The 288,358-nt window shown below is 45.3% G+C and overlaps 5 protein-coding genes across 8 annotated transcripts; 3 read left to right on the plus strand and 2 right to left on the minus strand.

Annotated features, from left to right (window-relative positions):
- Positions 1–112,522: 112,522 nt before the first annotated feature.
- On the minus strand, positions 112,523–173,791 carry LOC144672165 (uncharacterized). 3 transcript variants are annotated; one of them, XM_078533989.1, is made up of 2 exons: positions 173,757–173,791; positions 112,523–114,331 (listed from the first exon to the last, which is right to left on the minus strand). In XM_078533989.1, exon 2 carries the CDS (start codon positions 113,994–113,996, stop codon positions 112,671–112,673), a length of 1,326 nt encoding a protein of 441 aa, XP_078390115.1. In that variant the 5' UTR covers positions 113,997–114,331; positions 173,757–173,791; the 3' UTR covers positions 112,523–112,670. The 3 variants fall into 3 exon arrangements, with proteins under 3 accessions (XP_078390115.1, XP_078390114.1, XP_078390116.1); XM_078533988.1 differs by lacking the exon at positions 173,757–173,791 and adding an exon at positions 115,872–115,899; XM_078533990.1 differs by lacking the exon at positions 173,757–173,791 and adding an exon at positions 115,264–115,287.
- Positions 116,110–166,633, plus strand: LOC144672200 (uncharacterized). The gene is made up of 10 exons (XM_078534018.1): positions 116,110–116,249; positions 121,289–121,362; positions 122,676–123,477; positions 127,793–127,963; positions 128,631–128,702; positions 136,764–137,507; positions 146,500–146,525; positions 147,684–148,425; positions 163,891–163,982; positions 164,359–166,633. The coding sequence occupies exons 3-10, from the start codon at positions 122,770–122,772 to the stop codon at positions 165,101–165,103; spliced, it is 3,300 nt and encodes a 1,099-aa protein (XP_078390144.1). The 5' UTR covers positions 116,110–116,249; positions 121,289–121,362; positions 122,676–122,769; the 3' UTR covers positions 165,104–166,633.
- LOC144672201 (uncharacterized) lies at positions 172,810–198,231 on the plus strand. Its single transcript, XM_078534019.1, has 3 exons — positions 172,810–172,955; positions 177,637–178,429; positions 197,152–198,231. Exons 2-3 carry the CDS (start codon positions 177,730–177,732, stop codon positions 198,150–198,152), a joined length of 1,701 nt encoding a protein of 566 aa, XP_078390145.1. The 5' UTR covers positions 172,810–172,955; positions 177,637–177,729; the 3' UTR covers positions 198,153–198,231.
- A 7,581-nt stretch (positions 198,232–205,812) lies between these two features.
- Positions 205,813–216,911, minus strand: LOC144672202 (uncharacterized). The gene is made up of 3 exons (XM_078534020.1): positions 215,497–216,911; positions 209,678–209,792; positions 205,813–208,968 (listed from the first exon to the last, which is right to left on the minus strand). The coding sequence occupies exons 1-3, from the start codon at positions 216,247–216,249 to the stop codon at positions 207,356–207,358; spliced, it is 2,481 nt and encodes an 826-aa protein (XP_078390146.1). The 5' UTR covers positions 216,250–216,911; the 3' UTR covers positions 205,813–207,355.
- A 9,032-nt stretch (positions 216,912–225,943) lies between these two features.
- Positions 225,944–235,377, plus strand: LOC144672166 (uncharacterized). 2 transcript variants are annotated; one of them, XM_078533991.1, is made up of 3 exons: positions 225,944–226,269; positions 226,424–226,517; positions 233,513–235,377. In XM_078533991.1, the coding sequence occupies exon 3, from the start codon at positions 233,562–233,564 to the stop codon at positions 234,336–234,338; it is 777 nt and encodes a 258-aa protein (XP_078390117.1). In that variant the 5' UTR covers positions 225,944–226,269; positions 226,424–226,517; positions 233,513–233,561; the 3' UTR covers positions 234,339–235,377. The 2 variants fall into 2 exon arrangements, with proteins under 2 accessions (XP_078390117.1, XP_078390118.1); XM_078533992.1 differs by lacking the exon at positions 226,424–226,517.
- The last annotated feature ends 52,981 nt before the right edge of the window (positions 235,378–288,358 follow it).

Here is a 288,358-nt window from a genome sequence, read left to right on the forward strand (position 1 = left end):
AGGCCACATTTAGTCAAAATGTGCACATTCCTGGACTCAATTTTATAAAAGCAATATTGATGCACTGCAGGCGGTGGAAGACAGATTTACAAGGCTAATACCAGAGCTGAAAGGTTATAGCTAACAGGAATAACTGATTCGGCTAGGTCCCTTTTCTCTAAAGACAAGAATGAGGAGCGGTTTGACGGAGGTTCATAATACTGGGTCACCGCCACCTTCTCAATAACAATTGGGGGTGGTTAAATTCAATTAAACTTTACCTGCAATATACAATTATTATCCTGTCACCCCCTCTAAGCGACAATCCAGTAGAGTTCTTGAAAGATATGCTGCCACTTGACCACTGTGATGCACAGGCAGTGACCACAGTAAGTCAAACGCATGTGACATTCGCCACGACACTGCACCCAAAATGGTGTCATATTTTCCATAGCAGAGCTCGTCATAATTTCCACCGCATCTGAAAGGGGAGCAACTGACTGGGGGTGACCTCAGGTCAGTCTGCGGCCACTCCGCCTGCACAAACAAACTGGTGAGTGTGAAAACAGGGAGAACTCATCGCATCAAGATGTCTAAGGGATCTTTGTCTCTGATATTCATTTTCCAAATGCTGCGGCTTTATGGTGAGTAAGAGGAGGGTGAGAATTTTAAAGTGAAATCAGCCAGAATCAGTGTTTACTAAGCTGAAAATATGACCCAGTGGCCAGGTGCAGCGAGTTGACCTGATCCTGTGATTTTATTTAGTCGTTCCTCCGAGAAAGCGAAGGAATCAAATTACAGAATTAATGCAAACACCAATAATTAAAGGCAATGATGTGACTATTTTAAAATTACAGGCGAAGTCTTTCATAGTGGCTGCTTACAATCTCCGAATAAGCGATAGTGATGTAACAAAAATCTATCTAGTTACAGAATCCGAGCCCTCTCTGTCTTCGGGCCCCTTCATAATGACAGCTGAAATCGGAGAGATGGTGGAATTAACCTCTCACTACATTTACGAAGTGGAATCGGTGTCTCGCTATTTCTGGTACAAACAACGTGTGGGTGAAGCCCCGATACTAATAGACACCCAGTCTTGTCACTGGGGCATTTGTAAGTTTATTTCCAAAGAAGGCAATAACAAACATCACTTGATTCTGGAAATTCGCAATGTCGAGAAAAATGACTGGGGTTCCTATTACAGTGCTCATAGGAGTAGCAATGCGCCGCTCCAGAATGGACCAACACTGCTGGTTGGAGGTAAGAGAGCAAATTAAATTAATTCAGATCATGCACAGCATTATCATGTGCGGCAAATGAATCGTTAACTGTGTCCCAATCTCTGTCCAGACAGTTCCACCAACAAGACGGCTGTGCTGTTGTTTGCCCAGCCGGGTGAGCTGCATTTGAGGGAAACCGTCCCCTTAGTGTGTTTGGTCAGTGGAGTTTCTTCCAACCAGATTGTTATTTTCTGGAATATTTCCGACCTGGTCACCGAGGGGCCGAGCGATCCCGGTACAATGGAGGCGGACGGGACCTACAGTGTCAGAAGTCATGTCATAGTGTCGAGGGAAAGCTGGAGAAGCGGCGGTGTCTGTGCTAGTATTGTTCAACTGGGGACTCCAGGCAAATATTGGACAAAGAGTTTGCCGTTCTCCAAAGCAGCAGAGTCAGGGGAAGGTGAGTATGCGATCTGTTCAATGGAGGCTTTTATGCGACTTTAGTGTCGATTGGAGGAATTAATTTATTGTTGGAACCTGCAGCTGTAAAGTAAGCTATAAATATAGATATTCTAAATATGATAAAAGTAAGTTAGGGTTACCTTAGGCCCAGGTGTAGAGTTGTCCTTTTAAACATTTTCTGGACTTGCCTTATATTTCTCCGTCACATCGTCGAATCCTTGAACGATAGATGCGGAAAGAGCGATTTCGGCCCATCGTGCCTGTGCTATCTCTTTGTAAGCTTTATCCCATTGGATCCACTCTTTCCTCACAACACTTCCACATTTTCCTCTTCAAGTTAGCATCTGATTTCTCTTCCGAAAGTTAACGGTGAATCTACATCCGCCCTCCTGTTTAGGCAGTGGATGTTGGAATGAAATTGAGATCAGTTCCAAACTGGATGCACTTTACAAGCAGAAAACAGCCAAGGATGCTTTGGGGAGGATAGAGGAGATTTACCAGAATGGGACCAGGGATGAGGGACTTCAGTAAATGTGGAGAGAATGTAGCATCTGGTAATGTTCTCCATAGAGCAGAAAGGGCTGAGGGGGAGACTTAATCGAGGTGTTCAAAATCATGAGCGTTTTCGACAGGGTGAACATGAAGAAACGGTTTCCACTGGCAGGAGGGTCGGTAACCAGAGGGACACAGATTGAAGATAATCAGCAAAGGAACCAACCGGGTAGATGAGGGGAAATCTCTTTTAACTCAGTGAATGGTGCCTGGAGAGCGCCCCCCGAACGGGCGTTGGAAGCAGATTCAAAATGAACTTTTAAAAGGGGAACTGGATAAATACCTGGTGGAAAGACACTTTCATGCGTATGGGGGATAGGGCAGGGAGAATATGACTTATTAGTTACGGCTCTCAAAGAGCCTGCACTGGCACGATGATCCAATTGGACTGCTTCTGGGCTTAATTTTGGGGCACGTTTCCGATCAGAGTGTTCCAGAAAAGGTTGATTTGATGGCGTAGCAGTTTCTAAGTGTTTTGCCTCTGTAGGATGGTGCATGCAGGCCCTTTCTGTTATCATAACTGTCCTGGTGATACTGGTTCTACTCTTCGTCCTTATTTCCATTTGGATTCGTAAAAGCGGCAGATCAGGTGAGCATTAATATTTATCAGTGATATTTTAATAATTGATTGTCTCAAATGATTCTCATCTCCTAGTTTTTAATTGATAATTTACTTTCTGCTTCAGGAGAGCCAGGCAAGAGGTCCCACAATGAAACGTGAGTAACTGAACCATTTGAAAAGTTCATCCCGAACCCACGCTCTATATTTAACACTGGACCTAGCCCAGTTCAATCCCAACACTGATTCCAATGATATATGCTGCCATTTTCCGTGAGCATTTAAGATTGATTCAAAGCAACTCGACATTCTCTTCTCGCCTATTTCTGGCACCTCCGTCAGTATTCATAAAACATAACACGTGTTTGATAATTCTGTTCGCATCCAGGTTCAGCTTGAGAGAGAGCAGGCAAAGAGAGTAGCAGAACGAGCGACAAACGGGTAAGTTGCATCGAAATTTTGGCACAGATTAAATGTCAAGTCCTTGGAATTGGAAAGAAACATAAGAGCATTTCCCGCCATCAATAATGTTCTCAACAAGAATATGCTGTCTCTGGTTTCCATATAAAATGCCAATTCCTGGTTATTAAAGGTTGCAGTAGTTTACCAGAAGGACTATAGACGCCAGGCAATGTGGGTGGAGAGTGCTTGTCCATCCATTGGCGATTTTCACTCCACTGAAGTTTTGAGGGAACTTTCTAGTGTTGGGGGACATCCTATGGACTGGGGGCCTGGTCACAAATGGGCTTACTGGAGCCATTGGTGTATTGCTGTATCATTGGCGAATGACGTATCTGTAATAATTATGAAAGAGCCAGACTGGGATAACATTTCAATTCCTATCTCAACCATTAATAACACAGATGACTACCGTCAAACTGATGGAAAGCGGACACGTCGGCATGCAGTACAGGTGAGTTGTTCTGAAATGATTGTAATAACATACAAAAACTTTTTTGGGATAAGGTGCAAGGCTTCCCATGCTAGATATTTCACGCGTTTATCACAGGGCAGGTCATAGTCTAGATCATCTGAATTTGTATATAATGCCACTCGTCCCTCGAACTGGAATCAGAAAATATTCCCCAGTCCCTCTCCCCATCTGGAAACAGAAAGGAAAGGGCCATTTTCCAGGTGGAATGTCTCCGTCAGATTTAACGGCGTATTTCCAGCAGTTCATATTTTAGATTTGTGCTATTTTCTTATATCTCTACAGCGAGTCTAATCTCCTTCCCTCGTTTAACAACTTTACCCCTCTTCCGACCCAACCAATTTAGTAAACACATTAGCCAATGGAATTAGAATTAAGGTCAGACCAAACGTCGGCAAGTTTTTATAGATAAATCTAAATCTGCTTCTGTTTTAAGTGGACTGCGAAGGAGTCAGATTGGGGAGGAAGTGCGTGTGCATGTGTGTTTATATGTGTGTGTGTGTGTGTGTGTGTGTGTCTTTGTGTGTGTGTGTATGTTTATGTGCAAGTGTGTGTGTATGGGCGTGTTTGTGTGTCCAGAGACTTGGGCAGAAGGTCTAGACTGAACCTCCGGAGCGAGTGCTGCACTGTCCGAGGTGCCGAATTGAAATGAATCGTTAAACCGAGACCCTGTTAGACCTCTCTGGTCGGCATGAAAGATGGTACCGCCATTATTGCAAGACGAGCAGTGATGGGGCGATGGGGGATGGGAGGTGCGGTGGGTGGCTTCCCGTTTCATAGTTTATCTCTCAACCCGCACCTTAAAAATAAATTATCTAGATCATTAATTCATTGCTGTGTATGGGATCTTACTGTGCGTAAATTCACTGCCGCGTTGAATCAAGAACAGAGACTACACTTCAAAGAAGTGGATCTAGATGTGCTGGAGCTTCTTCAGTTCGTGAAAGGGGCTATATAAACACAAGCCTTTGATTGTGTTTGTGCCATTCTTCTAAATGTGATCAATTTAGTGGACTCTACTCAATTGTGTAGATGGCACATGGCGAAACCCAGTAATCGGGTTGGCCAATTAACAACAAAGGAATTCAATCAAATTGATAGACTCATCACCCCAGTTTTCTGATTAAACTTTGGTTATTTCCAGTTTCTTTGCGAATTCTGCAGCTCTGTTAGAAAACATCAATTCAGACGATTCTTGTACATACAAATGGAGCAAAACTTTCCTCAAATTGGGAAAGAGGGCAATAGGAACCGATTCAGTAGCAACTTTCAAGAAGTAATTACAAAATTGTGGAAGGTGAAAATAATGACAGCGATATAGTGGCAGAGAAGGTTACAATGGGACTAATTGCATAGCTCTTTCATAGGGCTGGCACTGACACAATGGGTGGAATTACTTCGTTCTGTGCTGTATCAGCCAATGATTCTATGAAACACGGTTGCGGGAGTGGGCAATCTTACCAATCTTTAAACTACTTTTCGCTGTTGATGTTTAAAATGTCTCCCAGACTCAAGGCGGATCTCTCTACGCCTCACTGGACTTGGCTGCATTGGAGAAAAGGTCAAAAAAGAAGGGGGATCGCAGATGAGAATCCGGTCTGTTTCTCTCTGATGAATTATGGAGGTGACAGGATTTGCCAAAGAACCCACCGCCTAGTGGACATAAACCTGGAGCCAAAGAGACAATTATCTTTCCCCGTTCACTGCCCAAAGCTTCAAAGGCTGGCTCAATTTGCTAAATGTAGAAGTTGTTTTGAATATTGTAAAGGATACCCCATCGTTATCGTGCAATTCAAGTGTGAAGGAAACATTGAACAAAGACTCGGGACTTTCCTTAGTTTATCTGGACTTTTTGTGCGGATTCAGCAATTCCATTTGCTGACAGGGTGTTCATTTCTTGGCAAATGTCTGTATGTAAATAAAATAAATTATTTTTCGATTATAACGATGCATCAAATGTTTGTATTGTTTAATGATTAAATTATAATTAAATGTCACCTGGGTAAAACTGCAATTTCTGCTGAGTTGACAATATCAGTCCTGGATTGGGATGCTGTTAGTGGTGGGGGTCTTTGAGGTGTGACGTGTTCTATCATTTACTGAATCAGAACAAAGCAGGAGAGGGACACGGGCAGTGATTCAGGAAACTTGTGATGGTTCCATTTCACTTTTACACAGTATATGTTCATTTGTGTTCACATTTGAACCTACATGTCAGAGATTTACCTTGAGTCAGAGATTTACCTTGAGTGTAGTATGTTTTGGAATAAGAGGTACTGTGGAAGATGGAGTGAAAATCTGGATCTCTCCCCCTCAGAACGTGGCTGACGTTGATATCCTATACCTTTTGTGGTGTAGGTGTAATGAATGAAAGGGAAACAAGGTGAATGGGTGGAGTTTTGTACGTGAAGGTGGATGTTGTTTTTATAAATTTTTGGGAACATCGTGGTATTCTATAAAGAAGGTTGTGTGTGTGTGTGTCTTCATGGGAAATTAAACGGGGGAAGTTAGTAAAAGCAGCTTGTCTGTGAGAACTGAGATGAAAGATAACCGAGCTGGATCCAATCATTTGTAACGAGAGGTTATGGTGAAGATGTGAGTATAAGTAAATGTGATGGGCTTTTTAAATTTGCATTTAAGTGATAGGTAAGAACTTGTCCTTTAAGCTGCTAAATTTCAAAGGAAGTTTGAGAACTTTTACCACTTATAAATATTTCATAAGTAAACAAAGGGAGGTTACTTATTGATATTTGGCCGAAAGTTGAGGTAATAAGAAGACATGAAGGATTTTTATATTTTGGAAAAATTGAGTTCAAAGAGGTGCTTAGGTCAATGGAGGCCAGGATGAAAGGGGGCGGGGGGAAGATATTCAAAGGAAATGCTTAGTTGAGTTGAGGTGGCTCTGTGGGGCAGATGTCCTGAGATCATCTTTGTGCTGAGAACAATTGAGAATTTGAAGCTGCCATACGATTTCAAACCGGAAAAGTCTTTGCTTTCAGGAGGAAGTCTGTATCTGAACTCGCTTCGGATTTCCAGATCAGACTGGAAGAGAGTGGAAGGGAGCATCGTATATTTTACTAAAGCAGAAGCAATTTTTTCCTTGGGTAAGATTGCTGGCTTTTTACAGTTAAAACTCCATAAAAGAGCTATTGCCAAATAGTTTACTTGTGAGCTCTGAAAATGCTTCTTCGTTGGAGGAATACCTTGTAAGAGTGCTTCAGCCGTATATTTTTTATTTTGTGTGCTAAGTTTTTTTTTCTTGATCCAAGAATCATCAAGGTTTTCCCTCGTTTTCAAAATTGAAAAAAATAATCCGATCAGTAAGAAAAATACCCCTCTGAGATTTCACTTGCTCAGTGAATAACATTGGTTGAAGTCGTAAATGTAGAGCAGTTGATGTAGTTTATAGGGATTTCAGCAAAGCCTTTCACAAGTATCCACATGAGAGAATTATAAAGAAGGCAAATACCCATGGGGTAGAGGCTAATTTGATTAGGTGGATTAAAAATTGGCTTAGTTATGGGAGACAGAGGGTGATGAGAGAAGGATGTTTTTGTGACTGGAAGCCAGGGTCCAGTCGCATACCACAGGGCTCTGTGCTGGGTTCCCTATTGTTCGTCATATTTATCAACGACATAGGTGATAATGTGGGGGGTAGGATTAGTTTGCGGATGACATAAAGATTGGCCGGGTGGTTAACAGTGTGGTTGACTGTCTTGGGATACAGGAAGATATGTACGGGATGGTCAAATGGGCAAATAAGTGACAGAAGGGATTTATCCCTATGGAAGGAGTAATTTGACATGGAATTATTCAATGAACGGCATTACACTAAGAAGTTCTGAGGAATAAAGGGACCTTGGCATGTGTGTCCATAAATCTCTGAAGGCGGAGGGGCATGTTAGTGGGGTGGTTAAAATGCACATGGGACACTTGCCTTTATCAATCGAGGCATAGATTACAAAAGACGGGAGATCATGTTGGAGTTGTATAGAACCTTGGTGAGGGCACAGCTGGAGTACTGTGTGCAGTTCTGGCCGCCACATTATAGGAAGGATGTGATTGCACTGAAGGGGGTGCAGAGGAGATTCACCAGGATGTTGTCCGGGATGAAATATTTAAGTTATGATGAGAGGTTGGTTAGACTTGGGTTGTTTTCGTTGGAACTCAGAAGACTGAGGGGCGGCCTGATCGAGGTGAACAAAATTATGAGGAGCATGGACAGGGTGGATAGGGAGCAGCTGTTCCCCTTAGTTGACGGGTCAGTCAAGACGGGACATAGATTCAAGGTGAGGGGCAGGCATTTTATGGGGAATGTGGGGTAAAATGTTTTTAACAAAAGGGTGGTGACGGACTGGAATGCGTTGCCTGTGAGGGTAGAAGAGGGTGGTTGCCTCACATCCTTTAAGAAGTACCCGGATGAGCACTTGGCAAGTCATAACATTCAAGGCTATGGGCCTTTTGCTGGTAAATGGGATTAGGTAGGTAGGTCAAGTGTTTCTCACGTGTCAGTGCAGACTCGTTGGGCCGAAGGGCCTCTTCTGCACTGTGTGATTCTGTGATTCTATGTAACATGTATCTTAAAAAGCAGTGTGTTCAAACCTTAATTTTTAATACTTATAATCTTGAAGATCTAACGCAAAATATCAGATCACCTCGATCCGCTGAATCCCACTGTCACATTTAGTTATTTATTTCAGTGCAAAGAAGGAATTGTGTTAATGATGCAAACTTATCCAAGCAAAGAGCTTTCAGTCACTGCTGATGTTTTCTGCTTTACAAAATTCAAAATTATTTCCAGAACAGAAACAAGCCATTCAGCCCCTCTGCTATTGTTTGTGCTTCAGACGACCATCCTCCAACACCCTCACCCCATCAACATGTCCTCCTATGTCTTTATTCATGACGTAGTTGTCCAGCTTCCCACTTAAGTGCATCTCAGATATTCACCTCGACTGCACGCTGTGGTTGTGAGTTCTGTATTCTCCCCTTTCTCCTGGGAAAGTAATTATTCCTGAATTCCGCAATGGAATTATTAGCGAATATCTAATGTTCATGGCCTTTGCTGCAGCTCTGCCTGCAAATGGAAACATTCTCTCTCCGCCTCCAAGTATCAAATCGTTTCATAATTTGAACTATCTTCATCAGGTCACCCCTCAGTCTTCTTTTTTGGGGAGAAAAGAGGCCCAGACTGTTCAATCTTCCCTGGCATCATAACCTCTTAGCTCTGGTATCATTCTTGTTGAATTGGTCCCACGTTTAACCTGCAAACATATGGCCTATAAATATATCCTGTACCCTGCTATTGCAGATTCACTGAGCACATCTGCACTGAGAGGCCAAACAGCCTGAAGTCCCAAACACAGTGTTTGCATTTCAAAACGTGTTTAATGGATTGCTGACTTGGACACTGATGCGCTCTTTCCTGCTCAAGCGCTACACAAAGATGCAGAATGAACCTAAAAACACTGCTACAAGACAGTAGAAACATATCGATACTGAGCAAAAAGATAAAACTCCAGAGAGTCAATTTGGCCTTGAAAAGGACCTGTTCTTTCAGAATTGAGGACTCAGCAGTAGGTGACTATACGGCGTACTATTTTGCTCATTGTTATTAATAAATAATAATTCAGCCGGGAACATAATTTGCCATGGCTGTCTCTTGGAAAGGGTGACACCTCTAGGCTCTCCTCCAATAAGATCACAAGAGAGGAAATTTTACACTACACGTCATATCCCGGAAGCAGAACTTGAGCTCTCAATATCGTTTGCAATCAGACTGTGGGATCCGGATTAAACGCCAGCCGGGCAAAAACAATCTGTAAGAGGAAACACAAACGGTTATCGTGAGTTTACCATCATCAGGAGTCCATTCAGCCCTTCGAGCATGTTCTGCCTTACAATAACGTATTTTCTGACCTGTGTCTTAACCCCATCTCCACTCCTTCGTTCCCTAACAGTTAATCCCATTTACCCAACAAAAGTTTATCAATCTCAATTTTGACATATTTAATTGAACACCGATCTATATTTTTCATCTATTATCAGAATGTTATATGACATGTAAACAGTGTTATCTTGCAATATGCACCATGCAAAATCTCCTAGACACATATGGCATTAACAACGAACTTTAAACCTTAGGTTAAAATTCAGTGAAATGTATCTGCACATGTTAGGAAACAATTCCATCCATAATTACCGCATTTTCTTGTGTCGTTGCTCTGGAATGTGTCAGTTCCGCATCACTGTTCATGTTGCCTGTTAGAAGGTGAAATGTAAACTTAGTTGAAATGTCCTCAATTCACATTCAAACAGCTGAAATTGCCAAAACCCAGTGATTAATGGATGCATTGAGAGCGCCGCGGATTTACAGCTTCTCCCTACAATCTCTCCCTGACTGCCCGTTCCTGAAACCCCTTCTCCCGGGCACAAGAACCATGCCCTGAAGGAGAATCCCGCCTCGGACGAAATCCCTGAAAATGGGAACTGCAAGTGGTACGGAGCAAGAATTGAAGAATCTCATTGTATTTCAGAAAAATACTGCAACCCAAGCCGTTTGGCTCTTGCATGAGGTTCAAGGAGATCCAGCGCCACCTACGCATGGCGGCTCGGGACGGGCGACAATGTCAGTCTTGTCACTGTCGCCAACATCACCAAGCGCAATTTTTTTAAAAATCGACATTTATTAGGCAATCGAAGCAAATTTACAAATTTGAAGGTAGATGGATGGCTAGATAAAGGGAGACAGTCACATAGACAGCGTGTGAGAGAAAGATAGAGAGAGAGAGACGGATGGATAGAATAGGTAGACAGAGATATATATTTAGATAGATAGATAGATAGATAGATAGATAGATAGATAGATAGATAGATAGATAGATAGATAGATAGATAGATAGATAGATAGATAGATAGATAGATAGATAGATAGATAGATAGATAGATAGATAGATAGATAGATAGATAGATAGATAGATAGATAGATAGATAGATAGATAGATAGATAGATAGATAGATAGATAGATAGATAGATAGATAGATAGATAGATAGATAGATAGATAGATAGATAGATAGATAGATAGATAGATAGATAGATAGATTGATAGATTGATAGATTGATTGATTGATTGATTGATTGATTGATTGATTTCTGGAGCAGAAACACCGGCACCGAGTCAAAGGGCAGAGTGCACTGTCTCACTGCTGGAAGCTCTGCCCTATGGGATACAGATAATGTCATCGAGGAATCGAGAGAGAAAGTGGTTAGCAGAAAATTGGGATTTTATCCCAACTAGACAGGTGGACTAAGAATTCAGAAAGATAAACACTGAAATTCAGAGATACAGGAGAGCGGGGTAAGGGGTCAGAAAATGATACGTGAACACATTGAAGGTGGAAGTTCAGATGTACAAAGAGATATGACAAAATAATAGGCTGCACGTTGAATGCACGAGCAAGCTGTTAACAGTTAACTCCCTGAGATGAGACACTTTCACTTGGAAGATTTTCACTGGAGTTTAATTGAGCCGCGCAAGGACAGAGATCGCCTCTGCTCCATGTTTCCGCCCAGAGAATTATGTAACTCCTGATGGGGTATGTCCCGTCCGGCTCGATTGTCCTGGAATCGCTCTGCCCCAGGTCACCCCCTCCGGAAACTTTTCAGTGGGCGGCAAAGGAATCGGAGTCCACACACTTCCCCAAACGCAAGGAAAGGTCCCCTCCCATCGAGAGAATTTCAGCTGGAGGCGGAGTTCAGAGGTCAATTTTCGGACAACGTGAAGGGATCGGGCTTTGAGATTCGATGGCTATTGGCCGTAGATTCCTGGTTACTGATAATGGAATTGTAAAAAAAATTGTCATTTGAACCAGTGATAAACAATTTTGAACCATTTCCAAACGTAAAGACATCCCACTGGGCTTTTTGGCTGCACAGTAATACATGCCTGAGATACAATAACTGAGAGGTACATAATCAATACTATGGGTTCTGCTATGGCAGGGAGGGAGAAAATGTTCGCTCAGGCAAATCGGCTACAACAGTAAAATATAAATAGACCACCCACTGATTAATACATGTTAATGGAGTCAAAAGCTGAGGGTTAAATTTGAAACAATAACACGAGCAAGAGGGAAGAAGAGGCGCATCAGAGACAATTAAGGACTTTTTTTAAAAATACTGTCTCTGATGTTACGTAGGAAACGCGGCAGCCTTAATGGCGCACAACAAGACCCACAAGTAATAAAGTGTCTATGACCCAGGTCGTGCTTTTAATCATGCTGTTTGGGGGATAAATATTGGCTCCAGGGGCACAGGGGGGAAACTCCGCTGCCCCTTCCCTAACCCATCCGTTCCACTGCTAATAGTGGCCCTGGGATCGTTTGCAATCGAAATAGGCAGTCAAAGGATCTCGTTTGAAGATCTTTTCAGATAGATTGGAGAATGTTGACATACGATCAGTTTTGAGCAGGTGGACATAACTCAGTCCAACGACATGAAGCTAATATGATAGCACGTAGGCATGGGGATAATATTCTACTCGGTTGACTATCTCAGTGGTCTTAAACCATCCTGAGTGACGAGTGAAGAAGGCTCAAACCTGGAAACAGATGCAGCAACGCACAGAGCATTAAGAAGCACATGGTCTTAGATCCCGGGCCGGTTCCTTTGAGATTTGCTCGGCCTCTTCGCTCGGGTGTCTCTGTTCTCGGCCCCGGGCTCGGAAGACATGATGAAAATGCAGATGCTGCTTTAATTAGGTGTAACGTTTAAAAATAGCTCACTGGAAAAATCAGCGCGCTGTAAACTTTAGCACAGGGTTTCCTGTTTACAGCTTAGGAGACCACACACGGCTCTGCCTGCAAAGGGCAACACGCTGCAGATCGTGGTAAACATGCGTCACAGGCGGTGCGCAGTCCAAGTTGGTTCAAACTAGAGACAAAAGGCAATGGTTAGAATTCAACAACACGACTGCTTGTGACGTTCGCGCGGGCAGAGTGGAAATATCTCTCATTCCGAGTGTTATGCTTAATTCACCGAGGACACATTATGTTTTTCTGGTTTCAACAAAAAAGAAAACTAGAATATGACGCTAAAAATTTAATACCTGTTTCACCCAGAAGCTGCCTTCCCGCCTGCCTCTTTGTGTCAGAATTTCCCCTGTGGATCAGCGGAGCATGGGCCATCTGCTCTGTGCCGGTGTATCTGCTCCACAGGAACTTCCTCCCATTCCTTGTCATTCCGCAGCATCAACATATCCTCTATCCCTTACACCTCGTCTGTTTATCCTGATTCCCCCTTCAATGCATCGCTGCGATTCAACTCGACCACTCCTTGTGGGAGAGAATTCCACATTCTTCGCATCAGATGAGTAAAGATGTTTATCCTGAATTCCTGATTGGATTTATTGGTGACTATCTTATATTGATGCCCTCTAGTTCTGATCTCTCTGCCACAAGTAGTGATACCTTCTTTAGTTCTACCATATCGAATATGTTCATAGCTTAAATCGCCTATCAGGTCAACCCTTCGGCATCTACTTTTCTAGGGGAAAGAGCCCCAACCTGTTCAATCTTTCCGGGTAGTTATAACCTCGAAACCGGGGCCAAAAAGTTCTTAACCCGACGCAAACCATTTAACCTGCTGCCCAATAACCCGCAGTTTGTGATACCCTGAATCATCCAGGTATCCAACATGGGTGGACTTATAGAGTCATAGAATCATAAGGGTCGACAGCACAGAGAAAAGTCCTTCGGCCCATAGAGTCTGCGCCAGTCAAACAAGTGCCAAACTATTCTAATCACATTTTCCCGCAATAGGCCGTTAGCCTTGTATGCCATGGCATCGCAAGTGAACATCCAAATACTTCTTAAATAATATGTTGGTTTCCGCCTCTACCACCCTTTCAGGGAGTGAGTTCCAGATTCATGTCCCCCTCTGGGTGAAAATGTTCTCCCACACATACCCCCTAAACACCCTGCCCCTCAACTTAAATCTATGCCCCCTGGTTATTGACCTCTCCACCAAGGGGAAAAGTTCCGTCCTGTCTACTCTATCTATGCCCCTCATAATTTTATACAGGTCAACCATGTCCCCCCTCAATCTCCTCTGCTCCAAGGAAAATTACCTCAGCCTATCCAATCTCCCCTCATCATTAAAACTCTCCCGCCTGGTAAATCATCTCTACACTCTCTCCAGTGCAATCACATCCTTCGTATAATGCTGATTCCAGGACTGCATGCAAAACTCTAGCTGTGGCCTTAGCCAAAGTTTTATACAGATCCAGCATACCCTCCCTGCCCTTATATTTTATGCCTCGGCTAATAAAGGCAAGAATCTCATATGACTTCTTAACGACCTTATCTACCTGTCCCACTATATTAAGGGCCAGGTGGTATTGCACACCAAGGTCCTCTGATCCTCGGTACTTCCCAGGGTTCTACCATTTATCGTGTATTCCCGTGCCATTTTTGCCCTGCCCCAGTGCATTAGGTCACACTTATCCGGATTAAATTTAATTTGCCACTCATCAGCCGTTCTGTCCAGTTTGTCTATATCCTCCTGTAATCAAAGGCGATCCTCCTCACTAGTTATAATCCCACCAATTTTCGTGTCATTCGCGAATTTACTGATCAACCCTCCTATCTGGGGAACATGTTTCCATTAATAGGAGAGACTAGGACCCGAGGGCATAGCCTCAGAGTAAAGGCAAGACCTTTTAGAACCGAGATGAGGAGAAACTTCTTTAGCCAGAGAGTGGCGAATCTATGGAATTCATTGCCACAGAAGGCTGTGGAGGCCAGGTCATTGAGTGTATTTAATGCCGAGATAGATAGGTTCTTGATTGGTAAGGGGATCAAAGGTTACGAGGAGAAGGCGGGAGAATGGGGTTGAGACACTTTTCAGCTATGATTGAATGGCGGAGCAGGCTCGATGGGCCGATTGGCCTAATTTCTGCTCTTATGTCTTATGGTCCAATGGTCTTACATTCAAGTCTAAATCGTTTGCACATACGACAAGACCGATCCCTGTGGAACCCCACTGGACACAGGCATCCAGTCACAAAAATATCCTTCGACTATCACCCTCTTCTTCCTGCCACTCAGCCAATTCTGGATCCTGTTTGTCAAATTACCTTGAATTCCATGGGGTTTTAACTTCGTGATCAGTCTCCCATGCGGCACGTTATCAAAAGCCTTTCATAAGTCCAAATAGACTACGTCAAATGCATTGCCCTCATCTACAAGCCTGCTGATTTCTTCGAAAAATTCAATCAAACTTTTCAGACATGGCATCCCCTTAACAAAACCATGCTGACTGTCCTTGATTAATCCCTGCCTCGCCAAGCGTAGATTAATTCTCTCCCTCGGGGTCGTTTCCATTTGTTTCCCCACCACTGATCTTAGAATGTGGTATATCGGTAAATAAGATTCACTCGCCGAATAACCCACGACTAAAATTTAAGGCAATACTTTAGCAACACATTTATAAGGCCTTCTGTCTGCTTTATTTTGAAGAATAACTTACACAAGTGAACTGTGTCAGAGTGTGGCAATGAGCTACATCCCACGATACCATCATTTAAGTATTTGAACCCGTTATTATAAATTTCAAACCTTTTGAATTTTGTCTCTGAAGGACTCATTAACTAGTTCCTTTCAAAAATGCTCAACTTTGGATGCGAGTTGTATCATTCAGTTGATCAACCGCCTTCTCTGGTGCCAGCAGAGTGGGTGTCTGATGGTGTTTCTCCCTCACTGGCAACTGCCCTTTTTTACACTTGAGGAGCTGAGGTTTAGATGCAGCGTGAACAGAGCTTCCTTGCTGTGACTCCCCTGGTAGATTTGCATGTTATAATGAGCATATCCACATATCCAATCAATTCCACACCAGGTTCCTGTCCTTTATTTGACTAAGAAGTCTTCTTGGGACTTTGTACTGTTTCTGTCTCAGTCCTTGGGTTTGGGAGCTTTCGGTTCTTTTGGGAAATCTGCTCTCTGCAGCCCCTTCTCATAGATTGCTTATCTGGATTCTTGGCTGCAACTTCAGTTTGGGAAATACTTTCTGAAGCTCTGCTCTCTAACCTCTCTCTGGCAGCTTCTTTCAAGTGAACTCAAACTTCTTCTTTCTCTCTCTCTCTCTGATTCCCCCTGCGTGTGTGTGTGTGTGTGTGTGTGTGTGTATGTGTGTGTGGGTCTGCATGTGTCCGAGAGCCTCCCTATTTGGACGCCTATTGCTAGGCAGCTGCACCGTTTGTTCTACTCTTTTGATTGTTTTACCTTATCTTGAAGAGTCAAAAAACACATTGGAAATGCAACTATAAAAACAGAGCCTTAGACCTGCTACCTCCATTCAAAAATGTAATTAGATAGCAGGATTCACATTTTGGTCGACAAATAGAAAAATTATATAAATTAAACTTAAACTGAAAGATGTACTTTATACTTTAAAAAACCACAAATATGCATGTAACGTACTTAAACTATCTCAATTTCCAAACTTCAGCCATGACCAGATAGAATGCTAGGTCCAACCAGAGGGACTGAATGGCTCCAATGTGCCTCTAGGATTAATAGGTCAAGATATTATGAGGACTGATGCCTGGAGGTCGATGACACACAGAATGATCAGCACCAGGAATGGTTCGCTGCGTAGGTAGAATAGGGAACCGCTTGCAAAGATCCCTGGTATTTTTAAGGAAAAAGTTATTTTCCTGCAGGTTAAAGATGACAAAACCTTCCCGGACGGATGAACTGTGATTAGCAGGTTGACCTTTCCCATTTGCATCTTTTAATAAGTGTCTGGAAATGTCTATGCAGAATGAGTCTCGACAACAAAATAATGTTAGTGTTGATTTGGGAAAGTTCCTGTCTGCTACGAACAGGATTTAAGATATTTTCTGCAGACCAGAGTTTGATCATCAACAAAAATATCCAGTAATCAACGCACCAACGGTTTCGAGAGCAGCTTTTTAATATTGATGAAATGAAAGATGTCATAGAAATAGATTACATCATCTCAGTGAAACATCATATTTACTCAAACGTTGGACCGATAATCTAATGTGAGGTGCCAATGTTTGCGAATTATTAACATCACCAGCAAGCCACTTTCAATCACAGCCGATGGGATGTGCTGTATTCAGGATAGAGACTGACATTTAATGGGCGATGTGTTACAAGGGACTAATTCATAGGGTCATGAGGAGACAGCTGGGGTGAGGTACTAAAGTGCACATTCAACAAGCTGGCACAGGCGTGACGGGCTGAATGGCCTCCTCCTGTGTTTTAAGTGCCTTCGAACCAGTGATTTTGGTTGATAAATTGCACTAACTTGTATTACATAGAAACATAGAAAAAAGGAGCAGGAGTAGGCCATTCGGCCCTTCGAGACGGCTCAGCCATTCATTATGATCTTGGCTGAATATCCAACTCAATAGCCTGCTCCCGCTTTCTCCCCATATCCTTTGCTCCCTTTCGCCCCAAGAGCTATATCTAAACTCCTTCTTGAAAACATACAATTTTTTGGCCTCAGCTACTTTGCGTGGGAGCAAATTCCACAGGCTCACCATTCTCTGGCTGAAGAAATTTCTCTTCATCTCAACTCAAAATGGTATACTCCGTATCCTCAACCTGTGACCCCTGGTTCTGGACTACCTCGCCATCTGGAACACCCTTCTTGCATCTACCCTGGCTAGCCCTGTTAGAATTTTATAGGTTTCTATGAGATCCCCCCTCATTCTTCTGAACTCCAGGAAATATAATCCTATCTCTCCTCATATGTGAGTCCCGCCATCCCAGGAATCATTCTGGTTAGCCTTCGCTGCATTCCATCTATAGCAAGAAAATCCTTCCTCAGATAAGGAGACCAAAACTGCGCACAATATCCAAAGTGTGGTTTCACCAAGGCCCTGTATAATTGCAACAAGACATCCCTCCCCCTGCACTCGAATCGTCTCGCTATGACGGCCAACATACCAGTTGCTTTCTTTACCGCCTGCTGCACCTGCATGCTTACATTCAACGACTGGTGTGCGAGGACACCCAGGTCTCGCTGCACATCCCCCGCTCTCAATTTATAGCCTTTCAGGTAATAATATGCCTTCCTGTTTTTTCTACCAAAGTGGATAATCTCACATTTATCCACAGTACTTTACATCTGGCATGGATTTGCCCGTTCGCTCAGCTTGTCCAAATCACGCTGAAGCATCTCTCCCCCCCAACCCCCACCCCCCCACCCCCCACCCCCCCCCCCCACCCCCACCCTTCTTTGTGTCATCTGTAAATCTGGAGATATTACATTTAGCTCCATTATCAAAATCATTAGTATACGTTGTGAACAGCTGTGGTCCCAGCACCGATTCCTGTGGTACCCCACTATTCACTGCCTGCCATTCGGAAAAAGACGCGTTCATACATATTCTTTGTTTCCTGTCTGCCAACCAGTTTTTTATGCATCCCAATACACGACCTCCAATCCCATGTGCTTTAATTTTACACGCTAATCTCTCATGTGGGACTTTGTTGAAAGCCGTCTGGAAGTCCAAATAAACCACATCCACTGGCTCCCCCTCATCAACTCTACAAGTTTCATTCTCGAAAAATTCCAGGAGATTTGTCAAGCATGATTTCCCTTTCGTAAACCCCTGCTGACTCTGTCCGATTCTGCCATTGTTTTTTAGGTGCTCAGCTATTAAATCTTTTATAATGGACTCTAGAATTTTGCCCACTACCGACGTTAAGCTGACTGGTCTATAATTCCCTGTTTTCGCTCTACCTCCCTTTTCATAGAGTGGGGTAATAACAAAAGGGTGGATGGGTTGTCAAAAATCTTCTTTCAAGAGTACATATAACAATGTTCCCTCCCAGGACACAACCAGTGAAGGCTCGGGGTCCACTAGCGCTGCAGCCTAAACTCCCATCCAGTACTTGTTGGTCCTTAACCCTGCTTCTATCCTGCTAACATTCGCTCTATAAATGTATTTACACATTGGCCTCAGAGAAACCCTGGGCGCATCTGGTCTGAATGATCCAAAAAACTGGTATCACAGAGCTAACATTGGTTTTCAAATCTGTTTTAATATGTAGGTAACTCGAGCACAGATACATTGTAAATTCTGTTTGCATAATACCTTGTTGATATACTGAATAAAGACGCAGAGTGCATTAATAAACACCAATGCCAAATAACAGAAAGCTGGAGAGGCTGGAGTGGAACTGGAAGGCGATATTTCCTGGTTAGAATAGGGGGCATTAAGAAATTATTCTGTTGCCGCTTTGGGCGACATCATAGAATTGCGCCGAGAATAGGCCTGAATTTGCACCGGTTGGACTTTTGGAACTTCCCGTCCAACAGTGGAAAATGTCTACAACACGTCGTGTTCGGGAGGAAGGCTGTGAGCTCTCTCTCCCCCTTTGATCTCCAGTCAAAGTGTGGGATCCTCATTGAAGGCCAAGTGGCCATCAAGCGTCTGTGGAGAAAAAAGAAAAAAACAATCGATTAATATAACGAACACAATCATCATCGGGATAGGAGGAGGCCATTCAGCCCCTCCAGTCTATTCATTTAGATCATGGCGGGTCTGTATCTTAACTTCCATCCACCCACCTTGGTTCCATAATCCTTAACCCCATAGCCAAACAAAAATCTATCAATCTTAGTTTTGGCATTTCCAATTGATCCCGCAGCCTCAACAGCTTTTGAGGAGAGAGAGCTCCAGATTTCCAGTCGCCTTTGTGTGACAAAGTGCACCCTGACATCACCCCTGAATGACCTCCCGATAATTTAAAAGTCCTGCACCTTTTTTCCTGGACACCAGCCCGCCAACACCCACTACTCATCCAGCACCCAAACCCCAGATCCGCGCCTCCAGAGCAAAGAGTTTATCTCTACAGACGCGATCGTATCCTTTTATCATCTTAAACCCCTCGACTAAATCACCCCTTAATCTTCCCCACTAGAGGGTTTGAAGCCTAGTTTCTGCCATTTTGTACTACCCATGGCGGAAAGTTATCTAGATTAATCGCAATAACTATGAAATTTACACCTTGGATTAAAATTTCGTGAAATCTATCCAGGCTTGTGACAACAATTCCATTCTTTTACCTCTTTATTGTCTCGTTGTTCTCTGCAATCTTTCATTTCCTCGTCACTGTTAATTTTTCCTGCTAGAAAGTAAAATTTGAACTGAGCATGAGTGGCTACATTTCACTCTGAACAGGCTGAAAGTGTCAATAACCCATTGATTAATGGATGGATTGACAGCGCCGCGAAGTTACAGCGTCTTCCAACAATCGCTACCTGTCTGCGGGTTCCGGCAGCTCCTTCTCCCGGCCACAAGGATCATCCCCAGAAGGAGAAGCGCCGCCGCCGACAAACGCCCGAAAAGCAGGAAACTGTAGGTGGTAAAGAGCGGGGAAACTGCAAAAAAAAAATCTTTCATTTAAAAGAAAGTTTGTGGAATTAATTGAACAAGTGGGGAAAATAATCAAAAATTAGATGCCTGATTTCAACTGGAGACGTGAATAGATTTTTATATCTTTCATTATCCGGAAATAGAGCAGAGGCCTTACAGAACAATATTGAAACAGAAACAGACCTAGAAAGAGGTAGAAAGAGAGAGAAGAGATAGAGACAGAGATGGAGAGACGGGTAGCAAGGGACAGCAGCGATCTTATAAAGCACTATTTAAACAGGGTACATATCTATATATGGAAAGAGAGAGAGAGAGATAGCGAGAATGAGAAGAGAACTTTAAAAATGCTATTTGAATCGGATAAAGAGATAGATAGACGCCCGTTTATAAAGGCTGAAATAGAGAGAGAGTAAGCGAGAGAGTGAGAGAGAGAGAGAGAACAGCGATCTTATACAACACTATTTATATAGGACAAACTTAGGAGAGATAACGAAAGAGAGATAGAGGAAGAATGACAGCAAAAGATAGATAGAGCACTGCTTTAGTAGCAAATAAATTTTAAGCAAGGGAGAGATGGAGAGAGGGTGGTCGACAGAGCGGATCACTTAGGTATAACTGTTTAACTAAGATAGAATTACAGAGGAAAATAGTTGAAGGGGGAGCGATGTGAGGGGGTAAGGGGAAATAGGGGAGAGAGCGGAAGAGACGGAGAGAGGAGAGATGTGGAGAGAGGGAGAAATGGCGGAGTGAGAGGGAGAAAGGAGGTGATGGGGGAGCGAGGGAGAATTGGGGAGAGAGGGGGAGAGGGAGAGATGGGGAGAGAGGGAGCGACGGAGAGAGGGAAAAATGGGAAGAAACAGGAAGGGATGGGGGATAGGGGAGAAATGGAGAGTTCGACAGGGGGGGAATTGGGGTGAGGGAGAGATGGGGAGAGAGGGAAAGAGGGAAGGGGAGAGATGGAGAGAGTGGGGGAGAGAGGAAGAAATGGGCGATAGGGAGAGTGGGAGAGGGAGATTTGGAGAGGGGGGAGAAACAGAGCAAAAGGATGGACGGAGAGATGGGTGGAAAAATGGATGGAGAGATGGATAGAGAGATGAAGAGAGTGTGACAGATAGAGCATAAAACATAGACAGCTTTTTAAGTGAATGGGAAGGGATAGAGAGAGAGCGATCGAGACAGAGAGAGAAAGAGAGAAAGAGGATGAGAGATGGAGAGAGATCAAGAGATGGGAAGATAGATGAATGTCCCAGATTTCTTATAACTACTATAGAAATAGAAAAGATAAACAGAGGTATAGTGAGATAGATAGAGAGATTAATACATTTTTCAATAGATAAAGACAGAATGCGAGGGAGAAAGTGATGAGGCAAATAGTGGTGGGACCCGGAGAGACAGACAGGGGGAGCAGTAGTGTGAAGGATTCAGAGAGAGAGAGAGTCAGACATAAAAATCTATAAAGCAGTTATCTTAAACTGTACTAGGACAGGAATGGATTGTTTGATGGAGAGCAAGAAAGATGAATAGATATATAAACAGATAGACACACGGATAGAGAAGATATTTTACATCCCACTGTTTAACTAAGACAGACAGAAATATCGTGAATGATAAGTAGATAGAGATATGAATCGATAATTGAACACAGGAATGGTGGGACAAAGTGGTACACTGGAAATGTAATCACACCTTTCAGTTTTGACAAATGATCCAGTGGCATGGAACCATGTCAATATGCTTAGACAGACATAAGAACACAAGAAATAGGAGCAGAAGACAATTCTGCCCCTCAAAGAGATCCGCCATTCAATAAAACCACGGTTAATCTTGCAGATTAAATGTACGTTCCTGCCCTGTCCACATCCCTTATTCCCTTAGTGCACAAAAATCTATCTCAGTGACAGAGCGTCCATAGCCCTCTGAGGTAGAGAGAACAGATGGAGTTAGAATTTCAGAAAGCTAAACTCTGAAAGGCGGAGTGATCTATGATAGGTCAATGATAAAATCATGATACATGGACACACACGGAATGATGGACAATTCTAATTTACAAAATTGACAAAATCTGCCATCAGCATTAAATAGATTGTTAAACGGTCACTGTTAATAGCTACCTCTCTGAGATGAGACACTTGCACTGAGAAGATTTTCACTGGAGTTGATTTGAACGGCGCAAGTACAGAGAGCGCCGCTGCTCCAAGTTTCCGCCGAGAGGCTGGTGTAACTCCTGATGGTGTAGGTCCCGTCAGTCTCAATTCTCCCGGAATCGGTCTGTCCATCCGCATCCCGCCCGGAAACATTCCAGCGGACGGGAAGAGAATCAGGGGACAAGCCTCTGATCAAACACAACAACGGGACCCTTTCCATGGAGGGAATCTCATCCTCCAGCGGGGTGAGGAGGAATATGGTGGGGGAGCCCTCTAAATTTGGCAAATGAAAGAGAAACATCGTTATGAGCTGTAACCAGAGACTTTTAATTGCTGTAGAAATACCCAATTCGACGGAATAATGATAAAATTTACCTGTAATCACTAACTGGGAGCCATTTCCAAATATTCTGACCATGTTCTTGAAATTGCGGACTGCACAGTAATACGTTCCAGAATCAGCTCTCCGGGTATCCGCAATGAGCAATGAACAATTATCTGCTTTGCAACTAGTCTCGCTGGAAAACCTCCCCTCTGCGGGGATGTACTGGCCCGCTCTGTAAACCAGTTTCATGTCATTTCGCTCCGACTGTCTGTACCAGAAGACGAAGCCAGCCACTGAGCCCTCCGCGAGGCAGCTCAGTTTAGCACGACTCCCCGCAGGGAGTGTCTGAACCGGCGGAGACTGAGACAAGACGGTTTGAGACATAATAACTGAGCAGGACAGAAATAAACAAGTTACTTCAGATTGCGGTGCAATCCGCCACCCCGCACCCGCACACCCTCTCTCCCGAAGCCAGCCTCCGATGTATACACCCCGATAGGGAGGAGGCACGGTCATTAAAAAAATATATAGTTCATATCGAAAAATCGCGCGCAATCGGTTGTTTGCGCCATTCTATTCTTGTCTTTCCAAGGGCACAGTCGGAGTCCATTCACCAGTAAATCTGGGATAAACACTGGGATGCACAAGAGGGAACAGTGTGAAGTTAATAACTTAAAAGAGCTGCTTCAAATCTAAACTTTCGAACTGTTATATTTCTTCACTCATCCGCCCTTCGTTTCCTGTTCTTCTCCGCTAACTTTGGACATTTTATTTTGTTCCAGAGATTATAACTCACTCTAATGATCCACTTGAAACTCTGTCCTCATCTCAATCGCCAATAATGTCGATGGAGCCAACTCACATCTTCTATTCCAGGAGAGGTTACATTTCGGATTAATTCCATTCATTGTTCCTGACGGATGCAGTTCCCACGTTGTTGGTTATATTCGCTCTATTTTTTAAATCGAACCTGATAATTGAATTGCATCTCATAGACCCACGCAGCGAATTCGGAGGCCATTCGGCCTTTCAGAATGCTGGCACTTTGAGAGATCTATCCAGCTGTCCCTCATTCTGTCCCTCCCCCCAACCGCCCGCCAACAGCCCCCCTCCCCCCACCACCCCCGACCCCACCCCGCTCCGTCCCGCATATCCCTGCAAATGTTTCCCTTTCGAGTATTCATCCAATTTCCCTTTTGAAAGTTCCTTTTGAATGTGCTTCTATCGCCTTTTCAGGCAGAGCTTTCCAGATCACAACAATTCTTGGTTAAAGAAAAACTATTCTTGTTTCCACTCCCCCACCCTCTCTGTTCCTTTTGCCAGTTCTCTTCAATCTGTGTCCCTCTGGTTGCAGGGTCTCCTGCGAGTATAAACAATTTCTCTTTATTTACACCATCCCAACCCTTCTCCACTCTATGTGAACATGTTAAGGTATCTCACCCTGGAAGAGATGGGATAGTGCACACACAGCGAGGAAGCTCATTGCCCGTGACTTCAGACGGTCAGTCTCTGAGCCCCCGATCCGAATCTCATAGAGAATTCGTTCTCCTTTCGGTCTGAAGGAGGTGTGAACTATGCAGCCTGAATGGCATTCTGTGTTTATGCATAGATACACGATAGGGGTTGAAAAATGGTGCCGAGGTAGTCAGCTCTCTGCGGTTTTCCTGCTTATTACATGTCCAAGTGCTGTCACGCACTCATCATCTGCTTTTCAAAATACACCAGCTATGTTCTCACATTAGTTAGGCCACAGCTGGAGTACAGGACACAACTCTTCATATTCTAGAAATGATACAGAGGCACTGGAAAAGGTACGGTTAATGTTTCACAAGGATGATATAGGAACTGAGAGCTTATATCTATCTGGAAAGAATGAACCGGCTGGAGCTCTTTAATCTAAAAAAGAAGTTTGAGGGGTGACCTGGTCGGGGCCTTTAAAAATGTGAGGTGGTTTATTTTGGCAGGCTGAAGGAGGATGACTCTACTTCTGCAGGATTTCAACAATATTGGCCATCAATAATTCCAATCGGGAATCCCGGAGAATTCAAAAATAAAGGTCTCCATTTTAAGACAAAGATGACGAGATTTTTTTTTCACCCAATGGGTAGTTGGTGTGTGGAATTTAGTGCCGGCTGGGTCTTTGAATGTATTCAAGGCCCCGTGTTAGACAGATATTTGTTCGGCAAGGAAGCCAAGGCCTAAGGGCGGCAGACAGGAAAGTGGAGTCAAGACCACTACCAGTTCCGCCATGACCTTATTCAATAGTGTAGCAGGCTCGAAAGGCCCAATGGCCTAGCCTTGTGTTCCTATGCTCCTCTATAATGTGGGGCCATTAATATTAGTTGAATCCAGTCTGGGATTCAGGAGAAACTTTTTTACTCGGGCGTTGGGGAGAATGTTGAACCCGCTCCCACAGGGAATGGATGAGGCCCTTGCAGATTTGCATTTAAGTGGGAAGTTGGGTAAACACATGCGGAAGAAGGGAATGCAAAGGATATGCTTTTGGACTGAGATGAAGAAGGGGTGGGAGGAGTCTCGTGCAGAACAAAAACACGAGCACGAGCGTTCGGGTCGAATGGCCTGTTTCTGTGCTGAAAATTCTGTGTAACTCTGTAAACTGTAACATCAAAGGAGCTTAACAGCTATTTCAAAGTTCAATGGAAAATTAACTGTACAGTTAATTTTCCATTGAACTGCTGTGAACGCGCTTAGACCACAATGCAAAGTGCAACATGTATGATTGATTGAAACTCTCTTCACGGGGTCAATCAATAAATCATTGGTAATTAGAATACTGCAATGAACGCAGAACACTGAATTCAGGTCAATCACCAATGGCGTTTTATATTATAGAATAAGTCAGTCGAAACCCTACTCAATGAGACTTGACAGAAAGGAGGACGATGCACGGAAGGAGTGGAACTGAATTCGAAAGATCCAGTTCATTTAGATTCTCGATAAGTGCGGTGACTGACCGTCTTTGCTACATTAGAATCCCACACCAGATCTCTGCGTAATTTGTGATATAGAGAATGAGATACTCGTAATTAAAATTCAAACCAATCCACATACATTTTACCCAATATATTCCAGTCTCTGTCTTGTCCAGATTTTGTCATGAATCTTGAACAAACTGTTTACAGAATTGATTATATTGAGTACAATGCCATAACATTCTGAATTCCTGGCGTTCACCTTCCAAATCTGTGACCTCTAGAAACTTCAGGTACAATGGCAGGAAATGCATAGGAACACCACCAAGCGCATGTTGCCCTCCAAGCCACACACCATCTTGGCTTGAAAAGAACCGCAATTCCTTCACTGTCACTGGGCCAAAAGCCTGTAACTCCCTGACTAACAGCACTGCTTGTGTACCTACACCACATGGACTGCTCCAGTTCAAGATGGCGGGTCACAACCACCACCACAAGAGTCAACCAGGGATGGTTAATTTATGCTTGCCTTGCCAACGGCACTGACATGCCCAGAATGCAGTAATCTTTAACTGCAATATTCAGCACCCATCCATACCATCAGTATTCTGTGACCCAGGCCCCACCACCTCCCCCACCCCCCACCCCCGGGCGACAACTTGAGTGGCATTCTACCACTTGACCACTGTGACGCACAGACGGTGACCACAGTACGTCTAATGCATGTGGCACTCACCAGGACGCGTCACCCAAAATAGTTTAATACTTTCAATTGCATAGCTAGTCATGTTTCCACCGCATCTGAATGTGGAGCTACTGACTGGGACTGTGCTCAGGTCAGTCTGCGGCCACTCGGCCTGAGGTAACAAACTGGTGAGAGAGAAAACAGAGTGAAGTCACCGCGTCAAGATGTCCAAGGGATCTCTATCTATGACACTTGTTTTCCAAGTGCTGTGGGTTTGTGGTGAGTCAGAGGCGGGTGAGAATTGTAAATTGGAATCTGCCAGAATCATTGTTAACTAATTAAAAATGTTAACCAGTGACCAGGTGAAGGGGTTGACCTGATCCGATGAGTTTATTTAATTTTCCCTCTTATAAGGAGAAGAAAATCAAATGAAAGACTTAATCTAAGAATAATTAATGATAATGATGTGACTGTTCTTAAATTACACGCGACGTCATTCAAGGCGGCTGCTTCCTATCCCTCAGTAACCAGTCATAATGTAACTATAATCTCTCTACTTACAGAATCCCGGTACGAGGGAGGCGGATGGAACCGACAGTATCAGAAGTCACGCCATGGTGTCGATTGCAACCCAGAGAACTGGCGGCCCCTCTACTTGTATCGTTCATCTGGGGTCTCCAAACAAATATTGGACTAAGGACTCAAAGCAGTAGAGACAGGGACAGATGAGTTGGTGATCTGTTCAGTGAAGGTTTTTAGTTCAGAGGATCAGTTACAGGAATTCACTAGATTCTAAGAATCTGCCTCCCAATTAAGCACTTCCACGGGACTACAGATAACAATGGACACATATAAAGATATTTGTGAGTTTGTGGTCGTGTGTGTGTGTGTGTGTGAGAGAGAGAGAGAGAGTGAGCGTGTGGGTGTCTGTGTGAGTGTGTGTGTGTGTGGATGTTAATGCGTGTGTGTGTTTTAATGTGTGTGTTAACGTGTGTGCGTGTGTATGACTGTTCACACATATGTGTGTGTGTGTATATCGGTGTATGTGTGTGCGCGTGTGTTTATAAATGTGCATGTGCATTTGCCTGTCTATATACAATATATATGTTTTATATATACTTATGTACATATGCTTTTATATGTGTCTACTCTTTATGTAAAACGTGCATTTAATAACTTGAAAAGAATTAGAGATGTCCTCTGTCCGAGAGGGACTCTTTGTCTTGTAAACACATTCTCGGCTCGCCTTAAGCTCCTGCCTGACATCTTAATATCATAGAGTGATACAGCACAGAAGAAGGATATTCAATTAATCCCACCTTTTCCCAATAATCCTGTAACAGGTTCCCTTTCATCATAATCCATGTAATAATCCGGTTTCCCTCAGGGAAGTTATTATTTAATCTGTTTCCTCCACTCTTTCAGGCAGTGGATGAGGAAAAGGTTTGAGATTAATTCCACACAGAATGGTTTTTTTTTGAGCAGAAAGCAGTGAAGATGTGAGATTGTTGGGAAAAGCGATGGGTCTGCAGGGATGTGGCTCTCGCTCAATTTTCCCTCCGTCACCTTCCTCATTTCCCGGAATCTCCCTTATCAAACTCCATTTTACTGGTAAAATCCAGTTTAAGTCATATTAGTTGGTGATATCAGCAGTCGGATTTAACATTAACTTCGTGTGGTGAAGCGACAGAGAAATTGGATTAATATGGAATTGACCGAGTTGAACTCTCTTCAGGAAGATAGCGCGTGGATATTAATCTCTGAAGGGACAAGTTGAGGGGGTGCAAAAAAGACATTGGGAGATCGCGGCTTCATTAACGGAGGAATCAAATAGGAGAGAAAATTGCACTTCATAAATCCCTAGTCAGACACTAGCTGGAGTATTGTGTCCAATTCTGGATGCCATATTAAGGAAAGATGACAGGGCCTTGGAGAGGGTGCAGAGGACATTCACCAGAATGGGACCCGGGATGAGGGATTTCAGTTAATGTGGAGGGACTGGAGAATCTGGGATAGTTCTCCTTAGAGCAGAGAAGGTTACCGGAAAATTTAGCACTGAAGTTCGAAATCATGAATTGTTTAGATAGAGTAAATACGGAGAAGCTGCTTCCAAAGACAGAGGGCCAAAGGGGGAAACATGTTCAGTTTTCTTTACACAAACAACGGCCACAGACACCATGAACCAAATTGCCTCCTTGTCGATTGGTTCATTCTATGAATCTACAATTCAGTTTTCAGGTAGACATCGGTAAGATGTTTTCATACTGATACAGTGTAATTTTGGAACAATCCAGACAGTGTTGTCCGCTAATTCATCTCAATTCGAAAACATTGCTTCATTTATTTAATTCTGTGCGTCCACTCGCCGCTATCTGTCGCACTGGCTGTTTGAGGCACCGACTTTTAACTGAGCCACGTTTCCCATGAGACAGTCCCACGAAATAATGATTTGATCAAGCAACAGTTTCTAATTGTTTTGTCTCTGTAGGAAAAGCGCATTCCGACCCTTAATGTTGTTAGAATGGTGACGGCAATCCTACTTCTACACTTGATCTTCATTTTCATTTGGACACATAAAAGCGGCAGATCAGGCGAGGACCAATGTTTATCAGGGACATTTTCATAATTGGTTTCATAATATTGTTGAGAAGGTTCCAAGGATGAGGAACTTCAGTTAAAAAGAAAATAGGCTGGAGAAACTGGTGCTGTTTTCCTGGGAGAAGAGAAGGTTGAGAGGAGATTTAATGGAGATATTCAAAATCATGAAGGGTATGGAACAGAGGATAGGGAACAACTGTTGCTATTGGTGGAAGGGTCTGGAATGAGGAAATTGGATAATTGTTAGAAGATAGAAAGACAAATCATTTCTAGGGCCACGGGGAAAAGGCGGGGTTGAGTAGAGGTTGAACTATATGTGTTCCTCTTTCAGAGACCCAACCCGGCCACAAGATGCTGAATTGACTGCTTCTGTGCTGGAACCACCAGTTGAGTGTAACATAGGCAATATTGTGTCAGGCATGGCCACTGCGGGGGTGGGGGAGGCGGAGGTGTTTGCTTCGTGTACATTGTCCATCCATCGTTATGTTGGGGAAGTAATGCAATATTGGAGAAACATCGGCGAATTGGGGAATATTAGCGTATTTGTCATTCAGTGTCTGTGATTGATTATAGCTTATCTAGACTGGTATAAAGTTTCAATTCATACTTAAACCATGAATGCACATGTGACAGCCGTCAGACAGAGGCGAAGCGACTCATCAGGGTGCAAAAGAGCTGAGATTATAGAGCTGTTGGAATAATATACAGAAAGTTCATTTTTGGGATAAGGTGCAAGGCGCCCCATGCTGGATATTTCACGCGCTGAACAGCTGGTCAAAATCTCGAGCAATTGAATTTATGTCAACTCCCACTGAGGACTCTAACTGGTATAACAACATGTCCCTCGGCCCTTTCCCACTCTGATAATTCAAATAATAGGTTAATGTTCCAGGTTGAATATCTCCGTCAGTCCCCACTGCGGATTCCCAGCAGTTTCTAGTTCAGATTTCCAGCTTTACTTTAAATCCTGTTTAACTCTGCAATCATTTACAGAATTAGAGCACAGCAAGAGAGGAACGCGGGCAATGATGCAGGAAACTTGTGATGTTTCCATTTTGCTTTGACACAGTGTGCTTTGGTTTGTGTTGAAATTGAACCCAACATGTCAGACCCATAGGGTGAGTGCAATGTGTTTTGGCTGAAGAGATGACTTTGGAGCAAAACTGCCCATCACGGAAGGATTCTCTAGCCTCATATCTGGGCCTGATGTGGACAAGTTGATGTTACTTTATTGCCATGATAAGCCAATTATCACTGCATCATTGAAATATTAGGATCGTGCAATGTAATCTAGCTGGAACTTACACATTTTCCATCTAGATATTCGCATTTTCCTAATTCCACGTTTGCAAATCTTTGCAACAAGATTTCCGCGTATTCCTGAAAAAAGGGACTTCTTTGCCGAAGCTTTTCACCTTGCACTCATCAGGACAATTCGCATGAGAATACCAATGTCAGGGAGAAAACAATTACACCACCTAAGACGAAAGTGTTGATTTATTGGCAAGTGGGGTCTGAATTGTGTAGGCGTTGCCTTGGAGAATGTAACAGCCGTCAGACAGAGGCGAAGCGACACATCAGGGTGCAAAAGAGCTGAGTTGATAGAGCTGTTGGAATGATATACAGAAAGTTCATTTTTGGGAATTCCCAATGAAATTAAATGTTGTATGGAAATCATAGAATCGTAGACTGATCGAACACAGAAGGAGGCCATTTGAAATCTCTATCCAATTAGTATGACACTCATCCATCCCCCATAGCGGTGAATTGTCTCCCCTTCAAGTATTTATCCAATTCCCCTTTTTGAAAGTTCCTACTGAATTTGTTTCCACCGCCCTTTCAGGCAGCGCCTGCCAGGTCACAACAACTCGCTGTGTTAAAAAAAAACATTCCCCACATCTCCCCCTCTGGCTAATTTCCAGATTCTCTTCAATCTGTGTCCCTCTGGTTACCGACCCTCCTCCCCAGTGGAAACAGTTTCTCCTTATTTACTCGATCCAAACCACCCCTTGCTGATTTTGAAGGCCTCGATTAAATCTCTCCCTTAACATTCTCTGCTCTAAGGAGAAAAATCCCAGCTTCTCCAGTCTCTCTACATGAACCGAAACCTATCATCCCTGGTCCCATTCTGGTTACGTGTCCCTCCGCACCCTCTTGAAGGCCCTGGACATCCTTCCTAAAGTGCGGGGCCCATTAGGACTCGATAATCCAGCTGAAGCAGAGTCAGCCATTTATAAATGTTGGACATTACATCCGGGTTTCTGCACTCTCTGCCTCCATTATAAAAGCCGATATATATATATTTTTTATATACAAAAATCTATACCTTTTTCAAACAGTTTTCCCGACCTTTTTTGTCACTGTCAAAGATTAGTGTTTATAAACCCTCAGGTCCCTCTATTCCTGAAACCCCTTTAAAATATCTCTATGAACTGGACAAAATTTATTTCGGGTACAGATAACAAAAACGAAAAGCTGTAAATTGAGGTCGGATCCGTCAGCACCTACAGGGCTGGAAGAGTCGTTAATGGCCACTTCAGAGGTAGATGAGACCCCTGAACCTGAGCTATACCTGCCTGTCCCAGGAGTAAACAATGACCCACCCACTGTGCATCTCCAGCAGTTTCTGTTTACATTTTAAATTCTAAAAATTGCAGGATTTTTTTTTCTTCATTTATACTTGAACCTAAAACCCGGTTTGCTTCTCGAAAAAAAGGAGCCAGTGTGAATTTTAAAAGGGTTGTTTTATGGAGCTGGGATCTGATTTTCGCCGAGTCTGGACAGTTTCCCATACGTCAAACCAGTGCAGTTTCACAACAAATTTACCGAAGATTAAAGGGTTCAATTGTCTGGTTGCATGGAATAAACGACTATTCCTTGTGCACAGGAGATTAAGAGGTGATTCAACTGGGGTGTTTAAATTAAGTTAGTGAATTCACTCAAAGACTTAGCCCCACAGGGCCCTGGGTTAGGGTTAAAATGGGAGCCAGGCGTGGTGTGAGTAAGCACTTCCTCACACAAAGGGGTGTGGAAACCTGGAACTCTCCCCCCAAAAAGCTGCCTTGGCTGGAGGTCAACTGGAAATGTTAAACCTGAGAATGATAGATCTTTCCCGTGTATGGGGAATAACGATTACGGAACCATAGCGGTCAGAAGGAGTTAAGATACAGAACAGGAACGATGTCATTGAATGGCGAACTGGTTCGACTGGATGAATACCCTCTTCCTGTTCCTTTGGGTCTTTTACTTTCGGGGCGAGTTGAACTTAGAGGAGAACCGCACTACTCTTTGTACAGGCGCTCCAACGGACAATGGGAACACAAATGACAGACTGAGTTCCTGTATAGTCACACTTCTAATTGGAGGCCTGTTAGATCCGGACTGACAGGGAGAGCGCAAAAAATGCTTCAGCAAATTCCCAGCAGCCCCAAGGTGGATTATTTTGCTAACTGGAATCCCACAGCCCTCTCCACTACCACCAATCACCATCAGTTTAGAATGGCAGATGGACCTCTCCCTCCTGTCGGAGCGGGGCGGGTGTGTGAGTGAAGCTGACATCGACGGGCCTTGCAAAGGCGGGGAAAGATTTACCTGTGGAACCTAAACTGTTCCCACTGGCCGGAGGGTCGGTAACCAGAGGGACACGGTTTGAAGAGAATTGGGGAAGATGAGGAGATTTTTTTTTTAACACATCGAGTTGTTGTGACCTGCAAGGCGCTGCCTGAACACGCGGAGGAAGCAGATTCAATAGGAATTTTCAAAAGGGGGAATCGGATGAATACTTGAAGGGGACAGTTTGCAGGGATGTGGGGGAAGATCTGGAGGCAGTGAGATGAATTGTATATCTCTTTCAAAGCGGCAGCACAAGCGCAATGGAACGAATCGCTCCCCTCCAACATGCTCCCACCCGATCCCCGCCCCCACCCTACCCCCGCCCCGAACAGTGAGGGAGGCGTTATGCTTCATATTGCTGTTCATAATTATTTTCGATCCATTTTCAAATATTGCGGCGATTAAATTTGCGTTAGGAATAATGTTGAGTATTGAAGACCTCACCGAACGAGGAGAGGACATTCTAAATCCTCGGCCATTCACTTAGTGACATCAGGTAACCATACTACAAATAGTTTGATGAAGATTTTCACTGCTTGATCTTCCTCAATGAGATGGGAAAATGTTCCCACTACAGAGGTGGCGTGTGGGGGAGATTATTTCTGTCTCTCTGCCAAAAGCCAGAACTAGACATGGGCGGCCAAAAGAATAAAGGCAGAAATGATGAATAACTGAGTCATTCGGCCCACTGTGCCCATGCTAGCTCCTTGAAAGATCCATCCAATTAGTCCCGCTCGCCTCTCACTCTTTTCCCCATAGCCCTGCAAATGTCCCCCTTCGATATTCATCCAATTCCCCTTTTGGAAGCTCCTAATGAAATTGCTTCCACCGTCTGTTCAGGCAGCATTTCCATAAAAACAAAATTTCCTTCCTCTCAGCCTCTGGTTGTGAATGGGAGAGGGAATGGAGATACATTACTTTTCAACACTGTTTTATTTCCCGAGGCTGTTCTCCAATTCCAGTTCTAGCCAATTTAAAACAAATGGATCATAACTAAATCCAACATCACATTCCACTCAATCGAGATATCCCATTCCACCAGGGATAATATAGATTTGTTAAAACAAGTGTCAATTGAAGCAATGTGAATGCCAGAGTATGGGTTTTGGTGTTCACCCAGGGGGCACATATGACAACAAATAAGTGAGGCGATGGTGTAGCAGTATTGTCACTGGTAGTCCAGAGACACATTGATTCGAATCCAAACACGGAAGATGCTGGAATTTAAATAGAAGAAAAATCTGAATAAATGGCGAATGATGACGATGAAACCTTTAACGATTGTCATTCGAAACCCATCTGGTTAACCTTTCGCCCAGCCAGCAAATCCCACATTCCCTAAATGGAAACAAAAATCTATGGACCCTTGTCCTCTCCCACAGACACACAAACACTTTGGCTTGTCCAGTAAAGAGCCCACCTCAGTCTTACAATAGGGGAGGGAGAAGGGTTCTCACGGCTTCGTTGCTCTTTGGCCCCCTGCTCACTCCGGGTGTAATTCTGTTGATGTGAGTCAGTCTGTTTTTTATTCATTCATGGGATGTGGGCGTCGCTAGACCAGCATTTATTGCCCATCCCTAATTGCCTCTTGGGAAGGTAGTAGTAAGCTGCCTTCTTGAACTGCTACAGTCCATGAGGTGTAGGTACTCCCACAGTGCTGTTAGGGGGCAGTTCTAGTATTTTGACCCAGCGATAGTGAAGGAACGGAGATATATTTCCAAGTCAGGATGGTGAGTGGCTTGCAGGGGAACTCCCAGGTGATGGTATTCCCATGCGTCTGCTGCCCTTTATTATCTTGAAGGACAGTAAACGCTGGGATGCACACGAGGCCTCAGCTGCTTTGTTTATTAATGGATTGAATAATTAATATAATCGGATATTTCAGTGCGATCATTACCTGTTGTCTAAACTTAGACTGAATCGCCCCATAAATATAAGTGTTCATGCAGTAACTTAAAACCACCAGCAAGTATCCAACTTTTAGAAGGATATTAGAAGATCAGTCGTATTTATTGCGATCAGACCCTGTAACTACATCATATATAAGTTCGATTATATGTGTTAGCCACAGAAGAATAAAGCTGCTGGATATGGTGAAGAGTAAAATCACAGTCATCCTTCTGCTCTCCATTTCTGGGTCACTGTGAGAATCTCCCTCGCTCTGGCCTGTCAGTCCCTTATGGACTCGACTGGCGGCTAAAATATATCTGACAGTCAGAGCGTTGCAAAGCAGAATTAAAACAATTGGAAACACTGGGGTTCAAATCTTATCAAACCAGTCAAACCCCAACCATCCGGGCTCAGTGAAATAACTCGCCTTTACCATACAAAAGAACGGCACATTGACGATTGTCTTTTCAGCTTCATATGTGAAGTATACAGGAACGTTTTTTAAACAGGGCAGAATGCCAGTTGTTGCGAGAACCGCAACCACATTTTTCACGCGGCAATATTTCAGTTTCACATTGCTGCAACAGATAGCTACATATCTATCAAAGGAAAAAGTGACGGTGAATCAAACAGCACATTCTGTTGCTGCACCAGTCAGGACAGCGCGAACACGACACAGAGGGGTGATGTCCAGGAAGCTCACGGGGAAATACTAAAAATTGACTCGAAACAGGATGACTTCGGTGATAATGACCATTAGATCCGCCGTTGCCATGGCCACTAGGTAGCGAGTGGTGCAGTTGGAGAGGCCACACGTTCTGATGGACAGGGTCACAATCGCCACTAAATTAACTATCAGAAAGGTAAGCGGAAGATACTGCAAATTACTGATGAAATATTCTCCATCACCCAGGCAGTAAACTTGGGGACCTGGTCAGATGGTAGAGAATCTGAAAAACATCTTCAGACTGCATCTGGCTGGCTGGCTTCAATGTTTAACAGCATATGGAGAGGAGACAAGCAGCAGGCTGCACCCAGGGGCGATATTGCATGTAAAATATTATAATGAGGCTGGCAACTTCTATTCTAACCAAGTTTGCTGTTTCTCATTGGCCAGTTGTGATTTACACACCTCAGAATTTCCGGAGTTGAAAAGAGCTGAGGACAGCTTTGAAGAGATAGCAAATGTCTTTACATCACTTCTTATGGGACAGCAGGAGTAGAAGTGTTTCCAGCCCCACTCGATTCTACCAAACACATTCATGCATCCACATAGGAATTGTGTCAGTCAAAGTCCGTACTTCTGGGGATAGGGCTAAGCCCTGAGTATTTGCTCTGATTACCAGGGACTGGACACATCTCCTTGGGTCCAAGATTGTGCCTACTTGGTAATACAGCCTGTTACGAAGTCCTCCTTACCATATTGGAGCACGGAACCAGGCAGTGCTGACCGTGGAGTGGTACTTCATCTAGCATCGTTTCATCTGGCATTAGAGAGTGAGCTTTAACATATATCGAAGCACTGCTTGACCATTCATATGAATGCTGATGGAACAATATAGAGGCAGATTTATTCTGTGTCTCAAGCGTGCTCTAACTGTCTTGAGGTTTTACATGGGACAGTGCACAGGAAGCTTAACTCTATATCCGACCCGTTCTATACTTACCAGCTCGGTGTTTGATGGGGACAGTGCCGAAGGAGATTTAATCTGTATCTAACCCTGTGATGTACCTGTCCTGGGAGAGTTTGTTGGGGACAATGTAGAGGGCGCTTTACTCTCCATCTAACCCCTTGCTGACCTTGTCCTGGGAGTGTTTGCCGAGTGTAGAGTGAGCTTTCCTCTTTATCCACGCGTGTACAATAAACACGCCTTGGCTGTGTTTTTTGGGACTCTATAGAGCCAGATTATTGCTGTATCCAAGAACTGCTTGATCTTCCATGAAACTGATCTTCGAGTGCCCAGTGTAATTTACTCTGCATCTAACCTTTTCTGTACCTGAACCGGGTGTTTGATGGGAGAACATAGAGACAACATTACCCTGTGCTGTACCTGCCGTGATACGTTCTGGAGATAGTGTAAAGGCAGCATTATTATTCTATGTGTACCCTGCTGTACATGCCATGAATGAAATGCGGCAGGGTGGAAGCAATTGTAATCGGGATATAACCCAAGCTATACATGCCTATGATTTGATGTTGTGACATTTAAATGTGACATTTACACTGTATCCAAGCCATGCTTTTCTTGCCCTTGCAATGGTAATCGACTGCAGAGGGAACATTAGCCTCTACCAAACCGGTTATCTACCATTCCCTGCAGTATTTGAAAGGACAGCTGTACCTCTATGTTTAAGCTGTATATAACCCCTGCTGTAATTTACGTGGAGTACTTTATGGAACAGTGCAGAGGGATATTTACACTGTGTCTAAACCCTGTTGTACCTCCCATAGGAGTGTTTTGTGGAACAGTGTATAGAGGGAGATTTACTCTGTATCTAGACCTTGCTGTACCTTCCATAGGAGTGTTTTGCGGAACAGTGTATCGAGGGAGATTTACTCTGTGTCTAACCTGTGCTTCACCTGTTCATGCAGAATTTGATGGAACAGCGTAAACGGAGTTTAAATCAGGATTGAACCTTTGCTCGGAGCATGGTTGATGTGACACTTTATAGGGAAGATTAACTTGTATTTCTGCTAAGTTGTATGGTCTTGGACTGTAAAAGGATAATTAATATGTATCTAACCTGCATTGTATATTTTGAGATTTAGTGTTCTATAGGAGAGCGTACAGCGGATTCGCTGTGTTTAAAACGTTCTGTATGTAATTGGGATGTTTTTAGGTGATCGTGTACAAGGAACATAACTGTTTAGTTGGCACACGCGGTAACTGCTGAGGCAGTGCTTGATGGGACACTGTATAAGGAGAATAACTCTCTATGTATCCAGATCTTTGCAATTCTTAGAAGTGTTTGATTGGTTATAATTCAGGGTGTGCTTCTTTGCATCTAAGACGCACTCCATCCTCCGGGCTATTCGGTGTCTTTAGTATTTTTTTTAAATAATTCCGTTCCTGCCATGATGACAATTGATGATACAGCGTGGATTGAATTCAATCTGTATCCATTCCGTGTTGTTCCTGTTCTTTGAGAGTTTTGGGGGTCAGGGTGATAACAGTTCACATTTGCAAGGTGTATTTAAAGCAGAAAAAGACCCTCAGATTTATAGATTTATGACTAACAATAACGTAAAGAGTTATGGGAATAGTGTGGGTAAACGGCATTGAGGTGTTCGATCAGACATGATCAGATTGAATGGCAGAGGAGGCTCAATGGGCTTAAAACAGGAAAGAGATTTAGTGGGGCGGAGGTGTTTGGGAAACTAACTGTAGAGCTTAGAGACAAAGCAACTAAAGGTAGGGTAGACAATGTTGGAACAATTAAGATAAGGGATGCGCAAGAAGAGAGAATTAGAATAACGCAAGTATCTCAAAGTCTTTACTGGCTGGTGAAGGTACAGAGAAGGGGAAGCACAAGGATCTTCAGGGATATACATGCGTTTACATGCTAAGCTAAGAGTTTTAGATGAACATACATTGAGAGAAGGACAATTTTTTTAGGGGTTCAAAGGACTTTAAGTAATGGTGGGAGCCTTTGGGATGAATGCCCGTTGAGGGATGGGAAACAATATTTCTGGGTTGAACAGAATTTACTTGAGGCCAGCTTAGGTTTAGATGAGCAAACATGTAAATCGGGAGATGAAATTTGCTGATAATTGGCAGGTGCAGAGAGGTTAACTATGGAATTGAGAAATGGAGCTTTGGCTCTTGCTGTGCCTTCTTTTGTTCTGAATCTTTTGATAATTTCTAACCAATTTATTTTCTCTCTCACTTTCAGGGGAATGAGTCAGACGACAGTGTGGAGGGGTGTGTAAGAAGCTCTGTTGACAGCGAGAGAGTTTTTGAACACAAGAGAGAGGCGGGAGAAATCTCTCAGGACAAGAGCTCCCTCTGCAGGTTCTGGCTGGGAGGGCAGAGAGTGACGGCAGCAATGCTGGGAACAGATTCGACGCGGCTGGGCCAGGTTACCGTCGTGAAGTGGCCAAACCTCTGCTGAGGAGAAAAATACTTCACTTGGGAAACACCGATATGGAAGGTGTCATCAAAGCTACAGAAGAAGATAAGACCGAGCAACTAGGAGGCTAGAACAGAGCCCTTAAAAAAAGCAGAGTTTCAGGGTGCATGGTCAAGGTAACTGTTGACTTCGATGTCTGATATTGGTGGAAGGTCTATATACTGAAACGGAGATGGAAAACTCGGGGAATGAAAGGAAGATTCAGAAATGGATCATGTGGAGGCAAGCCAGGACGAAAGAAGGGAATGGGAGTGATACGGTCATGGAAGTGGTGGAAAAACCAAAGTTGAAGCAGGAAATCTGAGCAATGCACAGCCGCTAATGAGGAAAATATTTCCAATGAGGGTTGTAGCGACCCCAAAACAAACGAATATGTTCCAAATGGGGACCCCCCCCAAAAGGAAGTGTGGGAGATGGTCGAGGGAAATTGGTTGGGCAAAGACCGACTGCTGTAGGTCAGGAAAGGTCCAGACTTATAGCAGTTCAAGGGCAACTCGCGTTTCTTGCCTTTGGAGAAGAGATGGCGGCCTGCCATGGGTAGCAATTACAATGGGCATCCAGGGGGCAACTTCAAAGTCTTTGTCAAGAGGCTTTGTGGGGCAATGGGAGAAGAAGAAACAATTGTTGAGGATTCAGATGCAGAAAAGGGAGGGAAATCTGAGAGGAAGCAATTCCCTCTCAAGTAAGAATTGAACGAATGAATAATACAAAGTGCAAGGCATTTAACGTAAAATGAGACAAATAATTCATAAATTAAACGATGGGGAACAGGATTTTGGGGGAGTACAGTCACAAGTGATTCAAGCTAGCAATGAGGGCGATCAAAACCATGAAGATGCGATCAAAGCACTGGGGTTATTTATAGAGGAAGAAGAATAAATTCGGAAAGATTATAATCGTTTATGGAACTTTCACTATACTACGTTCAACATTGTGCCTTCATTTCTGGTCGTCATATTACGAAATAGAGATCGAAATTTTCCAAGGGTGCAAATATTATTTACAAGAACAATATCACATCTGAGAGATGATAACTGTCAGGAAGACTATCAGGCTGTGACTTTAATCTCTAAAAAACAGACAGCTGTGGAGTAATCAAATGGAGAAATTTAAAACATCAAAGAGATTGAGAGGGGAAACATGAGGATAATGCTTCCCTTTGGGAGAAAGATGTCATGTGGAGTTAATTAATGTAGGAGAATCTCTATTCAATACAACGTTTTTACCGAGAAAGTCGGAAGACTGGATCTTTTTAACATATGGGGTTTTCAGTCATTTCATAATATTGAAAATCAATATTTATTCATGCAGTGCACTATTTATTACATTCTTAACGGGTTAGCAACGTTATTTCTACTGTCCTCTCGCTATTCACTCTATTGTGAATGCATGAAACCTATGGTCCTCATTTGTCGGAGTGTCTCCTGGCAGGGACACACCTCCCTGGACTACAAGCGGATGACGTGCAGGTTACATGCGTCGACACACTTAATCAGATATAAGAACTTGTTCGGGAAAACGTAATCGGTTTCAGAGCTGAAATAATTAAGAACAAGCTCCCAGTTTACACCCTGTGCTAGCAAGGTAATATAATGAAACACACGTGCCCATAAATTCTCTGCCTTTTCTGCGCTGGGCCACGACTAGCGGCCTGACAAAGAAGCACCAAAGCAACTTCAGTCTTTAGAATAACTAGACATATGCGAACAATACATAGCATTAAAGAGGAATTAAATATAGTAACATTGCTCTTCTGCTGCTTACCAGCGGCTTAACAGCACTTTCTGAGTTTCTACTCTCCATAATGCTTAGGCACCAGCATCAGGCGCCCCCCTCCAGCTGGAGGCCCACATTCCAAGCAGTTCATCACAGGCTTCGACTTACAATGATACATGATACACTGGGATTCGATCTTCCACGCGTGTTGCTCTGCATAGCTCTATACTGACAGATACCCCCAGTCACACGTGCCCTATTAATTCAGGTCCAATCGCGCGGTTAATCCCCACACTGAGGGTGGCTCCCAGTATGGCTTGTTTTCCTGCCTGGGCAAGCAAGATGGGCCCCGTGGCCTCTTTCTGTGCCGTTAGCTTTATTAATTACCTGACTCTAAGTGCAGTTCCACAGTGACAGATACTCCCGTGGATACGTGGCCAGTGGGGTAATTTGCTTCACTCTATTTAGTGGGCCTTACGCAGTATGAAATCACACTGACTGGTACTCCCACGCAGAGTTTCCCTCAGGGCCATGTCTGCAAAACAGAATGTAAATCTCAAAAGAAGCAAGTCACTGGACAATTCGGATTTCCTGGGAGGTACAAGCAAAGGTTCATTTTCAAATGATGCAATGGAACAAAGTCTAGGAGATAATTCAGGATTTTTGAATTAACGAAATGATATCACTGGACCGATATGTGCATAACTGTCACAACTACATGTGCATGGAACATTATCAGTCACAGAGTAAAATCAGAAACACTGCGCAATGTTAATGGTTACACTAACTTACCATGAACACCAATGACGGCAAGAATAGCGTTATATACTTTCCTGAAATTATAAAATATGTTCATGGTCGTTTGTGTGAAGTGATCTGTCCAGTCGCGCTGCAGTCAATGTCCCTGAATTAACCACTAGAGCAACACATTCCCAAAGGCTATAATTTACACCCTTCGGTATCTCTACGGGAACGCTGACTTTACATCATTGTTCAAATAGTTTATGTTTTTTTTTATTTCTACAAACTTATTTCGTCATCAATTTATATCCATATTTTGACAGAATATATCTTGTACAGTGTCTGCTTTGGAAAAATTCCAAAACGTGTAAATTCCGATATTACTAATGAACTAAAGAAAATAGATAACATGGACCAAAGACATGGTGCATTTACTCCAACTGCATCAGGCCAACCTCTACATTTCATTCTGTCTCAGTGATGTCCTATACTCTGTTGTGGTTATTCAATAATTAAATTTCTAACATAAGTTTGCCCTGTCAAGTATCATTGTCAGGTACTCTGGGATATGGCTGCCCTCTTTCACCGCTGACATTCAGTAAATCAATTCCAAATGTTGGATTGTGTTTGTGGATACAAGGTTAAACTGAATTAGCTGTCAAACTAATACAACTCCTCAAGATAATGATATCCCACAAAATTATACTGTTCTTCATACTCAAACAGCTTCTCTGACTGATGCAGCCCTTTGATCTAATACACCAGCTGAAAATATTACCCCACCTCGAACAACTGGAGGTCATTATTTATTGGGGCGAGTTCCTCTTTAGTTTAAATTATGCAGATTGGCTTCCTGTAACCTTAATCGATCATTTAATTCACCTACCCTACAACGCGCAGCAGTGACACCTTACGTACAATCTCGGAGAATGACCGTGAAACACCCCGTTCTTTAGACCTGACTCTGGGAAGGGGAATAGTGAAGGATGCTAGCACGGTGAGCTCCTGAAGAGAGGCATAGACATATGCTCGGGACTTGAGTGCATTTTAAGTAGGGAGCTGATGGAGGTCCAGATTTCCCCAGAGGGTTTGGGTGTGGCTCTTTGCAGGATTTGAGGCGCTGGTGTAGCGGATGGAGCGGGGAATAAGCAGAAATGTTGCACTACGTGGCCTGAGAGACGAGTGAAGAATGCACACTATCTGCCTGATATCTGTGGGAGGTCGCTATGATAGTCAGCGGTTCATGCACAAAGTGGTTGTCAGGGACCGGCAAGCGTTTTCGAATCAATTCACTGGAATTCAGGAAAGCAACGCAACTTGTCAAGAAGGCAGAAGGAGTTTGTCTTTGTTGTGTTAATGCTTCTGGCGCTATCATTCGGTATGGATGGTGTTTGAGGAAGAAGGAAGTGGGCCTCTTGGTAGGAAGAGCGCTGTTGAAATTAAGCGTCGAGGTAGTGAGCTCTGGATCAGGGTTGTTGGATCCGGCACAAACGCAGCCAATATTTAGAAGGCCGCAGTCAGTAGTCAGTGAATGGACTCGGGGTAAGGGCTGGACGCTGAGTTCAAGGATGAGCAGGACACGTTGGAGCTTCACCCGTGATGGGAGTGGAAAGGCTGTCCGAAGCAAGTCGGGGGTGTCTGGACTAAAATGGACAGTTGTGCTTTAGCTAGCGATCATTTCCAGTAAATATTGACTCAGCCTCATTGTTAAAATGCAATTTGAGGATTTGGGGGGAAACTGGGATCAATGGACAAGGTAGAATGTGTGGTTGGTATATTAGCTGAAGGTCGTCACTCGCTTTATTATGTTCTCTGACATGGTGGAATCTGGACATTAAGAATCATCATGGGGACCAAGGACACTATCCAACCCGATAAGATTCATGTGTCTCTCCTGAGGAAGTGGATGGAGCACATGTGCACACACCATAAACAGGCACTGTAATTGTTCGGGAATGGCTGGGGGTAACCTAACATTGCCGACAGTTGATATTTCCATAGCCAAGGATCCTATTAAAAAAACTTCAGCCCTGGGGTACTTTCTCCTTTATATGCTAGTTTTATATTTTGTTCCCAAACTTCTGTCCGGCTTTACTTTGCAACTTGTGCAATATTAGGATGATTCTAGTCTCTAGATCATAAAAAGAATCTAGAGAAACGGGGAAGGAGAAAAGAAAAGTTTGCTGGAATGATTCCAAAAATGAGGATTTATAACAGTCAGGGAAGTTTGATCAGGAAGTCTTCTTTTCTCATGGAAAAGAGAAGACTGAGGAGTGACCTGAGGTCTTTAAGATTGTGAAAGATTATTTTTCGGGCAGGCGCAGAAAAAGTGTTTGCACTTGTTGGGGGAGTCCAGGGCTCGAAGGCATCAATATCGGCTAATCACTAATAAATGTAATCAGGAATTCAGGAGAAATCTCTTTATCCAGAGAGCAGGGCGGATGTGCAACTCACTCCCATAGGGAGAGGTTGAGGTCACTTGCAGAGATGGATTTATGGGTGAATCTGTGTAAACACATGAGGGAGAAATTGCTAATAGAATATGTTGATGGATTGAGAAGAGTGAGTGGGGGAAGATTCGTGTGGAGCAGCAACACCAGCACCGAGCAAAGGGGCCGAATGCCCTGTTTCTGTGCTGGAAGCTCAATGGAGTACAGGTGATGACTGAGAGGAATCGGGAGAGAAATTGGTAAACAGAAAATTGGGCTTTTATTTAATCATTGACATGGCAAGATAGTTTATCTCCCTCCATCCGCTTTTACGCCAAAGAGACAGATAGACTTAAAAATTCAGAAAGCTAAACATTGAAATGATGAGATACATGAGAACGGGGTAAGGGGTCAGAAATTAGACACAGGCACATGAGCGGAGAATAGAGACGACATGTGCTGGTAACTTCTCCCGAAAATACACTTTTTGGAAGGTTATATTCTGTCACGATATAAACCAGTTGCAGATGCGTCAGGTTTATACCAGGGCACCGCCCCCGCCCGCTCCCCACCATCGCCGTGTCACAGTGCACATTGCAGGCACTTCCAAGCGAGAGAATCTGAGCCGTCGGAGTCTGAGACTAAACTGCCTGAGACACAATAACTGAGAGATTCAAAAACAACACTCTGGTTTCTGTTATGGCTGGGAGAGAGAAAGTTCGCCCTGTGAAGAAGCGTCTACAACAATGCGGCAGCCGTAATTGCGCAGAGCAAGGCCCACAAATAACAATGTGCTCGTGACACAGATCATCCCTTTAATGATGTTGTCCGGGTGATAAACATGGGTCCTAGGGACACAGGGGGGGAAATACGCACCACCGCCCACCACCCCTCAAACCAACTCCTCCCCCCTCCCCCCAGCCTACCCCCACCACCGCCTCCGGCCCACACACACATACACATACACTCACTGGAAAAAGCAGCACGGTGTAAGTTTCAGCTGAGGGTTTCCTGTTTACAGGTTTGGAGACAACACGCGGCTCTGCCTGCAAAAGGCAACATGCTACAGATCGTGGTAAACACGCGTCACAGGCGGTGCGCAGTCCAGACTGGGTCAAACTGAGGTCAAAAGGCGGTGGTGCTGAATCCAAAAGCATTACTGCTCATGACATTCTCGTGCAGGCCAGGAAAAAAGCCCCTAATACCGAGTGTTCTGTTTAATTAATCGAGAACAGATTAATTTATTCTGGTTTCAACAGGAACACACCAGAGTGAAGAAACCTGGAATCATATGCTAATATCTTAGTAACTGTTATACCCAGAATTTCCCTCCCCACCTGTCTAGTTCTGTCCGAATTACTTCTGTGGATCAGCGGAGTATGGACCATCTGCTCTGTGCCGGTGTGTCTGCTCCACAAGATCCTCCTCCCTTGGAGCACAGGAACAGGAGAAGGCCATTCAGCCCGCCGTGCCTGCTCCGCCATTCAATACGATCATGGCAGATTGAACACTTCAGTGCCTTTTACCCATACTATCCCCATAACCATTTAGTTAATTGTTAATCAGTAAACTACCAATCTGCACCTTAAACATTTTCAATGACTGAGTTCCAGGGTCCTCCGGGGTAGAGAATCCTAAAGATTCACAACCCTCTGAGTGAAGAAATTTCTTATCAACTTGGTCCTAAGAGGTTCCCCTTTATGTTGAAATGGTGCGCCTCACCCCCGGTTCTTGACTCCAAAACCAGGGGAAACATCGCACCTGAGTCTACCCTGTCTATTCCTTTCAGCATTTTGTAGGTTTCAATGTGAATATCTCTCATTCTGCAGAACTCCAGAGAAGACAGGCCCAGTTTTCCCCATTCCTTTTCATAGCACAGCCCCGACATCCTCGGAACAAATCTGATGAACCTTCATTGCACTTACTCTATGACAATAACATCCTTTCTGAGGACCAAAACTCTTAGCAGCACTCCAGGTGCGGTCTAACCAAGGTTCTATACAATTGAAGCAAGACTTCACTACTCCTGTACGCGAACCGACTTGAGATGAAGTCAAACATCCCCTTCGCTCTGCTAATAGCTTGCTGGCATGTTAGCCTTCAGTAACTTATGGGCAACCACAAAATGGTGCCTTTGTACATCTACACTTCCTAATCTCTTGCCATTTAGGAAACACTTTGTTCATTCTCCCAAAGCGAATAATCTCACATTTTCACATAATTTATTCCATCTGCCATGTTGTTGCCCACTCACTAAGTCTGTCAATCCTCCTGTAGCCGCTTTGCACCTTCCTCACACCACTCATTCCCGGCTAACATTGTATCATCTGTGAACTTGGAAATATTGCATTTGGTCCCCACATCCAAACCTTTGATATAGATTGTGAATAGCTGGGGCCCAAGTATTGATCCTTGCGGTATCCAAGTAGTCACAGCCTGCCAATGCATGAAGGATCAGTTTATTCCTACTCCCTGTTTTCTGCCTGTTACCCAATCCTTAACCCTTGTCAGTTTATTGCCTCCTCTCCAGTCTGCTTTTATTTTGCTGATCAACCTCCTGTGGGGAATTTATCAAAAGCTTTCTGAAGATCCAAGTATACTACGTCCATCAACTCTCCTTTAACAATTATGTTAGTCAAATCCTCAAAAATCTCCAACAAGTTCGTCAATCATGGTTTCCCATTCGCAAATCCACGCTGTCTATGCACAACCAGACCATGATTATACAAGTATTAACTTATCACATCCTTTATAATAGATTCTAGCGTTTTCCTTACTACTAATATAAGATTAACAGGTCTGTAGGCCTGTTTTTTCTGTCTCCGTCCCTTCTTAAATAGGGGATGACATTTGCTACCTTCCAAATTTCGGGCAACTTTCCAGAATCTATTGAATTTAGGAAAATGATCACCAATGCATCCACTATCACTATAGCAACCTCTTTCATCAGTCTGGGATGCAGAATATAAGGTGCCAGGAACGCATCAGCTTTCAGCCCCATTAATTTCTCCAACAAAACCTTCCTCCTGATACTACTTTCCACCCACCCGCCTTTTCACACCACCCCATCAAAATATCCTTCTATTCCTTTCTCTATCGTGCACTTATCCAGCTTCCCCCTTCAATCAATCCCTGCGGTTCATCTCGACAACTCCCTGTGGGAATGAGTCCCACATTATCCCCACTCTTTGGGTAAAATGTTTCTCCTGAATTCCCCATTGGATATATTAGTGAATATCTTATACTGATGGCCTCCTAGTTCTGGTCCCGCTCACACAAGTGGAAACGTTTATTTACGTCAAAACTATGGAAACTTTTCTATGCTTTAAAGGCCTCTTTCTGATCACCCCCTCAGTGTCCACTTCTCTAGAGGAAAGAGCCCCAGCCTGTTCAATATTTCCTGAAAGGTATAACCTCCAAACCGGGGCCAACAATTTCGTGACCCGACGTAAACCATTCAACCTGGGGTCCATTACAGCGCATTTTGTGACGTCCTGAATCGTACAGGTGTCCAAAATGGTTTGAATATCAATTAATCAGTTTCACCTGCAGAATGATCCACCAATAAATTTTCGGGCAATATTTTGTACAACTCATTTATAAAATCATATATCTAATTTATTTAGAATACATAATTATGACAGTGAACAGTAACAGTGATAATCGGCTCAAATCCAACACTGCATCATTAAAGTATCCCGACTCTCTGTAGAGTTGAAACAATTGCTGACAGTCCTGCAAGCAGGAACCAGACCTCCCTGTCGCTTGCCATTTCAACACTCCACCCTACTCTCATGCCCACATGTCCGTCCTTGGCCTGTTGCAATGTTCCAGTGAAGCTCAAAGCAAAATCGAGGAGCAGCACCTCATCTTCCGTCTAGGTACTTTACAGCCTTCGGCACTTAATATTGAGTTCAACAACTTTAGACCATGAACTCTCTCCTCCATCCCCACACCCTTTTCGATCCCCCTTTTTCCAATAATTTATTTTTTTTATATATGATTTTTGATATATTTATTTTTTCTTTTCCCACCTATTTCCATTATTTTTAAATGTATTTCCATCCATTGTTTTATCTCTACCTTTTAGACTATTTCGATCCCTTTCCCGCCACCCCAACCCCACTAAGGCTAGCTGTCACTTGCTCGTCCTGCTTTCTACCCCTAATGTCATCATTAACATATTCCTCAGCTAATATCACCACTGCCAAGACCCCTTTGTCCTTTTGTCTATGACAACTTTGGCAATCTCTTCTTTGCCCCCACCTATCACTAGCCCTCTATCCAGCTCTACCTGTCCCACCCCCCTTCAACCAGCTTATATTCCACCTCTTTTATATATTTCCTAGTTCTGATGAAGAGTCTTACGGACTCGAAACGTTAACTGTGCTCCTCTCCACAGATGCTGTCAGACCTGCTGAGTTTTTCCAGGTATTTTTGTTTTTGTTTTTGTCAAGATAGGAACTGAACGGCCTTCTCCTTCTGCAATGTGTCTGTCGGATTAGCCGTTCAGGATATTAGAAGGACTGATGTCTGAACGTCGCTGTCACACAGAGTGATCAGCTCTAAGAATGGTTCTCTGGCTGGGGACAATGGGGAGGCGGTTGCAAACCCTCTGATTTTTTTAATTTAAAAACAGTTGTTTTCCTGCTGGTTGAGGAGGACAGAACCTTGCCGGGCGGATGCCTAATGTGAGGAGAGAGTTGCGTTCACACTTGTGAGTTATTAAGATCGCCAGCAAGTGGCTGTCAGTCACAGCGGATGAGTTGTGCTGCAAGCGGGATAGATGCTGGCATTTACTGGCAGGTGTACTACAACAGGAATAATTTTAAGGTTCATGACGAGACAGCTGGGGTGTAGGACAAAAGTGCACATTCAAAGAGATGGCACTGCGGTGAAGGGTCAACTGCCCTGTGCTTAAAGTGTCTACGAAGTACTGACTTAAGTCGGTAAAATCCATTCAATTGTATTATCAAAAGGGCGGATGGATTGTAAATAATCTTCTTTCAAGAGTAAATGTAACATTGTTCACTCCCAGGACACAACTAGTGAAGGCTCGGGGTCCATTAACATTGAAGCTTTCATATCAATGCAACCCCACTCCACATCCAGTACCTGTCAGTCCTTAACACTACTTCTATCGTCCTTACATTCCCTCTATAAATTGGCCTCAGAGATACCCTGAGCGCATCTGGTCTGAATGATCAAAAAAATACTCGAATCACAGAGCAGTCATCGGTTTTCAAATCTGTTTTAATATGTTGGTAACTCGAGCACAGATACATCGCTTAAATCCATTTGAATAATATGTTGCTCACATACTGTATAAAGTTGCAGAATTCATTAATAAGCACGAATACCAAATCATAGAATAGCGGACATTAACAGATTATTCCGTTCCCGCTTTGGGCGACATCATAAAATTGCGCCGAAAGTGCGCCTGAATTTGCACCGGATGGACTTTCCGACTCTCCCGCCCAACAGCGGAAACTTTCTACAGCACGTCATGTTCGGGAAGTAAACCGTGAGCTCTCTCCCTCTTTCCTCTCCAATCAGAGTCTGGGATCCTACTTAAAGGCCAAGCGGGCATAAAGTGTCTGTGGAAAAAATAAGAACAGAATCTATTAATATAATGAACACCATCAACACAGTGATAGGAGGAGGCCATTCAGCCCCCCCCCCCCGTCTATTCAATAGATCATGGCGGATCTGTGTCATAACTTCCAGCTACCCTGCTTTTTTCCATAATCCTTAATCCCCTTAACCAACAAAAACCTGTCAATCTCAATTGTGACATTTCCAATTGACCCCGCAGCCTCTACAGCTTTTGAGGGGAGAGAGCACGAGGTTTCCACTCGCCTTTGTGTGACTAAGTGCTCCCTGACATCACCCCTGAACGACCTAGCTCTAATTTTAAGGTTCCGTTACTTGGAACCCACCCATTACCACAAGCCCCTTCCTCCCGCACCGCCAGCCCCCTCCCCGCCCACCGGAACAAAGAGCTTCTCTCTATAGACACGATCGTACACTTTATCATCTTAAACCCCTCAATTGGATCACCCCTCAACCTGCCCCACAAGAGAGATTGAAGACAAGTTTCTGCCATCCTGCAGTGCCCACGACGCAATGTTTTCCTGACTCTTACAACAATAATGATGAAATTTAAACCTTGAATTAAAATTCAGTGGAATGTATCCGCGCACAGTGGTAGCAACAATTCCATTCTTTTACCTCTTCATTTTGTCGTTGTGCTCTGGAATCTGTCAGTTCCTCATCATTGTTGGCTGTTAGAAAGTAAAAAATGAACTGAGCGTAAATGGCTACATTTCACAATGAACCGGCTGAATGTGTCAATAACCTATTGATAAATGAATGGATTGAGGGCGCGGCGGAGGTACAGCGTCTCCCAACAATCGCTACCTGTCTCCCGGTTCCTGCATCGCCTTCGCCCGGCCACAAGGATCACCCCCAGAAGGAGAAGCGCCGCCGCCAACAAACTCCCGGATAGCAGGAAAATGCAGGGGGCAGTTAGCGGAGAACCTGCAAATAAAAAAAAAATCATTTAAAATAAATTTTGTGGAATTAATTAAACAAGTGAAAAAAATGACAAACCTGAATGTATGATTTCACACGAAAGCGGAAATAGATTTTTGCATATTTAATCATCCTGAAATAGAACCCAGATCTTAGAGTTCAATGCTGAAATAGGACAGAAGGAGAATGAGAAAGAAAGCGGGAGAAGAGATAGAGGGAGAGATTGAGAGATTGATATCTCGTGAGAGCAGAGATCTTCTAAAAGCGTATTAAAATAGGACACTAACAGGGAGAGAGTGATAGAGCACTATTTATAAGAGATAAATAAAGAGGGAGAAAGCAAGAGAGAGAGACTGCAATGACCTTATGGAGCAAGGTTTAAATAGGAGAAACATCGGGACATAACGAGACAGAGATAGAGGGAGAATGACAGAGAGAGACAGATAGAGCACTATTTTAATAGCACAGAAATTTTAAGCCACAGATGGAAAGAGAGCGATCGAGGGAGCAGATCACTTCTACAAAACTGTTCAACTAGGATAGAATTACAGAGAGATATAGTTGGGGAGGGGTTGAGAGGTGAGAGGTGGAAGGAGGGGAAAGGGTGAGTGAGCAGGCGGAGACGGAGAGAGGAGAGATGGGGAGAAAGAGAGAAATGAGGGAGAGAGATGGAGAAACGAAGAGATGGGGAGAGAGGGAGGGATGCCAGAGATAAAGGCAGTTGGGGAGAGAGGAGGAGAGGGTGAGATGGGGAGAGAGTGAGAGAGAGGAAGAGGTGGTAGTTGGGGAGAGAGGGAGAGTTCAAGAGAGGGAGAGTTGGGGAGAGACGGTGTAGGGAGAACTGGGTAGGGAGGGAGGGATGTGCAGAATGGAGGAGAGAGGGAGAGATCGGAGTTAGGGAGAGAGGTAGGGTGGGAGAGTGTGAGAGAAGGGATGTGTGAGGGATGGGGAGAGGGGGGAAGAGATAGAGGAGAAAAAGATAGGAGGAGAGTAGTAGGAGAGATGGTGGAGAGACGGTGAGATGAGCGGAGAGATGGATGGAGAGATAGATGGAGAGATATATAGATAGATAGAGAGAGATGAAGGGAGTGTGATAGATAGAGCAGAAAACTTACACAGAACGGTTTAACTGGATGGAAAAGGATAGAGAGAGAGAGGGAGAGAGGAAGACGGAGAGCAAGATGGAGACAGAGAGAAACAGAGAGAGAGAGGCAGAGGGGATCGAAATGTAGGAAGAGAGATGAATTTCCCAGATGTCTCATAACGCACGATTTAACTAGGATAGAAATAGACAATATAAACAGAGGGAGAGGGAGATAAATAGAGAGATCAACAAATGAATCAATCGATAAAGACAGAGGGCGACACAGGGGGAAAGTGATAGAAAAACAGCGGGAGGGTCTGGGAGAGACAGGGAGAGAAGGTGGGTTGTAGAGAGACGGGTTCAGAGCGAGAGAGAGTCAGACAGGCAGGCAGACAAGCAGGAAAACAGGAATCTTACACAGCACGAGGACAAAAAAGGATTGATTGATAGAGAGCGAGAGTGATGGAGAGACAGATAAACAGACAGACACACATAGAGCAGATACTTTGTACCTCACTGTTTAACTAAGAGAGACAGGAATATTGGGATGTTAAGTATATAGATGAATAGATAATTGTGCACAGGCATGGCGAATAAGAGTGGTACACTGGGAATGCAATCCAATCTTTCAATTTTAGACATTGACAAGTCATCCTCTGGCATGCAGCCATGTCAGTTTGCCGAGCCAGACACAAGAACGGAAGAAATAGGAGCAGGAGATGATTCGGCCCCTCAAGGAGATCCGCCATTAAATAAGACCATGGTTAATGTTGTACATCAAATTCACACTCCCGAACTGTCCACATCCCTTATTCCCTTAGTGCCTGAACATCCATAGCCCTCTGGGCTAAAGAGAACAGGTGGAGCTAAAAGTTCAGAAAGCTAAACTCTGAAAGATGGAGAGATCTGTGATAGGCCAATGATAAAATTATGATACATGGACACACACGGAAAGATGGGCAATTCTAATTTACAAAATTGCCAAAGCCTCCCATCAGCATTAAATAGATTTGTAAACGGTCACTGTTAGCAGCTACCTCTCTGAGATGAGACACTTGCACTGAGAAGAGTTTCACTGGAGTTGATTTGAACGGCGCAAGTACAGAGAGCGCCGCTGCTCCAAGTTTCCGCCGAGAGGCTGGTGTAACTCCTGATGGTGTAGGTCCCGTCCGACTCAATTGTCCCGGAATCGGTCTGTCCCTCGGTAACCCGCCCGGAAACATTCCAGCGGACGGGAAAGGAATCGGGGGACAAGCCTCTGATCAAACACAACAACGGGACCCTTTCCATAGAAGGAATCTCATCCTGCGGCGGAGTGAGGAGGAATATGGTGGGGGAGCCCTCTAAAGTTGGCAAATGAAACAGAAACTCCATTAACAGCTGAAACCAGAGACTTTAAATTGCTGTAGAAATGTCCAGTGCAATAGAATTATAATTAAATTTACCTGTAATCACTAACTGGGAGCCATTTCCGAATATTAAGGTTGTGTGCTGCTTATTGAGGATTGCACAGTAATACATTCCAGAATCATTTCTCCGGGTATCCACAGTGAGCAGTGAAGAATAACCCGCTTTGTCAGAAAACTCGCTGGAAAACCTCCCCACGGCTGAAAAGTACTTGCCCGCTGTATAAACCAGCTTCATGTCGTTTCGCTCCCGCTGATTGTACCAGAAGACGGAGTCAACTACTGAGTGGCAGCTCAGTTTAGCGCGACCCCCCGCAGGGAGTGTCTGAACAGGCGGAGACTGGGTCAAGACGGGCTGAGACACAATAACTGAGCAAGAGAGAAATAAACAAGAGTCACTTCAGGTTATGTTGCAGCCCGTCACCCCGCAACCACAACCCCTCTCCCCCGAAGCCAGCCTCCGGCGAATACAGCCCGATCTGGAGTAGGCAGAATCATTTATAAAAAATATTCCATATCGGAAAATGGCACACCCGCCCCGCGCACAATTCAAATCGGGCTGATCAAGCGATTGTTTGCATTGTTTTATCCCGGTCTTTCCAAAGACACAGTCCGAGTCCATTCAACAGCAAATCTGGGTTAATCACTCGGGTACGCACATGGGAACTGTACGCCGTTAATTACTAAAGAGTTTCTTCAAATCTATAATTTACAATCTTATTTTTTTTTCTCATTTACCCTTCGCTTCTTCTTATCTTCCGCTGGCTCTGTGAATTTCAATTTGTTCAAGAGATTGTAACATTTTGTAATGATTTAACTTAAACGTTCTCCTCTCCTCAAACTGTTTCCCTCTGGTTCCCGACCTTCCTCCCAGTGGAAAGATTTTCTCCTTATTAACTCCACCCCAACGCTCTCCACTCTATCTGAACATTTTAGGATATCTTACCCTGGAAGAGATGGGACAATGCACACACACCGAGGAAGCTCATTTTCCTAAACTTCTGGCGATCAGACTCTGAGCCCCGACTCGAATCTCACTGAGAACTCGCTCTCAATTTCTCCGTGTGAAGGTGTTGCGAAATATGCAGACTGAATACTATTCAGTGCTTCTTCATAGATACACAGATACACGACAGGGGTTGTAAAATGCTGTCGAGGGAGACAGTTCTCTGCGGTTTTCCTGTTTATTACAGGCCAAAGTGCTGTCACGCACTGAGCATCTGTTTTACAAAATAAGCCAGCTATATACTCACATTAGTTAAACCACACTTGGAGGACAGAACACAGTTCTGCATAATCTAGAAATATGATCTATATTCAGATACAGAGACACTGGAAAAGGTGCAGTTAATGTTTCAGAAGGATGAGACCAGAACTGAGAGCGTATAGGCATCAGGAAATAAAAGGCCGGCTAGGGCTCTTCTTCCCAAAAAGTGTTTTGGAGGCTCTTGTGGAGAGATGAAGGGGTGACCTGATCGAGGTCTTTAAAATCATGGAATGGTTAATTTAGGCAGACGTATGGAAGGTGACTCCACCTCTGCAGGATTTCAAAAATCTTGGTCATCAATAAATCCAATCGGGAATCCCGGCGAATTCGCGAATTCCCTTGGGGTTTAGAGCAATGGAAGGTGATCTTATTGTAACATATAAGGAGGAGATAGACAATTTTTAAATTAGTAATGGGTTGAAAGCTTATGGGGAGAGGGCAGGAAATTGGAGTTGAGGCCGAAATGAGATCAGCCATGATCATAATGAATGGCGGGGCAGGCAGGCTCGAGGGGCTGAATTGCCCACTCCTGCTCCTAGTTCTTATGGTCTTACTTTCTTATAAGTTCCTGAGCGGCCTTGATAGAGAGGATGCTCGGTGGATGTTTTCTATGGGCATGGATCAAAAATCAGGGTCTCCATTTTAAGACAGAGATGAGGAGAATTATTTTCACTCAATGGGTCGTTGGTGTGCGGGATTCCCTTCCCCAGTAATTAGTCGCGGCTGGGCCTTTGAATTTATTCAAGGCCCCGTGTTAGACAGATATTTATTAGGCAAGGGAATCAAGGCCTAAGGGCGACAGACAGTAAAGTGCAATTGAGACCAGAACCAGGTCGGCCATGATCCTATTGAATGGCGGAGCAGGCTCGAAAGGCCCAATGGCCTAATCCTGCTCCTGTGTTCCTATCGCCCTCCGTAACGAGCGATCATTAAAATGAGATAAACCCAGTCTGGAATCCACGATAAATATCTTTACCCGGACAGTAGGGAGAATGTGGCACCCGCTCCCACAGGGAGTCGTTGAATCTATTGCAGAGATGCATTTAAGTGGGAAGCTGGATAAACAAATGCGGGAGAAATGAATAAAATTAAATGTTGTTGGGCTGAGATGAAGATGGGGCGGGAGGAGTCTCGTGCGAAGCATAAACATGAACACGAGCAGTTGGGTCGAATGGCCTGTTTCTGTGCTGTAAATTCTATGTAACTGTAAACTGTAACATCACCGCAACTTAACAGCAACTTCAAAGTCATAACTGAGCAGATAATTTTCCACTGAACTGCTGCAACGCGCTTAGAGTGCAATGCAAAGTGAAACATGTATTATTATTTGAAACTCTGTTCACAGGACCTATCAATCAAATCGTTGGTAAGTAGAATTCAATAATGAACTCAGAACGCTGAATTCATGATAATCCCCAATGGTGCTTTACATCACAGAATGAGCCATTCGAAAACCCACTCAAGATGACTTAACAGAAAGGGGAACGGTGCACGGACATTCTAAGGAACATGTTAAATTGAAAGAGATTCGTTCATTTTGATTCTCGATAAGTGCAGTGAGTGGCCGTGTTTGTCCCATTAGAATTCCACTCAAGATCTCTGCGTAATTTGTGCATGTTGAATAAGAGGTGTCAGCTGTGGCTCAGTTCATAGCACCCTCGCCTTTGAATCAGAGGGTTGTGGGTTCATGTCCCACTCCCAGAAAACCAAGAACTGTGATTGTACTCGAAAGAGTTGTGACTGTTGATAACTCGAAAGAGTTTGAATAAGATGCTAGTCATTAACATTCAAATCAATCAACATACATTTTATCCAATGTATTCCAGTCTCTGTGTTAACCAGGTTGTAGCACCTATCTTGTACAATCTGTTCACAGAATAGATTATATTGAGCACTATATGCTAACAATTTGAATTCCTGTCTTTTACATTCCAAGCCTACGACCTCTACAATCTTGGAGTGCAAGCATGGGAACAGCACCTACTGCAAGTTCCCCTCCAAGCCACTCACCACACTGACTAGGAAATATATCGCAGTTCCATCACTGTCACTGTTTCAAAATTTTGGAATCCACTCCCTAACAGCACTGTGGGTGTACCTACACCACAGGGACTGCAGCGGTTCAGGAAGGCAGCTCACCACCACCTTCTCAAGGGGGAATTAGGGATCGTTGATGCATGCTGGCCTTTCCAGCAAGTCTGACATTCATGCATCCAATTAGTATTCATTGAAACCACCCCCCAGCACCCCTCCCCCACCCACCCCGACCCCAACAAACACTCTGGGCCACAACCCCGTAAAGTTTTTTTATAGACATGCTGCCACTTGGCCGCTGTGACGCACAGACGGTGACCACGGTCTGTCAAACGTATGTGGCATTCACCAGGAAACCGCGCCCAAAATGGTGTCACAATCTCCAAAGCACAGCTCGTCATAGTTTCCACCGGATCTGAAAGGGGAGCAACTGACTCGGACTGAGCTCAGGTCAGTCTGCGGCCACTCCGCCTGCAATAACAAACTGGTGAGAGCGAAAACAGGGAGAACTCACCGCGTGAAGATGTCCAAGGAATCTTTATCTCTGATGCTTATTTTCCAAATGCTGCGGGTTTATGGTGAGTAAAAGGCAGGTGAGAATTTTAAACTTGAATCAGCCAGAATCAGTGTTTACTAAGCTAAAAATGTAACCAGTTGAAGGGGTTTGACCTGATCATGTGAGTTTATTTACTGGTTCCTCTTTTAAAGTGAAAAAAAAATCAAATTGGAGAATTAACCTAAACAAGAAAGCTTAAAGACAATGATGTGACTTTTCTTAAATTAAGGACGAAATGCTTCAAAACGGCTACATCCTTATTCTCAATAACCAGTGATAATGTAACAATAATCCCTCTAGTTGCAGAATCCGATCCCTCTCTGTCTCAGAGCCACTTCATAATGACAGCTGAAGTCGGAAAGTTGGTGTAATTAACTTCGCAGTGCATTTACGAAGTGGAATCGGTGTCTCGCTATTTCTGGTACAAACAGCGTGTGGGTGAAGCCCCGATACTAATCGACACCCAGTCCTGTCAGGGGCCCGATTGTAAGTTTATTTTCAAAAAAGGCAACAGCGGAAATGTGTTGATTCTGGAAATTCGCAATGTCCAGGTGAATGACTCGGGTTCCTACTACTGTGCTGATAGGTTTGGCAATGTACCGCTACAGAATGGACCCACGCTACTGGTTGGAGGTAAGAGAGTAAGCGAAATGAATTCAGATCATGCACAGCATTAACATTTGGAGCAAATTAATCGTTAACTGTGTCCCAATCTCTGCCCAGACAGTTCCACCAACAAGACGGCTGTGCTGGTGTTTGTCCCGCCGGGCGAGCTGCATTTGAATGACACCGTCCCCTTAGTGTGTTTGGTCAGTGGAGTTTCTTCGAATCAGATTGCAATTTTCTGGAATATTTCCGGCCTGGTCACCGAGGGACAGAGCAATCCCGGTACATTGGAGGCGGACGGGACCTATAGCATCAAAACTCACGTCATAGTTTCCAGGGAAACCTGGAGAAGCGGCGGTCTCTGTTCTTGTACTGTTCAACTGGGGTCTCCAGGCAAATATTGGATAAAGAGCGCGTCGTTCTCCAAAGCAGCAGAGACATGGACAGGTGAGAAGGTGATTTCAGCAATGAAGGCTTTTATTCGACTTTGAAATCAGTTTCCCCATACCACTTTTACATTTTCCTCTTCAAGTCATAACGGAGTTTCCTTCTGAAAATTATTGTTGAACCTACTTCCAAACATTTTTTTCAGAGGGTATAAAGGATTTTGAATAGAATGGGACCAGCGATGATGGACTTCAGTTAATGTGGAGAAACTGTAGAACCTCGTGTTGTTCTCCTTAGATCAGAATAGGTTGAGGGGATATTTAATCGAGGCGCCTAAAATTATGAGGGGTTTCGATAGATTAAATAAGGAGAAACTGCGTCCACTGGCAGGGGGGCCGCTAACCAGTGGGAGACGGTGAAGACAATCGGTAAAAGGACCAGAGAGGGCGATTAGGAGAATTCGTTTAAGCGCAGCGAGTTTTTGTGATCTGGAAGGCGATGCCTGAAACGGCGGTGGAAGCAGATTCAATAGGAACTTTCAAAAGTGGGGAATCGGATAAGTACTTAGAGGGGAAACATTTTCAGGTCTTTGGGCAGAAGAGCAGAGAGAATAGGACTAATTAGACAACTCTTTCAAAGGGACTGCACTGGCACAATCGTCCGAATGGACTGTTTCTGGGCTTCCATTTGGGTCACTTTTCCCATCAGATAATCCCAGAAAAGGATGATTTGACCGAGCAGCAGTTTCTTAGTGTTTTGTCTCTGTAGGATGGTGCAATCTGATCCTTCCTGTTATCATAACTGCCCTGGTGATACTGGCTCTACTCTGGGTCCTTATTTCCATTTGGATTCATAAAAGCGGCAGATCAGGTGAGGATTAATATATATCGGGGACATTTGAATAATTGTTTCCCTTATCTGATTCCCTTCTTGTCGTTTAAAATTACTAATTATATTTTATTCTTTCAGAAGAACGAGACAAGAGACCCCACAATGAAAAGTGAGTAACTGAACCATTTCAAAAGCTCAACCCGAACATCATCCCTTTCTTTAACATTGCGTCTAGACCAGTTCCACCCCAACTCCGATTCCAATGACATGTGCTGACATTTTCCATGATCTTTTAGGATTGATTCTAAGGCAGCGCTACAAATTTCTTCTCGGCTATTTATGGTACCTAAGACATAACACGTGTTTGACCTTTTTGTTTGCATCCAATTTTAGGTTGAGAGAGAGAAGGCAAAGAGAGGGGCAGAATGAGCGACAAAAGGGTAAGTGGCATTGAAATGTTGGCAAGGATTAAAAGTCAAGTGGCTGGAATTGGAAAAATGCTTAAGACCATTCCCTGCCATCAAAATGTTCTCCAATCGCTCTGCTGCCTCTGGGCCCCATAAAAATGCCAATTACTGGTTCCGAATAGTGGCAGTACTAGACCAGATGGACAAGAGATGATTGGCACTGGGGTTAAATATTGCTTGTCCACCCAATGGTGAATGTCGCTCCACTGAATTATTGAGGGACTTTTCACATATTGGGGGAACTTCAGCGGATTGGGTGTCCGTTGGCATCTGGGGCCCATTGAGGTATTGGGGCAATTGCAAAATTGGTGGATCATTTACGCACGGTGTGTCTGTAATTAATTATGGATTAGCCAGACTGGGGTAACATTTCAATTCTTATTTTAACCATTAAAAACACAGGCGACCACCATCAAACAGAGGCTAAACGGGCATGTCAGGATGCAATAACGGTAAGGTTTTCAAACTGTTGTAATAATATACAAACACTTGTTTTTTTGGGATAAGCTTCAAGGAATCCCATGATGGATATTTCACGCGGTTAATGGAAACCAGGTCACAGAGCATCTAAATTTCTGCCAATCACGCACGTCCCTCGACGTGGAATCAGAACATATCCCCCAGACCCGCACCCCATCTCTTAATACAAAGGATAGAGTAATGTTCCACCAGACTTCACTGCGGATTTCCAGCAGCTAAACGTTTAACTTTCTGCTCTTTGCATTTCCCTCTACAGTGAGTCCAATCCCCCTCCCTGATTTCGCAAATTTCTGCTCCCCGACCCAACCAACTTAGTAGCTGCATTAGCCAATGAAATTTCAATGAAGATAATGCCTAAGTCAGGGGAGATTTATAGATAAATAAAAATGAATTTCCATTGTAAGTGGACAAAGATGGAATCAGTTCGGGCAGAAAGAGTGTGTGTGTGTATGTGTGTGCGTGTGCGCGTGTCTGTTTCTGCGTGTATCTGTGTGTGTCTGTGCATGTACGTGTGCGTGTTTGTGTGTGCGTGTCTGTGTATGTGTGGGTGTTTGTGTGTGTGCTTTGTTTGCCTGTGTGTCTGTGTCTGTGAATGTGTTTGTATGTGAATGTTTGTGTCTGCGTGTCTGTGTGCTTGTGGGTGTTTGTGTGTGCTTTGTGTCTGTGTGTGTGTGCGTGATTGTGTGTTTGTGTGTGTGTTATGTGTGTCTGCGTGTGTGTCTGCGTGTGTCTGTGCATGCGTGCGTATGCGTGTGCGTGTGTGTGTGTCTCTGTATGTGTGTCTGTATGTGTGTTTGTGTGTGTGTTTTGCGCGTGTGTGTCTGTGTGTGTGTTTGTGTGCGTGTTTTTGTGTGTCTGTGTGTGTGTGTTTTGTGTGTGTCTGTGTGTGTGTATCCAGAGACGTGAGCAGAAAATCTATCCTGAACCACCAGAGCATGTGCTGCACTGTAAGAGATGCCGTTTTCAAATTAAACGTTAAAGCGAGGCACTGTCTGCCCTCTCAGATCAATATAAAAGATGACACTGCCGCTATTGCAAGACGAGCAATGCTTGGATTGCTGGGGAGCGGCTCTTTCTGGTGGCCCATTTCATGTTATATCTCTCAACCAACATCATAAAAAAAACCTGGGTCATTATTACATTGCTGTTTATGGGATCTTACTGTGCGCAGACTGGCTGCCCCGTTGCATTGAGGACAGAGACCACACTTCAAATATGTGACTGTAAAATGTTCTGAGTCTTCTTTAATTCGTGACAGGCGCAATATAAACGCAAGTCTTTTAATTGTGATTGTGGGTGTGAGTGAATCCTCTAAATGTGATTCGTGCTGTTGGCTCTATTCAATCGTGTGGATGGCGCATCGCGAAACATGGGAACCGGATTGGCTGATTAGCAGCAATACAATCCAATTAAATTGATAGCCTAGTCATCCCAATTTTCTGATTAAACTTTGGTGATTTCCGGTTGCTTTCCGAAACCTGCTTCGCTGTTACAAAGCATTAATTCAGACAAATGAAGCAAAGATATCCTCAAACTGATAGAGAGGGCATTGGAAGCAGATTCAATCATAACTTTCAAGAAAGAATTACAAAAAAACAGTCAAATGGTTAATACTGGCAGAGATATGGGGACAGAGAATGCTACATTGGCACTAATTGCATTGCTCTTTCAAAGAGCTGGCACAGACGAAATGGGCCGAATGTCCTCCTTCTGCGCTGTTTCATTCTATGACTCTATGAAACGCGGTTGCGGAATGTGGGTAATATGACCTGTCTTTTTACTGCTTTCGGGTGTTAATGTTTAATATGTCTCCCAGACCCAAGGCGGACCTCTCTACGCCTCCCTGGACTTGGCTGCATTGGATAAAAGATCAAAAAAGAAGGCGGGTCGCAGATGAGAATCGGGGCGGTTTCCGTCTGATGAATTATGGAGGAGACAGGATTTGCCAAAGAACCAACAGCCTTGTGGAAATAAACATGGAGCAAAGGAGGCTCCTTTCAAACAAATAAATGTTCCTCGTTCACTGCCCAGAGCTACAAAGACTGGCTCATTTTGCTGAATGTAGAAGTTGTTTTGACTATTGTTAAGGATATTCCACCGTTATCGTGGAATTCGAGTGTGAAAGAAACATTGAGCAAAGAGTAGGGACATTCCCCGGTTTCTCTAGGAATTTTATGCTGATCATCAGTTACTAACAGGATGTTGATTGCTTGACAAATGTTTGTATCTAAATAAAATAAATGGATCTTCGATAATAACGATGCACCGGATGATTGTAATGATTATTAATTACTTGATAATTAAATGTCAGCTGAATCAAACTGCAATTTCTCTTCAGCTGACAATATCAGTCCTGGATTGAGATGCTGTTCGTGCTGGGTTTCGTTGTCTGAGATGTGATGTGTTCTATCATTTACAGATTGAGAATACAGCAGGAGAGGGACACGGTCAGTGATGCAGGAAACGTGTGATGGTTCCATATCATTTTTACACATTGTCTTTTGTTTTGTGTTCAACTTTAAACCTACATGCTAGAGCTTTACTGTGAGTGTATTGTGTTTAGGAGAAAGAAGTTACGTGGAAGGTGGAGTCTAAACCTGGATGTCCCTCCCCCAGAAAGATGCTGAAGATGGTGTCCATTTAATTTTGTTGTGCAAGTGCATTAAGGGATATGCAAACAAGGTGAATGACTGGAGTTCAGTGCGTGAAGATGGATGTTGTTCTTTTTAATCTATTTTGGTGGTAGTCTGCAAAGAAAGTTGTGTGTGTGTGTGTGTGTGTGTGTGTGTGTGTTCATGGGCAATTGAACTGGGGAAAGTTAGTAAAGGCAGCTTGTCTTTGGGAAATGAGAGATAAATTGTAAAGTGCTGGATGCGTACATTTGTAAGGAGAGGCTATGTTAAGTTGGAATTACAAGTGAATTCGATGGTTTTTTTTAATTTTCATTAGGTGATAGATAAGGTCTTGTCTTTTCAGCCTCTAAACTTCAAAGGAAGTTTAAGGGACTTTTACAACTCACAAAGATTTCTTCGGTAGCAGGCGAAGGTCATTTTATTTTAATTGACCAGAAAGTAGAGGCAATAGGAAGACATGAAATATTTTTTTTTATATTTTAGAAAAGTTGATTTCAACGATGTGCTCAGGACAATAGAACCTAGGGTGAAAGGTAAAAATAGGTAGTTAAGGGACATGTTTGTTTGAGTTTAGGAGGCTGTGTGGGGGATTGGTCCTGAGACCAGCTCTGTGCTGAGAAAAATGGTGAATTTGAAGCAGCCATCCAGTTTGAAGAAAGGGAAGTCTTTGTTTTCAGGGAGGAGAGTGTTTCTGGACCTCCTTCGGATTTCCACAGCAGACCGGAAGAGAGTGAGAAGCCGTGTGGTATACTTTCCTCAAGTATCGGCAGTGTTTGCCTTGGGTATTATTACTCGATTTTCATGATTACAAAACTATATGGGATCTGTTGCCAATTAGCTCACTTGTGTGTTCTGACATAGAGGTTTTTCTTGGAGGGCTGGTTTATAAGAATATTTCAATTAGGAAAATTTCAGCTTGTGAGCTTATGCTCTTCTTCTTGTTCATAAATCTTTTAATTTTAAAATCGTAAAAGTGTTACTGGGGTTCTTTACTTCTGGGATCATTATTTTCCCCTCGTTATCGAAATACAAAAAAAATATGATTAGGAAGACAAGTTTCGCTTTGGCTTGTTCATTGAACGACATGTATCAGTGCATCGTAAATAGTGGCCTCAAAACCTACTTTTCAATATTTATAAAATTGAGGGAGTAAAGGAAAGATATCAGATCACCTCGGTGAAACATACTTTGAATTCGAGTTTCACATTTAACTCTTTCTTTTATTTCGAAGAACAAATTGTGCTATTGATGCAATCTGTTCACAGAAAACCACTTTCAGTCACGGCTCATGTTTTCTGCTTTAAAAATTCAAAGTTGTTTCCAGAGTAGAAACAGACCATTAGGCCGCTCTGCTCCGTGTTGACTTTCCTGTTACACACGAGCCTACTCACGCCCCCTCTTCAGCTCATTCCATCAACTTATCAGTCAATTCTTTTATTAATGATGTGTTTAACCATCTTCCCCGTTAAATGTATCTTAGCTATTCACCTCGACCACTCGCTGTGGTTCCGAGTTCTGAATTCTCCACTTTCTCTTGGGAAAGTAATTTTTCCGGGATTCTCCATTGTAATTATTAGTGTACATCTTATATTCATGGCCTTTACTGCAGCTCTGCCTGCAAATGGAAACATTCTCTCTACGGAAACACCTAATGAATCTTTTCATAATTGTAATTATCCTCATCAGTTCACCCCTCAGTCTTCCCTTTTCTGCAGAAAAGAGGCCCAGCCTGTTCAACCTTCCCTGATATCATAAACTCTCAGTTCTAGTATCAATCTTGTCGAATTGTTTCCAACTTTTAAGATGCACACATCTGTTCTATAAAGATGCCCTATAACCTAACATTGCAGATTCACCGTGCACATCTGCACTAAGGGATCAAACATCCTGAACTACCAAATGCAATGCTTTGCTTTCAAAACGTGTTTCAATGAATCGCTAACTTGGACACTCATTCGCTCTTTCCTGCTCAAGCATACACAAAGGTGCACAATGAACTTACAATCAATGCAACAAGAAAATAGAAACATAGTGAGACTGAACAGAAAGCTTAAATTTCCGAGTGTCAAATTGCAATGGAGCCTGTTTTTCAGACTTGATAACTATCCAGTAGCTGATGAATCGGCATCCTGAATTGTTCATTATTATTGATATGTATGAATTCAGCCGAGAACAGAATTTGACACGGCTGTCCTTTAGAAAGGGTCACGCCTCCAGGCTTTCCTCCAATGAGAACGCAGCAGAGGAAACTCCCAATAACACGTCATATCCCGGAAGTAGGATATGAACTCGTAATATTGTTGCAATCAGACTGTGGGGCCCGCATTAAAGGCCGGTAGAGCAAAAACAGCCTATACAGAAAACAGTTATCGTGAGCCATACCATCATCAGGAAGCTATTCAGACCTTCGAGCATGTTCCGCCTTTCAATTAGGTCCTTTCTGATCTGTGTTTTAACCCCATCTCCTCGCATTCGTTCCCTAACACTTGATGCCATTCACCCAAGGAAAATCTACCAATCTCAATTTTGACGTAATCAATTCAAACCCCTATCTATATTTTCAAGTATTGCTGCACTGTTATAGGACACATAAACATTGTTATCTTGCAGTTTGCATTTTGGAAATATCCTAGGCATATATGGCAGCAATTATGAATGTTAAACCTTGGATTAAAATTCAGTGAAATGTATCTCCACATGTTAGGAAACAATTCCACCCACAGTTACCGTCTATTCTTGTCTCCGTGCTCTGGAATCCGTCAGTTCCGCATCACTATTCATGTTACCTGTTTGAAAGTGAAATTTAAGCTGAGTTGGAAATGCCACGTTTCACATTCAAACACTTGAAATTGTCAACAACCCTGTGATACATGGATGCATTGAGAGTGTCGCGGGGTTACAGCGTCTTTGTATAATCGCTAACTGCCTGCCGGTTCCTGCAACTCCATCTCCCGGCCTGTCATGAAAATATTAATGTATATAATGTTACTGCAATTTATTTTTTTTAATTAGATGTTCAGCCTGTGGGTGTGTCCGTGCGTGTTTTAATTGGATTAAAACCAGCTAGACTGGGTGCTTTGATCTATAGTAGCGTTGAGAGGTAAACAGTAAGTTGGAGTATATTTGCATTTTGGTGTATAGTTCATTTAATAAATTCAATATGCTTATATTGCGAATAGAATTGGTGCTTTGAAAGGGGGTTTATTGTTAGATGAGGTGGAGATCCACGGGCCTGATGAAACAATGAAATTTTTCCAGCCAGGTGACGTGCTGGGTATAACCTAAAGGGAGTGTTGTGTGTGCAGGGCAGAGGCAGAAAACATCAAAGCATCTGTAAACCTACAACTGACTGCTAAGGGACCAAAGTGAAAGGAACCTCATTTTGCATTTGTAAGATGATAATGATTTGTCTGGTGGCTGCTAAAAGTCGATGGGGTGTTTTTGCCTTAGTGGAGATTAGTTTGGGAATTGGTTAAAAAGTTATGCTTGTAGTAATTTGTAGGCATGTGTATATGTTTAACCTGCGTAAATTAATAAATGTTTCACGTATTTTCCATAAAAACCTCTCGAGAACTGGTGGTCTTATTCTTGAATTTAAAGCTGCATGTCAAACATACCACTTGCAAATATGCTATAACAGCTGTTTAAGGTTTCCCTCTGGGATTTTAAATAACAGCCTTTACCAACTGCTGTGTCATAACACGGGCACAAGAACCATCCCCAGAATGAGAAGCGCCGACGTGGGCAAACTCTTGGAAAGTGGGAAACTGCAGGCGCTAGGTAGCAGAGAATATGCAGAGCAAAAATTGAAAAATATCATTGTATTTGAGAGGAAATCCCGCAACACAAGATTTATGACTGTTAAACACGGTTCAAGGAGATCCAGCACCACCGACAGAGGGCAGCTCAGGATGGGCAATGAATGTCAATCTTGTCACTGCCACAAATATCACCATGCAATGTTGCAAATAACAGATTTTGAAAAAGGATTAAAGAGCCAAAGCTGATCTTCAAAGTTGAAAGTAGATGGATGGCTAGATAGAGCGAGAGACAGATACATACATAGGGTGAGAGACAATGATAGACAGAAGGTAATAGAGAGAGAGAGAGAGAGAGAGAGAGATAGATAGATAGATAGATAGATAGATAGATAGATAGATAGATAGATAGATAGATAGATAGATAGATAGATAGATAGATAGATAGATAGATAGATAGATAGATAGATAGATAGATAGATAGATAGATAGATAGATAGATCGATCGATCGATCGATCGATCGATCGACGGATAGATCGTTCGATCGATGGATAGATAGATTGGTAAATTGATGGATAGATTGGTAGATGGATGGAAAGATAGGTAGACGGATAGATATATAGATAGATAGATAGGTAGACAGACAGACTGACGGAAAGAAAGAAAAAGACAGGGAGCGAGTGACAGGTACATTGATAAATTTATTAGAACAAAAGAAGATGAGCGATCTATACAACAATGACCAGCACAGTGTAGGCCACAGACTGAGGCAATGAGGGCCTTCATGCTTCTGCTGGCTCTTGGTAAATTAATTCAAAGCTTTTCTCATTACTCACCTCTCTCTCCACATTTTTACATCAAATCCAAACTAATCCCAAGGTCCTCACATGAGGAATAGTCATTTCCTTCTGTCTCTACCTAAGTTCTATCCATCTTTCCACACCACCTTCACACTGGAAGCTTTATTAGTTCCCACCGTCCATCGAGTGGGACACAAGAGGATGTTGCGGAAACCAATGCACGTTCTATCTGTTGCATTCTCTTTAACTGTCCTTTCGAACACGTGTTGAAAATTAAATCTCTTTTAAATGTGTTAAGCATGACTACACTTTCACAATCGGTGTTGTCTACCCTTAACGAACCCATATATTCAGAAATGCTCACCAATGTCATTTAAAATTATTGATGCTAAGCGTTCGTCCGCCACGCATGAATTAATAACTAGTTCCTAGTTATCCAGGGGATTCTTTTTTTTTTCCTGGAGGTAACATTATATGGATCACGTTTTGGTGGAAGGATAAGGATTGGGATTTGGGTTAGGCTTAGGGATAGGGTTAGGGCTATACACTCACTGGGAAATAAGCGTTTAAATCGGATAGAGGGGCAGCGTGTTCTGAGGTAAAGACACCAACATCATTGAAGCTAGTGACAGAAGTTAATAAGGTCATACAAACACAGGGCCAGCAGATGCATTCATTTCTACATCAATATAAATGAAAGCAATGGCTACATTAAACATGAATCAAAGCTTAGCTAGGCCACACTTAGAGTCTTGGGAATAATTCTGGTTTCCATATGATAAAATGACTATAGAGGCACAGGGGAAGTTGCATATAAGAGGCTCACTACATTGATAGCAAAACTGAGAGGTTATTACAATCAAGAAAGTTTAAACAGGCTGCCTTCTTTTCTCAAGAAAAGGGAAGGTGACTTAATGAAGGTCTTAAAGGCTATCAAAGGGATACCCGGGCAGGCATAGAGAAAGTATTAGCACTTGTTGGGGGAGACCAGAACTAGAAGCCATCAATACCAGATAGTCATTAATAAATGCAAGTAAGAATTTAAGAGAGACCCCGTTAATCAGAGAGCGTGTAGGATGTGGAACTCACCCCTACAGAGAGTGGTTGAGATGAATTGCAGAGATGGGTTTCTGGGTGTTCCAAATTGTTCATCACAGGTATAAATTACGATTATTTTGCAAATTGCATCATCAATAACCATGAAGTTATGGCCAATAGCGATCGAAATGTACAAATGAACAAAGACATATTGCTAGCAAACAAGCCGCACATTAAATACACGAGATAACTATTGATACCTACATCTCTGAGATGAGACACTTTCACTGGAAGAATTTCACTGGAGTTGATTTGAATGGCGAAAGTACAGAGAGAGCCTATGCTTCAAGTTTTCCCTGGAGATTTATGTATCTCCTGATGGGGTAGGTCTCGTCCGGCTCGATTGTCCTGGCATCGCTCTGCCCCTGGTGTTCCCGGCCAGAAACATTCCATCAGACGGCAAAGGACTCGGGGCCCACAGTCTTCACCAGACACACCAAAGGGACACTTAACATCGAGAGAATTTCAGCTGGAGGCGGAGATAAAAGGTCGATTATTGGAGAACGTGGTGGGTTCGGGCGTTACGTTTCGATCACCTTGACCATAACTTCCTGGTTATTGATGATACAAAGGGTAAAATAATCATAATTCTTACCTGTGATGAGCAATTTGGAATCATTTCCAAACGTAAAGGGCATCTCACTGAGCTTCTTAGCTGCACAGTAATACATGCCCGAATCACTGGTCAGGACACTCGTAATGATCAGAGAATAGATAGTCGATTTGTCCTTAACATCTCCCAAAAATCTCCCAGTTGGAGAGTTGTATTCAGTCACCGTATAAACCAGTTGCAGATGCGTCCGCTGTTTACGTTTATAAGAGGGGACCGCACCCCCCCAGCGCAACCCCACCCCATCCCCCTCCATCCCCAACCCAACCTCCCCCCCACCCCCCACCACCCCCCAACACAACGCTCCCCCGTCAGCCTCCACGCCTCACCACCGCCAACCAATCCGTGTCACAATCGACTTTGTATGTACTTCCAGGCGGGGATACTCAACCTCCGGAGTCTGGGGCAAAATTGCTGGAGATACAGTTACTGAGACATCCAAAAGCAACTCCATGTGTACATTTATGACAGGTGGAGAGTGAAAATGCTTCCGATGAAGAATAGGCTGCAAGGGGAAAATATATAATCGACCATCCACTCGTTAATAAATGCTCATAGTGTCAATCGTTGAGGATTAAATTTGAAACTATGGCAGGAGAAAGAGGGAAGGAGGCATTTCACAATGAAGGTCTTTTTTAAAGTCCCACCTCTCTTGTAAACGCGGCAGCTGTAATTACACAGCAAGGCCCACAAGTGACAATGTGATTATCACCCAGAAGAATTATTACACCAGAATAAGCCGGTGTTAATCTGGGAATGTTTCTACCGGTTAGGAACAGGATACAGAAGGGGTTCTGCAGATCAGAGTTGCATCACTAACAAAGCTAACCAGTAATCGGTACACCAACAGTTTCCAGACCAGCTTTTAACATTTATGAAATTAAAGTTGTCATGGAAATATATCACATCATCTCAGCGAAACATTATCTTAAATTTACTCAGGCGTTTGATTGACCTTCTAATGTGAGGAGCGAATCGTGTTGCGAATTATTAACATCGCCAGCAAGCCGCTTTCAGTCACAGCCGATGGGATGTGCTGTAAGCGGGGTAAATACTAACATTTACTAGTAGGTGTGCTACAAGAGGACTAATTCTTAGGGTCATGAGGGGACGACTGGGCTGTGGGACTAAAGTGCACTTTCAAAGATCTGGCACCGGCGTGACGGACCGAATTGCCTCCTCCTGTGCTTCAAGAGTCTGCGAACCAGTGATTGTAGCCGGTAAAATACATTCAACTGTATTATCAAAAGGGTGGATGGATTGTCAATAATCTTCTTTCCAGAGTAAATGTAACATTGTTCCCAACCAGGACACAACCAGTGAAAGTTCGGAGTCCACTAACACTGCAGCTATCATAACAATGCAGCCTAAATCCCCTGTCGGTCCTCAACACAACTTTAACCCAGTTTACATTCGCTCTGTAAATAACTTTGTAAGTTAGCGTCAGAGACACAGAGCCAGAGCACCTGGCCTGAGTGACCGAAACACTGGGATCACAGAGATATCATTGCTTCTCAAATCTGTTTTAACATATTGGAAACTCGAATACAGATGGTTTTAAAGCCAATTTGAATAAAATCTTGCTCACATAATGCATAAAGATGTAGAATTCAAAAATAAACACTGGTACCAAATAACAGAAACCTGGAGAGGTTGGAGTAGAACTGCAGGCGATATTTCATCATTAGAAAAGCGAACATGAAGAGATCATTCAATTCACTCTTTGGGCGACATCACAAAATTGCGCCAAGAATGCAGCTGAATTTGCGCCGGTTGGGCTTTCAGACTTTCCCGCCCAACAGAGGAAACTTTCTACAACACGTCTTCTTCGGGAAGCAGACTGTGATCCCTCTCCCCCTTTCCTCTCCAATCAGAGTGTGGGATCCTCCTTAAAGGGCAAGCGGGCATAAAGTGCCTGTGGAGAAAAATAATAACAGAATCTATTAATATAACGAACACCATCTTCACAGGGATAGGAGGAGGCTATTCAGGCCTTCCCGTCCATTCAATTAGATCATGTCGGATCTGTATCATAACTTCCATCTACCCATCTTGGTTCCATAATCCTTATTCCCCTTACCCAACAAAAATCTATCAGTCTCAGTTTTGACGTTTCCAATTCAACCCGCAGCCTCAAGAGCTTGTGGGGGAGAGAGTTCCAGATTTCCACTCGCCATTGTGTGGCTACGTGTTTGCTGACATCACCCCTGAACGCCCTGGCTCTAATCTTAAACTTCTGCTCCCTTACTCTGGACTCCAGACCACCCCTGCCCCCCACCAACCCTGCCCACCTCCCCCCCAACACCCACACCCCTCGCCACCAGAGCAAATACTTTCTCTCTATAGACACAGTCGTATCCGAATAGTCCCCCCTCCACCGAGCTGTGTTATCCGATGTGGGACGTTAAGCTTCCTAATGCTGCTCATAATTGTTTTCGACCCATTTTCGAATATTGTGGCGATGATATTTGGGTCAGGAGCAATAGCGAGTATTGAAGAACTCACCGAACCAGGAGAGGACATTCTAGACCGCCTGGTAATTCACTTAGTCACATCGGGTAACCATATTAGAAATAGTTTGATGAAGGTTTTCACTGCTAGATATTCCTCGGTGATGGGGTGTGGGAGGCGGGAGGGGGACGGAAGGTTGCGTGGGGCGCGGGCTCGGAGGGGATGGGTGCGGGAGGAATTATCTCTGTCTTTCTGCCAATAGCCAGAGACTAGACAGCGGCGACAAAACGAATAAAACCAGAAATGACGAATAAATGAGTCATTCGGCCCACAGTGCCTATGCTAGCTCCTTGAAAGATCGATCTAATTAGTGCCACTCGCCCGTCACTCTTTCCCCATAGCCCTGTAAATGTTACCTTTCGATATTTATCCAATTCCCCTTTTGAAAGCTCCTATTGAATTTCCTTCCACCGCCCTTTCAGGCAGAATTTCCATAAACGCAAAATTCCCTTCCTCTCCACCTCTGGTTGTGAATGTCGGAGGCAATGGGGTTAAATTAATTTTCAACACAGTTTTATTTCCCGAGGCTGTTCCCAAATTCCAATTCTAACCAAATTAAAACTGATGGGGCATAACTAAATCCAGCATTACTTTCCACTATTCAATTATTCTGTGCCTGCGTGGTACTGTACCTGCCCTAAGATGTTCTGGACATAGTGTAAATGAAGCATTATAATTCTACGTGTACGCTGCTGTACATGTGCTGAAAATAATGGGGCAGGACTGAAGCAATTTTAATCGCTCTATATCCAAGCTATACCTGACCATGATTTGATGCTGTGACATTTAAATGTGATGTTTACACTCTATCGAAACAATGATTTCCTTGACCTTGAAATACTCATCGACTGCAGAAGATTCTGTACCATTCCTGGCAGTATTTCAAGTACAGCTATACCTCTGTATCGAAGTTGTGTCTAACCACTACTGTAATTTCCATGGCTTGCTTTCTGGAACAGTGTAGAGGCAGGTTTTCCTCTCTATCTAACCACTGTTGTACTTTCTTTAGGAGTGTTTTGTGGAACAGTGTATAGAGGGAGATTTACTCTGTATCTAAACTGTGCTTCACCTGTTCATGCAGAATTTGATGGAATGGTGTAAATGGAGCTTTCATCAGAATGGAACCCTTGCTCTGAGCATGGTTGTTATGAAATTGTATAGGGCAGTTTAATCTGTATTAATGCTAAGTTTTATGGTCTTGGAGTGTCGAAGGATGATTAATATGCATCTAACCTGCATTGTACATTTTAATATTTAATGTTTGATAAGAGAGCATAGAGCGGACTCTCTGTGTTTGAACAGTGCTGTATCTAATTGCGACGCTTTGAGATAATCATGCACAAGAACTAAACTCTGCAGTTAACGCATGCGATAAGTGCTGTGGGAGTGCTTCATGGGACACTGCATACAGAGCATAACGCACTATATGTCGTTACATTTCTTGGCAGTGTTTTATTGGTTATAATTCAGTGTGTACTCCTTTGATCTAAACTGTAATCTATCCCCGCGGCATTCGACTGGGAAGAACAAAGGGAGCTTTAGTCTTTAAATAAATAATTCCGTTCCTGCCATGACGTCAATTGATGGTCAGCGTAGATTCAGTTCAGTCTGTATACATTCAGTGTTGTGCCTGTTCTTTGAGAATTTGTTGGTACAGGGTAACAACAGTTCACATTTGTAAAGTGTATTTAAAGCAGCAAAACACCCTCAGAATGATAGATTTATGACTAACAACAACGTAAAGAGTTATGGCGATAGTGTGGGTAAACGGCATTGAAGTGTTCGATCAGCCTTGAATGGAGGAGCAGGCTCGAAGGGCTGAATGGCCTCCTCCTGCCCCTATATTCCTGGGCGCTGAGCAAAAGCAATATTTTTCACAGATTTTTGGTGAACGCATTAACATTGAACTACACAAGGAGATATGAGGTCAGATGACAGGAAACTTGATAAAAGCCAGAGTTTAAAGGAACATTTTAAAACAGGAAAGATATTTCGAACGGTGGAGATGTTTGGGAAACTACTTCTAGAGCTTAGAGTCAAAGCAGCTAAAGGCACGGGAGGCAACGTTGGAACAATTAAGGTAAGGGATGCGCAAGGGGAGAGAATTAGAAGAATGCAAGTATCTCAAAGTCTTTAATGGCCGGTGCAGGTACAGAGAAGGGGAAGCACAAGGATATTTAGGGATGTACGTGCGTTTTCATGCTAACGTGAAAGGTTACGATGAACACACATTGAGGGAAGGACAAGAAATATTTAGGGAATGAAATGAGTTTGAATGATAGTGGAAGCCTTTGAGAGGGATACCGATTGCGGGTTGGGCAACAATATTTCGTGATTCAACAGAGTTTAGTTGAGGTCAGATTAGGTTATCTGAGCTCACATGTGGTTTGGGAGATGAAATTTGCTGATAATTGGCAGGTGCATAGAGGTTATCTATGGAATTGAGAAATGGAGCTTTGGCTCTTGCTGTGCCTACTTTTGTTCTGAATCTTTTGATATTTTCTAACCAATTTATTTTCTCTCTCACTTTCAGAGGAATGATTGATTTGACAGTGTAGAAAGGTCTTTAAGAAGGTCGATTGACAGCGAGAGAGATCTTGAACAGAAGACATAGGGAATAAAAATCTCTCTGGACAAGGGCTCCCTCTGCAGGCTCTGACTGGGAGAGCAGGGAATGAGGCCAGCAATGCTGGAAATAAAATGAACACGGCTGGGCCAGGTTACCGCAGTGAAGTGGCAAACGTCTGCTGAGGTGGAAAATACTTCGCTTGGGAAACGCCGATGTGGAAAGTGTCATATCAGCTACAGGAAAAGATGAGACCGAGAAACTTGGAGTAGAGAACAGAGCCCTTACAAGAAGCGGGGTTTCAGGTTGCATGGTCAGGATAGCTGGTGACCTCTATGCCTGATATTGGTGGAAAGTCTATCCGCTGAAATGGAGATGGAAAAGTCGATGAAGGAAAGGAAGATTCAGAAACGGATAATGTGAAGGCTAGCCAGGGCGAAAGGTGGGAATGGGAGTTATACGGTCATGAACGTTCTGGAAAAGAAAAGTTGAAGCAGGAAACATGAGCAATGCACAGCCGCTAATGAGGAAAATATATCCAATGAGAGCTGTAGCTAACCCAAAACAAACTAATGCATTCCAAATGGAGCCCTCGAAATGGGAAGCGTGGGAGATGTCCGAGGAAAGATGGTTGGGCAAAGGCCGAATGCTGTAGTTCATGAAAGATCCAGCCTTATGGCAGTTTAAGGGCAGCTCGCGTTTCTTGCCATTGGAGCAGAGAGGGCGGACTGGCATGGGTAGAAATATTAATGGGCATCCAGACAGAAATTTCACACTCTAAGGCGAGGAGCTTTGTGGGGCAATGGGGGAATAATAAATAATTGTTGAGGATTCAGATGCAGAAAAGGGAGGGCAATCTGAGAGGGAGCAACTGCCTCTCAGGTTAGAATTGAATGAACAAATGATAAAAAGTACAAGATAATTATGGTAAAATGAGGCAAATAATTCATAAAGTAAACAGGGAAAAAGGTTTGGGGGGAAGAGAGTCATAAGTGATTCAAGCCAGAAAAGAGGGCGATCAAAACCATGAAGGTGCAATCAAAACACTGGGGATCATTTATAGTGGAAGAAAAATAAATTCGGAAAGATTATGTTAAATCGTTTATTGGACCTTGACTATACTACGTTCAGCGTTCTCTCCAGATTTCTGGTCTTCATTTTACGAAATAGAGATCGAAACTTTCCAGACGTACAAGTGTTATTTACAAGAAAAACGTCATATCTGAGAGATGATAACTATCAGGAAGGGTAACTGTCTGTGACTCTACTGTATAGAAAACAGGCAGCTGAGGAATAATCAAATGGAGAACTTTAAAATATCAAAGAGATTGAGAGGTGGAAACGTGAGGATGATACTTCCCTTTGGGAGAAAGATGTAATGTGGAGCTAATCACTGTAGGACAGTCTCCATTGAATACAAGAGTGAACTCCAGGGAAACGACTTTACCGAGAATGTCGGGAGGCTAAATCTCTCTAGCATATGTTGTTTTCAGTTATTTCATAATATTGAAAGCGATATATATTGATTCAGTGCACTATTTATTACATTATTAACGGTTTACTAACGTTATTTTTACTGCCCTTTCGCTATTTCCTGTATTCTGAAAACATGAAATCTATGTTCCTCATTTCTAGGAGTGTCTCCTCGCAGGGACACACCTCTCTGAAATTTACAATCGGATGACGTGCAGGTTGCATATGTCGAGACTCCTAATCAGACAAACGAACTGGTTCAGGAAAACTTAATCAGTAACCGACCTGAAATAATTAAGAACCAGTTCCCAGGTTAGACACTGTGTTAACAAGGTAATATACTTAAGAGCTCGTGACCCTAAATCCTTTCACTTTTCTGCACTGGGCCAGGGCTAGCGGTCTGATGAATAAGCACCAAAGCAACTTCAGTCTTTAGAATTACTATGCTTATACGGACAATATATCATTTTGAAGAGTGATTACATAGAGTAACTGCTCTTCTGCTGCTTACACGTTAGACAATAGTTAAAAGTATATTTGAATAGGGGACATAACATCATCAATGTATTGCAATTTATAAACTTTTTGCCAGACATCAAACAGCAGCGAAAAGTATCCCTTTTCCCATTGATTACAAAATGCAAAAGTACATCCAGTTCAGTCGCCTGAAACAATGATTTAACGTTTAACTGACCTGCTTCACATCAGTTGAGACCCACACTCAGTTCAATGCTAGAACGACAGTTATTCCCACTGCCACATCATCACAGGGGTCAGTTTCATCCAGTGCAGTTACCGACCCACCCTCAGTGCAATTTCACAATGATAAATACTTCCACTAATACATGCTCACTCGGATCAGTTTTTCTGCTCAGTTTCCTGACACGCCCTAACTATAAATCTACAGTCACAAACACGCCCAGTAATAGATGGTCACTGGAGTCAGATGTTGGTCTCTGGTTAGGGAACCAAACTGAGCTCAGCTCTACAACGAAGCACTGTGGATGCTGGAAATCTGAAACAAAATAGAAAAGCAGGGAATATTCAACAGGTCTTGCAATAATCGTGGAGAGAGAAGCAGAATTCAGTTTTTGAATCGAATATTTGACTCGAAACTTTAACTCTGTTTCTCTTACTACTAATGCTGTTGAGTAGTTCCAGCACTCTCTGAGTTTCTACTCTCCACAATGCATCAGGTATTCCACTCCAGGTGAAGACCCACATTCCAAACAGTTCATCACAGGCTTCGACTTCCAATGATACATGATACACTGGGATTAGATGTTCCACGCAGTTTGCTTTGCGTAGCTCATCGCTGATTGATGCCCCCAGTGATACGTGTCCCGTGCATTCAGGTCCGTCCGCCAGGCTAATCCCCAGCCTGAGGTGCCTTCCAGGGTGGTTCGTTTTTCTGCTTGGACAGGCAAGATGGGCCATGTGGCCTCTTTCTGTGCCGTAAACTTTCCATGATTATATGATGCTAAGTGCAGTTCTACAGCGACAGGTACTCCCTTGATACGTGGTCACTTGCTTCACTCCATTTAGCGGTCCTTCCGCAGTCTGATATCGCACTGACTGAGACTCCCGCGCAGAGTTTACCCAGGGCCATGTCTGCACTGAGGTCTGATTCAACAGAATGCAATTCTCAAAAGAAGCAAGTAACTGGACAATTCGGAGATCCGGGGAGCTACAAACAAGGCTCAATTTCAAGTGATGCAATGGAATTAAGGCGCAGAAATAATCCAGGATTTCTGAATTAATGAAATAATATCACTGGACGGGTATGTGCATAACTGTCACAACTAAAAGACCATGTACCTTTATCAGGCACAAAGTAAAGCCAGAAGTATTGCACATCGTCAATGGTTACAGTAACTTACCAGGAACACCAATGACGGCAGGAACCATGTTATATAATTTCCTGAAATTGTAAAATATGTTCATGATCTTTTGTTTGAAGTGATCTGTTCCTTCGACCTGCAGGCAATGTCCTTGAATTAACTACTCGAGCAACACATTCCCAAAAGCATTAATTTATCCCCTCCGGTATCTCCACGAGGACACTGGCTTTACATCATTGTTCACATAGTTTGTGTTTTTTATTGTTTCTACAAACTTATTACGTCATCAACTTATGTCCTTGTTTTGACAGAATATATGTTGTACAGTGTCTGCTTTGGAAAGATTCCAAACCGTGTAAATTCCGATCTTACTAATGAACTAAAGAAAATAGATACCATGGACACAAAGACATGGGGCATTCATTCCAACAGCATCAAGCCAACTTCTACATTTCATTCTGTATCAGTGATGCCCTTCACTCTGTTGCCGTTATTTAACAATTTAATTTCTAACACAGGTTGGCACTGTCAAGTCTGATTGTCAGGTGCTCTGGGATTTGGCTGCCCTCTTTCACTGCAGTAATTCAATTCCAATTGTTGGATTGTGAAAGTCGTGATTGTGGACTACAGGGTTAAAATGAATCAGCTATCAAACTGATACAACTCCTCAAGATAATGAAATCCCACAAAATTATACTGTCCTTCATACACAAACAGCTGCTCGAACTGATGCAGTCCTTCAATCTAATACACCAGATGAAAATATTACCCCACCTCAAACAACTGGAGATCATTATTTATTGGGGCGAGTTCTTCCTTCGTTTAAATTATGTTGATTGGCTTACTGTAACCTTAATCGCTCAGTTAATGCACCTACCCTACAACACCCAGCGAACAGGGGTGTCTTACACAAACACTTAGAGAATGACCCTGAAACACCCCATCCTTCAGACGTGACTCTGTGAAGGGAAATGGTGAAGAATGCCTGCACGGCCGGCTCCTGAAGAGAGGCAAGGACATTGGCCCGGAACTTGCGAGCATTTTAAGTAGGGAGCTGATGGAGGTCAAGAGTTCCCCAGATGGTTTGAGTGTGGTTCCTTGCAGGATTTGGGGCGCTTCTGCAGCGGATGCAGCGGGGAATAAGCAGAAATGTTGCACCACTTGGCCTGAGGGAGGAATGGAGAGTCCACACTATCGTTTTGGTATGTTTGGGAGGTCGCTGTGATAGTCAGTTGTTAATGCACAAAGTGATTGTCAGGGACCGGAAAGAGTTTTCGAATCGATTCACAGGGATACTGGAAAGCAATGGAACTTGTCAAGAATGCGGAAGGAGTTTGTGTCTGTTCTGTTAATGATATGGGCGATATCATTCGGGATAGATGGTGTTTGAGAAAGAAGAAAGTGGGCATCTTTATCGGAAGAGCGCTGTTGAAGTTAAGTAAAGAGTTGGTGAACTCTGGATCAGGGTTGTGGCATCTGGGGACAAGAGCAGCCAACATTTTGGAGGCCGCAGTCTGTAGTCAGTAGAATGGATTCGGAGGAAGGGCAGGACGCTGGTTTCAGGGATGAGCAGGACACGCCGGAGCTTCACCCGTACTGGGAGTGGAAAGGCTGGCCGAAACAAGTCGGGGTGTCCGTATTAAAATAAATAGTTTCGCTTTAGCTGGCGTTCATTTCGAGTAAATATTGACTCAGCCTCATTGATGAAGAAGCAATTTGAGAATATGAGGAAAACCTGGGGTCAATGGACAAGGTGGAATTTGTGGTTGGTATATTTGCTGAAGCCCGTCACTCGCTTTATTATATTCTCTGACATGGTGGAATCTGGACATTAAGAATCATCAGTGGGGCCAAGGACATGATTCACCCGAGAAGGTTCATGGGCCTCCCCTGAGGAAGTGGATGGAGCACATGTGAACACACCATACACAGGCACTGTAATTGTAGGGCAATGGCGGGGGATACCTAACATTGCCCACAGTTGATAGTTCCATTGCTAAGGATCCTATTAAAAACTGAACGAAAAAACACTGAACAACCCGTGTGGCAGCTCCCTCTGATTGGGTGTCGGACTGGATTGCCGGCAGAATGAAAGCCATGTGGCGAATGGAAGTAGAAATTCCCTTGAGATGGGCATTAACAAGCATAAAAACTGGTCGCATTGCAAATATACCTCCATCTGCTCTGGGGTACTTTCTTCTCTACATGCTCGTTTTACATTTTGTTCCCAAACTTCTGTTGGGTTTTACTTCGCTTATTGTACAATGTTAGGATGCTTCAGTCGATAGAAAGAAAATAGATAGATAGATAGATAGATAGATAGATAGATAGATAGATAGATAGATAGATAGATAGATAGATAGATAGATAGATAGATAGATAGATAGACAGACAGACAGACAGACAGACAGACAGACAGACAGACAGACAGACAGACAGACAGACAGACAGACAGACAGACAGACAGACAGACAGACAGATAGATAGATAGATAGATAGATAGATAGATAGATAGATAGATAGATAGATAGATAGATAGATAGATAGATAGATAGATAGATAGATAGATAGATAGATAGATAGATAGATAGATAGATAGATAGATAGATAGATAGATAGATAGACGGATAGACGGATGGACGGACGGACGGACGGACGGATGGACATAAAGAAGACCGGATGCGAGTGAGGGAAAAGATAGATAAATTTATAAAACACAAACGCATGAAGACCTTGTGGACTCCAGGCAGGTTCTATCTACTGCATTCTCTTTAACTGTCCACTCGGACACTTATTGAAAGGGCAATCTCTGTTAAATGTGTTAAGCATAACTACACGTTCACAAGTCGGTGATGGGTGTACTTAACGAACCCATCTATTTAAAAATGCTCACCATTTTCATGTATAGTAATTGATGCGAAGTGTTTGTCGGCCTCGCATGGAAGACTAACCAGCTTATAGTCATCCAGCGGATTCCATTCTTTTGTCTTGGATGAAACGTTATATCGAGACCGTTTAGCTAGGAAGGAGAAGGATTGGGGTATGCGTTAGACATAGTGATAGGGTTTGGGCAACACACTGAGTGGAAAATAAGCGTTTAAATCGTATAGAAGAGCAGAGGGTTCTGAGGCACAGACACAAAAATCATTGAAAGTACTGACAGTGATAAAAACCAGGCCCAGCAATTTAAACAAGAAAGGCGGCATTAAACCTATATCAAAACTTAACTAGACCGCAGATGGGGTCCTAGGAATTTTCCTGGCCTGCATATCATAAAAAGAATTTGCAGGCCCAGGGGAAGGTGTGAAAAAGAAAAGGTTTATTGGAATTATACCAAAACTGAGAGGTTATTACAGTCAGGAAGGTTTGAACAAACTGGTTTCTTTTTTTCGAAAAAAGAGAAGAGTGTGGGTGACCTGATGAAGATCTTTAAGACTATCAAAGAGGTTTTCAGGCAGGAGCACTTTTTGTGGGAGACCAGAGCTAGAAGCCATCAATATCAGATAGTCACAAATAAATCCAATCGAGATTTCAGGAGGAAACTCTTTGATCAGAGAGCGGGGAGAATGTGGAACTCGTTCCCACAGGGAGTGGTTGAGGTGAAGTACAGAGACGGATCGATGGGTGACGCTGTATAAACACATGAAGGAGAAAGGAATAGAAGGATATGTTGATGGGGTGAGAGGAAGAGGGATGGGAGGAGGTTCTGTTGGAGCAGAAAGACCAGCGCTGAGCCAAAGGGCAGAATGCACTGTATCGGTTTTGGAAGCTCTATGGGATACAGATAATGCCATTGAGGAATCGAGAGAGAAAGTGGGAAACAGAAAATTGGGATTTTATTTAATCATTGACACGTCAAAATGATTTATCTCTCTCCATGCGCTTTCATCCCAACTAGACAGGTTGGCTTAAGAATTCAGAAAGATAAACACTGAAATGATGAGACACATGAGAGCGGGATAAGGGGTCAGAAGATGATACGTGAACACATTGAAGGGGGGAGTTCAAATGTACAAAGAGATATTACTAACAAATAGGCCGCACGTTAAATGCAGGAGGGTAACTGAGATGAGGCGCTTTCACTTGGAAGATTTTCACTGGAGTTGATTGGAACGGCGCAAGGACAGAGAGCGCCGCTGCTCCAAGTTTCCCCCAGAGAATTATGTAACTCCTGATGGGGTAGGTCCGGCTCGATTGTGCTGGAATCGCTCCGTCCCTGGGGATCCCGCCCGGAAACATTCCAGCGGACGGCAAAGGAATCGGGACCCACACACTTCACCAAACACACCAAAAGGTCCCTTCCCATTGAGAGAATTCCAGCTGGAGGCGGAGTTCATAGGTCGATTATTGGGGAACGTGGTGGGATCGGGCGCTGAGATTTGATCACTATTGGCCATAACCTCCGGGTTATTGATGATACAATGTGTAAAATAATCGTAATTTGTACCTGTGACAAACAATTTTGAACCATTTCCAAACGTAAAGGGCATCTCACTGAGCTTCTTAGCTGCTCAGTAATACATGCCCGAATCACTGGCCCGGGCATCCGCAATATTTAGAGAATAGAGGGTTGATTCTCGTAAACGTCTCCTGAATACCTCCGGTTTGGAGAGTTGAATTCTGTCACGGTGTAGATGCGTCCGTTGGTTCGGTTTATACCAGTCGACGGCGCCCTCCCCGCCACCGCTAAGTAAGCCGTGTCACAATGAACCTTGCTTTATTTAAGAACAATAGACCATAAGACATAGGAGCAGAAATTAGGCCATTCGGCCCATCGAGTCTGCTCCGCCATTCAATCATGGCTGAAAAGTTTCTCAACCCCATTCTCCCGCCTTCTCCCCGTAACCTTTGATCCCCTTACCAATCAAGAACCTATCTATCTCGGTCTTAAATGCACCCAATGACCTGCCCTCCACAGCCTTCTGTGGCAATGAATTCCATAGATTCACCACTCTCTGGCTAAAGAAGTTTCTCCTCATCTCTGTTCTAAAAGGTCTTCCCTTTACTCAGGTCCTAGTCTCTCCTGCTAATGGAAACATCTTCCCCACGTCCACTCTATCCAGGCCTTTCAGTATTCTGTAAGTTTCAATCAGATCCCTCCTTATCCTTCTAAACTCCATCGAGTATAGACCCAGAGTCCTCAAACGTTCCTCAAATGTTAAGCCTTTCATTCCTGGGATCGTTCTCATGAACCTCCTCTGGACCCTCTCCAGGGCCAGTCCATCTTTCCTGAGATACGGGGCCCAAAATTGCTTACAATATTCTAACTGTGGTCTGACCAGAGCCTTATAAAGCCTCAGCAGCACATCCCTGCTTTTATATTCTAGTCCTCGCGATATAAATGCCAACTTTGCATTTGCCTTCCTAACTACCGACTCAACCTGCAAGTTAACCTTAAGAGAATCCTGGACTAGGACTCCCAAGTCCCTTTGCACTCCAGATTTCTGAATTCTCTCCCCATTTAGAAAATAGTCTATGTCTCTATTCTTCGTACCAAAGTGCATGACCTCACACTTCCCCACGTTGTATTCCATCTGCCACTTCTTTGCCCATTCTCCTAACCTGTCCAAATCCTTCTGCAGTCTCCCCGCCTCCTCAATACTACCTGTCCCTCCAACTATCTTTGTATCATCTGCAACCTTAGCCAGAATGCCCTCAGTTCCTTCATCTAGATCATTAATGTAGAAAGTGAAAAGTTGTGGTCCCAACACTGACCCTTGCGAAACTCCACTAGTCACCAGCTGCCATCCTGAGAAGACCCCCTTATCCCCACTCTCTGACCCCTGCCAGACAGCCAATCTTCTATCCATGCTAGTACCTTGCCTCTAACACCATGGGCTCTTATCTTGCTGAGCAGCCTCCTGTGCGGCACCTTGTCAAAGGCCTTCTGGAAGTCCAAGTAGATAACATCCATTGGCTTTCCTTTGTCTAACCTAATCATTACCTCCTCAAAGAATTCTAACAGATTTGTCAGGCATGACCTCCCCTTGATGAAACCATGCTGACTTTGCCCTATTTTACCATGCATTTCCAAGTATTCTGAAATCTTACCAACGACCGAGGTCAGGCTAATCGGCCTGTAATTTCCAGTTTTTTGCCTCACTCCCTTCTTAAACAGGGTGGTTACATCAGCGATTTTCCAGTCCTCTGGGACCCTCCCTGACTCCAGTGATTCCTGAAAGATCACCACTAACGCCTCCACTATCTCTTCAGCTATCTCCTTCAGAACTCTGGGGTGTAATCCATCTGCTCCAGGTGATTTATCCACCTTCAGGCCTTTCAATTTTCCTTGCATCTTCTCCTTGGTAATGGCCACCATACTCACCTCTGCCCCCCGACTCTCATGAACTTTGGGAATGTTACCCGTGTCTTCCACCGTGATGACTGTCACAAAGTATCTATTCAGTTCCTCCGCCATTTCTTTGATTCACACTACTACTTCTCCAGCGTCATTTTCCAGCGGCCCAATGTCCACTTTTGCCTCTCTCTTACCCTTTATATATCTAAAAAAAACTCTTGCAATCTTCTTTTATATTACTGGCTAGTTTACCCTCATATTTAATCTTCTTCCTCCTTATTTCTTTTTTAGTTGTCCTCTGTTGGTCTTTGTAGGCTTCCCAATCCCTTGGTTTCCCACTGCTCTTCGCCGCATTGTATGCTTTCTCTTTAGCTTTTATGCTGTCCCTGACTTCCCTTGTCAGCAATGGTTGCCTTGTCCTCCCTTTAGTATGCTTCTTCTTCCTGGGGATGAATTTTTGCTGTGTCTCCCAAATTACTCCCAGAAACTCCTGCCATTGCTGTTCCACTGTCTTTCCTGCTAGGCTCATCTCCCAGTCAATTCTGGCCAGCTCCTCCCTCATGCCTCTGTAGTTACCTTTATTCAACTGTAATACCGTTACGTCTGATTCCAGCTTTTTCCTCTCAAATTGCAGGATAAATTCTATCGTATTATGGTCACTTCCTGCTAAGGGTTCCTTCACCTTAAGCTCCCTTATCAAATCTGCCTCATTACACATCACTAAATCTAGAACTGTCTGTTCCCTAGTGGGCTCCACTACAAGCTGCTCCAAAAAGCCATCTCGTAGACATTCCACAAATTCCTTTTCTTGGGATCCACTACCAACCTGATTTTCCCAGTCTACCTGCATATTGAAATCCCCCATGATCACTGTAACCTTGCCTTGCTCACATGCTTTTTCTATCTCCTGGTGTATATTGTGCCCCGCATCCTGACTACTGTTCAGAGGCCTGTACATAACTCCCATTATGTTTTTTTTTTACCTTTGTGGTTCCTCAACTCTACCCACACAGATTATACATCATCTGACCCTACGTCATTTCTTGCTATCGATTTCATTTCATTTCTTACTAACAAAGCAACCCCACCCCCTCTGCCAACCTGCCTATCTTTTCGATAGAATGTATTTCCTTGGATATTTAGCTCCCGGTCCTGATCCCCTTGCAGCCATGTCTCCGTGATGCTCACCACATCATACCTGCCAATTTTAATCAGCACCACAAGCTCATCTACCTTATTTCATGTACTCTTGCAGGAATCTCCAATCACCATGACTCGATCAACCACCACATCACACTTTCTCTCTTGTCCTTGGAGGGGAAGAGAGCACACAACACCCGAGAGCTACAGAGGACCGGGGTGGGTGGGGGGTGGGGGGGGGAGGGGCGGGGGTTGCCATGATGGGACCCCAAATCTCCATGCCATTCGACCTGTGGAGGAGTGGGCAGTGCACATTGCCAGAATTCCGTTCAAGGAACATGTGGATGACAGTGAGCCCCCTCCCCCAGGTTCACACGACCATGGTGTTGATGCAGTTGTGCAGGTGGTGAGATGGTTGCCAGTGGAGTGGGGGATGGGGAGGAGGGGGTTGGGTTTTGGAATGGCGGCTCATGCAGGAATGGTAATGTGTAACTATGATAGTGTTTTACCTGGGAGGCAGTGAGTGGTGGCACCAGAGTGCTAGGATAGCTTTGGAAGAAGGTCACTCAGAAAGGGATTGTTCTCCATGACCGCACCTCATGACTGCCTTGTGTTTTTCGCACAGGTCCCTGAGCTGTGGTCCCACTCCCCGGAGAACAGTCAGGCCTCGGACACAAGGAGGAAGATGTAGCTTCACTGGTGGCGAGAAAGGCCCTCCAATCATATCCTTCCCAAATATACAGAGACCATACACTTCACACAATGCCCTCAAGGTGACCCTTGAGGCAAAGACACCATTGTCCACCTCTTTCTGGCATGTGCCTTTGCAAAGAAGGTCTGGAGAGAGGTGCAATACTTTTTGTCGCTGTTCATACCCTGCAGACCCGTGACTCAGGACTCTGTGCTCCACGGGCTGGTCCTAAGGATGCCCACCAAGATAAATGTCAGTAGCTTCTGGAGGATCATCAACTCGATGAAAGATGCTCTTTGATCTGCCAAAACCTTGATGCTTGTTTGAAACTTGTTCCAGAGCAGAGCATTGTCCACACACACGTGTTGCAACGAGGTATGATATTGGGGTGCAGGAGTTGGGAGGGGCTCCCTAGGGGCCAGGGGACCCCCAAGGGACACCCCGCTTCTCTTGCCCATGACGAGCTCATGCAATAAATGATGCTGGGCTACCCACGTGGCACGGGCCTCCCCTCTGCCATGGGTAAAATAGTGAGGCTGTGCTGAGGCATTTACATGGGCTTTAATGGTCACTTGAGGGATTCAATAGGCCCAAGGATGGGTGATCCATCACACACTACTACCGCCCTCCATAAAATGGGGGACAGGCCATGGGTCAGCTTGTAGGCAGTGGGAGGGCCACCACTGAATTTTACAATCCCCCACCCCCACCGCACCTTCAAACCCGCTGGTAGGGCAGCGTAAAAATTCACACGAAGTTCTGGGAATTCCTAACTCCATTCGCGGCTCCAGGAGCACACGAGGTTGCGGCCTTCGGGCTGCGCACAAGATCTTTGAATGTGACAGGACAAATTGAGAAGGCTGTTTGAAAAAAAAATGATATGCCTCTTTTGGCTTTACAAACAGAGGCAAAAAGGAGCAAAAGGACAGGAAGAAATGGTAATTGTTTATTCAGGATTAGTTCGAACCCAGCTGAAGGAGCATGTTAAACTCTAATCACCAAACTTTGGGAGGAATTTGAATGTTTTTGAGAAGATGCAGAGGAGATTTACAAGAATGGTTCCAGGGATCTGGGAGTTTGGTTACATGAAGAGATTGGAAATTCTGGGATTGTGCTCTTTCGAACAATGAAGGGTGAGGGGAGATATAATCTAGAAAGTCAAATTCATGATGGGTTTTGACAGTTTAATGAAGGTGAAACTGCTTCAAGTGACTGAAAGTTCAGGCAGACGAAGACACAGATTTAAGGTGATTGACGAAGAGCCAGAGGTGAAGTTTGCGGGATTATCTGAAAGAGTGAGTTGTTGGAATTCACTGTCTGAAAACATGGTGGAAGCAGATTCAATAATATTTTTCTAAAGGCAATTTACCAAACAATTGAGAAGGGAAAATGTGGGAGTTTGGGAATGAGGCAGGGGAGTGGGCCTACTTAGATAGAATTAAGATAGCTCTTAAAAAGAGACAGCACTGACACAATGGGCCGAAAAGCCTCCTTCTGGGCTTCATCAGTCTCTGATTTAATGAGCAAGAGATGGAATGTCAAGATCGAGAGAGAGAGAGAAAGGGAGATAGAGAGAGAGCTTGTGTGGAAAAGAGAAAGGAACATAGAAACAAAGACTTTTTGGTTGTAGGGGTCACATTTCTGTATCTGCCTGTGTCCATTCCTGTTGAGGCTGCACACTGCCTCCTCATTTCCCTGGCGCCCAGCACCACCCAAACTCAACAGGGGGTCGAGCTGTGTGTCAGACAGGCGGGTGTTTCAGCCAGCCTGCAGCTCTTAAAGGCAGTCAGTCCCTCTTAGAGGGAAACTGCCCTGAATCACAGGACGCCGCTGCTGCTGACTGAGAATGCCGCAATGGGAGGCAAGATGACTGGGATACTAGGGCAGAGAGAGGGCTCCACAGTTCACACGGGAGTCATTAGTCATGGCGTTTCACAGAAGATGAAAGGCTATGTTTTCGTGGCTGGAGCCCTCAAGGAACGAAGGGACTGGGAGCAGGTGTCCAGCGATGCCAATGCAGCTAGTTTGGCCCCAGGGACCTGGCAGCAGTGCCAGGAGAAGTTAAACGAGCCCACACTGGTGGGCAATGTCAGTGAATTCATCTCCACATAGCACCTCCTACCCACAACAGCACCAACCTCTCACATGGCTACATGTACCACACCAACCCCAACCCCCCCCACCAGCCCCCCCACCACCCCCCCACCCCCCACCCCCTCCCCTTCACTCATGTCCCTAACACTCAGGACTAATGGCTAACATTCATACACTCCACCTCACTCTCACACACCTTCCACTGATACCAGCCTCACACCCACCAATAACCGTCTCTACATAACTCCAGCTATTCACCTATGGCAGGCATGTCACCCAAACGCAGTTCAGCGCCATCGCTGACATCCTGCCCTCGCACTCTTGCAGGATGAGGTGGCCCCATAATCACAGGGAGTGGCAGAGAACCGGCGGGGGCCAGGCAATACTTCATCCCCTGATACTGAGGGGTGGAGATGGTTCTCTGTATCATGGAAGCAGCCGTGACAGAGCCTGTAGCAACCGATGTCACCAAGAGTATTCGGGATGATGCCATGTTCCTGCCTTATGTCCGTTCTGAGCTCCCAGCTCGCCCTCACCCTGCAGTCTGGAATGATGTACAAGCTACAGATGGTGGAAAGATGGAGATATCTACCTTCCTCTTCAGATTTTATATTTGCCAATAATACAAAAAAGCTGTCAGGATCTCAGCTGAGAGAGGGAGAGAGAGATGAGAACTTTGCTGGTGCCTGTGGAAGTGGTCACTAACTCCATGACAGCACTAGCGGACCACAGCTGCGATACAGTGTCTGCTGGGCATCGTCTCAGCTTCCACTGTAGCACAGGCTGAAACCATCCAACATCTCAGCGCCGCAGTGGAAGCTCAGACTAAGGTCATGAGATCCATGCTTGCTGCCATTCAGGATCAGACTGCTGTCATCATGGCTGTGGATCTCAGTGCTCAAAGGGACATGCAGATTGTCTCAGCAGTCCAGCAATCTGTGCTCCAGCTGAGTTTCCGCCCTGTAGGAGTGTTAATGTCTCCATGCAGCATGAGCCTGCTGTTCTCTCTCAGAATTATCGCATTTGTTCTACCTTCACTGCCACTCCACCAGTGTCCTTGCTGTTACCCATCAGCCAGCTGAGATGATTAATTAATCCTGTCACATTACACAATACCAAGTCTAATATAACCTGCTCTCTGGCTGGTTCCAGAATGTGATGTTCACAAAACTATCTCGAAAGTATTCCTCATCCAGGCGGCTACTGACAATCTGATTTTTTCAGTTAATATGTAGATTAAAATCACCCATGGTTATTGTTGTCCCTTTAAAACAAGCACCCAATAGCCCTTCTTGTATACTTTGTCCTACATTGTGATTACTTTTAGGGGGTCTGTAGACCACTCCCATTAGTGATTTCTTTCCCCTTCTATTCCTCATCTCCACCCAAGCCGATTCTACCTCCAGATCTCCTGAATCAAGGTCATTTCTAAGTATTGCACCAATGCCATCCTTGATTAACAGTGCTACCCCTCCACCCTTACCTAGTTTCCTATTCTTATTGAATGTCATACACTCCTCAATATTCAGGGCCCAATCCTTGTCATCCTGCAGTCACACCTCTGTAATGGCCATCAGATCATATTTATTTACTTCAATGTGCGCTATCAACTCATTTACTTTGTTATGAATGCTATGCACATTCAGATACAGAGCCTTTAGTTTTGTCTTTTTGTTCTCTTTGTAACATCTAGTCTTGACTGTTGATGTATTTTTAGGTTTTATCTCTCTGTCCCTTCCTGCATTTCTATGACCATCATTTCCCATATTACTATTATGGTCTCCTGCTTTAAATCTACCCCTTGATTTTGCACATCTGCCCAAGTTTGACCTCTCACCCCGCCCCGCTTGCTTATTTTAGAGCTCTCTCTGCTTCCCTAGTTACACGTGATTCACAGGAACACACATCCCAGCACGGTTCAGATATAGGCCGTCCCAACAGTACAGCCCCCACATGCCCCAGTAATGGTGCCAGTGCCCCATGAACTGGAACCCGCTTCTTCCACACCAGCCTTTCAGCCATGCATTCATCTCTCTAATCTCATTTGCCCTTTGCCAATTTGCACGTGGCTCAGGTAATAATCCAGAGATTATTAACTTTGAGTTTCTGCTTCTTAATTTGGCACCGAGCTTTTCATACTGACTATGCAGAACTTCCTTCCTTGTCCTGCTTATTTTGTTGGTACCTACGTGCACCATGACCACTGGATCCTCCCTCTCCCACTGCAAGTTCCTCTCCAGCCCTGAGCAGATGTCCCAAATCCTGGCGGGAAGCAAGCAACACATCCTTCTGGACTCTGGCTCTTTGCTGCAGAGAACAGTGTCAATCACCCTCACTATTGCTGTCCCCTAATACCACTACATTCCTGTTTGAGGCCCTGGTTGAACGGCTTCCTGTACCATGGTACCATGGCCAGCCAGCTCATTCACCTTGCAGACCTCACTTTCGTCCACACAGGTTGTGAGCACCTCAAACCAGTTTGACAGTTGCAAATTCTGAGGCTCCTCCACTACTGTCGACTTGGTCCCTTTACCTGCCTCATTCATGGTCACATCCTCCTGTCCCTCACCACTGACCAAAACAGACGATCTTATTCTAAGAGGCATGACCGGCTCCTGGAACAAAGTGTCCAGGTATTTCTCCCTCATGACTTCTTCAGAACTGAACTCAATGCTTGAACTCAAACCGTTAACTCTGTTTCTCCCTCCATGGATGCTGCCAGACTTGCTGACTTTTTCCAGCACTTTCTGTTTTATTTTCAAATCTCCAGTATCTGCAGTGTTTTCATTTGGTTATAGACAGAGGGACATTTGCTTCCTGGGTGCCGTGAACACTTTGATAGTTAATAATCATTTGAAAGACTATGTTTTAATACTGGGTGTGATCTCAGATCTTTTATCTCCAATAATATCACACGACTTACTGACAACTAAACAGAAATGACTAGGCCAATAGTTTTGTCCCAGGTGGATTAATTTAAATAGTCTGGGACAACAGAAGCGGGAATTGAGAACACATGACTGATCTGATTGTAAGAATGGAGTGGAGGATCCCAGGGAGGAGGTCCACTGAGAGAGGGAGAGACTGTGAAGCTGGAGTACCCCAGGGTGGAGGATCACTGAGTGTGGTAACTACCTGTATTGACCCTCCCTCCTGTCAATCGCAGGTCATGTAATGTACTGCAGGGAATCTGACCAGTGAGCTCTTAGCGTGGGCAATCCGGGAGGTGGGACATTTCCGATGAGATATCTGGTCGAGCGTGCAAGGACTGAAAATGTCTCTGCAATAAAGTTTACCCGTTTCTTGATGAAACTGAAGAAGAGTCATACGGACTCGAAACATTAACTCTGCTTCTCTCTCCACAGATGCTGTCAGACCTGCTGAGTTTTTTACAGCATTTTCTGTTTTCATTGTTGAGGAAACCTGTCTGCTCCGTACAGTCATCACATTTGGCGACCAGGGTAAAATCAACTTCGACTCTGTACCTCGCCCTGTTACTCTGAGTAAGTCGAATTTTAAGAAAACTACTCACCAGTCACGCCACCGTTTGGAAGAATCTATCCATACGATGAGAATATTGAAGACTCAAGCCAGTTTGTTAAGCACCTCGGATTTTAACTTGTAACAAATGAAATTACCGTCGAAGAGAGGCAGAAAATGATCCACCTCAGTGTATGCGGCAATAAAACATATAAATTTGGTAATCTGACTGCCCCTAGCGCGCCCAATTCCAAGTCATATAGCGAATTCGTGGACCTAATGAAGACACACTTCCAGCCGAAGCCATCCCTGATAATGCAGCACTTTAAATTCAGTTCAAGAGTTCAGGCCCCAGGAGGGTCCATTACAGCCTATGTAGTGAACCACAATCAGTTAACAGGATACTGCAACAACGGAGGCCTTTTGAATGATATGCTGTGGAACTGGAACCAATTGGTATGTGTAGTCAAGTGCAACGCTATTCAGCGCTGATAACTTGCCGAGGTCGATATCAATTTTAAGCCCGCCCTAGATATCTCCCTCGGCTTGGAAAGTGCCGCGAGAGTTTGTAGCCTTTGCAGCACATGGGTAATGGCGCCATGTACTTCATGTTGGGAGGGAACCTGCCGCCGAGCATGGCACAAAAGCCAGACCTGCAGAATGAAAGCACAATTCAATGGCCACTGTGAGAAATATTGAGAAGCCTGACAGAAACGCTTCATCATCGGTTTCAAGATAAAATTGTAATAGATGTGGAGGTGACCACGGAGCAGATACCTGTAAATTCAAAGAGGCAGAATGTCATTATTGTCACAAGAAGGGTCACGTGGTTAGGCAATGCTGGACAAAGTTGAAAACAGCAAGCAAACATGATGGAAGTAACAGGTGCAGCAAAAGCTGAAGTTGCTGCTCCTGATGTTTACTCCTTATATAATGTGACTGCTGTGAAAACTGAGCCTATTACGGTGACAGTACAAGTGAATGAGAAGCCACTGACAATGGAGGTGGGTACTGGTGCCTCAACTACGGTAATAGGAGAGCACACTTTCAGGTACCACAATGAAGGGATACAGTCAATAAACTTGGAGCAGACAATCACTAAATTAAGAACTTACATGGGAGAATCTATTCAAATAAAAGGCATCACCAATGCCCCAGTCTCTTACAAGCAACTGACTTATTACAGCCTGACTTCCTGTAATAATAGTGAAAGGGGATGGACCCAATCTTTTAGGCCCAGATTGGCTACAGAATAACAAACTCAACTGCTCTGAGATATTTCAAGAGTTGTCTCCCCATCACAAGGTAGGCATCCACTCTTGACAGAACTTCACAGCGTGCATCCAGGCATATCGAAGATGAAAATGCTTGTGCAAATCTATGTATGGTGGCAAGGCATTGACAGAGACATTGAAAGCATGGTCAATCGGTGTCTCCACTGTCAGCAACATCAGAATCTGCCTGTTTCAGCTCCCCTGCATCCGACGGACGGGCCTGGTCAACCCTGGGTTCAACTACATATCGATTATGTGGGACTATTCTTAGGTACCATCTTCTTGTTAATTGTAGATGCACATTCAAAATGGATGGGTGTGTTAAAAGTCAAATTGCCAATGCTGAACACAATTATTGAAGAGCTATGTCACTGTTTCAGCATACATGTCCTACCTGAAATTGTCGTTTCTGATAAGGGTGAAGCTTCTAACAGCATCGAGTTCAGAAATTCATGGATCTGAATTGAGTCCACCATTTAAAGACAGCTCCCTGGCATCATTCATCGAATGATGTAGCCAAGAGGGCTGTACAAACTTTTAAGCCTGGTATGAAAAGGTTATGGGAATGCACTCTGGAATTTCGACTTTCCTGGATTCTCTTAAGTTATCGTTCAACAGCACATTCGACTACGGGATCCACACATCAGGGTTATTAATAAAACACCGTCTGCACACACATTTACACTTGGTGTTTCCAAATTTAGAGGGTAAAGTAACGCAGACCCGGAGTAATCAGAAATTTAACCATGACATACACAGTAAGGCTCACACATTCAGTGTAGGTGACATGGTATACATGCAAAATTTCGGCAGTGGGCCCTATTGGGCTCCAGGAGCCGTGGTTTCAGAGTCTGGTCCATTATCTTTCTAAGTGCAACTGGGAGTTAGAATCATCCATAAGCACATAGATCACATTCATGCCAGTGAGACATCCCAACAAGTAACTGATCAACCTGTGATGAACGTTGAACCATTGACCTCTGAGCTGTGTGATTGACCTAGAACAGACATTCCAGATGTTTCAGAAGAGTTGCCAAATCCTGAACTGCCCAGTTCCAATGATGTGTCTCATACTGCAGCTCCAGATCCTGTCGACCCTGTTTAGAAACCACGAATGGTAGAGCTATGCCACTCTAACCGTATACAAAAAGCACCTCAGACACTTGATTTATAATCACCTGAAATTGTATATATGTTTGTTGGATGTTCAAATGTGTTTTGTAAAGAGTAATTATAAACAATTAAAGGGGGAGGCACGGCGGTAACTGTATGTATTGTCCCTCCCTCCTGTCAATCGTGCGTCATGTGATGTATTGCAGGGGCTCCCACAGATAAGCTCTTAGCGCGGGCAATCCAGGATGCAGGGCTTTTCCGATGAGAGATCTGGTTGAGCGTGCAAGCAATGAAAATGTTTCTGTAATAAAGTTTAACTCTTTCTTGATGAAAATAGTCTGTTCCATAGTCATTACACTGAGGGAGGGAGGGGCTGCGGAAAGCGGGGAATCCCAATGTGGAGGGCCACTGGGAGAAGGAGGTACTGTGCAAAGCGGAGAATCCCAGGGAGGAGGGTCGCTGGTAGAGGGGGGGCAGTGGAGAGGAGAGAATCGCAGGGAGGAGGATCAATGGGAGAGGGGGAGCTGTGGAAATGAGGGAATCGCAGGGACGAGGGTCATTGGGAGAGGGAGGGACTGTGGAGAGTGGGGAATTCCAGAGAGGAGGGTCACTGGGAGAGGGGGGGACTGTGGAGATCAGAGGATTCCAGGTAGGATGATCACTAAGAGAGGGAGGGACTGTGGAGAGGGGGGAACCCCAGGGAGGATGGTCACTGAGAGAGGAAGGGACAATGGAGAGCGGAGGACCAGAGGGGAGAGCGTCACTGAGAGAGGGAGCGGCTGCAGAGAGTGCAGAACCCCAGGAAGGAGGGTCACTGAGAGAGGGAGGGGCTGTGGAGAGCGGAGAACCCCAGGGAGGAGGGTCACTGAGAGAGAGGAACTCAATACCTCAGCTGAGGCCCAATCAATAATTTATAAAACAAAAATAAAAATACCTGGAAAAACTCAGCAGGTCTGGCAGCATCTGCGGAGAGGAACACAGATAACATTTCGAGTCCGTATGACTCTTCAACAGAACTAAGTAAAATTAGAAGAGAGGTGAAATATAAGCTGGTTTAAGGGGGGATGGGACAAGTAGAGCTGGATAGAGGGCCAGTGATAAAGTGGAGATAGCCAAAAGATGTCATAGACAAAAGGAAAAAGAGGTGTTGAAGGTGGTGATATTATCTAAGGAATGTGCTAATTAAGGGTAGAAAGCAGGTCGAGCAAGGTACAGATAGCCCTAGTGGGGGTGGGGTGGGGGGAAGGGATCGAAATAGGCTAAAAGGTAGAGATAAAACAATGGATGGAAATACATTTAAAAATAATGGAAATAGGTGGGAAAAGAAAAATCTATATAAATTATTGGAAAAAGAGGTGGGGGGGGTCGGAAAGGGGGTGGGGATGGAGGAGAGAGTTCATGATCTAAAATTGTTGAACTCAATATTCAGTCTGGAAGGCTGTAAAGTGGCTAGTCGGAATATGAGGTGCTGTTCCTCCAGTTTGCATTGAACTTCACTAGAACAATGCAGCAGGACAAGGACGGACATGTGGGCATGAGAGCAAGGTGGAGTGTTGAAATGGCAAGCGACAGGGAGGTCTGGGTAATGCTTGCAGACAGACCAAAGGTGTTCTGCAAAGCGGTCACCCAGTCTGCGTTTGGTCTCTCCAATGTAGAGGAAACCGCATTGGGAGCAATGAATACAGTAGACTAAATTGAGGGAAGTGCAAGTGAAATGCTGCTTCACTTGAAAGGAGTGTTTGGGCCCTTGGACGGTGAGGAGAAGGGAAGTAAAGGGGCAGGTGTTGCACCTTCTGTGGTTGCATGGGAAGGTGCCGTGGGAGGGGGTTGAAGTGTAGGGGGTGATGGAGGAGTGGACCAGGGTGTCCCGAGGGGGAGTGAAATAAAGATGTGTTTGTTGGTGGCATCATGCTGGAGTTGGCAGAAATGGCAGAGGATGATCCTTTGAATGCGAAGGCTGGTGGGGTGATAAGTGAGGACAATGGAGACCCTATCATGTTTCTGGGAGGGAGAGGAAGGTGTGAGGGCGGATGTGTGGGAGATGCCCGCATGGGCCCCAGCTATGCCTGTCTCTTTATGGGGTATGTGGAACATTCCTTGTTCTAGTTCTACTCCAGCCCCCTCCCACAACTCTTTCTCCGGTACATCAATGATTGCTTCAGTGCTGCTTCATGCTCTCGTCTGGACCTGGAAAGATTTATTAATTTTGCTTCCAATTTCCACCCCTCCATAATTTTCACATGGTCCATCTCTGACACTTCCCTTCCCTTCCTTGACCTCTCTGCCTCAATTTCTAGCGATAGACTGTCCACCAATATCTATTACAAGCCTACCGACTCCCACAGCTACCTTGACTACAACTCCTCACACCCCGCTTCCTGTAAGGACTGCATCCCATTCTCTCAGTTCCTTCACCTCTGTCACATCTGTTCTGATGATGCCACTTTCAAAAACAGTTCCTCTGACATGTCTTCCTTCTTCCTTAATCGAGGTTTTCCACCCACAGTGGTTGACAGGGCCCTCAACCGTGTCCGGCCCATCTCCCGTGCATCCACCCTCACACCTTCCTCTCCCTCCCAGAAACATGAAAGGGTCCCACTTGTCCTCACTTATCACCCCACCAACCTCCGCATTCAAAGGATCATCCTCCGCCATTTCTGCCAACTCCAGCATGATGCCACCACCAAACGCATCTTCCCTTTACCCCCCCTGGCGGCATTCCGTAGGGATCGTTCCCTCCGGGACTCCCTGGTCCACTCCTTCATCACCCCCTAAACCTCAACCCCCTCCCACGGCACCTTCCCATGCAACCGCAGAAGGTGCAACACCTGCCCCTTTACTTCCCCTCTCCTCACCGTCCAAGGGCCCAAACATTCCTTTCAATTGAAGCAGCATTTCACTTGCACTTCCCTCAATTTAGTCTACTGTATTCGTTTCTCCCAATGCGGTTTCCTCTACATTGGAGAGACCAAACGCAGACTGGGTGATCGCTTTGAAGAACACCTTCGATCTGTCTGCAAGCATTACCCAGACCTCCCTGTCGCTTACCATTTCAACACTCCACCCTGCTCTCATGCCCACATGTCCGTCCTTGGCTTGCTGCATTGTTCCAGTGAAGTTCAACGCAAACTGGAGGAACAGCACCTCATCTTCCGACTAGGCACTTTACAGTCTTCCGGACTGAATATTGAGTTCAACAATTTTAGATCATGAACTCTCTCCTCTATCCCCACCCCCTTTCCAATGCCCCTCTTTTTTTCCATTTGTATAGATTTTTCTTTTCCCATCTATTTCCATTATTTTTAAATGTATTTCCATCCATTGTTTTATCTCTACCTTTTAGCCTTTTTTGATTCCTTCACCCCACCACCACTCAGGCTATCTGTACCTTGCTCATCCTGCTTTCTACCCTTAATTAGCACATTCCTCAGATAATATCACCACCTTCAACACCTCTTTGTCCTTTTGTCTATGACATCTTTTGCTTATCTCCACCTATCACTGGCCCTCTATCCAGCTCTACTTGTCCCACCACCGCCGCCCCCCATCCACCTTAAACCAGTTTTTTTTTCACCTCTCTTCTATTTTTACTTAGTTCTGTTGAAGAGTCATACGGACTCGAAACGTTAACTGTGTCCCTCTCCGCAGATGCTGCCAGACCTGCTGAGTTTTTCCAGGTATTTTTATTTTTGTTTTGGATTTCCAGCATCCGCAGTTTTTTGCTTTTATCTTAGTCAATAATTTATAAAGTTTTAGCATAACATCCACACTGTCGCAACTATGCCACCATTTATAAATCTGGATATCCTGTGTGCACTTGAACCATCTTATCGATTTGTATTTCCATTGTTGAAGAAGTGTGTACATAAGTTCACTGTTTTTCATTGCCTTATTTAGTTTATATTGTCTCTCTTCTTTCCTCCTCCGAAATCTATCCTTCACTCTGCTCTGCATTCGATTTCATTTACCATGTGTTTTTCCATTTCACCAACCTGTCTATATCTCCTTGAAGCTTAGGGCTACCCTCCTGTTTATATTTCCCAGTTCCTGCTATCTGCAAACGTAAAAATTATGTCATTTAGACATGAGTCTACATCACGTGTAAGTGTCAAAGTAAGCATTCGTCCCAAGGCTGGCCCTTGGGGGCATCACTGTATACCGCTCTGTCTAAATAACCATCGTTCACTACTTCTCCCTACTTCCTAGCCGGAATTTTCCGTGCTTGTTGGCATCAGGCGTGTTCAGTGGCATGAGCAGACAATATGGCAAGAAGGCCAAAAAATCAGTTTCACAACATTGAATCATCTCCCCATGCTGGATCATCCGAGCACACTGGCATTATTGCACTCCGACATGTTTCACAACTGTACATAAGTGATGTGCACCTGGTTCTGAGTTCTGTTCTTTGTAACAATAAAAATGAACATCTGCAATTAAATGTTCCATGGACAGAGCAGAGGCAATTTTACTCTGTATCTAACCCCATACTGTATTTGGCTTGGGAGTGTTCACACACATTTCCAGAAGGCAGGAATGGCTGAAATATGTGTGTGTTTCTGTGTGAGTGTGTTGAACACTCAATGAACAGTGCAGTCGACGTTTCACTCTGAAACACCAGAATTTAGGCTAAGGGGTGATTTGATCAAACGCTTCAAGAAAATAATGGAAAGGGAGAGGATTGATAAAGAGCAACTTTTTTCTGCTGGTTGGGGAATCTAGGAATTGGAGTCATTGGATTTGAGGCTATGTTTACAATTTTAGAATTTTTTTAAGATTGAAATTAAGAAACACTTTACCACACCAGGTGTGATATTAGTTTGGAGCAATCATCTGCAAATAGTAATTGATGCTAAGGCACTTGTTAATGTTTAAATTTGAGGTTAATAGATTTTTGTTAACCAAAGGTATACAGTGAGTTAGATCACAGACCAGCCATGATCACATAGAAAGTCAGAACAGGGTTAAGGGATTAAATTGTATCCTCCTCTTCCCATGTGCTATGACCAATATCCTTCCTTCACTCTCTGTCTCTCCATTTCCCTTTTGATTTGTGTCTCTGAGAATCTGTGGAAAAAAGTCCACAAACGTCTCAGCCAATTTAGGTTTGTTCAGGGTGGCCATTTTATGTGAGCACAGCACTGAGACTTTTATGACTGACTTGACTCCTCACTAAGATAATGTTAGTTCTTGAAATGTGACAGAGACACATTTATACCCTGGAATTTCAAAAGATCAGGGGCGACTTGAGCATGATTTTCAGGAGAATAACGGAAACCTATAGAGTAGATAGAGAGAAACCATTCTTGCTGGCTTTAGAGTCTATGACTTGAATAATAGGCCAAATATTTAACAATAGTCTGAAACCCTTTCAAGAGTGACAATAAAAAACACTTCTTCACACAAGGGTGGTAGAAGTTTGGAACTGTCTTCTGTAAATGACCCCTCCCTATCTCCTCCAGTACCACCATCCTCCGATATCAGTTTTCCTTCAATTCTGGCTTCCTGAGCATCTCCAATTTTAATCATTTCAGCATTGGTGGCCATGCCTTCAACTGCCTGGGCTCAAACTCTGTAATCCCTTCCCTAAACTTCTCCATCTTAATACTTCTCTTTCCTCCATTAAGACACTTCCTGAAACCAAACCCCTTTGACCAAACTTTTGGGCATGTGCCCCAAAACCCACTTGTGCCTCGGGGTTAACTTTTTCATGGTAAAGGTCCTGTGAAGCATCTTGAGAAAATTATGATCAAGGTGCTACCTAAATGCAAGTTATTGCTGTGTATGCCTCAGTACCAGCTTCTGCCCATGTCCAGTACGCTGCAGGTAAAAGAGAATGATTCACTCCCATCTGCTCCTGCACATCTCGTGTGTGTCTCATTGTCAGCTCTGAAACATGTGCAGCACAATCGCATCCTGTTTCTGTGTCTCGCTGGCTCTGTATCTGTATCCCTCTCTCTCTCTTCTGAAATCAGCTGTCTAACAGAAATCTTTGATCTCTCTCGTATCTATTTTATTCCAATTCTGTGCCTTATATTCATGAGTTGTTACTTTCTGTAAGACCTGCAATGCTCTCTCCTGGGACAGGGAATCCACCAAGAAGAACATCAGGTGAAAGCTTTCTCTCCTGAAATCCATGTTTCCTGTTTGCTTCTCGCAGCTGTGTGGCTAATTCCGTCTGGAGAGAGCAGAGGGAAAAGGCTGAGTGGATTTGTGATGAACAGGGTTTTCCTTTATTCACAAACTGTACCTGAAGCAAGCGTGTGTAGATGTAAATAATAGTGATCAGAAAAGGGTCATCGATAGAATCATAGAATAGTCCAGCACTGGAGGAGGCTATTCGGCCCATCCAGATGTGCTGGCTCTTTTGAAGAGGAATCAAAAGTTAGTCGCACAGCCACTCTCTTTCCCCCATAATCCTGCATGTTATTCCCATTCAATGATTTATCCGATTCTCCTTTTGAAGGATCCTATTGAATCATTAGCCACCTCCCTAGCAGACAATGCATTATATATTTGTGTTCTGAGAGATTTGGGTGTCCTTGTACAGACATCATTCAGAAAGTTAACATACAGGAACAGCTAACCAGGAGGAAGGTAAATGAAGCGTTGGCCTTTATTGCAAGGGGATTGGAGTACAAGAGTAAGGAAGTCTTGCTGCAAGTGTTTTGCTGAGACCACACCTGGAATACAAGAGGTGAACATTCTCATTAAACACTGAAGCATTCCACAGAGCAAAGCTCACAAATTCAACCCAAGTTTCCTTTTGGCTGTCTCTGTGATCTGCTCAGAGTCTCTGATATGTGAGGCCAGCTGAGAATGTGATGCTGGGACCTGAGCCCACAATCTGATGATTCTGATGTAAGATTGCTTCTCACTGAGCCACAGCTGGCTCCAAGGTTCCCTTCAGCATTTCACTGTCGTGTGCGGGGCCAGATATCTTTCTCTGTGCACCGCATCTCTAAGAAGTTTTAAAGAATATTTTACCAGGCGTGTTATTTATCACAGAACAGGGCCTGCACGGAGTTCTCTAGCATGAGGGAGCACCGTTTAAAAACAAAGGGTCTCCCATTGAAGATGGGGATGAGGAGGAATGTCCCCTCTGAGGGTTGTTGGTGGGTTTGGAGATCTCTCCCCCAGTGAGCAGTGGAGGCTGCCTCACTGAATATATTAAAGGCTGAGTGAGACAGATTGTTGATTGGCAAGGGAGTCGAGTGTTATGGTGGCAGACAGGGAAGTGGAGTTAATCCCACAATGAGATCAGCCATGATCTTATCAACTGCAGGAGCAGGCTTGAGGGACCGATTGGCCTGCCACTTCTCCTCTTTCTCATGCTCTGCCTGCTACCTTCCAGGCCACTGCCCTCAGCTTTGCAGGAACACTGATTGACACTCTCCATCCCAATCTCTTCCTCTTTCTCTCTGACACTCTCAGCCCTTTGCTACCCACCCCTCCCCCTGTTGTTCTCTCTCCATCTTCATCTTGTCTCTCTCTGTTACCCAGTCCAGCTGGACGAAGGCGAGTTGAGGCAGTCACACAGGAGGGAGCTCTAACCTGTACCTGACTCCCATTTTGTAATTGCCCTGGGAGTATTTGATGAAAGAGTAAAGAGGTAGATTCACTCTGTTTCTTGGTCTATTTTGTCCTGGGATGGTTTCGATGATGATTTATACTGGATCCCTGCGATTTAGAAGGTTAAGATGTGAGTTCATTCAAGTTGTCAAAGTAATAATTACTGAGATTATTGGCAATTGTAGTCTCTCCACTTCTCTCTCCACGCCTGTCACTCATTCATTATCTCCACTTCCACCATCCTCGTAGGCCACGTGTCCAAGGCCATTCCCAGTCTCTGTGTAAAACAAAAAGTTCTTCCTCAAATCCCCTCAGCATTTCTCACCCAAAACCTTCAATCGGTGTCGCCCTGTTGTCGTAGAACCAGCAGCGAATGAGAACAGCTTTTCTTCCTCTACTTTATCTGAACCCTCAGCAACTCTCATTACAGTGCGGGTGAAATGGAAAGATTCACTCCCCTCTGTTACTGTACATCTGGTGTGTGCCTCAGTGTCAGCTCTGAAACACGTACAACACAATCTCATCCTGTTTCTATGAGTCTCTGTCTCTCTCTCTCTGAAATTAGCTTCACCAGTGTCTAAATGACATTGACGATAATTCAAAAGTGCTCCATTGCTAGTAAAGTCCTTTGGACACCGTAAAGCCCTGAAGTGTCCATTATAAATGTCTGCCCTTAAGTTGCTGTGAGGACATTCAGATTCAGCCTGTGACTGCTGTGAAATGTGGGCCTGGCCTGTCCCTTGGTCGACCATTTCACTTTCTAACACATACACAAAACTTTCATGAGTCTTGTGTCTGTTTTCCTCAAATTCCTTTTTCAGATATTCGCCTGTTGTTACTTTTTGGGGGACCTGCAACAAGCTGGCCCGGGACAGAGTTCTCAAACAAGAAAATCAGCTGGAACATTTCTTTCCTGAAACCTGTGTTTGCTGTTTGTTTCCGCTCTGTCCCCCTCTCTCTTTCTGGGCGTCTCTGCCCTTCGGTCTCTCCCTGTCATAAGAATGTAAGAATCTAAGAAATAAGAGCAGGAGGAGCCTATCCGACCACCTCGAGCCCCATCCGTCACCCCCTATTGAGCCTTCGGTGTGCTGCCTCTGGATAGTTCACATCTGGATTCATTCAATACGCACGGCAAAGTCTATTATATGATGAGATGCAGCCAACACTGTTTCACTCAGTATACATACTACCTTAATGATGCAATGTTACAATATCTAGTCAGACAACTGTCAACCCACAGGGGCAAAATTTCACTGGGTCAACATTCTCACCAAACACCAAACCGCCCCACAAAGCAAGGTTCACAAATCCAACACGATTTTCCTTGTTTGATTCTGCCTGGTCTGTTCTGATTCTCTGATATATTCCTGGTGCTTACCCTCCACATGGGCAGTCGTCCTAATCCCATGTACCTGTCCTTCTCCCAAACACGGCATCCGACTACAATAAGGCAAGTGATACAGGAGCGCCTGAGTGACTGAGACAGGTGAGTCTCGATCCTGACCCAGGTGTGTACGTGACAAGGCTTAATGACAGGGACAATAGAAACTGTGCTTCACTCTGTATCTAAACTGTGCTGTACTTTCATTCAGTGTTTGATGGGATGGTGCCGATGTGGAGAAGTTCATATGAAAGTGTGTTTGAAACGTGATGGGGGCTCCTGCCTCTCCTACTCTTTCAGACAGTGAGTTCCAGATGCCCCGCAGCCTCTGGGTGAAAATATTACGCCTCAGTTCCACTCAAATCCTTCACATTCAATCGATGCTCCCTGGTTATTGACCTCTCTGCTCAGAGAGAAAGGATCCTCCCTATGCACACTCTGTTCTTTGGTAGCCAGGTTTCAGGAGGACTGGAGTTGGGAGAGAATTCCGACCTGTCCATCACAACCTGTCCTAATCTTGTACACCTCGAGCAAACCTTCCCTCAGGGGGATCAAACCCAGTTTCTCCAAACTCACCATAGAGCTAAAATCCCTCATTTCTGCCGATTAATCGACTCTCAAAGATTCTAAAAATCTTGATATTTCCCCTCTCAGTCTGTTTATTCCACCCAATATTTCTTACTTCTCCTCCTTACCCACAATGTCTGCATCGCTCCCCCGTCCTTTGTGAACACAGACACAGGGACGTTGGATTTGAGATGATGTTTAGAATTTTACACTTTTACGAGCGAAATTATGAAACATTTCTAAACACAAAGGGTGGTAGAAGTTTGGAACTGGCTTCCCCAAATGCCGCCTCCCAATCAGTCCCAAGTTGTTAAGGGAACAATGGACAAAGTTGTCCAAGTGTTAAGGGGAACTGATGAGGTATTAGTTTGGAAGGGTCTTCCCTAGGCAGCAATTGATGCTGAGCCACTTGCCGGATTTTAAATCTGAGGTTGACCTTATCTTCACGTGCCTGTCAGCACATCAACAGTAAAATGTACAGATATTTCACCGCTAGATTCACACAATACAGACAGCAATGTATGTTATATTTTGGAAATGCTGCAAATGTTGTTAAAGGTCATTGCACTTTCTGTAGCGACCGTTTTTAAATGTCTGGAATTTTTTTATTGATTGTATTGAAGGACCTCAGAGTGCAACATGATATAAGTAGAAAATCTGAATATCATTGTACTTTCTGAAATGTTTTGTAACCTTCTTTTAAATATTTTATGAATAAAGAATATTTTTGCAAAAAAAATGTGTCTGAGATTCAATGTATTTATTCATGATTTAAGATTATATGATAGAATGCTTGCTGAAATGACACAAAGCTACAAACAGTGGGCGTCCAAAGAGATTTGAGGGTCCATACATTTGAGCGCAGGGCAGCTTTATTTGAATGATACCAGGAAGGGGTAAATTACAAAGTGATATTACACAAAGCCGGGATTGTATTCCCAGGATTTTAGAAGAATCAGAGGTGATTTCATCCTGCACTTCAACACGCTTGGGTCAGAGAAGTTTGGAACTGTCTTCTGCAAATGACAATTGATGCTCAGACAACTGTTAATTTTTAAGTGTAAGATTGACCTCAATTTATTCTGTCACCCTCTGTCCCATGATCACTGTGTGTGTGTGTCTGTCTGTTTCTCTCCCCTTCTCTCTGAACCTCTGTAAATCTCCACAAACATCAATCAGACATTTTATGTTTGTTCATAGTGGCCATTTTCTCCCCAAAGCCCTGTATATTCACAGCAGGTCTTCCTTACTTTTGACCTCCCGTCCCATTGCAATAAATGGAAACACATCATTTCTCTTACTAATTGTTGGCTGCACCAGCACGTCTACTTTCTGTGATTTGTGTACAAGAACACTCAAATCATCCGGGCAACAACGTTTAATAGCTTCTCACCAATAAAAAAAAATTCTGTTTCTCTATTCTTACTCCCAAAGTGAAGCATATTTCTCCAAATGATATTGCATCTGACGTGTCTTTACCCACTCGGTTAACCTGTCCACATCCTGCTCGCAACTTACTTTCCTGCCTAACCATGTATTTTCAGCAAACCTGGAGACTTGTTCCCTTAATCTCTGTTGTTTATAGAGATGGTAAATAGTTGTGGCTTTAACAGTGAAAGGGAGGGGATGCTGGTTCATTGAGAGTGTGTGATAGAGTAAGGGAGAGTGTATGTTTTGAGCTATAATATCACCCATGACCTTATTGAAGGGCGGACAGGCTCGAAAGGCCGAATGTCCTCATCATGGTCCCATTTCTGTCATTCATCCCTCCCCCTGTAGGCGACAATCCAGTGACTCCGTTGTTGCGGGAGTAATGGCGGCTCTTTTACCCACAATCCCTCGCGGCTGGAAAAGTCCACTATCAGTGACACGGGCCGCGCTGCACTCCGGGAGGGACAGCACAGCGCCCATGCGCAGCTCCGCTTCTCACCCGCACTGACTGCTTTTTATTCATTATTATTAATGATAATAAACAACTCCCTGCCGGCTCAGAATCGCAGGTTCTGGCTCATCCTGAAGAGTCGCTTCTTCTTTTTCGATTTATTAAAATAAAAAGGGAGTCCGCGGTGACGTCACAAAAACATGCCCCGCCCCCCGGCAGTTGGACAAAGAGCAGCGACCGGGCCGTGGGGTGGGCAAGAGGTGACAATGGGAGGAGCAACGGGTGGAGCAGGAGGTCCTGAGGAGAGTGAGAGCGGCCTCTAGAGGACAGGAGGGGAAACAGCAGCAGAAACTGTCTCTCTTCCCAAAGGCCCCAGTTTAGTTGTTTGAGGCTCTGGGAACCTCTTCAAATATAAACTTCAGCTTCTAAATCCACCACCAACAAGAACCATTCCCTCTGCAGAGCAGCTTCACTCTCCATTCCCACCCTGTATTCCACCTTGTTCACAGCAACTGTGCTCCCAGATACTTTACACCCTGAGATATTTACAGCAAAACTAGTCCTGGGTCACATTTAATAATTGTTTTGGGGTCAGACATCAATCACATCATCAATTACACTCCCAACCTGGGCTATGGGGATATATTTGTATTATCTAATTCCAGAATAAAACCCACAGACAGTTTCAACTTTGCTTGTGTTATTCTTTGAATAAACTACCTGGTAGACTAGAGTGAAATTGACATTAACTGTCTCTTCTTCCTGTCTGTCTGTGTCACTGTGGGTCTGTGTGTTTGTGAATGTGTGTGTTAAGACATGTATGTGAGTTGGTGTGAGTATGTATGTCTGTGTGTGTGTCTATGCCTCTGAGTGAGTGTGTTTATGAATGTGGGTGAGTGTGTGTGTGTGTGTGTAAGATTGATATTATAAAGCAGCAACACATGCCATCTTTGGAACAGAATCATTTTACCCACCCTGTTTCCTGTTGATGTTAACAGCTCCCAGAAATAACTGAGATATCATTCAGCGTCTGTGTGTTTATTGTGCTTTGGGGAAAGGTCACCAGTTTCACCAGAGTCAACACAGATTTATGAAAGGAAAAATTTCCTTGGCAATTCTGTTGGAGATTTTTTGATGTGTGTGGCTGGTAGGGTAAATAAGGGGCAAGAGTGGACGTAGTGCATTTGGATTCCAACTCAGCTGGTCTCCCTCTGTATCACCATAACCTACAGGAGTGCAGACCAAGAGCTGCAAAATGGGAATAGATTGCAGAGCTCTTCACTTCTGGACCATCACGGACACAATGTGAATAAAGGCTGTAAAGATGTGAAAATAAACTCTCTCCCATAAAATGTTTGTGTTTGCTATTTAATTTCTTCCCTCTAGGACAAAGAATGTGAGAAATTGAGAAAATTGTCTTGGAGACATAAGTAATAAAAAAAACCTTTAACAAGATCCAAACATTGACAATGTATTGCAGAGGAGTTACAGAGTACAGCAAAGTTTATCTACTCCCATTCTGAATCGGATTAGAGTGTGATAACTGAACCAAATGTGCATATTGCAGTCTGAAATAATCCCCAACTACCAGCTCCAGCCAATATCTCCAATGGGGAATGAGGAGAGAGCTCATGTACAAGGTCAGGTGGTAAAAGAGCGAATGCACCACCCGAGCGAACTGAGCACCCTGCTGCAAACTTCAATCCCTTACAGTATTGGTCAATGTTCACACTTCATCAGTCTGTTTCCAGATGCAGCCATGCAGGAACTGAACTCCTCGGAGACTGGCAAAGAGCAGCGCCTGTAGTGGTGGTGAGCTGCCAGCAGAGGGTAGGCTTGTATCACTTTAATCACAAGACAGTGAAACGGGTTTGAGAAGAGGCTTTGGCCCTTTTTTAAATTAATTCATTGAACAAAAGATTTTTTTTAAAAGACAAATCTCTGACAAAAGACTCAATCTCACACACTTTTACCAATCTATGTGCATCAGTGTGTTTGTGTTAGCTCTCTCAGAGCGGTTGTGTGTTATACAGAGTTTCCATCACATGCTTCATATTGACCTGTTCCATCAAACACTCTCAGGTCCAGTTGAGAATGGTGTTGGATATAGAGTAAATTTCCCTCCACATTTTCCCATCAAACATCCCCAGGGCAGATAGTCCTGTGTTATAGATTCACCAGGTTGACACCTCATTTTTAGGTATGCCTGGTGCCGCTCCTGGTATACCCTCCTGCACTCTTCATTGAACCAGGGTTGATCCCCTGGCTTGATGGTAATGGTAGAGTGGGGGATATGCCGGGCCACGAGGTTACAGATTGTGTTCGAGTACAATTCTGCTGCTGCTGATGGCCCACAGCGCCTCATGGATGCCCAGTCTTCAGTTGCTAGATCTGTTCGAAATCTATCCCATTTAGCACGGTGGTAGATCCACACAACACAATGTAGGGTATCCTCAATGTGAAGGTGGAACTTCACCTCCACAAGGGCTGTGCGGAGGTCACTCCTGCCAATACTGTCATGGACAGACGCATGTGCGACAGGCAGGTTGGTGAGGATGAGGTCAAGTATGTTTTCCCCTCTTGTTGGTTCCCTCACCACCTGCAGCAGACCCAATCTAGCAGCTATGTCCTTTAGGACTCGGCCAGCTCGGTCAGTAGTGGTGCTACAGGGACATTGATTTCCCCCACCCAGAGTACATTCTGCGCCCTTGCCACCCTCAGTGCTTCCTCCAAGTGGTGTTCAACATGGAGGAGCACTGATTCATCAGCTGAGGGAGGACGGTACGTGGTAATCAGGAGGTTTCCTTGCCCATGTTTGACCTGATGCCATGAGACCTCATGGGGTCTGGAGTCAATGTTGAGGACTCCCAGGGCAACTCCCTCTTGACTGTATGCCACTGTGCCGCCACCTCTGCTGGGTCTGTCCTCCCAGGGATGGTGATGCCTGGGACGTTGTCTGTAAGGTATGATTCCGTGAGGATAACTACGCCAGGCTGTTGCTTGACTAGTCTGTGAGACAGCTCTCCCAATATTTCGGCACTAGCCCCCAGATGTTAGTGAGGAGGACTTTGCAGGGTCGACAGGGCTGAGATTGCTGCTGTCGTTTCCAGTGCCTAGGTTGATACCAAGTGGCCCGTCCAGTTTCATTCCTTTTTTGTGACTGTGTAGAAGCTTTGCTACAACTGAGTGGATTGCTAGGCCATTTCAGAGGGCACTTAAGAGCCAACCACATTGTTGGTGGCTTGCCACAAACAGAAATCCCCGTACTCCAAAATATAAAGGGAGACCAATCAGATCAAGCAGTATCCAGGAAATGGAAGATACAGAGGAACCACCAAAGTGGCTTTTCTTGGGTAAAGTCATAAAATCCAAGAGGACCTTTTGGAGTGAGGATATCACAATCAATAGCCACAATTTTAAGTTGGACAGAGGGAGATGGAACTGGAAGGCTGAGGAAGCAAAGGCTAGACAATAGAGGAGTTTCACAGTGCTCAGGGGTATATGCTTCAATGTAAGGAGTATAGTGAATAAAGCAGATCAGTTGAGGACACGGATAGAAATCTAGCCGGATGATATCATAGCTATTACTGAAACATGGCTTAATGAGGGACATTCCTGGTCACAGGGTTTTCAGACAAGATAGAGAAGGGGATAAAAAGGGTGGAGGGATGGTAATTTTGGTCAAAGAAATGATTTCAGCTGTGAGGAGAGATGGTAATGTTAGAAGGATCATCAAATGAGGCCATACGGGTTGAGCCTAGGAACAGGAAAGGACCAGTCACACTGGGAGTGTACAATAGACCCCCAGTCAGAGTGAGACAGGCTCCTCAGATACTGAAGCAGTCCATGTCCAAATGCAGCAAGACCTGGACAATATCCAGGTAACATGGAAGTAACGTTCATGCCGCTCAAGTGCCAGGCAATGACCATCTCCAATAAGAGAGAATCAATCGCCCCTTGACATTCAATGGCATTACCATCGCTGAATCCCCCACTATCAACACCTTAGGGGTTACCATTAACCAGAAACTGAACTGGACGAGGTATATAAATACTGTGGCTACAAGAGCAGGTCAGAGGCTGGGAATCCTGCAGCGAGTAACTCACCTCCTAACTCCCAAAGCCTGTCCACCATCGACAAGGCACAAGTCAGGAGTGTGATGGGATACTCCCCACTTGCCTGGATGAGTGCAGCTCCCACAACACTCAAGAAGCTCGACACCATCCAGGACAAAGCAGCCCCGGTTGATTGGCACCCCATCCACAAACATTCACTCCCTCCACCACCGACGCACAGTAGCAGCAGTGTGTGTACCATCTACAAGATGCACTGCAGCAACTCACCAAGGCTCCTTCGACAGCACCTTCCAAACCCACGACCGCTACCATCTAGAAGGACAAGGGCAGCAGACACATGGGGAACACCACCACCTGCAAGTTCCCCTCCGAGCCACTCACCATCCTGACTTGGAAATATATCGGCCGTTCCTTCACTGTCGCTGGGTCCAAATCCTGGAACTCCCTCCCTAACAGCATGGTGGGTGTACCTACACAACAGGGTCTGCAGCAGCTCAAGAAGACAGCTCACCCAGCACCTTCTCAAGGGGGCAATTAGGGATGGGCAGTAAATGTTGGGCCCAGCCAGCGACACCCACATCCCATGGACACATTTTTTAAAAAGCGACAGAGATAGACAAGGTGCTGGGAAAAGAGGACCCGCTGCTGAACTCACCCGACCCTGACAACCATCAGCACTAAGCACAGGGTCGACTAGATCTCTCACCAGGGGAGGCTGTGTGTATCTGACCAGGTTTTGAGCCAGCCCATTCATTTGCACTCCTATCTTGACCATGGCACCTTCAGGCAGAACATGTCAGCATTGGCATCCACCAATGGACGGCCTTTACCAGACTGGATTGGCCACCCAGACGACTGAAAAGGCAACCCAACCAACTTTCTAAATGGTTCACAGGTCCCTCCACACGTAGACTGTCACCCTCGCCTCCTTCCGAAGGAAACAAGACCACGATACTGTAAGATTTTTGAATTCGGGGCCACAGATCCCTAAATAGGCAGTCGACTAGCCATTAGTAATTTTAAGATGGTTTATTAAGTTAAGAACAAAAGGAATAGGAACAGAAGTAGGCCATTCGGCCCCTCAAGCCTGCCCCGCCATTCAATAAGATCATGGCTGATCTGCCCAGTCCTCAACTCCTCTTTCGTGTCAGCTCCTCATAGCCCTCAACTCCCCGATATTTCAAAAATCTATCTACCTCCTCTTTAAATACTTTCAGCGATCTAAGCCTCCACAAATCTCTGGGGTAGAGAATTCCAGACATTCGCTACCCTCAGAGAGAAGAAATTGCTTCGCATCTCAGTTTTAAATGAGTGTCCCCTTATTCTGTAACTATGTCCCCTAGTTCGAGATTCCCCCACTAGTGGGAACATCTTCTCATATCTACCCTGTCAAGACCCCCTCAGAATCTTGCACGTTTCAGTGAGATCACCCCTCATTCTTCGAAACTCTAATGAATAAAGGCCTGAACTGTTTAGCCGTTCTTGATAAGTCAACCCATTCATCCCAGGAATCAGCCCAGTGAATCTCTTTAGAACTGCCTCCAATGCCAGTATATCCTTTTTCTTAAATATGGGGACCAAAACTGTACACAGTACTTGAGAAAGCAAGTTGATGAAGAAACAACAGTTTAGATATGATTTTAATTAGGCCTGGAACAGCTCGAGAAAGCAGCAATCCGCTCTCCAGTCGAAGTGTTAGAAAACTCTTCCCTCGATCTCTCAACCTTCCTCCTCTTCCCCTGGTCCATCCTCCATCTGGAGAAGGCATTTCCCCAACGAGAACTGCTACCCCACCAGCACCTAGCAGCACCTCAGCCCCCTACCACCAATATGAGTCCAATCTGTATACCCTTTTTTGGGGGCCAGTAGCTTATCCAGTGTCAATCATCTACCTAACTCTTCTGACCAATGGTTACAGGACAGGTAGTCAAAACATCAGGGTGCTTACCACTTTGAGGTGAGAGGTCAGCATCTTGCTGAGGGCCATATCCTGGCCTTTCCTGGTCATGTGGGAGATAAGGGGGTGCACAGGGCCCCATCTAACCACTCGGGACATCTGAAATGGGCAGCCTGAGCTAAGCGACCGTGCTGCGTCTGAAGGTTGTTCAGAGGTCAAAGTGTTTGTAAAGAGAGGCAATCAACACTGCAGAGAAAATCCTATAAAACGCAGAAGATACCTGCTTATTAAAGACCCCAATCTCTTACAATCCGGCAGACTGGCCGAACCACCTGGTCTTACCCTATGACTAAGGGGTGGTAACAGTAGCTTGGGGTGGGGTAAGTGAGGGGGAGGTAGGATGTGTAAATATTTGAGTATTCGAGTACAATAAAAGACCTGGGGAATGTAGTAAGAAGGGTTAAGAGCTCTTATGCTAATAGCTAATAAACATGGTCAGTGAGGTCAGATCCGCGTGTGACTGGGCCTCAGCGAGACATGGTTCTTGTCCAGGAAGTTCCCGAATGTCCGGCTTCCCGGCGTCTCTCTTCCACACACCCTGGGACCAGCTATGATGATATTTCGGCCCTCACCCGTTCTCAACGCATCGCCGCTCCACTCGGGAGCCATCACCGCCACCCGCTCACCGCTCAGCGCCAAAACCCTAGCAGCCTGGTCCCCGAATCCTCACGAGTGAAGCAGTGAGGGGGTTGGGAGCGGGTGGGGCAGTGAGGGGGTTGGGAGCGGGTGGGGCAGTGAGGGGGTTGGGAGCGGGTGAGGCAGTGAGGGGGTTGGGAGCGGGTGAGGCAGTGAGGGGGTTGGGAGCGGGTGGGGCAGTGAGGGGGTTGGGAGCGGGTGAGGCAGTGAGGGGGTTGGGAGCGGGTGAGGCAGTGAGGGGGTTGGGAGCGGGTGGGGCAGTGAGGGGGTTGGGAGCGGGTGGGGCAGTGAGGGGGTTGGGAGCGGGAGGCAGTGAGGGGGTTGGGAGCGGGTGAGGGAGTGAGGGGGTTGGGAGCGGGAGGCAGTGAGGGGGTTGGGAGCCGAGTAGCGAGGGGGTTGGGAGCCGGGCAGTGAGGGGATTGGGAGTAGGGGAGTGAGGGGGTTGGGAGTAGGGGAGTGAGGGGATTGGGAGTAGGGGAGTGAGGGGGTTGGGAGTAGGGGAGTGAGGGCGTTGGGTGTAGGGGAGTGAGGGGGTTGGGAGTGGGGGAGTGAGGGGGTTGGGAATAGGGGAGTGAGGGGGTTGAGAGTAGGGGAGTGAGGGGGTTGGGAGTGGGGGAGTGAGGGGGTTGGGAGTAAGGGAGTGAGGGGGTTGGGAGTAGGGGAGTGAGGGGGTTGGGTGTAGGGGAGGGGGTTGGGAGCCGGGCAGTGAGGGGGTTGGGAGTAGGGGAGTGAGGGGGTTGGGAGTAGGGGCTGATCGACACGGTGTAGTTAATGCAGCATCCCTGGCAGTAACAGACACTGCAGCTACATGCACGGCAAGGGGACCCTTTGCAGTTCCAGTTTGAGCAAACGCAGCCACCTTCATCCATTCTGTAGCTTTCACACTGACCAGAGCTGCTTTTTCCACCATCACCATATTGAGACTCTCTGATTCCTATTTTCTATTCTCAGTGTAAGTGGTCCCTGGGTGTGGCGTTTCGGTGTAAGTGGTCCCTGGGTGTGGCGTTTCGGTGTAAGTGGTCCCTGGGTGTGGCGTTTCGGTGTAAGTGGTCCCTGGGTGTGGCGTCTTGGTGTAAGTGGTCCCTGGGTGTGGCGTTTCGGTGTAAGTGGTCCCTGGGTGTGGCGTCTCGGTGTAAGTGGTCCCTGGGTGTGGCGTCTCGGTGTAAGTGGTCACTGGGTGTGGCGTCTCGGTGTAAGTGGTCACTGGGTGTGGCGTCTCGGTGTAAGTGGTCACTGGGTGTGGCGTCTCGGTGTAAGTGGTCACTGGGTGTGGCGTCTCGGTGTAAGTGGTCACTGGGTGTGGCGTCTCGGTGTAAGTGGTCACTGGGTGTGGCGTCTCGGTGTAAGTGGTCACTGGGTGTGGCGTCTCGGTGTAAGTGGTCACTGGGTGTGGCGTCTCGGTGTAAGTGGTCCCCGGGTGTGGCGTCTCGGTGTAAGTGGTCCCCGGGTGTGGCGTCTCGGTGTAAGTGGTCCCCGGGTGTGGCGTCTCGGTGTAAGTGGTCCCCGGGTGTGGCGTCTCGGTGTAAGTGGTCCCCGGGTGTGGCGTCTCGGTGTAAGTGGTCCCCGGGTGTGGCGTCTCGGTGTAAGTGGTCCCCGGGTGTGGCGTCTCGGTGTAAGTGGTCCCTGGGTGTGGCGTCTCGGTGTAAGTGGTCCCTGGGTGTGGCGTGTCGGTGTAAGTGGTCTCCGAGTGTGGCGTCTCGGTGTAAGTGGTCCCCGGGTGTGGCATCTCGGTGTAATTGGTCCCTGCATCTGGTCTCAGGGAGGAAGATCCTGGTTTTATCTCCACCTCCCCAACTACCTTCCTACCAGCCAGAAGCTTTTGATCTTTTTTCTGGCTTCTCTTTCTTTCCAGCCCTCATGTTTCACTGTGTTGTGGAAAAGGACGTCTGCCCTGTCGAGGGCCCCTCTGTTGCACATTTTTATTCAGGTATTTTCCATTTAAAGGGGGTGTTTTACCTGCAAAGGCTTGGAGAGGTGGAAGGTGTGTAAAGCTGGTCCAGAAGAGTTACCAAGGGAACTGAGAAATCATCTAAAGCTAGAAAGAACAAAACAGAGCATTAATATATCCCTCACCTTCGAAAATGAAAGTCAACAGTGTTTAGAACAAACCCGATTTATTTGACGTGTATCCAGGATATTAAATTCCAACACATTTATCGGAAACAAACAGGTGACTGTTCAAATGGTCCAGCCCTGGGTGCGACCTGGCATCAGCATTGATAACAGAATCCAATCCTTGCAGGCGCTAGTGAACTTGCTGGTGTCTCAGCAGGTTAGATAACTTTGCGAATCCTTTCCCACACACAGAGCAGGTGAATGGTCGCTCCCCAGTGTGAACACTCTGGTGCGCGGTTAGGCTGGACAAGCGGGTGAAGTGCCTTCCACACTTGGAGCAGGCGAACGGTCTCTCCCCGGTGTGGACGCGCTGGTGAGCGAGGAGGTCGGACGAGCTGGCGAAAGCCTTCGTGCACAGCAGGCAGGCGAAGGGCCTCTCCCCCGCGTGTGCTCGCTGGTGTCTCAGCAAGCTGGACTTCTGAGCGAATTCCTTCCCGCACTCCGCGCAGGGGAACGGCCACTCCCTGGCATGGGCGCGTTGGTGCATCAGCAGGTCGGAGGAGCGAGTGAAGCCCTTCCCGCACACGGGGCAGGGGAAAGGCCCCTCCCTGGTGCGAAGCTGCTCGCGCTCAGCGAGGCGGGTCGGCCGCCCGAACCTCTTTCCGCAACGAGACGGTTTCCCGCCCGTCTGGGGCTGCCGGTGTCTATTCAGTGCCGCTGTGCTCTGAAAGGCGTTTCCGCAGCCAAAGCACTTGAAAGGCCTGGCGTGAATGCGCTGGTGCGTCTGCAGGCTGGACAGCCGCGTGAAGCCCTTCCCGCACTCCGAGCAGACGAACGGCCTCTCCCCGGTGTGGCTGCGCATGTGGCCTTCGAGCTGAGAGGGGTAAATGAAGCCTTTCCCACACACGGAGCAGGCAAACGGCTTCTCCGCCGAATGGGCCCGCCGGTGTCTCAGCAGGTAGGTGGAGTTAATGAAGTCCTTCCCGCACTCCGGGCAGGTGAATGGCCTCTCCTTGACGTGCTCGCGCTGGTGCGCCCGGAGGTCGGCGGAGAGAACGAATCCCTCCCCGCACACGGAGCAGGTGAGCGGACCGGCGCCGCTGTGAACCCGCTGGTGTCTCAGGAGCTCGGAGGACTGCCTGAACCTCTCGCCGCACTGGGAGCAGCAGAACGGTCTGTCGGTGTGAATGAGCCAGTGTGTGCTCAGCTTCTCGGAGCTTTTAAACCTGTCCCCACACTCCAGGCAGTTGAAAGGTTTCTCCACTGTGTGAATTCGCTGGTGCGTCAGCAGGTGGGCTGACTGGGTAAAGCCCTTCCCACACTCGGAGCAGGCGAACGGCTTCTCCCCCGAGTGAGTCCTCTGGTGCTTATGCAGGCCGGACGACTGAGTGAATCCCTTCCCACACTCGGAGCAGCTGAACGGCCTTTCCCCTGTGTGGTTGCGCCGATGGATTTCCAGAACAGACGGGGATCTGAATCCCTTCCCACAGTCCCCACATTTCCACGGCTTCTCCATGGTTCCGGCGCACTCCTGCCTCACTGGGTTGGATGATCTGTTGAAGCTTCGTCCACACAAATGACGCGCGCAGGGTTTCTCCCCGCTGTGAACGGTGTGATGTTTCCTCAGGCTGTGGAACTGGTTAAAGCTCTTTCTACAGGCAGTGCACTGCAACCCTCTCACTCGGGCATGTGTCGGTGCTTTTCCAGTCACCCTGATGTTCAAAACCTATTCCCACTGACCGAACAGGCAAACATTCAAAGGCCGATGATATTCAGGTCCTGATGAATCGAGAGACTCTGTCAGATCTTGACAGGATGTTTGGTTTGAGTTTCCCGTCTATAAATCCTCTCCTTCTAATATCCTGTAAAAAGAGTTTAGAAAAGCCATCACTGTAAGTACAGGATAGAAATACAGAACAAAAATATTCTGGTTTCTATGTTTTATTTTCCTCCCTTGTTTCCCCAAAGCAGTAAACTCCCACCCCAACACACACACACTCTATCTCTCTCACACTCACTCTCTCTCACGCGCACTCGCTCGCTCTCTCACTTAGGTGTCTGGATATGCATCTCAAGCACACTTGCAGGGCTGTGGGCTAAATGCCAGCATGTGGGGTGAGGCAGGGTGGCTCATCTTTCGGCTGGCACTGACATGATGGACCAAGTGGCTTCTTTGTGTGTGACTCTCTACGATTTCCCCGACCAGTCTCCATTTGTCCTTCACTTAAAGGCGCTCCCTCACCAGTCTCCATTTCAAGATATCTCCTCAGCAGTTCTCCAGTCACAGATGCTCCCTCACCAGTCTCTATTTAAAGATGTTCCTTCACCAGTCTCCATTTCTCCTCCAATCACAGATGCTACCTCTCCAGTCCCCATTTCTCCTCCAATCACAGATGGTCCCTCACCACACCAGCCTCCATTTGCAGACGCGCCCTCTCCAGTCCCCATTTCTCCTCCAATCACAGATGCTCCCTCACCAGTTCCCATGTCTCCTCCATTTACAGATGGTCCCTCACCAGTCCCCATTTTTCCTCCATTTACAGGTGCTCCCTCACCAGTCTCTACTTAAAGATGCTCCCTCATAGTCCCCATGTCTTCTCCATTCACAGAGACTCCCTCACCAGTTCCCATGTCTCCTCTATTCACAGATGCTCCCTCACCAGTCCTCATTTCTTCACCATTTACAGATGTTCCGTCACCAGTCTCTATTTAAAGAGGCTCCCTCACTAGTCCCCATTCTCCTCCATTTACAGGCAACCCCACACCAGCCTCCATTTGCAGACGCGCCCTCACCAGCCTCCATTTGCAGACGCGCCCTCACCAGCCTCCATTTGCAGACGCGCCCTCACCAGTCCCCATTCACCTCCATTTACAGACGCTCCCTCACCAGTCCCCATTCACCTCCATTTACAGATGCTCCCTCACCAGTCCCCATTCACCTCTATTTACAGACGCTCCCTCACCAGTCTCCATTCACCTCCATTTACAGACGCTCCCTCACCAGTCCCCATTCACCTCTATTTACAGATGCTCCCTCACCAGTCTCCATTCACCTCCATTTACAGACGCTCCCTCACCAGTCTCCATTCACCTCCATTTACAGACGCTCCCTCACCAGTCCCCATTCACCTCTATTTACAGACGCTCCCTCACCAGTCTCCATTCACCTCCATTTACAGACGCTCCCTCACCAGTCTCCATTCACCTCTATTTACAGACGCTCCCTCACCAGTCTCCATTCACCTCCATTTACAGACGCTCCCTCACCAGTCTCCATTCACCTCCATTTACAGACGCTCCCTCACCAGTCTCCATTCACCTCCATTTACAGACGCTCCCTCACCAGTCCCCATTTCGCCTCCATTTGGACGGCCCCCGAGTCCGCTCTTACCTGCTGCGATTCGGCGCCCGGTGCCCAATGCACCTCTCCGGCGCATGCTCAGTCCGGATGGTTGGTGTCAAGCGCGCATGCTCAGACTACCCGGCCCAGTGAGCCCCTTCCGCGCATGCTCGGCCCCCTGCCGAGCGAGCCTCTCGTGCGCATGCCCAGACTTCCGCCCATTACACGCCGCCCAATGAGCCTCTACCGCGCATGCCCCGCGGGCCTCCCGCGCATGCTCACTTCACTGGTCCTCAATGTCCTCATTCAGAAGGAAGTGCAGAGGCTGCTAAATGCTGGAAATCTGGAAGATCAGGAAATACTCAGCAGATCAAGCAGCAGCTGTGGACCAGGAAACACAGTTAACTATTCAACCACAACAAACAGCTGGTAGGAAAAACTAAACTATTAAGTGTGTTCAAAGTAAGAAAGTCTAAATGAAGGTTATTGTGTGAATGCACAGAGTGTGGTTAATAATATTGGTGAGTTACAGCTGCAGATTCACATGTGTAAATATGATGTTGTGGCTATAACAGGGAGCTGGCTCTGAGTATTAAATCTTCCTCAGTACAAGGTGTTCAGCAAAGACAGGAAAGGAAGAGAAAAGTGAGGCTGGCAGTCCTGTTTAAGGAGAGAAGATATCCCAGAGGAAGTCAAGGAAATAATCTATTTAGCTAGAGTAAGGAACAAAAAAAGGGGATATCACATTGCTCAATGTGGTCTATCGACCATGAACTGGTGGGAAAGCTGCAGAGGAAATTAGAGGTGGATGAGTTATAGAGTAATTATAATGGGGGATTTTAATTATCTGAATATAGACTGGGATAGTCGTAGTGTAACAGGCAGAGAAAGGCAAGAGTTTCTGGAGTGTATTCAGAATTTTCTATCACAGAATTGTTATTGCGTAGAGGAGGCCATTTGGCCTGTGTGTCTGCACCAGATCTCTGAATGAGCAGCTCACCTCATGCCAGTCCCTGCTGCCTTCACTATAACCCTGCACATTCTTCCTTTTCAGATTAACAGTCTAGTTCACTTCTGAATGCTTCAAGTGAACCTGTTTCCACTCTCAGGCAACGTCTTCCACACCCTAACCGCTCGCTCTGTTAAAAATAAAGCTTCTCCTCAAATCACTTTTTTGCTTCTTTTACTAATTATTTCAAATATGTGCACTCTTACTCTCAATTCTTTAGTAAGTGAGAACAGTTTTTCCCCATCTACTCTGTCCAGTCCCCTCATCATTTTGAATACATCTATAAAATCTCCTCTCAATCTTCCCTTCTCTAAGGAAAACAATCCTAACTTTTCCAATCTATCTTCATAACTGAAGTTCCTCATCCTGGAACCATTCTTGTGAATCTTTTCTGCACCCTCTCTAATGCTTTCACATCCTTCCTAAAGTGTGGTGCCCAGAACTGGATGCAGTATTCTAGCTGAGGCCGAACTAGTGACTTATGTAAATTCCACATAACCTCCATGCCTTATAAATGAAGCCCAGGATACTGTATGCTTTATTACCTGCTCTCTACATGTCCCTGCCACCTTCAATGAGTTATGCACATATACATCCAGGAAGCTCTGCTCCTGCACCCCTTTTAGAGATGTATCCTTTATTTTATATTGTCTCTGCATGTTCTTCCTACCAGAAGTTCCACAACCCAAAGCTCAAGCTACTGCAACTGACAACATTTCCTGCACAAATGGTTACCCAGGGCAAAAGAAGCATCCTGGAGTCCCCTCATAGCACAGGATGGGCACACTCTAGTTTGGAGCAGCCCTGCCAATTCTCTACATATTAACTGATAACCTTGTTACTGTGATTAAGCCTTATTATTGGTAATAATCCTTACCCATATTAATTAAGCTTTACTAAAACAAATAAAACTTATTATTAATAAACCTTAGCAATATTGATAAACTCAACGAATACTAACTACACCTTACTACTGGTAATAAACCTTACTTAAGAATAAAAGATAAGACTCACCAGCTGCTCACTTGTTACTTATAATAGTTCAAATTTTTAACGTTTTTTAAACTCCCAGTTGTTTAGACTCAGTCCTTAAACAGCACTACTCAACATCCAATCACCTTATGATATTCCCGTCATAAATCATGTCATGATTTTTTTTTCAAACCTGGTGTTCTCCAGCAGCTTTCTCAGGTATCCTCTCTCTCTCTCCGGCATGGCCCTTTAGGTCCGCTGTATCGTCTCCTCTCCCAGGTAACTCTAGGCATCAAGTGTCGTTCTGTATTTACCACCTCTCCCTCTCCGGCGTGTTCCTTACAAGTCCGCCATCTCCTCTCTCTCCCAGTGTTACGAGTTTAAAAAAAGGTGGTATTTGTATATTTTAGACTGTCTCAGTTTAGCTGTACGCTCCATAATACACAAACCCAAATTGCCTTTGAAACTGTTTGAATTCGACTTAGATATAACCATCAGGCAAGGACTCGGACACCACATCAGTAAATAGTATTGAAATATATTAATTATAAGCAAGTTTTAGAAACTTATCAACTAACCGGGGCAGAATGTTGGTAAAGTATACTTATCAATGAAACTCTATCAACTCCACATACAAACATACGAATTAGGAGCAGGAGTAGGCCACTCGGCCCCTCGAGCCTGCTCCACCATTCAATAAGATCGTGGCTGATCTGAATGTAACCTCAAGCCCACATTCCTGCCTTCCCTCGATAACCTTTCACCCCCTTGCTTATCCAGCTCTGCCTTAAAAATATTCAAAGACTCTGCTTCCAGCACCTTTTGGAGGAAGAGAGTTCCAAAGACTTGCTACCCTCTGAGAGAAAAAATTTCTCATCTGTCTTAAATGGGCAACCCTTTATTTTTAAATAGTGATCACTAGTTGTAGAATCCCCCATAAGAGGAAACATCCTCTCCACATCCACCCTGTCAAGACTCCTCAGGATCTTAAAGGTTTAAACTAAGTCACCTCTTACTCTTCTAAATTCCAGCGGATAGAAGCCTAACCTGTCCAGCCTTTCCTCATAAGACAACCCACCCATTCCTGGTATTAGTCTAGTAAACCTTCTCTGAACAGCTTCTAACACATTTACATTTTTCCTTAAATAAGGAGACCAATATTGTACACAGTACCCCAGATGTGGTCTCACCAATGCCCTGTACAACTGAAGCATAACCTCCCTACTTTTGTAATCAATTCCCCTCACAATAAATGATAACATCCTATTAGCTTTCCTAATTACTTGCTGTGCTTGTATACTAACCTTTTGTGATTCGTGCACTAGGACACCCAGATCCTTCTGAATCTCAGAGCTCCTCAATCTCTCACCATTTAGATAATAAGCTTCTTCCTTCCAAAATGAAAGATTTTACATTTGCCCACTCCATTTGCCAGATCTTTGCCCACTCACTTAACCTATCTATGTCACTTTGTAGCCTCCTTACGTCCTCTTAACAATTTATTTTCCTACCCATCTTTGTCTCGTTAGCAAATTTAGCCACCATTCCTTCGGTCCCTTCATCCAAGTCATTTATATAAATTGTACAAAGTTGAGGCCCCAGCACTGATCCCTGTGGCACACCACTCACCACATCCTGCCAACCAGAAAAAGACCCATTTATGCCAAATCTGCTTCCTGTTAGCTAGCCAATCTTCTATCCATGCTGATATGTTACCCCCTACACCATGAGTATTTATTTTCCACAATAACCTTTGATGTGGCACTTTATCAAATGCCTTCTGGAAGTCTAAGTACAGTACATCCACCAGTTCCCCTTTATCCACAGCACATGTGACTCCTTGACAGAACTCCAATAAATTGGTTAAACATGATTTCCCTTTCACAAAACCATGCTGACTCAGCCTCATTGCCTTGAATTTTTCTAAGTGCCCTGCTATAACACCATTAATAATAGCTTCTAACATTTTCCCTATGACAGATGTTAGGCTAACTGGCCTATAGTTTCCTGCTTTCTGTCTTCCATCCCACTTTTTGAATAAAGGAGTTGTATATGCTATTTTCCAATCGAATGGAACCTTCCCTGAATCTAGGGAATTTTGGTAAATTAAAACCAGTGCGTCAACTATCTCACTAGCCACTTCTTTCAAGACCTTAGGGTGAAGTCCATCTGGATCTGGGGATTTGTCCGCCCGCAGCCCCAACAGTTTGCTCAATCCCAATTCACTGGCAATTGTAATTTTCCCCGAGTTCCTCCTTCCCTCCCATTTCCTGATTTACAGCTATTTCTGGGATGTTACTTGTGTCCTCTATAGTGAAGACTGAAGCAAAATACCTGTTTAATTCATCTGCCATCTCCCTATTTTCCATTATCAGTTCCCCAGACGCACTCTCTATGGGACCAACGCTCACTTTGTTAACTCTGTTCTTACTTAAACAAACTCTTACCATCCGTCTATATATGACGAGCTAGCTTTCTCTCATACTCTAATTTTCCCTCCTTACTAACCTTTTGTTATTGTTTGCTGTTCTTTCAAATGAGTAATCAATCCAAGAGAAGTGGACAGCAACTTGAACTCCTCATGGCCGACTGAGGAAGTCACTGCCTCCAAGAAGTACTAAACCTTCCCAGGATTTCTACAGGCAGGGAATCCACCACTGAACTGGTCCCAGTACTAACTACTCATCTGCCCTGAAGCTCATTAGAAACGACCTTTACTGACAAGATACTCAACTATCTCCAAAGATCTAGACCGGTTCTCCCATACTTGATTACACTCAAATGGTTCCCGCAATCCCTTTTTTTATACTCAAAAGATGTTGTAACTCTTTCGAGTTATCAACAGTCACAGAATGTAACTCTTTCGAGTACATTCACAGTTCTTGGTTTTCCGGGAGTGGGACATGAACTCACCTTAGCCAAGTTGTTGGAAATGGCTGATTGGTCTCTAACTTATCAATAATGTGATAAGACTTAACTCCATTGGTTCTGGCTAATTACGCACATTGTCTTAAACTTAAGACAATGCCTTCCTTTAAGCTATATCTCTTATCCTGATGTCTTTACAGGAGTCCCATTCATTAAGACAGACTCAGCAACCAAGGACAGTGTGTGTTCCTGATAGGGAGGGAGTCCACGGCTTACCCCATTTCGTTCACAGCTCTGACAGCACTTTAACTTTCTCATAAGAAAAACTAATGGAGAAATACAAAAATAACAAAGTGACTTCTAATTAACTACTGATTATTAAATACTTATCCTTCAATTAAATGAGGTACACTATTTGGTCAATCATCTGTTGCTAGTCAGTGAATGCTTTGTAATACTGTTTTGGGTTAATTTGTTGTAAAATGTTAACAATATCAAAATGGCTTCTTATCTCAGTGCTCGCACAAAATGGCATTTAACCTTGTTAGCTTGTTACAATGAATATAACTTAAATTAGCCTGAAAATGGCTGGGTTACACTAAACTCTTATTTATACCAGGTAAAATTCTACATCAATGTGTTTCCACTCCATTGAGAAAGGAGGCACTGCTGGACCTGGTTCCTGGGAATGAGGTGGGTCCAGTGTTCGTGGGAGAACATTTAGAAGACAATGATCATTGTATCATGAGGATTAGGTTGGCTATGAAAAAGGACAAAGAACAATCCAGAGTACGAATAATTAACTGGGGGAAAACCAACTTCAGTGGGGGTACATAAGAAATAGGAACAGCAGTAGACCATTCGGCCCCTCAAGCCTGCTCTGCCATTCAATAAGATCATGGCTGATCTTCTTGTGTTTCGATTTCCACTTACCATCTAAGCCCGATAACAATAGATTCTTGTTAGGCATGGGAATCAATCTACCTCTGCCTTAAAAATATTCAGTGACCCCGCCTCCACCACCTTCTGTGGCAGAGAGTTCTAAAGTCGCACAACCCTCTGAGAGAAAAAATTTCTCCTCATCTCTGTCCTAAAAGGGCGACCCCTAAATTTAAAACAGTGCCCCCCCCCCCCTAGTTCTGGACTCATCCACAAGAGGAAACATCCGTTCGACGTCCACCTTGTCAAGGCCGTTCAGGGTCTTGTAAACTTCAATCAAATTACCCCCTCACTCTTCTAAACTCCAGTGGAAACAAGCCCAGTCTGTCCAACCTTTCCTCACAAGACAACCCACTCATTCCAGGCATCAAACTAGTAAACCTCCTTTGGATCAACTGGATTCAAAGATTGGCAGGAAAAACTTAACTCTACAATGAGCTGTCTTTAAAGAACGCTCTTTAAAGGGAACGTGTGGCCTGAAGCTCAGCTGGGGGGGAAATATGACACCAAGGTTGTGACCAGTCTTGCCCAGTCTCGCACAATTGCCAAGGAGAGGGATGAGGTCGGTGGCTAGGGAATAGAGTTTGTAATGGGGATGGAAGATGCTGGTTTCAGTCATACCAACATTTAATTGGTGCAAATTTTTGTTCATCCAGTGCTGGATGCCAGACAAGTTGTTAAGTGACTTGTAGAGAAACTTGGAGGTGATGGTGTTCACATATACATGCTACCCTTGTCCTTCTGGGTGGTGAGGATCGAGGGTTCATCAGGTCCTGTTCTGGTTGAGTTTTCCTTATATAAAATCTCTCCTTCACCCACTGCTGCCCCCTCTCCTCTCACTCCTCCATAGAGGCCAGAATCTTGTGTAGGTACAGACCAGGTGGCAGGAATGGTCCCTAAAGAACATTAGTGAACCTGTTGGGTTTTTATGACAATCCACCAGCTTTCATGATCACTTGTTCGTAGTGTCAGCCCCTCAAATAATCAGATTCATTCAGTTCAATTTCCTTGATGTTTCGCTCGATTCTCTCACGCTCTGTTTTTTCTGTTTTGAATCAATTTCGCAGGGCATTGGGATTTGCATTCAGGAAACTCAGACATTACAACACGCTGTGAAGGAGTCGGCTAATTTATTGGAACCTGATTATCGTTGGTGTGAACATGGAAGGAATAAGCACTGTTCACAGTGGGGAGAAACCGTCCACGCGTTCTGTGCGTGGACGAGGCTTCAGCCAATCGTCTGCGCTGTTGAGACAGAAGCACGGTCACTCCAGTGAGAAACCGTGGAAATGTAGGCACTGCGGAAAGTTATTCGGTTGTCCATCTGTGCTGGAAATTCATCAACGCATTCACACTGGCGAGCGGCCGTACACCTGCCCGGCTTGTGGGAAGGAATTCACTCAGTCCTCCAGCTTGCTGATACACCAGCGCATTCACACTGGGGAGAGACCATTCAAGTGCACCGTGTGTGGAAAGGGATTCACTGTGTCATCCGGCCTGATGAAACACCAGCGGGTTCACACTGGGGAGAGGCCGTTCACCTGCTCCGAATGTGGGAAGGGGTTCACTCAGTTAGGCAACCTGAAGACACATCAGCGAATTCACACGGGAGAGAAGCCATTTACATGCTCCACGTGTGGGAAGGCATTCACTGTACACTCCCACCTGCAGGAACACCGACGAGTTCACACTGGGGAGAGGCCGTTCGTCTGCTATGAATGTGGGAAGGGATTCGTTAATTCATCCCACCTGCTGAGCCACCAGCGAGGTCACACTGGGGAGAGACCATTCACTTGCTCCAAGTGTGGGAAGGGATTCACTCGGTCATGCTACCTGCTCAGTCACCAGCGAGTTCACAACGAACCACAGTGATTGAATTTTGCTGTTAATCACAACCAGGACCGCTCATTGGTGTCAGTTTCTGCTGATGTTAATAAGCTCCAGCCCCCTGTCCAGTTATAGATGTTAATACTCTGGATAAAAGTCAAATCTATCTTGAACACAAGTTGTGTTGTGTTTGGTTTGTCACCTCCCAAATCCCAGCCAATCTTTCCCAGAAATCCATCTTTGATTCCTTCCAATCAGATGTCCACCCCTGCCACAATACCAAAGCTTGTCTTCTCAAAGTCACAATAACAGCCTATATCACTGACCGTGGTAAACTCCTGCCTCGTCCTTCTCCACCTGTCTGCAGCCTTTGACACAGTTGACCACACCATCCTCCTCCAACACCTCTCACCTGGCTCCATTCTTACCTATCTAATCGCAGCCTGAGAACCACATGTAATGGCTTCTCTTCCCTCTCTCATGTCCTTACCTCTGACTGTCGTCTCCCAAGATCGATCCTCGACACCCACCTCTTTCTCATCTACGCATTGCCAGTAAGCCCCATCTTATGAAAACACAACATTCGTTTCCACATGTACACTAAGGCTCTCCCTCACCACCACCTCTCCTGACTCCTCCACTGTTGGACTGCTTACCCGACACCCAATAACAGAAGAATATCAATTTCTTCAAATTAAATACGGAAGAGACTGCAGTCATTGTCCTCAGTGACAAATTCCATTTCCTAACTATTGACTCCATTGCTCTACCAGGGAGCTGCTTGAGACTGATAGGTGACACATGAAGTTCAATGCGGAGAAGTGTGAGGTGATGCATTTTGGTAGGAAGATCATGGACAAACAATATAAAATAAAGGGTGAAATTTTGAAGTGGGTGCAGGAGCAACAGGACCTGATTGTATATGTGCACAGATCATTGAAGCTTGCAGGACAGGTGGTGAGAGCAGTTAATAAAGCATTCAGTATCTTGGGCTTTATTAATCGGGACATAGAGTACGAGAGCAAGGAGGTTATGCTGAATTTACATAAGTCACTCATTAGACCTCAGCTGGAGTACTGTGTACAGTTCTGGGCGCTACATTATAGGAAGGATGTGAATACATTGGAGAGAGTGCAGAAGAGGTTTACAAGAATGGTCCCAGGGGTGAGAAACTTCAGCTATGAAGATAGGTTGGAGAGGTTGGGACTGTTCTCCTTGGAGAGAAGAAAGCTCAGAGGAGATTTGATTGGGATGTTCAAAATCATGAGGGGGCTGGACAGAGTCGGTAGGGAGAAGTTGTTCCCGCTCGAAAAAGGATCAAGAACGAGAGGGCACATACTTAAAATGTTTTGCAAAAGAAGAAGATGTGACGTGAGAAATAATTTTTTCACACAGCGAGTGGTTCGGGTCTGGAATGCTCTGCCTGGAAATGTGATGGAGGCAGGCTCAATCGGGGCATTCAAGAGGGCATTAGATGATTATGTGAATAGAAACAATGTGCAGAGGCCCGGGGAAAAGGCATGGCAATGACATTTGGAGAGCCAGTGCAGACATGAAAGGCTGAATGGCCTCCTTCTGTGCCATTAAAATTCTGTGAATCACTCTGCTCCCAATCTTGCTGTCATAGTTAACCCCAAGATAAGTTTCTGACCACATTGTGGGTGTCCTTACAATGCAATGACTCTAACCTCCAGAAGGACAAGGGCAGTACACGCATGGGAACACCAATGCCTGAGATTCCCCTCCAAACCACTCACCATCCTGACTTAGAAATATATCACCGTTCCTTCACTGTCGCTGGGTCAAAATCCTGGAACTCCCTCCCAAACAGCACAGTGGGTGTACCTGCACCACATGGACTGCAGCGGTTCATGAAGGCGGCTCACCACCACCTTCTCAAGAGGCACTTAGGGCAATAAATGCTGGCCTTCCCAGTGATGCCCAGACCCCGTGAAAAAATAATGAATTAGCTCTTGGACAAGCAAAGCCTCAATTTTAAAATTCCCTTTTTTTTTCAATCCCTCCATGGCTTTCCCTATCTCTGTAATCTCCTGCACTTCAACAACCTTCTGAGATCGCTGCACTCATCCAGTTCTGGCCTTTTGAGCATCCCTGATTTTAATCGCTCCACCATTGGCGGCCTTGCCTTCAACGGCCTAGGCCTGAAGCTCTGGAATTCCCTCCCTAAACCTCTCATTCTCTCTACCTCTCTTTCCTGATTGAGGCTGCTCATTAGAACTTACCTCTTCCACAAGATTTTGGCCATTAGCCCTACTATCACCTTACGTGCCTTACTGTCAAATTTTGCTTTATAACATTCCTGCGGAGCACCTTGGGACATTGTGTTGTGTGAAAAGCGTTGTGAAGAAGCTCGACCACGGTCGGGGACAAAGCAGCCTGCATTATTGGCACCCCATCCTCAAACATTCACTCCCTCCACCACCGACACACAGTAGCAGCAGTGTGCATACCGTATACAAGATGCATTGCAGGAACTCACCAAGCCTCCTTAGACAGCACATTCCAAACCCAGGACCTCTACCATCTAGAAGGAGAAAGGCAGCAGATGCATGGGAACACTACCACCTGTAGTTCCCCTCCGAGCCACTCACCATCCTGACTCGGAAATATTTCGGCCGTGCCTTCACTGTTGCTGGGTCAAAATCCTGGAACTCCCTCCCTAACAGCACTGTGGGTGTACCTACACCACATGGACTGCAGCGGTTCAAGAAGGCAGCTCACCACCACCTTCTCAACGGGCAATTAAGGATGGGCAATAAATACTGGCCTAGCCAGTGACACCCACATCGCATAAATGAATAAACATAAATGCAAGTTGTTATGGTATCATGGCAGCTAGTTTTTGCACAATAAGATACCACAAACAGCAATTAGTCAAGTGATTAATCAGGGTTTTTTTGTTTTGGTCATGTTAGTTCAAGACCAGAATCGGTCCAGGAAAACTCCGCTGTGGCCAGGATGTGGAGTTGTTGAGACCGCCTGAGCTGAGAGTGGAGCTGAGCACCCGAGGTTTCAGTGTACCTTCTCGAACCACTGACTGGTTCTTCCTTCTTAATTTGCTGACTCCCATTTGAAGTTTTTTCTGCAGTAAGATTTGGAATATTGATGTGGGAAATAAAGGGTTAACATGATCACTATGAGTGTTACTGATGAAAGCAGTTTCTCTCATTTTAGCGCACTTGCGATTCCATGGAATACAAGGCTTTGGGCCTAGTGCGGGAAAACTGGATTAGAACAGTTCGGTACTTGCTTGACCGGCGCAGACTCATTAGGCCTTTTTCTGTGCTGTCGACCTCTGACTCTATTTTGCCACTGCAACTGTCGGCCTGCACAGCTGGTCTGTTTTCCTATGTGTTTTGCTAGAGATGAAGTTACTGTAGTTGATAAGCTGAAGCTGTTTTTCCACAGTTGTACTTTTCGGCTAACTTGCTTGTCCGTGAGAGTGTGATAGGGTGTGCTTACCAGGGAAAGATGAAAGGCATAAGCAGACAAAATAAGATCGGGCATGCAGCCAGCTGAATCTGTACTGTGTATAAATAAGTGTTACTGTAACTGCTTGTTTGGAATAAAGAGCTTCTGACTTTAACCATCTCCGGACCGAGTGTCTTTTCTCCCACAACAAATATTAATCTGAATTTCATTTTTGAGAGTGAAATTTGCAGCTTTAAATGGGCTGTGAAAGAAAGTTCTCGTGTTCATTTCACACCTTCAGAACATCGCAAAGTGATTCACAATCAATGATGGATGGAAGAATGACAAGAGAGAGTTTAAACTAAATGCTACCATTTTAACCAGAGTGCAGCAAAAGTAAGACCTGGGAGTGTATGGACATGAATCTTTGACAGTTGCAGGCCAAGTTGATTAAACACGTTGAAAACAATGTTTATCAGATGGTATTAATAGAGACATGAAGTACTAGAGCAAGAACATTCTACTGAGTCTGTATCAATCACTGACTGACCCTCAGCTGAAGCACTGTGTTCAATTCTGAGCTAAACTTCAGGAACAATGTCAAGGATGTGGAAAGGGTGCATGGAAAACTTACCAAAACAGTATCAGGGATGAGGGGTTTCAGTAATGTGCAGACCGGAGAAGCTAGAGTTATTCTCCTCAGAACAGAAAACATGCAAAGATACGAAATAGGAGCGGAAGTAGGCCATTCGGCCCATCGAGCCTGGAGATTATAGCAGTGTTTCAAGGCCAAATGAAAAACACAAACCATAGATGTGTCAGGAATCGACTGTATTCACGTGGTGATTGTTAACATGGGAGCATAGGATATATTTACTACATTATAGGCGTTATATAAATTCAAACTGTTGTGGACTGTGGGCAGAGATTCAGTTGCCTGTCTGAGCAGGAAATTCATGGCTATAGGCACACCAGGGAGACTGTGTGTTCACCAGCTGAGTATGGATTCACTGGGTCATCCCATTTACTGGCACAGCAGGATGGGAAAGAGATTCATTCATTCACCCCACCTGCTAGCATTCTACTGAGTTCATATGTAATTGTAGGGGTTAGTTCTTCTGTTATTGCTGCTGTCAGTCACAACCAGGATACAATAGTAGCGGTGTGGCAACAGTATAATAATTTCATGACGTTTCTCTGGTTTATGGGGGTAAGTATAGTTGGGTCTGTCTGTGTAATTTAATTACATTTGAAGTGCAAGTTTGACATGCTAATGAGTAATGGATGCTGGCTTAGCATGTAAGGTGTGAAGGGACTTTACATTGTTTGATAAATGAAGGGATTTGGATTTCAAAGGGATCTTAGTCTGTTTACAGCTAACCAGATAAATAAAGCTAAGCAGTGTGTTCATTTTTCCCAAAGGTTGCTGGCAATATTGGCAAATCTATCTCGAACACAAGTTGTGTTGTGTTTGATTTGTCACCTCCCAAATCCCAGCCAATCTTTCCCAGAAATTTATCTTTGATTCCTTCCAATCAGATTTCCACCCCTGCCACAATACCAAAGCTTGTCTTCTCAAAGTCACAATGGCAGCCTATATCACTGACCGTGGTAAACTCCTGCCTCGTCCTTCTCCACCTGTCTGCAGCCTTTGACACAGTCGACCACACCATCCTCCTCCAACACCTCTCACCTGGTTCCATTTTTATCTATCTAATCACAGCTAGAGAACCACATGCAATGGCTTCTCTTCCTCTTCTCAGGCCCTTATCTCTCATTGTCGTTCCCCAAGAGTGATCCTTGACACCTTCCTCTTTCTCATCTACGCACTGCCAGTAAGTCCCATCTCATGAAAACATAAGATTAGTTTCCACATGTACACTAACGCCAACCCGGCTCTACCTCACCACCACCTCTCCTGACTCCTTCACTGTTGGACTGCTTACCCAACAGCCAATAACAGAAGAATATCAATTTCCTCCAATTAAATATTGAAGAGACCAAAGTCATTGTCCTTGGTGACAGCTACAAATTCCGTTTCCTAACAACTGATTCCATCTCTCTACCAGGGAGCCGCTTGAGACTGAATTACTCTGCTCCCAATCTTGCTGCCGTGCCTTCCAACTACCTAGGCCTGAGGATCTGGAATTCACCTCTAAACCCCTCGGTCTCTCTACCTCTCTTTCCTGATTGAAGATGCTCATTAGAACCTCTTCCACAAGATTTTGGCCATTAGCCCTACTATCACCTTACGTGCCTTACTGTCAAATTTTGCTTTATAACGTTACTGTGGAGCACCTTGGGACATTTTGTTGTGTGAAAAGCGTTATGAAGAAGCTCGACCACCGTCCAGGACAAAGCAGCCTGTATTATTGGCACCTCATCCACAAACATTCACTCCCTCCACCACCAACACACAGTGTCAGCAGTGTGTACCATCTACAAGATGCACTGCAGGAACTCACCAACCCTGTAACTGCTTGTTTATAATCAAGAGCTTCTGACTTTAACCATCTCCGGACCAAGTGTCTTTTGTCCCACAACAAATATTAATCTGAATTTCATTTTTGGAGCGAAATTTGCAACTTTAAATAGGCTGTGAAAGAGAAAGTTCTCAGTTTCATTTCGCAATTTTCATACCCTCAGAACATCACAAAGTGATTCACAATCAATGATGCATTTTGGATGGAAGAATGACAAAAGACAGTTTAAATTAAATGCTATTATTTTAACCAGAGTGCAGCAAAAGTAAGACCTGGGAGTGTATTGACATGAATCTTTGTGGCATGCCAAGTTGATTAAACACGTTGAAAACAATGTTTATCAGGTGCTATTAATCGAGACATGAAGTACAAGAGCAAGAACATTGTACTGAATCTGTATCAATCACTGACAGATCCTCAACTGAAGCAGTGTGTTCAATTCTGAACACTATACTTCAGGAACAATGTCAAGGATTTGGAAAGGGGGCACAGAAAACTTACCAAAACAGTATCAGGGATGAGGGGTTTCAGTAACGTGCAGAATGGAGAAGCTAGAATTGTCCTCCTCAGAACAGAGAACATATGAAATAGGAGAAGCAGTCCATTCAGCCTGTTGAGACCGGAGATTATAGCAGTGTTTCAAGACCAACTTAAAAACGCAAGCACTGACATCTCAGGAATCAACTCTATTAATGTGGGGATTGTTCATAATTCTGTGAAGGAGCATGGGATATTTTTACTACATTAGAGGCGTTATATACATTCCAACAATTGTTGACTGTCGCCAGAGATTCTGAGCAGGATACTCATGGCTATAGGCACAACAGAGAGACAGTGTGTTCACCAGCTGTGTGTGGATTCATTGCGTCATCCCATTTAATGGCACAGCCAGACAGTCAAACACATGGAGGTCATTCAGATACTTGAAATGCATGAAAGCGATTTATTCAATTTTTTCAACTCTTAACACACCATTTTTAAGATTTGATAGGATCCAATCAGAGCAGAAATTGATGACGGCAATCACGTTAACTGGACTTCACTCCACGTTGGTGCCACCGTGTTGCAAAACAGTCAGTCATTCTCCGGCTCCAGGCTCTTAATGTTGTAATTCTTGGATTAGGAGTGAAAATGGCTTCCGCTTCACTGTAAGGCAGTGCTTCCCAAACCCTTTTTCTGCTGTGATCTCATTTTACATTTTATATTTGGTGCAACCCAAGAATGAAAGGGTGGTGGAGGGGGGATGAATTTTTTGAGCTAGCTGGGGGTTCAAACGGCAGGGATACAGGCACAAAAAACAACTCAGACATCTATCAATTTTCTGGTTCCGTTGGTGTCAACGATCCGGCCTCAGAGCTCATTGGATTAGGCCTTGCCCACAGGAAAGGAAATCACATGCATTTAAAGAGGCCTGGGAGCACATCCCAACAACTGCCAAATCTGAGGCTCTACTCCACAGCCGCCATTGCTGCCTTGGAGCTCAGAGCCCTGACTGCACGGGGGTCATGGCCCTCAATTTGAGAACCCCTGCTGTAAGGGCGAGAGACAACTTTGTAGCAACTCCATAATGTTACAGACTGACCCACTGGATCTCATCATTTCATCTCACCACAATTCTTTTTGTCACTGCTGGAAGTAACATATATTTTTATTTCTGTTGGACTGTTGTACAGAACATATCTTTTTATTTTCTGTCGGACTGTGGATTAAGAGTACAATGGCTGCAGTTTGAAAGACATGTCCACTGGAACAGGATGAGAGTTGTGTACAATGTTGCAATCCTGGAACAGAGTGTGCCATGAAAGACTGGCTGGTGCCGGAAAGGAGTCTGGACCAAGGGAATTTCATTTTTGGAGCGAAATTTGCAACTTTAAATAGGCTGTGAAAGAGAAAGTTCTCTGTTTCATTTTGCACTTTTCACACTCTTGAAATATTGCAAAAGAGTCCTGGACCAATGCCTGGCAACAATGTTTTAATTGGCTCCTGATCAGGCAAACAGGTTTTGTGTTAGGACAGTGCAGCAGAATAGCTCCTAGTGTGAAAGCAACAAGACCTAAAACCTCTTTCTCCTATTTGTGGAAGATTCCAATAATTCCACAATAATAGCTATCTGGCTTTTTCCCCTCATATCTCTATAACCTGCTCTCTCTCTCTGAAAACCCCTGTCAAGAGACCAAGGGGAAAATGACTGTTAGAGACGTTGAAGGGCAAGTGCTCAACCAGTTTACTAAATGCTGAAAGTGCTGGAAGACTACCTCATGTAATCAACAAGAACTGAAAGGAATTTAGAAGACATCGATCAAAATCAACCCATCAAATCACGTACTCCAGAATTGGTGCTATTGAATTGTTTTATCCCACCCTTAAAATCCATGTTTTTGTGTGTCTCGTGTGTCTTGTATGAGTGTGTATAGGGATTTAAGAAAGGGGTAGAGTTTAAGTTATAGTGTTAGAAGTCAGCAGTTCACATTTCTTTCTTTTGCCACTGGTTAATGACAGTTTGTTCAATAAACAGTTATTTATTTAGTTTACAAACCTGGTGCTCACATTCTGTTAACCTAAAATTAAACAGTTAGGTAGAATTGGGCAATCTGGTGCTTTGGTCAAACTTTTCACATTTGTCACAGCTTGGGGAGCAGTGGGGCTTGATATTACAGCACACTATCCTCGATTTATAGACGCTCCCTCGCCAGTCTCCATTTACAGACGCTCTCTCGCCGGTCTCCATTTACATACGCTCTCTCACCGGTCTCCATTTACATACGCTCCCTCGCCAGTCTCCATTTACAGACGCTCCCTCGCCAGTCTCCATTTACAGACTCTCTCTCGCCAGTCTCCATTTACAGACTCTCTCTCGCCAGTCTCCATTTACATACGCTCTCTCGCCAGTCTCCATTTACACACTCTCCCTCGCCAGTCTCCATTTACACTCTCCCTCGCCAGTCTCCATTTACAGACTCTCCCTCGCCAGTCTCCATTTACAGACTCTCCCTCGCCAGTCTCCATTTACAGACTCTCCCTCGCCAGTCTCCATTTACAGACTCTCCCTCGCCAGTCTCCATTTACAGACTCTCCCTCGCCAGTCTCCATTTACAGACTCTCCCTCGCCAGTCTCCATTTACAGACTCTCCCTCGCCAGTCTCCATTTACAGACTCTCCCTCGCCAGTCTCCATTTACAGACTCTCCCTCGCCAGTCTCCATTTACAGACTCTCCCTCGCCAGTCTCCATTTACAGACGCTCCCTCGCCAGTCTCCATTTACAGACGCTCCCTCGCCAGTCTCCATTTGCAGACGCTCCCTCGCCAGATTCTATTTGCAGACTCTCCCTTGCCAGTCTCCATTTGCAGACGCTCCCTCCCCATTCTCCATTTGCAGTCGCTCCCTCCCCATTCTCCATTTGTAGACGCTCCCTCCCCATTCTCCATTTGCAGTCGCTCCCTCCCCATTCTCCATTTGTAGACGCTCCCTGACCACCCTGGAGTTCGGCGATTTGAGCCGGGGCAAATCCTGAGAAACAGACGGATGAAGGGCGGTTTAATGCTTTTTTAAAAAATCTGACTTAAAGATCCACTCAGAGTTTGTGCAGCCCGACTTCCTCCGGGTTTATTAACCCGCTTCATTCTTACCTGCTTCGGATTGGCACCTGCTGCCCCGTGAATCTCTCCCGCGCATGCTCAGAATACACTGCCGAAACAGCCTCTTGCGCGCATGCTCAGAACACGCTGCCCAATGAGCCCTTATTGCGCATGCGCTGCCCAGAATGCCCTGCGGGTCTCTCCCGCGCATGCTCATCCCACAGGTCCTCAATGTCCTCATTCAGGAGCAAGTACAGAGGCTGCTAAATGCTGGAAATATGTAAGATCAGGAAATACTCAGCAGATCAAGCAGCATCTGTGGACCAGGAAACACAGTTAACTATTCAACCACAACAAACAGCTGGTAGGAAATAGTAAACTATTAAGTGTGTTCAAAGTAAGAAAGTCTAGTCTCCCAGTGGGGTGATGTTTAAATTTGTGCAAGCCCTTCCAAAGTTTGAAGAAAGGGATGTAGAGTCGCTCTTTATTCCATTTGAGAAGATAACTAAGCAGATGAAATGGCCACAAGAAATCTGGACATTGCTTTTACAGTCTCGGTTAGTGGGTAGAGCTCATGAGGTTTATGCTTCATTGTCAGAAGAAGTGTCAGTAGATTATGATGCAGTAAAAAAAGTTATTTTGAGTACATATGACTTGGTTGCTGAGGTGTACAGGCAGAAATTTAGGAATGTAAGGAAACGGACTGGCCAAAATTACTTACACTGAGTTTAAGAGAGTACAAGAAAGTAATTTTGACCATTGGATGTGGGCATTAATGGTACGAACAACATATGAACAGAGGTGGTGGAACAGAGGGTTAAAACGGTAAGACAAGTAGCAGATAAAGCTGATGATTATGAGTTAGTTCATAGATCTAACCTTTTTTGTCACCCTTTTAAATCAGAAGACATAAAGTAGGAAGGTGAGAGAGAGATAGGTCGTCAGGGAAGAGGAGGAGTAACTGGAAATTCACAAGAAGTTTTTTCCCCAGAATAAACAGGAAGGTGTGAGGATAGAAGTGACATTCGGAAATTGAGGTGTTTTCAATATACTAAGGTTAGGCATACAAATTCAATGTGTTAGATGTTACAGGAAAAATCTGTTACAATACTTGTAAATCAGAAAAGTTCTGGAAGTAAAAGTACTGTGGGTTCTGAGGTCCAGGCACAGGAAAAACCAGTGGTTTGTGTACAGGTAAAGCAGGAAGAATCAGTGATAGGTAAAGAAGTGGGAATGTGTTCACAATTTACCCAGGGGAGTTCTGAAGAGCAGAAATGTTTAAAGATTTTGTATGTGAAGGGGAAGTCTTTCCATGTGTAGAGGACGGAGCAGGTAAAGATATTAAAATTTTAAAAGACACAGGTGCTAGTCAATCCTTAATGTTATGGGACAGTGATATTTGTTGTCCAAGGGAGTTTTGCAGGAAAAGGTCATAATAAGTGGGGTTCATGGAGATGCTAAACCTATTCCATTGTGGAAGGTAAATTTAAAAAGTGGGAAACAGGTGAGGTGATTGTTGGAGTAGTGAAAAAATTGCCTATGGTAGAGGTTCAATTTATTTTAGGTAATGACATAGCTGGGTCACAGATGTGGGTGATGCCTATGGTAGTTGAGCAAGCAGTAGAGGTGCATTCAACAGAGGTGTTGCAGAAAGAGCATCCTGGATTGTTTCCAGATTGTTACAAGATCACAAGTTGAAACAGGAAAGAGAGGAAGTTAAAAGGCAGGGAAAAGATCTTGAAGTTCAAGTAGCTAATACTATCTTTGATAAGATTGTTCAAGGAGAAAGAATGGAAGAGAATGAAGCTGAAGTGTTTAGTTCAGTTCAGTTGGAGGAGCTACAACAAAAGGATCCACAAATAAAGCAGTTATATCAGACAGCTTACTCAGAAACAGAGGCAGAATGTATTCTGGAATGTTATTACCTTAAAGCTAATGTGTTAATGAAGAAGTGGCGACCGTATCAAGTTTCAGCAGATGAAAAATGGATGGAAGTGCATCAGATTATTTTACCACCTGGATATAGAAATTAGATATCGAGAGTAGCTCATGAAATTCCAATCAAGGGAAATTTAGGAATTAGGAAGACATGGGTGAAAATACAAAAACATTTTCATTGGCCTGGATTGCATAGAGATGTAGTCAAATTCTGTAGAACATGTCACACATGTCAGGTAATAGGGAAACCACAAGCAGGGATTAAGCTGGCACTTTTAATTCCAAATCAAGCATTTGAGGAACCTTTTACTAGGGTCATGATTGATCATGTAGAACCCCACCCTCAGACTAAAAGTGGAAATCAGAACTTGTTGACAATAATGGATGTGTCTACAAGGTTTCCTGAAGTGATACCTTTGTGAAATGTTACAGCAAAGAGAACTGTGGAAGAGTTGACTGAATTTTTTACAAGATATGGTTTGCCAAAAGAAAAACAATCAGATCAGAGGTCAAATTTCATGTCACAGCTGTTTAAGAAAGTAATGCAACAGCAAACACAACCCTGTTGTCCCTGCAAAGTCCTCCTTATTAACATCTGGGGACTAGTGCCAAAATTGGTACAGCTGTCTCACAGACCAGTCAAGCAACTGCCTGACATAGTCGCGAAGTCATACCTTACAGATCATGTCCAAGACACCACCATCACCATCCCTGGGTATACTGTGGCTACAAGAGCAGGTCAAAGGCTAGAAATCGTGTGATGAGTAACCACCACCTGACTCTAAAAAGCCTGTTAACCATCTACAAGGCACAAATCAGGAGTGACTCCCCACTTGCCTGGATGAGCGCAGCTCCTACAACACTGAAGAAGCTTGACACCGTCCAGGTCAAAGCAGCCCGCTTGATTGGCACCACATCTGCAAAAGTTCACTCCCTCCACCACCGATGCACAGTAGCAGCAGTGTGTGTACCATCTACAAGATGCACTGCAGGAATTCACCAAGTCTCCTTTGACAGCACCTTCCAAACCCATGACCACTACCATCTAGAAGGACAAGGGCAGCAGAGAGATGGGAACACCACCACCTGGAAGTTCCCCTCCAAGTAACTCACCATCCTTATGAAATATATCAGCTGTTCCTTCACTGCCGCTGGGTCAAAATCCTGGAAGTGCCTTCCTAACAGCACTGTGGGTTTACCTACACCATTGGGACTGCAGCGCTTCAAGATGGTGGCTCACCAGCATCTTCTTGCTTTAAAGTGGAATTGTAGCCTGAAGCTCAGCTGGGGGGGGCAATATGACACCAAACTTGTGACCAGTCTTGCCCAGCTGCCTAGGAGAGAGATTAGGTTGGTGGCTAGGGAATGGAATTTGTAGTGGGGATGGGAGACACTGGTTTCAGTCGTACCAACATTTAATTGAAGCAAATTTCTTTTCATCCAGTACGAGATGCCAGACAAATCAGTAAGTGACTTGGAGAGAAACTTAGATGATGGTGTTTACATACACATGCTACCCTTGTCCTTCTGGGTGGTGAGGATCAAGGGTTTGTCAGGTCCTGTTCTGATTGAGTATTCCTTATATAAAATCTCTCCTTCACCCACTGCTGCTCCCTCCCCTCTCTCTCTCCTCCATAGAGGCCAGAATCTTGTGTAGGTACAGACCAGGTGGCAGGTCCCATTCCCTAAAGAACATAAGTGAACCAGTTGGGTTTTTATGACAATCCACCAGCTTTCACTTGTTCGCAGTGTCAGCCCCTCAAATAATCAGATTCATTCAGCTCAATTTCCTTGATGTTTCGCTCAATTCTCTCACGGTCTGTTTTTTCTGTTTTGAATCAATTTCACAGGGCATTGGGATTTGCATTCAGGAAACTCAGACTTTACATCACGCTCTGAAGGAGTTGGCTAATTTATTGTAACCTGATTATCATTGGTGTGAACATGGAAGGAATAAGCACTGTTCACAGTGGGGAGGAACCGTCTACGCGTTCTGTGTGTGGACAAGGCTTCAGCCAATCGTCTGCGCTGTTGAGACAGAAGGACAGTGACTCCAGAGAGACACCGTGGAAATGTAGGCACTGCTGGAAGGTATTCAGTTGCCCATCTGTGCTGGAAATTCATCAACGCATTCACACTGGCGAGAGGCCGTACACCTGTCCCGCATGTGGGAAGGAATTCAGACAGTCATCCAGCTTGCTGATACACCAGCGCATTCACACTGGGGAGAGACCATTCAAGTGCACGGAGTGTGGAAAGGGATTCACTGTGTCATCTGGCCTGATGAAACACCACCGAGTTCACACTGGGGAGAGGCCTTTCACCTGCTCCGAATGTGGGAAGGGATTCACTCAATTAAGCAACCTGAAGACACATCAGCGTATTCACACGGGAGAGAAACCATTTACATGCTCCACGTGTGGGAAGGCATTCACTGTACACTCCCACCTGCAGGAACACCAGCGAGTTCACACAGGGGAGAGGCCGTTCGTCTGCTGTGAGTGTGGGAAAGGATTCATTAACTCATCCCACCTGCTGAGCCACCAGCGAGGTCACACTGGGGAGAGACCATTCACTTGCTCCGAGTGTGGGAAGGGATTCACTCAGTCATGCCACCTGCTCAGTCACCAGCGAGTTCACAACTAACCACTGTGATTGGATTTTGCTGTTAATCACATCTAGGACTGAACCATACTCATTGGGGTCAGTTTCTGCTGATAATAAAGTCCAGCCTCCTGTCCAGTTATAGAAGTTAATACTCTGGATAAAAGTGAAATCTATCTCAAACACAAGTTGTGTTGTGTTTGGTTTGTCACCTCCCAAATCCCAGCCAATCTTTCCCAGAAATCCATCTTTGATTCCTTCCAATCAGATTTCCACCCCTGCCACAATACCAAAGCTTGTCTTCTCAAAGTCACAATAACAGCCTATATCACTGACCGTGGTAAACTCCTGCCTCGTCCTTCTCCACCTGTCTGCAGCCTTTGACACAGTCGACCACACCATCCTCCTCCAACACTTCTCACCTGGTTCCATTCTTACCTGTCTAATCACAGCCAGAGAACCACATGCAATGGCTTCTCTTCCCTTTCTCATGTCCTTACCTCTGACTGTCGTCTCCCAAGATTGATCCTTGACACCCTCCTCTTTCTCATCTACGCACTGCCAGTAAGTCCCGTCTTATGAAAACACATTAGTTTCCACATGTACATTGACACAACCCAGCTCTACCTCACCACCGCCTCTCTTGACTCCTGCACTGTTGGACTCAACACCCAATAACAGAAGAATATCAATTTCCTCCAATTAAATATTGAAGAGACCAAAGTCATTGTCCTTGGTGACAGCTACAAATTCCGTTTCCTAACGACTGACTCCATCTCTCTACCAGGGAGCTGCTTGAGACTGAATCACTCTGCTCCCAATCTTGCTGCCGTGCCTTCAACTACCTAGGCCTGAGGATCTGGAATTCACCTCTAAACCTCTCAGTCTCTCTCCCTCTTTCCTGATTGAAGATGCTCATTAAAACTTACCTCTTCCACAAGTTTTTGACCATTGGCCCTACTATCGCTTTACGTGCATGACTCACAACAAAAGTATATCCCAGTGAGGAAGAAGGATTGTAGGAAGGGGATAAACCAACCATGGTTAACCAAGGAAGTTAAGGACAGTATCAGAGTGAAAGAAAAAACATATAATGTGGCAAAGATTAGTGGCAAGCCAGAGGATTGGGAAAGTTTGAAAAAAACCAACAGAAGATGACCAATAAAATAATAAAGAGGGAGAAAATAAACTTGGGGGGTAAACTAGCAAGTAATATAAAAATGGACAGTAAAAACTTCTTTAAATATATAAAAAGGAAGAGAGAGGCCAAAGTCAATACAGGGCCCTTAGAGACTGAGGCTGGGGAAATAATACGGGGAACCAGGGAATGACAGAGGAGTTGAATAAATACTTTGCATCAGTCTTCACAGTAGAAGATACTAATAGCATTCCAAAAATACTAAATGATCAAGGAGCAAAAGTGGCAGGGGGGAGGGAAATAAATACAATAACTATCACTAGAGAAAAAGTACTAGGGAAACTAATGGGGCTGAAGGCCGATAAATCACCTGGACCTGATGGGTTGCTTCCTAGGATATTAAAGGAAATAGCTGCAGAGATAGTGGATGCACTGGTAGTAATCTTCCAAGAATCCTTAGATTCTGGAAAAGTCCTAGAGGGTTGGAGAACAGCCAATGTAACATCCTTATTCAAAAAGGGAGGGAGACAAAAAACAGGTAACTTTAGGCCAGTTAGCTTAACATCCATCATTGGGGAAATGTTAGAGTCTGTTATAAAGAATGTAATAGCAGTGCATTTCGAAATGCATAATATAATCAAGCAGAATCAGCATGGCTTCATGACGGGGAAATCATGCCTGACAAATTTATTAGAATTCTTTGAGGAGGTAACAAGCAGGATAGATAAAGGGGGACCAGTAGATGTAATATATTTGGCTTTCCAAAAGATGTTTGATATGGTGCTGCGCATAAGGCTACTTAATAAGATAAGAGCCCATGGTGTTGGGGGTAGTATATTAGCATGCATAAAGGATTGGCTAACTAATAGAAGACAGAGAGTTGGGATAAGGGGGGGCATTTTCAGGATGTCAACCTGTAACTAGTAGAGCACCACAGGGATCAGTGCTGGGACCACAATTATTCACAATATATATTAATAACTTGGATGAGGGAAGTGAATGTACTATCACCAAGTTTGCAGATGACACAAAAATATGTGGGAAGGCAAGTGGTGAGGATGACACAAAGAGTCTACAGAGGGATATAGACAGGTTAAGTGAGTGGGTAAAAACTTGACAGATGGAATATAATGTTGGAAAATGTGAGGTTCTGCACTTTGGCAGGAAGAATAGAGCTGAATATTACTTAAACAGAGAAAGACTGAAGAAAGCTGCAGCACAGAGGGATTTGGGGGTCCTCGTGCATGAATCCCAAAAAGCTAGCATACAAGTTCAACAGGTAATAATAAAGGCAAATAGAATGTGGGCCTTTATTTCAAAGGGAATGGAGTATAAAAATAGGGAAGTCTTGCTAAAACCAGTCAAGGCACTAGTTAGACCACACCTAGAATACTGTGAACAGTTTTGATTCCCACCTATCTGCTGCCCTTGTGTTTCTAGATGGTAGTGGTTGTGGGTTTGGAAGGTGCTATCTAAGGAGCCGTGGTGAATTCCTGCAGTACATCTTGTCGATGGTACACAATGCTGCTACTGTGCGTCGGTGGTGGAAGGAGTGAATGTTTGTGGATGTGGTGTCAATAAAGCGGGCTGCTTTGAGCTCGACAGTGTGTCACGACTCACTGGGGATAGTGCACTGCAATATCAAGCCCCACTGCTCACTGAGCTGCAACAAATGTGAAAAGTTTGATCAACCCACTAATTGGTTAATGTAGGTTAACAGAATAAAAGCACGATGTTTGTAAACTTAAGTAAATAACTCTTTATTGAACAAATTGTCTTTAACCAGTGGCAAAAGAAAGAACTATGAACTGCTAACTCCTAACTCTATAACCTAAACTCTACCCCTTCTTAAACCCCTGTGCACACGCATACAAGCCACATAAATCCATGTTTTTGTGTGTCTAAGAGTGGGATAAAACAGTTCAATAGCACCAATTCCAGAGTACAGGATTCGATGGGTTGAATTTGATCGATGTCTTCCAAATTCCTTTCAGTTCTTGCTGATGACACAAAGTGGTCTTCCAGCACTTTCAGTCTTTAGTTCACTGGTTGAATGTCTCTAACAGTGATTTTCCCCTTTGCCTCTTGACAGGGGTTTTCAGAGAGAGAGCAGGTTATAGAGATATGAGGAGAAAAAGCCAGCTAGCTATTATTGTGAAATTACTGGAATCTTACACACACAGGAGCAAGAGGTTTTAGGTCTTTTTTCTTTTCAAGCTAGGAGCTATTCCGCTGCACTGCTCTCACACAAACCCTTGTCACCTGATGAGCCAATTAAAACATTGTTGCCAGGCAGTTCCCCATCAGACCACACGCCGCCTCCTTGGCACCATCCTGTCTTTCATGGCACACACTGTTCCGGGACAGCAACGTTATATATATCCCTCACATGGTTCCAGTGGACATGTCTTTCAAACTGCAGCTATTGTAATTTTAATCCACAGTCCAACAGAAATAAAAATATATGTTCTTTACAGGTGTCCAGCTTCTTGAGTGTTGTGGGAGCTGCACTCATCCAGGCAAGTGAGTAGTATTCCATCTCACTCCTGACTTGTGCCTTGTAGATGGTGGACAGGCATTGGGGAGTCAGTCAGTGAGTTACTCGTCGCATGATTCCTAGCCTTTGGCATTCTCTGGCAGCCACAGTATCTACATGGCTCGTCCAGTTCAGTTTCTGGTTAATGGTAACGCCCAGGATGTTGATAGTGGAGGATTCAGTGATGGTAATGCCATTAAATGTCAAGGCCGATGGTTAGATTCTCTCTCGTTGGAGATGGTCATTGCCTGGCACTTACGTGGCTCGAATGTTACTTGCCATTTGTCAGCCCAAGTCCGGTGTCCAGGTCTTGCTGCATTTGGACATGGACTGCTTCAGTATCTGAGGAGTCACGAATGGTGCTGAACATTGTGTAATCATCAGCGACTATACCCACTTCTGACCTTATGTTGGAGGGAAGGTCATTGATGAAGCAGCTGAAGATGGTTGGGCCTAGGACACTGCCCTGAGGAACTTCTGCAATGATGTCCTGGAGCTGAGATGGCTGACCTCCAACAACCACAACCATCTTCCTTTGTGCTGGGTATGGCTACAACCAGTGAAGAGTTTTCCCCCTGATTCCCATTGACTCCCTCACTAGTCCCTCTTTCTCCTCCATTTACAGACACTCCGTCAGTGGTTCTTCATTTAAAGGTGTTGCCCCACCAGTGTCCAGTTAAAGATGCTCCCTCACCAATCTCCATTTAAAGACGTTCCGTCAACAGTCCCATGGCTTGTCCATTTATAGATACTCCCTCATCTGTCCCCATTTCTCCTCCATTTACAGACGCTCCCTCTACAGTTTTGCTAAGGCTCCTTGAAAGCACACTAGGTCAAATGGGGCCTTGATGTCAGGGGCAGTCACTCTCACCTTACCTCTGGAGTTCAGCTCTTTTGTCCATGTTTGAACCAAGGCTATCATGAGATCAGGAGCTAAGTGGCCCTGGCAGAACCCAAACTGGGCGTCAGTGAGCAGGTTATTGCAAAGCAAGTGCTGCTTGATGGCACTATTGATGACTCCTTCCATCACTTTACCGATGATCAGGAGTAGACTGATGGGCAGTAATTGGCCAGGTTGGATTTGTCCTGCTTTTTGTGTATAGGACATACCTGGGCAATTTTTCTCAGAGCCAGGTAGATGCCGGTGTTGTAGCTGTAATGGAACAGCTTGGCTAAGGGTGTGGCAAGTTATGGAGCAGAAGTCTTCATTACTATTGCCGGAATATTGTCAGGGCCCATAGCTTTTGCAGTATCCAGTGCCTTCAGCTGTTTCTTGATATCATATGAAGTGAATCGAATTGGTTGAAGACTGGCATCTCTGATGCAGGGGACCTCTGGAGGAGGCCGAGTTGGATCATCCACTCGGCACTTCTGGCTGAAGATTGTTCCTTAATGTAAAGGCGGGACTTCATCTCCACAACAATTGTCACTCCTACCAATACTATCATGGACAGATGCTTATGCAGCAGGCAGTTTGGTGAGGATGAGGTCAAGTATGTTTTCCCTCTTGTTGGTTCTCTCACCACCTGCTGCAGGCCCAATCTAGCGGCCGTGCCCTTTAGGACTCGGCCAGCTCGGTCAGTAGTGGTGCTACGGAGCCACTCTTGGTGATGGGCATTGAAGTCCCCCACCCAGAGTACATTCTGCGTGCTTGCCACTCTGTGCTTGTTCCAAGTGGTGTTCAACATGGAGGAGCGCTGATTCATCAGCTGAGGGAGGGCAGTACGTGGTAATCAGCAGGAGATTTCCTTGCCCATGTCTGACCTGACGCCATGAGACTTGAAGTCGATGTTGAGGACTCCTCAATGTATACTACTGTGCCGCCATCTCTGCTGTGCTGTCCTGTTGGTGGAACAGAACATACCCAGGGACATTATCTGTATGGTATGATTGTGTGAGGATGACTATGTCAGGCTGTTGCTTGACTATTTTGTGAGACAGCTCTCCCAAATTTGGCACTAGCCCCCAGATGTTAGGTGGAGGACTTTATAGAATCAACAGGGCTGTGTTTGCTGTTGTCCTTTCCAGTGCCCAGGTCAATGTTGGGTGGTCCTTCCGGTTTCATTCCTTTTCTGAGACTTTGTGGCATTTTGATACAGTTATATGGGCCATCTCAGTTAAGAGTCAACCACATTACTGTGGTTCTGGATGACCTAATAAATATTAGTGATGGGTTTTTACGACAGTCTACAATGGTTTCATGGTCATCATTAAGACTTTTAATTCCATATCTTTTATTGAATTTATTGAATGGCGGGATTCGAACCCAGGTCCCCAGAGCATTAGCCTGGATTACTAGTCCAGCGACAATACCACAATACCATCACCTCATTCTGGGCTGTAAACATTTCTGTGTTACATTTTTTCAATGTTTTAAAATTAGTATCACTTTTTTCATGCTTGTGTGTGTTGATTCAATGAAATGTTTGTAAAAGGAAACGCCGGAGAAGCATCGAGAGATTTCGATGTAGGACTGAAATGAAATTGGTCAACAGGGAAGAAACACATTTCCAATCAGAGCAGAAATTGATGTCAACAATCACATTAACTGGACTCCGCTCCGGGTTTCCACTGTGTTGAAAAACAGTCATTCTCCAGCACAAAAACAGAATTACCTGGAAAAACTCAGCAGGTCTGGCAGCATCGGCGGAGAAGACTAAAGTTGACGTTTCGAGTCCTCATGACCCTTCAACAGAACTGAGTAAAATTAGGAGAGGGGTGAAATATAAGCTGGTTTAAGGTGGGGGGGGGGTGGGGGGAGAGAAGTGGGGGGCGGAGGAGGGTGGTTGTAGGGACAAGCAAACAGTGATAGGAGCAGATAATCAAAAGATGTCACAGACAAAAGAACAAAGAGGTGTTGAAGGTGGTGATATCTAAGAGAATGTGCTAATTAAGAATGGATAGGAGGACACACAAGGTACAGCTCTAGTGGGGGTGGGGTGAAATAAGACTAACAGGGCATAAAAGGTATAAATTTAAAAATAATGGAAATAGGTGGGAAAAGAAAAATCTATATAAATTATTGGAAAAAACAAAAGGGAGGGGGAAGAAACAGAAAGGGGGTGGGGATGGAGGAGGGAGTTCAAGATCTAAAGTTGTTGAACTCAATATTCAGTCCAAAAGGCTGTAAAGTGCCTAGTCGGAAGATGAGGTGCTTTTCCTCCAGTTTGCGTTGGGCTTCACTGGAACAATGCAGCATCTGTTTTTGTGCCGGAGAATGACTGTTTTTCAACACAGTTTTTGCTTTGGATTTCCAGCATCCGCAGTTTTTTGTTTTTATAGTCATTCTCCGGCTCCTGATTCTTAATGTCGTAATTAATGGATTAGGTGTGAAAATGACATCCGCTTCATTGTAAGGCAGTGCTTCCCAAACCCTTTTTCTGCTGTGACCTCGTTTCACCCTTTCATACTTGGTGCAACCCCAGAATGAAAGGGTTGGGGGGGAAGCAGTGAATATTTTGAGTGAGCTGGGGGTCCAAACAGCAGGGATGCAGGCACAAAAAACAACTAAGACGCCTATCATTTTCCGGTTCCGTTGGTGTCAGCGATTGGGCCTCAGAGCTTATTGGATTAGGCCTTGCCCACAGGGAAGGAAAGGAAATCACACGCATTTAAAAAGGCACATCCCAACACTGCCAAATCTGAGGCTCCGCTCCATAGCCACCATTGCTGCCTCGGACTCGCAACCTTGGTTGCTCAGGGGTCATGACCATCAGTTTGAGAACCCTTGCTCTGAGGGCAAGAGATAACTTGGTAGCTACTCCATAATGTTACACACTGGCCCACTGGATCTCTTCATTTCATCTCACCACAATTCTTTGTCACTGCCGTACTGATCCTTCCAACATACAGACATTTGGGAGCAATGGTATGTTGATGCTTGGATTAGCTCAGTCTCCATATTATAAGATGGATCTAGAAGCACTGGAGAAGGTGCAAGAAAGATTCACTGAAATGACACCAGACGCTCCCTCACTAGTCCCTGTTTCACTAACATTTACACACACTCCCTCGCCAGTCTCTATTTACAGACGCTCCCTCAACAGTCTCCATTTAAAGGTTCATCCCCACCAGTCTCCATGGCTCCTCCATTTACAGACGCTCTCTCACCAACCCCGTTCCTCCTCCATTTACAGACGCTCCCTGAATTGCTGAGTTTCTCCCTGTACATCCCAGAGTTTGGCGCATGCGCAAATCGCGCGGGGCCGCTTAATGACGATAGGAGCCTGGTCAGATCGTGAGAAACCGGCGGCTCAATGGCGCGTTTAATGCCATTTTTTAACTTGACTTAAACGTGCGCTCAGAGTTTGTGCAACCCGTCTTCCTCCGGGCTTATTAACCCGCTTCACTCTTACCTGCATCAAACCCGCACCCACAACCCAGTGGCCTATCCCGCGCATGCTCAGATCACACTGCCTGATGAGCCTCTCCCGCGCATGCTCCGCCCACAATGCCCTGCGGGTCTCTCCCGCGCATGCTCACCTCACTGGTCCTCAAGAAGGAAGTACAGGGGCTGCTAAATGCTGGAAATCTGGAAGATCAGGAAATACTCAGCAGATCAAGCAGCAGCTGTGGACCAGGAAACACAGTTAACTATTCAACCACAACAAACAGCTGGTAGGAAAAACTAAACTATTAAGTGTGTTCAAAGTAAGAAAGTCTAAATGAAGGTTATTGTGTGAATGCACAGAGTGTGGTTAATAATATTGGTGAGTTACAGCTGCAGATTGACATCTGTAAATATGATGTTGTGGCTATAACAGGGAGCTGGCTCTGAGTATTACATCTACAAGGTGTTCAGCAATATTGTTTAAGGAGAGAAGATATCCCAGAGGGGGTCAAGGAAATAATCGACTTAGCTAGAGTAAGGAACAAAAAAGGGGAAATTACATTGCTCAATGTAGTCTATAGGCCATCAACTAGTGGGAAAGATGTAGAGGAAATTTGCAAGGAAGTTAAAGAGGTGGATGAGTTATAGAGTAGTTATAATGAGGGTCTTTAATTATCCAAATATAGACTGGAATAGTAGTAGTGTAACGGGCAGAGAGAGGAAAGAGTTCCTGGTGCATACTCAGAAGATTTTTCTGTCACTGAATTGTTAGGGTAATAAACATTACCACAATTAATACAGCTTTACTAATACTATTAAAACTTACTATTATTAATAAACCTGACCAATATTGATAAAACCAATGAATACTTGCTACCCCATACTAGTGGTAATAAACCTTGCTTAAAAATAAAAGATAAGACTCCCCAGCTGCTCCCTTTTTACTTGTTACCTATAGTTAAAATTTTTACATTTTTCTCTCGCACCTGCCTCGGGTTCCCGCTTCCTCTCGGTGTGTTCCTTATAGGTCCACTGTCTCGTCTCCTCTCACAGGTAAGGTTCTAGATCAATATGTTTTCACTCCACTGAGAAAGGAGGCACTGATGGACCTGGTTCTTGGAAATGAGGTGGGCCAAGTGGATCAAATGTGAGTGGGAGAACATTTAGAAGACAGTGATCATTGTATCATGAGGATTAGGTTGGCTATGGAAAAGGACAAAGAACAATCCAGAGTACGAATAATTAACTGGGGGGAAAACCAACTTCGATGGGGGTAAGAATGGACCTGGGCTGGATGAATTTGATTCAAAGGTTGGAAGGAAAAACTTTAACTCTGCAATGAGCTGACATTAAAGGGCAGCAGACACATGGGAACACCACCACCACCTGGAAGTTCCCCCCGAGCCACTCACCATCCTGACTTGGAAATATATCCCCGTTCCTTCACTGTCACTGGATCAAGATCCTGGAACTCCCTCCCTAACAGCACTGTGGGTGTACCTACACCTCATGGACTGCAGCGGTTCAAGATAGCAGCTCACTATCATCTTCTTGCTTGAAGTGTACATTGGGCCTGAAGCTCAGCTTGGGATGAAATATGACACCAAGGTTGTGACCAGTCTTGCCCAGTTTTACACAGTTGCCTAGGAGAGGGATGAGGTCGGTGGCTAGGGAATAGAGTTTGTAGTGGGGATGGAAGACACTGGCTTCAGTCATACAAACATTTAATTGGAGCAAATTTCTGTTCATCCAGTGCTGCATGCCAGACAAGTCGGCAAGTGGGGAGATACTTGGAGGTGATGGTGTTTGCATACACATGCTGCCCTTGTCCTTCTGAGTGGTGAGGATCAGGGGTTTGTCAGGTCATTTTCTAGCTGGGCTTTCCTTATATAAAATCTCTCCTTCACCCACTGCTGCTCTCTCCCCTCTCGCTCCTCCATAGAGGCCAGAGTCTTGTGCAGATACAGACCAGGTGACAGGTTCCATTCCCTAAAGAACATTAGTGAACCAGTTGGGTTTTTATGACAATCCACCGGCTTTCATGATCACTTGTTCGTAGTGTCAGCCCCTCAAATAATCAGATTCATTCAACTCAATTTCATTGATGTTTTAATGGTTTCTCTCACACTCCATTTTTTGTGTTTTAAATCAATTTCGCAGGGTATTAGGATTTGCATTCAGGAAACACAGACATTACATCATGGTCTGAAGGAGTCGGCAAAGTTATTGTAACCTGATTATCGTTGGTTTGAACATGGAGGCAAAAAGCACCGTTCACAGTGGGGAGACAACGTACACACGTTCCACGTGTGGACAAGGCTTCAGCCAATCGTCTGTCCTGTTGAGAGAGAAGCACAATGACTCCAGGGAGAAACCGTGGAAGTGTGGGGACTGCGGGAAGGTATTCAGTTACCCATCTGTGCTGGAAATTCATCAACGCATTCACACTGGCGAGAGGCCATACACCTGCCCCGTGTGTCGGAAGGAATTCAATCATTCATCCACCTTGAGGATACACCAGCGGAGTCACACCGGGGAGAGACCATTCAAGTGCTCTGTATGTGGAAAGGGATTCACTGTATCATCCGGACTGCTGCAGCACCAGCGAGTTCACACTGGGGAGAGGCCGTTCACCTGCTCCGAATGTGGGAAGGGATTCACCCAGTTAAGCAACCTGAAGACGCATCAGCGAATTCACACGGGAGAGAAGCCATTTACATGCTCCACGTGTGGAAAGGGATTCACTGTACACTCCCACCTGCAGGAACACCAGCGAGTTCACACTGGGGAGAGGCCGTTCGTCTGCTATGAGTGTGGGAAGGGATTCATTAACTCATCCCATCTGCTGAGCCACCAGCGACGGCACACTGGGGAGAAACCATACATTTGCTCCGAGTGTGGGAAGGGATTCACTCAGTCATGCTACCTGCTCAGTCACCAGCGAGTTCACAACTAACCACAGTGATTGGATTTTGCTGTTAATCACACCCAGGACTGAACCATGATCATTGGGATCACTTTCTGATGATGTTAATAAACTCTAGCCCCCTGTCCAGTTATAGATGTTAATACACTGGATAAAAGTCAAATCTATCTCGAATACAAGTTGTGTTGTGTTTGGTTTGTCACCTCCCAAATCCCAGCCAATCTTTCCCAGAAATTCATCTTTGATTCCTTCCAATCAGATTCCCACCCCTGCCACAATACCAAAGCTTGTCTTCTCAAAGTCACAATGGCAGCCTATTTCACTGACCGTGGTAAACTCCTGCCTCGTCCTTCTCCACCTGTCTGCAGCCTTTGACACAGTCGACCACACCATCCTCCTTCAACACCTCTCACCCCATTCCACTCTTATCTATCTAATCGCAGCCAGAGAACCACATGCAATGGCTTCTCTTCCCTTTCTCAGGCCCTTACCTTTCATTGTCGTCTCCTCAGATCGATCCTTGACACCCTCCTCTTTCTCATCTACGCACTGCCACTAGGTCCCATCATATGAAAACACAACGTTAGTTTCCACATGTACACTAATGCCAACCCAGCTCTCCCTCACCACCGCCTCTCCTGACTCCTGCACTGTTGGACTGCTTACCCAACACCCAATAACAGAAGAATATCAATTTCCTCCAATTAAATATTGAAGAGACCAAAGTCATTGTCCTTGGTGACAGCTACAAATTCCGTTTCCTAACGACTGACTCCATCTCTCTACCAGGGAGCCGATTGAGACTGAATCACTCTGCTCCCAATCTTGCTGCCGTGCCTTCAACTACCTAGGCCTGAGGATCTGGAATTCCCTCCCTAAACCCCTCATTCTCTCTACCTCTCTTTCCTGATTGAAGATGCTCATTAGAACTTACCTCTTCCACAAGATTTTGGCCATTAGCCCTACTATCGCCTTACGTGCCTTACTGTCAGATTTTGCTTTATAACGTTACTGCGGAGCACCTTGGGACATTTTGTTGTGTGAAAAGTGTGATGAAGAAGCTTGACCACCGTCGGGGACAAAGCAGCCTGCATTATTGGCACCTCATCCACAAACATTCACTCCCTCCATCACCAACACACAGTGGCAGCAATGTGTACCATCTACAAGATGCACTGCAGAAACTCACCAACCCTTCTTACACAGCACATTCCAAACCCAGGACCTCTGACCTCTAGAAGGTCAAGGGCAGAAGACACATGGGAACACCGCCTGAAATTCCCCTTTCTCATCATCCTGACTTGAAAATATATTGCCGTTCCTTCACTGTCACTGGGTCAAAATCCTGGAACTCCCTCCCACACAGCACTGTGGGTGTACCTACACCACTGGGACTGCAGTGGTGGTCTTAGTTCAAGACCAGTATTGGTCCCACTGCACCAGGAAAACTCCGTTGTCCCCAGGATGTGGAGTTGTTCAAACTGCCTGAGTTGAGAATGGAGCTAACTGAGCACTCGAGGCTTCAGTCAAACCAATTGCCTGGGATCTTTCTTCCTAATTTGCTAACTCCCAGTTGAAGTTGTTTCTGCAGTAAAATTTGGAATATTTATATGGGAAATAAAGGGTTAATATGATCACCATGAGTTTTATTTATGAAAGCAGTTTCTCTTGCTTTATTTTGCCACTGCAACTGTTGGCCTGTTTTTTTCCATATGTGTTTTGCTAGAGATGAAGTTACTGTAGTTGATAAGCTGTTTTCTGTTTTTGCACATTTGTACTTTTTGTCTAACTTGGTTGCCTGGGAGAGTGTGATAGGGTGTGCTTACCAGGGAAAGATGAAGGCCATAAGCAGACAAAATAAGATCGGGCATGCAGTCAGCTGAATCTCTACTGTGTATAAATAAATGTTACTGTAACTGCTTGTTTGTAATAAAGAGCTCCTGACTTTAACCATCTCCGGACTCTGAGCGGCTTTTGTCCCACAACAAATATTAATCTGAATTTCATTTTTTGGAGTGAAATCTACAACTTAAAACGGGCTGCGAAAGGGGAAAAAAAGTTCTTGGGTTCATTTTGTGCCTTTCACACCCTCGGAACATTGCAAAGTGATTCACAATCAATGATGCATTTTGGATGGTAGAATGACAAGAGACAGTTTAAACTAAATGCTTCTATTTTAACCAGAGTGCAGCAAAGGTAAGACCTGGGAGTGTATGGACATGAATCTTTGACAGTTGCAGGCCAAGTTGAAAACAACGTTTATCAGATGCTATTAATAGAGACATGAAGTACTAGAGCAAGAACACTGTACCGAATCTGTATCAATCACTGACTGATCCTCAGCTAAAGCACTGCGTTCAATTCTGAACACTCTACTTCAGGAACAATGCCAAGGATTTGAAAAGGGTGCACAGAAAACTTACCAGAACAGTATCAGGGATGAGGGTCTTTGGTTATGTGCAGACTGGAGAAGTTATAATTGTTCTCCTCAGAATAAAGAACATACGAAGACATGAAATAGGAGCAGAAGTAGGCCACTCAGCCTGTCAAGCCTGGAGATTATAGCAGTGTTTCAAGACCAAATTAAAAACGCAAATGTCAAGAATCAACTGTATTAATGTGGGGACTGTTAACATGGGAGCATGGGATATTTTTACTACATTATAGGAGTTAGATAAATTAAAACTATTGTTGACTGTGGGCAGAGATTTGGTTGCCTGTCTCGGGGAAACGCACGGCTGTCGGCACACCAGGGAGAAAGAGTGTTCACCAGCTGAGTGTGGATTCACTGCATCATCCCATTTACTGGCACAGCAGGACAGGAAAGCGATTCATTCATTCACCCCACCTGCTAAGTTTATATTTAATTGTAGGGGTTGCTGCTGTCAATCACATCCAGGATACAACTGTAGTGTGAAAGTATACTAATTTTCATAATATATTTCTGGTTTATTGTGAAGTAGGTTTATGGGGGTAAGTATAGTTGGGTCTGTCTGTGTGATTTAATTACATTTTGAGTGAAAGCTTGAAATTGCTAAAAGAAGCTAGGTGCTTGACATGCTAATGAGTAAACATGGATGCTGGCTTCGCATGTAAGGTGTGAAGGGAATTTGCATTGTTAGATATATGAAGAGATTTTGATTTCAGAAGGATCTTAATCTGTTTACAATTTGCCAGATAATCAAGGCTAAGGAATGTGTTTATTTTTCCCAAAGGTTACTGACAATATTGGCAAGATGAAAGTTTTTTTATATTATGAGGAAGATACCGTTTCAAAGACATATGGAACAATAGAATTTACATATTAAAAAAAGAAACATATATAAAGGAGAACGAATGACTATGTGGAAGAAGATCCAACAGGAGTGTGTGAAATAGCCTTAATGAAGCCTCCAGCCATGTGTGCATGAGTCTGCTATGTAACAAAACTGAAGTTGGGGAAAAGCCATTTGGAATTCCACTGTTGAGTGGGTATTGTGTTAACTTGCTGGTTATGTTTCAATGCAGTTGGACCATTGCCTGAAAGGGGTTGTAACTCGGGGTTGAGTTAATTAGGAATTTTCTGAGTTATTATATTAGTGAGCAATTGTAGACTTATGTATGTGCTTGAATTCTTTTACTTTGTTAATAAATATTATAATTTAATTTTTTTTTAAATCTCTCAAGGTCTTGGTGGACTCGTTCCTTCTGAATTCAGTGCACACATCTTGTAATAAATATAAATAGCAAAACCATTGTGATAGCGCAACCAAGTTTCCCTTGTGGATTTGGTCCACCTGGCACACATCCTCTGCCACATCATAACAAATTGGGGTCTCTTTGCGGGATATTTGAAATTCCTTTACTGGTTTGGTGAATCTTCAGGTTACGAGTACGAGAAGCACATTGAATTCAGGAGTTGGTGTGAGGGATGTTAAAGTGGTGAGACGGCAAAAATGGCTGTTGCCATGGTAAAACCTTTTTGGAAGCAGAAGATATAACTCTGATTAGGTTACAAAAAATATCTGAGGGTAATTTAACAGCATTGGTGGATAAGTTGCAGCTGAGGTTACCCGTAGGGGCAAAGAAAGCAGATATAGTTAAAGTGATAGCACAGCATTTGAAATTGGAAGTGATACCTGACACTAGTGAGTCACAGCTGGAGGTAGTGAGACTTCAGTTACAAATGAAGAAGCTTGAATTTGAACAAGCGATGGTAATGAAAAAGCTTGCACTAGAGGCAACAGAAAAAGAAAGTATTTCAAAGAGAAATGGAAATGCGAAAACTCAACTTCCAGGGGGAAAAGTTAGCAATGGAGGGGAGGGACTAAGAATGAGGGAGGAAGACTTGGGAGCAGAAGTAGGCCATTCAGCCCATCGAATCTGCTCTGCCATTCAAAGAGATCATGGCTGATCTGCTAATCCTCAACTCCACTTTCCTGCCTTTTCCCCATAACCCTTGATTCCCTCACTGATTAAATATATCTCATTCCTTGAATATACTTAATGACCCAGCTTCTACAGCCCTCTGTGGTAAAGAATTCCACAGATGAACAACCGAGAGAAGAAATTCCTCCTCATCTCTATTTTAAATGGGTGACCCTTTACTCTGAGATTATGCCCTCTAGTCTTAGACCTCCCACAAGGGAAACAACCTCTCAGCATCTACCCTGTTAAGTCACCTAAGATCTCATATGTTTCAATAAGGTTGCCTGTCATTCTTCTAAATTCCAATGAGTACAGGCCCAACCTACTCAACCTCTCCTCATAAGAAAATCCTTCCATACGCGGGATCAACCTAGTGAACCTTCTCTGGGATGTCTCCAATGCCTGTATATCTTTCCTTACATAAGGGGAACAAAACTGTTCACAGTATTCTAGGTGTGGTCTAACTAGTGCCTTGTATAGTTTTAGCAAGACTTCCCTATTTTTATACTCCATTCCTTTGAAATAAAGGCCAACATTCCATTTGCCTTCCCTATTACCTGCTGAAATTGCATGCTAGCTTTTTGGGATTCATGCACGAGGGCCCCCAAATCTCTTTGTGCAGTCTTTCTCCATTTAAGTAATGTTCAGCTCCTCTAGTCATCATTCCAAAGTGCATAAGCTCACATTTCCCACATTATGTTCCATCTGCCAAGTTTTTGCCCACTCACTTAAACTGTCTATATCCCTCTGTGAACTCTTTGTCATCCTCACCACATGCCTGCCCACCTATTTTTGTGTCATCCACAAACTTGGCGATAGTACATTCATTTCCCTCATCTAAGTCATTAATGTATATATTGTAAATAATTGTGGCCCCAGCACTGATTCCTATGGCACTCCATCGTTACAGGTTGCCATCCTAAAAATGCCCCCTTTATTCCATCGCTCTGTCTTCTATTAGTTAACCAATCCTCTATCCGTGCTAATATACTACTACCATTACCATGGGCTCTTATCTTATTAAATAGCCAGATGTGCAGTACCTTAATGAATGCCTTTTGGAAATCCAAATATATTACATCTATTGGTTCCCCTTTATCTATCGTGCTTGTTACCTCCTCAAAGAATTCTAATAAATTTGTCAGGCATGATTTCCCCGTCATGAAGCCATGCTGAATCTGCTTGATTATACTATGCATTTCTAAATGCTCTGCTTTTACATCCTTTTTAATAAACTCTAACATTTTCCCAATGACGGATGTTAAGCTAACCGGCCTATAGTTTACCTGTTTTGTCTCCCTCCATTTTTGAGTAAGGGTGTTACATTGGCAGTTTTCCAACCCTCTGGGACTTTTCCAGAATCTAAGGATTCTTGGAAGATTGCTACCAGTGCATCCACTATCTATGCAGCTGCTTCCTTTAATATCTTGGGATGCAACCCATCAGGTCCAGGGGACTTATTGGCCTTTAGCCCCATTAGTTTCCCTAGTACTTTTTCTCTAATGATAGTTATTGTATTTATTTCCTCCCCCCACCCCCAAAGCCCTTTTGCCCCTTGATTATTTTTGGAATGCTATTAGTGTCTTCTACCGTGAAGACTAATGCAAAGTATTTATTCGACTCCTCTGCCTTTTCGTCATTCCCCATTATTACTTCCCCAGCCTCATTCACTAAGGGGCCTATATTGACTTTGGCCTCTCTCTTGCTTTTTATATATTTAAAAGAGCTCTTACTGTCTGTTTTTATATTACTTGTTAGTTTACCTTCAAAGTTTATTTTCTCCCTCTTTATCTTTTTTTGGTCATCTTCTGTGTTTGTAAAACTTTCCCAATCCTCTGGCTTACCACTAATCCTTGCCACATTGTATATTTTCTTCTTTCAATTTGATACTATCCTTAACTTCCTTGGTTAACTATGGTTGGTTTATCCCCTTCCTAGAATCCTTCCTCACTGGGATATATCTTTCTTGTGAGTCATGAACTATTTTCTTAAATGTCTGCCATTGTTTATCAACCGTCTTTTCTGCTAAACTCCTTTCCCAGTCCACTGCAGCCAACTTTGCCCTCATTCCTTTGTAATTACCCTTATTTAAGTTTAGCACAGTTGTTTCTGTTCCAAGTTTCTCACTTCCCAAACTGAATGTTAAATTCTACCATGTTATAGTCACTGTTTCCTAGGGGACCTTTTTCTCTGAGATCATTTAGTAAACCTGCCTCATTACATAATACCAGATCCAAAATAGCCTGATCCCTGGTTGGATCCACAACATGTTGTTCTAGGAAACTGTCCCGAATACACTCAACGAATTCTTCCTCGTGGCTACCTCTGCCAATTTGATTTTCCCAATCTGCATGAAGATTAAAGTCACCCATGATTAACGTACTGCCTTTTTAACATGCCCTCGTTATCTCATGATTTATTCTCTGTCCTACAGCATAGCTACTGTTAGGAGGCCTATAGACGACTCCCACCAGTGTCTTCTTCCCCTTGTTATTTCTTACCTCCACCCATATGGATTCTCCATCTTCCGATCCAAGATCATTTCTTGCTATCGTACTTATTCCATCTTGTACTAACAAGGCTACCCCACCACCCTTTCATTTCCTGTCTGTTCTTTTGAAAAGTCACATACCCCTGAATATTTAGCTTCCAGCTTTGATCTCCTCATAACCATGTCTCCACAATGGCTTTAAGATCATACCCAGTAACCACTATTTGTGCCATTAATTCATTTATTTTGTTCCAAATACTACGTGCAATTAAGTAAAAAGCAATTAATTTTGTCTTTTTACCATTTTTCCCCCTCTTAGCCTATTTGCTGCTTTTTTTTATTTTTGGACACTCTGTCCCTTCCTGTCACACTCTGGGTATCATTGCCTAAATAGCTGCCCTACAAGGCTGTCATATCCTTTTGCTTTGTAAGCTTACGTATCCCCTCTCCAGAACCCTTTCCCCCTCTATTTAGTTTAAATCTCTCTCTACAGCCCTAGTTATTCGATTCGCCAGGTCACTGGTCCCAGAACAGTTCAATTGAAGCCCATCCCACCAGAACAGCTGCCTTCTACACTAGTACTGGTGCCAATGTCCCATGAACTGAAACCCATTCCTCCCACATCAACCTTTGAGCCACGCATTTAACTCCTTGACTCTATTTACCCTATGCCAGTTTGCCCATGGCACAGGTAGTAATCCCAAGATTATTACCTTGGAGGTTCTGCTTTTTAATTTAGCTCCTAACTGTTCAATTTTTGTCAGCGGATCCTCCTTTCTAGTCCTATCAGCATCGTTGAGAGGAAAGCGAAAGAGAATGCCAGCTTTAAAAGCTGGACTTTAAAAAAGAGATCTCAGATGCTGAGGAAGGTTCTGATGATGAAAATACCTTCAACCTAAAATCCAGTGGGGAGTTGTTTAAATTTGTGTGAGCTCTTCCAAAGATTGAAGAAAGGGATGTAGAGGCGTTCTTAATTTCATTTGAGAAGATACCTAAGCAGATGAATTGGGCAAAAGAAATCTGGACATTGCCTTTACAGTCTAGCTTAGTGGGCAGAGCTCATGAGGTTTATGCTTCACTGTCAGAAGAAGTGTCAGTAGATTATAATGCAGTAAAAAAGGCTATTTTGAGTGCAAATGAGTTGGTTCCTGAGGCGTACAGGCAGAAACTTAGGAATATAAGGAAACAGCCTGGTCAAATCTATATTGAGTTTGAGAGAGTAAAACAAAGTAATTTTGACTGGTGGATACGGGCACTAAAGATAGAGACAACGTATGTAGCTGTTAGAGAAGTAATTCTTTTGGAAGAATTCATGTGGAGGAACAGAGGGTTAAAACAGTAAGAAAAGGAGCAGATATAGCTGATGAGTTAGTTCATAGATCTAAACCTCTTTTTCGTCACCCTTTTAAATCAGGGAAGGACAGAAAGCGGGAAGGTGAAAGGAAGGTAGGTAGTCAGAGAAGGGAAGGAGTAATTGGAAATTCTCAGGATTTTTTTTTCTCAGACTAAGAAGGAAAGTGCTGAGGGTAGAAGTGACGTTCGGAAATTGGGTGTTTTCATGTAGTAAGGTTGGGCATATGAAGTCAACGTGTTGGATGTTACAGGGAAAGTCTGTTACAATAATTGGAAATCAGATAAATTCTGGAAGTAAAAGTACTATGGGTTCTGAGGTCCAGGCGCAGGAAAAACCAGTGGTTTGTGTACAGGTAAAACAGGAAGAATCAGTGATATGTAAAGAAGTAGGAATGTGTTCACAATTTACCCAATGGAGTTCTGAAGAGTAGGTTGCAGAAATGCTCAACGATTTTGTCTATGAAGGGGAAGTCTTTCCATGTGTACAGGGTGGAGCAGGTAAAGATATTAAAATGTTAAGAGACACAGGTGCTAGTCAATTTTAATTCATGGGACAGTGATATTTCTTGTCCAGAGGGAATGTTGCAGAAAAAGGTGATAATAAGTGGGGTTCATGGATATGCTAAACCTATTCCATTGTGGAAAGTCAATTTTTTAAAGAGTAAGTGGAAAATAGGTGAGGTGATTGTTGGAGTACTGGACAAATTGCCCATTGTCGGTGTTCAGTTTATTTTAGGTAATGATATAGCTGGGTCACAGATGTGGCTGATGCTTACAGTAGCTGAGCAGCCTGTAGAGGTGCATTCAACAGAGGTGTTGCAGAAAGAGCATCCTGGATTGTTTCCAGTTTGTGCAGTAATGAGATCACAAGCTCAAGGGTTGAAACAGGAAGAAGAGGAAGGTAAAGGCAGGGAAAAGGTCTTGAAGTTCAATTAGCTGATACTATCTTTGATAAGATTGTTCAGGGAGAAAGAATGGAAGAGAATGAAGCTGAAGTGTTTAGTTCAGTTCAGTTGGTAGAGCTACGACAAAAGGATCCACGAATAAAGCAGTTATATCAGACAGCTTACTCAGAAACAGAGGCAGAATGTATTCTGGAATGTTATTACCTTAAAGGTAACGTGTCAATGAGGAAGTGGAGACCCTTATCATGTTTAAGAAGATGAAAAATGGATGGAAGTGCATGTCATGAAAATATAATAATTTTCATAATCTCTGGTTTATTGTGAAGTAGGTTTATGAGGGTTAATAAAGTTGGGTCTGCCTGTGTGTGATTTAATTACATTTGGAGCCAAGTAGACTGCAAACTTAATTCATCAATAGAAGTTAGGTTCTTGACATGCTAATGAGTAAACATGGATGCTGGCTTAGCATGTAATGTGTGAAGGGAACTTGCATTTTTGGATAAATGAAGGGGTATTTGGATTTCAAAGGGATTTTAGTCTGTTTACAACTAGCCAGATAAGCAAGACCATAAGACCATAAGACATAGGAGCAGAAATTAGACCATTCGGCCCATCGAGTTTGCTCCGCCATTCAATCATGGCTGATAAGTTTCTTAACCCCATTCTCCCGCCTTCTCCCCGTAACCTTTGATCCCCTTACCAATCAAGAACCTATCTATCTCGGTCTTAAATACACTCAAATGACCTGGCCTCCACTGCCTTCTGTGGCAATGAATTCCATAGATTCACCACTCTCTGGCTAAAGAAGTTTCTCCTCATCTCTGTTCTAAAAGGTCTTCCCTTTACTCTGAGGCTGTGCCCTCAGGTCCTGGTCTCTCCTACTAATGGAAACATCTTCCCCACGTTCACTCTATCCAGGCCTTTCAGTATTCTGTAAGTTTCAATCAAATCCCCCCTCATCCTTCTAAGCTCCATCGAGTATAGACCCAGAGTCCTCAAACGTTCCTCATATGTTAAGCCTTTCATTCCTGGGATCATTCTCGTGAACCTCCTCTGGACACTCTGCAGGGCCAGCACATCCTTCCTGAGATACGGGGCCCAAAATTGCTCACAATATTCTAAATGTGGTCTGACCAGAGCCTTATAAAGCCTCAGCAGCACATGCCTGCTTTCATATTCTAGTCCTCTCGAAATAAATGCCAACATTGCATTTGCCTTCTTAACCACCGACTCAACCTGCAAGTTAACCTTAAGAGAATCCTGGACGAGGACTCCCAAGTCCCTTTGGACTCCAGATTTCTGAATTCTCTCCCCATTTAGAAAATAGTCTATGCCTCTATTCTTCCTACCAAAGTGCATGACCTCACACTTCCCCACGTTGTATTTCATCTGCCACTTCTTTGCCCATTCTCCTAACCTGTCTAAGTCCTTCTGCAGCCTCCCCGCCTCCTCAATACTACCTGTCCCTCCACCTATCTTTGTATCTTCTGCAAACTTAACCAGGATGCCCTCAGTTCCTTCATCTAGATCATTAATGTATAAAGTGAAAAGTTGTGGTCCCAACACTGACCCCTGCGGAATTCCATTAGTCACCGGCTGCCATCCTGAGAAGGATCCCCTTATCCCTACTCTCTGCCTCCTGCCAGACAGCCAATCTTCTATCCATGCTAGTACCTTGCCGCTAACAACATGGGCTCTTATCTTACTGAGCAGCCTCCTGCGCGGCACCTTGTCAAAGGCCTTCTGGAAGTCTAAGTAGATAACATCCATTGGCTCTCCTTTGTCTAACCTGCTCGTTACCTCCTCAAAGAATTTTAACAGATTTGTCAGGCATAACCTCCCCTTGATGAAACCATGCTGACTTTGCCCTATTTTACCATGCACTTCCAAGTATTCTGAAATCTCATCCTTAATAATGGTCTCGAAAATCTTACCAACGACCGAGGTCAGGCTAAAAGGAAACGCCGGAGAAGCATTGAGAGTTTTCAACGTGGGACTGAAATGAAATTGGTCAACAAGGAAGAAACACTTTCCAATCAGAGCAGAAATTGATGACAGCAGTCACATTAACTGGACTTCACTTCGGGTTGGTGCCACCGTGTTGAAAAACAGTCATTCTCTGACTCCTGATTTTTAATGTTGTAATTGATGGCACTCCCTCACCACTCTCCATTTGCACACACTCCCTCACCACTCTCCATTTGCACACACTCCCTCACCACTCTCCATTTGCACACACTCCCTCACCACTCTCCATTTGCACACACTCCCTCACCACTCTCCATTTGCACACACTCCCTCACCACTCTCCATTTGCACACACTCCCTCACCACTCTCCATTTGCACACACTCCCTCACCACTCTCCATTTGCACACACTCCCTCACCACTCTCCATCTGCACACACTCCCTCACCACTCTCCATCTGCACACACTCCCTCACCACTCTCCATCTGCACACACTCCCTCACCACTCTCCATCTGCACACACTCCCTCACCACTCTCCATCTGCACACACTCCCTCACCGCTCTCCATCTGCACACACTCCCTCACCGCTCTCCATTTGCACACACTCCCTCACCACTCTCCATTTGCACACACTCCCTCACCGCTCTCCATTTGCACACACTCCCTCACCGCTCTCCATTTGCACACACTCCCTCACCGCTCTCCATTTGCACACACTGCCTCACCGCTCTCCATTTAGACACACTCCCTCACCGCTCTCCATTTGCACGCACTCCCTCACCTCTCTCCATTTGCACGCACTCCCTCACCGCTCTCCATTTGCACACACTCCCTCACCGCTCTCCATTTGCACACACTCCCTCACCGCTCTCCATTTGCACACACTCCCTCACCGCTCTCCATCTGCACACACTCCCTCACCCCTCTCCATTTGCACACACTCCCTCACCGCTCTCCATTTGCACACACTCCCTCACCGCTCTCCATTTGCACACACTCCCTCACCTCTCTCCATTTGCACACACTCCCTCACCACTCTCCATTTACACACACTCCCTCACCACTCTCCATTTACAGACGCTCCCTGACAAGTCGGTCTTTCACCTCCATTTACAGACGCTCCCTGAATAACTGAGTCTCCAGCACTCCCCGTCGACCCTGCAGTTTGGCTCAGGGCGCACGGCCGCTTGGTGGCGATTTGAGCCGGGGTGGATCGTGAGAAACCGGCAGATTAAAGGCGGCTCCTTCACCCGCTTCACTGTGACCTGCTGAACCTCCGCCTCTCCCGCGCATGCTCAGACCGCGCAGCGCAATGAGCCTCTTCAGCGCATGCTCATTCAGCCATGCCCAACCGGCCACTCCCGCGCATGCTCATTACAAGGAATGTGCTAATGGGAACAAGCAGGACAAGTGAGCTTATACCGCGCATGCTCCGCCCACAATGCCCTGCGGGTCTCTCCCGCGCATGCTCACCTCACTGGTCCTCAATGTCCTCATTAAGAAGGAAGTGCAGAGGCTGCTAAATGCTGGAAATCTGGAAGATCAGGAAATACTCAGCAGATCAAGCAGCAGCTGTGGACCAGGAAACACAGTTAACTATTCAACCACAACAAACAGCTGGTAGGAAATACTAAACTATTAAGTGTGTTCAAAGTAAGAAAATCTAAATGAAGGTTATTGTGTGAATGCACAGAGTGTGGTTAATAATATTGGTGAGTTACAGCTGCAGATTGACATGTGTAAATAGGATGTTGTGGCTATAACAGGGAGCTGGCTCTGAGTATTAAATCTTCCTCAGTACAAGGTGTTCAGCAAAGACAGGAAAGGAAGAGAAAAGAGAGGCTGGCAGTCCTGTTTAAGGAGAGAAGATATCCCAGAGGAGGTCAAGGATAGAATCTAAAATACCTGGAAAAACTCAGCAGGTCTAACAGCATCTGCGGAGAGGAACACAGTTGATGTTTCGAGTCCATATGACTCTTCATCAGAACTAAGGAAATGGAGAAATGAGGTGAAATATAAGCTGGTAAGGGAGTGGGGGGGTGGGGGGGGGGGTGGTGGGACAGGTAGAGCTGGATAGGGGGCCAGTGAGAGGTGGAGGCAAAGAAGAGATGTCATAGACAAAAGGACAAAGGGGTGTTGACGGTGGTGATATTATCTAAGGAATGTGCTAATGGGGACATTAAGGGTAGCAAGCAGGACAAGCTAAGTGGCAGATAGTCTGGGTGGGGTGGGGGGAAGGGATCAAAATGGGCTAAAAGGTGGAGATAAATAGATCGAAATAAATTTTAAAATAGTTGGGAAAAGAAAGATATATTTTTTTTAATTATAAATTATTGGAAAAAGGGGATGAGGATGGAGGAGAGAGTTCATGATCTGAAGTTGTTGAACTCAATGTTAAGACCAGCAGGCGGTAAAGTGACTAGTCGGAAGATGAGGTGCTGTTCCTCCAGTTTGCGTTGAGCTTCACTGGAACATTGTAGCAGGCCAAGGCGGACATGTGGGCATGAGAGCAGGGTGGTGTGTCTCTCATGCTCTCTCTGCTCTCAAGCCCACATGTCCGTCCTTGGCCTGCTGCAATGTTCCAGTGAAGCTCAACGCAAACTGGAAGAACAGCACCTTATCTTCCAACTAGGCACTTTACAGCCTTCCGGTCTTAATATTGAGTTCAACAATTTCAGATCATGAACCCTCTCCTCCATCCCCACCACCTTTCCAATCCCCCTTTTTCCAATAATTTATAATTTTTAAAAAATATATCTTTCTTTTCCCACCTATTTTTAAATTTATTTCGATCTATTGTTTTATCTCCACCTTTTAGCCCATTTTGATCCCTTCCCCCCACTCCACCCCCACTAGGGCCATCTGCCACTAGCTTGTCCTGCTTGCTACCATTAATGTCCCCATTAGCACATTCCTTAGATAATATCACCACCATCAATACCCCTTTGTCCTTTTGTCTATGACATCTCTTTTTTGCCTCCACCTATCACTGCCCCCCTATCCAGCTCTACCTGTCCCACCCCACTCTACCAGCTTATATTTCACCTCATTTCTCCATTTCCTTAGTTCTGATGAAGAGTCATACGGACTCGAAACGTCAACTGTGTTCCTCTCCGCAGATGCTGTTAGACCTGCTGAGTTTTTCCAGGTATTTTTGTTTTTGTTTCACATTTCCAGCATCCGCAGTATTTTGCTTTTATATAAGGATAGAATCTATTTGGCTAGAGTAAGGAACAAAAAAGTGGGAATTACATTGCTCAATGTAGTTTAAAGGCCATGAACTACTGGGAAAGATGTAGAGGAAATTTGCCAGGAAATTAGGGAGGTGGATGAGTTATAGAGTAGTTATAATGGGGGTCTTTAATTATCCGAATATAGGATTGGGATAGTCGTAGTGTAACTGGCAGAGGCAAGAGTTCCTGGAGTGTATTCAGGAGAATTTTCGATCACAGAATTGATGTGGTAATAAACCACAACAAAATTAACGCAGCTTTACTAATACTAATAAAACTGACTATTACTAGTGGTAATAAACCCCACTTAACAATAAGAGATAAGACTCCTCAGCTGCACACATTTTACTTGTTACTAATACCCAGTTGTTTAGACTCAGTCCCTAAACAGCAATACTCATCATCCAATCACCTTATGGCCTTCCTGGTGTTCTCCAACACCTGCCTTGGGTTCCCGCACCCTCTCCGTGTGTTCCTCATAAGTTGCTATCTCTCCCAGGTAACATTCTACATCAATATGTTTCCACTCCAATGTGAAAGGAGGGACTGTTGGACCTGGTTCTTGGGAATGAGGTGGGCCAAGTAGATCAAGTGTTAGTGGGAGAGCATTCAGAAGACAGTGATCATTGTATAATGAGGTTTAGGTTGGCTATCGAAAAGGACAAAGAACAATCCAGAGTACGAATAATTAACTGGGGGGAAAAGGTTGGCAGGAAAAACATTAACTCTATGCTGAGCTGACATTAAAGGGCAGCAGGCACATGGGAACACCACCACCTGGAAGTTCCCCCCTAGACCACTCACCATCCTGAATTGGAAATATATCACCGTTCCTTCACTGTTGCTGGGTCAAGATCCTGGAACTCCCTCCCTAAGAGTACTGTGGGTGTACCTAGACCACATGGACCGCAGCGGGTCAAGATGGTGGCTCACCACCACCTTCTTAAAGTGGACCTGTGACTTGAAGTTCTGCAGGGGGTGAAATATGGCACCAAGGTTGTGAGCACAGTCTCGCACAGTTGCCTAGGAGAGGGATGAGGTTGGTGGCGAGGAAATAGAAATGGTAATTGGGATGGAAGACGCTGGCTTCAGTTATACCAACATTTAATTGGAGCAAATTTCTGTTCATCCAGTGCTGCATGCCAGACAAGTTGATAAATGACTTGGAGAGAAACTTGGAGGTGATGGCGTTTGCATACACGTGCTGCGCTTGTCCATCTGGGTGGTGAGGATCGAGGGATCATCAGGTCCTGTTATGGTTGCGTTCTCCTTATATAAAATCTCTCCTTCACCCACTGCTGCTCCCTCCTCTCCCTCTCCCTCCTCCGTAGAGGCCAGAATCTTGTGTAGATACAGACCAGGTGGCAGGCTCCCTTCCCTAAAGAACATTAGTGAACCAGTTGGGTTTTTATGACGATCCATCAGCTTTCAGGATCACTTGTTCGGACTGTCAGCCCTAGAAGTGATCAGATTCATTCAGCTCAATTTCCTTGATGTTTTAATGGATTCTCTCACACTCGGGCTTTTTCTGTTTTGAATCAATTTCACAGGGCATTGGGATTTGCTTTCAGGAAACTCAGACATTACATCACACTCTGAAGGAGTCGGCTAATTTATTGGAACCTGATTATCGTTGGTGTGAACATGGAAGGAAAAAGCACTGTTCACAGTGGGGAGAAACCGTCCACGCGTTCTGTGTGTGGACGAGGCTTCAGCCAATCGTCAGCCCTGTTGAGAGAGAAGCACAATGACTCCAGGGAGAAGCCGTGCAAGTGTGGGCACTGCGGAAAGGTATTCAGTTACCCATCTGTGCTGGATATACATCAACGCATTCACACTGGCGAGAGGCCATACAGCTGCCCTGTGTGTCGGAAGGAGTTCGCTCATTCATCGACCTTGAGGATACATCAGCGGAGTCACACCGGGGAGAGACCATTCAAGTGCTCTGTGTGTGGAAAGGGTTTCACTGTGTCATCCGACGTGCTGAAACACCAGCGGGTTCACACTGGGGAGAGGCCGTTCACCTGCTCCGAATGTGGGAAAGGATTCACTCAGTTAGGCAACCTGCAGACACATCAGCGCATTCACACGGGAGAGAAGCCATTTATATGCTCCACATGTGGGAAGGCATTCACTGTGCATTCCCACCTGCAGGAACACCAGCGAGTTCACACAGGGGAGAGGCCGTTTGTCTGCTATGAGTGTGGGAAGGGATTCATTAACTCATCCCACCTGCTGAGCCACCAGCGAGGTCACACTGGGGAGAAACCATACATTTGCTCCGAGTGTGGGAAGGGATTCACTCAGTCGCGCTACCTTCTCAGTCACCAGAGAGTTCACAACTAACCACATGAACTGAACTCCCGAGGTGAAGTGAGAGTGACAGCCCTTGACATCAAGGTAGCATTTGACAGAGTGTGGTATCAAGGAGCCCTAGCAAAACTGGAGTCAATGGGAATCATGGGGAAGACTCTCCGCTGGTTGGAGTCATACCGAGCACAAACGAAGATGGTTGTGGTTGTTGGAAGTCAGTAATCTCAGCTCCAGGACATCACTCCAGGAGTTCCTCAAGGTAGTGTCCTCAGCCCAATCATCTTCAGCTACTTTATCAATGATCTTCCTTCCATCATAAGGTCAGAAGTGGGGATGTTTGCTGATGATTACACAATGTTCAGCATCTTTCACAACTCCTCAGCTACTGAAGCAGTCCATGTCCAAATGTAGCAAGACCTGGACAATATCCAGGCTTGGGCTGACAAGTGGCAAGTAACATTCGCATCACACAAGTGCTAGGCAATGACCATCTCCTACCAGGAAGAATCAAACTATCGCACCTTGATGTTCAATGGTGTTACCATCACTGAATCCCCCATCATCAACATCCTGGGTTTAACATTGACCAGAACCTGAACTGGACTAGCCATATAAATACTGTGGCTACAAGAGCAGGTCAGAGGCTGGGAATCGTGTGACTAGTAACTCACCTCATGATTCCCCAAAGCCTGTCCACCATCTGCAAAGCACAAGTCAGGAGTGTGATGGAATACTATCCAATTGCCTGGATGAGTGCAGCTCCTACAACACTCATCTACAAGATGTACTGCAGGAATTCACCAAGGCTCCTTCGACAGCACCTTCCAAACCCATGACCACTACCATCTAGAAGGACAAGGGCAGCAGATAGATGGGAACACCACCACCTGAAGTTCCCCTCCAAGTCACTCACCACCCTGACTTGGAAATATATTATCATTCCTTCACTGCCGCTGGGTCAAAATCATTGAACTCCCTCCCTAACAGCACTGTGGGTGTAACTACACCACATGGACTGCAGCGGTTCAAGAAGGCAGCTCACCACCACCTTCTCAAGAGCAACTAGGGATGGGCAATAAATGCTGGCCCAACCATCGAAGCACACATCCCATGAATGCAATTTTTAAAAAGTGATTGGATTTTGCTATTAATCACATCCAGGACTGAACCATGCTCACTGGGGGTCAGTTTCTATTGATGTTAATAAACTCCAACCTCCTGTCCAGTTATAGATGTGAATACTCTGGATAAAAGTCAAATCTATCTCGAACACAAGTTGTGTTGTGTTTGGTTTGTCACCTCCCAAATCCCAGCCAATCTTTACCAGAAATTCATGCTTCTAATCAGATTCCCACCCCTGCCACAATACCAAAGCTTGTCTTCTCTAAGTCACAATGGCAGCCTATATCACTGACCGTGGTAAACTCCTGCCTCGTCCTTCTCCACCTGTCTGCAGCCTTTGACACAGTTGACCACACCATCCTCCTCCAACGCTTCTCACCCCGTTCCACTCTTACCTATCTAATCGCAGCCAGAGAACCACGTGCAATGGCTTCTCTTCCCTTTCTCATGTCCTCACCTCTGATTGTCATCCCCCAAGATAGATCCTTGACACCCTCCTCTTTCTCATCTGCACACTGCCACTCGGTCCCATCATTAGTTTCCACATGTACACTGATGCAACCCGGCTCTCCCTCACCACCACCTCTCCTGACTCCTCCACTGTTGGACTGCTTACCTGACACCCAATAATAGAAAAATATAAATTTAAATTTCCTCCAATCAAATATTGAAGACACCAAAGTCATTATCCTTGGTGACTGCTACAAATTCCATCTCTCTACCAGTGAGTTGCTGGAGACTGAATCACTCTGCTCCCAATTTTGCTGCCTTGCCTTCAATAGCCAAGGCCTGAGGATCTGGAATTCCCTCCCTAAACCTCTCAGTCTCTCTCCCTCTTTCCTGATTGAGGCTGCTCATTAGAACTTACCTCTTCCACAAGTTTTTGGCCATTGGCCCTACGTGCCTTACTGTCAAGTTTTGCTTTATAACATTATTGCGGAGCACCTTGGGACATTTTGTTGCGTGAAAAGTGTTATGAAGAAGTTCGACCACCATCAAGCACAAAGCAGCCTGCATTATTGGCACCTCATCCACAAACATTCACTCTCTCCACCACCGACACAGTGTCAGCAGTGTATAACATCCACAAGATTCACTGCAGGAACTCACCAAGCCTTCTTAAATAGCACCTTCCAAGCCCAAGACCTTTAACCTGTAGAAGGACAAGGGCAGCAGACATATGGGAACACCAACGCCTGAAGTTTCCCTCCAAGTCACTCACCATCCTGACTTGGAAATATATCACTGGTCCTTCACTCTCTCTGGGTCAAAACCCTGGAAATACCTCCCTGACAGCACTGTGGGTGTACCTACACCACATGGACTGCAGCGATTCAAGAAGGCAGCTCACCACCACCTTCTTAAGGGGCAATTAAGGATGGGCTAAGGCTGGCCTAAGCAGCAATGCCCACATCCCATCAATGAATAAACATAAAGACAAGTTATTATTGTTTCACGTCATTTAGTTTTTGCACAGTAAGATTTCGCAAACAGTAATCAGCCAAGTGATTAATCAGGAATTTTTTTTGGTGGTGTTAGTTCAAGACCAGAATTGGTCCCAATGCACCAGGAAAACTCCGCTGTGGCCAGGATGTGGAGTTGTTGAGACCGCCTGAGCCGAGAATGGAGCTAAATGAGCGCTCGAGGCTTGTGTACCTTCTCGAACGACTGCCAGGATCTTTCTTCTTAATTTGCTGACTCCCAGTTGAAGTTGTTTCTGCAGCAAAATTTGGAATATTTATGTGGAGAATAAAAGGTTAATACGATAACTTAGTTTTACTTATGAAAGCAGTTTCTCTTGCTTTATTTTGCCACTGCAACCATTGGCCTACACTGCTGGTCTGTTTTTTCTATGTGTGTTTTGCTCGAGATGAAGTTACTGTAGTTGATAAGCTCAAGCTGTTTTCTGTTTTTTCACATTTGTACTTTTTGGCTAGGTTGCTTGTCCGTGAGAGTGTGATAGGGTGTGCCTTACCAGGGAAAGATGAAGGCCATAAGCAGACAAAATAAGATCGGGCATGCAGCCAGCTGAATCTCTACTGTGTATAAATAAGAGTTACTGTAACTGCTTGTTTGTAATAAAGAGCTTCTGACTTTAACCATCTCCGGACCAAGTGTCTTTTGTCCCACAACAAATATTAGTCTGAATTTCATTTTTGGAGCAAAATTTGAAAATTTAAATGGGCCGTGAAAGAGAAAGAAAGTTCTCGTGTTCATTTCACACCCTTGGAACATCGCAAAGTGATTCACAATCAGTGATGCATTTTGGATGGAAGAATGACAAGAGACAGTTTAAACTAAATGCTATTATTTTAACCAGAGTGCAGCAAAAGTAAGACCTGGGAGTGTATGGACATGAATCTTTGACAGTTGCAGGCCAAGTTAATTAAACTAGTTGAAAACAACATTTATCAGATGGCATTAATAGAGACATGAAGTACTAGAGCAAGAACATTCTACTGAATCTGTATCAATCACTGACTGACCCTCAGCTGAAGCACTGTGTTCAATTCTGAGCACTATACTTCAGGAACAATGTCAAGGATGTGGAAAGGGTGCATGGAAAACTTACCAGAACAGTATCAGGGATGAGGGGTTTCAGTAATGTGCAGACTGGAGAAGTTAGAATTGTCCTCCTCAAGAACAGAAAACATACCAAGAAACGAAACAGGAGCAGAAGTAGGCCACTCAGCCCATCGAGCCTGGAGATTATAGCAGTGTTTCAAGACCAAATTAAAAACACAACCATCAACTGTATTAATGTGGGGATTGTTAACATTTCTGTGAAAGAGCATGGGATATTTTTACTACATTAGAGGCATTATATAAATTCCAACCGTTGTTGACCGTTGCCAGAGATTCATTTGCCTGTCTGAGCAGGAAACTCATGGCTATAGGCACATCAGGGAGATAGAGTGTTCACCAGCTGAGTGTGGATTCATTGCGTCATTACATTTACTGGCACAGCCAGACAGTCACACCACAGGGAGGTCATTCAGATACTTGAAATGCATGAAGCGATCTATTCAATTTTTTCAACTGTTAACACACCATTTTTAAGAGTTGATAGGATCCAATCAGAGCAGAAATTGATGACGGCAATCACATTAACTGGACTTCACTCCAGGTTGGTGCCACCATGTTGAAAAACAGTCAGTCATTCTCCAGCTCCCGACTCTTAATGTCATAATTGATGGATTAGGAGTAAAAATGGCTTCCTCTTCACTGTAAGGCAGTGCTTCCCAAACCCTTTTTCTGCTGTGACCTCATTTCACTGTTTCACACTTGGTGCAACCCTAGAGTGAAAGGGTTGGTGGGGAAATGAATATTTTGAGTGAGCTAGGGGTCCAAACAGCAGGGATACAGGTGCAAAAAACAACTAAGACACCTATCATTTTTCCAATTCCGTTGGTGTCAACAATTGGGCCTCAGAGCTCATTGGTTTAAGCTATGCCCTCAGGAAAGGAAATCACATGCATTTAAAGAGGCCTGGGAGCACATCCCAACACTGCCAAATCTGAGGCTCCGCTCTACAGCCGCTATTGGTGCCTCAGAGCTCACAACCCTGATTGCGCAGGGGGAGGTCATGGCCCTCAGTTTGAGAACCCCTGCTCTTGATCTAAGGGCAAGAAACAACTTGTAGCTACTCCATAATGTTACAGACTGGCCCACTGAACCTCTTCATTTCATCTCACCACTGTTCTTTCTGTCACTGAACATATATTTTTTATTTCTGTTGGACTGTTGTAAAGAACATATCTTTTTATTTTCTGTTAGTCTGTTGGATTAAGAGTACAATGGCTGCAGTTTGAAAGACATGTCCACTGGAACAGGATAAGAGATATGTACAATGTTGCAGTCCTGGAACAGACTGTGCCATGAAAGACAGGATGGTGCCGAAAAGGAGTCCTGGACCAAGGGAGCTGCCTGGCAACAACGTTTTAATTGGCTCCTGACCAGGTGACCAGGTTTTGTGAGAGGACAGTGCAGCAGAATAGCTCCTAACCTGAAAGTGACAAGACCTAAAACCTCTTTCTCCTGTGTGTGGCACATTCCAGTAATTCCACAATAATAGCTAGCCGGCTTTTTCCCCTTATATCTCTATAACCTGCTCTCTCTCTCTGAAAACAAAAATAAAAATAGCTGGAAAAACTCAACAGGTCTGACAGCATCTGCGGAGAGGAATACTGTTAATGTTTCGAGTCTGTATGACTCTTCATCAGAATTGAGGAAAAATAGAAATATGGTGAAATATAAGCTGGTTGAGGGGAGTGGGACAGGTAGAGCTGGATAGAGGACCAGTGATAGGTGGAGGCAAAGAAGAGATTGCCAAAGATGTCATAGACAAAAGGACAAAGGGGTGTTGACAGTGGTGGTATTAGCTAAGAGATGTGCTAATGGTGACATTAAGGGTACAAAGCAGGACGAGCAAGTGACAGATAGCCCTAGTGGGGGTGGGGAGGGGGGAAGGGATCGAAATAGGCTAAAAGGTGGAGATGAAACAATGGATGGGAATACATTTAAAAATAATGGAAATAGGTGGGAAAAGAAAAATATATTTTAAAAATATAATAATGATTAGAAAAAGGGGGATCGGAAAGGGAGTGGGGATGGAGGAGAGAGTTCATGATCTAAAATTGTTGAACTCAATATTCAGTCCGGAAGGCTGTAAAGTGCCTAGTCGGAAGATGAGGTTCTGTTCCTCCAGCTTGCGTTGAGCTTCACTGGAACATTGCAGCAGGCCAAGGATGGACATGTGGGCATGAGAGCAGAGTGGTGTGTTGAAATGGCACGTGACAGGGAGGCTGGGTCATGCTTGCGGACAGACCGAAGGTGTTCCACAAAGCGGTCACCCAGTCTGTGTTTAGTCTCTCCAATGTAGAGGAGACCGCATTGGGAGCAGCGAATGCAATAGACTAAATTGAGGGAAGTGCAAGTGAAGCGCTGCTTCACTTGAAAGGAGTGTTTCGGCCCTTGGACGGTGAGATGGGGGGAAGTAAAGGGGCAGGTGCTGCACCTTCTGCGGTTGCCTGGGGGAAGGTGCCATGGGAGGGGGTTGAGGTGTAGGGGGTGATGGGGGAGTGGACCAGGGTGTCCCAGAGGGAATGATCCCTGCAGAATGCCGCCAGGGGAGGTGAAGGGAAGATGTGTTGGGTGGTGGCATCATGCTGGAGTTGGTGGAAATGGCGGAGGATGATCCTTTGAATGCGGAGGCTGGTAGGGTGATAAGTGAGGACAAGGGGGACCCTATCATGGTTCTGAAAACGCCTGTCAAGAGACAAAGGGGAAAATAACTGTTAGAGACATTGAAAGGCAGGTGTTCAACCAATGAACTAAATACTGAAAGTGCTGGAACACCCCCTTGTGTCATCAGCAAGAACTGAAAGGAAGTTGGAAGGCATTGATCAAAATCAACCCATTGAATCCTGTATTCCAGAACTGGTGCTATGGTGATTTATCCCACCCTTAAAATCCATGTTTTGTGTCTTATGTGTCTTGTATGTGTGTGTATAGGGATTTAAGAAGGGGGCAGAGTTAAAGTTATAGTGCTAGAAGTTAGCAGTTCATATTTCTTTCTTTTGCCACTGGTTAACAACAGTTTGTTCAATAAACAGCTATTTATTTATTAAGTTTACAAACTTGGTGCTCGTATTCTGTTAAACTAAAACAGTTAGGTAGAATTGGGGCAATCTGGTGGTTTGGTCAAAGTTTTCGAGGAACAGTGGGGCTTGATATTAGAGCACACTATCCCCAGTGAGTCATGACACTGCCGTACTGATCCTTCCAACATACAGACATTTGGAAGCAATGGTGACTTGATGCTCAGATTAGCTCGGTCTCCAGGTATAAGATAGATCTAGAAGCACTGGAGATTCACTGGAATGACACCAGAATGACACAGATGCTCCCTCACTAGTTCATGTTTCACTCGCGCTTACACATACTCCCTCACCAGTCTCCATTTACTGACGCTCCCTCACTGTTCCTTTTTCTCCTCCATTTCCAAATGCTTCCTCACTAGTCCCCATTCAAGCACACTCCCTCACCAGCCTCCATTTAAAGATGCTCTCCCCACCAGTTACATTGCTCCTCCATTTATAGACGCTCCCTCAAGCAGACCCCATTTCACCTCCATTTACAGACGCTCCCTCAAGCAGACCCCATTTCACCTCCATTTACAGACGCTCCCTCAAGCAGACCCCATTTCACCTCCATTTACAGACGCTCCCTCAAGCAGACCCCATTTCACCTCCATTTATAGACGCTCCCTGAATTGCTGAGTTTCTGACATTCCCTGCCTGCCCTGGAATTTGGCGCCGGGCCCCTTGGTGGCGACTCGAGCCGGGGCAGATCCTGAGTCACCGGCGGATGGATGGCGATTTATTGCTTTTTTTTAACCTGACTTAAACGTGCGCTCAGAGTTTGTGCAGTCCAGCTTCCTCCGGGTTTATTAACCCGCTTCACTCTTACCTGCTTCGAACCCAGTGGCCTCTCCCGCGCATGCTCAGCCCACACTGCCCAATGAACCACTCCCGCGCATGCTCAGCCCATGCTGCCCCTGTCCCGCGCATGCTCCGTCCACAATGCCCTGCAGGTGTCTCCCGCGCATGCTCACCTCATTGGTCCTCAATGTCCTCATTCAGAAGGAAGTACAGAGGCTGCTAAATGCTGGAAATCTGGAAGATCAGGAAATACTCAGCAGATCAAGCAGCAGCTGTGGACCAGGAAACACAGTTAACTATTCAACCACAACAAACAGCTGGTAGGAAAAACTAAACTATTAAGTGTGTTCAAAGTAAGAAAATCTAAATGAAGGTTATTGTGTGAATGTACAGAGTGTGGTTAATAATATTGGTGAGTTACAGCTGCAGATTCACATGTGTAAATATGATGTTGTGGCTATAACAGGGAGCTGGCTCTGAGTATTAAATCTTCCTCAGTACAAGGTGTTCAGCAAAGACAGGAAAGGAAGAGAAAAGGGAGGCTGGCAGTCCTGTTTAAGGAGAGAAGATATCCCAGAGGGGGTCAAGGAAATAATCTATTTAGCTAGAGAAAGGAACAAAAAAGGGAAAATTACATTGCGCAATGTAGTCTATAGGCCATCAACTAGTGGGAAAGATGTAGAGGAAATTTGCAAGGAAATTAGAGAGGTGGATGAGTTATAGACTAGTTATAATGGGGGGCTTTAATTATCTGAATATAGACTGGGATAGTAGTAGTGTAAGTAGTAGAGGTAAGAGTTCCTGGAGTGTATTCAGAAGAACTTTCTATCACAATTATTATGGTAATAAATCTTGCCACAATACAGCTTTACTAATATCATTAAAACTTAGCAATATTGATAAACCCAACAAATACTTACTACAGCTTACTAGTGGTAATAAACCTTTTTTAAGAATAAAAGATAAGACTCTCCAGCTGCTCCTTTTTTACTTGTTACTTATAGTTAAAATTTTAAACATTTTTTTCAATTCCCAGGTGTTTAGACTCAGTCCTTCAACCCCAATATTCACTATCCAATCATCTTATGACTTTCTTGTGATGTCACAATTGTTTTTCAAACCTGGTGTTCTCTAGCACCTGCTTCAAGTGCACTTGTGGCCTGAAGCTCAGCTGGGGGTGAAATATGACACCAAGGTTGTGACCAGTCTTGCCCGGTTTCACACAGTTGCCTAGGAGAGAGATGAGATCAGTGGCTAGGGAATAGAGTTTGTAATGGGGATGGGAGACACTGGCTTCAGTAATACCAACATTTAATTCAAATTTCAAATTGGATCAAATTTCTGTTCTCAGAATCACAGTGCAGAAGAGGCCCTTCGGCCCATTGAGTCTGCACCGACACGTGAGAAACACCTGACCTACCTACCTAATCCCATTTACCAGCACTTGGCCCATAGCCTTGAATGTTATGAGGTGCCAAGTGCTCATCCAGGTACTTTTTAAAGGATGTGAGGCAATCCGCCTCCACCACCCTCCCAGGCAGTGCATTCCAAACCGTCACCACCCTCTGGGTACAAAAAGTTTTTCCTCACATCTCCCCTAAACCTCCTGCCCCTCACCTCGAACTTATGTCCCCTCGTGACTGACCCTTCAACTATGGGGAACAGCTGCTCCCTATCCACCCTGTCCATGCCCCTCATAATCTTGTACACCTCGATCAGGTCGCCCCTCAGTCTTCTCTGCTCCAACGAAAACAGCCCAAGTCTATCCAACCTCTCTTCATAACTTAAATGTTTCATCCCAGTCAACATCCTGGTGAATCTCCTCTGCACCCCCTCCAGTGCAATCACACCCTTCCTATAATGTGGCGACCAGAACTGCACACCGTACTCCAGCTGTGGCCTCACCAAGGTTCTATACAACTCCAGTTGTTCATCCAGTGCGAGATGCCAGACAAGTTGGTAAGTGACTTAGAGAGAAACTTGGAGGTGATGGTGTTTGCATACACATGCTGCCCTTGTCCTTCTGGGTGGTGAGGATCGAGGGTCCATTAGGTCATTTTCTGGCTGAGTTTTCCCTATATAAAACCTCTCCTTCACCCACTGCTGCTCCCTCTCCTCTCTCTCCTTCGTAGAGGCCAGAATCTTGTGTAGGTACAGACCAGTCGGCAGGTCCCCTTCCCTGAAGAACATTAGTGAAGCAGTCGGGTTTTTAGGACAATCCACCAGCTTTCAGGATCACTCGTTCGTGGTGTCAGCCCCACAAATGATCAGATTCATTCAGCTCAATTTCATTGATAATTTTGCTCCTTAATAGGCAGGGGAGGCGACGGTGTAGTGGTATTGTCGCTGGACTAGTAATCCAGAGACCCAGGGTAATTCTCTGGGGACCGGGGTTCGAATCCCACCATGGCAGATGGTGGAATTTGAATTCAATAATAAAATTTGGAATTAAGTGTCTGATGATGACCATGAAACCATTGTCGATTGTTGTAAAAACTAATCACTAATGCCCCTTTAGGGAAGGAAATCTGTCGCCTACATGTGACTCCAGACCAACAGCAATGTGGTTGACTCTTACATGCCTTCTGAAATGGCTACAAGCCATTCAGTTTTAACAAACTGCTATAGAGTCCGGAGTTGCCCTGGGAGTCCTCAACATCGACCCATGAAAGTCACATGGCATCAGGTCAAACATGGTCAAGGAAACCTCCTGCTGATTACCAACTACCGCCCTCCCTCAGCTGATGAATCAGTGCTTCCTCCATGTTGAACACCACTTGGAGGAAGCACTGGGGGTGGAGAGGGTGCAGAATGTACTCTGGGTGGGGAACTTCAATGTCCAATGAGCAGCACCTGGCATATCTAAAAATGAGGTGTCAGCCTGGTGAAGAAGCTATAACACCGGACTCCTTGCGTGCCAAACAGCATAAGCAGCAAGCGATAGACAGAGCTAAGCGATCCTACAACCAATGGACCAGATCTAAGCTCTGCAGTCCTGCCATATCCAGTCGTGAATGGTGGTGGACAATTAAACAACTCACTGGAGGAGGAGGCTCCACAAATATTCCCATCCTCAATGATGGAGGAACCCAGCACAGCAGTGCAAAAGATAAGGCATTGGCAACAATCTTCAGCCGGAAGTGCCGAGTGGATGACCCCCTCGGCCTCCTCCCGAGGTCCCCAGCATCACAGATGCCAGTCTTCAGCCAATTCGATTCGCTCCAAGTGATATCAAGAAACGGCTGAAGGCACTGGATACTGCAAAGGCTATGGGCCCTGATAATATTCCAGCAATAGTACTGAAGACTTGTGCTCCAGAACTTGCCGCACCCCTAGCTAAGCTGTTCCAGTACAGCTACAACACTGGCATCTACCCGGCTATATGGAAAATTGCCCAGCTATGTCCTGTACAGAAAAAGCAGGACAAATCCAACCCAGCCAATTACCGCCCCATCAGTCTACTCTTGATCATCAGTAATGGAAGGGGCCATTAACAGTGCTATCCAGTGGCACTTGCTTAGCAATAAGCTGCTCACTGATGCCCAGTTTGGGTTCCGCCAGGGCCACTCAGCTCCTGACCTCATTACAGCCTTGGTTCAAACATGAACAAAAGGACTGAACTCCCAAGGTGAGAGTGACTGCCCTTGACATCAATGCAGCATATGACCGAGTGTGGCATCAAGGAGCCCTAGCAAAACTAGAGTCAATGGGAATCAGGGGAAAAACTCTCCGCTGGTTGGAGTCATACCTAGCACAAAGGAAGATGGTTGTGATTGTTGGAGGTCAGTCATCTCAGCTCCAGGACATCACTGCACGAGTTCCTCAGGGTAGCGTCTTAGGCCCAACCATCTTCAGCTGCTTCATCAATGACCTTCCTTCCATCATAAGGTCAGAAGTGGGGATGTTCACTGATGACTGCACAATGTTCAGCACCATTCGCGACTCCTCAGATACTGAAGCAGTCCATGTCCAAATGCAGCAAGACCTAGACAATATCCAGGCTTGGGCTGACAAGTGGCAAGTAACATTCGCGTCACACAAGTGTCAGGCAATGACCATCTCCAACAAGAGAGAATCTAACCATCGCCCCTTGATGTTCAATGGCATTACCATTATTGAATCCACCACTATCAACATCCTGGGGGGTTACCACTGACCGGAAACTGAACTGGACTAGCCATATAAATTCTGTGGCCAAAAGAGCAGGTCAGAGGCTAGGAATCGTGCAACGAGTAACTCACCTCCTGACTCCTCAAAGCCTGTCCACCATCTACAAGGCACAAGTCAGGAGTGTGATGGAATACTCCCCACTTGTCTGGATGAGTGCAGCTCCCACAACACTCAAGAAGCTGGACACCTTCTAGGACAAAGCAGTCCCGCTTGATTGGTACCACATCCACAAACATTCACCCCCTCCACCACCGACGCGCAGTAGCAGCAGTGTCTACCATCTACAAGATGCACTGCAGGAATTCACTAAGAGTCCTTGGACAGCACCTTCCAAACCCATAAGACATAGGAGCAGAATTAGGCCATTCGGCCCATCAAGTCTGCTCCGCCATTCAATCATGGCTGATAAGTTTCTCAACCCCATTCTCCCGCCTTCGCCTCGTAACCTTTGATACCCTTACCAATCAAGAACCTATCTATCTCGGCCACGGCCACTACAACCTAGAAGGACAAGGGCAGCAGATAAATGGGAACACCACCACCTGGAAGTTCCCCTCCAAGTCACTCACCATGCTGACTTGGAAATATATCGGCCGTTCCTTCACTGTCGCTGGGTCAAAATCCTGGAACTCCCTCCCGAACAGCACTGTGGGTGTTCCTGCACCACATGGGCTGCAGCGGTTCAAGAAGGCAGCTCACCACCACCTTCTCAAGGGCAACTAGGGATGGGCAATAAATGCTGGCCCAGCCAGCGAAGCCCACATCCGGTAAACAAATTTAAAAAAAAGATTCTCTCACACTCCGTTTTTATGTTTTGAATCAATTTCACAGGGTATTAGGATTTGCATTCAGGAAATCAGACATTACATCACGACCTGAAGGAGTTGGTTAATTTATTGTAACCTGGTTATCATTGGTGTGAATATGGAAGGAAAAAGCACCGTTCACAGTAGGGAGAAACTGTCCACGCGTTCTGTGCGTGGACGAGGCTTCAGCCAATCGTCTGTCCTGTTGAGACAGAAGCACAGTGACTCCAGGGAGAAACCGTGGAAGTGTGGGGACTGCGGGAAGGTATTCAGTTACCCATCTGTGCTGGAAATTCATCAACGCATTCACACTGGCGAGAGGCCATACACCTGCCCCGTGTGTCGGAAGGAATTCAATCATTCATCCACCTTGAGGATACACCAGCGGAGTCACACCGGGGAGAGACCATTCAAGTGCTCTGTGTGTGGAAAGGGTTTCACTGTGTCATCCGACGTGCTGAAACACCAGCGAGTTCACACTGGGGAGAGGCCATTCATCTGCTCCGAATGTGGGAAGGGATTCACTCAGTTAGGCAACCTGCAGACACATCAGCGCATTCACACGGGAGAGAAGCCATTTACATGCTCCACGTGTGGGAAGGCATTCACTGTACACTCCCACCTGCAGGAACACCAGCGAGTTCACACAGGGGAGAGGCCGTTCGTTTGCTGTGAGTGTGGGAAAGGATTCATTAACTCATCCCACCTGCTGAGCCACCAGCGAGGTCACACTGGGGAGAGACTGTTCACTTGCTCCGAGTGTGGGAAGGGATTCACTCAGTCATGCCACCTGGTCAGTCACCAGCGAGTTCACAACTAACCACAGTGATTGGATTTTGCTGTTAATCACATCCAGGACTGAACCATGCTCATTGTGGTCAGTTTCTGCTGATGTTAATAAGCTCCAGCCCCCTGTCTAGTTATAGATGTTAATACTCTGGATAAAAGCCAAATCTATCTTGAACACAAGTTGCGTTGTGTTTGGTTTGTCACCTCCCAAATCCCAGCCAATCTTTCCCAGAAATTCATCTTCGATTCCTTCCAATCAGATTCCCACCCCTGCCACAATACCAAAGCTTGTCTTCTCAAAGTCACAATGGCAGCCTATTTCACTGACCATGGTAAACTCCTGCCTCGTCCTTCTCCACCTGTCTGCAGCCTTTGACACAGTTGACCACACCATCCTCCTCCAACACCTCTCACCTGGTTCCATTCTCACCTATCTAATCGCAGTCAGAGAACCACATGCAATGGCTTCGCTTCCCTTTCTCAGGCCCTTCCCTCTCATTGTCGTCTCCGAAGATTGATCCTTGACACCCTCCTCTTTCTCATCTACGCACTGCCACTAAGTCCCATCTTATGAAAACACAACGTTAGTTTCCACATGGACACTAACACAACCCGGCTGTCCCTCACCACCGCCTCTCCTGACTCCTTCACTGTTGGACTGCTTACCCAACACCCAATAACAGAAGAATATCAATTTCCTCCAATTAAATATTGAAGAGACCAAAGTCATTGTCCTTGGTGACTGCTACAAATTCCGTTTCCTAACGACTGACTCCATCTCTCTACCAGGGAGCTGCTTCAGACTGAATCACTCTGCTCCCAATCTTGCTGTCATAGTTAACCCCAGGAAAAGCTTCTGACCACATTGTGGGTTTACTTGCACCACATGGGCTGCAGTGGTTCAAGAGGGTCCTCACCACCGCCTTCTCAAGGGGCAATTAGGGATGGACAACAATGTCCAGGTCCCATGAAAGAATAAAGAATTATCTCTTGGACAAGCAATGCCTCAGTTTTAAAATTCTCATCCCTTTTTTTCAATCCCTCCAGGGCCCTCTCTATCTCTGTAATCTCCTGCAGTTCAACAACCCTCTGAGATCACTGCACTCATCCAACTCTGGCCTTTTGAGCATCCCTGATTTTAATCATTCCAGCATTGGCGGCCGTGCCTTTAACTGCCTAGGCCTGAAGCTCTGGAATTCCATCCCTAAATCTCTCCGTCTCTCTACCTCTCTTTCCTGATTCAAGATGCTCCTTAAAACTCAGTTGTCCTCCAAGCCACACACCATCCTGACCTGGAACTATATCGTCGTTCCTTCACTGTTGCTGGGTCAAAATCCTGGAACTCCCTCCCTCCCAATAGCACTGTGGGTGTACCTTCACCACGTGGACTGCAGCAGTTCAAGAAGGCAGCTCACCACCACTTTCTTCAAGGGCAATTAAGGATGGGCAATAAATGCTGGCCCAGCCAGCGACGCCCACATCCCATGAATGAATAAATATAAACACACGTTATTATTGTTTCACAGAGCCAGTTTTTGCACAGTAAGATTCCCCAAACAGCAATCAGTCAAGTGAATTAATCAGGGTTTTTTTGTTTTGGTGGTTTTAGTTAAAGGCCAGAATTGGCCCCACTGCGCCAGGAAATCTCTGCTGTGGACAGGATGTGGAGTTGTTGAGACTGCCTGAGCTGAGAGTGGAGCTAACTGAGCGCTCAGTGTACCTTCTCGAACCACTGTCTGGTTCTTCCTTCTTGATTTGCTGACTCCCAGTTGAAGTTGTTTCTGCAGCAAAATCTGGACTATTTATCTGGGAAATAAAGGGTTAATATGATCCCTATGAGTTTTACTTATGAAAGCAGTTTCTCTTGCTTTATTTTGCCACTGCAACTGTTGGCCTACACTGCTGGTCTGTTCTTCCTATATGTGTTTTGCTCGAGATGAAGCTACTGTAGTTGATAAGCTCAAGCTGTTTTCTGTTTTTTCACATTTGTACTTTTTGGCTGGCTTGCTTGTCCCTGAGAGTGTGATAGGGTGTGCCTTACCAGGGAAAGATGAAGGCCATAAGCAGACAAAATAAGATCAGGCATGCAGCCAGCTGAATCTCTACTGTGTATAAATAAGTGTTACTGTAACTGCTTGTTTGTAATAAAGAGCTCCTGACTTTAACCATCTCCGGACCGAGTGTCTTTTGTCCCACAACAAATATTAGTCTGAATTTCATTTTTTTTGGAGCAAAGTTTGACAGTTTAAATGGGCCGTGAAAGGGGAAAGAAAGTTCTCGTGTTCATTTCACACCCTTGGAACATCGCAAAGTGATTCACAATCAGTGATGCATTTTGAATGGAACAATGACAAGAGAGAGTTTAAACTAAATGCTATTATTTTAACCAGAGTGCAGCAAAAGTAAGACCTGGGAGTGTATGGACATGAATCTTTGACAGTTGCAGGCCAAGTTGATTAAACACGTTGAAAACAATGTTTATCCGATGCTATTAATAGAGACATGAAGTACTAGAGCAAGAACATCCTACTGAATCTGTATCAATCACTGACTGATCCTCAGCTGAAGCACTGTGTTCAATTCTGAGCTATACTTCAGGGACGATGTCAAGGATGTGGAAAGAGAGCACGGAAAACGTAGCAGATGTTATGACACAGGTGATGGTAAATGCTGAGCTGTTCAAATCCCAGAGGAAAACTTGAAACAACTGTCACAACTAATTTTCGATTTGTGTAAATTTGAAGTTGCATGCCTTGAATTCAGTAGTAATAAGACCACCAAGTCTTATAGGTTTTTATAAAACTAGATTAAACATTTATTAATAAGAGAAATGAGAAATCATTTGAAATACATATATAGATCTACAAATTACTACTATAACTTCTAAATCCCCTAATCAATCTAACTCCCAGTTACACTTTTGTTGATGCAACAGTAAGACATATAGATTTTAAAAGACCCAGGCAAAAAAAAAAATACCCTGAACAAGTCAAATTCCAAGTGAGTTTTCTTAACTTCAGTCCTTTGAGGTCAGCAGCTTGAGGCATAGATACTGAAGGCTTTTCACACACTTGTAAGATCTTAAAAATGCCATCCCTTACACACAGTCTTCTCTTCTTTATACATATTTTCCTCTTTGAATGCAAATACCCATTGTTTCACTATGTCTTTGGACTTTATCTCCCTGATAATAAACCCCTCTCATAGCACTAAGTTTTACCATAATCTTTGGGGAAAATAAACACACTGTTTCTAAACTTCACCTGGCTAGGTGACACATTTCACCCCTCCTTTGAAAATAATCTAGCCTGGTTTATTTAAGATGCAAATGTTCCCTCGACACCTATGTTTTTAAACTTCCCCATGTTTACCTAATTAACATTTCAAATCTAACCTCTGCTTAGATCAAAGCATCCAGACTAATTCAATTAAGTCTCTCTCACACACACACACATATAGAAACATAGACACATCCCATTATTACTCTATTTTACAATAAATTCCAATAACATTGAGTATTACGATATCCTCTTGACACAGAATAGTATCAAGGATTTCAGTTATGTGCCAACTGGAGAAGTTAGAATTGTTCTCCTCAGAACAGAGAACATACAAATGGGAGCAGAAGTAGGCCATTCAGCCCCTCAAGTCTGGAGATTATAGCAGCGTTTTGAAGGCCAAATTAAAAACACAAGCATTGACGTGTCAGGAAACAACTGTATTAATGTGAGGAATGTTATCATTTCTGTGAAGGAGCATGGGAAATTTTTACTACATTATAGGCCTTATATAAGTTCAAACTATTGTTGACTGTGGGCAGAGATTCAGTTGTCTGTCTCAGTGGGAAACTCAGACAGTTTCCCTATGGCTATAGGCACACCAGGGAGACAGAGTGTTCACCAGCTGAGTGTAGATTCACTGGGTTATCCCATTTACTGGCACAGCAGGACAGTCACACCACAGGGGAGGTCATTCAGATGCTCGAAATGCATGAAGCGATTTATTCAATTTTTTCAACTGTTAACACCAGATTTATAAGTTAATAGGATTCAATACACGTTTTGTGCATTCTTACTGGAGAGAGGCATGTTAAATCTTCAGCATGTGGAAAGAGGTTCATTCATTCACCCCCACCTGCTAGCATACTACTGAGTTCATATTTAACTGTGGGGGTTGGTTCTTCTGTTATTGCTGTTGTCAATTACATCCAAGAAAGAACTGTAGCAGAGTGTCGATTTCTGTATCAATTGATTATTAACTTTACATCTTGACCCTCTGGTCCCAATCTCAATTGGAACGACAAGGGCAGCAGATAGATGGGGAACACCACCACCTGGAAGTTCCCCTCCAAGTCACTCACCATCCTGACTTGGAAATATATCGGCCGTTCCTTCACTGTCGCTGTGTCAAAATCCTGGAACTCCCTTCCTAACAGCACAGTGGATGTACCTACACCACGTGGACTGCAGCGATTCAAGAAGGCAGCTCACCACCACCTTCTCAAGGGCAACTAGGGATGGGCAATAAATGCTGGGCCCAGCCAGCGAAGCCCACATCCCGTGAATGAATAAAAAACAAATACATAATATCCTGTTCACCAATGTGACCTTCCAGTGTCAGGACTAAATGACCAACTCCTCGAACCATAGCAAAGGAGGCCATGCAACCCATTGTGCTTGTGCTGACTCTTTGAAAGAGCAATCGTGTTTAGCCCCAAACACCCACACTCCCATCAAACTTCATTGGGACAGTACAGGAGGCTGAGGACAGAGAGATCAGAGCGGGAGTGGGACAGAGAATTAAAATGGCAAGTGACTGGAACTTACAGCCCGAACCGAGGTTGTTCCACAAAATCATCACGTATGTGGGTTTGGTCTTCCCAAAGCAGGGTAGACCACATGGTGAGCAGTGAATACAGGAACTAAACTGAAAGAAACACAAGCAAATCATTAAGATAAAAACAAAATACTGAGGATGCTGGAAACCTGAAACAAAAACAGAAAATGCTGGAAAAGCTCAGTAGGCCTGACAGCATCTGTGGAGAGAGAAGAAAAAGTTTCGATTCCGTATGAGTCTGAAAAGTCATACGGACTCAAAACTTTGTTTTTCTCTCTCCACAGATGCGATCAGACCTGCTGAGTCTTTCCAGCATTTTCTGTTCTTGTTACAAGCAAATCATTGTTTGGTTTCATCACAAAATCTTGAGAATAGCCAGATAGAATTATAAAGGTTATTAATAATCAGCAGCTTTAAATCCCAACTCTCAGTGAATGTAGTTCAGTCCTGGGTGTCATTAAAAGGAGCAGTAACAGACACCTCCTGCATCCCAGCCTACACCACAGCCCCTCACCAGTCAACCAGCAGGAGGACTCCTCCTGTATCCCAGCCTACACCACAGCCCCTCACCAGTCAGCCAGCAGGAGGACTCCTCCTGTATCCCAGCCTACACCACAGCCCCTCACCAGTCAGCCAGCAGGAGGACTCCTCCTGTATCCCAGCCTACATCACAGCCCCTCACCAGTCAGCCAGCAGGAGGACTCCTCCTATATCCCAGCCTGCACCATAGCCCCTCACCAGTCAGCCAGCAGGAGGACTCCTCCTGTATCCCAGCCTGCACCACAGTCCCTCACCAGTCAGCCAGCGAGAGGAGGACTCCTGTATCCCAGCCTGCACCACAGCCCCTCACCAGTCAGCCAGCAGGAGGAGGACTCCTGTATCCCAGCCTGCACCACAGCCCCTCACCAGTAAGCCAGCAGGAGGACTCCTACTGTAACGAAAATAAAAATGCCCGGAAAAAACTCAGCAGGTCTGACAGCATCTGCGGAGAGGAATACGGTTAACGTTTCGAGTCCGTATGACTCTTCATCAGGACTGAGGGAATAAGAAATGAGGTGAAATATAAGCTGGTTTAAGGTGGGGGGGGGGGGGGGGGGTGACAGGTAGAGCTGGATAGGGGGCCAGTGATAGGTGGAGGCAAAGGAGAGATTGCCAAAGGTGTCATAGACAAAAGGACAAATGGGGTGTTAACGGTGGTGATATTAGCTAAGAAATGTGCTAATGGTGACATTAAGGGTAGAAAACAGGATGAGCAAGTTACAAATAGATAAAAACAAAAAGTTAAAAGCTACTGCGGATGCTGGAAATCCAAAACAAAACCAGAAACAGAATTACCTGGAAAAACTCAGCAGGTCTGGCAGCATCGGCGGAGAAGAAATCAGTTAACGTTTCGAGCCTTCATGGCCCTTCGGCAGAACAAATAGCCCTAGTGGGGGTGGGGTGGAGGGAAGTGATCGAAATAGGTTAAAAGGTGGAGATGAAACAATGGATGGAAATACATTCAAAAATAATGGAAATAGGTGGGAAAAGAAAAATATATTTAAAAAATATAAATTATTGGAAAAAGGGGGATCAGTAAGGGGGTGGGGATGGAGAAGAGAGTTCATGATCTGAAGTTGTTGAACTCAATGTTAAGTCCGGAAGGCTGTAAAGTGCCTAGTGGGAAGATGAGGTGCTGTTCCTCCAGTTTGCGTTGAGCTTCACTGGAACATTGCAGCAGGCCAAGGACGGACATGTGGGCATGAGAGCAGGGTGGTGTGTTGAAATGGCAAGTGACAGGGAGGTCTGGGTCATGCTTGCGGACAAACCGAAGGTATTCCGCAAAGCGGTCACCCAGTCTGCGTTTGGTCTCTCCAAAGCAGAAGAGACCACATTGGGAGCAACGAATGCAGTAAACTAAATTGAGGGAAGTGCAAGTGAAATGCTGCTTCACTTGAAAGGAGTGTTTGGGCCTTTGGACGGCGAGGAGGGGGGAAGTAAAGGGGCAGGTGTAGCACCTTCTACGGTTGCATGGGAAGGTGCCGTAGGAGGGGTTTGGGGTGAAGAAGGAGGGGGCCAGGGTGTGGAGGGAACGATCCCTGCGGAATGCTGCCGGAGGGGTGAAGGGAAGTTGTGTTTGGTGGTGGCATCATGCTGGAGTTGGCGGAAATGGCGGAGGATGATCCTTTGAATGCGGAGGCTGGTGGGGTAATAAGTGAGGACAAGGGGGACCCTATCATGGTTCTCGGAGGGAGAGGAAGGTGTGAGGGCAGATGTGCGGGAGGTGGATCGGATATGGTTGAGGGCTCTATCAACCACAGTGGGTGGAAAACCTCGGTTACAGAAGAAGGAAGACATGTCAGAGGAACTGTTTTTGAAAGTGGCATCATCAGAACAGTTGCGACGGAGGCGAAGGAACTGAGAGAATGGGATGGAGTCCTTACAGGAAGCGGGGTGTGAGGAGCTGTTATCGAGGTAGCTGTGAGAGTCGGTAGGCTTGTAATGAAGATTGGTGGACAGTCTATCACTAGAAATTGAGACAGAGAGGTCAAGGAAGGGAAGGTGAAGGGAAGTGTCAGAGATGGACCATGTGAAAATGATGGAGAGGTGGAGATTGGAAGCAAAATTAATAAATTTTTCCAGGTCCCAACGGGAGCATGAAGCAGCACCGAAGTGATCATCGATGTACCGGAGAAAGAGTTGTGGGAGGGGGCCGGAGTAGGACTGGAACAAGGAATGTTCCACATACCCCATAAAGAGGCAGGCATAACTGGGGCCCATGTGGGTACCTATAGCCACACCTTTTATTTGGAGGAAGTGAGACGAGTTTAAGGAGAAATTGTTCAGTGAGAGAACAAGTTCAGCCAGACAGAGGAGAGTACTGGTGGATGGGGATAGTTCGGGCCACTGTTCGAGGAAGAAGCGGAGAGCCCTCAGACATTCACTGGTTCATTCCTCAGGGTAATGCCTTTATCAAACAGAGTCAAGCTTCCTGGTTTAAATTTCAAACAATGCTTGGCAGTTAAATGTCAGTCACCATTAACTGGTGCATTCTCCATGGTAATGCCTCTACTGATCAGAGTCCACTAACCAATGAATCAGCACTCTCTTCTCATGCAGTATAAAGTTGTTGCTTCCCCTGACATTGGTATTCTTGCGATTGGCCTGATGAGAGCAAAATGAAAAGCTTTGACAAAACATCTTTCTTCAGCAATACTCAAATTTCCATCTGTTCTGGAAACTCATGGATAAAAATCACACTGCAAAATGATCATTCACCAGCTGAATGTGCAAAGAGATTCACTGTCTTCCCAATTACTAACACAGCAGCTGAGTCACTCCAGAAGGGGACCATTCAGATACTTAATGTGTGTAAAGAGATTTACTCATTTTCTCTTGAACAGCATAAAACTCATAGAAATATAGAAACTAGGAGCAGGAGTAGGCCATTCGGCCCTTCGAGCCTGCTCCACCATTCATTATGATCATGGCTGATCATCCAATTCAATAGCCTGCTCCCGCTTTCTCCCCATATCCTTTGATCCCTTTTGCCCCAAGAGCTATATCTAACTCCTTCTTGAAAACGTGCAATGTTTCAGCCTCAACTACTTTCTGTGGTAGCGAATTCCACAGGGTCACCACTCTCTGGGTGAAGAAATTTCTCCTCATCTCAGTCCTAAATGGTCTATCCCGTATCCTCAGACTGTGACTCCTGCTTCTGTACTCCCCCCACCATCGGGAACATCCTTCCTGCCTAGTCCTGTTAAAATTTTATAGGTTTCGACGAGATCCTCCCTCATTCTTCTGAACTCCAGCGAGTATAATCCTAATCGACTCAATCGCTCCTCATATGTCAGTCCCGCCATCCCAGGAATCAGTCGGGTAAACCTTCGCTGCACTCCCTCTATAGCAAGTACATCCTCAGACCTGGAGACCAAAACTGCACACAATGTTCCAGGTGTGGTCTCACCAAAGCCCTGTATAATTGCAACAAGACATCCCTGCTCCTGTACTCGAATCCTCTCACTATGAAGGCCAACAAAACATTTGCCTTCTTTACCGTCTGCTGCACCTGCATACTTACCTTCAGCGACTGGTGTACGAGGACACCCAGGTCTCTTTGCACATTCCCCTCTCTCAATATATAGCCGTTCAGATAATAATCTGCCTTCCTGTTTTTGCTACCAAAGTGGATAACCTCACATTTATCCACATTATACTGCATCTGCCATACATTTGCCCAATCAATCAGCTTGTCCAAATCACACTGAAGCATCTCTGCATCCTCCTCACAGCTCACCCACCCACCCAGCTTTGTGTCATCTGCAAATTTGGAGATATTAAATTTAGTTCCCTCATCTAAATCATTCATATATATTGTGAATAACTGGGATCCCAGCACCAATCCCTGCGGTACCCCACTAGTCACTGCCTGCCATTCAGAAAAAGACCCGTTTATTCCTACTCTTTGTTTCCTGTCTGCCAACCAGTTTTCTATCCATCTCAATAAACTACCCCCAATCCCATGCGCTTTAATTTTACACGCCAATCTCTTATGTGGGACTTTGTGGAAAGCCTTCTGAAAGTCCAAATAAACCACATCCACTGGCTCCCCCTCATCAACTGTACCAGTTACATTCTTGAAAAATTCCAGTAGATTTGTCAAGCATAATTTCCTTTTCGTAAATCCATGCTGACTCTGTCCGATTCTGCCACCATTTTCTACGTGCTCAGCTATTAAATCTTTTATAATGGACTCTAGAATTTTCCCCACTACTGACGTCAGGCTGACTGGTCTATAATTCCCTGTTTTCTCTCTACCTCCCTTTTTAAATATTGGGGTTACATTAGCTACCCTCCAATCTGTAGGAACTGTTCCATAGTCTATAAAATCTCGGAAGGTGACCACCGATGCATCCACTATTTCTAGGGCCACTTCCTTAAGTACTCTGGGATGTAGATTATCAGGCCCTGAGGATTTATCGGCCTTCAATTTCTCCAACACCATTTCCCTACTAACACTGATCTCTTTCAGTTCCTCTCTCTCACTAAACTCTGTGTTCCCCAACATTTCTGGTTTGTTATTTGTGTCCACCTTTGTGAAGACAGAACCAAAGTAAGTACTTAGTTGGTCAACCATTTCTTTGTTCCCCATTATAAATTCCCCTGTTTCTGACTGTAAGGAACCTACATTTGCCTTCACCAATTTTTTTCTCCTCACATACCTATAGAAACTTTTACAGTCAGTTTTTATGTTCCCCGCAAGCTTCCTCTCGTACTCTATTTTCCCCTTCTTAATCGATCCCTTGGTCCTCCTTTGCTGAATTCTAAAGTGCTCCCAATCCTCAGGTCTGTTGTTTTTTCTGACCAATTTGTATGCCTCTTCCTTGGATCTAATACTATCTCTAATTTCCCTGGTAAGCCATGGTTTGGCCACCTTTCCTATTTTACTTTTGTGCCAGACAAGAATAAACAATTGTTGCAGTTCACCCATGCGCTCTTTGAATGTTTGCCATTGCCTATCCACCGTCATCCCTTTAAGTAACGTTTCCCAATCCATCATAGCCAACTCGTGCCTCATACCAACGTAGTTTCCTTTATTAAGATTCAGGACCCTAGTCTCAGAGTCACTCTCCATCTTGATGAAGAATTCTATCATATTATGGTCACTCATCCCCAAGGGGCCTTGCACAACTAGATTGCCAATTATTCCTTTCTCATTACACAATACCCAGTCTAGGATGGCCTGTTCTCTAGTTGGTTCCTCAATGTATTGGTCCAGAAAACTATCCCATATACACTCCAGGAATTCCTCCTCTACGGTATTGTTACTAATTTGATTTGCCCAATCTATATGCAGATTAAAGTCACCCATAATTACAGATGTTCCTTTATTGCATGCGTCTCTAATTTCCTGTTTAATGCCATTCCCAACATCACCACTACAGTTTGGGGGTCTATATACAACCCCCACTAACAGTTTTTGCCCCTTAGTGTTTTTCAGCTCTACCCATACAGATCCCACATAGTTAGAGCTAATATCTTTCCTCACTATTGTGTTAATTTCCTCTTTAGCCAGCAATGCAACTCCACCACCTTTTCCTTTTTGTCTGTCCTTCCTAAATAATGAATACCCCTGGATGTTCAGTTCCCATCCCTGGTCACCCTGCAGCCATGTCTGTGTAATCCTGACTATATCATACCTGTTTACATCTATTTGCATGGTTAATAATCCACTTTATTGCGAATGCTCCTTGCATTAAGGCACAAAGCCTTAAGGCTTTTTTTATCATTATTTGTCTTGTTCCCACTATTTTTCACTGAGGCCCTTCTTGCCCTTAATTTCTCTGCCTATCACTTTTCTTATTCCCCTTTCTGTCTTTTGTTCTTGTCCTTGATTCCCCTTCCTCTGATTCCTTGCATATGTTCCCATCCCCCTGCCATTTTAGTTTAAACCCTCCCCAACCACTCTAGCAAATAGTCCCCCTAGAACATCAGTCCCAGTCCCGCCCAGGTGTAACCCGTCCAGTTTGTAGTGGTCCCACCTCCCCCAGAACCGGTCCCAATGTCCCAGGAATCTGAAACCCTCCCCCTCACACCATCTCTTCAGCCACATATTCATCCGATATATCCTGCGATTTCTACTCTGGCTAGCAAATGGCACTGGTAGTAATCCTGAGATCACTGCCTTTGAGGTCCTACTTTTCAACTTACTTCCTAAGTCCCTATATTCTGCTTTTAGGACCTCATCCCTTTTTTTACCTATGTCGTTTGTACCAATATGGACCATCACCACTGGCTGTTCACCCTCCCCCTTCAGAATGTCCTGTAGCCGCTCTGAGACATCCTTGACCTTAGCACCAGGGAGGCAACATACCACCCTGGAGTTTCGTTTGCGGCCACAGAAACGCCTATCTATTCCCCTTACAATTGAATCCCCTATAACCATTGCATTCCCATACTCTTTACTCTTCCCCTGTGCAGCAGAGCCAACCATGGTGCAACAAATTTGGCTGTTGCTGCTTTCCCCTGAGAGGCCATTCCCCCAACAGTATCCAAAGCGGTGGTATATCTGTTTTGCAGGGGAATAGCCACAGGAGATTCCTGCACTGCCTGCCTAGTCCTCTTGCTCTGCCTGGTGGTCACCCATTCCCTTCCTGCCTGTGGACTCTTAGCCTGCGGTGTGACCACTTCTCTATACATGCTATCCACGATGCTCTCCGAGAGCTATAAGGACTCGAAATGTTAACTCTGTTTCACAGTCCATAGATGCTCTCAGGCCTGCTGAGTTTTTATTCCAGCATTTCGTGCTTAATTTCAGATTTCCACCATCTGCAGTATTTTGCTTTTATTACTCAGTTTTCCCCAGCTGTTAACATTCCAGCTTTAAAAGTTCAAAGGATTAAATCCGCAACCAGCACATTCTTACCGGAAGTTTAAATGGTCTGCGTATCGGGGAATAAAAATCACTTGTTCACTCCACCTGCTGAGACTCCAGTGAGTTTGCATCTAACTGCAGGAATTTGTTCTGTTAATAATTCCCAGGACAGGACTATGGTGGAAGGCCTGTGTATCAATTGGTTTAATATTTTTATATCTAGGCGATATGGCTCCAATCCTAAGGGTATCACAAAAACCAAATTTACTATTCGCCAATATAGCTCATCAATGGCGGAGCACTTACCCAGCATTCGCGGCGAGCCAGAATGTGTCCTATTCTGACTACAGGGTGCATTTTGCGCAGGCGCGGTGCTGAGCGGTGAGCCGGGCACGCGCATTGCGGGCTGTTCCTGGAGCATGCCCAATGCGGGCTGGACGGAGTCGCTGAGAAAGGGCGAGTAAGTGCAGCGGGTCGGTCGGTGGGTGGGGAACGGAGGTGGTGGAGCGGGCAGGGGAAGCTTGATAAATACTCTGTGGAAGCCGCAAACCCTGAATTAAAAAGTTATTGGTCCCACCTCTGCGCGGAACGGGGCGGAAACCGCAGCTCAGCTCCTGGGGAGAAGCCCGAGTGGCCGGCCGCCATCTTGATAGTTGGCAATGCGCGTGCGCGGCCGCCATTTTGATAGTTGGCAATGCGCTTGCGCGACCGCCATTTTGCTAGCAGCGAACGTGCACCAGGGCGCATGCGTGGCTATCCTGTGCCAGGAGGTGGTGAACCCTGAGCTGAGGGATTTTACAAACTCCTCTTCCAGGGCGTTGAAAGGAAGCATCACATTAACAGGCAGAGACTCTCGATTCATCAGGATCTGGATATCATCAGCTTTTGAGTGTGGGTATAAAAAAAAAAGTTTGTCCATTCTGTATGTGACTGTGATACACAAGCCCTGGGTTAGACCACATTGGGAGAATTGTGATCACTTCAGAGCAACAAAGCTAAGGAGGGATATCATGGCCTTGGAGGGAGTGTAGCACAGGTTTACCTGACTGATATGTGAGCTGCAAGGGTTAAATCACATGGACAAATCATTGTGTCACCAGAGGAGGTCGTTCGGCCTATTGAGCCCATGCTAGCTCTCCAGAGCAATCCAGTCAATCCCGTTTCCCTGTTCTATCCATTATCCTTGCAAGTTTATTTTCCTCAGCGACCTACACAATTTCCATTTGAAATCGTTCATCGTCTCTGCCTCCACTACCAGCACCCCCCCCCTCCCCACCCCCGCGGTTCATAGGCAGCAGGTTTCAGTTCACATCCACTCACTGTAAAAATATCTTCACTCACATCTCACTATATCTTTTACCCAAAAAACTTATATCTTTTTATTATTCGTTCAGGGGATGTAGGGGGCATCACTGGCCCAGCCAGCATTTATTGCCCATGCCTAATTGCCCTTGAGAAGGTGGTGGTGAGCTGCCTTTTTGAACCGCTGCAGTCCACGTGGTGTAGGTACACCCACAGTGCTGTGTCCCTTATCATTCCACGGTTGGCTGATGGGAGCAGATTTTCTTTACCTTATCAAAAGGTGAAAAAGGCAGTTGTATAGAACCTTGGTGAGGCTGAAGCTAGAGTACTGTGTGCAGTCCTGGTCGCCACATTATAGGAAGGATATGATTGCACTGGATGGGGTGCAGAAGAGATTCACCAGGATGTTGACTGGGATGAAACATTTAAGTTATGAAGAGAGGTTGGATAGACTTGGGTTGTTTTCGTTGGAGCAGAGAAGACTGAGGGTGCGACCTGATCGAGGTGAACATGATTATGAGGGGCATGGACAGGGTGGATAGGGAGCAGCTGTTCCCCTTAGTTGAAGGGTCAGTCACGAGGGGACATAAGGTGAGGGGGCAGGAGGTTTAGGGGGGATGTGAGGAAAAACTTTTTTTATCCAGAGGGTGGTGAGGGTCTGGAATGCGCTGCCTGGGAGGGTGGTGGAGGCGGATTGCCTCACATCCTTTAAAAAGTACCTGGATGAGCACTTGGCACCTCATAACATTCAAGGCTATGGGCCAAGTGCTGGTAAATGGGATTAGGTAGGTAGGTCAGGTGTTTCTCACGTGTCGGTGCAGACTTGATAGGCCGAAGGGCCTCTTCTGCACTGTGAGATTCTGTGTCATAATCTTGTACATCTCCGTCAATTCCCTCGCAACCTCCGTTACCGGAACCATTCTGATTAATCTTTTCTGCCCCTTCTTAAGGACCTTCACAACCTTGCTGAAGTAGGGTGACCAGAATGGGATGCAGTACTCTATTTGTGGCCTAACCAGCACTTTATAAAGATTCAGCATAACTTCCCTGCTATTGTACTCAATACCATTATATAAGAAGACTAAGATCCAATTTGCTTTGCTAGCATCTCTCTTAATCTGTCCTGTCACCCTCAAAGATCTATGCACATGTAGCCTCAGATCTCTGTGCCACTGCACACACTTGAGATCTGTGCTATTAATTGTAAATTGCCTCTCCCTATCCCTTCTGCCAAAATAGATCACTTCACTATGAAGGTTGTGTTCGCTGGAATTTAGAAGATTAAGAGGTGAATGGATCAATGTTTTCAAGATAGGGTGGATAGAGAGGGGCTATTTTCACTCATTGAAACCAGGACAAGCGGGCATAATCTGAACTTGGAATCAGGTTCCGCCACTCTTTCAGGTTGATGGTTCCACACCTCGACAACCTCCTGTTGGTACAGAAACTGCTAACGTCAGTGTTAAGCTTGGAAGGTTGTAAGGTGCCTAATCAAGAGATGAACTGCTGCTCCTCAAGTTCCTATCGAGCTTCATTGGTACATTCAGGAGTCCTTGGACAGAGAAGTCAGGGAGTAGGGAGGAGAATTAGAATGGCAGACGAGCAGAAACCCCTAGATTAAAGCGAAATACTGCAGATGCTGAAAATCTGAAACAAAAACACAAAACGCTGGAAAAACTCAGCAGGTCTGACAGCATCTGTGGAGCGAGAAACAGAGTTGACGTTTCGAGTCCATATGACCCTTCTTCAGAGCTAAAGACAAGTAGAAATGTGATGAAATTTACACTGTTTAAGGGGGATGGAGCAGGTGAAGCTGGATAGAAGGCCAGCGATAGGTGGGGGCAAAGGAGAGATTGACAAAGATGTCATGGACAAGAGGACAAAGGGAGTGTCAGTGGTAGCGGTAAGGACTAAAAACGGTGCTGATAGTGGCAAAGGTAAGAAAACAGAATGTGATAATAACAGAACAAGGGTAAGCGCTCTGAAAAGAACAACCAATCCCCTTCCCCTACCCCACCCCACTCCCACAAGGGCCATCTATTACTTGTTCGTGTTGTTCTTTTCAGAGCGCTTACCCTTGTTCTGCTATTATCACATTCTGCTTTCTTACCTTTGCCACTATCAGCACCTTTTTTTAGCTCTTACCCCTACCATTGACACTCCTTTTGTCCATGACATCTTTGTCAATCTCTCCTTACCCCCACCTATCGCTGGCCTTCTATCCAGCTTAACCTACTCCACCCACTTAAACAGTATAAATTTCATCACATTTCTACTTCTCCTTAGCTCTGAGGAAGGATCGCACAGACTCGAAACATCAACCCGGTTTCTCTCTCCACAGATGCTGACTTTTCCCAGCATTTTCTGTTTTTGAAGCAGAAACCCCTGGTGAAGTTGTTGACCAAACAGTGGTTTTCCACAAAGTGATCATCCAATCTGCATTTGGGCATCCTAAAATGGAGAGCAGACTGCATCATGAGCAGCAAATACAGTATAAAGTACAAGTAAATTACTGTTTGGTTTCATCTCTCAAGATCTTGAGGATAGCCCAAAGACAAATACTTCATTCGTAGATTAAAGGTTACAAAACAAAACAAACTGCCTGCCAGATTATTAAATTTCACCCCACTTATAGCAATTCTTAATATAAGCAGAAATAAACCCCACCTTCAGAATTAACGTGGTTTAGTCCTGAAATAAAGCCAATAATTGCTGGAAATCCTCAGCATGTCGAATAAGACACTTCCAAGTGTTCTGAAGAGTCATATTTGACTCGAAATAATCTGTTTCTCTCTCCACAGATACAGCCAGACCTGTGGAGAATTTCCAGCAATTATTGGTTTTATTTCAGATTTCCAGCATCCACAGTATTTTGGTTTTATTTGTGCTTCAGTGCTGGATGCCACTAACAGCCGAATACAACCCCTGTGGTCACTTGTGAACTCACTGGTGTCTAGTGAGGATTGATGACCAAATGAATCCCTTCCCATATTCAGAGCCAAAAATGGCATCTCCCCAGCGTGGCTGCTCCAATATCTTTCCAACTTAGGTGTGTCATGTTGGTATGTGACTTGGAGGGGAACTTGCAGGTGGTGGTGTTCCTATCTATCTGCTGCCCCTGTGCTTCGAGTGGTCGTGGGTTTGGAAGGTGCTGTCTAAGGAGCCTTGGTGAATTCCTGCAGTGCATCTTGTAGATGGTACACTCTGCTGCCACTATGCGTCGGTGGTGGAGGGAGTGAATGTTTGTGGAAGGGGTGCCAATCAAGCAGGCTACTTTTCCCTCGATGGTGTCAAGCTTCTTGAGTGTTCTGGGAGCTGCACTCATCCAGACAAGTGGGGAGTATTCCATCACACTCCTGACTTGCGCCTTGTAGATGACGGACAGGCTTTGGGGAGTCAGGAGGTGAGTGACTCACCACAGGATTCCTAGCTTCTGACCTGCTCCTGTAGCCATAGTATTTATATGGCTGGTCCAGTTCAGTTTCTGGTAAATGGTAAATCCCAGGGTGTTGGTAGTGGGGGTAATGCCATTGAATGTCAAGGGACGATGGTTAGATTCTCTCTTGTTGGAGATGGTTATTGCCTGGCATTTATGTGGTGCGAATGTTACTTGCCACTTGTCAGCCTCAGTTGGATATTGTCCAGGTCTTGTTGCATTTGGACATGGACTACTTCAGTATCTGAGGAGTCGCGAATGACCCTGAACATTGTGCAATCATCAGCGAACACCCCCACTTCCGACCGTATGATGGAAGGAAGGTCATTGATGAAGCAGCTGAAGATGGTTGGGCCTAAGACACTACCCTGAGGAACTCCCGCAGTGATGTCCTGGAGCTGAGATGACTGACCTCCAACAACCACAACCATCTTCCTTTGTGCTAGGTATGACTCCAACCAGCGGAGAGTTTTCCCCCTGATTCCCATTGACTCCAGTTTTGCTAGGGCTCCTTGATGCCACACTCGGTCAAATGCTGCCTTGATGTCAAAGGCAGTGACTCTCACCTCACCTCGGGAGTTCACCTCCTTTGTCCATGTTTAAACCAAGGCTTTAACGAGGTCAAGAGCTGAGTAGCCCTGGCGGAACCCAAACTGAGCGTCAGTGAGCAGGTTATTGCTAAGCAAGTGCCACCTGATAGCACTGTTGATGACCTCTTCCATCACTTTTCTGATGATGAAGAGTAGACTGATGGCGCGGTAATTGGCCGGGTTGGTTTGTCCTGCTTCTTGTGTACCGGACGTACCTGAGCAATTTTCTACATAGCCAGGTAGATGCCAGTGTTGTAGCTGTACTGGAACAGCTTGGCTAGGGGCGCGGCAAGTTCAGGAGCTCAAGTCTTCAGTACTATTGCTGGAATGTTGTCAGAGCCCATAGCCTTTGCAGTATCCAGTGCCTTCAGCTGTTTCTTGATATCACGTGAAGTGAATCGAATTGGCTGAAGACTGGCATCTGTGATGCTGGGGACCTCCGGAGGAGGCCGAGATGGATCATCCACTCAGCACTTCCGGCTGAAGATTGTTGCCAATGCTTCAGCCTTATCTTTTGCACTGATGTGCTGGGCTCAGAGGTTGATAACTTTCAAGCCATGATGAATCAGGTGCCGCTTGTCAAAGCTTGAGGTATGTTTGGTTTGAGTTTCCTGTCTCGAAATGCTCCCCTTCTAATACCTTGTAAAATACAGGAAATGTGAGGGAACCCATGAAACACAAGGGCAGGTTGTAAGATTCAGCTGGATGAATCTGTTCATTTGGGGACCAGAAAAGATGGCTTCAGGGTCCCAGTGACCAGGAGAGAAAATGACTGGCTCGTTGATTTTATTCTCAGTCTGCACACAGGGGCTGGAGAATCCAGCCAGAGTAGAGGGAGAGCGAAAACAGGGAGTGGAGCAAATAAATGGTGGAGATGGTGCGATGAGTTTGGATTTCAGCACAGTGAGGACGGAGGGTTTGAGGGACCTGAATTTACAGCTTTGGGGAAACAGGAGAGGGAAAAAATGTTGCATGGAAACCATTATTTTCTGTTCCGGATTTCTGCATGTACTTACAGTGATGACTTTTGTTAACTCCTTTAACAGGATATTGGATGGAGAGGATTTACAGATGGAACACTCAAGCCAAACAAAATATCAGGAACTGACAAGTCACTCGATTCATCAGGACCTGAATATCGTCGGCCTTTGAATGTGGAAGGAGAAATGTTTATCTGTTCTGTCAGTGAGAAAACATTTCGAACATCAGTGTGACTGGAAAAGTTCTGAGACCTACACGCCCTCACCCGAGTGAGAGTGTTCCAGTGCACTGACTGGGGACAGAGCATTAACCAGTTACACAGCCTGAAGAAACATTGCACTATTTATAGCGGGGGGGCAAAATCATACCCGTGTTCTGTGTCCGGACAAGGCTTAGCCAGACCATCCACGCTAGAGAGACACAAGGGCAGCCGAACCATGGATAGACCGTGGAAATGTGGTGACTGTGGAAAGGGATACAATTACCCGTACCAACTGGAAACCCATCGGCGCAGTCACACCGGGGAGAAGCCATTCACTTGCTCAGTGTGTGGGAAGGGATTCACTCAGTCTTGCACTCTTCATACGCACCAGCGCACTCACACTGGCGAGAGGCCGTTTCCCTGCTTTGACTGTGGGAAGCGATTTAACGCTTTGTCAAACCTCCTGACGCACCAGCGGGTCCACTCTGATAACAGGCCATTTCAATGTTCCGACTGTGAGAAAAGCTTTAAAAGCAAAAAGGACCTGCTGACACACCAGCGCACTCACACTGGCGAGAGGCCATTCGTCTGCTCTGTGTGCGGGAAGGGATTTATTCAGCCATCCCACCTCCTGAGACACCAGAGGTTCCACACCGGGGAGAGGCCGTTCACCTGCACTGAGTGTGAGCAAAGATTCACCGACTCATCCGACCTGCTGACGCACCAGCGGGTTCACACCGGGGAGAGGCCGTTCATCTGCTCTGTCTGTGGGAAGGGATTCACTCAGTTATCCAGCCTCAATACACACCGCCTCGTTCACAGTGATCAGAGACCCTTTCAATGTGCTGACTGTGGGAAGAGCTTTAAGAGCAAATGGAATCTGCTGGCACACCAGCGTAGTCACTCCGGAGAGAGACCGTTCACTTGCTCAGTGTGCGGGAAGGGGTTCACTCAGTCAAACAACCTGCTGAAACACCAGCAAATTCACACGCGGCAGCCGGGTTCGGATTCTGCTGTTGTTGCTGATGTTAATCTCATCCAGGACTAAACCCGGTTCATTCTGCCATTGGGCGCTTGTTTCTGCTGATTTTAGTAACCGTATAGCCAGGCTGGAGTTTTAACAACCAGGGTAATGTGAAATAAATCAACTTTGTTTCAAACGCATTGTTATAGATTTTTGTCTCTCCCACCTGTGTTTACCATCACCTGGCTGAAGCTCAGAAAGGACAATCTGGGGGTGGGGGTGGGAGAATCGTACAGCAGCCTGGACACAATCCTTCAGGAGCACACTGAGAGTAAAAAAAAAACAACACTTTGCTCTTTCTCGGTCTCTTCACTCACAGCTAAGTCCACGTGTGGATTAATCCTGAGACATGCAAGAAATGTGTCCCAGACACACACTTCCATGGCTCGGCGTCCCTAGGCACGGAACAGGAGACTCCTTTACAACTGTGCTTAGAGTCAGGAAGAACGGTGGTGAATGCTGGAAATGTGCTATCAAATCAGAGATTGGTGTAACACTCTGATCTACAGGCTGCCTGAAAGTTTTAAAGTTTAAGCTTGAAGTCGAAAAATGACTGTTAATTGTTGTGAAGGTTTAACATGTTTGCGTGACAGTCTTGAGTCCATCATTTTAAGCCAGGTGTTACCTCATTTAAAACAAATCTGTTTAGGTGGTTAAAATCTGTACTAAAAAACCAGATGGCGGTGGCTGTATACTGCTGGTACAATGATACAACACATATTTGATTAAGAAGGACATGCAGCATATCTCTGAATACTTTACAGCCTTCCGGACTTAATATTGGGTTCAACAATTTCAGATCATGAACTCTCTCCTCCTTCCCCTTTCCAATCCCCCTTTTTCCAATAATTTTTAAAGAAATATATCTTTCTTTCCCCACCTATTTTTAAATTTATTTCGATCTATTGTTTTATCTCCACCTTTTAGCCCATTTCGATCCCTTCCCCCCCACCCCACCCCCACTAGGGTCATCTGTCACTAGCTTGTCCTGCTTGCTACCCTTAATGTCCCCATTAGCACATTCCTTAGATAATATCACCACCGTCAACACCCCTTTGTCCTTTTGTCTATGACATCTTTGGCAATCTCTTCTTTGTCTCCACCTATCACTGGCCCTCTATCCAGCTCCACCTGTCTCACCCCCCTCTACCAGCTTATATTTCACCTCATTTCTTTATTTCCTTAGTTCTGATGAAGAGTCATTCGGATTCGAAACGTTAACTGTATTCCTCTCCGCAGATGCTGTCAAACCTGCTGAGTTTTTCCAGGTATTTTTGTTTTTGTTTCAGATTTCCAGCATCCGCAGTATTTTGCTTATATCTCTATGAATTCCCTGTTTGATTGATTTGTGCTTGTTTGACAGAGCTCCAAATACACAATCCAAAGCATGGGTGAAAGTGGTGGCATAATGGTAACTTCAATCGACCGGTAATCCAAAGGCCCAAGCTAACGCTCTGGATTCAAATCCCACCATGGAAGCTGGTGGAATTTAAACTCAATTAATATATCTGGAATTGAAAGCTAGTCTCAGTAATGGTGACCATGGTAAATTGTCATAAAAACCCATCTGGTACACTAATGCCCCTTAGGGAAGGAAATCTGCTGTCCTTAAACACCCTTGGACCTGGAGCATCATCTACTTTGAGGTTTCCTATTTTAGCCAGGGTGACAATTCAATGTTTTAATTTTAACATTGATATTGTTGTCGACATCCTGCACCTGGAATCTGAGCATCATCCACAGGAGTACAGGCTGATGTGTGCTGGTCCACAGGACTCTTAACCGCCCTCTGAAATGGCCACTCAGTTCAAGGGGCAATTAGGGATGGGCAACAAACGCTGGCCTGGCCGGCGCCACCCATGTCCCGTGAATAAATAAATTAATTAATTAAAAAGAAGCATCCATGGTAACGCGATCCCGAAAGTTACTCTAGAATCACTCCCGCTGCGGAACTCCACCACTGACCCTGCTGAAGATTGTAGGCTCAGAGTGGGGGCTCCAAGAGGTTACTGTAAGAAAGCTGGGTTTGCAATATCCTGGTCAGGAACCAGAGGAAACCTCACCGAGGAACCCTCTGGAGTTTTACCTGCACGTGTGAGTCTATGGGTGAATGATGCCTGAAAACTCTTCAGATAAAAGCAAAATACTGCGGATGCTGGAAATCTGAAACAAAAACAAAAATAGCTGGAAAAACTCAGCAGGTCTGACAGCATCTGCGGAGAGGAATACAGTTAATGTTTCGAGTCTGTATGACTCTTGGAGAGGAATACAGTTAACGTTTCGAGTCTGTATGACTCTTGGAGAGGAATACAGTTAATGTTTCGAGTCTGTATGACCCTTGGAGAGGAATACAGTTAACGTTTCGAGTCTGTATGACTCTTGGAGAGGAATACAGTTAACGTTTCGAGTCTGTATGACTCTTGGAGAGGAATACAGTTAATTTTTCGAGTCTGTATGACTCTTGAAGAGTCATACGGACTCGAAACGTTAACTGTATTCCTCTCCGCAGATGCTGTCAGACCTGCTGAGTTTTTCCAGCTAATTTTTGTTGATGCCTGAATTCGCTCAGCAGTTTGGAACAAACTGAATTCAGTGTCAAGGAATAGGAACAAATCGCGCCCACAATTAAGGGAGACAGAAGCGGCCATTAGAGGAGCGAAGAGATCTTTGGGAAAGAAGAGGGTGCAGAATGGCGGGAATAATAACAAAACCTTTTCCAGCTTCGTCAGGAACAAGAAGGCGGTTCTGAAAGGCAGCTCAGAAACAGATTGCCATGCTCGGACAGAGCTGTCAAATGAGCATTTCACAGCAGCCTGCACTCCTGTGGACGATGCTCAGATTCCAGCAGTGGGTTGTGCTGCGGACAACGACACCATCAATATCAAAATAAGAATTTAAATATTAAATCGTCACCCTGGATAAAATAGGAAATCTCAAACTAGATGGTGCTCCAGGTCCAAGGGTGTTTAAAGAGATGGGATTGGTGCTCTATGAGCCCCTTTTGCCCCTACGTTCAACAGCTCAATAGAGTTAGAGACTGTTCCCTGAAATTGGAAAGTAGCTCCCACTTTCCAAATCAGGCACCAACCAGGTCCGTCAGTGTGACCTGGATCTGAAAAGGAAGAATGTGCAGGGTTAAGGGGAGAAGGCGGGGGAATGGCACTAAATGAACTGCTCATTCAGAGAGCCGGTGTTTTTTTATTTCTTTATTCTTTCATGGATTTGTGGGCATTGCTGGCAGGGTCAGCATTTGTTGCCCACCCCTAATTGCCCTTGAACTGAGTGGCTTCCTCGGTCATTTCTGAGAGCATTGAAGAGTCAGCCACATTGCTGTGGTTCTGGAGTCACGTGTAGGCCAGACCAGGTAAGGGCGGCAGATTCCCTTCCCTAAAGGGCATTTAGTGAACCAGATGGGTTTTTAACAACAATCAATGATAGTTTCATGATCACCATTACTGTGACTAGAGATTTATTCATTGAATTTAAATTCCACCAGCTGCCGTGTTGGGATTTGAAACCATGTCCCCCCTCTAGATCATTAGCCTGGGCCGCTGCATTACTTGTCCTGTGACATTACCACTACGTCACCGTCTTCCCCCACGATAGGCCAAATGGCCTCCTTCTGCACTGTAACAATTCTGTGATCGATTTTTGTTAACAAAGAGGTCAATAGAGGGCATAGATTTAAAGTAATTGGTGGAAGGTTTAGAAGGGAGTTGAGGAGTTTGAGGGAAGACGCGTGAAGGGATCCTAAGAGATGCTTTTTCTGATCACTCAGGAAGAGGAGTCATTGGAGATCCTCAATACAGCTTGTGGAAAAGAAGATTGCAACTTACAAACTTGCTGAAAAGCTCGCAAATGGGCCAAAGACCGCCATTTTCGGACCTGGAAAGTGCCCAGTCTACCTCAAATTACCCTGAAAAGGCAAAGAATCTCAATATTCGAACAACAAGTTAAGCAAGCCGTTTCACGCTGCTACTATGCAGTGGCTCCATGAGTGGTATTTTCCTCTAACGGGTTGCTGCCAGGAGTCCCAAGAAGATGATGTTTTGCCTACTAAACAATTAAGCAACAGCGTGTATGAATTTCAGTGCGGGTACAATGTCAGGTACATGGGCCTTACTCCACAACAATTGACAATATTCAGGTTCTGTCCTGCTTAAAAATCATATCTCTGCTTTTTGAAAAAGCCGCTGTGTTGGTGGATGAGAGGAAATTGCAGTTGACATTGTCGATCTTAGGGATGTAATCCAACAACAACAACTTGTATTTACACAGCAGGTTTGTGGGGCTGGAGGAGGTCACAGAAATACTGAGGATCCGGTTGATATTGTGTACCTCAGGGGTGTCAAACTAATTTTCCATGGTGGGTCTGATCTGACATCCTTGCACATATTCAGCAGAAATTATTGAACTAGAATTGGATACAGATAAACTATCAATATTTCAACTTTATTGTTCCTGATACTTGGCACCTCTTAGCTTGAACTACCACAGCAACACTTGGAGTAAATGACTAGACTGAGGCCTGACTTAGATAAAAACACAAGGACCACTTATTTTTAGCTGAACCAGGTGCAGTGTATGTACAGAACAAAATAAGTGACAGCCATTCGCTGACTAATTCCTCAGGGAGTTAGCCAATCAGGGTCAAGCTGCCTGGCAAACAATGCTTGGCAGTTATGTCAGTCACCATCAGTGGTGCATTCTCCACAGCAACGCCACTTGCCAACCAATCAACACTCTCTTCACATGCAGTATAAATTGTTGTTTCCCCCTTATATTGATATTCTTGCAAGTGTCCTGAGGAGTGCAAGACGAAAAGCTTAGAAATGTTTCTCTTGTCAGCAATTCACCCTTGCCATTCCCCACCTTCTCCCACTAGCCCTACATATTCTTCCTTTTCAGATAACAGTCTGATTCCATTTTGAATGTTTCGATTGAAGCTGCCTCCACCACGCTCAGGCAATGCATTCTAGACCTTAACCACTCACTGAGTGATGCTTTTTTTTTCTTCCCAGGATGCTTTTGCTTCTTTGCCAATTACTTTCAATCTGTTCTTGACCCTTCCACAAGTAGGAGCAGTTTCTCCCTATCTACTTTGTCCAGACTCCTCAAGATTTTGAATACCTCTTTCAAATCTCCGCTCAGCCTTTTCTCCAAGGAAAACAGTCTATTTTCATAACTGAAGTTCCACACCTCTGGAACCATTCTCCTGAAACTTTTCTGCACTCTTTCTAATGCCTTCACATCCTTCCTAAAGTATGGTGCCCAGAACTGGATGCAATACTCCAGCTGAGGCCAAATGAGTGTTTTATACAAGTTCAGCATAACTTCTTTGCTCTTGTATTCTATGCCCCATGAATAAAGTGTGGGGTACTATATGCTTTATTAGTCACATTCATGCACACAGATTCAAATTCGTGCATACGCACGCAATTACTCTCAGTTGCACTCACTCACTCGCATGCACATAGCTCTAATTCTAAAGTTATGTCTCCTTGTTCTCGATTCCCCCCACAAAGATGATGACCTGTTTTGATCATGTTAGTTGTGGGATAAATATTACGGCCAGGACATCGGGGAGAATTCCTTGGCTCTTAATAGCGGCTATGGGATCTTTTATTTTCACCTGAGAGGGCAAACAGGGCCTCAGTTTAACATCAAAAAGCAGCGTCAGCCTGGATTTTTGTGCTCAAGTCTCTGGTGTGGGACTTGTACCCACAACCTTCTGACTCGAGAGCGTGTTACCCATGGCTTAACTTATCAAAATCTGTCGCGATTGTCAACGCCTCTACCAGATAGTTTCTCTGTTGCAATGAAGAGGTCTACTTTCTCTCACGTATGCAAATGCTGTCACAATAGGTGCCCCCCTCTCCCCGGCCAGCACACCGGTTGTGTTGGACAGGGGTGGGCTCCTGAGGCATCAGCTCGGAGCAGGGTTGGACTGTTAGAAGGGAAGACGCTGACCTTGGTGAGGTAATAACAGACTGACTGTTGAAAGGTGAACATAACGACCTCCACCAGCACTGTCATGGCCTCTTCATTGGTTTCCGTGGTGGATGAAAACTGATAATTTTGGCAACCTGCGCAGATATCCATCTAGGTCCTTCATAACTTTATACATCTAATTAAATCTCCCCTCAGCCTCCTCTATTCCAAAGGAAAATATCCCAGCTTATCCAACCATTCCTCAAAGCTAAAATTCCCCATTCCTGGCAACATCCAAGTAAATCCCCCTGTACCTTCTCTGGTGCAATCACATCTTTCTCTAACATGGTGACTAGAACTATACTCAGTACTCTATCTGTGGTCCAGATAGTGTTAATTTTATATTTCCAGCCTAATCGCGCTCTCGCCTTCTACTGGCTTCGAATCAATGAAACCTGTCAGCACTTGCAAAATATTTACAAAGGATTGGAGAGTTCCTTTCTCTATTCTGTCCATTTGAATTCCTGGACAAAAGACGTTGCCCTGTGAATATCGATCTGGAGTATTGGGCTGTGAAGTATTTCCTCGTTCAGCTTGTTGATTCTAAGTCAGTGCTTCCCTAACTTTATTCTGCTGTGGCCCCATTTTAATACTTCACCCTTGGTGCGACTGACCCCAGAGTGAAAACTGGGGTGCTGGGGAATTATTGAGTTGGGTGGGTGTTCAAACAGCAGGGAGTAGAGACACAAAACGCACACAAGACGCCGACCACTTTGCAGGCTCTTGTTGGGGGTCAGAGCTCATTGGATGAGACCACGCCCACAGGTCCAAAGAAAAAACCGTGGCCTCACAGCCAATCCCAGGACTGTCAAATCTGAGCCTCTGCTCCACAGCCACCATTACTGCCTCGGAGCTCACGACCCTAATTGCACATCCCAGGGGGGTCGCAAGCCACAGTTTGGGAAACCTTGCTCAAAATATTGAATCTTCTGGTTTCAGACATCAGAAAATCAAGGTCAAAACAACAGATTCTATTTTCTTGATTTTATTAACAACACTATAACAATACAGACACTATCAAGATCCTGGGGGATGCCAATGACCAGAAACTGAACTGGACTAGCTACATAAATACTGTGGCTATAACAGCAGTTCAGAGGCTAGGAACCCTGCGGTGAGTAGCTCACCTCCTGACTCCCCAAAGCCTGTCCACCATCTACAAGGCACAAGTCAAGAGTGTGATGGAACACTCCCCACTTGCCTGGATGAGTGCAGCTCCATCAACACTCAAGAAGCTCGACACCATCCAGAACAAAGCAGCCCCACTTGATTGGCACCCCATCCATAAATGTTCTTTACCTCCACCACCGACGCACAGTGGCAGCAGTGCCATCTACAAGTTGCACTGCAGGAATTTACCAAGGCTCATTGGGCAGCACCTTCCAAACCCATGACCACTGCATCTAGAAGGACAAGGGCAGCAGACACATGGGAACACCATCATCTGGAAGTTCCTCTCCAAGTCACTCACCATCCTGACCTGGAAATATATCGGCCGTTCCTTCACTGTCACTGTGTCAAAATCCTGGAACTCGCTCCCTAACAGCACTGTGGGTGTACCTACACCACAGGGACTGCAGCGGCTCAAGAAGACAGCTCACCCACCACCTTCTCAAGGGCAACCAGGGATGGGCAATAAATGCTGGCCCAGCCATTGAAGCCCACATCCCACCAATGAATAAAAAGAAAGCTGTGGCCTTCCTCTAGGTACATCAGATATTGTGAGTTTGGCAGAGATGGTCCTTGAAACACACTGGGCCAAATTTCGGAGCTTGCTTCGAGCTACGGTGCCTTTCCCAAGCGAGGTGGTCGGCCATGCAGGAATTTGTCAGGGTCTTTTTTAGGCTGTCCTTGTATCAGTTGTGCTGACCGCCTTGATGTTGTTTGCCTTGAGGCAGTTCCCCATGGAAGACCTGCTTGGAGATTCCATAGTCGTCCATGCAGCAGACATGGCCTGGCCCCCTAAGCTGAATTCCCTGGAGGATGGTCTCCATGCTGTTGAGTGCGGCATGATGGGGAAACTTGTTCATTGTGATTTTAACCTGCCGTTGCATTCTCGTGATGGGCCTCACGTGGTGGAAGTGCCTCCGGTGCTTTGATGTGGTGCCTATCACTGACCTAGGGTTCTGTGCCATACAGCAGGGTGGTACGGACAGCAGCCTGGTAAGAGTTTGATTTTAGTCTTCAGCTTGATGTCATGCTGCTTCCAGACACAACCAGAAATAATACAGTGGTTTCAGAACTCGATTACACAAGATATACAACAGAAGCAAGACATTCATCCCAGCCACTCCACACCAGTGTTTATGCTCCATTTAAGCCTCCTCCCATCTTTTCTCATCTAAATCTACCATCAGAACCTTTCTCCCTCAAACACTTGTCTAGCTTCCCCTTAAATACATCTATACTATTCACTTTAACTGTGGGAGCGAGTTTCACATTCTCACCACTCTCTGGGGCAAAGAGGTCTCCTGAATTTTCGATTTCTCCTATTATGACGGCCTCTAGTTCTGCTCCTCCCCACAAGACGAAACATTCCCTCTGCATCCACCCTATTGAAACCGTTCATCGTTTTAAAGATGTCAGTCGGGTCACCCCTTCCCCCCTCGGCCTTCTTTATCGAAGAACAGAGCCCCAGCCTGTCAATCCTTTCCAGATATGTCTACTCACTCATTTCTGGTATCATCCTTGCAAATCTCTGCACCGTCCCGTGTCTGTGTACCCCATTATAAAATGGCGACCAGAACCGCATGCGCTGCTCTAAGTCTGGACTAACCAAGATTCGATACAGGTTTAGCATCATCTCCATACTTTTCAATTCTATCCCTCTAGAAAATAAAGCCTAGTGCTTGATTTGCATTTTTTTTTATGGCCTTACTAACCTGTGGTGCAACTGTTAGTGACGGGTGCATTTAGAGATTCCCTCCATTCCTCTACCCCACCTCGACTCATACCTTCTCTATTCTTCCTGTCAAAATGTACGACCTCACATTTATCTGTGTTGAACTTCATTTGCCAATTCTCCCCAGGTCTGATCTAACAAGCTGTGGCCGTACTGGAATGCGTATATTTAACTTGTTCACTACATTTGTGCACTGGCCCCGTTCATACCGCAGCTACTGGGATATCTGTGCCTTCATCTGACTGTGAGCACAGGGGTGTGTCACTATCACATGCACATACTGTTCCCTTGTTCGACATCATGAAAGAATCTAGCATTAGAAAAGAGAAGAGGTTCAATCCTGGATGTGATTCTCAGCAGCAACGCCAGAGTCCAACTTTGCCGATAACATGTGAAGTTGCTGGTGTCTCTGCAGGCTGGACGACTGAGAGAATCTCTTCTCACACACGGAGCAGCTGAACGGCCTCTCCCCGCTGTGGACACGATGGTGTCTCAGGAGGTGGGATGAATCATTGAATCGCTTCCCACACACGGAGCAGGTGAACGACCTCTCCCCAGTGTGAGTGCGCTGGTGTCTCACCATGTCGGACGAATGAGTGAATCTCTTCCCGCACACGGGGCAGGGGAACGGTCTCTCCCCCGTGTGAATGCGCTGGTGCTTCAGCAGGTCATTGCTTCTCTTGAAGGTCTTCTCACATTCCGAGCATTTGAAAGGCCTCTTATCGGAATGAACGCGTTGGTGTTCTGTGTATTGGGAGGACTGAGCGAATCTCTTCCCACACACAGAGCAGGTGAACGGCTTCTCCCCGGTGTGAGTGCGCCGGTGTCTCTGGAGGCTGGATGACTGAGTGAAACGTTTCCCACACACGGAGCAGCTGAACGCCCTCTCCCCGGTGTGGACAGGCCGGTGTTTCAGCAGGTGTTGTAGACAAGAAAATCCCTTCCCACAGTCGGGGCAAATGTACGGCCTCTCCCCGGTGTGAACACGCTCGTGTATCAAAAGATGGGACAAACGAGGGAAACTCTTCCCGCACACGGTGCAGGTGAACGGCCTCTCCCCGGTGTGAACCCGCTGGTGTGTCAGCAGGTGGGACGACTGAGTGAATCTCTTCCCGCACACAGAGCAGGTGAACGGCCTCTCCCCTGTGTGAACGCGTTTGTGTGTCAGAAGGTCAGATGGGCGAGTGAAACCCTTCCCGCACACCGAGCAGATGAACGGTCTCTCCCCTGTGTGAGCGCGTTTGTGCATCAGGAGATGGACTGAACGCGTGAATCCTTTCCCACACACGGAGCAGGTGAACAGCTGCTCCCCGGTGTGAACTTGCTTGTGCGTCAGAAGGTGGATCGAACGGGTGAATCCTTTCCCACAGACAGAGCAGATGAACGGCCTCTCCCCAGTGTGTGTGTACTGGTGTCTCAGGAGATCACTACTTCTCTTAAAGGTCTTCTCACATTCTAAGCACTTAAAAGGCCTCTTACCCGAGTGAACCAGTTGGTGGTCAGCGTAGTGGGAGAATTGCGAGAATCTCTTCTCGCACTGGGTGCAGCTGAAAGGCCTGTCCTTGGTGTGAACGCGCTGGTGCTCCGTGAGGTGCACTGACTGGCTGAACCTCTCCCCACAGTGAGAGCAGCCGAATGGTCTCTGGTGAGTGTGGAGGAGCTGGCGCTCTGCGAGATGGAAGGGCTGACCCAACTCCCTTCCGCAGCGGGAGCAACTGAGCGGTTTCTCGTCGGTGTGAACTCGCTGGTGCTGGGCCAGCTCCTCGGAGAGTTCAAAGCTGTCCCCACAGTCAACGCATCGGAAAGGCTCCTCGTCAATGTGATCAAGCTGGTGTGCCATGAGGTTGGATAAACAGATGAATCTCTTCCCGCACGCGGAGCAGGTGAACGGCGTCTCACTATTGTGGGTTTGCTGGCGAGTCAGCATTTCTGCTTTGTGTGGAATGCCTTCCAATAGGAGGAGCAGGTGAATGGCCTCTCACCAGTTTCCAGCTCTGTGCGCGCGCCTCGGTGTTCTTGTAATCACACTGATCGTTGAAAACTTTTCCCATGGACAAACATTTCCCCTTCCACATTCAATAATATCCTGGTCCTGATGAATTCAATGCCTCTGTCAGATCTTGGTGTGATGTTTGATTTGATTTTCCTCTCTGTAAATCCTGCCCATCTAATTCACTGTAAAAAGAGTCAAAAAAATCTTCACTGTAAGTACAGGATAGAAATTCAAAACAGTCAATTCTAGTTTCTATGGTACATGTTTCAGCCCACCCCAAAGCTGTAATAAAAACCCTCCATCTGTCTCCATTGGAAAGAGAACTGTCCAAGATGGCGGCTGCCGGGGAGGAAGACCCGCCTCCCTCACCAAGATGGCAACGTCCGGGCGGTTGCCCGGGTAACCCAGGCCTGTCACGGAGAAGGAAGCCCCCGCTTCCTTCACCAAGATGGCGACCAATGAGGGCCGCTGGCCCGGCTCTGTCCCTATGCGGTCAACCCGGAGTCCATGGACTCTTATTCCACTCAAGAGATATATAAACTCCCCAGGCCACCCGCGGTTTGTCGCCCCTCTCACCCCTCTTTCGTTGTTCACGCGCGGTTTCTAGGCCCCCCTGCTCCTCTTTGTTCACAAGCTCTTCCTCGCTCTCTCGCCATCACTCACATTGAGCATGCTCAGAGCACACACCGATCCTGCACCTGCGCACTGGGCTCCTACATTCATAGGGGACGTTCTGCAGGCCGCTTGGTATTCTGGGTAAATAATCTGCCATTGACAGCTTGATTTAGTGACAAAAAAAATTAATGTTTCGGTATCCGAATAGAGATTGGGGCCAGGGGCGCCATACGGAAAATAAGTACATAAATTATGTATAAACCCAAATGCCTGGATCGGCTGCTCTGATGAAGTCTACGCAATCCACCCCCACCCCTCACCAATTTCAAATTGGAAAAAGGCTGCAAATGGTGATTCACAAGGATCAGTGCTAGCATCACTGTTATTCACAATTTACATTAATGATTTGGACGTGGGAACAAGTAACTTAATGTCAAAATTTGTAGCTGATAACAAACTGCTGTGCATATGTAACACTGAGGAAGAATGCCGCATAATGCAAGTCGGGATTAGAAAGCTTGCAGACTGGCAAATGAGCTTTAACATAGATGACATGTGATGATGTAATTTGGTGAGAAAAGTACAAGCAACACATACATTTTAGAGAATAAGACAGTTAATGGGGTAGAACAGCAAAAAAACCTCGGAATACAGGTGAAGAAACAATGAAAAACATCATCACAGGTCAACAAATCAATTAAAATGCTCACAAATGGACTGATATTTTTTATAGGGATACAGAATTCGGAAACAGTGAAATTATGTTCAATTTGTATAAGATCCTATGCACAGTTCTGGTCTTTGTACTATAGAAAGGACAAAGAAGCACTGGAAATTGACTTGAAAGGATGATGCCAGAACTGAGAGATTACAGTTATTGGGGGTAAAAGGTTGAGTTTTTTTCTCTTTAGAAAAGGGAAGACATAGGGGTGATAGAGGCCCTTAAATTTAAAAATGGGATGGAGAGGGTAGATATGGAGCCAATGTGGGAGAATCAAAAACTATAGCCACAAGTACATGATAGTCACTAATAAATCCAACAGGGAAATAAGGATTTTTTTTCTCAATGAGGGTGGCTAGAATATGAAATTTGCTAGCATAAGAAATGGTTGAGCTGAATAGCTTAAGATCCTTTCAAAAGGAAACTAGTTGAGCACACGAGAGAAAATGGATTTGAAAGATAAGCTGAGATGAGGTAGATGGCAAGGAAAGTGACTCATGTTGTATATAAATACCAGCAGAGGCTAGTTGAACTGAATGTTCGGTTACTGGACTCCATAGTCTCTGTAGTTCAAAGTAATCTCCTACCAGCTCCTGATCAGTATGTTCCACAACCATATGTACTGTGCATGGTCAGAGCAGTACCTCCCCTGTTGCCTGTTGGTGCCAGGGTTAAGGGTATCTCCTTGGGACTGGGGAGGAACTTGGGGTGGGAAGGGAAGGATCCAGTTGCCGTGGGCCACATGGATACCAATTATGTGGGTAGGAGTAAGAAAAAGGTTCTGCTGAGGGAATATGAGCATCTAGGTGTTAATTTTAAAAAAGCAGAACCTCAAAGGTAATAATCTCTGAATTACTAAATGAATAAAATTGGAATAGGGAAAATAAGACCAGAGTGCTGAATGTGTGGCTCAAAGTCTCATGTGGGAGAAATGGATTTTAATGCATAAGGCACTGGCAACAGCACTGGGGAAAGAGGGAGCTGTACTGGTGGGAAGGCCTTTGCCCAAACTATATGGGACCAGTATCCTTGCAAATCATAATACCAGGACTGTAGTGAGGACTTTAAACTAAATAGTGGAGTGTTGGGGGGAGAGGGGGGGGGCTTGTTACGAGTCACTTAGGGGAGATTAAAGAGAAAGGACAAGGCAATAGTTCAGGGTAATGATACAGGTAATGATAATCAGTGTGCAACAGGAAGGGACAGATCATACAAACATAAATGCGCCCCAGCAAATAAACAAAAACAAAAGAGGCAGAATTAAAGGCCCTTTATCTGAATTCATAACAAGATGAATAAATTGATAGCGTGAATAGAAGTAAATGAGTATGATATAATAACCATTATCGAGATGTGGCCAAAGCTGGGACCTGAATATGACTATTCTGAAGGACAGGAGGAAAGAAAAAGGGAGGTGGGGTAGTTCTGTTAATAAAGGAAAAAAATACAGTAGTGAGAAATGATCTTAGTTCAGAAGATCAAGATGTAGAATCAATCTGGATGGAGGTAAGAAATAGTAAAGTAAATAAGTCACTTCTGGCAGTAGTTTATAGGCCCCCTTACAATAGCTACACGGTAAGACAGAGAATACATCAATATATAATTGGTGCTTGCAAGAAAGGTACTGCAATAATCATGGGTGACTTCAATTTCCACATCAGTTGGACATATCAAATTGGCAACGGTAGTCTGGAGGATGAGTTCATACAGTGTATTTTGGAAAGTTTCTCAGAACAATACATTCTGGAACCTACCAGGCCATTTTAAATCTGGTAATGTGTAATGAAACTGAAATTAATTAAGGATCTCATAGTAAAGGATCCTCTAGGCAAAAGTGATCATAACACGATAGAATGTCACATTCAGTTTGAGAGTGAGAAATGTGGATCCATAACTAGTTTCATAACCTTAAATAAAGGCAATTACAAGGGTTATGGAGACAGAGTTGGCTGCAGGGATAGACGTTTAAGGAGATATTTCATAACTCTGAACAAAGATATATTCCATTGAGGAAGAAAGACTCCAGCAGAAAGATGTATAATCCGTGGCTGACTGAGGAAGTTAAGGGTGGTATCAAATCGAAAGAGAAGTCATACAATGCTGCAAATATTATTGGTAGGTCAGAAGACTAGGAAAGATTTTAAATTCATACAAACATGGAGCAAGCATAGGCTACTCAGCCCCTTGATCCTGCTCCGCCATTCAATAAGATCATGGCTGATCTGATTGTAACCTCCTGCCTACCCCAATAACCTTTCACTACCTTCTGCCTTAAATATATTCAAAGACTGCTCCCAATGCCTTTTGAGGATGGGAGTTCCAAAGACTCAGTACCCTCTGAAAGAAAAATATTCTCCTCATCTCTATCTTACATGGGCAAGCCCTTATTTTTAAACAGTGACCCCTAGTTCTAGATTCTCCCACGAGAGGAAACATCCTCTCCATGTCCACCCTGTCAAGACCCCTCAGGACCTTAAAGGTTTCAATCAAGTCACCTCCTACTTTTCTATACTCCAGCAGATACAAGCCTAGCCTGTCCAACCTTTCCTTATAAACCAACCCTCCCAATCCAGATATTAGTTTGGTAAACCTTCTCTAAACTGCTTCTAATCCATTTACATCCTTCCTTAAATAAGAATACTATACACAGTACTCCAGAAGTGGTCTCACCAGTGCCTTGTCCAACTGAAGCATAACCTCCATGTTTTTATATTCAATTCCGCAATAAGCAGTAACATTCCATTAGATTTCCTAATTACTTGCTGTACCTGCATATGTGATTCATGCACTAGGACACCCAGATCCCTCTGCATCTCAGAGCTCTGCAATCTCTCACCATTTAGATAATATGTTCCTTGTTTTATTCTTCCTGCCAAAATGGATAATTTCACACTTGCCCACATTTGTAGCCTCCTTATGTCCTCTTCACAATTTACTCTCCTATCTACCCTTGTGTCATCAGCAAATTAGCAACTCGACCATTGGTTCCTTCTTCCAAGTCATTTATATAAACTGTAAAAATCTGAGGCCCCAGCACTGATCCCTGTGGCACACCACTCATTAGAGTGCCTAGAATAACAGTATCAAAGGTAAATAATTGGCCAGTTTTGTGGGAGAGTTAGACATTTAAACTATTGTTATGACCTGTGGAGAACAGGGCTAGAATTGACTGTGCACTCTCCCATCATGGTCCATAACATTATGTATGTCTTTCTGTATTATGCTTATGTATCATATATCAACTGTTGCTTCATAATAAAACACTTTAAAATCACTATGACTTCAACCCCCTTTTGCGTAATCTGTGACCCCCAGACTAAGAAGTGTAAGCGCGTGTCCATGAGAGTAACTGAAGGTACGAGAACTGAAATATAACGCAGAGTAATGATAAGGTGTTAATTGTGGCTCACTGGTTGCTTTATCTCTGAATCAGGAGGCTGTGGGTTCAAATTCATGTCCAGAAACATGAGCACATAAAATCTAGTCCCTCACCCTATATTTTTATGACATATATATATATATATATATATTATATATACACAATTACTATATATATATGTACATCAAGATGGCTACTTCCGAAAATTTTAAAAACTGGACAAAGACTTTAAAAAGGCTGAAGCCAAGTCTGCCTATAACCCTGAACAATAAGAGCTCATCTAGCAGCATCTGAAGCGACACTAACAACTCTGTGGACTGCAGAGGTCAAATACAAAGGGAATTATACAAAGGCCATCTACATTTCCTGAGCCAGGCCTGGCCAACAGAGATTGCCAGTCTGCTAGGACAAAGGACCCTGCACCTTTCCTTTCAAATTCTTAACGGTTGAAACATTAATAATCCCAAGAATCCAGGCAGAGGGATATAAGTCCTTTGTCAAAGCCAAAGTAGACAGGTGGGAGTCATGTGATCTTACCCCCTAGCTGCAGGAACCTGTAACACTGTCTTGCTGTGCTGCCAGTCAGTCCGCTATTCTCCATGTAGCAAGCAGCAGCTCAGAAAAAGGGCTCAGTCCAGGTTTGAATACCTAGCTCCCCATCTACACCGTTTCTACTGGTACTTCCGTACCAGTGCCTACAAGACTAATTCATTTCTACGTACTTAACACATCGTGGAAGTCATCACTACTGGAAAAGTAAATTATCCAACATCAGTCTTCATCCTGCTGACCTCTGTGAAAGAATACACCATTGGACTTTGTTCTAGACTCTGCACATATGTGAAACACTAATTCTTTATTCTGTGGTCTTTGCCCTGAAAACCATTCTTTCTTTATTCCCCCTCTTTAATTGTACGAGTGAAAAAGGCCACGTTGCTCCCCTACTCACGTGTTTGAGTGCGCACAAATAAACTAACCCTCTGAGTTTATCCTATCTTGAGTTTGCTGTGGGGTTATGAATAGAAATTGGATCACACCAAAACTGAGGGGTTGGAAAATACGGCACACCTTTAAAAAGGGGGAAATCAAAATCAAAATACCTTTCTGTTTACCGTCAGATGGTGCGAGAAGAAATCAGGGCTGTTTAAATTAGACCCCCTCCTGTCCGTAACACCAGGTTGATAATCTGATGCGGTACTGAGAGAGCACGGCACTGTCAGAGATCCTGTCTTTTAGATGAGGCCTTCAACTATGGTCCCATTTGCCCTCTCAGTTGGGTATAAGAGATCCCATGCAGCTATTCCAAAGAGCAGGAGATGTCTGCCTGGTGTACTGCACAATATTTGCCCCTCAACATATACCAACGAACAGATTATCTGGTCACATTTCTATTTGTGACAACTTGTCCCACATTACAATAGTGACTACACTTCAAAAGAACTTGATTGGCTGTGAAGCACTTGGAACATCCTGAAGTTGTGAAAGGCGCTATATAAATACAAGTCCTCCATTAACAAAGGCCCAAAAATGGAACAGTCTTACAGGACATTAATCAGTCTCTTATCTGAAAGAAATCAGGGACTCGAACAGTGTTTGATGCAAAGCTGATTTATTTAACCTGTATCCAGAATATTAAATCCCAGCTCAGTTACAGGATTTATTAGCATCAACAGAATAAACTCCCAACTGTCAGAATGAAAATGTTTCGGTCCTCCATTTGATTAACAGCAGCAATAACAGCAGAATCCAACCCCTGCAGTGTCATTTGTGAACTTGCTGGTGTCTCAGCAGGTTGGATGAACGAGTGAAGCTCTTCCTACATGTGGAACAAGCGAATGGCCTTTCCCCAGTGTGAACTCGCTGGTGTGTCAGCAGGTGGGATGACTGAGTGAATCCCTTCCCACACTCGGAGCAGATGAAAGGCCTCTCTCCAGTGTGAACTCGCTGGTGTTTCAGTCGAAGGAACGGGTGAGTGAATCCCTTCCCACACTCGGAGCAAGTGAATGGTCTCTCTCCAGTGTGAGTGCGCTGGTGAGTCAGCAGATCCATTTTGCCTTTAAAGCTCTTCGCACAGTCGGAACATTTAAAAGGTTTCTTGTCAGAGTGAACACGTTGGTGTGAGGTGAGGCTGGTTAGCTGGGTGAATCTCGCCCCACACTCGGGGCAGGTGAATGGTTTCTCCCCGGTGTGAATGCGCTGGTGTGTCAGCAGAATCTTTTTGCTTTTAAAGCTCTTCCCACAGTCGGAACAATGAAAAGGTTTCTTGTCAGAGTGAACAAGTTGGTGTGAAGTGAGGTGGGTTAGCTGAGTGAATCCCTTCCCACACTTGGAGCAGGTGAACGGTTTCTCCCCGGAGTGAATTCTCCGGTGTTTATGTAAGCCGGATGATTGAGTGAATCCCTTCCCACACTCGGAGCAGATGAACGGCCTCTCCCCAGTGTGACTGCGCCAGTGGATTTCCAAATCAGATGGGGATCTGAATCCCTTCCCACAGTCTCCACATTTCCACGGTTTCTCCATGGTTCAGGTGTCTCTCCAGGTGGATGATCTGTTGAAGCCTCGCCCTCACACAGAACAGCTGTGTGGTTTCTCCCCGCTGTGAATGGTGCAATGTTTTTTTCAGGCTGTGTAACTGCTTAAAGCTCCTTCCACAGTCAGTGCACTGGAACACTCTCACTCGGGTGTGTGCGTCTGTCGGTGCTTTTCCAGGCACACTGATGTCCGAAATCTATTTCCACTGACTGAACAGGCAAACATTTCTCCTTCTACATTCAAAGGCCGATGATATTCAGGTCCTGATGAATCGAGAGATTCTGTCAGATCTTGACATGATGTTTGGTTTGAGTTTCCCGTCTGTAAACCCTCTCCTAAGATCCTGCAAAAGAACTTTAGAAAAGTTATCACTGTAAGTACGGGATAGATATTCAGAAATGACAATCCTATTTTTAAAGGAACTTTCTTTTCTCTCTTACTCTCCCAAGTATGTGGTCCAATCAGATGGTAAGAAGCCAAAATAAGCAACAAAGTCCCAACAAAGCAAAGGGAAAGCTAAAAGCAAAATATTGCAGATGCTGGAAATCTGAAACAAAAACAAAAATTGCTGGAAAAACTCAGCATGGACTGCAAGCTCTCACACTGAATATCTCCATGGCCCATGGACTCCTCCAGGCTGCAATCATCAAGTGCAGCCTGGGAGTAGGTGAAGTTTTTGCCAAAATAATGCTTTATGGGGCACTAGGACCCGGTTGGGAAACAGAGACCCTGAAGCCCCACCCGCTCCCCATTGCGTCACCAAAATGGCCGCACATGCGCTCTGCTTCCCTGCTGAAACAAGATGGCGCCCGTTAAGCTGGGACTCTTCCGGGGCGGGGGGTTGTGGGGTGCGAAGCCCCGAAGCTGCAAAGCGGGACAGGCAGGTCCTTGCGGCCCACGCCGGGTGGTTACAAACTCTCCCTCTCCAGCGACGGCTCCGCTGCTCCCTCTTTTCCGACGAGCTTACCGCCCAAGTATCCGACAAACAAGGGGCTCGCCATCGCCATTCCTGCTACTGCGCATGCTCCCTACTTGTGGGTGGCCCCCTGCGCCTGCGCACTGATCCCGTCTCTGGAGAGGGGACATGCTCCACCGCGAGGCATGCTGGGTAACATGGCACATGCTTGCCAAGTCTCCAGTTTAGTCCCCAATTCACTGCAAGATTTTCAGTAAAAATGGAAAGTCATATATTTAATCATCTAAATATGACCCAGAGCAGATGCACCCCCTGTATCGAAGAGGTAATTCCACAACTATTGTTAATACTTCAGTCCCATGCTCCCCAGTGTGACTGCGCCAATGAATTTCCAGATCAGGTGGGGATCTGAATCCCTTCCCACAGTCTCCACATTTCCACGGTTTCTCCATGCTCCAGGTGTCATATAACACCTGTACACCCCTATGGTTGTAAAAGAGCAGATCCTGTGGCTCAACATGAGCTCTACCTTGGTGCTGTAGGGCCATGTGATCCCCTGCAGACCCTTACTTAGGCTTGGAGCCATACTCTGGACAAACAGGGATGAGTGACTCAATACCAAATAATGTGTGAAAACAGCAGTTTTATCAAGCAATTACTGGTGATTATAAAAGGAAAGAAAGATAGCTTTATTAAAAAGAAAGAAAAAAACACTTTAGTTTAATATATATACAAAGGAAGAGAGACAACTTTATTGTAGCACAAATGTTAGCCCCAAATTGGTCTGTTCAAGGCAATTCCCCAAAATGGTAAAACAACCCCAAATCAGTCTGTTCGAGACAGCTCCCTAAATTGGTAGTTTCCCTTGGTTCATACATCACCAAGTCTCCGAATATCCTTGCACTGGGTGGGTGGACTTTCCAGTCAGTCACTCTGTCAACTTCCTTTCCTCCATAATCTTCAGTGGATGACTAGACCACTCCGTGCTGCAGCCCCGAATGCTCGATGCTGTGCCCCCTTAAGTCCAATTTCTGGCTCCATTCCAGCCTTCAGAGGTCTCCACCCAGACTTTCTCAAAACAAGAGTCTGACAGCCATGAATCCTTATCAAATTCTTTGTACCGGCATGGCAGGGCTTGCAAGGCTCCACAGTATTTGGGCTATTTACACATCTCTTCAATGGTGCGTCCTATCTACCATCAATTGGGTTACACTGTCCATCAACTAAACTCCATCCCCTGATTCCACACCATAGTTGACCACTCAATGTGCAATGTTAGACGAACATATGTACACACGAACATACGAATTAGGAGCAGGAGTAGGCCCTTGGCACCTCGAGCCTGCTCTGCCATCAATAAGATCATGGCTGATCTGACTGTAACTTCTGCTCCACATTCCTGCTTACCCCAAAAACATTTCACCCTCTTGCTTATCAAGATTCTATCTACCTCTGCCTTAAAAATATTCAAAGACTCTGTTTCTACCGCCTTTTGAGGAAGAGAGTCCCAAAGACTCACTGCCCTCTGAGAGAAAAAATTCCTCCTCATCTCTGTCTTAAATGGGCGACCCATTATTTTTAAACAGTGGCACCTATTTCTGGATACTCCCAGAAGAGGAAACATCCTATCCACATCCACCCTGTCAAGACCCCTCAGGATCTTATATGTTTCAATCAAGTCGCCTCTTACTCTTCTAAACTCCAGTGGATACAAGCCCAGCCTGTCCAACCTTTCCTCATAAGACAACCCGCCCATTCCAGGTATTAGTCCAGTAAACTTCTCAGAACTGCTTCCACCGCATTTACATCCTTATAGTCATTTGGTAGTACAGGAGTCGAGTATTGCTGAAGAAAAGAAACATTTTTTGTCAAAGCTTTTCATCTTGCACTCATCAGGACAATTCGCAAGAATACCAATGTGAGGGGAAGCAACATATTTATACTTTATGAGAAGAGTGTGTTGATTGGTTGGCAAGCTGACAACAGGACCTTGTGTATTAATATATGTAGCTTCCAGTACACGCAAATGTGCCACATTGTGAGCCCAACTCACAATCTTAAATTGGTTGTCAGCGTAATTCTTAGCACACTGAAGATTATTTAACAAGGTTGTCCAATCGCGGAATCTCATCTAATGTTGGACACTGTGCTTTGAGTTTTGCAGCACGGGCTGACTGGGTACAGTCCATACCTTGCCCATTGCGAACAGTGGGTGGGACGTGCTGTTTGATACGATCCGCCAGTCTTTGGGACGTACGGCCTACACACCTAGCATCACACTGGCACTGAAATCCATACACCACATTACTCATCTGTGTGATAGGCAGAACGTCTTTTTTGGCTTGATGACAGCATCCTGCTAGTGGAAAATACCACTCGTGTTGCTACTGCATAGTAATTTATATTCTTCCTTAAGTAAGGAGACCAGTACTGTACACAGGACTCCAGATGTGGTCTCACCAATCCCCTGTATAACTGAAGCATAACCTCCCTACTTTTATATTCAATTCCCCTCTCAAGAAACAATAACATTCTATTAGTTTTCCTAATTACCTGTTGTACCTGCATACTAACATTTCGCAATTCATGCACTCGGACACCCACAGTGCTGTTGGGGAGGGAGTTCCAGGATTTTGACTCAGCAACAGTATACAAATATAGAACAATCATACACCCATACAATTAAACCTTCTCATAGGTATTATTCTCTGCATTCTTTCTGCACTAAACTAATTTCAAGTACATAACCCACATGGAGTACACTTACCTCATCCATAAGACCGCTACGACTTTTAATGGGTGCTCAATTCCACAAAAACTTGTATCTTCTTTTTCTGGATAAGTATCCCCAGATTATGGCTAGCTAACATCATATCTGGAGATGGGATTTTTAACCCCTAGAGAAGGTTCAAGACCCTCCCTCTCCACATGTTGGTGGGTTCTTATCACCCAATGATTGTCTGATGTATTCTTTAAAAAAGCTGAACTGGTTTTGGACTTTGTGCACAATTAAATTTGACAATAGAACAATGAAGACATTCAATGTGCCCTTTTAATCTTAATTCAGATTTACGACTTCATATTTTTTACATCTTTGGCTTCTAAGATTTCTCCTAATCTGATTTAGATAAATTCTTTTGTAGCCATTTTGTGTCGACATTTTGACTTCAGATTTGTAACAAGGCTTTATATCAAACATCGAATCTCTTTAGGAATGTACCTAGTATTAACATGTATAAGTTTAAAGCCCAATCTTGTGATAAAATTACTAATTAATTAATAGCTATTTAATTATAACTGAGGCTCAATCGTAATTTCTGGGCTGGGGTTCCAACTATTCGTATGAGTTGATGGATCAAGGCCTCAGCTGTCATAATCCTTATCTTTTGATTCATAGTTACGTACTTGCTAATGGTAGAGCTTTGTCTTGTTTGTTTTAATCAACAAGAGTAATTCTAGTGAGTTAATCATAATTTAAATGTAAAGAGTTAAAAAGGTAGCATAATACAGTTAAGGTTATATGCTTATTAAAAAGTGAACTAACAATGCCAGTTCTCTGAATGATCAAGGATTAGATCTTTGACTGTCATTAAAAGGCATACTGCTTGCAATTTTGATGTTACTGGCATAGATTTCCATACATACTTATACATTGTATCATTGTAAGGTACATGCAACTTGACCTTGTAAGTGACAGCCATTCGCTGACTCATTCCTCAGGGCAATGCCTTGTTTAAATCAAGCTGCCTGGCTTAAATGTCAAACATTGCTTGGCAGTTAACTGTCAGTCATTGTTATGATGTGGCAGATGATGTGTTGCCAGGCGGATGGGATCCATGAGGGAAAACTCAATCCCGCTATCACAACAATTTTGCAATTTGTATTTATTTCAAGATGCGTGCCCTGAATTCAGTAGTAATAAGTCCTCCAACACTTTAAAGATCTTTTAGAAAACTAAATTAAACATTAATTAACAAAAGAAAAGATTTCAAGCACATACACAGGTCTACAAATTACTACTACAATATCTCCTAACTCCCCTAATTATTCTGGCTTCTAGTTATACCCTCATTAAGGCAGCAGTAAAAAAAATAGATTTAAACAGATCCAGGCAAGCCAACACAATATCCTGGATAGTAGAGTTCAAAGTGGCTTTTTTCAGCTTCAGTTTCTGTAGACAGCAGCTTAATGCACAAATACTGGAGGCTTTTCAATACTGGAGACTTCTGATAGATCTTACAGTGCCTTCTCTGACACATAGCCTCATTCTCCTTTATACATGTTTCCCCCTTTTAATGTAATTCTCATTGTTCCAATATGTCCTTACCTTTCTCATAATATATATCATTTCATGGTGCTAATATTATCAGTAACCTTTGGGAAAAATAAACACACTGCTTGACCTAGCTTCTCTTGCTAGGTGTAACATCCTACCATCTCTCTGAAATTCAAACTACCCTCATTTATCTAAAAATGCAAATTCTCCTCACCTCACATTCTAAGACTTCAGCCATGTTTACATATTTAGCATTTCAAACCTAGCTCCTTTTGATGGGTCAAAGCCTCCAGACTAGCTGTCTCCAATTCAATTAAATCCCCCCTCGCCCCCACCTCCCCCCACCCCCCACACACAAAAAACTATCCAAATCCCACTATTCACCTACTTTTATGATAAATCACAATAATCTTGTGAGAGTTACTATACTTTTGTGACAATTATTATACTTTTGTGACAATCACTATCACTGGTACACTCTTCATGGCAATGGCACTTGCCAAACACTCTCTTCACATACAGTGAAGTGGGAGGTGATGGCATAGTGGTATTGTCACCGGTAATCCAGAAACCGAGGGGTAATCCTCTGGGGACCTTGCTTTGAATCCCGCCATGTCAGATGGTGGAATTTGAATCTAATAAAAATCTGGAATTAAAAAGTCTAATGATAACCGTGAAACCATTGCCGATTGTCATAAAAACCCATCTGGTTCACTAATGTCCATTAGGAAAGGAAATCTGCTGTCCTTACCTGGTCTGGCCTACATGTGACTCCAGACCAACAGTAGTGCAGTTGACCCTCTGAACAAGGGCAATTATGGATGGGCAATAAATGCTGACTGAGCCAGTGATGCCCACATCCCATGAATAAAAAAAAGTATAAGTTGTTGTTTCCCCCTTATATTGGTATTCTTGTGAGTGTCCTGATGAGTGCAAGACGAAAAGCTTCAACTTGTCTCTTTTTTCAGCAATACTTAATAGAAGCTTTTCAAAATTGCAGTGTCATGTATTTTGTTAATAGACTTCTTTTCAAAGGGGTACTAATCTCGCCAAGCCTTTTAAATAAACTATTGGTTCATCTCAAGACTTCAATGAAAATTAATTGAGGCTCTGTATCTTAAAATCATCTGTTGCTGGCTCATCTAATTCATTGTCAGTATAACAAAATAAAAGTGATAACTGTCAAGGCATCATGTGTTACTTCTAAGATGGCTTCTTTTGGCCCTGCTAGTTCATTTCTAGTGATTTAATCTGAGAATGGTTGATTTTGATTAAAAATCACCATCTAAGTTTACTTAGAACTGACACCAACCTCCTTCTTTCTGATATAAACCAACTCCACAGCCACTTCCTCCAATCTCCACTTGTCTGATGTAAACAAGCCCCACAGTCACTGACGCCATTATCCTCCTTTCTTAAAAAGACAACCCAACATTCATTCACACCAATCTCTTCCTGTCTGAAAGAAACCAACCCTACAATCACAGACACAAATCGCATTCCATCTGAATAAACCAAAACTACAGTTACTGACACAAAAATCCTCCTATCTTTTTTTTAAATTCATTCACAGGATGTGGGCATCACTGGCTAGGCCAGCATTTTATTGCCCATCCCTAATTGCCCTTGAGAATATGGAGGTGAGCTGCCTTCTTGAACCGCCACAGTCCCTGTGGTGTAGGTACACCCACAGTGCTGTTAGGGAGGGAGTTCCAGGATTTTGGCCCAGCAACAGTGAAGGAACGGCCGATATATTTCCAAGTCAGGATGGTGAGTGGCTTAGAAGGGAATTTGCAGGTGATGGTGTTCCCATGAATGCTGCCCTTGTCCTTCCAGGTGGTAGTGGTCATGGGTTTGGAAGGTGCTTTCAAAAGAGCCTTGGTGAGTTGCTGCAGTGCACCTTGTATATGGTACACACTGCTGCTACTGTGTGTCGGTGGTGGAGAGGGTGCATGTTGGAGGTGGTGGATGGGGCGCCAATCAAGCAGGCTGCTTTGTCCTGGGTGGTATCGAGCCTTTGAGTGTTGTCAGAGCTGCACTCAACCAGGCATGTAGTGAGTATCCCATCACACGCGTTTTAGATGGTGGACAGGCTTTGGGGAGTCAGGTTAGTTATTTGGCACAGAATTCCCATCCTCTGACCTGCTCTAGTAGCTACAGTGTTTATATGGCTAGTCCAGTTCCGTTTCTGGTCAATGGTAACCCCCTGGATGTTGATAATAGGGAATTCAATGATGGTAATGCCATTTGAATGTCAAGAGGAGATGGTTAGATTCTCTCTTGTTGGAGATGGTCATTGCCTGGCACAAGTGTTGCCTGCCACTTATCAGCCGAAGCCTGAATGTTGTCCAGGTCTTGCTACACATGGACATGGAGTTCTTCTGTATCTGCGGAGTCATGGATGGTGCTGAACATTGTGCAATCATCAGCAAACATCACTGCCTCTGACCTTATGATGAAGTGAAGGTCATTGGTGAAGCAGCTGAAGTTGGTTGGGCCTAGGACACTACCTTGAGGAACTCCTGCAGTCCTGTGATGTCCTGTGACTGAGATGATTGACCTCCAACAACCACAACCATCTTCCTTTGTGCTAGGTATGACTCCAAATAATGGAGATTTTTGCCCTTGATTCCCATTGATGCCAGCTTTGCTCGGGCTCCTTGTTGCCACATTCTGGTCAAATCTAATGCTTGATATAAACCAAACCAAAATTCACTGACACCATTTCTCCCTGTGTGACATAAACCAATCCCATAACACTGACACCAATCTCCTCCTGTCTGATGTAAACCAGCCTCACACTCATTCTCCTCCTGTGTGATATAAGCCATGCCCACAGTCACTGACACCAATCTCCTCCTGTCTGATATAAACCAATCCTGCAGTCACTGATATCAATCTGCACCTATCTGATATAAAGCTATCCCACAGTCACTAACACCAATCTCCTCCTGTCTGATAGAAACCAAACCTACAGTCACTGACACCAATCTTCTCCTGTCTGATATAAGGCGATTCTACTGATTCAGAAAGATTAAACTTGGTCCATTAATTGAATTGGACTTGTCTCCATTCCTGGCCTGAGGGGGCTTCCATAACAGATTGAAGACGTAACGTTTGGAACTCTTGATCCTCCTCCAATTGCTATTCCCCTTCTTTCTGTTGGATAATGCAGATGCCATTCTGTATATTGTGCAAGTCTGTAAGAATTGTCAGCACTTTCTGATTGAAGAGGGTAATCACTGGAACCCTTCAAGTACTGAATTCTGGATTTGCAACCAACAACAATTTACAATTGTAGTAGAAGTTTTGAATTTTATTGTGAAGTAATTTCTGATGAGAGTCCCTGAAGTATAGGGAGATATTAGATAGTAATGCTGCAGCTCTGGCAAGTCAGTTAGCTATACACCTAGAATATTAAGCTGCAGTTCAGTTATAGAGTTATTAACATCAGCAGAAACAAACCCCAACTGATAGAATGCATGTCTCAGTCCTGGTTGTAATGAACAGCAGCAATAACAGCAGAATCTAACCCTTGCAGTAGCTTGTAAATTTGCTGTTGTTTCAGCAGGTGGGATGACTGACTGAATCTCTTCCCTCACATAAAGCAGTGAATGGCGTCTCCCCAGCTTTAATGCATCAGCAGATCCTTTGCCTTTTCAAACTCATCATAGCCAAAGCATTTAAATGGTCTCTCATCAGTGCATACAAGTCGGTGTGAAGTGAGGTAGGTGAAGCAACTGAATCCCTTCCCACGCACAGGGCAGGTGAATGGTCTTTCCCCAATGTGCGTTGGTGTCTCAGAAGTCTGGCTGAAATACTGAATCCTTTCCCACACACAGAGCAGGTAAACGGCCTTTCTCACATGTGAACCCGCTGGTGTGTCAGAAGGCCAAATGAATCAGTGAATCCTTCCCAATGCCTGGAGCAGTTGAACAGCCTCTCCCCAGTGTGAATGCACTGGTGTGCTAGCATATTGGAGGAACAGGTGATTCCTTTCCCACGCCTGCAGCAAGTGAATGGTCTCTCCCCAGTTTGAGTGCAGTGACGAATTTCCAGATGGGATGGGTCATTGTATCCTTTCCCACACAGTTTTGAAATTTTCAAATGTCTCCCAGCCTCAACAGTGTTAATAGAATAGAGTCTTTATTTCCCCGACCATTTAAGAACGAATGTGATAACTCTTCCAAAGCGCTGGAACAGGCCTTCCTCTGTAGATTTCTAAGGTTTCTGTTGAGGCTGGGGGACATTTGAACATTTCAGAACATTCCACCCCGCCTAGAAATTCATCACTGCACTCACAGTGGGGAAAGACCATTCACTTGCTGCAGGTGTGGGAAAGGATTTCTAAGAGAATGGCTGTCCATCCGTCCCCTAATGCACCGCACGGGTGAATGCAGCCTATCTCCACCATTAGGGCCGCACTGCGCAGGCGCAGAAAGGTACCGCCCCTGGAGACCACTTGGTTGCACGGAGCATGCGCAGGGACGGGGGCGCTCTCAGCTTCGGTAACGCGGAGTCTGAGCGGCGCTCAGAGGTCGAGTCAGAGCCACCGGCCCTGGTGGCGGAGAGACACGTGCGGCGAGCGGCACCATGAAGCCGATGGTGCAGCGGCTCCCTGATCCCCGTCGCCCCTTCACGATTGCGTCTCCCGTTTGCACAGTCTCACAAGAAAGGAACCACCCAGAATGCCCCGCGGCTGTCCTTGGGGAGCATGCGCACTCCCAGCGCCTGGGAAATGAGCGCAGTGGATAGAGCGGTTTCCGAGGCGCAGAGAACTGTGGGAACCGTCGCCGCCATTAGTCACTGGCTCTCGGTATGTGTTTTATTGCAAGCTAACGGAAGATCAGCGAGCTGAAACGTTTACCTCTGTCTCCTTCTCCACAGATGCTGCCCATTTCCAGTATTTTGTCTTTTTTATGGCAGGTTTCAAGCATGTATTCAAGTATTTTGCTTTTGTTTCACTGCAGGCTTGGCAACATAGAAGCTTCAGAGAGAAAGTGCAAAAACGAATAAGAGACACATAGACGGACCAGTTAAGAACTGGTTTGCACTAGAGTGGAGGTCAGTTGAGGAAGTTGATCCCTGGCATGTGAGTCTTTTTTGTTGTTGCATCAGTTTGAGCTGGAGCTCAGAAAGAGAAGTTGCAGGATTTAACCTCAAGTCGGGCCTAACAATTTCCAACGTGGGATTGTCAAAAGAAGGAGATTCTAAAGGGAGAGTATGATGTTGAACAGACATTGTCATATAGGAGAGCCTGTGGCATAGTGGTAATGTTAATGTAGAGGCCCTGGGGACACAGATTGAAATCCAACCATGCCGGTGACAGATTCTAAATTCATTAATTATTCCATTTTTAGAGATGAAGATGAAGAAGAAAAGTGTGCTTATGATAGATGTCAGGAGGATAATACAACAGAAGTTTCAGAGGGGATGTGAAAAAGCAAATAAGAGAAGCAACAACAGAGCAGGGAAAGAGATTGGCAGATAACATAAAAGGGAATCCAAAAATCTTCTATAGGCATATAAATAGGAAAAGGGTGGTAAAAGGAAGAGTAGGGTCGATTAGGGACCAAAAATATAAGGTCCTGAACGCCCCTGACCAGGTGGACGTGGAACTGATATTTCCTCTTGTGGGTGAGTCCAGAACTATGGGCCACTGTTTTAAAATTAGGGTCGCGCTTTAGGACAGAGATGAGAAGAATATTTTTTCCCTCAGAGGGTTGTGCGACTTTGGAACTCTGCCTCAGAAGGCAGTGGAGACGGGGTCATTGAATATCTTTAAGGCAGAGGTAGATAGATTCTTAACAAAAACAAAATAAAAATACCTGGAAAAACTCAGCAGGTCTGACAGCATCGTGGGTAGATTATATGGATAGATTCTTGTTAGGCAAGGGAATCAAAGGTTATTGGGGGTAGATGGAAATGTGGAATTATAAATACAAACAGGTCAGCCATGATCTTATTGAATGGCAAAGCAGGTTCGAGGGACCGAATGGCCTACTTCTGCTCCTATTTCATATGTTCTGTATTAAAATGGGGATATATGCATGGAGGCAGAGAGCATAGCTGAGGTGTGAAATGATTATTTTGCATCTGTCTTTACCAGTGAAGAGAATACTTCCTAGGTCGTGGTGAAAGAGGATGTAATTAACACACTAGAATGATTTAAAATTGATAAGGAGGAGGTATTGCAGATGGCATCTATTATTGATAAGGCACCGATGTACCGCAGGAAGTAAGAGTGAAAATTCCGAAGCCACCGGCCATAATTTTAGTCTTCCTTAGACTCAGGGTTGGTGTCAGAGGATTGGAGAATTGCAAATTTTACACCCTTGTTCAAAAAAGGGTTTAAAGATAAGCCCAGCAACTACAAGCTAGTCAGTTTAACTTCGGTGCTGGGAAAGATTCTAGAAACAATAATTCGGGACAGAATTATGGGGAGGTGGTGGTGTAGTGGTATTGTCACTGGACTGGTAATCCAGAGACCCAGGGTAATGCTCAAATCCCACCACAGCAGATGGTGGAATTTGAATTCAATAAATATCTAGGATTTAAAAAAAAATGTCTAATGATTATGAAACCATTGTTGATTGTCATAAAAACCCATCTGGTTCACTAATGTCCTTTAGGGAAGGAAATCTGCTGTCGGCACCTGGTGTGGCCTAGATGTGACTCCAGACCTACAGAAATGTGGTTGACTCTTAAAAATGCCCTCTGGACAAGGGCAGTTAGGGATGGGTAATAAATGCTGGCCTAGGCAGCGATGCCCATGATAATAAAACAATAATAGCCATTTGGGCAAATGCAGGTTAATTAAGGAATGCCAGCACAGATTAGTTAAGGACATATTGTGTTTAAATAATTTGCGTGAGTTTTTTGACGAGGTAACAGAGAGGGTTGATGAGAGCAATGCTGTTGATGTGGTGTACATGGACTTCCAAAAGGCATTTGAGATAGTGCTGCATAACGGACTTGTGAGGAAGGTTGTAGCTCATGGGGCAGTAGCGGCATGGGCACAAAATTGGCTGAGTGACAGGAAACAGAGAGTAGTAGTAAATAGATGTGCTTTGGGCTGGAGGAAGGTTTGTAGTGGAGTTCCCCAGGAGTCAGTGTTGGGACCCTTGCTCTTCCTCATTTATATTAATGATCTACACCTTGGTGTGCAGGGCACAAGTTCAAAATTTGCGGATGACACGGAACTTGGAAGCATTGTGAACTGTGAGGAGGATAGTGTAGAACTTCAAAGAGACATAGACAAGTTGGTGGAATGGGTGGACAGATGGCAGGGGAAGTTCAATGCAGAGAAATGTGAAGTGATTCATTTTGGTAGGAAGAACATGGAGAGCCAATTTAAAAGAAAGGATACAATTCTAAAGAGGGTGCAGGACCTGGGTGTATATGTAAGTAAGTCACTGAAGGTGGCAGGACAGACTGACAGTGCGGTTAATAAAGCAAAGAGTATCATAGGATACAAGAGTATGGAAGCTATGTTAAACCTGTATAAAATACTGTTTTGTCCTCAACTAGAGTTTTGTGTCCAGTTCTGGCCACCACACTTTAGGAGAGAGTGCAGAAAAGATTCACCCAGGATGAGGAACTTCGGTTGCTTAGATTGGAGAAATATGGGACTGTTCTCCTTGGAGGAGGGAAGGCTGAGAGATTTTTTTTTTTATTCATGTGAGCATCACTTGCTACACCAGCATTTATTGCCCATCCCTAATTGCTCTTGTTTAGAGGACATTTAAGAGTCAACCATATTGCTTTTGGTCTGGAGTCACATGTAGGCCAGACCAGGTAATTTCCTTCACTAAAGGACAATGGTTTCATAGTCATAATCAGGCTTTTTTTAAATTCCAGATTTTTATTGAATTCCAATTCCACCATCTGCTGTGGTGGGATTCGAACCCAGGTCCCCAGAGCATTACCCTGGGTCTCTGGATTACTAGTCCAATAACAATACCACTATGCCGCCACCACCTCCCCTGATGGAGGTGTTCAAAATCATGCGGGGTCTGGACAGAGTACTGTTCCCACTGGCGGGAGGATCGAGAACGAGAGGCACGGATTTAATGTAATTGGCGTAAGAAGCAATGGGGAGGAACTTTTTCACACAGCGAGTGGTTAACACCCAGGATGTGCTGCCTGAGCATGTGGCGGAGACAGGTTCAATCGAGGCTTTCAAGAAGGAATTGGTTTGCTATCTGAAAATGAAGAATGCGCAGGGCTACCAGGAGAAGTCAGAGGACGATGTACACACATGATGGGCCGAATGGCCACCTTCTGTGCTGTAATAAAGCTGTGATCCTGGTACAGTCTAAAAGGGTATTGTTTCAGGAGCAAGTATTTCTGTCAAAGCTTTTAATCCATTTCACATTTGCAAATACTTTTAATTTATTAGTTTGGGATTGTGGACAGTACTAGCAAAACTAGCATATTGTGCTAATCCCCAGTTGCTGGTTGTGAAAGTGACAGTAGGCTTTCTTGAACCACTGCAGTCTGTATGATGAAATTACTCACACAATGGTGATAAGTAAAGAATTACAGGATTTAAACCCAGTCATATATATATATATATATATATATAAATATATATATATAGATATATATAATACAAATATATAGAGCTCTTTCTAAAGCATACAGTATTATAGGCTTCATTAATAGGGGCATAGAGTACAAGAGCAGGGAGGTTATGATGAACTTATATAAGACACTGGTTAGACCTCAACTGGAGTATTGTGTACAGTTCCGGGCGCCTCACTATAGGAAGGATGTGAACGCATTGGAGAGAGTGCAGAAGAGGTTTGTGAGAATGGTTCCGGGGATGAGCCACTTCAGTTATGAGGAAAGATTGGAGACGTTGGGACTGTTTTCCTTGGAGAGGAGAAGGCTGAGAGGAGACTTGATAGAAGTTTTCAAAATCATGAGGGGCCTGGGCAGAGAAGATAGGGAGAAACTGTTCCCTCTTGGAAACAGATCGAGAACCCAGAGGGCAGAGTTTTAAAGCGTTTTGCAAAAGAAGCAAACGCGAGGTGAGAAAAAACTTTTTCACACAGCGAGTAGTTAGGGTTTGGAATTCGCTGCCTGGGAGAGTGGTGGAGGCAGGTTCAATTGAGGCATTCAAGAGAGCATTGGATGGTTATTTAAATGGAAACAACGTGCAGGAATACGGGGAAAAGGCAGGAGATTGGCACTAAGTTAAAATGCTCAAAGAGCCGGTGCAGACACGATGGGCCGAATGGCCTCCTTCTGCACTGTAACAATTCTGTGATTCTATGATGAAGCAACAGTGGTATAGGTTCAAGTCAGGAATATCAACTTGAATTTATATAGTGTTCTTTATGTGATAAAACGTTCCAAGGGATTTGTCGGGAGTGTTATACCGTATACGAATTAGGAGCAGGAAAAGGCCACTCGGCCCCTCAAGCCTGCTCCAGCATTCAATAAGACCATGGCTGATTTGATCGTGGCCTCAACACCACATTTCGCCTACCCCCGATAACCTGTAGCTATAAAGCAACAATGACACCAAGCGTGGTCAAAAGGGGTAGGTTTTAAGGAGTGTCTTTAAGGAGGAAAGAGAGCTCGAGAGGTGGACAGGTTTAGGGAGGGAGTTCCAGAGCTTAGGGCCTTGGCAGCTGAAGGCACGGCCGCCAATGGCGGAGCAGTTCAAAACACAAACGCTCAGGAGGCCAGAATTCCATGAGCAACAGGCCCTGTTCAACAGCAGGTCGTTGACCTGAAATGTTGACTCCGTTTCATGTTCCACAGATGCTGCCTGACCTGTCGAGTCTTGCCAGAATTTTCTCTGTTTATTTCAGATTGGCGGCGTCCGCAGTTATGTTGCTTTTGCAGACGTTGCTCACAGACCCGAGTCTGGCAGACCAATCACGAGCTGGTTTGGATCAGCATGGACATTGGCAGCGACAGTCAGGCACAGCCTGCCCGTTCAATGGGAAAAGAGCTCTGTCTCAGACACATGCATTTTTGTAGAGGCTTTCAATGCATTTTACCTGTAGATTCATTTTCTGTTCATATTTTGGGGTATGGTTGTCATGAGCAATCCCCAGCTCTCCCATGGATAAGGTAATGTTCGGCCTTCTTTATTGGCCAGTACAGTGAAGGTACTCCCACAACGCAAGGATGTCCAGTGTTTTCATCCAACAACTTTGAAGAAACAGTGATATATAAAACATACGAAACAGGAGCCTGCTCCACCGGACAATAAGATCGTGGCTGATCTGAAGCAGCATTAGTTCCACTTTCCTGCCTGCCCCCCATAACCTTCACTCCCTTCTCAATCAAAAATCTGTCCAACTCAGCCTTGAATATATTCAGTGACCCGGCCCCCACTGCTCTCTGGGGAAGAGAATTGCACAGACAAGCGACCCTCTGAGGGCAGAAGTTCCTCCTCATCTCCGACTTAAACAGTAGGCCCCTTATTCTGAAACTGTTTTCCCCCCTCGTTCTAGATTCCCCCACGAGGGGAAACATCCTCTCAGCACCCATCCTGTCAAGCCCCCTCAGAATCTTAGCAGGTCTGGCAGTATCAATGGAAAAAGAAAAACAGGGTTTGCGTTCCGAGCATATGACTCCCCTTCAAAGCCGACTAGAAACGTTAACTCTGTTTCTCTCTCCACAGATGCTGCCAGACCTGCTGAGTTTCTCCAGCGTTTTTCCGTTTTTATTTCAGGTTTCCAGCAGCCGCAGTATTTTGCTTTTATCCCCTCAGCATCTTATATGTTTCAATGAGATCGCCTCTCATTCTTCTAAACCCCAATGAGTACTGGCCCAACCTGCTCAACCTTTCTTCATAAGACAAACCCCCTTCATCCCAGGAATCAGCCGAGCAAACCTTCTCTGAACTGCTTCCAATGCAGGTATGTCCCCCCACTTAAATAACAGAATCAAAACTGCACACAGTGCTCTAGGTGTGGTCTCACCAGAGTCCTGTACAGTTGTAGCAAGACTTCCCGACTTTCATACTCCACCCCCCCTTGCAATAAAGGCCAACATTCCACTTGCTTTCCTAATTGTCTTGTGAGGAAAGGTTGGGTAGACTGGGCTTGTTTCCACTGGAGTTTAGAAGAGTGAGGGGGTGATTTGATTGAAGTTTACAAGATCCTGAACGGCCTTGACAAGGTGGACATGGAAAGGATGTTTCCTCTTGTGGGTGAGTCCAGAGCTCGGGGGCCACTGTTTTAAAATTAGGGGTCGCCCTTTTAGGACAGAGATGAGGAGAATTTTTTTCTCCCAGAGGGTTGTGCGACTTTGGAACTCTCTGCCTCAGAAGGTGGTGGAGGCGGGGTCACTGAATATTTTTAAGGCGGAAGTAGATAGATTCTCGTTAGGTAAGGGAATCAAAGGTTATCGGGGTTAGATGGGAATGTGGAAATCAAAATCTTATTAAATAGCGGAGCAGGCTCGAGGGGCCAGATGGTCTACTCCGGTTCCTATTTCTTATGTTCTTAATTGCTTCTTGTAGCTGCATGCTGACATTTTGTGTACAGAGACAGCCAGGTCGCCCTATACCGCAGCATTCTGCAGCCTCTCTGCATTTAAATAACACCTCGATTTTTCTATTCTTCCTGCCTAAGTCATGCTCACAGAGGGACATGGAGGTGATCATTTGATACCGGCAAAATACTGCAGATGCTGGGGACCTGAAATAAAAACAGAAAGCGCTGGAGGAATTCGGCAGCATCTGTGGAGAGAGAAACAGAGTCAACGTTTCGAGTCCAATATGACTTCTTCAGAACCCGATGGTAACGCTCTTGCCCACCTTCCGCTCTAGGTGGTGGAGGCCAGAGTACGGAAGGCTGTATCTAAGAAGCCTGGTTGAGTTGCAATCGTCTAAACTTTCCCTTTCCATAGATACCAGAGTCTTGTGCGTGCTCAGACTAGTTTACAGGTTCCTTCTCCTGAAGGACATTAATGAATCAGTTAGGTTTTTAACCATACATTTCATGGTCACATTTTCCAAGTGCTGGCCCCACAATCGCCTATGACCTTTTGTGGCTTCTCTCTCTCTCTCACTGCCTTTGTCTGGTTTACAGGGTATTAGAAGGGGAGGATTTTTGAACGCAGCACCACCGCCCTTTGAGCATGGAAGCAAAAAGCACCATTGGCATTGCAGAGAAACCGTACGCGTGCTCCCTGTGCGGGCGAGGCTACAGCCGGTTATCTGGCCTGACGAATCATGAGCGCAGCCACACGAGGGAGAAACCCGGCAAACGTGGGAAGGAATCCAGCGACTCGCTTGAGCCGGAAATTCGCCGGGGCGTTCACGCTAAGGAGAGCCTGTTCACGTGCCCCGTGTGTGAGAAGGAATTCATTCATTTCTCTACCCTGCTGAGGCACCGGCGCATTCACACCGACGATAGAGGCTTCGAATGCCCAGACTGTGAGAAGAGCTACAAAAGCCCTTCAGCACTGAGGGAGCACCAGCGTATTCACGCCGGGTATTCACCGTTTGGCTGCCCTCAATGCGGGAAGAGGTTTCGGGGGTCGTCCAGCCTGTTGCAACACCAGCGCGTTCACAATGGGGAGAGGCCGTTCACCTGCCCCACGTGCGGGAAGGGCTTCGCGAACTCATCCAACCTGCTGAAGCATCAGCGGGTTCACAGCCAGGAAAGGCCCTTTCCGTGCCCGGGCTGTGGGAAGCGCTACAAAAGCTCCGGGGATCTGATGTCCCATCAACGCGTTCACACCGACGAGAGGCCGTTCAGGTGCTCCCAGTGTGGGGCTGGGTTCAGGCGATCCTCTCAGCTCACCGTGCACCAGCACACGCACACCGGGGTGAGGCCGTTCACCTGCCCCGCGTGTGGGAAGGGATTCACACGTTCGTCCAATCTGTGGCGACACCAGCGAGTTCATAACTAACTGCGGAGACTGGACTCTGTTGTTAATCACACGGAGGACCGAACCATGTTCGATCTGGCAGTTGAGGTCTGTTTCTGCCTGCGGTTGATCCCCAGCCGAGTTACAGGGGTTAACATTCTGCACGATTGTCAAATGAATCAGCTTTGTGTTAACTCACAGTCTGTCGTGTCCTTATAATGGGCCGAATAATCAGTGGAATGCCAATCGCGATCCGATTGTCACTCCGCTTCTGTTTTATTTGCCCAGCGCCAGAACTCCTTATTTCTGGCCTGGATTTCAGACCCCACTGGTGACAGGGAGCAGGGCGGATAGAAAGATAGGTGGCAGGGTGGGTACGGTAGTGAAGTCCGGTCAGGTCAAAGGGCCAGGGTTGGCGCAAGGGTATTCGTTGCCCTAGGTAAGCCTTCATCCTGCCAGTGCCCCCTCCCCCCACCAACACACACGCACGCACCGCGCACACAATCTACTTTCGAAAATCAATTACTCACGGGTAGTTGTTACCCGCAGCCTGCCCTGTCTCCAATCCCAGCCTCCCACTGCCCTGCACCGTGTTCCCTCAGCGCCGCTCCCTCGATTCCTGAGACCTCAGCACCCACATCGCCGCGAGATCACCCGGGAGCTTCCTAATTGGTTGAAAATGCAGAACCGGTATGTTTTGATTGACCAGCATCATCCATTCCCCACGCATGCTGACTAGACAAAGAACTTAAAAGCAAAAAAAAAACTCTTTCAATTAACCGTTTTGCATTCATATTACATGGTGTCTTAAATACTAGAAACTTGAACTTTGGGAGTGACACTAAGCAATGGTGGCGTGGATGATCTTTATAGCCAGAATTTTGACATCGGCGTGCAGGGGCGGGTCCGACAAGCCGACGCGTAAGATGACACGCGGTAATGTTGGGCGTGCGTCCCAACGTCATCGCGCGTCAATTAGATCTTTCGCTCGGTGGCCGCACTGTTAAGGCCATTAAAAAAACAATTAAAATACTGATTAACGCCCAAGCGACCTTTGCATTTTTCAGGAAACCTCATCCACGGGCGGGAAGAGGTTCCCTGAAGGCTTTATTAAATAAATAAATCATTTTTTCACAATTCATAAACATGTCCCACCTCATGTGTCACTGTCACGTGAGGGGACATGTGTAAATAATTTTTATCGTATCTTTATTCAAAAGTTTCAACATGTACTTAATCTCCCTGAGGCAGCTCCGTGCTTTAGGTTTACTTGGTAAACAGGCCTTAATTGGCCCGCCCACATAAAATGGCAGCGCGGAGCTGATCGTGGGTGGCGATCGTCTCCGCTCCCGCTCCCGCCCGGCCCACCTGACATAGGGAAAATTCTGCCCTATGATTCATGTCGGACGTTCAAACACACAATGGGCAAACACCTGGTATTATCATTGAGCAGGTCCAATTGGAGCTCGTGTCACAGGGAAATGTCTGGTCGTTTTAAACCAGCGTTTTGAGACATTTCCCGAATTGCTCCAGCAACATTTTCTCACGCGGCATCTTCCTTTCCTTTGCAATCCTCGTGAAACCGCGTTGCTAAACGTATCGATTCCCACCCCCCCCCCAAGGTGTCCCAACCATTGTCGTAAAACTTGCAAACGGCTATTACATCTGTAATATCTGAATCCACCCCAATCAGTTCACTTGTCATTTTTATCTCCTGCACTCCCCCCATGTAGAGCATTGTCTGGCCATGCGCTGCTGTTTCAAAATATTTGCAAACCTAAAATACTGATTCCTTTGCCTGTGATGAATTCCAAGTTATAATTCAAAGCTACTGATGTTCTGGGGACCTGGGTTCGAATCGAATTTGAATTCAATAAAAATCTGCAATTAAAAGTCTAATGATGACCACTGTCGATTGTCGTAAAAACCCATCTGGTTCCTTAATGTCCTTTAGGGAAGGAAACCTGACGTCCTTACCTGGTCTGGCCTACATGTGATTCCAGACCCACAGCAATGTGGTTGACTCTTAAATGCCCTCTCAACGAGGGCATTTAGGAATGGGCTATTGAATAAGATCATGGCTGATCTGATTATGGCCTCAACTCCACTTCCCCGCCTGCGCCTCCATAACACTTGACTCCCTTGTCGATCAAAAATCTGCCTAACTCAGCCATATTCAATGACCCAGCCTCCACTGCTCCCTGGGAGAGAGAATTCCACAGACTAACATCCAACTGAGAGAGACAAGTTTCTCCCCATCTCAGCCTTAAATGGGAGGCCCCTATAATTTAAACTGTGTCCCCAAGTTCTGCACTCCCCAACAAGGGGGGAACATCCTCTCAGCGCCAACCCTGTCAAGTCCCACCAGGATCTCACATGTTTCAATAAGATAACCTTTCATTCTTCTAAACTGTACCCCTACTCAACATATCCTCATAAGAAAGTCCCTTCACCCCTTATACCTGGTAAAGAATCCTGGCTGTTTCACCTTTTCATATTTATATAAATAGTCGTTTGGTGGTGCAGTACTTGAGTATGGCTGAAAAAAGGCATTTTGTTGAAGCTTTTCATCTTGCACTCATCAGATCAATCACAAGAATACCAATGTCAGGGGAAAGCAACAACTTTGTCCTTTATGAGAACATATTAAATTCCAAAGTACTTATGCCTGACTGGTGCAGAAATTGTGATAACAAAGAATCTTGAAGCTTGAATATCCATAAATAAAAAACGATATACTGCATCACCATCACCCAGCAAATGAATATACACTGGCAGCAATACATGCTACAAATTTTAATCTAGTCAAGCTAGATTGAGGCACAGAAGGTTTACTGACATTTAATAGGAGATCTCAAAATATTCTATCAGCCTTGCCAAGTTCCATCAGAGCTGCATTAAGACAATAAACATTCAAAATTGAAAAGCTATCTTTAATATTATAGCTTTAAAAATGTTACCGTTCAGCTGCTAGGCATTGACTTCTTGTTAAAAACTGAAAACTAAACAAATTCCTGAAAAAAAAGCTTGACAATATTGCCTGAAAAACTTGGCAAAGAACCACACTGGGCTGAAAACAAAATCCCTGGTTTTTTTCAGTTTTATTTTAAATAAACCTGCTGAACTGCAAAATTGGAACAAATTCTTAAAAAAGAATCACAGAAGAGGTAATGCAGTCAGGCCAGAGACACTGGCATTTTAAAGTTACGCAGTGTAGGAAAGACAGTATAACTTGGGCCTGATGAAGCAAACGAACACAAGAATTAGGAGCAGGAATAGGCCATTTATTTGGCCCCTCAAGTCTGCTCTGCTATTGAATAAGATCATGGCTGATCTGATGATGGCCTCAACTCCACTTCCCCGCCTGCGCCTCCATAACACTTGACTCCCTTGTTGATCAAAAATCTAACTCAGCCGTGAATATATTCAATGACCCAGCCTCCACTGCTCCCTGGGAGAGAGAATTCCACAGACTAACATCCCACTGAGAGAGACAAGTTTCTCCTCATCTCAGCCTTAAATGGGAGGCCCCTATATTTTAAATGGTGTCCCCAAGTTCTGCACTCCCCAACAAGGTGGGGACATCCTCTCAGCGCCAACCCTGTCAAATCCCACCAGGATCTCACATGTTTCAATAAGATAACTTTTCATTCTTCTAAACTGTACCCCTACTCAACATATCCTCATAAGATAATCCCTTCACCCCAGGAATCTGTCGAGTGAATCTTCAAATGCAATTATATCCTTTCTGAAGTAAGGAGACCAAAACTGTACAAAGTAGTCTCACTGAGGCCCTGTACAGCTATAGCAACACTTCCATAGCCAAAATCTATTTGCCTTCATAATCACTTGCTGCCCATTCACTTAACCTACTTAAATCCCTCTGCAGACTCCTCATGCGCTCTTGACAACCTACTTTCCTTCCGATCTTTGTGTCCTCTGCAAACTTTGCTTTTTTTAAAAAAAAATTTCATTCATGGGATGTGGGCGTCACTGGCTGGGCCAGCATTTATTGCCCATTCCTAAATGCCTTCGTTCAGAGGGCATTTAAGAGTCAACCACATTGCTGTGGGTCTGGAGTCACGTGTAGGCCAGACTGGGTAAGGAGGGCAGATTTCCTTCCCTAAAGGGCATTAAGGAACCAGATGGGTTTTTACGACAATCGACAGTGGTCATCATTAGACTTTTAATTGCAGATTTTTATTGAATTCAAATTCGATTCGAACCCAGGTCCCCAGAACATTACCCTGGGTCTCTGGATTATTAGTCCAGTGACAATACCACTACGTCACCACTCCCCTTATTTTCAGTCTCTTCATCCAAGTCATTGATACAGATCATAAACGGCTGAGACCCCAGGACTGATCCCTGTAGCACTGCACTAGTTGCAGCTTGCCAACCCAAAAATGACCCATTTATTCCTACTTTCTGCTTCCTGTACGCTAACCCTAATCCTCTATCCATGCTAATATGTTGCCATCTACACCATGAGCTCATATTTTGTGAAGTAATTTATGACATGGCAGCTTATCCAATCCCATTTGGAAACCCATGTACATCACATCTACAGGTTCTCCTTTATTCACCTTGCTAATTAGCTCTGCAAAGAACTCTTAATGAATTAGTCAAACGTGGTTTTTCATTCACCCAATCATGTTGACTCTGCCTGATTGTATTGTATTATGATTTTCTAAACGTCCTGCAATTACTTCCTTATTAGTGGAATCTAGCATTTTCCCAATGACAGATTTCAGACTAACAAAGCCCAAAGCTTCACACTTTCTGCCTCACTCCTTTCTTGATTGGAGGTGTCACATTTGTGGTTTTCCAATCTGCTAGGACATTTCTGGAATTTTGGAATATTACAATATTAGAAGAGTAAGAGATGACTTGATCAAAACCTTTAAGGTCCTGAGGGTATTTGACAGGGTGGATGTGGAGAGGATGTTTCCTCTTGTGGGAGAATCAAGAACTAGGGGTCAGGGCTTAAAACTATGAGGTCGCACATTTAGGACAGAGATTAAAATTTTTTTCTCTGAGGGTTGTGAGTTTTTGGAACTCTCTCCCTCAAAAGCTGGTGGAAGTAGAGTCTTTGAGTGTTTTTCAGGCAGAGTTAGATAGATTCTTGGTTAACAGGGGGGTGAAAGGTTATCGGGGTTGGTGAGGATGTGGAGTTGAGGTTACACTCAGATCAGCCATGATCTTATTGAATGGCGGGGCAGGCTTGAGGGGCCGAATGGCCTACTCCTGATCCATGTTCGTAAGTTCACAAGTGGCAATCTTGTCTCTGGCTATCATATCATACACATTTATTTATATTTGTGCCATCTTTTCAGCCACCTTATTATGACTTCTGTGCATTCGGAAAGAGCTTTTAATTCTGTCCTCTTACATTTTTTTACTTTCTCTGAACGTTTTTGCAGCTGCATTTCCCATCACATACCTTCCCACCACACTCTTGTTATTATTACCTGTATCGCTATTCTGCCTGAATGCCATGCCCTTTCTGTTTAGCTTTCCTAATCTCAACCCACATAATCATTTTCTCTCACACCATTTAGCTTAAAACCCTCTCTACAGCCCTGGATATGTGATTGGCCAGGATGCTGGCCCTAGCGCAGTTTAGGTGAAGACCATCCCAGATGCACAGCCGTCTTTCTTCAGTACTGGTTCCAGTTCCCCATAGTTGGATACCCATGAAACCCATTGAACCACCCATTCAACTCTCTGATCCCATATTTTTTATTCTTTCATGGGATGTGAGCGTCGCTGGCTAGGCCAGCATTGATTGACCATCCCTAATTGCCCCTTGAGAAGGTGATCGTGGGCCACCTTCTTGAACCGCTGCCATCTGTGTGGTGTAGGTACGCCCACAGTGCTGTTAGGGAGGGATCTCCAGGATCTTGACCCAATGACAGTGAAGGAACGACAATATATTTGGAAGTCAGGATAGTGTGTGGCTTGATGGGTAACTTGAAGTTTGTGGTTGTTCACATGAATTTGCTGCCCTTATCTTTCTAGATGGCAGGGGTCGTGGGTTTGGAAGGTACTGTCAAAGGAGCCTTGGTGAGTTGCTGCAGCCTACCTTGTAGATGGTACACACACTGCTGCCATTATGCAGGGAGTGAATGCTTATGATGGTGGATGTGGTGTCAATCAAGTGGGCTGCTTTTTCCTGGATGGTGTTGGCTTCTTGAGTGTTGTTGGATCCACACTCATCCGGGCAAGTGGAGAGTATTCCATCACACTCCTGACTTGTGCCTTGTAGATGGTGGGCAGGCTTTGGGGAGTCAGGAGGTGAGTTAATCAACACAGGATTCCCAGCCTCTGGCCTGCTCTTGTAGCCACGATATTTATGTGGTTGGTCCAGTTCAGTTTCTGGTCAACAGTAACCCCCAGGATGTTGATAGTGGGGAATTCGGTGATGGTAATGCTGTTGTTGGTCAAGGGAAGTTGATTGGATTCTCTTTTGTTGAAGATGAACATTGCCTGGCACATGTGTGGCGTGAATGTTACTTGCCATTTCTCAGCCCAAACCTGAATGTTGCCCATGTCTTGCTGCATATGCACACGGACTGCTTCAGTAACTGAGGAGTCATGAATAGTGCTGAACATTGTGCAATCATCAACAAACATCCACATTTCGGACCTCTTGATAGAAGGATGGTTATTGATGAAGCAGCTGAAGGTGGTTGGGCCTCAGAAACTACCCTTAGGAGCACCGGCAATGATGTCCTGGGATGATTGACCTTCCACAACCACAACCATCTTCCTTTGTGCTAGGTATGACTCCAAACAGCAGAGCGTTTTCCCCCTGATTCCCATTGACTCCAGTTTTGTTAGGGCTCCTAACATTTTGGGGGGCTTTATTTAACTAATTATGTTTCAAGTCTAGAAATGTTGCTGAACAAGTATTTATATTAAATTAAGTGGTCTAATTAATAAAACTATACATTTAATACAATACTTAGGTCTCTCAAGGACCCGTTTAAATTACTTATCCAGTCAGAGGAAACAAAACTTAAATCATGAAAACAAACCTTGAAGCCCATCCTCTGCCTACTCAGGAAATTTGTGCTTCACCGCTTATGTCTCTCTCTCTCTTTGCTCACTCTGTCGGATCCCTCCACATTTTCTAAAAGACCAGACAGGACCTCCTCCCTCATTGCACCAAATTGCCTCACTTACCAACTTCCCCGCATTAAGCACTCTGTCTCTCAGTACTCAGTCCAGCTGGACCATCTTGCTTCTTTCTTCGCGTGGTAGCAAAATCTTCTGTATTTATACTAGCTGGAATCCAAGAGACTTGATTCAGGCCCTGCTGGCAAGGAAACCAGCGCGAATTAGCTACCTCATCAAACAGAAGTGCAGCATCCCCAAGAAGGGAGACTGTTTATCACTGGCTTTGGCCGAAAGTGAACAACAGCAACAAAAACTAATGTTAAAGCCAAGCGTAAAATTGACTAGTTTTCAGAAAACGAATAGCCATTAAAATTCAGTCATTGCCAACTTGCCCAATTTAAACACTCTGTTCCCCTGGACTTGATACTACTTAAAGACATTTATAAAAAAAGGAAAAGGTAGCTCTACTCTCTTTTCATAGCTTCCTTTCTATTCTATTCACTGCCAACTTTCTAAAGCCTGTTATCCCTTGTCTTACTTGCCGCTTTTTCAACCCATCCTGCTACCTCAGCAATTTATGCATATATACTGAAAGGGTTAAACGATTTTAGTTAGAAGTAACTTTTAGTGCAAATAAAATGCAAGCAGAAGAGAGCAGAACTGAAGATTAGCAGATGTATTCTGGACAGGATAAGGAATGAGACAAACCAGTTACTAGGGGAAAGGGCAAGGCCGGGGAATGAGTGATTGACACTAGGAGACAGCCTAGGCTGCGCAATCAGAAAGATATGGGAGGCCTTGCATGGATGAGAACAATGCCTGGTATATGTACACATGGAAAATAAGTAACTACAACCAGGGACATCTGTTTAGCATGTAAACTGACCAGATTAGAATTGAGTAATGGTATGTGTACATGACTGCTGATCCTTGTCCTTCCAGGTGGTAGTGGCCTTGGGTTTGGAAGGTGCTGCTGAAGGAGCCTTGGTGAATTCCTGCAGTGCATCTTGTGGATGGTACACACTGCTGCTACTGTGCGTCGGTGGTGGAGGGAGTGAATGTTTATAGATGTGGTGCAAATCAAGCGTGCTTCTTTGTCCTGGACAGTGTCAAGCTTTTTGAGTGTTGTGGGAGCTGCACTCACCCAGGCAAGTGGGGAATATTCCATCACATTCCTGACTTGTAGCTTGTAGATGGTGAACAGGCTTTGGGGAGTCAGGAGATGAGTTACTCACCGCAGGATTCCCAGCCTCTGACCTGCTCTTGTAGCCACAGTATTTATATGGCTGGTCCAGTTCAGTTTCTGGTCAATGGCAACCCCCGAGAATGTTGATAGTGGGGGATTCAGCGATGGTAATGCCCATTGAACATCAAGGGGCGATGGTTGGATTCTCTCTTGTTGGAGATGATCATTGTCTGGCACTTGTGTGGCGCGTGTGTTACTTCGGTGAGTAAATTAAACTTTTAAACTAATGTTATGACCTGCGGAGTAGTGTGGCTAAATAACCTGCGCATTTCTCCCATCCTGGTTGTAACACCCCTCCTGAACACCCTCTCTTTTCGCTACTGCAAAGACTCCCTATGAGTTGTTGAGGTGTTGCCATCACAAGTCCTTTCATTTTCTTCCTTACATTCTGAACATTTTATGTCCTCGAACATTAAGCACCCCATTCCTTACCATTTTCACTTCTGTTTCTGTAAATGTCACTACACCGGACGTGGCTATTTGTACTCATACCTCCCCAGTCTTTTTCACCGCACTTTATCCGGTTATATGCATGAATTCCAAAACTGTCTTTGCATTCCTTACATTACATTCATTTGTTACCTGCTGTCTGTCTATCTTCTCTCTTATGGGTTCAAGTCAACTTCTGGGACCTTTAGTTCCGACTAGTCACTGACCACCCTGGGTACGAGGCATTTGGTACAGGTGGTCATAAGTTAATTAAATAGAAGCACAAGTAGTGTAACAAAATGGCGCTTCACGAGGCAGTAGTCACACTCTGCACTCCGGACTCTCCAGTTGATCGGGGTGCTGCCTCCTCTGTCCTTATTGCTGCTGCGTTCTTGTGCACCATAGTTTATCTCCTCTTCTCTTGGTTGTGTGTTAAGGGTCATAAGTCTCTTCTTATCCCCTTTCTGAGACCAGTCTTGTGCCGCATTAGGTGACTGGTTAATTTACCTTCGAGTAGGGTGAAACCTCATCCTAGCCAGTCCGATCAGTTTACTATCATTTTATCATTGGCCTGATTAGTTTACTATTAGTTCATTATTGTCTATTACTGTACTGTAAACTTACCTGTCCCTTATGCATGACATTTTTGTCCATTAAACATAGTTAACATATTCTTTATCTTTGACATTGTCTTATTATAGAGTTGAGCAGACGAAAATGTTTCTCTAAACTTCCAAGCCAGAGGTCAGAATACTTCCTGAACTAAGCTGTTAGAACAGCTTGACATTTCTTTCCATCTCCCACCTCCCCCTCAAAAAACATCGGGATCTTACGTTATTTAAAAATTATACCTCGCTTGTCAGCATTTTCCGGTGACCCCATTCTCCACTGACTCACCAATATGCGAGAAGTGGGAGTGTTTGATGGGATAAGATCGAGGGAGATTTATTCTGACAGTCAGTGTCACCCTGCCGCTGATCTTGTGGTTCAGTTGGTGGAACATCTCCCGCTGTACTGAAAGGCAAGCTTTTAAACCCCACTCACCAAGCCTCCTTAGACAGCACCTTCCAAACCCACGATCGCTACCATCTAGAAGGACAAGGGCAGCAGACACATGGGAACACCACCAACTGCAAGTTCCCCTCCAAGTCACTCACCACCCTGACTTGGAAATATATCGCCGTTCCTTCACTGTCGCTGGGCCAAAATCCTGGAACTCCCTCCCTAACAGCGCTGTGGGTGTACCTACCCCACATGGACTGCAGAGGTTCAAGAAGGCAGCTCACCACCACCTTCTCAAGGCCAATTAGGGATGGGCAATAAATGATGGTCTAGCCAGCGACGCCCACATCCCATGAATGAATAAAAAAAAGACTTGCTGGCCACTGAAAGGGTGTTCAGGGCACTATTAGATAGACTGTTATTGACCCTGCAAATCCTTCAAACACCCAACACCATTCACCAGGGAAGAAAAGAGCACAAAGATATGCAAACAAGATGAATGTGTGCCAATGAGTCTGTCATTGCCACATTTAAAGCTTCAACATTATTTTGAGAAGAGCATTACGGTCCTTGTGCAGGCCCTAGGACATGGGTGGAGACCTGATTAGGGACCAATAACATTTTGTATAAAGTAGATAAGGGTTAAGATTCAAAACACCTGCTTTTGGAATAAAGCCACAAGATTCCACGGGTTTTTGAACAAACAGAAACAAAATTTATTACACAAGTTCAGAAAGATAAAGCAATTTACAGTATGTATCTTATACTCTAACATTCAGGGTAGTATGAGGTACATGTGAATTAACAGACAAACTGTGGTTGAACACACCATACTGCAGAGCAAATGACAGATGCAACCAAGACTGAGTCCATGGATTTCTCAAGAACCTACCCAGACCTTAATCAACCAATATCACTGAAACTTTGTCTTTCTCATGAGGGTTTCCAATCTGCACCTTTGAAGATCCTGCCTTGGGATTCTCTCCAAAAGTTTATCCCTGAATTCTCGAATGCACTCACACAGCTTACAAGCACACTTTCAGATCTCTGGCTGTGCCAAGCGGAACACCACTGCCCCAAAGATTACCCCAATGGACCACAGTACAGAGTCAGTCTGCTAATTGTTTGTTTAATTTAACTTAATTGGGCCCTGTTTTGTCCCTCTGTCTCTGTGGCACCTCTTGGCTGCAGACTCCCTCAAAACTGACTCACGGAAGAAGAGTTGTTCACTGATCCATGAACTGTTCTGGGAACATATCAAGTTGAGATCACAGTTAATAATGTACCCTGGGTTTATTAATAGGGACATAGAGTACAAGAGCAAGGAGGTTATGTTCATATGAAACACTGGTTCAGCATCAACTACAGTGCTGCATCAAGTTCTGGGCACTGCACATTAGGACAGAGGTGAAGGTATTACAGACAGTGCAGAAAAGATTCACAAGAATGGTTCCAGGGGTGAGGAACTTCAAATACATAAATAGATCAGAGAAGTTGGGACTGTTTTCCTTGGGGAAGAGAAGACTGAGAAGAGATTGGGTAGAAGTATTCAAAATCATGAGGGGTCTGAAGAGAGCAGATAGGGAAAAAAAACAGGCCCTATTGGTGGAAGGATCGAGACTGAGATGGCACAGATTTAAGGCAATTGGCTGATAGAAGTGGTGGAGACAGGAGGAGGTCTTTTCCACACAGCCAATTGTTAAGCTCTCAATATTCTGCCTGAGTGTATGGGGGGAGGCAGATTCAATCAAGGCATTTGGTGGGGGGGAGGGGAGCGGGATTGGATTCTTTTCTGAAAAGGAAGAATGTGCAGAGTTATGGGGCAAAGGCGCATTGGTCATTTGGAGAGCCAGCACAGGCACGGTGGGCTGAATGGCTTCCTTCTGTGCCGTAATGATCCTGTGATACTGTGATGTCGAACACAGATCCCACACTCTATCCAAAACATTCACACTAACCCCAACACAGCACTAGATAGAGAATGTTCTTTCTCTTAGTGAGATTCTGTCTTCTATTTTGTGTATGTCAGCGCGGATAGTCACTGATGCTGTTCCCAGATGTATCTTGACTCCACATTCCGTGTGTGAGTTAGCCTATCTGTCTATCCATGTGTCTATCTATGTGTCTCTGTGTGGGTCCATGCATGTGGTTGTGAGAGTGTGTCTCTTTGTCACTCTGTCTGTATGTGCCTCTTTGTGTGAAAGTGCCTGTGTTTGACTTTGTGACTGTGTGTCGCTGTGGTAGTATGTCTGAGTGTGTGTGCGCCTCTTGGTGTCTCTGTGTGATTGATGCAGGGTAAAGCTCACTTGACACAGTCCCATCAAACTATCTCAGGGCAGGCGTAGCACGCGTTAGATACAGAGTCATGCTCCCTCTACACTGTCTCGCCAAATCTTTGACACAACACGTTAGAGAATTGGAAGAGGAAAGAGAGGTTGGAGATGGAATGGTACTTTGAAAGATCTGTGGGGTTAAGCATGGGTTGTATGAGGACAGGGTGGAAGACTGCAGCTATATAAGTTAGGGGGACAGAACCCGAGGAGCAGGAACAGTAAGCAAGATCAGGTAACATGGGGGGGCAAGAAGAGACTCATCTTTGCCCATTTGAGCAGCTGCCAAGCCCAGTCTCCAGAGCTGTGGGCTCCTATGCTCCCCCTCCTTCCAGGTAATGCCTGGTTGCCCGAGTCCCTTTTCTAGGTAAGCCCAGATGTGAAAACCCCGCTTTTCCAGTCTGTCACAGGTGTGTGGGTGGGGAGGTGAGGGGGAGAGACAGATCCTCCCCACCTATTCCTGATGTCCTCCAGTTGGCAGGATTCTGGGGATAAATCTGACATTCATGAGATGGAAACACTGAAACCCGTCTCTGAGCTGCCCTCAGCTCTTTAGTTTATTACTTAATTGAATATTGGAGGTTTCTGGATATTTCACCAGGCTCCTGAACTGCTCTCTGAACCTGGACTGAGTAAATCCATAAATAAACGTATTTGTGTAGCAACCTAAACTCCACAGGATCAATCCGGCTTATCCAAATGTATATTCAGAATCATTGTAATCCATGGGATCTGTTCCTGTAATATTATAATATAAGAATTCTATAACATTTACCAGCCAGAGAAGTATGAAGCTGCCGGAGATGGTGAAGAGTAAAATCGCAGCCTTCTTTCTGCTCTCCATTTCTAGGTCACTGTGATTCTCCCTTTTGCCCTGACATCTTAGTCCCTTGCGGACTTTACTGACAACTATAATGTGTCTGACTGTCAGCATGTTGAGCAACAGAATTAAAGTGAATGGGAACAATGGGGTTAAACCGTATCAAACCAGTCAAATTCCCCCAAAAATTGTAATGTTAAGGAAATATCTTGGGAAATAATAAAAATTGATCCATAACAGAATGACCTCAGTGATAATGACCAGTAGATCCACCATTGCCATGGCCACCAAGTAACCAGCGTTACATGTGGAGAGGCCGCACTTTCCCCGGGACAGGATCACAATCCAGGCTGAATATAATAGCTTGGTTTAAAATTGCAGTACCAAAGTGCATGATTGATGACCTCCCCAGGTTCAAATGTAAAGTAGAAGGGGATGTTTTTTAAACAGAGCAAAATTCCAGCTGTTTCCAGCACCACAGCTGCAGTTTTCTCCATGCAATATTTTGTCCTCAGCTTCTGGCAACAAATGACCACAAATCGATCAAAGGAGAAAGTGACGATGAACCAGACAGAGCAGGCTGTGGCTCCACCAGTCAGCACATATATTACACTACACACAGGGGTAATGTTGAGGAAAGATCTTGGGAAATAATAAAAATTGATCTGTAACAGAATGACCTCAGTGATAATGACCAGTAGATCTGCCATTGCCATTGCCACCAAGTAACCAGTGTTACATGTGGAGAGGCCGCACTTTCCCTGGGACAGGATCACAATTGCCACTAAAGTAACTATAAGAGAGAGAACATTAAAATAGACTGGAAGTTACTGATGAAACATTCTCGCCTCTGCACCAGACAGCAATTTCATCACGAAAAATGGGCGGGCTGGGGTCGGATGAGAGGTTAAAATCTAAAAAAAATGCACACTCGATTAAACCCTGCCTCCAACCTGTGTTTAATGGAGTTGGGATAGGGGCAGTCGGGCAACTGCTCTGAGGAGGCGGGTTGGCAATTTAAATATGTCAATGAGACAGCAAGTCTCAAATCTAATCTATTCTACATGTTTAACTGTGTCCCGCCCATTAGTTTCCCCATTCGTTCCTATTTCATACAAAAAAGCATCTGGGATTGATGATAAAGCACCCTGGATTAGATCCCTGGGATCCTTGGGATCAGCATGCTCCCAGGACCAGGACCACTAAGGATCAGACCCACTGGGATCCAAGCCCACCCAGGATCAAACTTCAAAACTGAACTGGACCCTGGGTTGCAACCCTCCTTGGAATCAATCTGATTGGACCAACCAACATGGGATTGGTCTTCACAGGATTGGCTTTGTGGGATCTGACCACTGTGGGATGTACCCCCGCCTAGGAATGGACCCAGGATCGGACCAGCCCTGGGATTGCACCAGCCCCAGGATTGGACCAGCTTTGGGATTGGAACCCAAGGTGTCAGACCCAAGTGGGATCAGATCCCCACAGGGTCAGGTCCAATGGGATTGGACCATGCATGGACCCTCTGCGATTTTCCCCATTCTGGAATTGGACAACTGCCTGGGATCAGGATTTCAGGATCCTGCCAAATTCCCATCCTCAGCCCCACATTCTCGGAATCGGATACCCCGGTGTGCTCAGAACCCCCCAGAACCAGAGGCCCCACGATCACACCCCACTGGCATTGCAGCACCCCAGACCCTCACAGGACTGGAAACCCCACCCAATTGGAATCTCCAGGATCAGATTCCCCCTGTCTAAACACAACCAGTATCAGAATTCCCCAGGATTGGAACCTTAGGTACTGGACTCCCCAGTGAGTCCCAACACTAGCTCAGACATCTTCCCATTGGGACGCTCCTTCCACTGCAATGCCCATCACTGTCCGATCACCCAGGATCCCAAGACCTCAGGATCAGGCCCTCCCAGCATCAGATCACCTCAGTCAGGATTGGAAAGCTGGGATCCAACTTCACAAGGCTTGGAAGCCCGGGACAGGACACTTGGGATAAGAGGCCCGTGATCACACCTTCCAGGATTTGGCCCCCGGGGATCAAACTCCCAGAATGTGAGCCCAAGGATCAGACCCCTGGAACTGAGCCCCACAAACTCTTCCAGGTGGGAATCAACCCAGAGCTGGACCCCCAGGATCGGGCACCTGGGGTTGTACCCTATGCAATTGCATCCCAGAAGATCAGGCCTTCTTCCTTCACTTCCAGTGACTCTGGTGCAGTTATGCTCCATTAATAAAAGGCTGCCCGAGAAAATTGGGGATGTGGTTTTATCTGTAGTGTTTCTTTTTTGTCTCAGTGTTGAATCCTTGGAGAGGGAGCATTTGGTGGCTTCACGCCTCCCGTGACCGGGGCTGAAGTGCATTAACAGCCCCCAAAATGACATTCTCACTTAGTCATGAAAGGTCCCTTTAAATTTTCTTTTAGTTACAAATTCGTATTTGCAAAAATACAAAATACAGGACTGCTCCTCATTCAGCTGAAGTGGGGGGCTGTAGAAGTTACAGGAAAGAAGGGTTGGAGTGAGATGTAGAATTCAAGTGACAAAGATCAGCTTCACACTGGCAGACTGAACAGCGGAGGTTCAGCCAAGCAATCATCCAATCTGCAGCATCCTCAGATACTGAAGCAGTCCAAGTCCAAATGCAGCAAGACCTGGACAATATCCAGGCTTGGGCTGACAAGTGGCAAGTAACATTCAAGTGTCAGGCAATGACCATCTCCAACAAGCGAAAACCCAACCATTGCCCCTTGATGTTCAATGGCATTACCATCACTGAATCCCCCACTATCAACATCCTGGGGGTTGCCATTGACCAGAAACTGAACTGGGCCAGCAATATAAATACTGTGGCTACAAGGGCAGGTCAGAGGCTGGGAATCCTGTGACAAGTAACACATCTCCTGACTCCCCAAAGCTTGCCCACCATCTACAAGGCACAAGTCAGGAGTGTGATGGAATACTCCCCACTTGCCTGGATGAGTGCAGCTCCCACAACACTCAAGAAGCTCGACACCATCCAGGACAAAGCAGCTGTCGTGATTGGCATCACATCCACAAACATTCACTCCCTCCACCACCAACGCACAGTGGCAGCAGTGTGTGTACCATCTACAAGGTGCACTGCAGCAACTCAACAAGGCTCCTTCGACAGCACCTTCCAAACCCACAACCTCTACCATCTAGAAGGACAAGGGCAGCAGATAGATGGGAACACCGCCAACTGGAAGTTCCCCTCCAAGTCACTCACCATCCAAACTTGGAAATATATTGCCTGATCCTTCACTGTCGCTGAGTCAAAATCCTGGAACTCCCTCCCTAACAGCACTGTGGGTGTACCTACACCACATGGACTGCAGCGATTCAAGGAGGCAGCTCACCACCACCTCCTCAAGGGCAACTAGAGATGGGCAGTAAATGCTGGCCCAGCCAGCGAAGCCCACATCCCATTAATGAATAAAAAAAAAATTCTCGAATATAGACTGGGATAGTGGTAGGAATACGAACATATGAACAAGGAGCAGGAGTAGGCCATTCAGCCCCTCGAACCAGCTCTGCCATTTCATAAAGTCATGGCTGATCTGATAGTAACCTGAAATCTGCATCCCACCTACCGCCGATAACCTATCACCCCCTTGTTTACCAAGAATCTATCCACCTCTGCCTTAAAAATATTCAAAGACTCTGCTTCCACCATCTTTTCAGGAAGAGTCCCAAAGGCTCACAACCCTCTGAGTGAGAGGGTTTCGCCTCTTCTCTGTTATAAATGGGCGACCCCTTATTTTTAAACAATGATCCCCTTAACAGTAACATCCTCTCCACATTCACCCCTCAGGATCATTAAAGATTTCAATCAAGTCACCTCCTAGCATTTGTTTTTAATGGTTCGTGGGATGCGGGCGTCACTGGTTAGGCCGGCATTTATTGCCCATCCCTAATTGCCCTTGTTCAGAGGGCATTTTTATGCGGCAGCCCCATTCCAGTGGGTCTGGAGTCACATGTAGGCCAAACCAGGCGAAAGGAGAAGATTTCCTTCCCTAAAGGACATTAGTTGATCCAGATGAGTTTTTTTTATGACAATCGACAATGGTTTCATGGTTATCAATAGACTTTTAATTCCAGATACTTATCGAATTCAAATTTACGGACCTGCCTCAGGGAGATTGAAGCATTTTTTTAAAAATTAAATAAATGCAATAAGAATTTACTGAAGCATGTCCCCTCAGGTGACTGCATCCCACAAGGTGAGGCATATTTGTATTTTTCAGAAAAAGTTGTTATTTAATTCATAAAAGTTTTAGGAAGCCTCATCCCGCCCGTGGATGAGGTTTCCTAAAAAAAACGTAAAGGCCGCTTGGCCTTTTCGCCTGCCCGGCAACCTTAACGTTGGACAGACAGCCTGAAATTCAGGTTTATTACCTGGTTGATGGCCTGAATAGGCCCATTAATTAACGGCGGGCGCGCAGCCAACTCCGCCGCACGCTCGCCGAATGAAACGCCGCCAAACAGCGCAATGAGGTCAGGGCGCACGCCCGATGTCATCGCGCGTCATTTTACGCGTCAGTGTGTCAGGCCCGCCCCCACACGCCGAATGTAAAATCCTGGCCCAGAACTCCCTGGATGACAGAAGAGGTAGGAATGAAGATAAATAAGGAAAAACATGCTTATTAGATATGTCACATGGATAATGCAACTGAGAACCAGACTGAATATAGAGGGTGCAGAGGGGAGGTGAGAAAGATACTAATAGTATGAAAAGAGGCTGGCTTATATGAAATGACATCCCAAGGTTTCATTAGAACATTTCTTAGATAATATCACCACCGTCAACACCTCTTTGTTCTTTTGTCTATGACATCTTTTGGCAATCTCCTATCACTGGCCCTATCCAGCTCTAACCAGCCCACCTCCCCACCTTAAACCAGCTTATATTTCACCTCTTTTTTATTTTCCCTTGGTTCTGGTGAAGAGTCATACGGACTCGAAACATCAACTGTATCCCTCTCCGCCGATGCTGTCAGACCTGCTGTGTTTTTCCAGCTATTTTTGGTTTTGTCCCAAAGTCTTTTGAGATATGAATAGTAAAAGGCTGGTAAAAGGAGGAATAGGTCCGATTAGGGACCATTAAGTGGATTTGGAGGCAGGTGACATAGCTGAGGTAATAAATTCATACTTTCCACCTCTCTTCACCAAGGAAGAAGATTCCACACAGAGTGTAGTGAAAGGAGAGGTATTTCAGGCACCACAAGCGATTAAAATTGACAAAGAGGAGGTGACGGATAGACTCTCTGCACTTAAAAGTTGGTAAGGCGCCGGGACCGGATGAGATGCATCCGGGGATACTGAGGAAAGTGAGGGCGGAGGCAATGGCCATGATTTTTCAGTCTTCCTTCTACTCAGGGATGGCACCAGAGGACGGGAGAGTTGCAAATGTTGCACCCTTGTTCAAAAAGGGGTGTAAAGATAAGCCCAGGAGCTACAGCCCAGTCAGTTTAACTTTGGTGGTGGGGAAACGTATAGAACCAATAATAAGGGACAAAATCAATAGTCACAAGGACAAATGCGAGCTAATTAAGGAACGCCGACATGGATTTCTTAAGGGAAAATCATGTTTAACTAACTTGCTGAAGTCTTTTGAAGAGGTAATGGAGAGGGTTGATGAGGGCAATGCTGTTGATGTAATCTTCCAAAAGGCATTTGACAAGAGTGCCACTCAGCAGATTTGTGAGCAAAGGGAGTTCAGGGAATAAAAGGGAAAGTGAGGACCATGGATCAGAAATTGGCTTAAATGACGGGGAAGAGCTAGTAGTGATTAATGGGTGGTTTTTTGGCTGGAGTAAGGTTTGTAATGGAATTTCCCTGTGTTCGGACTATGTACATGACCTAGAACGCGGTGTACAGGACACAATTTCAAAATTTGCGGATGAATCAAAACTTGGAAACCCTGGCTCATAACTTCTTATTTTCAGGGTGACATACCTGGGGCGGGGGTGTTGTGGGAAGGTGCATCCCAAATATGCCCTTGGGGGGAGTCGGGGCGAGACACCCCACTACTACTGCAAGTCCCCACATAAGGACTGCACAACAATTGCCCAGAAAGTTCAAATAGTTCCAGCTGACCGACTGTAACAGTTACCCAGGAAAGGTTAGGAGAATTAAAATCACTTCAAAGTCCTGGGTAACTGTCGTATTGATAACCCCCGACCCCTACAAGACCTCCCACCAGCCTCCACACCCCGACTACCTTCCCCGCCACCCTCATACCCACCCTCACTGACCAACCTCTGACCACCTGAACCCCTTCCGACCACCTGACCACTCCCCCCAACTCCCCCACACCAACCCCCCACCCCCCTCCCCAACCACCCAAACACATCCTGGGCCACCCCCTTCTGACCACCAACTCCACCGTGATCACCCAACCTCCCGATCGTCCAATAGCCACTGGACCCACCCCACTGACCACCCAATGCCCTCCCACTGATCGTCCGAACCCCTCTACTGACCCATTGCCGACCTGACCCATCCCCCCACTGACCAGCTGAACCCCCTCATCAACTGCCCGACCCCTCATACTGACCACCCGATCACCCCCTTACTGACCACCCAACCCCCTACTGACCCCCACCCAATGACCATCTGACACCCCCTACTGACTACCTGACCCCCCACTGACACCCCCCACTGACCATCCGACACCCCCCACTGACACCCGACCCCCTACTGACCCCCACCCACTGACCATCTGACACCGCCCACTGACTACCCGACCCCCCACTGACACCCCCCACCGACCATCCGACGCTGCCCACTGACCACCCGACCACCCCTACTGACCACCTGAACCCCGCCTCACTGACAACCCAACCCCCTCTACTGACCACCCGACCCTCCATTGACACCCGATCCAACCACACCCCCCCGCCACCCACTGACTACTGACCCCTCCACCACCACTGATCACCCGAACGCCCCCACCCCAACCACCTGATGCCCCCACTGACTGTCGGACCCTCCACAATGACCACCAGCCCATCTCCACTGACCACTGGACACCCCCTGACCATCTTACCCACGCACCACCGCCCCGCCGACCATCCTAATTGCCCGAGCCAACCTACCCTGCCCCCACCCCCTTACCCACCCATCCTGCCCGCTTAACTTACACACTTACCTTCTTCCGAGCTTCTCAATGTGGCTGGACCTTTAAACTTACTTCCTTTGCGGCAGCTAGTGCCGTGAACATGGCTTCCTTTCGCGCCATTCTCCTGCTCTTGACCGAGAGGTATCCTGGACAGCTGCCCTGGGCTATTCTGTCACAGCCCGAGTCCGAAGGTCAGGAGAGAAACATGCGTTTGCATTTTTATGTCAACAAGTAGGAGTGGGATGGCAATCCAACTACAGATGCCATTTCATGGAAATTACAGCCTATTGTAGCACTCCAAAAAGACATAGACAAGTTGGCAGAATGGGCAGACAGGTGGCAGGTGAAATTCAACGTGGAGAGCTGTCAAGCCATTCATTTTGGCAGGAACAACATGGAGAGACAACGTAAAATAAAGGGGGTGCAGGAGCAGAGGGGCTTGGGTGTATATGTGCATATGTCATTGAAGGGGGCAGGACAGGTTGAGAGGGCATGGGGGACGGGTGTGGTCTGAACTTCCACAGACTGGCAATCAGAGTCGGTTTGCCACTCTGCTCCTAGTTCCGACCTCAAGACCCAAGTGGCCCTTTTTCACCCGGCCTGCGGACTCGTGCCACGCAAGAACTGTGTGGGGCAGCGCGCTCCTGAAGCCTTCAGTCAAGAGCCGGACGTAAGGAAGCCATGTCACCTTACTTACGGCACTGGCTGCCCCAAAGCAGGTACGCGTAAACGTCCGTGGAGAAAGTACGTTTATAAGGCAAGTGGGTAGGATTGGGGTTTGGTGGTCAGTGGAGGGTGGGGTGGTCCGGGGGCGGGGGGTGGGCAGTCAGTGGGGGTTGGGTGGTCAGTCGGTAGGAGGAATTGGTTGGAGGGGCTGCTCTGGGGCGGAGTTGGTTGTGGGGGTGGGTCGGGTGGTCAGTGGGAGGGTGGGCGTCAGGTGGCTGGAGAGGGGTCGGGTGGTCAGTGGTCAGCTGGTCAGGGGGTTGGGTGGTCAGTGGGAGGATGGGTGGTCAGTAGGGGGTGGTGGTCAGCTGGTTGGGCAGGCTTGGTGGTCAGTGGGTGGTGGTGGTCTGCTGTTTGGGGAGGTGTCGGGTGGTCAGTGGGGATTGGTGGTTGGGGTGGGTTGGGTGGTCAGTGGGGTTAATGGTCAGCTGGTTGGGGGGGGTCAGACAGTCACTGGGGGTTGGTGGTCAGGTGATCTGGGGGGTGTCGGGTGATCAGTGGGGGTTGGTGGTCGGGGTGGGTTGGGTGGTCAATAGGGTTAGTGGTCAACTGGTTGGGGTGGCTCGGTGGTCAATGGGTGGTGGTGGTCAGCTGGACAGGGGGGCTCAGTTGGTCAGTTGGGGGTTGGTGGTCGGGGTGGGTTGGGTGGTCAGTGGGGTTGGTGGGGGTTGGGTGGTCAGCCAGGGTGAGGGGGGTCAGTAGGGGGGATTGGTTTGGGGGGGACTGGTCTTGGGAGGAGTTGGTGGGGAGGGGTTTGAGTGGTCAGTGGGAGGATGGGCACCGGGTGGTTGATGGGGGGTGGGTCAGGTGGGCAGTGGGAGGATGGGCGTCGAGTGGTTGAGGAGGGGTCGGGTGGTCAGTGGGGAGAGGTGGTGTTCGGGGTGGATTGGGTGGTCAGTGAGGTTGGTGGGGGTTTGGGCAGCCAGTCTAGGGGTGTTAGTAGGGGGAGGCAGTCGACGGGGGTTGGTCGGGGGGGTAGTTGGTTGGGGGGGTCAGGAGGTCAAAGGTGGGGGGTTTTGGTGGTGAGCAGGGGTGGCTGTCAGGGGGTTGGATGGTCAGTGGGGGTGGAGGGGGTTGGGTGGTCAGTCAGGGGGCTCGGTCTGGGTGGTGGTTAGTTGAGGAGTGGGTGGGTGGTTGGGGGGAAGTCACTGGGAGGGGGTTCAGGTGGTGAGGGAGGGTCCAGTGAAGAGATCGGTTGGATGTGGGGAGAGTCCAGTGAGGGATAGGGGGCAGCTTGTGAAGAGTATAATTATGCAGGAGTTAGAAGTGGTTTTAATTCTTCTAACATTTCCTGGGTAACTTTTACTGTAAGATCATCAGAACCATCCGAAGCTTGCGATTTAAAATCATATTTTTGGATGGTTCCTATCGCAGGGCAATGGCCCAATGGAACTTGGACATTCTTGGGCAATCCTTACCCGGGGGAGTCCGGGGGTGATGGTCAGTGGGGTAGGGGGAGCTGTTCCCCACTGCCTCTTATCCCCTGGTTATGACAGCTTGGAGCCCAGAAGAGGCCAAAGAGTGCAACTCTAAAGCAGGGGTAAAGCAGAGGGACCTGGGTGTATATGCGCATAAATCATGGAAGGTGGTAGGACAGGTGGAGAGAGCAATTAATAAAGCATACAGTATCCTAGGCTTTATTAATAGGGGCATAGAGTACGAGAGTAAGGAGGGTATGTTGAACTTGTATAAGTTCAGCCTCAGGTGGAGTATTGTGTCCAGTCCTGGGTGCCACACTTTCGGAAGGATGTGAAGGAATTGGAGAGAGTGATGGAAAGATTCATGAGAATGGTTCCAGGATGAGGAGCTTCAGTCATGAGGATAGATTGGAGAAGTTGGGGCTGTTTTCCTTGGAGAAGGGGAGGCTGAGAGGAGTTTTGATAGGGCAACTCAAAACCACGAGGGGTCTGGACAGAGTAGAGAGGGAGAAACCTTTCCCACTCACGGAAGGATCAAGAGCAAGGTTGAAAGTAATTAGCAAAAGAAGCAAAAGCAATATGAGAATAGTAAATGTTATCACGCAGCCAGTGGTTCAGTACATCTGGAAGGAAGAAATAGGAGAGGCAATAGCAATGCAACATGTGAGATGGAGGGTGGCATAGTGGTAATGTTGGATTAGCAAACTCAGGGACTAATAACATGGGTTCGAAATCCCACTCCTAGCCACTTGTGGAATTCAATTAGTTAATGAAAATCAGCAATTGAGATGTGGGACCGGGTGAGTTGGAGCCCCAGACGGAAGTCCATTAATTTGCGGTGGGGTGGGTGGGTTTGGAAAATCCTGCCCCCAGTCTCAGTAATTGTGTTGTCTAAAATCCCATCTGGTGCCTTATCGGGAATGGAATCTGCCATCCTTATCCAGTCTGGCCTACATATGAGACATCTTGGCCAACTGCCATGTGGCTGACTCTGAAGGGGGGAGGGCAAGACACCTGGTTCAAGGGCAATTAGGGGTGGGCAGCAAATGCCGGCCTTGCCAATGACACCCACGCCCCATGAAGTAATTGTTACAAAGTAGGCCTGGGTGGCGCAGTGGTTAGCACTGCCCGCGCGGAGTTTGCACATTCTCCCCGTGTCTGCATGGGTTCCCACCCACCGTGAACAATGGTTAGGTGGATTGGCTATGGTAAATTATCCCCCAGTGAGTGGGCGCACCCTGTGATGGACTGGTGTCCCATCCTGGGTGTACCCCCACCTGGCACCCATGACCTGTCCGGGTAGGCTCTGATCCCCCCGTGGCCCTGAATTGGATGACGCGCTTCTGGAAAAGTGAGTGAGCAAGTGAGACGTGGGGTATATTTGCACAAATCATTGAGCGAGAAAGGGCAGGTGAGAATTCAAAATATTAAAGCATACGTGACCATGGACTCAGTGACTGGAGGTCATGACAGTCAGTTAAAAAGCTCTGGTTCATTCTCAATGGGATTAGTGTGTATAATTCTGGGACCCAGACTGTAGGAAGGATTTGAAGCTTTATAGAAAGATGTTTGCTTCACATATATTCACATTTTTTTCTCCCTTGAGAATGACGTGGCATGTTGGGAGAGTTTTCCTGCTGAATAGTGAAACTTCAAACCACGCCATGAGCCTTACCCCCATGGATATCAAGGGCTAAGACTTCAACCCACAGTCTGCTGGACCAGGGGTAAGAATATAACCAATGGAACTACAAGAACCCTGTTAAAAACAAAACGGATGTTTGCAGTGATGAGGGACTTCAGATACACGGACAGATGGGGGGAGGGGGAACCCTATAATTCTCATCTTTAGGGAAGAGAAGGTGGACAGGAGATTTAATGTGGCTGCTCAACATCTTGAGTGTTGGACAGGTTAGACAGAGAGAAACTGTTCCCGTTGGCGGATGGATGGAGTACCAGAGGACACCGACTTAAACTCTTTTGAGCCAAACTAATTAAGCTGAATTAACAAAGTCAGGGACAAATTAAAAAGCAGGCCCCTTAAAGGGAAACTGCAAAAAACAAAAGACAAAAATTGAAAGAAAACTTACCAACATTAAATCAAAATGTGATTAAAGGGGTCGACAGGACACCGATTTAAGTTGAATGTCAAAAAACAAAATCAATGGCGAGATGAAACCAAGTGTCGTGCGTGCAGCGAGTGGTTAGGATCTTGGATGCGCTGCCTAACAGTGTGGAGGGCACATGTGTATTCAGCGCTTTCAAAAGGAGGATTGGGCATGCCCCTGAAAAAGAAATAAATCACAGGGCTACAGAGGAGGGACTGAGAGGTGTGTTTAGCTGGGCTGCACTTGCAGAGGCCGGACATGACATGACATAGGACAGGCCTTCTGCGCAGTATCATTCTACGATTTTATGATTCCAATGAATGGAACACGGCAAGCCAACGCATCAGTTCCAGGTACTGCTGCATTGCAGGTGAATGGGAAACTGGTGGTATAATGGTATTGTTACTGGTAATCTAGAGGACTCCAGGATAAAGCCCTGGGGACCAGGTTCAAATCTCACCACGGCAGAGAAGGAAACATGAGTTCAGTTTTTTTTTAAAAATCTGGAATCAAAGTGTCTGTTTCGATTGTTGTAAAAACCCACCTGGTTAGGGAGGGAAATCTACCGTCCTTACCCGGTCTGGTCTACATATGACTCCAGACCCACCAGCAACGTGGTCGACTCTGAACAAGAACAAGGGCAATTAGGAATGGGTAATAATTGCTGGCCTAGCCAGTGAGAGCCATCCCGTGAATGAATAAATTTTAAAAAAACACCTCAGGATAATCCCAGTCGAAAGGAGCAGGCAAAACTAATACAGCACAGAATTACACAACATTTGTAATATGCAGCTCAATAAGCTACATTGAGCAGAGCATTTTAGTAGCAGCTAGAAAAATGCCCATCCAGCCTAATTATATGTTCAGCTTTTGGTCCTTAGTCCTACAGTTTATGGCACTTCAAGTGCTTTTTTTTAAATGCGATGAGGATTTCTGCCCCTCCCACCCATTTAGGCAGGGTGTCTTCATCCTCCAGCACCCTCGAGGTGAAATAGTTCCTCTCCACTCCCGTCAAATCCTTCTAACATTTGCTTTAAATCTGAAACCACACACCCCCGGTTATTGGTCTCTCTTGTACAGAATATAAGTGATTTGTACAGATGCTGCGTAGGATCCTAATAAATGGGTATTCCTTAATTAAAATTTTTTCAATTCCCTCTGCTTAGAAGTAAACATCAACCTATTCCATCTTTCCTCACAGCTAGATTTCTCTAGTTGTCAGATTTGGGATTCGGGGGGTCACAGATACCTAAATAAGCCGTCGACTAGTCAGAAGCAATTTTAAGACGGGGTTGAATTTTCTATCCCATGGTAGCAGTGCGCCCACTGACAATTACGTAGCCTATTCAGGCCCTTAATCAATTAATTAAATTGAATTTTTCGCTGCCGTCTGTTGTGACCGATGCAGTTGGTAAAGCTGAGTTATTTAAAAATCCCAGAGGGAAACTTTAAACAACTGTCATAACCTATAATTTTGAGTGTTATGTTTGAGATGCAACTCTAAATTCAGGAATCAGACCACCAGTTCTCAATGTTTAACATTAAATTAAATGAAGCATTTTATTAATTTACACAGGTTAAAATATATATACGCATGGCTTCAAATTATTACTGTCATAACTTTTAACGAATTCCCAAACTAATCTCCATTGAGGCAACAGCAGCCCAAAGACTTAACCAAACACCAGGCAAAGCATTTTCACCTTATGAATTCAAAATGAGGTTCTTTTCACTTTGGTTCCTGTGGCGCCAGTTGGAGGCTTACAGCTGCCTTTTGATCTCACATTGCCTCTGCTCCACACACCCGAAAACTGCTGAAGTTATACCTACCACTGCCCACTGAATGTAAATTCTCATTGTGTCCCCAGCCTCTTCTGACAATAAAACCCCTTTCATGGTACCAACTTTATTAGTAATATAAACATATGGCTTGGTAGCTGCTAGATAGGTGTCAGTTTTCACCCCACTTCTTAAATGCTTTATTCAAAAAATGCAAATGCACGCTATCTCTCTTACATATCAAAGCACCCAGACTAGCTGGCTTTAATCCAATTCAGACACACCCACAGACTAAACCTCTATTTTTAAAAGAAAAATATTTTCCAATAATATTATATGCGTTAATAGCTTCATGACACCACCCACTAGTCTTATGGTTGGTAGGTGGGTGAAAAGGCCAAGTGGCCTTTGGATTTTTGAGGAAACCTCATCCACGGGTGGGATGAGGTTTTCCGATGTTCATTAGAAATTAAGTAAAAATGTTTAAGTCTCATTTTTAACATGTCCCTGCTCATGTGACAGAGCCACATGAGGGGACATGTGCACCTTAACTTTAGAATCTTTATTTTTAATGTTAGAAATCTTCAGCTCCCTGAGGCAGCTCTGTGCGCACCCGCACACATGCACTGACTTCTGCACTCACCCTCCTCTTGCACCACCCCCCACCCCCCCACCCTCCCCCCCTCCCGCTAACCCAGGCAGCGCTGAGTGTTTCAGCGCGCAATTCACACTGACTGCCCATCATGTGAAATCACAGTCGGGGGTGGCGGACCATTGCACGGGTGCTCCTGGACCCGCCCGCTGTGCCCACCCGACTAGGGGAAACCCCTCCCCATGGTTTCATTAAGTACATTAAGAAATAACAGGCTAGATATGATACCTTAATTAATTGGACAAAAAATGTTTATGACCCGTGACAGTTGAGAGCAGTTTACTCATCCTAGATGGGTTTTCTATAACATTGTACGTTTTCAAGAAGGAGTTAGATATAGCTTTTGGGGCGAAAGGGATCAAAGGGTATGGGGAGAAAGTGGGAGCAGGCTATTGAGTTGGATGATTAGCCATGATCATAATGAATGGCGGAGCAGGCTCGAAGGGCCGAATGGCCTACTCCTGCTCCCAGTTTCTACGTTTCTATGGAGGATAAATCGTTGGCACAGATCATGTCGATCTCATCTTCCTCCTCCTCTGTACTAATTGAAGGTATAGCCTTTCCTACCGCCTATCAGGATTGTTCTTGGAGGCTCCGACCAATGAGTCCTAAGTGCAGGTAATCTTGGGGGGGGGGTGGGGTGGGGGGAGCTGGTTGCAGGGCAGGGGCTGCTTGTCGAGCATCTGGCCATCTGGCTCAAGCATGTAGCATCTGGAAATCTCTCTGTAATAAAGTTATCTGTTTCCAATTGAAACCCGTCCGGTACATCAAGCCATTGCTTCCTCCTTGTGCATTCAGCTTCCGAAATGGTGGAAGCATTGAATAGGCATTTTGTATCTGTCTTCACCATGGAAGACACAAGAAACATACCCAGAGTGACTGAAAATCAAGAGGTGAAATGAAGGGAGGCATTGAAAACAATCACAATCGCCAGCGACAAGGTCGTGGGAAAGCAATTGGAACTAAAGGCTGACAGCTCCCCTGGGCCCTGATGGCCTTCATCCCAAGGTCTTAAAAGAAGTGGCTGAAGAGCAGAGATAAATTGGTTGTGGTCTTCCTAAAATTCCCGAGGTTCTGGAAATCCGGCTGGTTGCAAAATCGCAAATGTTCCCGAAATGAGGGGGAACAGAAATCAGGAAAACGTCGGCCGGCTAGCCAAACATCTGTCATCGAGGAAAGGCTAGAATCCATTATTAATGAGGAAACAACAGGACATTTATAGAATCTGGCAAAGTCAACATGGTTTTGTGAAAGGAACATCATGTTTGACTAATTTATCAACGTTCTTGGAGCAGGAATGGTGAACCTTCGTTTTATCAAGGGCCTGTCACACATAGACAAAATCAGTCGCGGGCCACACACACATGAAAACCAACTTTATTATTTTTTTTCTACAGAGAATGCAGAAAGGTTCAACTCACCCACTGCTTTAATGCGATGGCAAAGTTTCCTTTTCCTCAGTGAGCCTTGTTAGTGTAGGGTCTATGCCATTCACAATGGCTGGTACTTTGGTTGGCATTACTGCCGCTTCCAAAACCTCCTGCCCATCACTGCTGTGTTGCAGTATCTACTCAATGACAGCAATTGCCCTGGATAGGTAGGCAATAAGGACCGACACCCCCTCACTCGGGACTATCTCGCAACACCTCTCACTCGGGACTATCCCGGGACACCTCTCGCTCGGGATTATCCCGGGACACCTCTCACTCGGGACTATCCTGGGACACCTCTCACCCGGGACTATCCCGGGACACCTCTCAATCGGGACTATCCCGGGACACCTCTCAATCGGGACTATCCCAGGACACCTCTCACTCGGGACTATCCCGGGACACCTCTCACTCGGGATTATCCCGGGACACCTCTCACTCGGGACTATCCCGGGACACCTCTCACTCGGGACTATCCCGAGACACCTCTCACCCGGGGCTATCCCGCGACACCTCTCACTCGGGACTATCCCGGGACACCTCTCACTCGGGACTATCCCGGGACACCTCTCACCCGGGACACCTCTCACCCGGGACTATCCCGGGACGCCTCTCAATCGGGACTATCCCGGGACACCTCTCAATCGGGACTATCCCAGGACACCTCTCACTCGGGACTATCCTGGGACACCTCTCACTCGGGATTATCCCGGGACACCTCTCACTCGGGACTATCCCGGGACACCTCTCACTCGGGACTATCCCGGGACACCTCTCACCCGGGGCTATCCCGCGACACCTCTCACTCGGGACTATCCCGGGACACCTCTCACCCGGGACTATCCCGGGACACCTCTCACTCGGGACTATCCCGGGACTACCTCTCACTCGGGACTATCCCGGGACACCTCTCACTCGGGACTATCCCGGGACACCTCTCACTTGGGACTATCCCGGGACACCTCTCAGCCGGGACTATCCCGGGCCAGTTATCACCCAGGACACCTCAGAGCTGAAGAAGAGTCACACGGACTCGAAACGTTGACTCTGTTTCTCTCTCCTCAGATGCAGTCAGACCTGCTGAGATTTTTCCAGCATTTCTGTTGTTTTTATACTAAAGGGACTGTTGGTTGGGGACAGCAGAAGGGTTTTTCCATAATCTTCCAATATTTCCTAGATACAGGGAGGTGAACGAGGATGGAAAGTGGCAAATCTCACACAGTCATTCAAGAAAGGGTGTAAAAAAAGTCAGAGTAACTTCAGACCAGTAAATTTAACATTAGTGGTGGGTAATGTTTCCAAATAAAAAATATATGAGGGAAAATACTAACTGACTCATAGATGTTTACAGCACAGAAGGAAGCCATTCAGCCCATCATGTCCGTGCTGACCAACAAAGATCTGACTACACTAATCCCATTTTCCAACGCTTGGCTCATTGCCCTGGAGGGTGATGGAATACACCCTCCTTGCAAGTAATTGGCATTAGGAAAGACTGGGTTAATTAAGGGAGCCATCGCAGATCTGTAAATGGCTGATCATGTTTGACAAATTGCATTGCATTTTGAAAAAAAAAGCTTTCATGGATGTGGGCATCACTGGCTAGGCCAGCAATTTATTGCCCATTCCTAATTGCCCCTTGAGAAGGTGGTGGTGAGCTGCCTTCTTGAACCGCTGCAGTCCATGTGGTGTAGGTACACCCACTGTGCTGTTAGGGAGGGAGTTCCAGGATTTTGACCCAGCGACAGTGAAGGAACAGACAATATATTTCCAAGTCAGGATGGCATGTGGCATGGAGGAGAACTCACAGGTGGTGGTGTTCCCATGTCTCTGCTGCCCTTGTCCTTCTAGTTAGTAGAGGGTGTGGGTTTGGAAGGTGCTGTCGAAGGAGCCTTGGTGATTTCCGACAGTGCATCAGTGTAGATGGTACACACTGCTGCCACTGTGCGTCAGTGGTGGAGGGAGTGGATATTGGAGATGGTGGATGGGGTGCCAATCAAGTGGGCTGCTTTGTCCTGGATGGTGCCGAGCTTCTTGAGTGTCGTTGGAGCTGCACTCATCCAGGCAAGTGGAGAGTATTCCATCACACTCCTGACTTGTGCCTTGTAGATTGTGGACAGACTTTGGGGAGTCAGGAGGTGAGTTACTCACCGCAGGATTCCCAGCCTCTGACCTGCTCTTGTAGCCACAGTTTTTATGTGGCTAGTCCAGTTAACTTTCTGGTCAATGGTAACATCCAGGATGTTGATAGTGGGGAATTCAGTGATGGTAATACCATTGAATGTCAAGGGGAGATGGTTGGATTCTCTCTTGATGGAAATGGTCATTGCCTGGCACTTGTATGGCACAAATGTTACTTGTCATTAATCAGCCCAAGCCTGGATATTGTCCAGGTCTTGCTGCATTTGGACATGGACTGCTTCAGTATCTGAGGAGTCGCGAATGGTGCTGAACATTGTGCAATCATCAGTGAACATCCCCACTTCTGACCTTATGATGGAAGGAAGGTCATTGATGAAGCAGCTGAAGATGGTTGGGCCTAAGACACTGCCCTGTGCAACTCATCCCTGTACTGATGTCCTGGGACTGAGATGTTTGACCTCCAACAAACAAAACTATCTTCCTCTGTGCTAGGTATGTCACCAACCAGTGGAGAGTTTTCCCGCTGATTCCCATTGACTCCAGTTTTGCTCGGGTTCCTTAATGCCACATTCAGTCAAATGCGGCCTTGATGTCAAGGGCAGTCACTCTCACCTCACCTCTGGAGTTCAGCTCTTTAGTCCATGTTTGAACCAAGGCTGTAATGAGGTCAGGAGCTGAGTGGCCCTGGCAGAACCCAAAATGAGCGTCAGTGAGCAGGTTATTGCTGAGTAAATGCTGTTTGGTGGCACTGTCAACGACCCCTTCCATCACTTTACTGATGGTCAAGAGGAGACTGATGGGATGGTAATTGACTGGGTTACATTTGTCATGATTTTTGTGGATGGGATATCCCAGTGTTGTAGCTATGCTGTTTGTGGAATGAGCAAAAACGATTAATGAATGGAATTTAGTTTGAGTTTAGAAAGCTTTTGAATATGAGATATAAGACTTGCTAACTATTAGGATCAATGTACAGCTTTAGGTTTAATCTATATTTTGTATTTGTATGTTATAAAGTGGAACTTGGGTACAGTTTCATTTCGAGTGTTTTTTTGTGAATTGGGTGCCAGTGAGTCTGAGGCTCTGTTTGTATACATACATTTTTAATGAGGTTTTACGAGTCTTGAAGTGAAGAGATGGCTTACCAAGGGATTAGTAGTTCTGCTCTCTCCACAGATGCTGCCAGACCTGCTGAGTTTTTCCAGCATTTTCTGCTTTTACCACAGAAGCTTTTACTCATGTCCCAGGTTTTAAGCACATTTTTTTTAAAAAAATTATTCATTCATGGGATGTGGGTGTCACTGGCCAGGCCAGCATTTATTACCCATCCCTAATTGCCCTTGTTCAGAGGGCATTTAAGAGTCAACCACGTTGCTGTGGGCTTGGAGTCACATGTAGGTCAAACCAACTGGGAAAGGATGTCAGATTTCCTTCCCTAGAGGGGAATTAGTGAACCAGATGGGTTTTTACAACAATTGACAGATCTTTGTTGAACTCAAATTCCACTATCTGCCATGGGTCAGGATTCAAACCCGGGTACCCCAGAGCATTACCCTGGGTCTCTGGAATACTAGTCTAGCAACAATACCACTACACCATTGTGAGTGAGAGGTTGGGAAACAGAGAAAGTGGGAAGGGGGTGGGGGGAAGAAATGGAAGGGTAGGTGGGCAATGGAGAGGTGTGACGTCTGGAGGCAAAAATATCAGCAAATGAGACATGAAAACAAATAAAAGATGGAACTAGATGTACTGTAAATGCCAACAGCAGAATTCTGACCAGCGGCTGATCTTTGATATAAAAAAAACAGGAGCCGTGGTCAGAATCTGAAATTATTGAACAGGTTGTATAGTGACCATTGGGATTAGGCTCCACTAAGTCTCCAATCTTTAAGAAGCCACTTTGCCTTCCCAGTTCTGAATAAAAGGTCGTTATCCTGAAATGTTAAATCCATTCCACCCTCCCGCAGATGTGACCTGACTCCTCTGTCTCTTTTAGCGTTTCCCTCCCCATTTCAGTCTCTGACCTAATCCTAGTGCTCGCCTGAGACAGGGCTTCATATAACAGGCGCCAATTTTGCCCTCGGCGGGCGAGCGGGCGGGCGGGAAACTGACCACCGCCCGCAATCAAGCCCCGCCATCAATTTCACACATCAAATTAGCGGGCAGCCAGCGGGAAACTCGCGCTGACAACGCTGAGTGCTGCCTGGATGGGGGCGGGAGCCCACTGAGAGCTCCCTGGGGGTCACGGATCTCAGAATTTTTAAATCGAAAATTAAAAAAAACCTACAAGTGTTAAAAACTTGTCCCCCTCATGTCCCATGAGCGGCGACCTGTTATAAATGAGATTTAAACATTTCTTTTTAATTTTTAACTCCTGTTGGAAACCTCATCACACCCAAGAATTTTCCATCCGGCTATTTTCTCTACACACTCGCCCTTCACTCAGACCAACGACTGATGAAGGGTCATTCGGAGTCCAAACGTTAACTCTTGTCTTCCACAGACGCTGTCAGACCTGCTGAGTTTTTCCAGCTATTTTTGTTTTTGCAACGACTGAACTTCTAATTTACGTCCTGATTCCGCTGCGTTCTCTATTCCTGCTGAAACGCCTCTCTCCATTTGGTTTTATTGTTCATTTCATTACCAAGCATATACAGACATTTACATTTTGAGTTCAAAACAGTGCAACAAGATTTAGGGAAGCCAGCATACATTGATAGGTACACTGGTTCCTGTCAATCACATTATCCAGGGATTGGGAATGGGACAGGTCTCCCAGATGCTCCATCTGAAATGACCCGCCACACAGTCCACCTTCATAGCCTTGGGTTAGAACACTGGAATACCACCACACTCAAATACGTACTTTAAACACTCATCTGTGTGGTACATTCAGCAATTTCCTGTCTCGTTTCCCAACCTCTTGCAGTTAACTTGATTGCGATCGTCATCCTCTTCCGACCAAAGTGCGGTCTCTCCAAATGTATCCTTAGTTACATGGCGGCCATGGCAGTGACAGATCAACTGGTCATCATCACTGAGCTCATGTTGTTGCGAAGTTTACACAGGATCTTTATTGTCCATACCCAGTGCTATTGCTGTTCCGACTCATGCATCCAGAACCAGCTCAGTTTGGTTAACCATCGGCTTCTCCTTTGATCGCTGCATCGCTCTCTGGTGCCAAATGTGGGGAAAAAAATATCGCAGGAAGAAAACGGCATCTATAATGATAGCGACAATCTACTGAGTTTCCAAAGCCTTGTTTGTTACTTTATATATGAACCCCCCCAGTAGATTATCGACAATGTTACCTGGTTCTGTGATGTAAAACCAAGCTAGCTTTCTGAGCCTTCGACTGCTTTATCACAATTTTAACCCCATTTCTCCCATTTGCTTTAATTTTACTGCTGAATGCCCTGTCGGTCAGATACACTTTAGTCGTCAGTCACGTCCCTAAGGGACTGAGGGGTCAGAACAAGGGAGGGAACCGAGAGACCAGCACATGGATAGCAGAAGGAAAGGTGCTATTCTGCTCTTTACCATTTCAGACAGTTTCATACTTCTGTGGTTGACATATGTTGCAGACGTCTTACATTATAACATTGGGGAAACAGCTCTTTTAGGCTACAGTGATCCATTAAATACTTTTTGCCGGTGTTGGATTTATGCTGCTTAAGTTCCTGCACAAATACATTTATTTATGGGGTGACGCAGAATAAGATTGATAAAATAGTTAAAAATGAAAACATGTGGGTACAGTACTGAGGGTGGGCTGTTCGTCTTTAGATCGAATTGTCCAATGTAATAAATACAAGATTATTTTTAGAGTGAGGATTTTGTTTGGATAGCCCTCCATTTTGGGGGCAGCCCTTCTGCTTGTGTTTCAGCTGAGCTCTTCAGGTCATTCATCTCCTGCAACAAGATGAGGTCCAGTCTCCGGATTGTCGGAGATCAGATGTACCCCCTCACCCCAAAGATGCACTTTGGGTCCCTGTGGAAGCCCTAAAACAAAGACACCTCCATGGAAATTGATCTGGAAGTGCAAACTTCCGATGGCCAATTCCCCTGCCACTGGGAACCACCCCCGCCCCCACTAAAATCTCCAACCCTGAGTTAGAGTCAGAGACTTCGGAGAGTTCTGACTTGCTTACCCGGAGTGTTATTCAGGAAACATTGGACAGAAAAATCCTAATCTTACTCCTGGGTAACTATTCAATGGACACCTCTCCCCTGACCCTTCGACTCCCCCCTGAGCACAGACCCCCTCACAACCCAACCTAACTAGGCCCCAGCAATGACTACCCGCGACTCCCCGACTCCCTCTGACCCTTCGACTCCCCCCTGAGCACAGACCCCCTCACAACCCAACCTAACTAGGCCCCAGCAATGACTACCCCCGACTCCCCGACTCCCTCTGACCCTTCGACTCCCCCCTGAGCACAGACCCCCTCACAACCCAACCTAACTAGGCCCCAGTAATGACTACCCCCGACTCCCCGACTCCCTCTGACCCCTCGACTCCCCCCTGAGCACAGATCCCCTCACAACCCAACCTAACTAGGCCCCAGCAATGACTAGCCCCTGACTCCCCAACTCCCTCTGACCCCTCGACTCCCCACTGAGCACAGACTCCCTCGCAACCCAACCTAAATAGCCACCAGCAATGACTAGCCCCATAACCCGGCTCACCCCTGAACCCCCAACTACCCACCCCACCTAACTCCGACCGAGCGGACTAACCACCACTCCCTCCAAGCCCCTGACTCACCCCTGACCAGGCCTGATCATCCCTTCCACCCAGGCAACCCCTTCTGCCCCCACACAAATACCCCCCAACCCTATCGCCCACCCTACCAACCTCAGCCACCTAACTCACATCTCACCCCACCTACCTGCCACCCCCACCCATCTGCCACCCCACCCACCTGTCACGCCACCCATCTGCCACCCCACCCATCTGCCACACCACCCACCTGCCACACCACCCATCTGCCACACCACCCACCTGCCACCCCATCCATCTGCCTCACCACCCACCTGCCACCCTACCCATCTGCCACCCTACCCAGCTGCCACCCTACTGATCAACTACTCTACCCACCCACCACCCTATCAGCTGCAACCCTACCCACTTGCCTCACCCACCTACCCACTTAAGCTCTTCCATACTCACCCATTCACTCATACACTCCTTTGCTAATGCACTGTAAAGTTTGGGGAACTTTCAACATTTACCAGATTACAGCAGCTCGTGCTGTAAAAAGCGGGGCATGACTTCTGTGCAGGTGCTCCTCGCTGCTCTCTGCAAGGCTTCATGAGCTGAGGGGGCACTTCTGCATGGGGGGGAGGTGCTGGCCATAGTGGTATGATTACTGGACTAGCATCTGGAGATTCAGGGTAACACTCTGGAGACCCAGGTTTGAATCCCACCACAACAAGATGGTGAGATTTGAATCCAATAAAGATCTGGAATGAAAAGTCTGACGATGAGCATGAAATCAGTGTCGATTGTCGTAAAAGCCCCATCTGGTTCACTAATGTCCCTTTGAGGGAAGGAAATCTGCCGTCCTTACCCAGTCTGGCCTACAAGTGACTCCAGACCCACCAGCAATGTGGTTGACTCCTAAACAAGGGCAATTAGGGATGGGCAATAAATGCTGCTCTAGCCCATAACACTCACGTTCCCAAGAATGGATCAATAAAAAAGTGGGGGGGCTCAGAATCACAGAATCACATAGTGCAGAAGAGGCCCTTCGGCCCATCGAGTCTGCACCGACACGTGAGAAACACCTGACCCACCTACCTAATCCCATGTACCACCAGCCCTTGGCCCACAGCCTTGAATGTTATGACATGCCAAGTGCTCACCCAGGTACTTTTTAAAGGATGTGAGGCAACCCGCCTCCACCACCCTCCCCAGGCAGCGTCTTCCAGGCCGTCATCACCCTCTGGGTAAAAAGGTTTTCCCTCACATCCCCTCTAAGCCTCCTGCCCCTCACCTTGAACTTGTGTCCCCTCGTGACTGACCCTTCAACAAAATGCAAAATGTTTCGTGCCCAATCAGCTGAGAGAGAGCCCCCCCTGAAGGCAGAGAGCTGCCTCAGGGAGCTGCAGGCCCGAGAATGTTCCAAGAAAGTTTTTAAGAAGCAGAAACAAAATACCTGAGCATCAGAATCGGGCACCTGAACATAGAGGTGATAAAAGTGCTGCCCGTAGATTTTTATTTTAATTTTATTGAATAACGGAAACTGCATCCTGCCCTTGGATGAGGCGCCATGAAAAATGCAAAGTCCGTCTGGCCGATTCACCCACCCGCTAACCGTGAGGAGAATCGGAGTCAGTTGCTCCGTTAATGAGCTTAATTGCCCTCTTAATTGCTGGCGGGCACGCTTCTGATTTTTGCGTGTGCCCGCTGACTGAAATATCGCACGGGCGCAAGATGACATCGGGACGCTCGCCCGACGTCTCGTCCATTTTTACGCCCGATTGGGTCGGGCGCCTGCCCACCCGCAGGCCGTAAAATTCTGCCCGGGGATTTCTGAATCGGATGGGATGTTTTGGGCCATTGTACCACATTGTACAATGCTTCCTATTCAATAAGAACGCACACGGAGCAGCGCTGCAGTTTGAGATCCAGATCAGAGACAGGTTCATTGGTTTTGTTTAACATTAACCAGTCATCGGTTTGCTTACCTGTTGGGGAAAAAAATCGTAACCTCAAACTGAAGGAAACTTGGAATTTTAATGAACAGTTTTATGAGCAGTTTTGCTCTTTACTCAAATGTATTTATTAAGCGAATGGAAATCCTTGAATCTTAACGATAGCCCCCTTGTTTGTTGAGTTTAAGGTGACTATTCTGCCGCTTGGTCTATAGAAGGGGCACTCCTCATTAATGTGCAGCATTGCTTGTGTCTCTCCACAAGTGCATGGCCATAAGAAATTGGCGTCTTGAATAAACAGGTCTTTCCTGCATAATATGGAACCTTTATAGGATTTGCTAAACAGCATTAAGTCTCCCTCTGGAAACAGGATTTCTAAACACTTTGACCTCTAAACAGTCTTAGTTCAGGCTGCAATGTTGACATTCCTAAATTGTTAGGATGGCTTCTTGTGTGCTCCCTTATCTATGCAATTGTTCAGAAAGTGCCAGGATATGACCCACCCCCCAAGCATGATGTAAAGTAAGGAAAGCTGACAGGGTGACGAACAGGGGAGGTGGCAATCACCCTGACATTTTGGGTACCGGTCCCGAATCCATCGGTCAGAAGGGGTTGGGTAGATGATCGACACTGGGTAAGCTACCAGCCCCAAGGATAAGGTTATGTCAACAAGTGCTCTGGCACAGGGACCATGTCCTGGTGGGGGTCATGTACTGGTGAGGTGCTGTGGTGACATTGCAGTTGGCAGCAGCCTCCCTCAGAATGGACGAGGAGGAGGAGGAAGAGGGGATCAACACATGCTGTGCCAACCATTTTTCTGCTGCCTGGGATCGGTAAACTGTTCTCAACTGTCACGGGTCACACACCTTTTCTGTCTAATTAGCTAATATCTAAACTGTTGCTCATTAATAAACTTAATAAACTGTCTTAAAATTACTTATGACTAGGTAACTGTCTATTTAGATATCTGTGGTCCCAAATCCAAAAACCTTAAATAAGGGGTTTGTACTGAGATGCCACAGAGGAGATTGGCTGCATGCGGAATGTTACCTGTCCTGGACCAGTTCAGCAAGGACCACTCTTGACGTCGGAGTTTAAAGATAGCCATTCGGCAAATGGTGCTTGTCCCAAGGAACTTGCCGGTAACTTCCCGTACTTCCCAATCCGTGTTGCAAAGGATGACGTGCTCAGGAAGGGTGCATCCTATGGGGCCGCTGAGATGGACGTCAGGCAGTAGGCGGGTTGAACAGGTAATGGGGCGCAGCATGGATGGGTTCAACCAGCCTGTGGGTTGGCAGGTGCGGGAGAGTAATGTTTGCGAGGGCAGAAAGCCAGAGGAGGGGTGTTGAGCGGAGGTGTCCAGTTAAGATGCACATCATTGGATTCATAGAAACATGAAAACTAGGAGCAGCAACGGGTCATTTGGCCCTTCAAGCCTGCTCCACCATTCAATATGATCATAGCTGATCCTCTATCTCAATACTCCCGCTCTCCCCCATAACCTTTGATGCCCTTAGAGTCTAGAAATCTATCTATTTTCTTATATGCAGTGATTTGGCCTCCACAGCCCCCTGTGGTAGAGAATTCCACAGGTTCACCACTCTCTGAGTGAAGAAGTTTCTCCTCATCTCAGTCCTAAATGGCCTACCCCATATCCTGAAACTGTGACCCCTTGTTCTAGACCCCTGCCCCAGCCAGAGGAAACATCATCCCTGCATCCAGTCTGTCCAGCCCCGTCAGAATTGTATATGTTTCAATGAGATCCCCTCTCATTCTTCTAAACTCCAGTGAATACAGACCTAGTGAGCCCAATCTCTCCTCATACGACAATCTTGCCATCCCAGGAATCAGTCTGGTGAACCTTCACTGCACTCCCTCTATGGCGAGTATATCCTTTCTTAGGTAAGGAGACTAAAACTGCACACAATACTCCAGGTGTGGTCTCACTGATGCCCTGTGCAGCTGCAGTAAGACATCCTTGCTCCTGTACTCAAGTCCTCTCTCAATGAAGGCCAGCATACCAGTTGCCTTCTTAACTGTTTGCTGCACCTGCACTTGTTTTCAGTGATTGGTGTACAAGGATTCAGTTCAATTAGGTGTCAACAAGAAGCATGTGTGATGGCAGTATGATGAAGGAAGTGAATGTACTATCACCAAGTTTGCAGATGACACAAAAATAGGTGGGAAGGCAAGTGGTGTGAATGATACAAAGAGTCTATAGAGGGCAATAGACAGGTTGAGTGTGTGAACAAAAACTTGGCAAATGGAACATAATGTGGAAAAATGTGAGGTTATGCACTTTGGCAGGAAGAACAGAAGAGCTGTGTCAAGAAGCTATTAATGTATATAATATTATTGGAAAATATTTTTCTTTAAAAACAGAGGTTTAGTCTGTGGGTGTGTCTGAATTGGATGAAAGATAGCTGGTCTGGGTGCTTTGATGTGTACTAGTTTTGATATGTAAGAGAGATAGCGTGCATTTGCATCTTCTAAATAGAGCATTCAAGAAGTGGGGTGAAAACTGACACCTATCTAGCAGCTACCAAGCCATATGTTTATATTACTAATAAAATTGGTATCATGAAAGGCGTATTTTTGTTAGAAGAGGCTGGTGATACAATGAGAAGTTACATTCAAAGGGCGGTGGTAGATATAAATTCAGCAGGTTTATGTGTGCAGAGCAGTGGCAATGTGAGATCAAAAGGCAGCTGTAAGCCTCCAACTGTCTCCACAGGAACCAAAGTGAAAAGAACTTCATTTTGAATTCCTAAGGTGAAAATGCTTTGCTTGGTGTTTGCTTAAGTCTATGGGTTACTGTTGCCTTAATGGAGATTAGTTTTGGAATTTGTTTAAAGTTATGATAGTAGTAATTTGAAGCCGTGTGTATTTTTATTTTAGCCTGTGTAAATTAATAAAATGTTTCATGTAGTTTAATGTAAAACCTCGAGAACTGTTGGTCTGATTCCTGAAATTAGAGTCGCATCTCAAACGTAACACTTAAAATTATAGGTTATGACAGTTGTTTAAAGTTTCTCTCTGGGATTTTTAAATAGCTCAGCTTTATCAACTGCATCAGTCATAACAATTGGGGGCTTGTCCGGGATAAAAGTATTTCTAATTCCTTGATTGGTTTGGAATTGGTGAATCTCAAGCTTATGAGTACAAGAGGTACTTTGAATTCAGGAGTTGGTGAGGTATTTTAAAAGTGGTGAAACTGCAAAATGGCTTTAGTAATTGCTAAGACTTGTCTGGGAGTAGAAGAGATAACTCTGATTGGGTTGGAGAAAATAAGCAAAAGTAAGTTAACAGAATTGGCAGATAAGCTATAATTGGGGTTACCTGTGGGGGCTAGGAAATCAGATATAGTTCATCAACAGTTGGAAGTGAAACCTGATACTAGTGAGTCACAGCTGGAGGTAGTAGACTTCAGTTACAAATGAAGACACTTGAATTTGAACAAGCAAAGGAACTGAAAAAGCTTGAATTCAAAGCAAAGGAGAGAGGAATGGCTTTTTAAAAGGAATTAGAAATTGTGAAGATAGAGAAGGAGGAAAGAGAAAGAAAGAGGATTCCAACTGCAAATGCTGACAGCTAGGAAAGAGATGCCAGTAGGTGAAGAAGGATTTATCTCCAGAGTAGAACCCAGTGGGGATATGTTTAAGTTTGTACAAGCTCTTCCAAAGTTTGAGGGAAAAGATATTAAAGCATTCTTTATTTCATTTGAGAAGCTAGCCAAACAGATTAAATGGCCTCAGGAAAACTGGACATTATTACTACAGTCTAAGTTGTTAGGTAGGGCACTTGAGGTATATGCTTCACTTTCAGAAGAAATGTTGGTGAATGATGATATGGTGAAAAAAGCTATTTTGAGTGCATATGAGTTGGTTCCTGAAGCCCCCACAGGCAAAAATTTAGGAATATGAGAAAACAGCCTTGGCAAACTTATATTGAGTTTGAAAGAGTAAAAACAAAGTAATTTTGACCGATGGATATGGGCAATAACAATAGAGACAATCTATGCAGCTCTTAGGGAAGTCATTCTTTTGGAAGAATTTAAAGATTCAATCCTTTCAGGAGTAAGAACTCATGTGGAGGAACAGAGGGTTGATTCTGTAGAAACAAACAGCAGAGATAGCTGATGATTATGAATTAGTTCATAGAGCTAAACCTTTTTTCTGTCACCCTTTCAAATTGGGAAAGGATAAAAAGTGGGATGGTGAAAGGAAGGCAGGTAGTCGGGGAAGAGAAAGAGTAGCTGGAATTCCCCAGGAAGTTTTTTCTCAGAATAAAAAGGAAGGTGTTGAAGGTAGAAGTGACAACTGAAAACTGAGGTGTTTTCATTGTAATAAAGTGGGGCACATGAAGTCAGTGTGTTGGAGATTGCAGGGAAATTTTGTAGGAATTGTTGGGGTACAGTAAAGCTCTGGAAGTAAAAAGTACTGTGGGTTCTGAGATTCAGGCACAGGAGAAACCAGTGGTTTGTGTGCAGGTGAAACAGGGATAATCAGTGAAAGGTAAAGAAATGGGAATGCGTTCACAGTTTACTCAAGAGAATTTTGGGGAGCAGGTTGCAGAAATGTTTAAAGGCTTTGTATGTGAAGGGAAAGTCTTTCCATGTGTACAGGGTGGAGGAGGTAAAGATTTTAAAATTTTAAGAGACACAGGGGCTAGTCAATCCTTAACGATGTGGGATAGTGATATTTGTTGTTCAAAGGGAGTGTTGCAGGAGAAGGTAATTATAAGTGGGGTTCATGGAGGTGCTAAATCTATTCCATTGTGGAAGGTAAATTTAAAGAGCAAATGGAAGGCAGGTGAAGTTATAGGTGGAGTGGTGGAAAAGTTGGCCATTGCAGGGGCTCAATTTATTCTGGGTAATGATATAGCTGGATCACAAATGTGGGTGATGCCTGTGGTAGTTGAGCAGCCGGTAGAAGTGTTTTTAACAGAGGTGTTACAGAAGGAACATCCTGGATTGTTTCCTGATTGTGTCATAATGAGATCAAAGGCTCATTGGGAAGAACAAGACAAATAAGATAAGCAGGCAGTTCAAAGGCAAGAACAAGGTGTCGAAATCCAATTAGCTGGCACTGTATTTGATAACATTGTTCAGGAGGAAGGAATGCAGGACAGTTCAGTTGAAATGTTTAACTCAAAGAGGTTAGTGGAGTTACAGAAACAATGATTTACAATTAAAACAGTTAAATCAGAAAGCATATTCAGAAACTGAGGCAAAATGTATTCTGGTATGTTATTATCTTCGGGAAGATATTCTGATGGGAAAATGGTGGTTGGATCATGTTTCAGCAAATGAAAGCTGGAGGGAGGTGCATCAGATTGTTATCCCATTAGGGTATAGAAATGAGGTTCTGAGGATTGCTCATGAAATTCCAATGGTGGGGGGTGGAGGGGGCACATTTAGGAATTAGGGAAACACAGGAAAAGATACAGAGTATTTGTTTTGGCCAGGATTGCATGAGGATCTACTCAAATTCAGCAGAACCTGCTATACATGTCAAATAACAGGAATACCACAAGCAGTGATTAAGCTGGAGCATTTAATCCCAATACCAGCATTTGAAGAACCTTTCACCAGGATCATGATTGATTGGGTAGGACCCCCTCCCTAAGACTAAAAGTGGAAATCAGTATTTATTGACAATAATGGATTTGTCTACCAGGATTCCTGAAGCGATGCCTTTAAGAAATTTTACAACTAAGAAGATTGTGGAGGAGTTAATTAAAATTTTTACAAGGTATGGTTTACCTAAAGAAATATAATCAGATCAGGGGTCAAATTTCATGCCACCGCTGTTTAAGGAAGTAATGAACTGTTTGAGGATAAAACAGTTTAAGTCAACAGCTTGTCATCCGGAGTCACAAGGAGCTTTGGAAAGATGGCATCAAACTTTAAAAATTATGATAAGAGCATACGGTCAGGATTATGCACAGGATTGGGATACAGGAATTCCATTTTTGTTATTTTCTATTAGACACACTCCTAATGCATTGACTGGTTTTAACCCTTTTGAACTAGTTTATGGTCATGAGGTAAGGGGACCACTGAAACTAATCCATGAGAAATTGGTTGGGTCAAAATTCAGAAACTACTCTCCTGGATTATGTATCAAATTTCAGGGAGAGATTGAACAAAGCACGTGAGCTGGCTAGGGAACATTTAAAGATCTCACAGCAAACGATGAAAGTGAAAGCAGATGAGAAAGCTAAAATTCACAGTTTTGTTTCTGGAGAAAAAGTACCAGTTTTGTACTAGTGAATCACCTAGTATTAGTTACCAGTACTAGGTGATTCATTAAATGCAAGATTTAGTGGGCCTTACATGATTGAAAAGAAATTGAGTGAAGTAAATTGTTTAATAAATACTCCAGAGAGAAGAAAGAAGCAGAGAGTGTGTCATGTAGATATGCTTAAAAAGTACTTAAAAAGAGGAATGAAAATAGGTGTTAGTGATGGTGGATGATGAGAAAGAGGTGGAAGGGCAGGACTCTGAATTGATTTTCCTCTCATCAAATTGGATAATGAGAGGGTGCTTGAAAATTTAAATGTAATATTGAGTTACCTTCCAAGCAAGTGTCAAAGTGATTTGGAAAAGCTATTGCAGTCACACAAACCTATTTGTGGAAATAAGTTGGGAAAAGCACATTTAGCTTTACATGATGTATGTATTGGAATATCATCTTCAATAAGGCAACAACCTTATAGATTAAATCCGGCAAAGTTATCACAAGTAGAAAAAGAAATTGATTTCCTGCTTCAAAATGATATCATTGAGTCTAGTTGCAGTAACTGGAGTTTGCCTATTGTGCTGGTACTGAAACCAGGGATGGAACACAAAGACCATGTGTGGACTATCGAAAGGTGAATGCGGTGATGAAAGGGGATTCATATCCCATACCATGGTTGGAGGATTGCATTGAGAAAGTGGGACAATCAAAATTAATCACAAAGATTGACTTGCTAAAAGGATATTGGCAGGTACCGTTGTCGGATAGAGCAAAGGAGATGTCAGCTTTCGTAGCACCAAGTGGCCTATATCAGTTTAAAGCCATGCCATTTGATATGAAGAGTGCACCTGCGACATTTCAAAGACAAACAAAGTAATTGCAGGTCTAAGCAATTGTGCTGTTTATATTGATGGTTTAATCGTTTTCAGTCAGATGTGGGAGGAGCATTTACAGCATCTGGAAGAATTACTTACTCAACTACAAGAAGCTAATTTGGTGATGAACTTGGCTAAAAATGAATTTGCAAAAGCGCAAGTTATGTATCTGGGCCATACCATTGGATGTGTTAAGGTGACTCCAAGAGATGTGCAAGTCAAGACTATCGTGGATTTCCTGGGGCCTACAATAAAACAAGAAGTTTTGAGATTTCTGGGCATGAGTGGGTTTTACTGGAAATTTGTACCAAATTTTAGCCAAGTGGTTGCTCCACTGACTGAGCTATTAAAAAACAACAAGAGGTTTTAATGGACATTGGAGTGTCAGAAGTCATTCAATAGTTTGAAAATTGTATTAACTATGACACCACCCAGTACCCAGTTATGCCAAGCAATTCAAGTTGGCCATTGATGCAAGTGAAATAGGCATTGGGGCTGTACTGTTACAAGAAGATGAAACTGGAATTGAAAAACCGATAGGGTATTTTTCACGGAAGCTGAATGTACAACAGAGAGGATATTCAATGATCGAAAAAGAGACTTTGAGTTTGGTGTTAGCATTGCAACATTTTGAAATTTGCAAACAATTCATCAGAAACAATTGTGGTGAGGCCACAACTGGAGTATTGTGTGCAGTTCTGGTCACCACATTACAGGAAGAACGTAACAGCTCTGGAGAGAGTGCAGAGGAGGTTTACAAGAATGTTGCCAGGGTTAGAAAAGTGTAGCCACGAGGAGAGATTGGATAGGTTGGGATTATTTTCCTTGGGACAAAGAAGGCTGAGAGGTGACTTGATTGAGGTGTACAAAATTATGAGGGGAATAGATAGAGTGGACAGGATAAAATTGTTTCCCTTGATGGAGAATTCTAGAACCAGGGGACATAGATTCAAGATAAGTGGCAGAAGATGTAGGGGGGGACATGAGGAAGAACTTTTTGCGCAGAGGGTAGTGGGTGTCTGGAATTCGCTGCCCAAGTTGGTGGTAGAGGCAGAAACTTTAAACTCTTTTAAAAAGTACTTGGATCTGCACCTAAAGTGCTGTAAGCTGCGGGGCTATGGGCCAGGTGCAGGAAGGTGGGATTAGAAAGGGCACCTGGGTGTCTTCGGGCTGGCATGGACAAGATGGGCCGAATGGCCTCCTTCTGTGCTGTAACTTTTCTATGGTTCTATGGTTCTATGGTTTATATAGACCATAATCCTTTGAAGTTTCTGGGCAGATTTCGAGACAAAAGTGCAAGTGGAGTCTGTGTTGCCTCCTTGGTGCCAGGATCAAGGATGTTGCTGAGTGGCTGCAGGACATTCTGAAGGGGGAGAATGAACAGCCAGAGGATACATATCGGTACCAACGGCCTAGGTAAAAAGAGAGATGAGGTCCTGCAAGCAGCATATAGGGAGCGAGGAAATAAATTAAAAAGCAGGACCTCAAAGGTAGTCATCTCAGTGTTACTCCCAGCGCCACATGCTAGCAAGATCAGGAATAGGAGAATAGACCGGATGACTGCATGACTGGAGAGGTGGTATAGGAAAGAGGGGTTTACATTCCTGAGGCACTGGGACCGATTCTGGGGAAGGTGGGGCCTGTACAAGCTGGACGGGTTGTACCCCAGCAGGACCAGGACCAATATCCTCACAGGGGTATTTGCTAGTACTGTGGGGGAGGGTTTAAACTAGAGTGGCAGGGGGATGGGAGCCTGAGTGGGGAGACTCAAGAGAGGGAAACAAAGATAAGAATGAAAGACAGAAAAGTAGAAAGCAAAAGTGGAAGGCAGAAGAAACAAGGGCTAGCAGCAAATAAGGCCATAGTACAAAAGAAAGTGTAAAAATATTAAAAAGACAAGTCCAAAGGCTCTGTACCTGAATGCATGGAGCATTCGCAATAAGGTAGATGAATTAACAACGCAAATAGATGTAAACGGGTACGATGTGATTGAGATTACGGAGACATGGCTACAGGGTGACCAAGGCTGGGAACTGGATATCCAAGGGTACTCGATATTTAGGAAGGACAGGCAAAATGGAAAAGGAGGTGGTGTGGCGTTGTTAGTTAAGGATGAAATCGGTGCAATAGTGACAGAGGATATGGGCTCAGAAAATCTAGATGTAGAATCAGTCTGGGTGGAGCTAAGAAGCAACAAGGGGTGGAAGACATTAGTGGGAGTTGTCTATAGGCCTCCAAACAGTAGTGATAAGATAGGGTGCGGCATTAAACAGGAAATTAGAGATGCATGTAACAAGGGTGCTACAGTAACCATGGGTAACTTTAATCTACATGTAGACTGGGCAAACCAAATTAGCTATAATACTGTGGAGGATGAATTCCTGGTGTATGAACGAGATGGTTTGTTAGACCAGTACATCAAGGAACCAACTAGGGAACAGGCTATGCTAGATTTGGTTTTGTGCAATGAGAAGGGGTTAATTAATACACACCCCCCAGACATGATAGAATTCTCCATTAGGATGGAAAGTGAAGTCGTCCGATCTGAAACTAGGGTCCTAAATCTTAACAAAGGAAACTACGAAGGTATGAGGCGTGAGTTGGCAAAGATAGATGGGGGAACTTCATTAAAAGGCATGACAGTGGATAGACAATGGCTGATATTTAAGGAACGAATGTGTGCATTGCAACAGTTATACAGTCCTTCCTGGTGCAAAAACACAACAGGAAAAGTGTCCCAACTATGGCTGACAAAAGAATTTAAGGATAGCATTAGATCCAAAGAGGAGTCATATAAAGTTGCTAGAAAAAGTAACAAGCCTGAAGATTGGGAGCAGTTTAGAATTCAGCAAAGGAGGACCAAGAGATTGATTCAGAGGGGAAAAATAGAGTATGAGAATAAACTTGCAAGGAACATAAAAGAGGACAGTGAAAGCTTCTATAAGTATGTAAGAAGAAAAAGATTGGTGAAGACAAATGTATACAGTCCGAAACTGGAGAATTTATAATAGGGAATAATGGCAGAACAATTAAACAACTACTTTAGTTCTGTCTTCACTGAGGGAGTCACAAATAACTTCCCAGAAATACTAGGGAACCGAGGGTCTAGTGAGGAGGAGGAATTGAAGGAAATTAGTATCACTAAAAAAACAGTGCTGGAGAAATTAATGGGACTGAAAGCCGATAAATCCCCAGGGCCTGATAATCTACATCCCAGGGTGCTAAAGGAGCTGGCTATGGAAATAGTGGATGTGTTGGTTGTCATCTTCCAAAATTCTGTGGGTTCTGGAACAGTCCCAACAGATTGGAGGGTGGCAAATGTAACCCCACTATTTAAAAAAGGAGGGAGGCAGAAAACAGCAAATTACAGACCAGTTAGCCTAACATCAGTGGTAGGGAAAATGGTGGAGTCTATTATAATGGATGTGATAACAGGACACTTAGGAAATATCAACAGGATTAGACAAAGTCAACATGGATTTATGAAAGGGAAATCATGTTGACAAACCTACTGGAGTTTTTTGAGGAAGTAACTAGCAGAATAGATAAGGGAGAACCAGTAGATGTGGTGTATTTGGATTTTCAAGAAGCTTTTGTTAAAGTCCCACATAAGAGGTTAGTAAAATATAGCACACGGGATTGGGGGTAATATATTGGCATGGATTGAGAATTGGTTAGCAGGCAGGAAACAGAGAGTAGGAATAAATGGGTCTTTTTCGGAATGGCAGGCGGTGACTAGTGAGGTACCACAGGGATCAGTGCTTGGCCCCCAGCTATTCACAATATATATCAATGATTTGGATGAGGGAACCAAATGTAAATATTTCCAAGTTTGCTGACAACACAAAACTAGGTGGGAATGTGAGTGGTGAGGAGGATGTTAAGAGGCTTCAAAGTGATTAAGACAAGTTGAGTGAATGGGCAAATATATGGCAGATGCAGTATAATGTGGCTAAGTGTGAAATTATCCACTTTGGTAGGAAAAACAGAATGGCAGAGTATTATTTAAATGGTGATAGATTGGGAAACGTTGGGGCACAAAGGGACCTGGGTGTCCCTGTACACCAGTCACTGAAAGCAAGTAGGCAGGTGCAGCAAGCAGTAAAGAAAACAAATGGTATGTTGGCCTTCATTGCGAGAGGTCTTGAGTACAGGAGCAAGGATGTCTTGCTGCAGCTGTACAGGGCCTTGGTGAGACCACACCTGGAGTATTGTGTGCGGTTTTGGTCTCCTCACCTAAGAAAGGATATACTTACCATAGAGGGAGTGCAGTGAATGTTCACCAGACTGATTCCTGGGATGGCAGGATTATTGTATGAGGAGAGGCTCACGGGCCTACTAGGCCTGTATTCAGTGGAGTTTAGGAGAATGAGAGGGGACCTCATTGAAACATATAAAATTCGGACAAGGCTGGACAGACTAGATACGGGGATGATGTTTCCTCTGGCTGGGGGTGGGGTCTAGAACAAGAGGTCACAGTCTCAGGATATGGGGTAGGCCATTTAGGACTGAGATGAGGAGAAACTTCTTCACTCAGAGGGCGGTGAGCCTGTGGAATTCTCTACCACAGGGGCTGTGGAGGCCAAGTCACTAAATGTATTTAAGAAGGAAATAGATTGATTTCTAGACTCTAAAGGCATCGAGGATATGGGGAGAGAGCGGGAGTGCGGTGTTGAGATAGAGGATCAGTTATAATCATATTGAATGGTGGAGCAGGCTCGAAGGGCTGAATGGCCTCCTCCTGTTCCTATTTTCTATGATTCTATGATGTCATTATTGTGCCCTTTGAGCAGGAAGTTGGTACCCAATTCGCCCACAGGCGCCTGCGAGGTGTAGCTGATGTCATCACTGTGCGCCCATTGAAGACTCACCGTTCACTTGCACACCCCACTTGCTGCTCTGCTGCTCACCGGAACACCTCGCCGCCCCCTCCCCTCTTCACGTACAACCCCCTAACTCTGTGCTTCACTCACACCCCCTACTCCACGATTCACTCCCCCCCCAATCTGTGCTTCACCAACTCCCCCCACCCAATCTGTGCTTCACTCCCCCCCCAACCTGTGCTTCACCAACTCCCCCCCCCCCAATCTGTGCTTCACTCCCCCCCACAATCTGTGCTTCACTCCCCCCCCGCAATCTGTGCTTCACCCCCCCCCAATCTGTGCTTCACTCCCCCCCACAATCTGTGCTTCACTCCCCCCCAATCTGTGCTTCACTGCCCCCCGTAATCTGTGCTTCACTCCCCCCCAATCTGTGCTTCACTCACTCCCCCGCTCCCAATCTGTGCTTCACTCCCCCCCAATCTGTGCTTCACTCACTCCCACCCCAATCTGTGCTTCACTCCCCCCCCAATCTGTGCTTCACTCACTCCCCCCCCAATCTGTGCTTCACTCCCCCCACCAATCTATGCTTCACTCCCCCCCCAATCTGTGCTTCACTCACTCCCCCCCCCAATCTGTGCTTCACTCCCCCCCCAATCTGTGCTTCACTCCCCCCCCAATCTGTGCTTCACTCCCCCCCCAATCTGTGCTTCACTCCCCCCCCAATCTGTGCTTCACTCCCCCCCCAATCTGTGCTTCACTCCCCCCCCAATCTGTGCTTCACTCCCCCCCCAATCTGTGCTTCACTCCCCCCCCAATCTGTGCTTCACTCCCCCCCCAATCTGTGCTTCACTCCCCCCCCAATCTGTGCTTCACTCCCCCCCCAATCTGTGCTTCACTCCCCCCCCAATCTGTGCTTCACTCCCCCCCCAATCTGTGCTTCACTCCCCCCCCAATCTGTGCTTCACTCCCCCCCCAATCTGTGCTTCACTCCCCCCCCAATCTGTGCTTCACTCCCCCCCCAATCTGTGCTTCACTCCCCCCCCAATCTGTGCTTCACTCCCCCCCCAATCTGTGCTTCACTCCCCCCCCAATCTGTGCTTCACTCCCCCCCCAATCTGTGCTTCACTCCCCCCCCAATCTGTGCTTCACTCCCCCCCCAATCTGTGCTTCACTCCCCCCCCAATCTGTGCTTCACTCCCCCCCCAATCTGTGCTTCACTCCCCCCCCAATCTGTGCTTCACTCCCCCCCCAATCTGTGCTTCACTCCCCCCCCAATCTGTGCTTCACTCCCCCCCCAATCTGTGCTTCACTCCCCCCCCAATCTGTGCTTCACTCCCCCCCCAATCTGTGCTTCACTCCCCCCCCAATCTGTGCTTCACTCCCCCCCCAATCTGTGCTTTACTCCCCCCCAATCTGTGCTTCACTCCCCCCCCCAATCTGTGCTTCACTCCCCCCCCCAATCTGTGCTTCACTCACTCCCCACCCCAATCTGTGCTGGACTCCCCCCCACAATCTGTGCTTCATTCCCCCCCCCCCCGAATCTGTGCTTCACTCACCCCCAACCCAATCTGTGCTTCACTCCCCCCCCCAATCTGTGCTTCACTCCCCCCCCAATCTGTGCTTCACTCACTCCCCCCCCAATCTGTGCTTCACTCACTCCCCCCCAATCTGTGCTTCACTCCCCCCCCAATCTGTGCTTCACTCACTCACCCACCGAATCTGTGCTTCACTCCCCCCCCAATCTGTGCTTCACTCCCCCCCCAATCTGTGCTTCACTCCCCCCCCAATCTGTGCTTCACTCCCCCCCCAATCTGTGCTTCACTCCCCCTCCCAATCTGTGCTTCTCTAACCCCCCAATCTGTGCTTCATTCACCCCCCCAATCTGTGCTTCACTCCCCCTCCCAATCTGTGCTTCACTCCCCCCCCAATCTGTGCTTCACTCCCCCGCCAATCTGTGCTTCATTCACCCCCCCAATCTGTGCTTCATTCACCCCCCCCCCCAATCTGTGCTTCACTCCCTCCCCAATCTGTGCTTCACTCACTGCCCCCCCCCAATCTGTGCTTCACTCACTCCCCCCCCCAATCTGTGCTTCACTCACTCCCCCCCCAATCTGTGCTTCACTCACTCCCCCCCCAATCTGTGCTTCACTCCCCCCCCAATCTGTGCTTCACTCCCCCCCCAATCTGTGCTTCACTCCCCCCCCAATCTGTGCTTCACTCCCCCCCCAATCTGTGCTTCACTCCCCCCCCAATCTGTGCTTCACTCCCCCCCCAGTCTGTGCTTCACTCACTGCCCCCCCTCCAATCTGTGCTTCACTCACTCCCCCCCACAATCTGTGCTTCACTCCCCCCCCCCAATCTGTCCTTCACTCACTCCCCCAATCTGTGCTTCACTCACTCCCCCCCCCAATCTGTGCTTCACTCCCCCCCCCAATCTGTGCTTCACTCCCCCCCCCAATCTGTGCTTCACTCCCCCCCCCAATCTGTGCTTCACTCCCCCCCCCAATCTGTGCTTCACTCCCCCCCCCAATCTGTGCTTCACTCCCCCCCCCAATCTGTGCTTCACTCCCCCCCCAATCTGTGCTTCACTCCCCCCCCAATCTGTGCTTCACTCCCCCCCCAATCTGTGCTTCACTCCCCCCCCAATCTGTGCTTCACTCCCCCCCCCAATCTGTGCTTCACTCCCCCCCCCAATCTGTGCTTCACTCCCCCCCCCAATCTGTGCTTCACTCCCCCCCCCAATCTGTGCTTCACTCCCCCCCCCAATCTGTGCTTCACTCCCCCCCCCAATCTGTGCTTCACTCCCCCCCCCCAATCTGTGCTTCACTCCCCCCCCCCAATCTGTGCTTCACTCCCCCCCCCAATCTGTGCTTCACTCCCCCCCCCCAATCTGTGCTTCACTCACTCCCCCCTCAATCTGTGCTTCACTCCCCCCCCCAATCTGTGCTTCACTCACTCCCCCCCAATCTGTGCTTAACTCCTCCCCCCCAATCTGTGCTTCACTCACTCCCCCCAATCTGCTTCACTCCCCCCCCAATCTGTGCTTCACTCCCCCGATTCTGTGCTTCACTCCCCCCCACAATCTGTGCTTCACTCCCCCCCCTATCTGTGCTTCACTCCCCCCCACAATCTATGCTTCACTCCACGCCCCCCCCCACCCCGCTACCCCACTCCGACAGACAGCGTGAGGGAGGTATATTATTCTGCCTGAACTCCCTCCTCCCCGTCAGTCCACCTGTACAAGTACATTATTCTGCACTTCCCCCTCCCCCTCACTCACCTACCTGTACAGGTTCATTATCCTGCACTTCCCCTCCCCCTCACTCACCTGTACAGGTTCATTATCCTGCACTTCCCCTCCCCCTCACTCACCTGTACAGGTACGTTATCCTGCATTCCCCCCCCTCCCCCACCTGTACAGGTGCATTATCCTGTGATTCCACCCCTTCCTATTCACTTACCTGTACAGGTACATTATCCTGCATCCCCCTCCCCTTCACTCACCTGTACAGGTACATCAACCTGCACTCCCCACTCCCCCTCACCTACCTGTATAGGTACATCATCCTGCATTCCCCCTCCCCCTCACTCACCTGTACAGGTACATTATCCTGCACTCCCCCTCCCCCTCACTCACCTACCTTTACGGGTACATTATCCTGCACTCCCCCCTCTGCCTCACTCACCTGTACAGGTATATTACCCTGCACTCCCCACTCCCCCTCACTTACCTGTACAGGTACATTATCCTGCATTCCCACTTCCCCTCACTTACCTGTACAGGTACATTATCCCGCACTTTCCCCCTCCCCCTCCCCCTCACTCACCTACCTGTACAGGTACATTATCCTGCACTCCCCCCTCTGCCTCACTCACCTGTACAGGTACATTATCCTGCACTCCCCACTCCCCCTCACTTACCTGTATAGGTACATAATCCTGCATCCCCCTCCCCTTCACTCACCTGTACAGGTACATCACCCTGCACTCCCCACTCCCCCTCACCTACCTGTACAGGTACATTATCCTGCACTCTCCCCTCCCCCTCACTCACCTGTACAGGTACATTATCCTGCACTCTCCCCTCCCCCTCACCTACCTGTACAGGTACATTATCCTGCACTCTCCCCTCCCCCTCACTCACCTGTACAGGTACATTATCCCGCACTTTCCTCCTCCCCCTCATTCACCTACCTGTACAGGTAAATTATCCTGCACTCCCCCCTCCCCCTCACTCACCTACCTGTACAGATACATTATCCTGCACTCCCCACTCCGCCTCACTCACATGTACAGGTACATTATCCTGCACTCCCCCCTCCACCTCACTCACCTGTATAGGTACATGATCCTGCAGTCCCCCCTCCCCCTCACTCACCTGTACAGGTACATTATCCTGCACTCCCCCCTCCCCCTCACCTACCTGTACGGGTACATTATCCTGCATCCCCCCTCCACCTCACTCACCTGAACAGGTACATCATCCTGCACTCACCCCTCCCCCTCACTCACCTACCTGTAGGGGTACATCATCCTGCACTCCCACCTCCCCCTCACTCACCTACCTGTAGGGGTACATCATCCTGCACTCCCACCTCCCCCTCACTCACCTGAACAGGTACATTATCCTGCACTCCCCCCTTCCTCTCACCTACCTGTACAGGTACATTATCCTGCACTCCCCCCTTCCTCTCACCTACCTGTACAGGTACACCACCCTACACTGCCCCTTCCGTGTCACTTACCTGTACAGGTGCATTAGCCTGTACTCTGCCCTCCGCCTCACTCACCTGTACAGGTACAGCACCCTACACTTTCCCCTCCCTGTGAAGCTGCTGCCACCTGCTGTCTTGAAGATTAACTATCATGAGGAGAGTGGAGAATTACCAAAAGGGAAAGATAACTCCAGGTAGAAAAAAAATGAAAGGATCGTTTGAGCAACTGATTTGGCTCTGGGAGTGAAGAGTCTAAACTCATGTCAGAAGCAGCCGGGGTAGTTGTGATGGGTGATCTTTTGTCTCTGGGTGAATGAATGAATTAAAAATGGGTCAAAGCCTCTTCTCCTGAGACCTGTTTCTCTCTCTTGTGATTAAAGTGATACAACC

The sequence above is a fragment of the Cetorhinus maximus genome, chromosome 36 (assembly GCF_964194155.1).
Source record: "Cetorhinus maximus chromosome 36, sCetMax3.hap1.1, whole genome shotgun sequence".
NCBI classification, from domain to species: Eukaryota; Metazoa; Chordata; class Chondrichthyes; order Lamniformes; family Cetorhinidae; genus Cetorhinus; species Cetorhinus maximus.

Excerpts from the sequence above, each read along its gene's own strand:
- LOC144672165 (XM_078533989.1), bottom strand. The coding sequence starts at position 113,996 with ATGGAGAAGCCGTGGAAATGTGGGGACTGTGGGAAGGGATTCAGATCC.
- LOC144672200 (XM_078534018.1), top strand. The coding sequence starts at position 122,770 with ATGGAAGGAATAAGCACTGTTCACAGTGGGGAGAAACCGTCCACGCGT. Across the intron at positions 123,478-127,792 it reads GAGTTCACAACGAACCACAG|AGATTCAGTTGCCTGTCTGA; the intron begins TGATTGAATTTT and ends GACTGTGGGCAG. Across the intron at positions 137,508-146,499 it reads GTCACCAGCGAGTTCACAAC|GTCCACTGTCTCGTCTCCTC; the intron begins TAACCACTGTGA and ends TGTTCCTTATAG.
- LOC144672201 (XM_078534019.1), top strand. The coding sequence starts at position 177,730 with ATGGAAGGAAAAAGCACCGTTCACAGTAGGGAGAAACTGTCCACGCGT. Across the intron at positions 178,430-197,151 it reads TCACCAGCGAGTTCACAACT|ACCTACACGCCCTCACCCGA; the intron begins AACCACAGTGAT and ends AAAAGTTCTGAG.
- LOC144672202 (XM_078534020.1), bottom strand. The coding sequence starts at position 216,249 with ATGGAGAAACCGTGGAAATGTGGAGACTGTGGGAAGGGATTCAGATCC. Across the intron at positions 209,793-215,496 it reads TGAGACACCAGCAAGTTCAC|CTGTCAATGGCAGATTATTT; the intron begins AAATGACACTGC and ends CACTAAATCAAG. Across the intron at positions 208,969-209,677 it reads GTGCTCTGAGCATGCTCAAT|GCATTCCACACAAAGCAGAA; the intron begins GTGAGTGATGGC and ends TCCTATTGGAAG.
- LOC144672166 (XM_078533991.1), top strand. The coding sequence starts at position 233,562 with ATGGAAGCAAAAAGCACCATTGGCATTGCAGAGAAACCGTACGCGTGC.